Source organism: Canis lupus, chromosome 21 (assembly GCF_048164855.1).
Source record: "Canis lupus baileyi chromosome 21, mCanLup2.hap1, whole genome shotgun sequence".
NCBI lineage: Eukaryota > Metazoa > Chordata > Mammalia > Carnivora > Canidae > Canis > Canis lupus.
Genome location: NC_132858.1, coordinates 1,900,028 through 2,172,296, shown reverse-complemented (window position 1 = coordinate 2,172,296; position 272,269 = coordinate 1,900,028). Strand labels below are relative to the sequence as shown.

At 49.0% G+C, this 272,269-nt stretch overlaps 18 protein-coding genes, 4 long non-coding RNA genes, 8 other non-coding genes and 2 pseudogenes across 108 annotated transcripts in view; 21 read left to right on the top strand and 11 right to left on the bottom strand.

The window, feature by feature from the left end:
* Positions 1 to 17,516, top strand: part of SLC22A8 (solute carrier family 22 member 8) — a 19,085-nt gene extending 1,569 nt beyond the window's left edge. For both annotated transcript variants that reach the window (XM_072789572.1, XM_072789571.1), the window contains 9 exons: positions 10,341 to 10,444; positions 11,007 to 11,161; positions 11,857 to 12,025; positions 14,281 to 14,404; positions 14,594 to 14,709; positions 15,636 to 15,850; positions 16,534 to 16,642; positions 16,789 to 16,992; positions 17,081 to 17,516. In XM_072789572.1, the coding sequence (XP_072645673.1) occupies positions 10,341 to 10,444; positions 11,007 to 11,161; positions 11,857 to 12,025; positions 14,281 to 14,404; positions 14,594 to 14,709; positions 15,636 to 15,850; positions 16,534 to 16,642; positions 16,789 to 16,992; positions 17,081 to 17,180 (1,296 nt within the window). In that variant the 3' untranslated portion in view covers positions 17,181 to 17,516. The remainder of the gene's footprint in view (positions 1 to 10,340; positions 10,445 to 11,006; positions 11,162 to 11,856; positions 12,026 to 14,280; positions 14,405 to 14,593; positions 14,710 to 15,635; positions 15,851 to 16,533; positions 16,643 to 16,788; positions 16,993 to 17,080) is intronic.
* The window catches only part of LOC140612317 (uncharacterized), a 74,675-nt gene extending 7,643 nt beyond the window's left edge, over positions 1 to 67,032 (bottom strand). For 2 of the 7 annotated variants that reach the window (XR_012013590.1, XR_012013592.1), the window contains exons 1-3: positions 66,599 to 66,714; positions 65,835 to 65,939; positions 1,905 to 2,004 (exon numbers count right to left, since the gene is read on the bottom strand). This is a non-coding gene — a long non-coding RNA (uncharacterized lncRNA). Of the gene's footprint in view, positions 1 to 1,904; positions 3,516 to 65,834; positions 65,940 to 66,598; positions 66,715 to 66,761 lie in introns of those variants that run through there. The other 5 variants (XR_012013591.1, XR_012013597.1, XR_012013596.1 and 2 more) reach the window with 4 other exon arrangements.
* Positions 25,575 to 33,909, top strand: SLC22A6 (solute carrier family 22 member 6). 3 transcript variants are annotated; one of them, XR_012013588.1, is made up of 11 exons: positions 25,576 to 26,240; positions 26,605 to 26,708; positions 26,954 to 27,108; positions 28,543 to 28,711; positions 29,176 to 29,299; positions 29,449 to 29,564; positions 30,625 to 30,839; positions 30,941 to 31,049; positions 32,628 to 32,831; positions 33,056 to 33,317; positions 33,567 to 33,909. XR_012013588.1 is itself a non-coding variant. In XM_072789569.1 (10 exons), exons 1-10 carry the CDS (start codon positions 25,872 to 25,874, stop codon positions 33,141 to 33,143), a joined length of 1,653 nt encoding a protein of 550 aa, XP_072645670.1. In that variant the 5' UTR covers positions 25,576 to 25,871; the 3' UTR covers positions 33,144 to 33,331. The 3 variants fall into 3 exon arrangements, 2 of the variants coding, with proteins under 2 accessions (XP_072645671.1, XP_072645670.1); XM_072789569.1 differs by lacking the exon at positions 33,567 to 33,909 and having other exon boundaries at positions 33,056 to 33,331; XM_072789570.1 differs by lacking the exons at positions 32,628 to 32,831; positions 33,056 to 33,317; positions 33,567 to 33,909 and adding an exon at positions 32,511 to 32,539 and having other exon boundaries at positions 25,575 to 26,240.
* Positions 67,033 to 72,707: 5,675 nt separating the features above from the next.
* On the top strand, positions 72,708 to 86,501 carry CHRM1 (cholinergic receptor muscarinic 1). 2 transcript variants are annotated; one of them, XM_072789567.1, is made up of 3 exons: positions 72,708 to 73,322; positions 73,780 to 73,871; positions 83,995 to 86,501. In XM_072789567.1, exon 3 carries the CDS (start codon positions 84,081 to 84,083, stop codon positions 85,461 to 85,463), a length of 1,383 nt encoding a protein of 460 aa, XP_072645668.1. In that variant the 5' UTR covers positions 72,708 to 73,322; positions 73,780 to 73,871; positions 83,995 to 84,080; the 3' UTR covers positions 85,464 to 86,501. The 2 variants fall into 2 exon arrangements, with proteins under 2 accessions (XP_072645668.1, XP_072645669.1); XM_072789568.1 differs by lacking the exon at positions 73,780 to 73,871 and having other exon boundaries at positions 72,709 to 73,322.
* Positions 74,571 to 93,462, bottom strand: LOC140612314 (uncharacterized). 2 transcript variants are annotated; one of them, XR_012013587.1, is made up of 5 exons: positions 92,920 to 93,462; positions 83,451 to 83,534; positions 80,982 to 81,030; positions 77,347 to 77,476; positions 74,571 to 75,230 (listed from the first exon to the last, which is right to left on the bottom strand). It is a non-coding gene; the product is annotated as an uncharacterized lncRNA (long non-coding RNA). The 2 variants fall into 2 exon arrangements; XR_012013586.1 differs by lacking the exons at positions 77,347 to 77,476; positions 80,982 to 81,030; positions 83,451 to 83,534; positions 92,920 to 93,462 and adding an exon at positions 75,491 to 75,770.
* Positions 93,463 to 98,812: 5,350 nt separating this feature from the next.
* Positions 98,813 to 107,692, bottom strand: SLC3A2 (solute carrier family 3 member 2). The gene is made up of 9 exons (XM_072789566.1): positions 107,117 to 107,692; positions 106,565 to 106,738; positions 105,353 to 105,447; positions 101,905 to 101,973; positions 101,740 to 101,798; positions 101,398 to 101,578; positions 101,140 to 101,283; positions 99,730 to 99,813; positions 98,813 to 99,617 (listed from the first exon to the last, which is right to left on the bottom strand). Exons 1-9 carry the CDS (start codon positions 107,547 to 107,549, stop codon positions 99,255 to 99,257), a joined length of 1,602 nt encoding a protein of 533 aa, XP_072645667.1. The 5' UTR covers positions 107,550 to 107,692; the 3' UTR covers positions 98,813 to 99,254.
* A 13,737-nt stretch (positions 107,693 to 121,429) lies between these two features.
* Positions 121,430 to 121,610, bottom strand: LOC140613662 (U2 spliceosomal RNA; annotated as a pseudogene).
* A 2,869-nt stretch (positions 121,611 to 124,479) lies between these two features.
* On the bottom strand, positions 124,480 to 124,656 carry LOC140613661 (U2 spliceosomal RNA; annotated as a pseudogene).
* A 13,236-nt stretch (positions 124,657 to 137,892) lies between these two features.
* Positions 137,893 to 147,015, top strand: LOC140612310 (uncharacterized). Of its 15 annotated transcripts, none has more exons than XR_012013583.1 (12): positions 137,893 to 137,997; positions 138,549 to 138,601; positions 138,864 to 138,948; positions 139,191 to 139,241; positions 139,592 to 139,625; positions 139,833 to 139,992; positions 140,289 to 140,336; positions 140,519 to 140,553; positions 140,765 to 140,801; positions 141,179 to 141,312; positions 145,418 to 145,547; positions 146,438 to 147,015. It is a non-coding gene; the product is annotated as an uncharacterized lncRNA (long non-coding RNA). The 15 variants fall into 15 exon arrangements; XR_012013573.1 differs by lacking the exons at positions 145,418 to 145,547; positions 146,438 to 147,015 and adding exons at positions 139,351 to 139,485; positions 141,452 to 141,663; XR_012013572.1 differs by lacking the exons at positions 145,418 to 145,547; positions 146,438 to 147,015 and adding exons at positions 139,351 to 139,485; positions 141,452 to 141,663 and having other exon boundaries at positions 140,694 to 140,801.
* On the top strand, positions 138,666 to 138,741 carry LOC140613703 (small nucleolar RNA SNORD26). Its single transcript, XR_012014590.1, has one exon. It is a non-coding gene; the product is annotated as a small nucleolar RNA SNORD26 (small nucleolar RNA).
* On the top strand, positions 139,029 to 139,103 carry LOC140613701 (small nucleolar RNA SNORD27). The gene has a single exon (XR_012014588.1). It is a non-coding gene; the product is annotated as a small nucleolar RNA SNORD27 (small nucleolar RNA).
* LOC140613700 (small nucleolar RNA SNORD28) lies at positions 139,448 to 139,522 on the top strand. Its single transcript, XR_012014587.1, has one exon. It is a non-coding gene; the product is annotated as a small nucleolar RNA SNORD28 (small nucleolar RNA).
* Positions 140,037 to 140,163, top strand: LOC140613707 (small nucleolar RNA SNORD22). The gene has a single exon (XR_012014594.1). It is a non-coding gene; the product is annotated as a small nucleolar RNA SNORD22 (small nucleolar RNA).
* On the top strand, positions 140,380 to 140,446 carry LOC140613699 (small nucleolar RNA SNORD29). The gene has a single exon (XR_012014586.1). It is a non-coding gene; the product is annotated as a small nucleolar RNA SNORD29 (small nucleolar RNA).
* LOC140613704 (small nucleolar RNA SNORD30) lies at positions 140,620 to 140,689 on the top strand. The gene has a single exon (XR_012014591.1). It is a non-coding gene; the product is annotated as a small nucleolar RNA SNORD30 (small nucleolar RNA).
* LOC140613705 (small nucleolar RNA SNORD31) lies at positions 140,957 to 141,025 on the top strand. The gene has a single exon (XR_012014592.1). It is a non-coding gene; the product is annotated as a small nucleolar RNA SNORD31 (small nucleolar RNA).
* Positions 141,256 to 141,378, top strand: LOC140613706 (small nucleolar RNA SNORD22). The gene has a single exon (XR_012014593.1). It is a non-coding gene; the product is annotated as a small nucleolar RNA SNORD22 (small nucleolar RNA).
* Positions 147,016 to 150,703: 3,688 nt separating the features above from the next.
* Positions 150,704 to 152,097, bottom strand: LOC140612308 (uncharacterized). Its single transcript, XR_012013569.1, has 2 exons — positions 151,413 to 152,097; positions 150,704 to 151,309 (listed from the first exon to the last, which is right to left on the bottom strand). It is a non-coding gene; the product is annotated as an uncharacterized lncRNA (long non-coding RNA).
* On the top strand, positions 152,093 to 159,121 carry WDR74 (WD repeat domain 74). The gene is made up of 11 exons (XM_072789562.1): positions 152,093 to 152,237; positions 152,321 to 152,427; positions 152,514 to 152,635; positions 154,856 to 154,931; positions 155,073 to 155,219; positions 155,365 to 155,466; positions 157,188 to 157,288; positions 157,376 to 157,431; positions 158,337 to 158,482; positions 158,566 to 158,622; positions 158,911 to 159,121. The coding sequence occupies exons 1-11, from the start codon at positions 152,171 to 152,173 to the stop codon at positions 159,079 to 159,081; spliced, it is 1,152 nt and encodes a 383-aa protein (XP_072645663.1). The 5' UTR covers positions 152,093 to 152,170; the 3' UTR covers positions 159,082 to 159,121.
* Positions 159,122 to 159,202: 81 nt separating this feature from the next.
* Positions 159,203 to 159,727, top strand: TEX54 (testis expressed 54). The gene is given in 1 exon segment (XM_072789565.1): positions 159,203 to 159,727. A coding segment is annotated over 1 exon segment (384 nt). The 5' UTR covers positions 159,203 to 159,272; the 3' UTR covers positions 159,657 to 159,727.
* Positions 159,728 to 159,854: 127 nt separating this feature from the next.
* On the top strand, positions 159,855 to 180,515 carry STX5 (syntaxin 5). Of its 9 annotated transcripts, none has more exons than XM_072789553.1 (11): positions 159,917 to 160,097; positions 160,935 to 161,026; positions 162,223 to 162,293; positions 162,468 to 162,523; positions 162,639 to 162,709; positions 167,248 to 167,364; positions 167,449 to 167,505; positions 167,679 to 167,760; positions 168,227 to 168,333; positions 168,501 to 168,622; positions 179,767 to 180,515. In XM_072789553.1, exons 2-11 carry the CDS (start codon positions 160,964 to 160,966, stop codon positions 179,924 to 179,926), a joined length of 906 nt encoding a protein of 301 aa, XP_072645654.1. In that variant the 5' UTR covers positions 159,917 to 160,097; positions 160,935 to 160,963; the 3' UTR covers positions 179,927 to 180,515. The 9 variants fall into 9 exon arrangements, with proteins under 9 accessions (XP_072645657.1, XP_072645656.1, XP_072645654.1 ...); XM_072789554.1 differs by having other exon boundaries at positions 160,868 to 161,026; XM_072789557.1 differs by having other exon boundaries at positions 159,932 to 160,097; positions 160,783 to 161,026.
* A 1,381-nt stretch (positions 180,516 to 181,896) lies between these two features.
* On the top strand, positions 181,897 to 192,593 carry NXF1 (nuclear RNA export factor 1). 2 transcript variants are annotated; one of them, XM_072789542.1, is made up of 21 exons: positions 181,897 to 182,096; positions 183,623 to 183,806; positions 184,025 to 184,178; positions 185,377 to 185,460; positions 185,571 to 185,675; positions 185,772 to 185,852; positions 185,962 to 186,031; positions 186,175 to 186,263; positions 186,391 to 186,498; positions 186,651 to 186,760; positions 188,558 to 188,594; positions 188,895 to 188,963; positions 189,047 to 189,102; positions 189,232 to 189,339; positions 189,455 to 189,513; positions 189,629 to 189,744; positions 189,864 to 189,906; positions 190,473 to 190,545; positions 191,047 to 191,229; positions 192,062 to 192,122; positions 192,238 to 192,593. In XM_072789542.1, exons 1-21 carry the CDS (start codon positions 182,069 to 182,071, stop codon positions 192,274 to 192,276), a joined length of 1,857 nt encoding a protein of 618 aa, XP_072645643.1. In that variant the 5' UTR covers positions 181,897 to 182,068; the 3' UTR covers positions 192,277 to 192,593. The 2 variants fall into 2 exon arrangements, with proteins under 2 accessions (XP_072645643.1, XP_072645642.1); XM_072789541.1 differs by lacking the exon at positions 181,897 to 182,096 and adding an exon at positions 183,482 to 183,518.
* Positions 192,594 to 192,728: 135 nt separating this feature from the next.
* On the top strand, positions 192,729 to 193,844 carry TMEM223 (transmembrane protein 223). The gene is made up of 2 exons (XM_072789564.1): positions 192,729 to 193,094; positions 193,421 to 193,844. The coding sequence occupies exons 1-2, from the start codon at positions 192,779 to 192,781 to the stop codon at positions 193,711 to 193,713; spliced, it is 609 nt and encodes a 202-aa protein (XP_072645665.1). The 5' UTR covers positions 192,729 to 192,778; the 3' UTR covers positions 193,714 to 193,844.
* Positions 193,845 to 193,947: 103 nt separating this feature from the next.
* TMEM179B (transmembrane protein 179B) lies at positions 193,948 to 196,141 on the bottom strand. Its single transcript, XM_072789563.1, has 5 exons — positions 195,984 to 196,141; positions 194,910 to 195,097; positions 194,691 to 194,825; positions 194,510 to 194,588; positions 193,948 to 194,302 (listed from the first exon to the last, which is right to left on the bottom strand). The coding sequence occupies exons 1-5, from the start codon at positions 196,077 to 196,079 to the stop codon at positions 194,141 to 194,143; spliced, it is 660 nt and encodes a 219-aa protein (XP_072645664.1). The 5' UTR covers positions 196,080 to 196,141; the 3' UTR covers positions 193,948 to 194,140.
* Positions 196,142 to 196,167: 26 nt separating this feature from the next.
* TAF6L (TATA-box binding protein associated factor 6 like) lies at positions 196,168 to 208,389 on the bottom strand. 9 transcript variants are annotated; one of them, XM_072789548.1, is made up of 13 exons: positions 208,113 to 208,365; positions 207,770 to 207,889; positions 207,409 to 207,522; positions 204,293 to 204,452; positions 203,780 to 203,866; positions 202,854 to 203,004; positions 202,645 to 202,695; positions 202,059 to 202,153; positions 200,571 to 200,645; positions 200,205 to 200,425; positions 199,707 to 199,839; positions 197,100 to 197,228; positions 196,168 to 196,974 (listed from the first exon to the last, which is right to left on the bottom strand). In XM_072789548.1, the coding sequence occupies exons 4-13, from the start codon at positions 204,437 to 204,439 to the stop codon at positions 196,207 to 196,209; spliced, it is 1,857 nt and encodes a 618-aa protein (XP_072645649.1). In that variant the 5' UTR covers positions 204,440 to 204,452; positions 207,409 to 207,522; positions 207,770 to 207,889; positions 208,113 to 208,365; the 3' UTR covers positions 196,168 to 196,206. The 9 variants fall into 9 exon arrangements, with proteins under 9 accessions (XP_072645649.1, XP_072645646.1, XP_072645648.1 ...); XM_072789545.1 differs by having other exon boundaries at positions 207,463 to 207,522; XM_072789547.1 differs by having other exon boundaries at positions 207,783 to 207,889.
* A 5,277-nt stretch (positions 208,390 to 213,666) lies between these two features.
* Positions 213,667 to 222,125, bottom strand: POLR2G (RNA polymerase II subunit G). Of its 2 annotated transcripts, XM_072789535.1 has the most exons (9): positions 222,025 to 222,125; positions 221,535 to 221,708; positions 217,217 to 217,485; positions 216,988 to 217,097; positions 215,447 to 215,606; positions 214,659 to 214,709; positions 214,498 to 214,563; positions 214,330 to 214,401; positions 213,667 to 213,883 (listed from the first exon to the last, which is right to left on the bottom strand). In XM_072789535.1, the coding sequence occupies exons 3-9, from the start codon at positions 217,226 to 217,228 to the stop codon at positions 213,875 to 213,877; spliced, it is 480 nt and encodes a 159-aa protein (XP_072645636.1). In that variant the 5' UTR covers positions 217,229 to 217,485; positions 221,535 to 221,708; positions 222,025 to 222,125; the 3' UTR covers positions 213,667 to 213,874. The 2 variants fall into 2 exon arrangements, with proteins under 2 accessions (XP_072645636.1, XP_072645635.1); XM_072789534.1 differs by lacking the exons at positions 221,535 to 221,708; positions 222,025 to 222,125 and adding an exon at positions 214,099 to 214,132 and having other exon boundaries at positions 217,217 to 217,451.
* Positions 221,853 to 224,231, top strand: ZBTB3 (zinc finger and BTB domain containing 3). 7 transcript variants are annotated; one of them, XM_072789531.1, is made up of 2 exons: positions 221,853 to 221,877; positions 222,364 to 224,231. In XM_072789531.1, exon 2 carries the CDS (start codon positions 222,415 to 222,417, stop codon positions 223,954 to 223,956), a length of 1,542 nt encoding a protein of 513 aa, XP_072645632.1. In that variant the 5' UTR covers positions 221,853 to 221,877; positions 222,364 to 222,414; the 3' UTR covers positions 223,957 to 224,231. The 7 variants fall into 7 exon arrangements, with proteins under 7 accessions (XP_072645632.1, XP_072645626.1, XP_072645627.1 ...); XM_072789525.1 differs by having other exon boundaries at positions 221,854 to 221,914; XM_072789526.1 differs by lacking the exon at positions 221,853 to 221,877 and adding an exon at positions 221,893 to 222,020.
* Positions 224,232 to 225,872: 1,641 nt separating this feature from the next.
* On the bottom strand, positions 225,873 to 238,234 carry TTC9C (tetratricopeptide repeat domain 9C). 3 transcript variants are annotated; one of them, XM_072789537.1, is made up of 4 exons: positions 238,055 to 238,221; positions 237,606 to 237,900; positions 232,867 to 233,049; positions 228,420 to 230,322 (listed from the first exon to the last, which is right to left on the bottom strand). In XM_072789537.1, the coding sequence occupies exons 2-4, from the start codon at positions 237,841 to 237,843 to the stop codon at positions 230,228 to 230,230; spliced, it is 516 nt and encodes a 171-aa protein (XP_072645638.1). In that variant the 5' UTR covers positions 237,844 to 237,900; positions 238,055 to 238,221; the 3' UTR covers positions 228,420 to 230,227. The 3 variants fall into 3 exon arrangements, with proteins under 3 accessions (XP_072645639.1, XP_072645638.1, XP_072645637.1); XM_072789538.1 differs by lacking the exon at positions 228,420 to 230,322 and adding an exon at positions 225,873 to 226,346 and having other exon boundaries at positions 237,606 to 238,234; XM_072789536.1 differs by having other exon boundaries at positions 237,606 to 238,222.
* Positions 238,235 to 239,591: 1,357 nt separating this feature from the next.
* Positions 239,592 to 252,719, top strand: HNRNPUL2 (heterogeneous nuclear ribonucleoprotein U like 2). Of its 2 annotated transcripts, XM_072789498.1 has the most exons (14): positions 239,592 to 240,336; positions 242,241 to 242,376; positions 242,655 to 242,731; positions 242,954 to 243,093; positions 243,394 to 243,484; positions 243,582 to 243,694; positions 244,125 to 244,388; positions 244,568 to 244,690; positions 245,513 to 245,641; positions 246,438 to 246,606; positions 248,171 to 248,371; positions 249,404 to 249,477; positions 249,733 to 249,840; positions 249,957 to 252,719. In XM_072789498.1, the coding sequence occupies exons 1-14, from the start codon at positions 239,796 to 239,798 to the stop codon at positions 250,035 to 250,037; spliced, it is 2,247 nt and encodes a 748-aa protein (XP_072645599.1). In that variant the 5' UTR covers positions 239,592 to 239,795; the 3' UTR covers positions 250,038 to 252,719. The 2 variants fall into 2 exon arrangements, 1 of the variants encoding a protein (XP_072645599.1); XR_012013564.1 differs by lacking the exon at positions 249,404 to 249,477 and having other exon boundaries at positions 249,957 to 249,998.
* A 2,440-nt stretch (positions 252,720 to 255,159) lies between these two features.
* Positions 255,160 to 268,391, top strand: BSCL2 (BSCL2 lipid droplet biogenesis associated, seipin). 27 transcript variants are annotated; one of them, XM_072789500.1, is made up of 12 exons: positions 255,160 to 255,749; positions 257,907 to 258,120; positions 259,336 to 259,652; positions 261,405 to 261,486; positions 265,522 to 265,687; positions 266,669 to 266,803; positions 266,985 to 267,082; positions 267,208 to 267,349; positions 267,503 to 267,569; positions 267,740 to 267,820; positions 267,913 to 267,993; positions 268,151 to 268,391. In XM_072789500.1, exons 1-12 carry the CDS (start codon positions 255,473 to 255,475, stop codon positions 268,291 to 268,293), a joined length of 1,803 nt encoding a protein of 600 aa, XP_072645601.1. In that variant the 5' UTR covers positions 255,160 to 255,472; the 3' UTR covers positions 268,294 to 268,391. The 27 variants fall into 27 exon arrangements, 25 of the variants coding, with proteins under 25 accessions (XP_072645601.1, XP_072645603.1, XP_072645600.1 ...); XM_072789502.1 differs by having other exon boundaries at positions 267,913 to 268,007; XM_072789499.1 differs by having other exon boundaries at positions 267,734 to 267,820.
* GNG3 (G protein subunit gamma 3) lies at positions 256,034 to 257,721 on the bottom strand. The gene is made up of 3 exons (XM_072789539.1): positions 257,298 to 257,721; positions 256,798 to 256,897; positions 256,034 to 256,531 (listed from the first exon to the last, which is right to left on the bottom strand). Exons 2-3 carry the CDS (start codon positions 256,894 to 256,896, stop codon positions 256,403 to 256,405), a joined length of 228 nt encoding a protein of 75 aa, XP_072645640.1. The 5' UTR covers position 256,897; positions 257,298 to 257,721; the 3' UTR covers positions 256,034 to 256,402.
* A 154-nt stretch (positions 268,392 to 268,545) lies between the features above and the next one.
* LRRN4CL (LRRN4 C-terminal like) lies at positions 268,546 to 271,242 on the top strand. The gene is made up of 2 exons (XM_072789533.1): positions 268,546 to 269,213; positions 269,759 to 271,242. The coding sequence occupies exon 2, from the start codon at positions 269,765 to 269,767 to the stop codon at positions 270,476 to 270,478; it is 714 nt and encodes a 237-aa protein (XP_072645634.1). The 5' UTR covers positions 268,546 to 269,213; positions 269,759 to 269,764; the 3' UTR covers positions 270,479 to 271,242.
* The last annotated feature ends 1,027 nt before the right edge of the window (positions 271,243 to 272,269 follow it).

Below are 272,269 nucleotides of genomic sequence, written 5' to 3'. Positions count from 1 at the left end.
CAGGCATGGTGCTAAGCGATAAGGATACAAAAATGCTCTGTCCCTGCCACCACAGGGTCCACAGCCCTGTGAGGGAACGTTAACTGATGAAAGTACCACATAAAGAAATGTAAAATTACAACGTCAAAGTCCTTAGGGCTGGGCACAGGGGTCCGGGGCAGGCCTGGGAGGATGCATCCCGAAGAAGTGACCCTCAGGCTGAGATAAGAATGTCTTTCAGGAGTTAGCCAGGGGGCACCTGAGTGGCTCCATCAATTTAGCATCTGCCATCGGCTCAGGTCATGATCCTGGAGTAATGGGATCCCTGCTCCCTGCTCAGCGAGGAGTCTGCTTCTCCCTCCTCATGCTGGTGTGCTCACTCACTCTCAATCTTTCTCTAACAAATAAATAAAATCTTTAAAAATTAAAAAAAAAAAAAGGAGTTAGCCAGGCAACAAGGAGAAAGAAGGAAATTCCATCCTGTCCCAAGATGGGAGGCTGTGCGGAGCAGGGATCAGACAGTGTACAAGGTGTGTGGAAAAGTGCCCGAGCAGACCCCCAAAACTCCCAGAGTTACTCAAGGGTTTACCTGCCATTCGTTCAGCCCTTTGCTGACTCTCTGATTCTTCCACCTGCCATCCCCAGGAATGACAGAGGCAAATGTGACCCTCGAACAAACTGTGACAGGCCAGTCAGGGGACCATGGTAGGAGGAGGGAGAGGAAATAGGAAAGGGCATTTATGGAGGATCTGCAAACTGCCAGGCACATTTTGGTGCTTTGTACACATTGTGATTCTCACCGTGATATTATCTCCTTTTATGCATCCAAAACTCAGAGAAGGGAAGTGAGAGTCCAGTATCACAGAGCAGGTCAGTTTTAGAACTGGGATTTGGGGCACTGGGTGGCTAGTCAGTGAAGCATCTGCCTTTGGCTCAGGTCATGATCCTGGGGTCCTGGGATGGAGCCCCCACATCAGTCTCCCTGCTCAGCAGGAAGTCTACTTCTCCTTTTGCCCCTACCCCCTGCTTGCATGCTCTCACTCTCTCTCCCTCAAATAAATGGATAAAATCTTAAAAAAAAAAAAAAAAAAAGGAACTAGGATTAAAGCAAACACCCACAAGAGGCACAGAGGGATACAGGCTTCTGGCCATTGAAAGGAGGAAGCAGGGAAGGGAGGAACCATGGGATTCCAGGAGGCTTCCCGGAGGGTAGGGCATCTAAGCAGGGAACAGAGGCCAGTGTTTTCATTGTCCCCTCAGGCCCCATGGGTCCCTCAGGGCAGTATGTTGCTTTTGCCTCATTAGGAGAGCTATATTTCAAAGAGCTTACCCTGTGCCAGTCCTGTGCCAGACAAGCTGCGTGCAGGGCTCTTGGAATCCCAGGAGGTGGCATATAGAGCCTTTCCCAGGATTACACATGCTTAGGACCTGGCAGAGGTAGGATTTGAATCCAAGATTATCTACGTTCCTAGTCTCTATACCTGTTTTTCGTGTGTTTAATAGATATTTATTCTTATATAAAGCATGTACTATGTGCCATGTACTGTTCTAAGCACTTTATAAATATTAACAATTTTAACCTTGCTGACAACACTATAAGGTAGTTGGTATCATAAGCTCAGTTTTCAGATGGGAGAATCGAAGCATGGAGGTTAAGGAGCCTGTTCAAGTTCACACCACTAATAAAGCGGCAGATTCGGGATCTGAACTCAGGTACCTGGCCCCAGAGTCATGCTCCTAACTATTACACTTGTTCTCATATCCCCTAGATTATATTTCCTCCCCGTCATAGCTACTTTTTCTCTCCAGTGCCAAGCTCAGTGCCCCAAAAGCATCAAACAAACATTTACTAACAACCACATGCATACTACTGAGGACACAGAGGCAAAGTCCACCGGCTCCCTGCCTGCCCTGCAGGAACTCACCTCTAATTTGGAGACAGAGCCACCCCTCCAGGACCACCGGCAGCTTCCTGAGGCAGGGATCCCCAGCAGTTAGAACAGTGACTGGCCCAGAGGAGGCACTCTGTGAAATAAGTATTTGTGGAATGAATGGATATGAGCTTTATACACTCAGAGTGCTCTGGGAGCCCAGAGTAGGAGCATCTAACCAGCCTGGAGGGGGATCCACGAAGGCCAGCTGGAATCAGCAACACTCCACTGGGTGTGACAAGGGAGAGAGTAAGCAGACAGGTTGAAGTGGGCAAGTGTGCCCCAGGCCAAAGCCACCGCATGGGGAGTCAAATGTGCAGGAGCAGGATGAGAACAAAACAGTCAGGATTTCAAGAGACAGGTGAAGGCTGGAGGGGCGAAGCCATGGGGTATGGAGGCCACCAGACATGGGGCTGGAGAAGAGGACCTGGCTTGGATGCTAAGGCCAGGGTGTTGCCTCTGTTCTGAGAAAACAGAGAGCCATTGAATGGTGTTGAGTAGGAGTGGTGCGTTCAGGTCACCCTCCAGGGATGGTCACTCTGCAGGACAGAGAGTGGCTTTGGAGAGTTCTAGTCCCAGGGCAGGGAGACCAGTTAGCAGGCTCCTACAGGGATCCAGGGAAAAGATAATAACTGGAAGGAACAGTGGGAATAGACACCAGAGTTTTCAGGAGTCAGAATCCATGGGACCTGGGGGGAGAATCAAAGATGCCTCAGTATCTATAAAGAAGTTCCCAGATGTATGGGTGACTTGCTGTACAGCTGGACCCTGGGAAATCAGAGAGAAGGAATGAAAGCTACCATCCATGTCCTCTAAACACTTGGAAGCTAGCCAGAGAGACAACTGTGCAAGAAGCAGTGACATAACAATCATCGCTACCACTTACTGCATACTTGCCCTGTGCCAGATGGCTCTAAGCACTTGGCCCATATTAATTCATTCAATCCTCACAACAACCCTGAGGTTAGCACCTTTCTTGTCCCATTTGTACAGATGAGGAAACCCTGGCCCATGGCACCACATTTCATAAATTATGGATCTAGGAGTTAAAGCCAGGCCATCAGGCTCCTTAAGACTGTGTAACCCCACCCACAAACAGTCAGTGTGAACGAGCACGCTGTGGCCACTGGAGGCTGTTGTTCACAGATCCACGTCCTCTGGTGGCAGCACTTCCTCCAGGACAGGGAAGGTGTCTCTCTAACCCATCTTTAAAATAAAATAAAAGATTCATTTATTTATTTTGAGAGAAAGAGAGAACATGAACAGGAGGAGCAGAGGGAGAAGGAGAGAGAATCTCAAGCAGACTCTGCACTGAGCACAGAGCCTGATGCAGGTCTTGATCTCATAACCCTGAGATCACGACCCTGAGATCACAATCCTGAGATCACAACCTGACCAGAAACCAAGAGTCGTGCGCTTAACCGACCACCACCCAGGTGCGCCTCCATCCCATCTTTCTCATCACTGGGCTAGGTGCATAGTAAAGTGCTCAGATTCTGCTGAATGAAGGCCTTGCCCTGTCAGATGCCGGAAGGAGGGATCCAGACATTGCTGACGGCTGGAAAGTGGCTTCCTCTTCAGGGTGAGCCTCAGGTTCCCAGGAGCCTGCCAAGAACAGAGGTTGCAGGTCTTGTACTTGGTCAAGCATCAATTCACATCTGTGCCAGTCAAGTTCCCAGATACCATTCTAGCACTCGGGGCCATGTGAATCTGCATTCCAACAAACGCAGGGTTTCACCAGTCCTCAGGGTACCCTTTTCTGGGTCAGCTGCTCATCAGGCCTGGGCCCCTGAACTCTCAGCTGTGAGAACCCATGGAAGAGGCCCCTAAACAGCCAGGAAAGTGTCAGTGGCCAGACCCAGCAAGGCACTGGTTACCAGCACAGTGATTTTTCTGTCTGTGGCTCCAACTGTGGCAAATTTGTGCTCCATCTGCGAGGGGTGGGGTGAGCAGGGTTTAGGTCCCCATGTGGCAGAGGTAAAACAATGGCTGGGCCTCACCTAGAGGTGGGTCTGTAGAGTGGAGGCAGGGTCTGAATATGCCAGCTGCAGTGCAGAGGGTGGTAATAAAGGTGCGTGGGATCTGGCAACCAGCTGAGGTCCAGGTGACCCTAGTTAGTGGAGGCAAGGGGCCACCCCCTAGAAGGACAATGTGTGATCATGAGCCAGGGTCAAGCAACAGAGTTCACTTCCTGACTCTGCCCTTTACTAGGAATGTCACGAGGCCAGAAGTCCTGGTTTCTTAATGACAGGAGACCATGCAAAGACAGCATTAGCACAGTGCATGGCCCCTGCAGAACATTCAGCTAACGTCAGCGGCCCCTGTGGCTGTTGTTGTCACTATTATGGTTAACAGACATGTCCTGAGATTCGAGGGGGCCCGTGGCTTGGCCACACTCCAGGGCTTCCACCTAGCCCTCCTCTCACAGGAGGGAATGGGAGTTGCAAGCTTGAGCACAGGTCCCAGCTCCACCCCCACAGCCAGTGACCTGGGGTGTTGGCTCCCCTTTCCACTTCAGTCCTCTCATCTGTAGAACAGGATAACAAGGGACTTCCTTCCGAAGGAGGCTCAGTTGGGAGGACCATGCAGGTGATGCGAGCGAGCACATCTAGGGTCCAGCCAGAGTGGAGGGAGTCTCCCCACCCCCCACCACACCCCACACCCCTGCCCTGATCCCCTAAGCTTTCCTGGCAGGGGCGACCACACATTCCTTTCTCTGAGTTCAGCAAAGACAAGGTTGGAATTTTTCAGAAAGAGCTTTACTAGGACATTAAGAGAAAACAAAGGCCTTTCTTTCAAGTCTGGAAAGTGTGGGGAGCATGGATTGTGGGCTCTAGGTTCCCTGGAGAGGAGCTGTAGCCCAGCGCTCCCACAGCACTGAATCTCAGCCCTGTGGATGCCTGCTCTGTCTGAGAGTCCAAAAACCCACCCTGCAGCTCCCCGAGGCCAGAGTGGGCCTCAATACACAGGCCCTCCCCACAGGACCGCTGCGATTCCTCTCGGGGCCTTGAGCTTTCCTGTTCTGTCTCCAGGGCCTGAAAGACTGGCAACATGACTAGAACAGGGAGGGACACAATGACAAGTGTAAAAGCAGAAAGGAATTCCTGACGCTGTCACGGAATCTAACGATAGCGTAACCGACTCAAACTGCAGACTCCATGTGGCCTAGCCTGGGCATTGAGTCAAAATCAAAGGAACATAAACCACATTCTCTACACCTTTAAGACTAATCAAGCCTTCAGCTATAGGTTTTCTTAACAAGGCCTACTCAGGAGTTCGGTACAGCTAACCATACAGAAGAATGCCTAAAATGTCTCTAGGTATCTTTCCCTCCCCACTCCCCGACCCCAAATTCCAGGATGCCTTTAAAAATCTCTCCAATTCTATTTCTGGTTCCCTCATGGCCACACTCTCCCATTCCCAATCCTCTTGCTATCACCACCTACCAAGCCCACAGGTCCTCCAAACATACGGGAATCACACAGTATATCTATTTCCTAGAATTTCCATAACAAAGTACAACAAGCAGGGTGGCTTAAACCAACAGAAACATATCACCTCATAGTTTTGGAAACAATAAGTCCAAAATTAAGATGTAACGATGCTCTCTCCCAAGGCTCTAAGGAGGAACCCTTTCTTGCCTCTTCCAGTTTCTGGGGGTTGTCCATGATCCTTGGCATTCCTTGGCTTATCCATGCATCACTCCAGTCTCTACCTCCATTGTCATATGATGTTCTATCTCTGTGTCTGTATCTTCTCTTCTGACAAGAACACCAGTCATATTGGGTTAAGGGCCCAGACCTACCCCAGGATGACCTCATCTTAACTAACTATATCTGCCACAATGCTATTTTCAAATAAGACCACATGCTAAGGGGTTACGACTTCAACCTGTCTTTTCAGGGGACACAATTTCACCCATAGCAGTTGCACATCCAAGATCTGAGCCCCATGGATCTGTGTTGATCTGCAGGGCAACCCTGGCCACATTTTTATCATCAGCTCTTATGATTTGTATTAGCCATGAAATCTCTGGGAACAACTAAGAGTATACATTTGAGATCCAAGATTTTTTTTAAGCTCTAACCACAAAGCCCTTCTTCTGAGCTTTAAACCCTCATTTTACCCTTCCCTAGTAGACCGTTGCCAAGGAAGCTTTTCGAGTCTGATTGTGATGTTTTTCCAGTCCTCCTTTCTAACACGTGGTTATAGATCCTACATATAAGCCTAGACACTCTCCATCCTGACATACAATCATTCTGGCAAAGCAAAACTGTCCTCCACATAGTATCTAGGATGTAGACCCTATGAATTCTCATTTAGACATCAGCATATCCTAACCATGAAGGTTTTCCATTTCTCTATTCTTTCTGTGGAATGCCCCCTTCAGCCACGGGGCATGATCCTGGAGACCCGGGATCGAGTCCCACGTCAGGCTCCCTGCATAGAACCTGCTTCTCCTTCTGCCTGTGTCTCTGCCTCTCTCTCTCTCTCTCTCTCTCTCTCTCTCTCTCTCACACACACACACACACACACACACACAAATAAATAAATAAATAAAATCTAAAAAAAAAACCGTATTTAATGAGTGCCTACTATGTAGCAGGCACTGTTCTAAGCAATGGAAGTATAGTAGTGAACAAAACAAACTAAACACTCTCCCCTCATCAAGATGATAACCTTGCAGGAGAAATAAACACACAAAAAGGAACTATATAATATGTCTCATGGTACAAATGCTATAAAGAAAAGAAAGTGGGGTGGAGGAATGTAGACTTCTGGGAGTTATAATTTTAAATAGAGTGGTCAAGAGAGTTCTCACTGAGAAGATAATGTCTGAGCAAAGATCTGAAGGAGGTGAAGGAGCAAGCCAAGTAGCTACCTAGGGAAAGAACTTTCCAGGCCAAGAAAACACCATATGCCAAGAGTCCGAGGTGCCTGACATGTTTAAGAGACAGCAAGAAGACCAACTACAGTGAAGTATGTGGGGAAATAGTAGTAGCAAATGAGAGCAGAAAGGTAACAGGGATAAATCTGGGAGCAGATTCTGCAGGAACTTATTGGCCACTATAAAGATTTGGGCATGTTTTAAACATGACTGAAAGCCTATCCTAAGAATTATATTTCCTGTAAATTGCTCATTTTTCAAGTAGAAACTGACTTGTGACAGTTATTCTAATGCGTACCTCACCACAAATAGCATGGTATGAACCAAGACCCAGCAGATGTGATCTCAGACAGTGGAGAAGGGCAACAGCCTTAAACTAACACAGATGGGTCTGACATTGACCCTCTCATGATCCAAACAGAATGATTTCTTAAAGCACTAAGTGACACAGAGGTTGGGGGGGAGGGGGGGAATCAAATTTCCATTTGCAATTTCTTGTGGCCTATCAGGATAGGCTATGTTGCCATAAAAGAGTCAACAATAATTCAATGGTTTGCAGGATACAGAAGTGGTTCTCTTCCTCGTGCAATAGATCTAAGGTGGGAATTTCAGGTCAATGGGCAGTTTTATCCATAGGGTTATTCAGGGACCCAGATTGACAGCAGCTTCGCCATATTTAATACATGGCTTCCAGAGTTGCTCTAGTTGTCACCATTCCCACCAAGAGGAAGGGAGAAAGCATTCAAGTCCAGACCATGGATTCTCTCTTAATAAAATGAGGTGGAAAGAAAAGCATTTCTTCCACTTACAATCCATTGTCAAGAACTATGTGGCCCCACTTATTACTGGGTCACCTGGGAAATGTACTGCTTATTTTGGAAGGGGGGAGGATGTGAGTGAATTTAGGTGGACAGTAGGTCTTTAGATTTTCCTAAAGGAGCTTCCCACAGCATACCACAAAGTACCGGAAGTCTCTCTAAACACTCTCTGGCATACTCCTCCTCACACCCCCTCACTTCCTCCTTCACTCTTTACCCTCCTGCATCACCATACACATACCATGCAGGCTCCCTTCTCAGCCAGAAGAGCCCACTGGGTTCACTGGCCATTCTGGGCCACCAGGAGACAGCCGGAAGACCTGGAGTCTTCATCCACTCCATCCCCCTCACTTCCAGCAGAGGAAAAGTGGAAAGAGCTCTCTGGGATGCATGGTTCTTCCCCCACACTGTTTCATTTCCAAAACATTCTTGCGAGGCATTTTCAGTGAATAAAATTCTCCAGTTCATTACACAAGTAGTTCAAGACAGCTGGACAAAGGGTGTATGTTGGGGATTAGCAGAGATTAGGCCAGACAGGTAGGCAGGGGCCAGAGCATGAGGGCTTTATAAATCTGTGCCAACAGAGCTTTCTCTTTACCCAAAGGGCAGGAGGAAGAAGCCAGGGAGTGCTTTAGGCAAGACAGGAACCTGACCTGAGTGGTGTTTTAGAAAGTCATGCAGGTTAGCAGAAGAAGCATGAATAGAAGGTACTGAAATCAAAGGCTGGGAGCCCTGTCTGAAGATCTCCACAGTCATCATTAGTGGGCCTCAGTCTCCTTATCTGTAGAATGGGGACGATGATGATAGTTATGCCCCAGCATTGTGGGTTGTTGTGGGGACTGAAGAGGTTAAAGCTTGGGAAGTGGTTCCTTACAGCAGTGCCGGGTGCCCTGTAGCCCTCCATGAAATCAGCCATTATTATTAACCTTGCACTAAGATAGTAGCAGTGGAAAGAGAAGAATCCAGATTCCAGAAATATTCAAAAGTTAGAAACTGGAAGATGGATTGATAGTGCCCTGGAGAGGGATGAGGCAAGGTGGGGTTCCCAGCCACTGAGATCGAGACCCCGTGAGGAGTGGGGCACAAGTCTCGTTGACTCTGAGGTGACCCTGAGACATCATCTAGTAGAATTTTCCAGAATGCAACTGACTCAACTGGTCTCAGGGCCAGAAGAGAGGTGGGGCTGAAAATATGGGTTGGAGTCTTCCTCACAAAGTAGAAATTGAAGCCATAGGAGCAGGTGATGTTTCCTCAGGAGAATGGATAAAAGAGAGGGAGACCCATAAAGAGCCCTAGGGAGAAAGGAGCCCATGGAGGAAGAGGAGGAGTGGTAAATAGGGAGAGGAAGATCTGGCAGAGGGAGAGTCAGCATCAGCAATGCCAAGGGCTGCCAGAAGGTCAGATTACAGAAGGTTCCAGGGGGCTCAGTGAAAAAGACCTCATAGGGGGCTCTGGAGAGCACAGTGTCAACAGCATGGTGCCAGGGGGGGTGGGGGGGTGGGGGCAGTGCAGAATTGAGAAATGATCAGGAGATGAGGCCGGGGTGACAGCAAGTAGAGCTTTTCATTCAAGAGATTCAGCTTTGAAGGGGAGGGAGAAATGAAGTGAATGTGGATGGAAGGTATTCCCAAGGAGGAGAGATTTGAGAGACAGAGACAGGGGATGTGGGATGGAGCAGCAGTGTTCCCCGTGGAGGAGAGAGAGACAATGTCCACAGCAGCAATGTGCACGATAGCCAAACTTTGGAAGGAGCCTCGATGTCCTTTGACAGATGAATGGATAAAGAAGACGTGGTCTGTGTATACAACGGAGTATTCCTCAGTCATCAGGAAAGACGAATACCCACCATTTGCTTCAACGTGGATGGAACTGGAGGGTATGATGCTGAGTGAAATAAGTCAATCGGAGAAGGACAATCATCATATGGTTTCACTCATACCAGGAATATAAGAAATAGTGAAAGGGATTGTAAGGGAAAGGAGGGGAACTGGGTGGGGAAAATTAGAGAGGGAGACAAATCACCAGAGACTTCTAACTCTGGGAAACAAACAAAGGGTTGTGGAAGGGATGGTGGCGGGGCAATGGGGTAACTAGGTGATGAGCACTGAGGAGGGCACTTGATGGGATGAGCACTGGGTGTTATACTATATGTTGGCAAATTGAATTTAAATTTTATTTTTTAGGGATGCCTGGGAGGCTCAGGAGGTTGAGTGTTGAGGTTGAGTGTCTGCCTTCGGCTCAGGATGTGATTCCAGGGTCCTGGGATTGAGTCCCACATCAGGCTCCCTGCGAGAAGCCTGCTTCTCCTTCTGCCTGTGTCTCTGCCTCTCTCTCTGTCTCTAATGAATAGATAAATAAAATATTTTAAATAAATAAATTTTATTTTTTTAATTTTAAAAATGTAAAAAAAAAAAAAAAGGAAAGAGAGATCTAGGCAGCCCCTGAATGTGACAGCTAAGCAGATCCTGCAAGCTCCTGACAGACCACACATGCTGGAGAGGAACTGTCAGTACACACTCAGGGTCAGGGACCCAAAGAGCCACAGGCAGACCCGAGGAGCCCGGGGTCTGGCTGTAAGCAGAACTGGCCTTGGGAGGAGGAGGCCAGGCTCAGGGAAGTCAGGAGACGGTGCTGGGGAAGGCGGCCCCTGGGGGGCACCGGCTGAGCATGGCTGGGAGGGTGGTCCAGATGGAGCCAGGCTGCCACTGCCTTTCTCCTGTGCAGTGGGACTTGGTGTGCAGCTCCAACAAACTGAAGGAGGTGGCCCAGTCTCTCTTCATGGCAGGCACACTGATCGGAGGGATCGTGCTGGGAGACCTGTCGGACAGGTGAGACCCTGGGGCCTCTGGAGCAGGGGCACAATCTATGAGGACATCCCACCTCACTCTGACCCCCCCATGCATGCCCAAAGAAGCAGAGAGCCAGGGGAGGCAGGAGGCACAGTCCCTGCCATGCGGCCTTGGGCAAGTCCCTTTCCCTTTCAGGGCACAGCCCTCTCTCTGCCCCAAAGCTCTGAGCTGGAATCTTCCTACCTCCTCAGACCCTGGGGAAAAGCCTCAAGATTTTCAGACGCAGTGTAGCGCCTATGTGGCAGTGGCAGTGGTGGTGGGGTGCACGGACTGTTTGGGGATAGGAAGGAAGTCCCTTGACCTCTGCTCAGGCCACTAAGCAGGGGGCAGGTGATCACTCATTAACTTGAACCTGTAACTGCAAACCTGTCAAAAAACATAGCAATTACCAGTGAGGCTCTGTCTAAAGAAGGAGTTTACATGCCCTGCCTACCCCCTTTGGGAGGTAGGGAGTCCAACTCTTTGCCCTGAGACCTGCAGAGTCACTGTCTCAGCTAGCTCACCGTGGCTAACCCCGTCTCTCCTCTCCTGTGAGTTCCAGGTTTGGCCGCAAGCCCGTCCTGACCTGTAGCTACCTGCTGTTGGCAGCCAGCGGCTCAAGTGCAGCCTTCAGCCCCAGCCTCTCCGTCTACATGGTCTTCCGCTTCCTGTGTGGCTGGAGCATCTCAGGGATTGTCCTGAGCACTGCGATCTTGAGTGAGCCACAGGGGGAGGGGGCGTGGGAAGATGAGTTGGAAGGGGGGCATCCAGCCCGAAACCAAGGGCCTGGCCCAACACAGGTTCCCTGTGACTTTGGTCACGTAAGATGCTGCCCCTCTCAGGATCTCAGAGGCCCTCTCTGAGCGTAAGAACAACAGGAAGCATAATAGCAGCAGCTATCAATACGGAGGACCCTACCCCGGGCCTCACGGTCTACCGGGTACAGGATCCCATTCAGTCCACACACACAAGGAGGTGACACTGTTGTCCTCATTTTATAGACACGGACATTGAAGCCTAACAAGGGAAGTCGTTTGCCTCTAGTGAGGCAGTCAAGAGCGTGGGTTTGAGTAGGGGTGGGGGGCACCTGGCTGGCTGAGTCGGTAGATCATGTGACTCGATCTCAGGATTGTGAGTTCGAGCCCCATGTTGGGTATAGAGATTACTTAAAAATAATTTTTTAAGTCTTTTTAAAAAAAAAAAAGAGTGTGGGCTTAGAAGTCAGAGAGACCTAAGTTTGAGTCCCACCTTCTTGAGTTTTATTCATAGCATTGGTATGGGGGCAATGAGCCCTTACGATCGGCGTCAGATCAAGTAGCTGTTGTGGGGTGGGCAGGAGCGGGTGTTCCTTCATGGGAAGGTTGCCCAGGGCCCAGCACGATCTTAATCTGGTCCTTGGGCTCCTCCTGCAGATGTCGAATGCGTGTCCATCCAGACGCGGGCCATCATGTCAACTTTAATGGGTTACTTCTATACCGCAGGCCAGTTCCTTCTGCCTGGCCTGGCCTATGCCATCCCCCAGTGGCGCTGGCTACAGTTAACCGTGTCCATTCCCTTCTTCGCCTTCTTCCTGTTGTCCTGGTATGTGGCCCTCTCCTCTTCATCTCCCTCCTTATGCCCGCTGGGGCCAAACAGGGGGAGCCCATGTCTGACCAGGCTGGCTGACTCTATCCCAGGACACCTCTGTTCCAGAGTCGGGAAGGGCATTCCAGAAAGGAGGAATTAATACACAAAGGTATGCTGCAGGAGCAAGTGTCTGGGGGGCGGTCAGTGGAGGAAGGGGCTGAGTTGAAATACAGGGTATGGGGCCAGACTGTAGAGAACACAGAAAGCCAAGGAGCCTCAACTTCATGTGGAGGGACAGAGAATGCCTCTGAATGTGTCTGTGTTGCGGGAAGGCCTGATCAAGCTTGTTTGTGACACAAGGACAGACCCATGTGGGTGGGGATGAAAGAGAGAAGGGACATGTCTGTGAAGGTAAGAGGAACCTCAGGAACGAGTCTGAGAGGCATTTTGAAAGACAAATCCACAGAGTTTGGTGACTTCTAAATTTGAAATATAAAGGAATGGAAAACCCAAGCCTGGGAATCTAGGAAAATCAAGGTGTCTTGGTGTGTCAGAGACCCCAAATAGGTCAAGAGCTCACTATCATCACCTCAGACCTAAGGCATGTTGAAAACAGGACCTGAATCCCCAAAATATAATTTGTTTTTTGTTTGTTGGTTTGTTTGTTTGTTTGTTTGTTTGTTTGTTAAACAGGCTCCATGCTGGGCATGGAGCCCAATGTGGAGCTTGAATCCATGACCCTGAGATCAAGATCTGAGCTGAGACCAGGAGTCGGACATTTAACCGACTCAGAGTGACCCTTTACTGAGCACTTACTATGTGCAAGGCCCTTTCCTAGGCATCAACCTAGGTCATCCCAATCCTCATGGCATCTCTGTATGAAGGAGGCATTATTGTCTCACTTTACAGATGAGGGAACGGAAGGAAGCTCAGATAAGTGAAGCTACCCACCCCCACCCCCTGCCCTGTGCCAGGTTTGCACATAAAGACACAGAACTGGGATGGGCCTTTATTTGAAAATGAGAATAGAATCATCTAGAGGGGGATGGACAATCTTGTGGAAAGAGAGGTGGTCGGAGGGTCCAGGGTAGAGCCAGGGAATGTTCACAGCCAGGGATGGGAGCAGACAAAGAACAGAGAGTATTGAGGGCAAAGTAAGGGCAGATGGTCAACAGGGTACGGTCCAGAATTTAGGCCCCTTCCCCCTGTGACTTGGGTCAAGCCTCACCTACTCTGAGCCTCAAGATCTTCCTAGGCAAAATGAAGACAATAATGCCCATCACCCAGGTTATGTTTGCCTGGTCTGCAGGAAGGCTCCTTAATCAGAAGAATCTGTTACTATCTGCGGGGAGAGGAGGTCAGATTCCAGGCCCTGGCTGTGGTGTGTGGGAGGAACTCACTGTCGACCTTGCCTAAGCAGAAATGAGACCACAAGGCCAGCAGGATAGCTTTGAACCTAGGAGGCCACCACTGTCACTGTCGGCTGGGCTTGTGGTTTGAGGCTAGATGATCAATGCCTACTCCCCCAGGCCCTCCCTGGAGTCAAGTCCTGGATGCCGGTGGAGGCCACAGACATAACTGACCCCACTCAGACCAGACTTTTTTAAAACATCAATCCTTTGTACCACCCCCACACACACATCCACCTCCTCTACTCCTCTTAGCCTAATGACACTCGGGGTCTGCTCAGGGTGAACCAACCCCAAAAGTATAGCCTAAAGGTGGGGAAAGTGACATCGGCTGCCCACTCACCAATCCCAGGACCTTATGCTGTGCTTGTACTCTAGCAGAACTGGTCTTCTGCCTCAAACCCATTCCCTAAGCCACAATCCCTACTCCAAGCCACCTTCTCAAGCTGCCGCAGGGCTGCAGCCCTGCCCCTTCTTCACCCTGGGATGCAGCCCAAGGAAGGCTGGGGAGGTGAATGTACTGGATCCTCCAGCTGTCTAGCCTCGAACATGCCGTCCCTTCCCCAGGATGCACCTGCCTTGGCCGAGGCCCAAGTCTCCTAGCTAAGGAAGACACCCAAGGATAACAAGTGGCCCAGGTAGGGGGCAGAGGAAGAGCTCTTCTGGAAGGGGAAAGAAGAGAATGATAGAATTTGTGCTGGCTGCAGGCAGTCCAGGTGCAAAGCTTGGCCACGTTTAAATTCCATGAAATCTGCAGTAAAACAGCTCGGGTTTCTGGACCTCCTACCCCTCAGTCCTTCCGGCCCCTCAAACAAGGTTCTGGCAGGGGGCAAGTCACTGTGACTTGATTCTGGCACCCAGGTGGATACCAGAGTCCATACGCTGGATGGTCGTGTCTGGAAAATTCTCAAAGGCCCTGAAAATACTCCGGCGGGTGGCTACCCTCAATGGCAAGAAGGAAGAAGGAGAGAAACTGCGCATGGAGGTAGGAGCAGAGAGGGATTATAGTCTGGAGCAGGAGCCCTCCTCTTGCCTCTGCTTCCCTGCTCATAAGCCAACATCATAGCCAATGCCCCAAGCAAAGTCCTCCAGAGACACCAGGCCTGCACCTCCCTCTCCCCTCCCTCCTGCCCACCAGCTGATCACTAATGACACTCCTCTCCTCTGCCGAAAGGAGCTCAAATTCAGCATGCAGAAGGAGATCTCCTTGGCCAAGGCCAAGTATAGTGTCGCTGACCTGTTCCGGACACCCAACCTGCGCCGTGTGACCTTCTGTCTTTCCCTGGCCTGGTAACCACCCACCCCTCCCTGCCCACACCCTAGCACCTCTGCCAAACAGGGGTGATGAACAAGGCTTCTGGCAGGTTCACCTAAGGGGAAGGCCTAGGGCATCTGCAAAGAGGAGTCAAGAGATCTCCTCCCTGGGCTGCCCCAGCCCAACCCCAATCCTGGAAATAAATCTTCTGTGTCCTCGCCACACACTAGGCTCCGGCCATCAGGGTCTGCTTCCATGTTGGGTCTTGCCCACAAGGCAAATGTTCCAGACTCCATCACAGCTCACATCCCTATGGCAATTTCCCCATTCCATGCCTCTCTGTCATTGTCTCCACTGGTCCAGTTCTGCCCTAGGGGATCCCACAGAGCAAGGCTGGCCCTCAGAGCTGGAAGACAGAAATCATGCTTCTCCTGAGTCTTCTCTTCTGCCTGACGTTCTACAGCTCCTACATAGCCCTTTCTGTAACCAGGTTCTGAGACGCTCCTCTATCCCTACATGAATAGGGTCCAATTTGTCCAGGGACTTCAAAAGGCATCTCTCAGTTTTGAGAGGGAAAGGGGAGGCAACTAACCCATATGCACAGCTTGACTCTCTCCCCTCTCCCACTCTAGATGTTAAACTATTACCCAACCAAGAGAGATCATTTACTACCTCCTTTGGCCTCCCAGAGTCCCGCCAGTCCTGATATTCTCAGGAGTCAATTATGTGGCATCTTTGCCACCACAGCCTAGACCATACCCACATCAGACATAACCAATGAATCCCAGCACTGAGCCCAGACACAATCTCAAAGAGCTCAGAACAACTCTCCAGCAGCCCCTACCAATTAGCTGCAGTTGGGATAAGAAATGAAACTGTTCGTCATCCTGGTGACCATTGACCAGTATGGGGAGAGACCAGTTCAGCTGCAGATGCCAATCAATCCCTCTCTTCCCCTCAGGTTTTCCACCGGTTTTGCCTACTACAGTTTGGCTATGGGTGTGGAAGAATTTGGAGTGAACCTTTACTTCCTCCAGCTCATCTTTGGTGGGGTCGACATTCCGGCCAAGTTCATCGCCGTCCTCTCTATAAACCATCTGGGCCGACACATCACCCAGTCCTGTGCTCTCCTCCTGGCAGGAGGGTCCATCTTGGCTCTCATCTTTGTGCCCTCGGGTGAGAAGCCAGGGCTAGGCCAGAACCCTCTGAAAGAGGCCCGATGCTTCCGTGGACATCACAGGTTACCACAGGCTGGGACCCCAATTCTGCTGCCTGTGCCCCTAATTATCTGTGTTACCTTGAGCAGGTCCCTGGGCTCTCTGGGGCTCATATCGCCCATCTAGAAAATAACTCAGTTGGCTAAATGATATCAAAGCTCCTTTCCAGATCTGACTCAGACTGGGCAAAGTATGGTGGTGTCTGGCTAGTGGGATTGGATTGCTCAGGGATTGGGCATGGCCTGGTGACATGGCTACAGAAAAGCTGGTGTGAGAAAAACACAGAGCTAAGTGCTCAGGGAAGACCCCACAACCTACTCTACCATGACCTTGGAAAAGCCACTTTTATATAGATGCTTGTGTGTTGATATACCCGTATCCTTCCAAAGGAACTTGAGCTATTTTAGGACAAGCATATATACAACAAAATATGAGAGTAGGGAACCAGAGCCAGGGAAAAACACAACTGCAGCAGGACAGCCTGCAAATCACTAGAAATAGCAGAGGGACTATTACTCAGCTTTAAATTTAGATCTGAGCTTTCCAGCAGCCAAAGCAAAAAGGGAGACAGAGTCCGCTAAGGAGTGAGAACACTCAGGTGCTCCTGAGCCCAAGGTCCATCGCATTTTCTTCCCTCTGCAGATTTGCCAACCCTGAGGACAGCCCTGGCTGTGTTTGGGAAGGGCTGCCTGTCCAGCTCCTTCAGCTGCCTCTTCCTCTACACGAGCGAGCTATACCCCACCGTCATCCGGTAGGTGCTGGACTCGGGGCCGGCCCAGCCAAAGGATGCAGGGTCAGGTGGGATTGTGGCATCCTCCTGCTCCTGCCCAGGGGTCCCAGAGCTGCCCTTTAAGAATCATACACAGGCTGCCAACCCCTGCTCTGGACTCTCCCAAGGCAAACAGGTATGGGCATAAGCAACTTGTGGACTCGTGTAGGAAGCATGGCGGCCCCACTGGTGAAAATCACAGCAGACTTTCAGCCCTTCATCCCTAATGTTTTATTTGGGACCATCACCCTCCTTGGAGGCAGTGCCACCCTGTTCCTGCCTGAGACCCTCAATCGGCCCTTGCCAGAGACTATCGAAGACATAGAGACCTGGTCAGTCCCTTGCCTCTGGTCCCTCTGGAACTCCTCACTGGGGAAGTAGGTCCAGACCCAGGACTTTTCCTGAGATCTCTTTCCCTAGGTCCTGGCAGACGAAGAAACCAAAGCAGGAACCAGAAGCAAAAGAAGCATCCCAGAGGATCCCTCTGCATCCTTGTGGACCAGGCCCGGACCCCTGCTGAGGGCAACAGAGCCCCCTTTCTCTGCCCTCCAGAAACAAATCCTAGCCAGGTCCTCGCCTGCCTCTGGGCTCTGAGGGCACCTTGGGGGCCGCTGAGCAGGTCCATGCTCCAGTTCAAAGGTTCCACCATAGGCCTTTCTATACCTTACCCTTGTCCTCTTCATCCCTCAGCCCAGGCCTTGCCATAGCCCTTCCCCACTGGCCGCCTTTGTCCCACCCTCCTTCCCCAGGGGTTCCCCCTGGACTCCTTGACTCAGTCCTAACAAAGACAGCTTCTCCTTCTTGCTCCCCACCCTTTTCTTCAATGGGAGGGTTCAATAAATGACAATGAACTCAAGCCATAATGCTCAGGAATGGGGGTGGCACAGAGATGGGGACAGGCCACCATGCAGACGTGTGCACTGCAAATCCATCCACCAGTGCTGTGTGTAACACGCAGGTGTGGGCACACAGGTACATACAAGCTGGGCTGATGTGAACCTGTGTGCACATGTGTGAGTGCCCTAGGTGCATATACACCAAGCCTGCTCAGGCTGCAACCACAACATACCACAAGTGGATCACTTAAACAACAAACATTTCTTCCTCCCAGTTCTGGACGTGGGAAATTCAAGATCAAGATGCTAGCAGACTCAGTTCCTAGTAGGAGCCCTCTTCCTGCCTTGCAGATGGCCACCTTCTCATTGTGTCCTCACTTGGTGGGAAGAGCAAGAGAGAAGCAAGGTTTCTGCTGTCTCTTCTTCTGAGAAAACTAATTCCACATGACACCTCACCCTCATGACCTCCTCTATGCCCAGTTACCTTCCAAAGGCCCTACCTCCAATGACCATCACACTGGAAGTTAGAGCACCAACATATAAATTTAGGGGAGGATGCAATATAGTCCATAGCAAGTCTTATGGTTGGAAATACCCTGTGGGCACATACATGTCCCAGTGTGTGTGAACAGAGGTCAGAACAAGCCCAGAGCAACTGCAGACAGAACCCTGGGCCTCTCTGGTCCCAATCCAGTGGCTCCCCCAGGTCTCTGATCTACATCCCAGGCCCATGCCACTGGATAGCTCTGTGTCCCATTTAAGCAAGAAAACTTCAGTCAAAGCCAAAGGCTGCCAATGGCACCCCATGTTCCCCAAGTTCCTTCCAATCCCGGCAGAGAGTCAGTCTCTCACTGGGACTCTGCATCCAGCCCCTTGGGAAGGCAGCCTCTGCTTTCCCCCACAGGGCTCCACCCATTCACTCTCTCCTGGCTCTTTCTCATCACCAATCAAATAAGCTCCAGCCTCTCCTATCTTAATAAAAACCAACCAAACCCACCAGCCTTCCTTGGGGCCATATCTCCCACTAGGGGCTACACTGTCTTCCTCCCCTTCTCAGCTAAACTTTGTACAAGAGCTGTGTCTCTCCCTGGCTTGCACCTTGGAACCTTGTACCTCTTCAGACTGCACTCCCCCGCTTCCCTGAGGGCTGTCGCAGATGGTACTCAGCACCCCCAGTGCTGAACCCACTGGTCATTTTCATCCTGCTTGTCACTTGGCCTTGCAACAGACTCAGATCCTTTTGGCTGTGCCCTCTTTCCCTGGTTTCTGAGGTGCTCTGTGCAGGCAGGTCCCTCCCATACTGTGGCTTCTCCTTCAGAGTCTCCTTGAGGGCTTCCTGTAAATGCTACCAAATACTGCTTGGCCTGTTCTGCCCCCACCCTTCCTCAAGGGTCAACATCCTCAGAACCTGCTAACTGAACAATTCTATGACCTCTGGTCATGGCTGACTGGACCCGATGGCCCTCCTGATCCCATCATTCATAATGTGTTCCTTCTTGGGCTGGGGATCTGAGTTATGGAGGTTCTGGTCCATCCCTTGGCCCTTGTCCTGGGAAGGCAAGTTAGCATGACGGTGGGCCAGCCAGATGTAAGTAGATCAGAGAAAGCCGTTTGAAGAGAAAGAAAAAAGCAAATGCACAGAGAAAAGGATACCAAGAGACACAGGGTCCCAGATGAAAAGACTCAGTGAGGGGTGCCTGGGTGGCTCAGTAGGTTAAGCGTCTGCCTTTGGCTCAGGTCATGATTCCAGGGTCCTGGAATCAAGCCCCACATCAGACTCCCTGCTCAACAGTGGTGGGAGGGTCTGCTTCTCTCTCTCCCTCTGCCCCTCCTCCCTGCTTGTGTGCTCTTTCTCTGTCAAATATATACATAAAATCTTAAAAAAAAAAAAAAAGACTCGGTGAGACTATCACAATTCTTTTTTTCTAAGATTTTATTTTTTTTATTTGACAGAGAGAGAGCGAGCAAGAGCAGGGAGGAGAGGAAGAGGGAGAAGCAGACGCCCCACTGAGTAGGGAGCCCTACGTGGAGCTCAATCCCAGGACCCCAAGATCATGACCTGAACCGAAGGCAGATGCTAACCGACTAAGCCACCCAGGCACCCCTCTATTCACATTGACTCTTAATGGATTCCAGGTCCCAGGTCCTCCTTGGACCTGGATATATGTTCTGACCCTGAGTTCGAGAAAAAATCCTGCATTCTCTAAACAGCTTTTTATTTTGTTTCAGTTAAACTCAAGGGTTTCCAAACCAAACAATTCCAAAAGCAGCTCCTCTCCCTCTATCATTTTAACACTGATGTTCCCCAGACTTCTTTCCTAAGACCCCTTCCTCGAACATTCTTTACCAGCCCTGTCCAGAAGAAATGTAATGCAAGCCACTTATGTCATTTAAAACTCCTAGCAGCCATTTCTTAAAAAGAGGTCAAATTAATTTTAAGTATGTATATATGACAATAACAATATATTTTATTTAACCCAAAATACCCATATTACCATTTCAACATGTAATCAATACAAAAGTTATCGATAAAGATATTTTACAGCCTTTAATTCATATTAAGTCTTCAGAATCTGGTGTGTATTTGACCCTAATAGCATATGTCAGTTCAGACTGGCTCAGTTCACATGCTCAGCAACAGCCAGCGGCCACCGTATCAGACAACTCAGAAACACTCCAGGGCTGCGACTGTCAGCCACAGAGTTCGCTATTCTCAAATCTGTATTTAGATTTGAAAGACAGCTTAATAAAAATGAAAGAGATCATAATCCACCCCTGCTTCAACTTTTCAGTGAATTCCCAGTGGGATGAAATCTATACTCCGTTACAAGGCCAGTCCCGCTCAGGCCCCAACCTGCCTTGATGGCTTCAGTTTTAACACCCTCTGCTTTGCAACCTGAAATCTAGCCTCATTCTACTTTTGTCCGTTCCCAGACTGCACGAACCTAGCCTAACCTCTGCCCTTCATCCATACTCAGCACTTGACATCTCCCCATCCTCCCCCACTGCACTTGGCATGGGGTCAGCTAGCCATGGGGCCACCAGGGCCTCCCCTTGGCTTGACTGGGTCTCCACCTGAGGGCAGAAGAATTGGGCTCAGTGAGGAACACAGTCCCGCTGCCCCATGCCCCGTCTTTCAGCTGTCCAGAATTCAGGGTGGCTCCCAGGATGTCTTGGCCATAATCATTCCCGGGCTGTTCCAGGGTGTTTATTGTGAAGACACACAGAAAGGGAAGATGCCCAGGAAAGCACTTCCCAGTTACATGGTCAGGCCTCCTGATGAACTAGGATGCCAGTCAGGATGTACATGGCCCATTCCTCTTGCCATTCCCAAATCCCCAGTCTGGATTCCACCTGTTGTCCACCTCTACTTTCCTCTACAGCTACGGCTCCTCCTGCAGGAGGCTACTCCTCCGTGTTCTCAGTCCCTGAGGTCAGCCTTCAATGGGCTCAGTGAATCGTCATCCAATATGGAGCACCTCTCTTGGGCAGAATCCTCATGCTGAGCCACCTCATTGGTTACTCCCCTCATGTCCAGCCTTTAAATGGCAGTTTGGGATGCATTTCTAATTTCTGCACCATTCATTATTAGCCAGGGTAGTCATGCCATGAGACATAAAACTCACAATTTAGGGGCACATGGGTGGCTCAGTAGGTGATCCAGGGGCCCTGGGACCAAGCCCCACATCGGGGTCTCTGCTCAGGGGGGAGCCTGCTCCTCCCTCTCACTCTGCTCACCACTCATGCTTGCTCTCTCTTTCTCTCTTTTAAAATCTTTTTTTAAAAAAACAACTCACAATTTGGCTCCTTGCTCAGCATGTTGCTATGTGCCTGGCAGGCACTTGGAGTTTGCCAGACATCTCTCCAAGCCAATCATTTCAAACTCACACTTAGGACTTGTGATCTGAACAAGAATATTTTCTCTGACCTGTAAGTTATTTACTTGAAGTCTCATGAAACAATCAAAATCAAAATCACATGTAGTCATGCACTTTAAATCCCATTTATTTAACTGAATAAAATTAAGGTTTTTTAATTTTTATTTTAGTGTTTGAGAGAGAGAATATGTGTGAACATGAGCAGGAGGAAGGGCAGAGGGACATGCAGACTCGCCGCTGAGTGGGGAGTCCCATGCGGGGCTCAGTCCCAGGACCTTGGGATCATAACCAGAGCTGAAGGCAGATATCTAACCAACTGAGCCACCCAGATGTCCCCAGAATAAAATTATACAAAATCTGGATGTCTCAGAAAATCTGAGATGTGTGATGGCTGCTGGCATGGTAAAGAAAAAAAAAAAAAGGCAGTGGAATCAAGGGGGCCCAGTTCTAGATTTGCTTGCTGTATGATCAAGGACAAACCCCTTGCCTACTCTGTGCCTTGGCCTCCTTATCTGTACAATGAGAAGTTTTCATCTGAGTAATAGCATTCAGCTCTGATGGTATGTGGTTCTGTGGCTCTTGGCCAATCAGAAGTCCCGGATTTGACCCCTTCTTGGTGAGCATGGCCAGAACTGAAGTCCACATTCCAGTCAGTCCAGGGAGTCCAACTCTGAGTATTTAATGACTCAGAATGTCCCTAAAGGATAGTTCTTATTCTGCAAATCATTCGCTATGGGAGCAATTCCACCCAGAAATTCTCCATAAGCTGGGAGGCTGGTGGGAAGTCTCCTTGCTAGCTACATGATCCCAGAAGCCAACGACAATTGAGTCCCTGGAGTCTCCAGTTGAGCCTTTTCTAGGCTCAGACTGGCTTAGAGCTGGTCAGGCACTAGGGAGGGGGCTCTTCGCAAAGGCAGGGTCGGGTTCAGAAAGGGAGGGTGTTTATAGGGGCCACCATCTCCCCCACTGCCCTCAATACTCGTCCCACTCCCCCATGAGGGCACCAAGTCCTGGCAGGAGATTGGCCCTAGAGCCCCCAAGCTGTTTGTCCAGCTGTCCTCACATCCCCAGGCCACAAGGCTCTTATATACCTTGGCCTGGAGAATGTTGTCAGGCATCTGGACACCCACTGGGTCCCAGCCCAGAACCAACACTGGGTGGAGGGAGGGAGGCTGGGCTGAATTATATCCCTCTCTGGGCCTCCCTATTCTCTTCTGCACATAATGAGACTGGATGAGCCCTAAGACCTCCTTAGCTGGGGGTTCCACACCTTTAAAGCAACAGGAAACAACCTGGCTTTGAAGTTAGACAGAATAGCCTAAGACTTCACATACCCCAGCTCCTCAACAGACAGTAAATGTCCTCCCAACTTAATACGCAAAAGTGTAGTTTGTGTAAACTGCACAATGATAGCAGGGCATCTTGAGTCCTTATAGAAGAATCAGAAATCAAACTGCTTCCCCTCAACAATAAGACTTCAAGATTTATGCGTAGAAGAGAGGAGACAAGCCTTCTCCCTTCTTGGCCTCTTGCATCAGCTAATTCATACCGGACCTGGCTACCTCCCATAAAACTCCAGAACCCCAACCATCCATGCTGTTCAGACATCTGCCAAAGTATGTGGTGAAGTGGGGTGGGCAGACAGTCAATAGAAGGCAGATAACAGGGAGGCACAGCCAGAGACCCCAACAGAAACACACCAGAAGAAGAGCCTGGCATAGAACCTCAAACCAACAGTCGAGTTAGAACGTGGTGGAGAATAGTGTTGGCCTGGACACAGGAAGATCCAGGTCCCGATTTGGCTCCTTTAGTGGCAAAACTGGCTACGTATGCCTAGAAATGGCTGCCATGCTCCAGGGCCCAGACTACTCTGCTGTACTCCAGTAGAACATGGAGGAGTTCTCCTCTTCACCTTTCAAACATTTTCCCTACTCAAATAAGAGCATGGGCATTCTCAGAAATATTTTGGTAGGAGTCATTTGTATGATTGGAATATCCTTAGCCAAGCGGGTATGGGATGGATAGCTTCAAAATAAGTCTGAGACATCTTTTAGGGTAGGGTTTTCCAAACTTAGCACTATTGACATTTGGGGTCCAGAAAATTTTTGATTATGGGGAGCTGCCCTATGCATTATAGGATGTTTAGCAGAATCCCTGGATTCTACCCACTGCATGCCCGTAGTGCTACCATCCCCAATCATCTGATGAGATCTGATTGGTTGGATCATGAGTTGGGAATACCAATAGAGCACATCATAACTCCTTGCTTTTATTTAATTTTTTTTAAGTAGGTTCCTCACCCTGTGTAGAGCCCAATGTGGGGCTTAACTTCCTGACTCTGAGATCAAGACCTGATCTGAGATCAAGATACTTAATGGACTGAGCCACACAGGTACCCCAACATCTTCTTGCTTTTAATTTGCATAGTGCATAGTATATAAAACGTGGATTCTGGACTCAGTTTACTTGGATCTAAATCCAACCAAAAATGTCTCCAGACATTGCCAAATGTCTCCTGGAAGGGGGAGGGGTAGAGGTGGAAGGAGTTGGAGGGAATCACCTCCAGTAGAAAATCACTGTTCTAGAGTAAGATGTGTTTAGGCCTATTTTCTCTCTAAAATCAATATAATAGTCTCACCTTTTTACCAGAAACAAATAATAAGAACAGTTCATACTCACCAAGATCCAGGGCAGTAGGTACTTTAAGATCTTTACTTAAAGTATTCACTCATTTAACCCTCAATAATCCAATGAGGCAGACACGACTACTATACCCATCTTGCAAACAAGAATACTGAGAAATATAGGACTTTAGCAACTTGCCCTGTCTATGCAAACAGCAAATGTGGAATGAGGATTTAGATCCAAGTAAACTGACTCCAGAGTCTGTGTTTTATATACTACGCACTATGAAAACTAAAAGCAAGAAGTTGTTGGAGTGCCCATGTGCCTCAGTCCTTTAAGCATCTTGATCTCAGCCCAGGTCTTTTTTTGTTTTTAAGATTTAAGACTCATGAGAGAGAGAGAGAGGCAGAGACATAGGCAGAGGGAGAAGCAGGCTCCATGTAGGGGGCCTGATGTGGGACTCGATCCTGGACCCCAGGATCACTCCCTGAGCCGAAGGCAGATGCTTTACCGCTGAGCCACCCAGGTGTCCCATCAGCTCAGGTCTTGATCTTAGTGTCATGAGTTCAAGCCCCACGTTGGGCTCTGCACTGGGTGAGGAGCCTACTAAAAAAAAAAAAAACAGTTTAAAATTAAATTAAAGCAAGAGGTTGTGATGTGCTCTATTGGCATTCCCAACCCATGATCCAATCAATCAGATCTTACAGAAGCCCATCCGATCAAAACACAGCACTGCCCTGATCTTGAGTGATCAGAGCTCAGGAGCCAAACCGTTGGAGGAAATCAAGCGATTGTCTTAGAGTTGTGGCTACAAATAAAATAAGCTCATGCTCACTGAAAAAAAAAATAAAAACAAAAATATGGACAGAGTCAACAAGACAAAGGGACATTTTTGAATCAGAATAAGCCAGAAGGTAAAAGCTGACACACCAGGAGACTCAATCTGCATCATGTGTGATACGGGTTCTTAGATCGCACTCCTTCACAAGTAGCCTCTGACCTCTTTCATTTCATTTCTTCCAACTGAACAAAGCTGTGGTCCCATAAGATATGAACTGTCCCCAGGGAGACCAGAGACCGAGGTTGCTAATTTTAGCAAATAAGAATACAAGATGCCCAGTTAAATCTGAATTTCAGATCACTGAATACTTTTTTAGTATAAGTATGTCCCATGTAATATTAGGGATATACTTCTACTATAATAAAATGTTATTTATTACTTATTATTTATTTGTTGCTCTGATACTGGGAGTTCTGTATTTTCTCTCACAACCATTCCCAGAGACAGACTGCTTGGATTCTGTCCACTCAAAAGGACAGAAGTCCCTCAAGAGGCCACCACACTTCCCAGAGCACAGGCTTCTCACTACAAGGAAGTCAATAAGGCCCCACCTGCCCCCTCCCACCCCCAGATGCCCTCCCAGGACATCCCCTCTCACCACCCCCACTCCAGCCCATTCTCCTGCCCTTTATACCCACTTGGAGAATTTCCACTGACACAAGGATACTCAGAGGGTTAATCCTTCTGATACCAAGTCACACTTTAACTCATTCCCTCCAGGCCAAGGATTAAATCCTGCCCATGTAGGGGTCAGGGCTACCTAGACCCTGAAAGCTGAGCACCCCACCCCCAAGTGAGGGGAGGCTCAAGGGAAAGGGAGGGACAGAAGACGGAGAGAGAGGGAAGGAGGGGCCGCCAGCCAGGCTCCTGTCCCCCCACAGAGCCAGCTCAGATTCAGCTCTAGGAACAGCTCCGCAGCAGAAGCGACGGCGGCTCCTCTCCTCTTGCCGAGGACAGCAGCGCACGGAGGCACAGACAGAGGTGCAAGGACCGGAAGTCCTCAGCCCCCAGCTGCTTGGCCGCCGGGCCCCATGGCCTTCAACGACCTCCTGCAGCAGGTGGGGGGGGTCGGCCGCTTCCAGCAAATCCAGGTCACTCTGGTGGTCCTCCCCCTGCTCCTGATGGCTTCCCACAACACCCTGCAGAACTTCACGGCCGCCATCCCCACCCACCACTGCCGCCCGCCCGCCAATGCCAACCTCAGCACGGATGGGGAGCTGGAGGCCTGGCTACCCCGGGACAGGCAGGGGCAGCCCGAGTCCTGCCTCCACTACACCATCCCCCAACAGGGACCACCTTTTCCCAACGGCACAGACGCCAACAGCACGGGGGCCACGGAGCCCTGCACCAATGGCTGGATCTACGACAACAGCACCTTCCCTTCCACCATCGTGACTGAGGTGAGGATACCTGGGCCCTCTGCTCCATATGCCACGCGGACTTGCCTTCCCCTCTGAGGCAGGCAGACAGAGGCACAGGCATGCACGCATACGCACACACACACGAACACACAGAGACCGTCTCAGATTCACCAGAGGCCAAGATGGGGAGATGAATAAAGGGGTTCAAGATGGGGACCTCTACAGAAAAGGGGGACCTCTACAAGAAAAGTCTCTCAGCTACTGGAACTGGGGAAGAACACAGCAAAGGGCAATGTCAGGGGAAGAGGGTGACATAGGCCTCAGAGGGACAGCCCAAAGGAGGGGACGGGAGCCCTGCAGCCCCGGCTTACCTCTGTCTGACCCTTGTCCCCTCTCCCCACAGTGGGACCTCGTGTGTTCTAACAGGGCCTTACGCCAGCTGGCCCAGTCCTTGTACATGGTAGGGGTGCTTCTCGGAGCCATGGTGTTTGGGTACCTGGCAGACAGGTCAGTCCTGGGCAGAGCCACGGGGGCGGGCTGAGTCTGGGCCTCAGCTGGGTTCAGGTCCGCCTTCCCACCTGGGGCTGGTCTGAGGACCTATGGGGCCAGCCTCATGACACCGCACAGGTCCTGAAAGGACAACCCCTGCCCCTGCCCCAGAGACTTACCCAGGGCAAGCCCTCCTCTCTATACCCTTCCCTGCACAGTCAGCCCTCAGGACCCCTGCTGCTGTCCTTCCCTCCCTGCCACAGGCTGGGCCGCCGCAAGTTGCTGATCCTGAACTACCTGCAGACAGCCGTGTCGGGAACCTGCGCAGCCTTCGCTCCCAGCTTCCCCGTCTACTGTGCCTTCCGGCTCCTCTCTGGCATGTCGCTGGCTGGCATCGCCCTCAACTGCATGACGCTGAGTGAGGGATGCCAGGAGGGCAGGGCGGGTCCCTACCCACTCCTCACTGACCACCCGACCCCAGCGGCCACATTCCACTTCCTCTCCCAGCCAACCCCTCCTGAGTCCTTCCTGCCCTCTTTTGAGGCAGCCAACATAAACAGCCTTTTTCTCGGACTCATATCATCCTGATCCCTCATTGAGACCCCATCTCAAACTTCATTTTTAGGGCCAGGCAATTCCCGTAAATGACTGAAGCCAACTGGGTACCAGGGGCATTAGGGAATAGTGAGGACTGTAACCAAAGGAGAGTCGCACCCCCATCCAGAGGGGCCGCAGTCACTCAGCTGCCCGAGCCAGAAGGTTCAGGGCTGTCAGATCTTATCCCTTCCTCTCTATTAATGTAAAATATCCCAATTTTTTAATGTTGGAAATTAATGCTAATATTTTTAACATAGGGTAAGCCAGCATCATGTAGACCAAATACATTTATGGCCTGAGCATGGTCTGTCCATGAGCCATCAGTGTGCATCCTCTGATAAATCACCTCCTTCCCCCTGGTTCTCAGATAAGGAACCTATGACTTGGAAGAAGGGAAAGGATTTACCCAAGGTCGTCCCTCAAGCCCAGAAGGGAATCTATGGATTGAGGGTTCTCTGGACTACAGGAGTTAACTGGGATGGCCAGGGCTAGGCAGGACACCTAGAGAATTGAGCCCCAAAACCCAGTCTAGTGTCCAAGTCATTGCCCCAGCAGCCAAATCAGGAGCCCACAAGGAACAAAGCTGGGCCTCTTTAGACCACAACCGAGAGATGTGCCTCCCACTTTGACTCTCCTGTATGGAGGAAAGCCACTGTCTCCTCCGAGCTGCTCTGGCCATTAAATCTGCCCAGGCTGAGGAAGGAAAGCCAGCACTGAGTGGTCAGAGATGCTCTGAAGGGAAAAGAGGCCCTCGCCAGGACAGTGGTTTGGAGGGCAGCAAGAAATAGTGGGGGGAGTGGAGGCAACAATCCCTAGGGATTCCTTTTTTTATTTTTTTTATAGAAGGGTTTTTTTTTTTAAGATTTTATTTATTTATTCATGAGAGACACACACACAGAGAGAGAGAGAGGCATAGACATAGGCAGAGGGAGAAGCAGGCTCCATGCAGGGAGCCCGATGTGGGATTCGATCCTGGGACTCCAGGATCACGCCCCAGGTGGAAGGCAGACGTTAAACCTCTGAGCCACCCAGGCATCCCTCCCTAGGGATTCCAAACCCATCTCCCCATTCCTACTCTCACCGAAAGTCCCTCACTTCCCCCATCATGGCACACATCCTCATTTGATGTATCTTCCACTGAGCCTCAGGACAGATCAAAGTTTGGGTGGAGAGAGGAGTCTTTGCCTGGCCCAGGGGTCTCCATCCACCAGGCAGCCCAGTCAGTGGCATCGCTCTGTTCTCACCCTCTTTCCAGATGTGGAGTGGATGCCCATCCACACACGGGCTTGTGTGGGCACCCTGACTGGCTATGTGTACAGCCTGGGCCAGTTTCTCCTGGCCGGTGTGGCCTTGGCCGTGCCCCACTGGCGCCACCTGCAGCTCCTGGTCTCCGTGCCTTTTTTCGCCTTCTTCATCTACTCCTGGTGTGTGGGGGCCCAGGGTGGGCAGGGGTGCCCAAGGGCTGCCCAGAAGCTGCAAGGGACAGGCATCCCCCAGCCACACCACACACTCCACCACACCAAATCAGAGAAGATCAAGGCCAGGAGGTCAAACCCAAGCCAGTGCCTCCGTGTGACAGATGGGAAAACTGAGGCTGTGGGAGGAATGATTTGGGCCCCCCTACCCCAGGGATTGGGTTCTTCAGCTTCCCCCAGTTCTCTAGCCTGCCTGCACTGCTGCCTTTACCCAACATCCAAAAGCTGAGCTTTCGGGTTGGGCAATGGGTCATCACCCATTTGTGGTCCTAGAGAGAGGGATTTGGCCAAACCCCAGATTCCCAGCCTTAAATGAAATCTCACTGCAGGCCCCTGGGAGCCCATCACCTGCCCCCAGCCCAGGCGACTGGAACTGAAGCCATGTCAACACCTACCCCCACCCCCACTCCCAGGTTCTTTATCGAGTCGGCCCGCTGGTACTCCTCCTCCGGAAGGCTAGACCTCACCCTGAGGGCCCTGCAGAGAGTGGCCTGGATCAATGGGAAGCAGGAAGAGGGCACCAAGCTGAGTATGGAGGTGAGACCCCCAAGACCTCCCATGACACTCCACAAGGATTCTACCCTCAAACCCTGAACCCAGGTCTCAGAGGCCTTCCCTGAGTAAGGGATTAGTCTGGGAGGAGCTTCTGGAGGAGTCCAGGCCCTGAGCCCTGCCCATCCTGGCAGGTGCTCCGGGCCAGTCTGCAGAAGGAGCTGACCATGGGCAAAGGCCAGGCTTCCGCCTTGGAGTTGCTGCGCTGCCCCGCCCTTCGCCACCTCTTCCTCTGCCTCTCCATGCTGTGGTAGGCCCAGACAGACCCAGTGACAGAGAGATAGACCAGACACAAATGGCTGGTTGGGGAGAGAGTGAATGCAATGGGTGGAAGAATCCAGATAAAAGGGAGGAAAATCAGCGGTCCTGCCCTGAGGGGCAGTAACCCTCCACCAGAGACAGTCTTGAAGAACCAGATGACCTCTCCTCAGTTCACTTCCAGTCTCCACACTGAGCACCAATCTCCATCTTCGTCTCCTTTTACTAACCCTGTTCCCATATGGAAACACCGCATCAGGACAGGTCAGCCCCAGAGTCAGTAGAATTACATCTTGAAGGCTGAGAGACCAGTCTAGCTTGCAAAATATTTGGAGACTTTATTGGCCTTACAGTGCCTGCCAGAAACACAAGCATAGACAATAAGATGCTTAAAACTCATCTCCAAAAGTACACTTTGGCCAAGGCTGGTATCAGCCAAAAACATCCCTTTCCTGTTGCAACATTTCCCATTACCCTTCTGATGTACTACCGCCCTCCTGATCCCATCACCAAAGTAACCTCCTGACAGGAGAAGCACGGTCAACTGTTCCACCAATAGAGTTTTTGGTTCTGATTTGGGATTTACTCCAGGTTGCGGGTCCTATCCAATAACCCAAGCTTCATTATGTGGACTCCTGATGCGTTAAGAAACACAACACCCACCCCAGAACCCTGCACAGGTCTGAAAAGCTCTCTGGCCTTTCCCAACACCTTGAACCTAAAGATGTGGCTTGAAAATCCACCTGCCCTCAGCCCCGTATCAATATACAAGATAAACACCAAAACTATATAAATCATACATGACAACTAAGTGAAAAATCCCCTGATAGACCAGGGACACTCGTTAGTAAAAGGCTGAGAAATTTGAGTGTCGGAGGACTACCCCACACTTAGACTAAATGCATATTAAATGTCCAAAGAAATATTAGCCAAGGCAGATTCCAGCTTCTTAAGCAGGGTAACTGGTGTAGCTCACCCCTACATTGAGTGAGCACCCCCCCTACTGTAAACCTTCCTAACAAACTCCATCTCCCTCTTCCCTCCCCCACTAGGTTTGCCACTAGTTTTGCTTACTACGGGCTGGTCATGGACCTACAGGGCTTTGGGGTCAGCCTCTACCTAATCCAGGTGATTTTTGGTGCTGTGGACCTGCCTGCTAAGCTTGTAGGCTTCCTTGTCATCAACTCTCTGGGCCGCCGGCCTGCCCAGATGGCCTCACTGCTGCTGGCAGGCATCTGCATCCTGGTGAATGGGGTTGTACCCCAAGGTGAGCACCCACAAGTACCCCTGGTCCTTCATCCTTAGCCCTATCCCCAGATGCTCAGCCCCCACTCCTGAGCTCCCATGGACCCCTTCTTTTCTCTCTAGATCAATCCATTGTCCGCACCTCCCTTGCTGTGCTGGGGAAAGGCTGCCTGGCAGCTTCTTTCAACTGCATCTTCTTATATACTGGGGAGCTGTACCCCACAGTGATCCGGTGAGTGGGAGCCTAGTGGGAGGGGTCTTGGGACAAGACATTCCCCCACGCATAGGTCAGACCCCAGAGCACTATCCAGTGTGCCGCAGCCCTGGGCCCCCTCCCAGTACCCATCAGTACAAAGCGTGTATCAGCCACTCAGTACACACTTCATGGCTAACACAGGTGTGCCTGCCCACTAAGCCCTTACTGGATCCAAGGAAAAGATCTCAAAAGGACCCACCAACTGAGACAAGGTAGAGAGCCAAGAAGACTCACATCTTAGAGGCAATTAATCAAAGTTTCCCCCCACAACTTTGATCTCCAAAGCATAAGTTAGGAGCTGCCACCAAATCTAAATTTCATCTATAAACCAAGCGGTACACCTGAAAATAAAGACCAAACAGGAAAGTAATTTCTTATCACGAGAGCCACATTTAATAATGCTGATACTTGGTAGCTATAAGGATAAACATAGCACTGCTTTTTGAGTGCCAAAATGGGGGGGCGGGCATTTTGCATTAAGAAACAAGAAATACGGTCTATTTTAAGAATGGGACCAAAATTTACATGAGATGTCAAAGATAGGCCAGGCTTCCCTAGGCTATTCGGAATGAGCAGGGTCATGGTTGCTGTCCTGCACCCTCACAGGATTTCAGAGGAAAGAGCTACAGTATAAGCACTTACTATGTGCCAGGCACCATCTTAAACTTTCAACAGATATCAACTCATTGAATCATCATGACAAGCCTATAAAGTAGCTAGTAGTAGGGATCCCTGGGTGGCGCAGCAGTTTGGCACCTGCCTTTGGCCCAGGGCGCGATCCTGGAGACCCAGGATGGAATCCCACGTTGGGCTCCCGGTGCATGGAGCCTGCTTCTCCCTCTGCCTGTGTCTCTGCCTCTCTCTCTCTCTCTGTGTGACTATCATAAATAAATAAAGATTTAAAAAAAATAATAAATAAAGTAGCTAGTAGGACTCTCCCCATTTTACAAATGAGAAAACAGCCATAGCAAGGTTAAGTGACTTGCCCAATGACACACAGCCTGTAAGGAAGGAAGCTTGAATCCAAGCAGTATGTCTCTTGAGTCAAGGTTTTTAACCTCTGCTCTCATAGAGAATGTTCTTAACATATTCTTAACTTGCTGCTTCCAGGTCTTCTCCCCTGGAGATTCTAATCCAATAGATTGTGTGGGCTGGGGCATCTATAACTCAAAATCCCCCCCAGGGCGATCTGAGTACGACTTGCCTAACTTAACTGTCTAATGTGACAGCTCAGGAATTGAGGCCTGGAGAGGAAAAGGGACTCTTTCTCTTTCTCAGGTCATATGTAGCAAGTTATAAAGGCAGAGGAAATCCAGTCTCCTGATTCTCTGGCCAGAGCCCTTCCCACCTGTGGTGGCTTTGTTTTGTTTTGTTTTGTTTTGTTTTGTTTTGTTTAATCTGCAAAACAAATGCCAAATTGGTTTGCTAATCAAACAGGGAATAGAGGAGGGGCCAGGAGGCCTTGACCTGAGCTGCCCTGACCTCAAACTCAGCCAGCACCTCAGCATTCATACTAGACCAGTGACTGATACCACCGCACATTGGGCCCCACAGGCAGACGGGCATGGGAATGGGCAGCACCATGGCCCGAGTGGGCAGCATCGTGAGCCCGCTGGTGGGCATGACTGCTGAGCTCTACCCCTCCGTGCCTCTCTTCATCTACGGCGCGGTCCCCGTGGCTGCCAGCGCTGTCACTGCCCTCCTGCCAGAGACCCTGGGCCAGCCACTGCCAGACACAGTGCAGGACATGGAAAACAGGTAGGAGCAGGGATTTACCCGGGGTCACAGACCCAGGCCAGGGCTCTTTGTCCACTTCCCCCAGCTGGCTGGAAGTCTCCTGGAGTCCTTCCTGGGGCTCCTGGCTCCAGGGAGCAGTAGATGGGACAGAGAGATGGTGGCTGGGCACAGCGAAGTGGGGACCTCCCTGGAAGCCCCCAGCTCCTAGAGGCTGCAGACCCAGGACACCACTCTCTTAACCCCAGGAGAAGAGGAAAGCCAAGGCGGCAGGAGCAAGAGCAGCAGAAGCAGATGGTCCCGCTCCAGGCCTCAGCACAAGGAAATGGACTCTAAACACTGAGAAGGAGCCTTACAGAGCCAGAAATGGAGTGAGGGTCCTACAGGTCCTGAGCCACCCACTCCGGGAAGGGAAAGGGAAAGCCCAAGGGTCCAGGCTGTGGTTCAGGAAAGCCCATCTCAGGGCTCTCCCGCCCTGAGCAGACTCCACCAAGGCCACGTCATTAAAAGGTTTGTGTGCAGCATCTCCTTTGTCTCTCTTGCCTCAAATGCAGTAACCTCTCCAAATCATCCAGTGGCCCAAAAGTCCACGCAGTCTCTGCCCTCAACCCCCAGGACTTTATAAACCATCCTGGAGAAGGTTCTCTTACCTGAGGCCCCTCCCGTGCCCCTACTCCCCGTCCTCTCCCCTCCTTCCCTCTCCACCCCATTCAAATATCTCTGCGGGTTTTGAATATCTTATGCCCCTCCCCCTCCCAGACTGGGAACTGACGAGGATGAAATGAAAGCAGCCAATCAGAGGCTTGGTTTCTGGCTCCTCCCCCTCCGTGAAGGCCAATGGGAATCTCCCGCAGCACAGCGGGATTAAAAGGACCGCTGAGGCTTGACCTCAGGGCGGCGGCCCCTGCTCCTCCAGACTCCGGCAGGGCCCGAGCCCAAACCCGCGGCCGCCGCCGCCGCCTCGCCTCGCCCCGCGCTCCGCGGCCGGAGGTTCCGCCCCTCGCTCCCCTGAGCCGTCGCGCCAACCTCCCTCCACCGAGATTCTCTGCGGTTCCGCCTCCCGCGGGCCCCGGGCTATTAAAGATGAGCGAGACAAACGTTATACGGTCTCCTTCATTCGGGGAATATAAAACACAGTGAGAGGGAATAAAGGGGAAAGGGAAAATGAGTGGGAAATGTCAGAGAGGGAGACAGGACATGAGACTCCGAACTCTGGGAAAGGAACAAAGGGTGATGGAAAGGGAGGTGGGTGGGGGGTCGGGGTGACTGGGTGGCGGGCCCGGAGGGGGCCACTGGACGGGATGAGCACTGGGGGTTATGCTGTATGTTGGCAAATCAAACTCCAGTGAAAAAGAAAAGATGAGAGAGGAGGGAAAGGGGAAGGTGGAACCCAACCTAGAGGGCAGCCCGGGGGGCTCAGAGGTTTAGCGCTGCCTTCGGCCCACGGTGCGATCCTGGAGACCTGGAATCAATCAAGTCCCGCTCCGGGCTCCCTGCATGGAGCCTGCTTCTCCCTCTGCCTGCGTCTCTGCCTCTCTCTCTCTCTCTCTCTCTCTCTCTCTGTATCTCTCATGAATGAATAAATAAATAAAATCTTAAAAAAAAAAAAAAAAAAGGGATCCCTGGGTGGCGCAGCGGTTTGGCACCTGCCTTTGGCCCAGGGCATGATCCTGGAGACCCAGGATCGAATCCCATGTCGGGCTCCCGGTGCATGGGGCCTGCTTCTCCCTCTGCCTGTGTCTCTGCCTCTCTCTCTCTCTGTGACTATCATAAATAAATAAAAAAATTAAAAAAAAAAAAAAAAAAAAAAAAGAACCCCAACCAGAGAGCACCAGCACCCAGTGCTACTTCGGTGCCAGGCACAGTCCTAAGCACTTTGCATACATTGACTCCTTTATCTTCCCAGTAACTTTCCAGAGCTAACTACTATTGTTATCCTCATCCTACAGCTGAGAAAACCAAGGCATAGAGTGGTTAAGTCACTTGCCCGAATTCACACAGCTCGGAAATTGTGGAGTCAGGATTAGAATGCAGACAATCCAGCTCTGGAATGCATGTACCTCACACACACACACACACACACACACACACACACTGCTCAGGGATGTGAGGCACTGAGACTTTGGCCTCTTGCACCCCCAGGTCCTGACTTCTTCTCCTGGCCTGAAAAGAGAGAAGGCTAAAGGGGAGGAGAAAAAGAAATGTGGTAGGAACCATGCGAAAGGAGGGATGGAAGGCAGTTTAGGGGGTCACGGTCAGGAAGAGATACGGATATGCAATCAATCACTGCATCAGCAAGGGAGCTCATTTCCAGGAAGCCTAGAGGATATGGAAAAGACAGTTCTATTAGCATCCACAGGTGGCAGGAGTCAGGGTACCAGCCATGCCCTGCTGTAAATGTGTTTGCTCAGTCATGCTTGTCTCCTGGCACATTGCCCATTACTCGTTTCCCTGTAGCTAACTCAGCCCCACAGCCCCTCAGCCCTTGGGGAAAGTCCACACCTCTGAAGCTGTACACATTGTCTTCCAGGTGGGACCCTGGGGCTCTAGCTAGTCAGGGAAACCTGGAGAAGTTAGGTAGCCCAGAGCTCCCCTGGAAAAGCCACAAAGCCCTGGGACAGCTCACAGTAGCTCAAAAAGCAGGATTTCCTGGACGAGATGAAATTATGGTAACCCACCCTACCTCCCAGAACGTCTGGGGACTCAGTGTTCTTCCATATGCTGATACTCCCCATGCCCCCCAAGAATTTCTGGGCCATTGTAGGATCCAGTAGATGCTCAAGGGCCATTAGCCCTCTTCCTGCTGCCATTTCTCAGGCAGCATTGACCTCATGCCTGAAAAGGAGCACCTAAGACAGTGTCTTCACCAGCCTTGAGCAGGGAGACAGGACCAGTAATGGGAGGCAGGCCACTTGCATCTAGCCCTGCTTTCTGTAGATCTGGAGGTCTTGGGACCAGTGACTTGCCCTATCCCTGCCTCAAAACCCTACCAGAAACTGTAACATACTCTGACTCTTGTGGCTTTCCCATCTCTGTGCTTAGATCACCTGGTATCTTCATCTGCCTCAACCCCTGGCCTGCCCCAGCTGCACACAACCCCTACTGACACAACTGCTGGTGTTGACTCAGCTCCCACCATCGGCACAGAACCCATTTCCCCAGCCCCTGACCAGGGACTTCCTACACTCACCCCATACCCTTGACCAAAGGGATTCCTACCTCCTTCCCATTTTTAAGTTACCAGCAAGTGACCTCCCCAAGAAGTCATCTACAGAATATTGGCTCACATTCCATCCTCTCACATCAGCCCTGAACCTGAGTTTTGACACTGTAATACCTCACCTCCAGTGGTCTTAGATGTTCTACCCAGTTTTGACCATAAAGTCCTAACCTCAGCCAGGACTTGTAGGGCCTTTGCGACCACCCTCAGTGTTTCTACCTGCAGCTCTAAGCAAATCCTGGCCAGGATGGCAGACTCAGGAGGTTTGTCAACTGCCTGACCCCAGTAGAGTGCTCATCAGGAGCCACCTTCCTTCCTGGGCTCCAGCCTTTTACCTCAGGACCCATCTCTACAACTTGGGCTTTAGTCCACAACAAGCCCCTTCACTAGGCTCGTCTCTCTTTTCCCAAGAGTTTTTTTTCATGGCCCTTAAGGAATAGATGTCCTATCAATTAAGCTTTCGTATCAGGTGGAGGCTGAATAATAGACCTCCAAAGATGTCCACATTCTAATACATGGAATCCATGAATATGTCACCTTATGTGGTAAAGGGGATTTTGCAGATGTGATTAAGCTAAGAGTCTTGAGATGGGAAAGATGATCCTGGATAATCTGGGTTGGCCTTCTGTGAGTATAGGAGACCAGAGTAGGTAACAGAAACCAGATTTTGGAGTGGTACAAGAAGGGACAACAAGCCAAGAAATGCAAGCTGAAAAAAGCAAGGAAATTGTTTCTCCTCTGAAGCTTCCAGAAGGAACAAAGCTCTACCAACACATTGATCTTAGACTTCTGACCTCTAGAACTATTGGAAAATTGATTTGTGCTGCTTTAAACTACTAAGGTTGTGATAATTTGATGCAACAGCAGTTGGAAACTAATGTACATTCCTCATTCTCAGACTCCTCCAGGGGTGTCAGACTGGCCCCTAGGAGTTTTGTTTTCCCATGTTTCATTTTTTGGTGGGGATAGGGTTTTACTGTCTAGATCGCCATAGGCCTCACCATTCCCTACTGTCTTATACTTGATCGGACCCATACATTTATGTTACCTTATAGTCCTTGTAGCCATTAAGTTTGGAACTCCTAGACTATTCTCTGTTAAACCTCTAACTTACCTTCATATGTATTAAAAATGGTGCGATAAGAAATAAAAGAAAACCACCGATGGATCCCATTGTTCCTCTTCTTTCAAGAAATCATCTAATGATGTTCTCTGAGATGTGACTGTCTCCATGTGGCTCATATTGTAGTCACAGAACAGTAGCTGATTCGATTGCAACAAGCTGCAGTCATAAGCTAGATGAAATTGAGGCTCAGTTTCCCTGACCAGCTCTAGTGAGGTCTGTTCCTGCTTCTTCTAAACTCTTCCCCTAGAGAAGCCTACACCCAGGAGTAAGTTTCATGTGAGCCACACCCGCAGAAGGAAACAAACAGCCCCTTAGTGCTTGAATTGGTCAGGGTTTAGATTTAGGTGATAAACAATGTTGAGCCTGGATGGGATGTCTGGAACTGTGGCAGCCATCTTGTGACCCAACAGGGAAACCAGAGCAAGGATTAAGGTAACAACTGAGAGTGACATAGTGAAAAGATGGAACCATCCTGAGGTTTGATGACATCATTGAGCCACCAATTTAACCAGTCCTGAAACCACCTACCTCTACTCTGATTGTTAAGTGTGGGAATTTCAACTCAAATCCTCCTTCCTCTTTAAGCCATTTTGAGTTTATTTTTCTGTGATCTGCAGTTAAAGACATCTTAACTAATATATTTTTTACAGCTTTATTTAAATGTAATAGACAATTAGCTGCTCATATTTACAGTGTACAATTTGATGACTTTTAACAGATGCATGTACCCATGAAACTATCAACACAATCAATATAATGAACATATCCATCACCACCAAAAGTTTCCTCATGCCCCTTCTTTGTGAGAACACAGGCTTCTGTTTCTCTTGAACAAATGCCAAGGGATGGAATGGTTAGGTAGTATATAAAGTATTTGCTTAACTTTTTAAGAAGAGTCAATTTTCCAGTGGTTGTAATATTTCATATTCCCACCAGCAGTATATATGAGAGTTCCAATTGCTCTACATCTTTGTCAACACTTGGTATGATGCTTACTTTAAATTTTAGACAATGTAGTGAATGTGTAGTAGTACATTATCATAGTTTTAATCTGCACTTCCCAGGATGCCTCGGTGGCTCAGCGCTTGGGCGTCTGCCTTTGGCTCAGGGCATGATCCTGGAGTCCTGGGATCAAGTCCTACATTAGGCTACCTGCATGGAGCCTGCTTCTCCTTCTGCCTATGTCTCTGCCTCTGTGTATGTGTGTGTGCATGTGTGTGTATGTGTGTGTCTCATAAATAAATTAATAAAATATTTTTTAAAAATTTGCACTTCCCTAATGACTAATGATATTAAGCAACTTTTCATGTGCTTATTTCCATTTAAATCTCTTCTTTGGTAAAGTATCTAATTCAAAAATTTTGCACATTTTTAATTTAATTGTTTGGTTTCTTATGAGTGAGTTGAAAGGGGTTTTTTTGGTTTTTTCTTTTATTTATTCATGAGAGACACAGAGAGAGAGGCAGAGACACAGGCAGAGGGAGAACAGGCTCCATGCAGGGAGCCCGATGTGGGACCTGATCCCGGGACTCCAAGATCACGCCCTGGGCCGAAGGCAGGTGCCAAACTGCTGAGCCACCCAGGCATCCCCAGACTATGTGACCTTAACCCAAGTTTGTCTAAAGGTGGGAAAGCGCTGGAACCATGAAGACCTTTGCTCAAAATGTGGATGAGAGAACCATGATCGGAGTTGCAGACTTTCTGGTATAGAAGATTATGGAAGCCCTCCCAAGAAGCTGCCTTCTGCTCCTCTGCCCTCATCAGAGAGAGACACTACACTGGGAGTCTAATATTCTGCTTTGGTTTCCCTGGGGGATTGGACAATTCACACTTCCCTGGGGAAGTAATACAGAGGAAGAAAGAAAGGAGCTGTGTAGGTGATAGGGGGCAAAGGGAGTATTCCTGAGCAGGGACTTTGGGGGCTCAAAGTCCTAGAGACAAAAACAACTGTTCTGACTTCATCTAGAAAAAGCTTTCAGCAGCTGAGACCAAGAGATGGAAAGCAGCCAAGGAACTAAGATGGGAAAGAGAACAGAGTTATGGGGGTCCTTTCATCTCTAGTGATCTAATGCCCCTCAAACACACACACACATACAACTATAGAGTCACTCTGGCCTGCTAAGTGGTTCATCCAGCTGAATTCTGCACTTTGTAGCTGTCACATTGATCATGCTCTTAACATGTGTTCTAGTCAATGGTCTTTTGGTTGCAAGGAAGAGAAAATCTCCCAAATCAGCTCATGGGAAAAAGGATATTACTGCAAGGATACAGAGATTTTAGGGAATCTAGGAAAGGGAAACAGTGTGTCCAAGCCTCATGGAAACTGGAACCAGGGATTGGAGCACAAGAGATATCTCTATATACTTACTCCATTGTTCTCTCCTTCTCAGCCCATTTTGTTTGCATGTTCATCTTATAAGATGTCCACCAGTCCCAGATCTGCTCCATTATCTCTCAGATTTAGGGCCCACTACCAACCAGAATGTTTCTGTGTATCTTAATTCAAATTCTTAGAAAAGGCTCTGATTGGCTTGCAACCACACTGATGAACCTCCCCTCACCCTACAACTGGCTCAAGTGTCCACCCTTCATCTAATTATCATTCCAAGGTACAATATAGTGGATTATGTAACCCACTGTTTATTAGTCAAGGATTTGCAGAGAAGATGCCCTAGGAGAGGACTATGGTAGGGTATAGTTCCAAACCTGCTTAATGCAGCATCTGCCTGCACTGCCTGCACCATATTCCCACTAGACAGACTCAAGATCCAGAAGCAGAAGGTGACTAAGCATGATTAGTCCTCCTCCAAGGGAAGCAGGTATCATATGTCATTCCCTCCATGCATAGTTCATTATTTTCCAACCTCACTCTAAGTTCTAAGACATCTTTATCCACTCATCTTAATTTGTATGCTATCGATCCTTCCAATTTTGCTTCCCCATTTCCTTTTTTAAAACTCTACATTCTGGGGGTGCCTGGGTGGCTCAGTCAGTTAAGCATCTTCCTTTGGCTCAGGTCATAATCCTGGAGTCCCAGGATGGATCGAGTCCCAGATCAGGCTCTCTGCTCAGCAGAGAGTCTGCTTTGCCCTCTCCCTCTTCTCTTCCTCCTTTACTCACTCACTCTATCAAATAAATAAATAAAATCTTTTAAAAATCTCTACATTCTGCTTTCCAACGTTGATAATATTTCAGGATCTATCAACTTAGCTCTTGCTATTCTCTTCAAAAGAGCAGGCAGTTTGATCCAAAGCTTATATTGCTTGCCATGTAGAACAAAGAATCTGGGTAAATAAGCATTTTGGATTTCCTTCAAAATGGAGACTTAGTAGTAATCTATCATTTTTGGTTTCAATGATTGACAAAGTCAGATGCACATAATTCTCCCATTCCCTAAGATGTATGGAGATGCCAAGAATAATCCAATCCTCTTCCAATAGGCACTGTAGATGGGATCATCATCCATCACCACATACGAGCATGGGGCACTAAAAGTCTTGTTTCTTTCTTTTAAGATTTTATTTATTTATTCATGAGAGACACACATACGGGGAGAGAGAGAGAGAGGCAGAGACACAGGCAGAGGGAGAAGCAGGCTCCATGCAGGGAACCCGACATGGGACTCGATCCTGGATCCCCAGGATCAGGCCCTGGGCTGACAGTGGCGCTAAACCTCTGAGCCACTTGGTCTGCCCAAAAGTCTTGTTTCATAAGCACAGCCAGGATACCTCTTCCTTGAGCCAATAATGTCAAAGCCTGTGCCTGCACCAGAGTTCATTAGGATAATAGGCAGCTTACGTGTATAATCCAGTGCGAACCTGGACCTTCTGAGTTGTGAACTAAATGAAATGGCTCACAAGTTAACAGGGGCTGCTTAAGCAAAAAGCCTAATTGCAGTGAAAGACACCCCTCCCAGGCCACATGACTGTATCTGGTAGGCACAACAGCACAGGTCACCTAGAGAAATAAGGCCCAACTTGCCCCTTGGAATGATCTGACAACCCAAAGGGATGCTTCAAACACTCTAAATGCAAAGCAAAACATAAATAAATATAGCAAGAAAAAGATACTGGGTATGGGCGTATGAGTTACAATAAAATCTTGCCTGAGCTCTTTTCCTTATTTTCTTCTCAATTAAAATGTCCTGAGTAATAACTAGCAGCTTCCACCTGAACTATATTAATCAGAATCCTTTTTTGCAAATGGCTGTGTTTAACTCAAGCTAATTTGAGCAGTAAAAGAGTGTATAAAGTCTCCCACAACCAAACCACAAGTTAGGCAGAGATGGAGCTGGCTCTAGGGACAATGGTAACCAAGACTATGGATGTCATCGGGACCCTTGCTGGCTCTCATCTATGATACTCTTTGCATGCTGGGTGTGTCCACTGTGCACAGGATCCTTACAAGATGGCCACTGACCATTCTGGGTTCAATCCTAATGACTTCCTTACCAGGGAGAAAAAGAATTTCTGCTTCTCAGCTCCAACTTTATAAAATTCTAGGAAAGACTTATTGGCTGGCTTGAGTCATATGCCTACCCTTGGTCCAATGACTGTCAGGCAGGGAGGGCATGAGTTATTATGAATGACCCAGCCTCAATCTCCTTGTTCACTTTCGTTCTGCAGCCAACCACTTTACTTTCTACTTCCTGGTTCCACTACCATTTGTTTTCTCTTTTTCTCCTTTTCTTTTCCCAGAGGCCTCTTATAGCATCTGTCATTTATCATAACCTCTATCAAGTTAGCAGTGCAGAGCCATCTTAGGCAGCAATTCTCTTAGTTGCCCTCAAATCTAACACTATTTATTCCAAGACATTGTTTCCTGTTAATGATAAAATATACTTGAAGCCCAGGAGCACACAGCAATATTTGATATCTGAGGTTTCAGCTGCAAAAAAGAGAACACAAATGGTAAACGCCAATAGTAACCCTTGGGTGGTATAAGCTCCATGAAAAAAAAAAAAAAAAAGAAAAGAAAGCTCCATGCAACTGCTGCTTTTGCACAACACATGAATTATAGAATAGCAGTTATTTGAATAAAACAGCAATAAAGTCCATTGCTCTTTGGAGAAAGTATTCAAATGGGGACATCCCAAACTCTACAACATGTCAATGAATATATCTAAGAAATAAATTGTGCTAATATTAAATAAAAGTCCTACAGTAATAATTATATTTACAGATAAGGATTTCTCTCCAACCAAATCAAAATTATTAAGTAACTACACTTGAAAGATGAATTCATTTGGATATATATTAACACATCTAAGGGGCATTCCCTAATTGTCCTGGTCATTCCAGTCCCTTTTCCTTTCTTCTATTAACAAAAGAAAAGACGGTTTTAAAATCCACTCAAAAGTGTCAAAAAATTAGGCCTCACTCAGAAATGCCACGTCTATTTATTATTTTGACTTAATTTTGATGGTACATCTGTCAGCAATATGATTTTTCTGTAGGCTCTAGAGTTGTTTTACTCCACCTAGAATGGAAGTACTTTCAAAATGACAATTTTTTCTTATACTCATTAAAATAAGAAAAAAGGGGCACCTGCATGGCTCAGTGGTTGAGCCTCTGCCTTTGGCTCAGGTTGTGATCCCAGGGTCCTAGGATCAAGTCCCGTGTCAGGCTCCCTTTGAGGAGCCTGCTTCTCCCTCTGCCTGTGTCTCTGCCTCTCTGTGTGTGTCTCTCAGGAATAACTAAATAAAATCTTTAAAAAATAATGAAAATAAAATGAGAAACAAAATTTAAGCTATCAGTTGTAGTATCCAATTGCTGTTTATTTCAGGATTGCAAATAACCATAACCCTCTCAAATTTGCTTATGGAAGGATGCAAAAGTATTTCACAGAACCCTGGGTCAAGAACTTGAACCCAGACCGGTGAGAGACTGGGATCAGGTAACTGAAGGGAACTCTCCATCCCTATTTCTCGGGCACTGACCGAGCTCTGACTTCCCTCTGACTAGAGCTCTGACTTCCCTCTGACTAGAGTACTTCATTATCTCCTCTTCCTGCTCCCTCTCCCACTCTCTCATATTTCAACTCCACTTCTACATTGTGCCAAATATGTAATTATTTACAAGTGACTTATACCCTATTACTTGTAATAGGGTGGCCCTCCCACCCTATTTTACCTAAAATAGGTATCCTCATAAATCTTGTTTCTCTGGGTCACATTTCCAAATTTGTAATAAAAATATTTTGATTAGCTCAGTACAGCTCCTGGGTCAGGTTTCTTCAGCTATGCCCAGAGAGGGTCAGGTTCAGGAGCCCTAAAGGATGTTGAGGGGTTAGTGCCCAGGGAAAGGGGAGTAGTCTAAGCTGGCATCCCAAAAGGTAATTTTTAATGTGTTTTGAAATAATTTGAATCAATCTTACCAGAAGAAGGTGATGAGAAAGATTGTGTGGCAGGGAGAGGAAAGCACTCTTTATGTTCTGGTCACAATTCAGGACCCTCAGCCTCACCTGGAGAGGGGTAGTGGGGCTTGCCTGAAGCTAGTCCAGCTCTCCTTGACAGCTCTTTCTTCCTCACAGTGGGACCTCGGTTACACACAAGACCCTGCCCCAGCCAATCCATTTTCATGGCAGGAGTGCTAGTTACAAGCTTGATGTTTGTGGACCTTGGCAGATAGGTCTGTGCTAGATCAGGAGCAAAGGGTTCTCTAGGCTGGACATGAAAGGGAGGGACACATGACTGATCCACCCAAGGCTGACCATGTTTGGAAAGTCTATAGGAATCACACAACAGTCCATCAGCACTTCCATGACTCACTTCATTTCAATTACTCTTCACAATACCCTTGTGAAGCCAACACAAGTGGTACTATTATCTGCATTTTACTAATGAGAAAACTAAGGGTTGAGGATATTAAATAACATGTCCAAACTGTCTAGAAGGAATCCAAGAAAGTTGTCAGTTGTGAATTCTGAGGAGAGGAATTGGAAAGAAGAGGCTTTCACTTTTCATTACTATATTTTCAACTTTTGTGATAATTTGTTATTTTTATGAGTGTAACAAGTAAATATTTAATGTTTACTTTTTTAAAAGACAAAAGTACAGTCACATAACAGAAAGTGGCAATGAAGGACAAGAATCTAGATTTCCTGACACCCTGAACTAGGCACTTGCCACTACTTCTGCCTTGTATGTGGCCTGTGAGTGTCACAGAAATAAACACAGACCTAAGAATCAATAAGATCTAGGAACAAGTCTCAGATCTACAACTTACTGTGAGTCCATGGAAAAGTTATACAACCTCTCTTAGACATGGTTTTTCCATCTATAAAATGGAGGTATTGGTCTAAAGAATAAAATTTGAAATATTAGAAATGTCATAGCAGATCAAAGGTACTCAAAATCAGCTTTATCCTTCACAAAATATAAGCCATAGTCATATCCATTTTTGCAAAAACATAAACTTTGCAAAAGCTTTTCAAAAAAATAAAGATCACTATCTCTTGGGAGAGGTCTGACAGGAATAACCATAGACCAACAGCCAAAGTACCAACCACACCTCAGAGCATCGCTTTCCAAGCTTTAAAGCTTGTTGACAATTAGGTTTCTAGCTTGTCCCACAGGACTTGACTGGGATTCATCATCTGAGTTTTTAAACAAACACACCACTATGATTCTGATGAGAGGGTGTGGGCCCCTCCCTCTAGGTGAGCTGGGAGGTGTCAGAACCCTGGACAGCGGCAACACAACAAGCTTCCCAATACTCAGAGCCCTAAGATGCCAGCCCTCACCTTATTATTCCTCACTTTCCATCTCAGCACCCATCTCATGGTCACATCTGGGCAAACTCACATGCATCTGTTAGATTGCCCAGGGCACCAAGGGCAAAACAGCCAGGGAAACAGGCCAGAGGAGGAAGCACTGTGCTCTCCATACCTGTTTCCTCTCCCAGTCACAGGCTGGGCTGCCAGAAGGTACTGATCTGGACCCATCTGTAGTTAGTGGTATCTTCTGCCTTCACACCCAACTTCCCAGCCTACCATGCTTGCTGCTTCCTCTTGGGCATGGCTATGACTGGCATCAGCAGCAACACTCTGACGTCGAGTGAGAAGGGCCCTATAAGGGCAGGCTTATGGGGACTCCTGAATCACAGGGTATTCAGTGGACCAGAAGACCTGACAAATTCAGACCTCGGATCCTTCCTTGAGTGAAAACAGTTCATCTCTCCCAGCATCTCTGCCTATCTTGGCCTCTCCTGGAGTAGGCAGTGCCTAAGGCAGAAAGAAACTGAGATTATGGCCTCTTTGGTAGATCTGATCATTTTGGGATATTTAGGGATCCAGATATTTAGGGATCCCAGATATTTAGGGATCTCTGAAAGGATGAACTGAGCAAAGACTTGATAGAGATTAGGTGGGATTCCTTAAAGATGTCAATCAAACTTTGAGCCTTTAATTCAACATTCATTTACTGAACACAATTTCTTTTTTTTAATATTTTATTTATTTGATAGAGAGAGAGAGAGCACAAGCAAGGAGAGTGGCAGGGAGAGGGAGAAGCAAACTCCTTGCTGAGCAGGGAGCCTGACTTGGGGCTCAATCCCAGGACCCTGGGATCATAACCTGAACCAAAGGCAGACACTTAATGAACTGAGCCACCCAGGCATTCTACTGAACACAATTTCATATGGCAGTTTGTGTCAGACCCTGCACTGAGGACTCAAAATGAACAAGAGGACACTATCTATGACCTCAAAGAGTTAACAGTCTATTGAGAGAGATTGCCAAGCAGTTACAAATTAGTGTACTAAAAGCTGTGATGGAGGCCATCCTGGGTGATATGGAAGCTCAGAAGTGGGGAAACTGCCCCCAGAGGAAGTGACATTTAAGCTCAGAATTGAATGAAAATTAAGGCAGAAAGTGAGAGGGAGTAAGGTTCTGGGACAGAGTTCTAGATAAAAAGAATGGAATACACAATAAAATATACAGAGGCCAAAAGTATAACCCATTGGAGGAAATAAAAGTGGTGTATCATGGCCTAAGGGCAGGGCTCATTCATCTTTATTTCTCAGTGCAAGCAAAGAGCATGGCACAGAGTTGCCAACCCTAAATGTTTGTTGAATTAAAATGAGTTGAAGGGAGCATAGAAGGAGTGGCTATAGGCAAAAGAGGTTTGGGGGAAGCGGGAAATATGAATGTTTGGGTTTGGGATACTGAATTGGAGTATGCCTGGGAATTCAGAGCCTTCAGGCTCATTTCTTAATCCACACACATGCTGAATCTAGCCAATTAACAAACCACCCTTGCCTGAGGGGCCTGGAGGTGCAGAATAGGACAGACTCAAAAGAGGAGTCCTTCTACTCCAATGTGAGGATCTTCACATCCACCTGGAAGTGACTACCACCGCACACATGCGCACATACCTACACAAACCCTGACTTTGATCTGAGTTCTGCTCTTCTCCCTAGGCCTGGAGTGGCTGCCCATCCAGCCAAGCCAGGTCTGAGCTGCTAATCAGATCTGTACCCAGTCTTGGCCAGTTCTTCCTGGCTTATGCTGTGTCCCACTGGCGCCACTTGCAGCTATTGGTCTCTCTGCCTTTCTTTGCCTTCTCCATCTACTCCAGGTGCACGGGGCCTGGGAGTAGGGAAGAGGGTTCACAATAAGGGAATAGGATGAGCAGAGCATCTCCTAGAACACCCCTTCTCTTCCCACGCCCCTAGTATCAAAGTAGGTGAAAGCAAAGAGAGTCAATGCCCAGTTTGATAGGTGGAGAAGATCATGGCCCATAGAGGGGCAGGACTTGCTCCAGACCTCCAAAGAAGACAGTAGCAATCATTGGGTAGAACCCAGGGCTCCTAATTCCCAGGCCAGAATTCTTCCCACCTCTCAAAAGTGTCTTCCTGCTCTGCCCTGTGCCCTTCTCAGGCAACCACGACTCTTGTCAACGAGGCTGAAGTGGTATCTGCTCCTGACCCCCACCCACAGATTTTTAATCCAGCTTGCCCTTTGCTACTCCTTCTCAGGGAGGCTGATCCTCACCCTGATGGCCCTGCAGAGAGTGGCCCAGGTTACTTGGAAGCAGGAAGAGGGCACCAAGCTGAGTATAGAGGTGAGAACCAGGACCTTCTGAGGCACCCCATGAAGGCTCTGCTTGCCCTTACCCTCACCCAAGAACCCAGTACATCTGGTGCTTCCCAGGGCAGAAAGTGGGGATATGGGTCCCTAGGGGAACCCAGGCCCTGAGCCCCATATATCCAAGGAGCTGCTCCAGATGACTCTGTGGAAGGGCCTAACCATGGGCCTAGCCCAGCCCTCAGTGTTGCAGCTACTATGTTCCTCTGCTGTTCACCATCTCTTCCTCTGCCTCATGCCAATGCAGTAGGTCTATCCCTGTTCAGGTAAGACATGGAAAAATGGACAGACAGATACAGACTGAGAAAACAGGACAGGCTGAGAAGGTGAAAGGCTGAGGAAGGCCCCACATCAAATAGCAAAGGACACAAGTGCTCTGGAAGTTCAGAGGGTTCTACCTCTCCAGGGAAAGCTCAGCTGTCCCTCAAAATCTGAAGTTCTTTGCTCCTCTCCCAAAAGTTTTGAGCTCAACTAAGTGGCTTCACTGACCTTGGGGGAAAAAAGAAACAGTCACCCTCAGAAGCCCTAAGAGCTGTGTGCCATAGGCTCTCATATTCCCCCTAAAGATGTCTGTATTCTTCTGTTTCCATGTAACACATTGCCACATATTTGGCAGCTAAAAATAGCACAAATTTATTATCTCACATTTACCATGGATCAGGAGTCAGCGCACAGCTTAGCTTGAGTCTTCCACTTAGGGTCTTACAAGGCTGAAACCAAGAAGCAGAAGCAGATGGTTTGCATTCTCATCAGGAGACCCAACTGGTAAAGAATCCATTTCTTTCTTTTTTTTTTTTTTTTGATATTTTATTTATTCATGAGAGACACACACACAGAGAGAGGCAGAGACACAAGCAGAGGGAGAAGCAGGCTCCATGCAGGGATCCTGTTGTGAGACTTGATCCTGGGACTCCAGGGTCATGCCCTGGGCCAAAGCCAGAGGCTCAACTGTTGAGCCACCCAGGTGTTTCAAGAATCCACTTCTAACTAAGCTTGTGTAGGTGGCTGCCTGAATTCATTTCCTTGCAGATCTAGGACCCAGGGCACTGGCTACTTGCTGGCTGTTGGCTAGAGGTTGCCCTCAGCTTCTAGGGATGGCTCTCAGTTCCTGGCCATGTGGGTTTACCCCACATGGCTGCTTACTTCATCATGCCAGCAAGTAGTATCAGAGTGGGTCTGCAAGCAGGGGCCACCCCAGAGTCTGTCTGCCACAATGTCTTTCTTTTTTTGTATACACACAATTTGCCAACATATAGTATTACACCCAGTGCTTATCTCATCAAGTGCCCCCCTCAGTGCCCATTGCCATAATGTCTTCCTAAACACTGTGCAACATGTCCATAGCAACACAGTGATTTGTAGTTGACAAAGGTACAGCCATGACCTCACACGATATGAGTATTTCCATAATAGCTCTAAAGGAAAACTTACAAGTTTTCTATGTTTATAAAGTAATATTAGGTAGTAGGAATAAGCAAACACAAAAAAATTTAATGATTTCCTAACCCTGCTTCAAAACCAACCACCGTTAACCTACCATCATATGCCTGTCCAGACATACTGTTTTCACATGAGAAACATACAAACACACATATATTACACGTACGTACAAAAATGTAACCATATTCTTCTTACAGCTCTAGAATCTTTTTTTTTAATTTTTATATTTATTTATTTAAGTAATCTCTACACCCAACATGGGGCTCAAACCCATAACTCTGAGATCAAGAGTCACACACTCCTCTGAATAAGCCAGTCAGATGCCCCAGAACCATTTTACCTTCATATTTTATGAAAATCTTTCCATATCAATAAATGTAGACCTACACAGTTGACCCTGTATTATCACTAATAAACCACCTCCAAGTGGGCTTTATTCTCTTTGGCTGTGCAAAGGGCTTGGAGAGCAATGAAGGTAGCAGGTTTCCAAAGTGACAAGCAACTCAAGCTGACTCATAGAAGTCATCAGGAAAATGAGGAAATGAGGCTACCTCTTTCAGTCTAGGCTTTCTATGCAGTGGTACTAAGAGACAGGCGAGGTGGGGCAATTCATTGACATGTGGCTTATTTGTACTGGTTGTTCTCTTGCCAGTAGCAGAAATAATAGGCAGACTCTAGAAGTTTGAGACAATACAGGTTAAGTATATTCCTTATACCCATCACTGGACCCCTCCACCATATTATTTTATTTGTGTTCTGCATACAAACACCTCTCAAACTCCACCTTTTTCTCATCTCTTCCCTCTTCTCTTACACACACACACACACACACACACAAAAGAATTGTTTCTTCATCTTCATCATTTGCATGTCTCCAAGCATCTTGTTCCTCAGGCTTTTGGGCTGTTGTTGATGGAGATTGTGTTGATACAATTGTCCTGACTGAATGTCTTCCCTTTCTAACAACAAAACATCACACACAAATATTGTCAAACATGCAAGACCACTTATAAGATCTCTTGTGCACATTCCCTGGATGTATTTCCTTTCCTGGTAGTTTCTCCCTGTATTATTACAATAAATTTACCCCTACCTTGCTCATAATAAAAGACTACATATTATCCCATAATTTTTTTATTTATATTACTAGTACAAGTGGTAGACACAAGGGTCTTTCCAGATCTTCTTAATTATAAACCAGGTTGCCATAAGTATCCATATACATTCATCCATGAGCATCTGTCTTGTATCCCCCAGATAAAGCTTAAGAGTGTGCTCCTTAGGACAAAGGCATGAAAATATGTAAGGCTTTTCACAGATACTGTCAATCTACTGTCTAGAAAAGTAATATTTTATGAAAGTGTATAAGATACCCTTATCAACAATGAGTAATATTGCTCTGAGAAGCAGAAAGCAGTATCTTGATGTTTTAATTCACATGTATTTGATTCTGGAGGATGTTGAACGTTTCCTTCTTATGATTTTGATCTATTTATAATTACTTTTTTGAAAACCTCCTATTCATATTCCTTGCTCATTTTTATTGACTTGTTAGACTCCTCTTTTACATCAAAGATACTAATCTATTACTATATATGATTAATATTTTTTGCATTTTATTTTATGTATTTATTCATGAGAGACACAGAGAGAGAGACAGAGAGAGAGACAGAGAGGAAGAGACACAGGCAGAGGGAGAAGCAGGCTGCATGCAGGGAGCCCCATATGGGACTCGATTCCGGGTCTCCAGGATCATGCCCTGGGCTGAAGGCAGGATCATGCCCTGGGCTGAGATACCTGGACTGCCCAACTTTTTGCATTTTAAAATGCATTGTAAAAACTCTTTCCAGTGTATCACTTTTTTATGTTTTTATTTTTTTAAAGATTTTATTTATTTATTCATGAGAGACACAGAGAGAGAGGCACAGACACAGGCAGAGGAAGAAGCAGGCCCCATGCAGGGAGCCCGACATGGGACTCGATCCCAGGTCTGCAGGATCACACCTTGGGCCAAAGGCGGCGCTAAACCGCTGAGCCACCCAGGCTACCTAAGTGTATCACTTTTTTAAATTAAGGAACTTTTAGAGATGCATGAGTGGCTCAGTGAGTTGAATGTCTGACTCTTGATTTCAGCTCAGGTCAGGATCTCACCATCATGAGATCAAGCCCCATGTCAAGCTTCACACTTGGTGCAGAGTCTGCTTGAGATTCTCTCTCTCCCCCTCCCTCTGCCACTCCTCTCTCTCCCAAATAAATAAATATCTTTTTAAAAAAATAAAATTAAGGAACTTTTATTTTTTATTTAATTAAATTTATCATTTTTTAAATTCAGCTTCTGAGTTTCAGATTACATTGACGTTATTCTCCTCCTGAGTATAAACTATTCCCCTAGATTTTCTTCAAGCATGTTTGTATTTTTTTAGGTTTTTATATTTTGTCATAATCCATCTGAAATATAGTTGAATATAAATTAAGAAGGATTCTATTTTTTCCCCTAGATTAGTAAATTGTCTCAAATCCACTTAATCAATATTCCAAAGTTTCCTGGCTGGTATGAAACACCAACCTTATCACATACTGTTTCTGGACTCTTCAGTCCCATTGACTTGTCTGTCTATTCTGGTTCCAATACTATTCTGATTGATTCTTAATTAGACTGTGGCTCATATGAGATCATCTTCTGTGGACAACTTCTCACTGTGTCCTTCACCAACCCTGTGGCAGGACACAGCACTTCAATGCATCTCTAAGGAGCAAAGCTGCCCCACAAAGTGTCATTAAACATTATTGATTTTATGAAGACTTCATGGAAAATGGAAGAGATGCTTATATCACATACCACACAGCCAAAAAACTGAATAGGCATTTCTGTTCTCCCTCAAACTCATCCTTGGCTAACAACCATTGATTCTTGCCCTCTCTCTCCTAACACTTCTTCCACTTAACCTCTAAAATCTGCTACCAAGAATTCATCTCTAGTTGTAGTTTGCATACATTACCCAGCAAAGCAAAACTCCTGCCATGAAATTAATTCTTCTTTCTTAGAATTCATTAGTTATTACTTGAACATCCCTAGGAGGAAGGGTCTCTCAAATACACCCTCTCCCAGTGCAATCAACTAATCAAAAGCATGTACCTATCAAAAGCAGGTCTTTTAAGGCATGGAACTGGGGAGAGGGTTGACAAGAAGACCTACTGCAAAGTAAAAAACATTACTTTCTCCTACATAATTATAAAATATAGTCTAATATATAATCAATAATATTTGGTCTCTTATAGTTAAGAAAAGACATCCTTACCTAAAATTAAAAGATAAAAAGTCCACTCATAGGCCTAAAGGAAGAACAGATGTGAGAGTAGTTTGCCAGCTGCAATTGCTATATAGATGCAGCATGGACAACACTCAAAGCATATCCCTCTGCTTTTGCCCCAGGTGCACACTCTTGTTCAGCTTCTATGGTATAGTCATGAGTCTCCAAAGTTTTAGGATCAACATCTATCTGATCCAGGTGTTCTTTGCAACTGTGAACCTACAGTTATAGTTCCTGGGCTTTTTTTTAAGACTTTATTTATTTATTTATTTGAGAGGGTGAGAGAGCATAAGTGGGGGGAAGGTGAGGGACAGAGGGAGAGGGAGAAGGAGACTCCCTGCTGAGCAGGGAGCCCAATGCAGAATTTGATCCCAAGACCCTGGAATTGTGACCTGAGGTCAAGGCAGACACTTAACTAACTGAGCCACCCAGGTGCCCCTCCTGGGCTTTTTGGCCACCAAAACGCTGGGTCATAGGCCCACCCAATGGCCTCCTTGCCACTGTCAAGGATCTGCACTCTGGCCTGTGTGATGATACCCCTGGATGAGCATGTCCCCCATTCCTGCTCCTGTCCGGGTCCCTAGTGCTTGCTTCGGCAGCACATATACTATCCTGATCCCTTCCCAGACCCGGCCCCTAACCTGGCCAAAGCCAGCTACTTAGCTAGGTAATAAAGACCCAAGGCTCCTCTAAACCTTTCCCAGCACCCTGTCATCACCTTCTTTTCCTTCCAGGTCACTTATTTCTCCATATCATAATGGCTGCATTAGGAAAGAGCTGTGTGACTAGCTCCATGAACTCCATCCTCATGTACACCGGAGAGCCATATCCCACAAGAATGCAGCAAGTGCGGTGTGGGATAAGAGTCCTGGGATGGGACAATCAGGCCCTAGAGCCAGAAGGCTTCCAGTCAGAAAAAGCACAAAGGTAAATCAATTCCTTTTTTAAGGCAAGAAAGGAGGACAAAAACATACAACAATTAATACGAATTAAAGACAAAAAAGTAAGATGTTTCAATGATTCCAACTATATCAGTCACCAAAATAAATGTAAACAGGTTAAACCCACCAAGTTAAGAGACAGAGATATTCCAAGTTAATTTTATTTACCACTCCATGCTTTTCAGAGACCTATCTAAAATGTTAGCACAGGGATCCCTGGGTGGCTCAGCGGTTTAGCGCCTGCCTTTGGCCCAGGGCGTGATCCTAGAGTCCCCAGATCAAGTCCCACATCAGGCTCCCTGCATGGAGCCTAATTCTCCCTCTGCCTGTGTCTCTGCCTCTGTGTGTATGTGTGTCTCTCATGAATAAATAATAAAATAAAATAAATCTTTAAAAAAATAATAAAATAAAATGTTAGCACATGAAAATACAAACAAATGGAAAAATATACCAAGCAAATATTAACCAGAAGAAGTTAGGTAGCTATCCTGATAGGAGTCAAAGTACACTTTAAGGCCAAAGACAATACAATGGTTAAGAACATGGCTCTGGGGGCGGCTGGGAGGCTCAGTCAGTTAAGTGTCTGACTCTAGAGCTCAGCTCAAGTCTTGATCTCAGGGTTGTGAGTTCAAACCCCTGGGCTTGGAGACTACTTTTAGAAAAAAGAAAATTTAATATAACTTGATTTTTTTTAAGTTGATTTTTTTAAAAATTGAAGGGGCGCCTGGGTGGCTCAGTGGTTGAGTGTCTGCCTTTGACTCAGGTCATGATCCCGGGGTCTGGGGATCAAGTCCCACATCAGGCTCCCTGCATGGAGCCTGCTTCTCCCTCTGCCTGTGTCTCTGCCTCTCTCTCTCTCTGTGTCTCTCATGAATAAATGGGTAAAATCTTCAGAAAATAAAAATAAAATAAAAAATAAAAATAATTTTAAATTCCAGAGGCACCTGGGTGGCTCAGTGAGTTAAGTATCTACCTTCTGCTTGGGTCATGATTTCAGGGTTCTGGGATTGAGCAAGCCCCCCGAATCCACCCACCCCCATCAGGTACCTGCTCAGTGGGGCGTCTGTTTCTCCCTCTGCCTCTGCCCCTCCCTCCCCACTTATCCTTTCTCTCTCTCTCAAATAAATAAAATATTAAAAAAAAAATTCCAGAGGGCTCCTGGGTGGCTCAGTCAGTTAAGCATCTGCCTTTGGCTCAGGTCTTGTGGGATCAAGCCCCTATTGAGGAGGGAGCCTGCTTCTCCCCGCCTCTGCCTTTTCCCCAACTTGTGCACTCATGCTCTCTCTCTCTCTCTCTCTCTCCCTCTGTGTGTGTGTGTGTTTCTCTCTCAAATAAATAAATAAAATCTTTTTAAAAATCCCAATGGAGGGCAGCCCTGGTGGTGCAGCGGTTTAGCGCCACCGTCAGTCCAGGGCGTGATCCTGGAGACCCTGGATCGAGTCCCGCGTTGGGCTCCCTGCATGGAGCCTGCTTCTCCCTCTGCCTGTGTCTCTGCCTCTCTCTCTGTCTCTATGAATAAATAAATAAAATCTTAAAAAAAAAATCCCAATGGATAGTTTCCAAAAACTGGCAAGCAAATTGTCAAATGTGTATAGAAGTGCTATGGGTCAGTCACATGTAACTAATAAAAAAATCTTTTAAGATTTTATTTCTGAGAGACAGAGAGAGAGCACAAGCAGGGGAGTGGAAAAGGGAGAAGTAGACTCCACTCTGAGTGCAGAGCTCAACATGGGGCTCAATCCCAGGACCCTGAGATCTTGATCCAAGCCAAAGTCAGACATTCAACCTACTGAGCCACCCAGGTGCCATAATTCTTTTCTCTATTTTAAAAGTAGGTTCCACACCCAGTCTGGAGTCCATCACAGGGCTTGAACTCACAACCCTGAGATCAAGACCTAAGCTGAGATCAAGAGTTGGACACTTAACAGACTGAGCCACCCAGGCACCCCTAAGCAGTTTTTTTTTTAAAGAATGAATGGGGGACGCCTGAGTGGCTCAGCAGTTAAGTGCCTGACTTCAGCCCAGGGCGTGATCCTGGATCCCAAGATTGAGTCCCACATCAGGCTCCCTGCATGGAGCCTGCTTCTCCCTCTGCCTATGTCTCTGCCTCTCTCTCTGTGTGTCTTTCATGAATTAATGAATAAAATATTAAAAAAAAGAAAAGAATGAAGTAGAAGGATTTGCCCTACCAGAAATCAAGACATATTATAAATTCTTATTATAAAATTGTAGTAATTAAGACAGTGGATGATGGAGCAGGAAAAAACAAATTGCCCAATGGGAAAGAATAAGAAGCTCAGAAACAGACCCACAGAAGAAAGCTGCAGAGGAAGCATTGCAGATGATTGGATAAAACATGGACCGTTCAATAAATAGTATCAGGACATCTACTCACCCATATGCGAAATAAGTAAAATGCAATTCATATTTCAATCTTAAACAAAAATTAATTCCTGCTAAAGTGGAAAGGATTTCTTAAGACATAAAAAAGGGCTAACCAAAACAGGAACATTGATAAATTTTTCTGCTTTGAGTTTTTTTCAGTTCTGGCCATCTGTTTCACTATAAATAATGTGAAAAGAGTAAAAGAAGGTATTTGCAAGGATTTGTATCCAGCATTTATAACGAACTTCTGGAAATCAATTAGAAAAAGGATTTCTATTTCCATTAAAATAACAAAATAACACTGAAGATAAGCTCAAAAAAGTATAAAGTATTTTAAAATATCCTTAAAAACATCAAAGAGCTGGAATAAGATTAAAGGAAAACTGGGCCAACCATCTAAGGGAAATCAGGAACCCAGAGAGAGTAAGGATCAAAACAAACACTATACAGAATGGAGGAAGTTGTGTGCATGCTCTTTGACCTTGGAATCAACTATGCAGCACAGTACTAGGGGTCCCGGACAGCACTGATCTACAAGGAAAGAAAGAGATATAAGAAATGTAAAAGAGAAGTGTTTAAAATGTCGTTATTTAGAGAGAATATGATCATCTACCTAAATAAACCAATAAAATTAACAAACAATTAAAACTGGGAAGAGAGTTCAGCAAGGATGCTGGATAAAAAATCAAATTACCAGAAGATCAATAGAAATAACCTAGAAGCAATAATCCAGAGAAATAATCTAGAAAACCTTTGAAAATTAAGATACCATTCTGAACAATGCCAAAAGCTAGGTATCACTAGGGAAATGACATAGGACACCTGAGACTTTCATGAGGAGAATTTTTAAAACTCTTTTTAAGATCATGAAGATTATTTTAGTAAGTGGAGAGAGATCCCACACTCTTGTTTAAATGACATAATGTGGGAGCACCTGAGTGGCTCAGATGGTTGAGCATCTGACTTTTGGTTTCGGCTCAGGTCATGATCTCTGGGTTATATCATCAAGCCCCATGTCAGGCCCCAGGTTCAGCATGAACTCTGTTTCTCTCCCTCTCCCTCTGCCCCTCCCCTGTTCTCTCTCTCTCTCTCAAATAAATAAATCTTTAAAAATAAAAAATAAATGACATAATGTGATAAAGATGCCCATCATCCCCAAGTTAACTTCTAGAAATTCAATGGACTCTAATCAGAATTTCGGTTTGTACTCTAAAATGTGTATAGAAGAGAAAAGACCATAATTGCTAAGTGAATTTTGAAACAGGAAAGCAAGAAGGAGAGACTCACTATACCACCTATTAATACATAGAAAGCTGTACTATGTGAATTGCCTTCTTGATGCAAGAACCAAGCAGAAATGAAGAGAGGGCTTAGAGACAGAGACAGAGAAAGAGAAAGAAGAGACAAAGATATATGGCAAGGATATCAATCTGATGATATTGAAAAGGACTTCTGGGGACACCTGGGTGGCTCAGCAGTTGAGTGTCTGCCCGCAGCTCAGGGTGTGATGCCAGGATCCAGGATCGAGTCCCGCATCAGGCTTCCTGCATGGAGCCTGCTTCTCCCTCTGCCTGTGTCTCTGCCTCTCTCTCTTTCTCTCTGTGTCTCTCATGAATAAATAAATAAAATCTTAAAAAAAAAAAAAGAAAAAGAAAAGGACTTCTGTTTATTAAAGGGCACAATGGGGGATCCCTGGGTGGCTCAGCGGTTTAGTGCCTGCCTTTGGCCCAGGGTGCAATCCTGGAGTCCCGGGATCGAGTCCCACATCGGGCTCCCAGCATGGAAGCCTGCTTCTCCCTCCTCCTGTGTCTCTGCCTCTCTCTCTATGTCTATCATAAATAAATAAATAAATCTTTAAAAAAAAGGGGGGGGCACAATGGACAAATTTAAAAGACAAATGACAGATTTGGAGAAGGCATTTTCAACATTTAACATTGACAAATGGGATCCCTGGGTGGCGCAGCGGTTTAGCGCCTGCCTTTGGCCCAGGGCGCGATCCTGGAGACCCGGAATCGAATCCCACGTCGGGCTCCCGGTGCATGGAGCCTGCTTCTCCCTCTGCTTATGTCTCTGCTTCTCTCTCTCTCTCTGTGTGACTATCATAAATAAATAAAAATTTAAAAAGTTTTAACATTGACAAAGTTCTAATATTAAAAATATTAAGGGGGAGCCTCAGTGGCTCAGTAGGCTGAGCATCCGGCTCTTGATTTCGGCTTAGGTCATGATCTTGGGGTGTGGCATCAAGCCCTGTGATGGGCTCCAAGCCCAGTAGGAAGTCTGCTTTGGATTCTCTCTCTCTCCCTTCCCACTGCCCCTCCCTCCTACTCACGTGCCTGCTCATTCTCTCACGCACTCTCACTCTCTCACTCTCGCTCTAAAATAGAGGAATAAACCTTTTTTTATAAAAGATTATTGGGACGCCTGGGTGGCTCAGAGGTTGAGTGTCTGCCTTCAGTTTAGGGTGTGATCCTGGGGTTTCAGGATCGAGTCTCACATCGAGCTGCCGGCAGGAAGCCTGCTTCTCCCTCTGCCTGTGTCTCTGCCTCTCTCTCTCTCTCTGTGTCTCTCACAAATAAAAAAATAAAATCTTTTAAAAAAATGTAGAGAAAAAGTGACTAGGTAGTTGCTTAGGTAAGAGGAACAGAATGACCAGGCAGGTCTCCCCAGTAAAGATTAAAGGTAAACAGTAAGTCTGAAGGCCTTCATGAGAATGCAAAGGAACAGGTACACGATAAGAATGGAGGAAAGTTGGGACTGATCATGCAGGGATTTGCAAGGCGGTCAGATTTTATTCTAGCATGATGAGAGGTCACTGTGTGGTTTTAAGCAGAATGTGAAGTGATCAGGACGCCTGGGTGGCTCAGCGGTTAAGCGACTGCCTACAGCCCAGGGCCTGATCCTGGAATCCCAGGATTGAGTCCCACATCAGTCTCTCCGCCTGGAGCCTGCTTCTCTCTCTGCTGTGTCTCTGCCTGTCTCTCTCTCTGTATGTCTCTCGTGAATAAATAAATAAAATCTTAAAAAAAAAAAAAAAAGTGTGGGCAGCCCCGGTGGCTCAGCAGTTTAGTACCGCCTTCAGTCCAGGGCGTGATCCTAGAGACGCAGGATCCAGTCCCACATCGGGCTCCCTGCATGGAGCCTGCTTCTCCCTCTGCCTGTGTCTCTGCCTCTCTGTGCGTGTGTCTCTCATGAATAAATAAATAAAATCTTTTAAAAAATGAAGTGATCTGAGTTATGGCTTTAAAGATCATTTTGGGGTTGGGGGAGGAAGGAATGGGGGATCTAGGAGGGAATGAAGGAGGGCACTTGTGATGAGCACCAGGCAACGTATTCAGTCACTATATCGTACACTTGAAACTAACAACACTGTATGTTAACTAACTGGAATTAAAAACTTTAAAAAAAGTAATTTAAAACATTAAAGATCATTTTGGCTTCCTCGTGGAGAACAAGCCAGGGACAAAGGGCCAGACACAAGACCAGAAATGGGAAGACGAGACCAGAAGATACTGCAATTGTACCAGCAAAGATGAGAAGGGCTGGAGTGGACTGGCAGGTGGTGGTTAGAGAGAGATCCAGAGAGAGCCTGACTCTGAACATGTTTCAAAGAGTGTCCAAATTCATACCCTGGTTGTAGGAAAATAAGAGAACAGGAGGCATCATCAAGAAGATACTTGAGCCTGAGCAACTGGGTGGTGGTTACAACTGCCACATGCCAGGATGGAGAAATGTGGGAGAGGAGCAGGCCTGGAGACAGAAATGATGAGTTCCTTGACCGTCTAAAATTTGAAAGGCCTTTTAAACAGCCTAATGAAGATTTTGAACAGGAAGCTGGACATGTAGTTTGGTGCTCTGGGGAAAGACTGGTCAGGAAGTTGTTCACAGTCACACAGCAAATGCAAAATTGAGACCAGAACCCAGGCTCCCTGGTTCCAAAACCATTTGCTTCCCACTTTCCTTTCAGCCAAGGTCAGTGCAAGCATTTGGCCCTGTAGGGAATGTGAAAAGAGGGAGCACTGGTAGCAGGCAGAGTTAGAGCACTCGGCAGCCCCAATGACCTCACCAAGGTGTTCCTCCTCCCCACAGGCAGAGTGGTCTGAGCATGAAAATGACCTTGACTGACACAGGCAGGATCCTGGTGGGCCCAATAGCTGAGTTCTACCCCTGCCTGCTTTTCTTCATCTATAGACAGGACCCTGTAGCTGCCTGTGTCATCACTGTCCTCCTGCCAGACACTCTGGGCCAGCCACTGCTCAACACAGTATGGGACCTGGGGAGAAGACAGAAAAAGGCCAGACTGAGGGGAGAGGTCAGCTGGGGTCATTTACCTGGACTCTGGTAGAGCCAAGGCCAGAATCCAGGCCTCTTGCCTGCTGAGCCTCCTGGCTCCTGTTCTCACAGGCTGAGTCCCCTAGAATCCTTCCTGGGACTCTCGGCTCTTGGAAACAGTTGGGTGGTTTGGACATAAAGTGGGACAGCTGAGCACAGACACCTAAAAAGAATCCCCCAGTGCTACTCCCAAGCCTTGCTTCTCCTTTCCCCATAGGTAAAAAGAGAAATTGGGGCAGAAGCAGCAGGAGCAGCAGATGGTCTCACTCCAGGCCTCCTGAGGACTGAGAAGAGGTAAAAAGCGGAGAAAGGAGCCCCTGCATCTCATGGATATGGATGCCAAGAGGAGGGCTGGAAAAATGACAGCAGGGGAGGACAGGAGGGACCTATCTCACTGTGATTCCAGAGAAGCACCCGACCTAGGAATCCCTCCCTCCTAGCCAAACCCACCTAAGTCCATTTCATTCAAAAAACTATGCCTAGGGGCACCTGGGGGGCTCAGCCGGTTAAGTAGCCACCTCTTGGTTTGGCTCAGGTAGTGTCTCAGGGTCCTGGGAGCAAGCCCCAAGACGGGCTCTGTGCTCAACGAGGAGTCTGCTTCTCTCCTTCTCTCCTTCTCCCTCTCCCTTTGCCCCTCCCCACTCACTGAGTGCTCGCTCACTCTCTCGTTCTCTCTCTCTCTCAACAAAATAAATAAATAAATCTTTTTTTTTTTTTTTAAAGTAACTATGCCCAACTTCTCCCATTGTTCCTCTCTGGTCCATCCGCAGTGGCCACTCCACATCAGCCCACTGACGCCTCCAAACAATCATGCAGTGACCATCCATCATCTATGCAGGAAATCCAATGGAATCTACCACAACTAAAACATGAGCTTAGCAAGGTTGTGGGATCTATATCAACACTTTTAAAGAATTGCTCTTTTTTTTTTTTTTTTAGTTTTCCCTTTTTTTTTTTTAATTGGAGTTCAATTTGCCAACAGATAGCATAACACCCAGTGCTCATCCCATCAAGTGCCCCCTTCAGTACCCGTCACCCAGTCACCCCCACCCCCCACCCACCTCCCTTTCCACCACCCCTAGTTCATTTCCCAGAGTTAGGAGTCTTCATGGTCTGTCTCCCTCTCTGATATTTCCCACTCATTTTTTCTCCTTTCCCCTTTATTCCCTTTCACTATTTTTTATATTCTCCAAATGAATATGTTTGTCTTTTTCCGATTGACTTATTTCACTCTGCATAATACCCTCCAGTTCCATCCACGTCGAAGCAAATGGTGGGTATTTGTCATTTCTAATGGCTGAGGAATATTCCACTGTATACATAGACCACATCTTCTTGATCCGTTCATCTTTTGATGGACACCGAGGCTCCTTCCACAGTTCTATACACTAGCAATGAACAACTGGAAATTGACATTTAAAAAACAGTATCATTGGGGATCCCTGGATGGCTCAGCAGTTTAGTGCCTGCCTTCGGGCCAGGGCATGATCCCGGGATCCGGGATTGAGTCCCACATCAGGCTCCCTGCATGCAGTCTGCTTCTCCCTCTGCCATGTCTCTGCCTGTCTCTCTCTTGTGTCTCTCATGAATAAATAAATCCTTTTTTTAAAAAATACACAAAATACATGGAGAAAGTAAAAAAGGTCAGTTGTCAGAGGTCTGGAAGGAGCAAGAAGGGATGAGGTGGACCACAGGGGGTCCTGTTGTAGAGCAGGAAAACTATTCTGTATGATATGATGTCATGACACATATCAAAATGCTCTGTAATTCATAAGGCAAGTATTATTATTATCCTCAGGAAGAATTACTATTACCCTTGAGGAAGGTAAGACACAGCTAATAAGTAATGGAGCCTACACTTGAACCCAGGTAGTTGACTTGGCAGTAGAATTCATGCACACACACACGCACACACACACACACACACACACCATACTCCCAACTTCCTCTCCATTTCTCTCTGCTCCCCGCCGGGCTTTTCTTAGTTACAGTGAAAAACCATAGGCATCTGCTCACCCCCCAACTTCCACGGGCCCATCAGTCTTCCCTGGAAGTGGGAGAAGGAGCCTATCAGGAGGCTGTGAAACTCCCTCCCTCCTTGTTTCTCCTCTGGAAACAAGGGAGAAGAGAGGAAGGGGGAGTTGACCAGGGAGGCAGCAAGTCTCTGCTCTCCTAGCCAGGCCCTGGCTGCAGCAGCAGTGTGCATCCTCACACTGTTCAGGAAGTCCAGCTAACCTAGGCTTTACTGCCAGACCCCTCAGCTCTTCTGTGATCTGGCTCCAGTCAGCCCTGAGCTAGCAGGGATGAGGCCCAGGAAGGCAAAAACACAGCCAGGGGAGTCAATGAGATCTGGTCTCACCCTCCTACCCTCGTGCCCTCTCTCCCCCTCAGCCCCTGCTGAGGCACTGATGCCAATGGGGACAACACGTGAAAGACAGATGGAGGATTGCATGACCTGCGGTCCAGATCACACTGAGGATTCCTGGTCCTGGTACCAGTTCTGAGCCTGGTTGGGTGGGGGCAGGGGGCAGTAGAGGTGATGGGGAGTCTGGCAATGGCTGCAGAGAGCAAGTTGGGATGCAAGACTGTGGCTGCCCAGTCGGGAAAGCGCACCTGCCAATCCAAAGCCTGCTCCAGCCCCTTCCTGGGTTAACAGAACTCTACCCTGGCCCAAGGAGCCTGGCTCCATGTGCGTCCAAAAACAAGTACACATGGTCCCAGCCCCAAGAAAGGGGAGGAAGAAGGAGGGCTCCGCACCAGGCTCTGCAGGGGTGGGGCAGACATGCCCCCGCAGGATTCACTCCCAGATACCTGTTCTGATCCCTTTGAGCCAAATGTGTTTCTAGATCCACCCTATTCCCTCCCAGGGCTTTTCCTTAGCCTTGGCCCTGCCTTCCAACTTCTGACCGCACCCCCTGGTCCTATCAGCCCCGCCTTCAGAGCCCCCTGAGAACCTGGGCCCGGTTTGATCCTAAGGTTCCATCACCTGGTCCCACTTCTGCTGGGATTGCGGGTACCTACCCGGCCATCTCCTTCAGATTCTCCACTTGCTTCACCTCCCCTGTTACTCAGATGACTGGCTCGGGACTAGCCTCACCCAAAGGAGACACATGATGGCCTCTGCCCGGACCAGTCCCGCCCCCAGGCTCCAGCCCCTGGCCCTCTCCGGACTGAACTGCCTCCCAGCCCAGCCTACATCTCCACCAAGGACAGGGTTTCTGTCCATTGTCTCAGTAAACTCCTGGAGTTCCTATAAGACAAGGCCCACGACCCTCATTTCATAGGCCAGGCCAGTAATGTCCCGTCCAGCACACTGCCACTGCCTCGGGCGGCCTCTGCACCTCTTCTCCCAGGACCATCAATGTGGCTCTCTGTCCCGCCAGATAGCCCACCATTCCAGAAAGATTTTGAGCCACTGACCTCCAGTCCCAGGCTAGAAAAGTATTTGATTTGTTCTAGGAACAGCAAGGCCAGTATGACTGGAGCAGAGTAGTGGGGAGGCAGTAGTAGAAAATGAGGTGGAGGGGGGAGAAGAGGCTGACCACATGGGACCTTGTAGGTCATTAGAAGACCTGGAACTTTACTCTGAGAAATATGTAGAGTTGTTAGAACATTTTGAACAGAGGAAGGACATGATTTTACTTATGTATCAAAAGGAACTTTCTGAATGCTGTGCTGAGAACAGACGGTGGAGGAGTCCGGGTAGAAACAAGAATGCCAGTATGGAGGCAGTAATCCAGGTAAGAGATGACACTGGCCAAGACCAGAGTGGCAACACCCTGGATAGAGTTAAGGAAGAGACAACAAGATTGCCTAATAAATTTGTTTTGGGATTACGAGAGAAAGAATGGAATCAAGGGGACACCTGGTGGGGGCTCAGTGGTTGAACGTCGCCTTCCACTCAGGTCATGATCCCATGATCCCATGGTCCTGGGATCAAGTCCCACATCAGGCTCTCCATGGGGAGCCTGCTTCTCCCTCTGCCTCTGTCTCTGCCTCTCTGTGTCTCTCATGAATAAATAATAAAATCTTAAAAAAAAAAAAGAAGAAGAAAATAATAGAATCAAGGCTGACCACAAGAATTTGGGCCTGTGAGCTACTAGAAGGAGAGGGTTGCCATCAACTGAGATGGGCAATGCTCCAAAGAGGTCAGGTTTGGGGTTTGAGATGAGTCATGTCTGAGATGATTCTAGATTTCCCAGTTGGAGCTGGCAAGCAGCAGTAACGACAGGGACAATAATCATAGCTCCAGTCATCATGTTCAAACTGAGCCCAGCACCTTCCAGACACTTCACATATCTGAACTCATTTAATCTGCATGAGAGCCTGATGAGGTAGAGCTATTGTCACCCCCATTTTACAGATGAGAAAACACTGGGTATACAAGGCTGGTATTCAGAAGAGAGGCTGGGCTGGAGACAAATGTGAGACTCATCAGTGCATGGGCGGCATGAATTCACCTGGGAGTGGGTGTGAAGGTCCGAGGACTGAGCCCAGACACTCCAAAGTTTAGAGTAGGGAGATGAGGAATGTCAGCAAAGGGAAATGAGGACAAAAGCCAGAGAGAGAGGAGGAGAACCAAGAGGGGGGTGTCCTCAGAGAATAAGCACAGAAAGTATTTCTAGAAGGAGGAAGTAATGAAGAGAAACCACTTCCATAAACTGTCAACTGAGATTATAATACAAAGAGACTATCTGGGTGTGAGTACCAGCTACTGGATGGCTGTGTAGCCCTCAGCAAGTCACACAGCCTCAGCTTCCACATCTATAAAATGGTTCCTTTCACCCTGTGACTGGCCCTTGTCCCCAGCCTCATCCCAGGACCACCTGCTGAGTCAGGCCTACAACTCTACCACCCCACCATCTCTTGGCCTCTGCCCCTGCCTCTGCTTCCCACCTCCCGTCACTTACCTGACTAGAACGTTTTAGTTCATACTCTATTTTTTTTTTTGCCTCGAAAGGGTTCCCTCGCCTTGGACCAAGATTGTGTTGGGGGAGGAGGATTTTAATGTAAACACTGTGCGGTGCACTCCTCACCAGGCAATATGTGTAATCACTCCCCTGCGGCCCTGGCCGTCCTTTGACTCTGGCTCTGGCCCAAAAACCAAGTGGGTTGCAGAAGCAGCTGGGACAGGGAAACTGTCACCTGCTAACCATATAGAACCCAAACTCCTGGAAACAGCTCTGAAGAGGAAGTCTGAGAGCCATGAATGGGAAGTGGGATCAGGGCTTGGAGATGAGGTTCAAAGTACAGGATCTAGAGGTGGGAGCCTGTATACTTGGGGCCAGAGGCCTCATAGTAGGCTCAGGAATGAGGCCCGTTGACTGAGGAACGGAGGCTGGGCCTGGGATTGGGAACCAGGAAACCCCACCCAGGGCTATGGGCGGCCATCACACTGACCCCTGCCAGGAGAGCCCAGGTGGCATTCTTCAGATCCTCTGGGAACCAAAAAGGATCTGGGAAAGGGGCAGGGAACGGACTAAGTTTCAACCATCTAGGGCTGAGTCACGGATATTTGAGGGAAGCCAGGCACACACTAAGGAAAGTAGGGCGAGGGGTCCTGGGATGAGGAGTGTCCAGAAAAGCTTGGAGCCAGGGAAAGGGGCCCTTGATGGGGACAGGAGTCCAGGTCTGAAGGGTAGAGAGAAGGCCTGGTATTATCACGTGTGGGAGCTGGAGGGCTTCCACACAAGCTTGTGCACTGTGACTCAAGTATGCTCCTCGGATGCCAGTCCTAAGAGATGCTCAGGTAAAAAAAAAAAAAAAAAAAAAAAATCTGTCAGGGCACCTGGGTGGCTCCGTCGGTTAAGCCACCGACTTTTGGGTTCAGCTCAAGTTATGATCCCACAGTCGTGGGATCAAGCCCCACGCATTTGGCTCTGTGCTCAGTATAGAATCTGCTTCAGATTCTCTCTTTGCCCCTCCTCACTCGTGTTGTCTCTCTCTCAAATAAATAAATAAATAAAATCCTTACCAAAAATTCTGGTGGTGAAATAAGTTTGGGAAATCTGCATGTTTTCTCTGTCTCTCAGAGATCCTTAGTGCATATTTGCCATTTAAAGGTTCTGATAGGTTCCTGCAGTAAAGAAAGCCTAATTTCCTGTTTTCTCGTGGAGGCCTTTTTTCTTATAATTTACACCTACTAATGTCTTGCAAAATAGACTTTGAGGAATACTAGGCTAGACTCACCTCCTGTTTTACTTCTGAAAAACCAAAGCTCGGAGAAGAGGAGTGATCTGGTGAAGGTCTCTGAGCCAGGAGAATCAGAACTGAGTCAAACCCCAGGTATCCCATCTGCAAAGAACATCAGAGCTGAAAGAGTCCTTTGGGACCATCTAGTCCATCTTTACCTCTATCCCCGTCCCATTTATAGATGGGTAAACTGAGGCTGGGAGAGAGACCATGATTCCTTTCCTCCCACAAGATTCTAGACTGGGCCCCCAACCTGACTCAGTCTGGTGCCCTGACATCCTACAGAAGCCCCGGAACCAGATCATCCTCTTCAGCCTGCCCTATACCCTCCCCAATGAGGCCAGCTTCCATTGACCATCCCTGTGCTTTTCTTCACCTTTTTTTCTTATTCCCAGGAAATTCCTGAACTCTGGGTACACCCTATCTCCTAACTAGATCATCCTATCTTCTCAACTTGCTCATCAACCCCACGGCTTCTGGGCTTCGGTTTCTTTTGTGCCCTGCCTGGTGTTTTTAGCACAGTGCTGGGCCTAGACTCTAGAGTGTTCCCTTAGGATGGGTCTGAATTATCAACCTGGAGGAAGTACGGCATACTATATAGACCGTACTGTGTGGTTTTTAGAGTGACTATTGTTTAAAACTCCGGAAGCCTATCCCTGGAATGTAGGTCAAGGGAGCAAAGGCTCCCCTATAAGAAGGGCTGCGCTGGGCCTGGGTTTTTATCCCTGTCTTCTCACACCCCGGGTGGCTTGCAGACTCACCTCCTTGGCTGGTGGTGGCAGGAAAGCTAGAGCAGGCTGGACTTAGACGTGGGCTCAAGGAAAAGGGCCACAGGCCTAGGAGGAACACATACCCTTCCCCACCCCACCCCACCCCACCCCCCAGAACTAAGCAACTTGAGGCCCAGGCAGGGCAGCTTCCCACCTTCCACGGCTCAGAGCCAGCCTGGCTTCTTCCTTCCTCCCAGGACTGCCGCCAGTAGGCACCCAGCCTCTCCCTTCCTGAGCCTCCCGCCCTCCGTGGAAAGGGCAAGGGCAAGAAAGGCAGTGAGGTTCGTCCCCAGCCCCTGAGGGCCACAAGCTCCGCAGCCCTGCTGGCCCGGCACAGGGCTTCTGGCCTTCTGGGGGCTCCGGCTGCCAGCAAACTCCTGAAGCGCCCCGGGGAGAGGCGGCTCTAGCGGGAGGCCCCTCCCCGCCCCTCCCCGCCCCTCCCCCGCCCCGAGCCCCAGCCGCCGAGCTCCGGCCCTAACTCGATTGTGCGCCGTTAATCACAGAGTGTGCGGACGCGCCGAGTAAACAGGCCGCCTCCGAGGTCGCCCGAAGTCATCAATCCCTGCCCGGGTCAGGCCTTCAGCGGCTGGGGCTGGCAGGAGGCGCCAAGGGGCGAAGAAGGGCGGGGGGCGACCTTGGCAGCAAGACTGGTTGCTCACAGTCAGAAATAAGGGGCAGAAGGGGAAGGCGGTGTGGATACCTTCATACTGGGGACCTTTAGGATAGAGGCAACAGCAATAATGGGGAGTCTACTGGCCTCGCTCTGGCACCTACTAGCCGAGCGACCTTAAACAGATTACTGAACCTCTCAGTACCACAGGTTCCTTTTCTATGAAATGGGTCTAATAATTCTACCTATTTCATTAGGTCATTACAAAAATTAAATTGGTTTAAAAAAAAAAAACATGTAAGGGATGCCTCTTTGTGTGTGTGCCTCATGAATAAATAAATAAAATCTTTTTAAAAATACATGTAAAACACTGAGAATAGAGCTCCCTGTTTGTTAAATAAATGGGGCAGCAGAATGAAAAGCTGGGGGAGACGCTGGCTTAGCCAATTCTCAGGATATCCCTCTTTCTTATTTTTTTTTAAGATCTTATTTATTCATGAGAGACAGAAAGAAAGAGATGCAGAGACACAGGCAGAGGGAGAAGCAGGCTCCACGCAGGGACCCTGACGCGGGACTCAATCCGGGACTCTAGGATCACCCCCTGGGCCAAAGGCGGTGCTGAACCGCTGAGCCACCCGGGCTGCCCTGGGATGCCCTGATCCCTCCTTCTATATATGGCCCAGAGTTCTCAACTAGTTAGGCTCCACGCCGGGGCCAAGATCTACAAACTGTGAAGGAGTCCAGATGGCAGACTGAGTTAACCGAACCTCTCTGGGCCTCAGTTTTCTACCTGGAAAATGGAAATCCTCACAGCACCGTGCCCAGGGGGATGTTCCTGGGCACGTAGAGAAAAGCGCAGGTAAAGCGCTCATCAATGTGCCTTGCAAATGCCGCAGTGAAGGGTAGCCCACCCCGATTTCCTCCTGAGAATCGGATCTTCACCATCCCTCACGCGCCCCTGCCCACCCGCGGCCCGCGCCGTAGGCCTGCCGGGCACCACCGCGCCCCGCCCCCCCGCCCCTCCCGGCCGGAGCCCCGTGGCCAGAGGGCGTGGCGGAGGTGCGGAGCGCGGGGGGGACGTGACGCGCGCCCGGGGCAGCGGAGGACTGCGGAGGACTGCGGGGATCCGCGGCTCCAGCCTCCCCACGCCGCAGGCCGAGAGGCCCACCGACGTACTCGCTGCGCCCGCGCCCGGGGCGAGGGTCTCGCTGAGAGGTTGGCAGGAGGGAGAGCGGGCTTAGGCCCCACCGCCCTGCTCGGTCCCACTCCTCGCCACCGTGGGCTTCCAGCCTCGGCGTCCGTTCGGGTGGGGACTCCAGGAAAGGGTTTACACGCTCACGGGGGTCCGGGGGCGGGGGGATGCTACGAGGCAAGAAAGCCAACTTAGCCGGCCCGGGACAGGGTCCCCGAAATCGGCCCTGCCTCCCGCGGGTGTCTCGTCGGGTGCGTGGACTCAGCTGCAGGGGGCTGGAAAGAAGCCTTTGGGGACCCGGCCCGAGGCGCCCCCCAAAGCTCTGCACCGCTTCTCCCCAGGAGTCTCACGTTGGGTCAGGACGAGGGACAGGGCGCATACACCAGACAGCGGAAAACTTGGGGCCCCGGTGCCCACTGACCAAGCGAAGCAAAGTCGACGCCGCTAATGAGATTTTTCAAGCCGTTTTTGGCCGTAGAGGTTTGAGTGCGAGGCACGGACCTCCGCAGCGCTGGGGCAGGCGCCTCTTCCCTCGGTCTGGGACAGAGAGCGCTTAGGAACGCCCAGCCCGAACGCCGCTGCCCCCCGAGGCCCCGCGCAACCGCGATCCACAGACTCGTCCAGGATGCGTCGCCTCGGATCCCAGCATTCAACACCCCCCGACTCCTGCTGCCCCACCCGCCAGAGGGACGAGGGGGCGCTCTGCCCAGGTCCAGGCCGCGAAAGGTCCAGCCAGAACCCACCCATTCTCGGGAAGCCGACCTCGAGGCTGCGGGGCGGGTAGGGCTGGGCTGCCCGGAGCCCCGCCCCCGCCCCGCCCCGCCCCCGCCCCCGCCCCCGCCCGAGGGTGCTGCGCAGAGCCCCGCCCCGGAGGTGAGGCGCCCGGTACTTGGAGGAAGATTGTTCCTCGGAGCCCCGAACTGCAGAACCGGATCGGAAAACGTTGATTTCCTGTCCCAAGATGATGCCTTTTGTTGTGGCCACTTTCCCCCCCTCGCCCCGGCCCCGGGTGTCCGGGACTCAGAGGCCGGTTACTAGGCCTGACTTCCCCGCAGCCCCGCCCTGGATTTTAGTTTCTTCTTTTATCTGGGAATTTCTCCCAGAGTATCCCCCACCCCACCCCCCACGTTGGGGAGGTGAGGGAAGAGGCTGAGGGCCTGCAGCAGCGGTGGGGCGGCGGGGGGCAAGGAGGGGTGCCTGCAGGGCGACTAACTGCCTCCCTCCCCCCCACCTTCGGGCTCGAAATCGAGGTCACCTCCCACAGCGGATGAGACCCCCCCAACCCACACCCATTCCCCAGGAAGCTGAAGACCAGCCAGTTCGACCTCATAGGTCTGGTGGGAAGAGGAGGATCGCCCACTGCAGCCTCTTCCCAGGACGGAGAAAGCTATGCTGAGAAGTGGCACATGTATCTGGGTTCGAGCCTCTGACGCGGGTCCAGGCTGAGGGGGACGGTCTACACGGAGGGGCTGCCGGCGCAGAGCACCAGCACCAGCACCAGCACCAGCAGCAGCACACGCCCAGAGCGCGCTCACTTCCTGTCCCCACCCCACGCAGCCCTCAGGCAGGATCCCCTGCCTTTAACACATGCACGCTGCCCCACGTACCACGACAGGTCCCTAGCATCCCCTGTGACCCCCACCCTGACCCCAGCCCGGGGATGGCCCAGTCGCGCTGACTGCACCCTCCACGGAGCCCTGGGGTTGCCGCCACGGGTAAACCTACTCATCTGTAAAATGGGAATAACAGAAACTCCCTCGGGGAGTCGTGAGAGATGCACGAGCTAAAGAATGTAGAGCGTTTAGCAGCGCCCGCGCGTAGTGAGTCGCCGCTCGAGTTGTAGCCATCGGCGGTCGTGGCTTTCGCGGGTGGCGAGCGACCGCGCCACGCTTAACCTGCCGCCAAGGGTCGACCACCCCGGCGGGGAGGTTATTTCTGACTTCAGTGACAAGGATGGAGGCAAAGACCTAGAGGGGGGCACTAACTTGCTCAGAGAGGTTCAACTGGGAAGAGGCAGAGTTGGATTCGCGCCCAAGGGCAGCTTCGCTCCTCCCGCGCGTGAGGCTGAGAGAAGGGGCCCACCCCGCGCGCGGACAGCCCCGCGTCCCTTCGGCGGCCCGGCCCGGAGCCGCGCATCCTCAGCCAAGAGACCCAAAATAGCAACCAGCAGGAGCCGAGCCGCAGGTGTCCCGCGCCAGCCGGCGTCCCAGCCGGCCAGAGAGAGGCGGCGAGTGGCTGAGGTCAGGCCGGGCCGCTCCCCGCGGCTGGGGGTCGAGCGGGGGTGGGGCCGGACCCCCACGTGCGCCGCCTGCGGCTGCTTAGCCGAGCCCTTTGTCGCGAGCAGCAGCGTTCGTGCCTCACTCGGCGGCTTAAAATAAAGACAATGTTCCCAGCCTCCCTGCGGCTAAATCCGGCGCGGGTGCGGGGGCGGTGAGAGAGCCGGGTGGGAGAGCTGCTCCCGGCCCTGCCTCCCTTCCTGCCTCAGTTTCCCCATCTGGGAAGGGGACCGAGCCAAGTCTGGGCGGGCAAGAGTCAGACAGGCTGGAGGGAGAGGGGGTGGGCATCATCCCCCTGCCCCCGCGGCCTCACGGCCCCAGCGAGGAAGCCGCCTGGGACCGAGGGGGGCACCCGTGAAGAGGCAAGGGAAAGCTGGACACCCTCCCCTCTCGCCTACAAAATAAGTGTTTTTATTTCTAAAGGGACGTGTGCAGAGGCGGTGGGAGAAGAGAAAAGGGAGACCAAGGAGATTGGGGGGAGGGGGCAAGGAGAGAGCCTGATTCAGACTCGGAAATGGATGTGGAGCGTGGAGGCCTGACACCCCCACACTCAGCCACGTGTACGCGCACAAGTACACGCAGCCGCGACCACAACCCGGGGACCGCCCAGCAGGGGGCAGCCCGAGTCAGCGCCCACGGGCTGGGGACCGGCGCAGTTCTGACCCCACCCCTGACCCGCTGGTGGGCCCTGGGGTGCGAGGGGGTGCTCGGATTCCTCTCCAAGCTGCAGTGTCTCCTCAACTTCAGAAAGGAGGTGGACTGGTTGCTTGCTCAACCCTCAGCTGCCTTAGAGAAGCAGAGATCCCCCACATGTACCTGCCACGTGTGCCCACCACCTGCCTCCCATGGCTGCTGGTGAGGCCCCAGGGACCCCAGTTTCTGTGCCACCTGGCTCCGTTGGCACCTGGGCTCCAGCCTGAGGAAGCCCTGGGTTACCCTCAGGTTTGGGGAATGAGAAGGGGTGCTCGGTGGGGAAATGGGCAGGTGAAAGTGGTGGAGCAGGTCCCCACTCCCTGGCTTAGAGCCACTGGACCTGAGTCCAAACATTTGCCCCCCGTGTGTGAATCACGCCTCTGCTCTTCAGTTTCCTCATCTGCATAATGGGATTAAGTAGATGGATCCCTGTGCATCCTACCTTCCACCCCAGAGCTTCAGCATGGCCCAGGGGGGCAGAGGACACAGCAGCCCAGCAGAAGTCTCCCCAGCATCTGTCCCTGGTCAGCTCCCCAGGAGGTCTCTAGGGCCAGGTGAGGGCGGTGCAGAACCCACAGTCTCTATGGTAAAGGGCCCCCAGGGGTTCTATCTCTGAGGAAACTCAACCAGAAAACCAGAAAGGGTGAGGGGCGGTGCAGGGGGTATTAACCAAGCAGTGGGGCTAAAGGAGTTGGGGAAGAAGGGCAAGTTTGTCACTTCCCAGGTACACACCTGTGAGCCCTGAGTGGGAGTCAGGGGAGACAGAGTTTGACAAGCTGGGAGGAGAGCTGTCTGTCTGCCTGTCTGTCTGTCTTCCAAGTGGAAGCTGGGGGTGGAGCAGGCAGGGAGGTAGAGGCTGCCTCCCTTGTCAGAATTAGCAAGTTCCACAGTTGGGCAACACTCAGACACACACCGAATACAGACACACGTGTATACACACGTCCTGGTTCCAGACCAGGAGGGTGACACCTGCATTTACACAGGTTGCATGGTATTTCAGGGACACTCACGTGGGAGGGGACACTCAGCAGCACGTGTGGTGGGCACACGACCCCCACTCATCCCTCCCCATCAGACCCCCATATACCCTCACACCCGGGTTAGCAGCAGGGACAGACGCCAGAGCACGCAGCCCAGCACGCGGGGACGTCTGCCCAGCCCCTGGGGCGGGTGCACCAGCCCTCTGGGTCTGTTCCAAGTTGGAGCCTCTCACGTGAGGCCCAATGTGTCATTTCCAAACAGAAGGAATCTAGCTCCTTCGCAGCAGGGAGGAAGAGCAGGGTGTGGGGCTGGGTGGGTGGGTGGGTGGGCGTGTGGGCATGTGCAGGGGGCAGGGCATATATGTGAGGGAAACAGGCGTGTGAATGCCGGGGCATGAGCGTTGGGGCACGGTGCACATGGGTTAGGGGCTCTAAGGTTGGGTGGGGGAAGGAGCCCCAGGAAACAGTGTGCCTTTGTGAGGGTGTGTGTGTGTGTGTGTGTGTGTGTGTACCGATGAGTCTGTGTGCAGTGGGTGTGGGTGTTTGTCTCCCTGTATCCGCCTTCTCTCCCATTCTGGACTTTTAGCCTTCCTGGGCTCGTTTTCCTCATGTCCTACCTCCTCCCTCTTGGGGCTCAAATTAGGTGCCCTAGTGGAGGGGGGGGGCACGCTCCAGGACCTAGTCCAACCCCAGACGCTGCCTGAGGCTTCCCTCCAGCTCCCCCTCCCTTCCTTTTCTCTCTCTCCTCCCTCCCTCTCTTTGCTCTCCTCCTTCCACCCCCCCCCCAGGCTGGCGTGCCAGGGGGTGGGACATGCCAATCACTGGCTGTGCCTCTCCCGGCTGCCAGCACAGGGCGCAGCTCCCCCCCCCACCGGAGCCAGGTGTTTGGGTCCCTGGAGACGCCGCCGGCCCCCCGGGAAGGCAGTGGGGCTGAGGATCCTACAGACCCTTCTCCAGACCCATGGTGAGTACATTTGAGAGGGTTTGGGAGGGGCTCCACTGAGGCGGGGGCGGAAAAAGCAGGGTCCTGGGAGCAAAGCAGAGACCAGGACTAGCAGGAAATGGGGAGGAACTCCAGAGAGAGGAGGGGGCCCAGGAGGGGTCTAGAAGCCAAGGGGACTCTGTAGCATTGGAACTGGCTGCTCCAAACACCCAGTCTCGTGGCTTTGAGCAGATACACCTGATGTTTTTCTGGAGTTCAGCTGGCAAAGGCGATGGAGACCCCCCCTTAGGAAACTGGACCTGGAGCTCAGAGAGATTAAGCTGCTACGTAGCAGACAGAGGACCCAGAATCCCAGGGACAGAGTGGAAAGGGTAGGAGGCCAGAGGGCAGCCCTTGCCACCAGCATCCCGTGGGAGGTTGACACCCCCCCTTCGACATTGGGGTGCCAGTCCCAGAATCTCCTCCTCTTCTCCTTCAGGGAACCCTGAATCCCACCACCCCATCCATTTCCAGTCCCCCCAAGATGGACTGAATCAGGTTGCTGGCCAGATGGACAAGCTGGATGCCAAGGTGGGTATTAGGCCAGAAGCCAGCAGGAGACCAGGCCAAGAGCCCCAGGGCTCTCAGGGAACAAATGGCCACATGGAAGGCCACACCAGCCAGGGAACGTGGCCCTGACGTGTGCAAGGGCCCAGAGGGCCCTCCCTAGGTCCACAGTATCTTGGACTCCCACAGAGTAGATCTCAGTCCTGTGTCCTGGTCATGCAGGGATACTAATGGGCACCCATGCAGGCCCCCATCTCAGTACCCCCAGACTCCACAATGTAGGCTGGTAGCTAGGAACTGGGTGGTCAGCCCTCATTGGGTCATTCAGATAAGTGCTGCTTCTGGGTTATCAGTGCTAATGAGAGGGATTCACCTCTTGCCACAAAACATACCTACAGCCCCACTCAGGCTGACCCAACCACCGACAACAACCCACCCTCCCACCCCCGCCCAACTGGCCGGAAGGAGTCAGATTGTCTCCTATAGCCGGACAGTCTCCTGTCCCTGGGTAATCAGCTGCTCACTGAGCTGTCAGATAAGAGTTAGTTCTCTGCCCCCTGACCTCAGCCACTAGGCAAGCCATGATCCCTACTGAGATATAGAAGGCAGGGGAGGGGATGGCGAAACAGGGCTGCGGAAGACTTGACTCTTGTCTCCGGGGCCGGGCCCTGGAGGTCTGAGAACTAGATCCCCAAGTGCAAAGAGGAGTCCAGAGTGCCAAGATGGGGTTGGGCAGAGGTCACATCAGCCCTTAAAAGAAACCTTCCCATTGAACAGATGGAGAGATTGAGGCCCAGGAAGGAGAAGGGACATGCTTATGGTCTCAGAAGGGTCCCAGCCCAGGAGGGACCCCATTCCCCTCACCCTCAGTTCAGCACTGCACTCCCACCCCCCCACACACACAGCAAGATGATGGGGTGGGGGAGCAGCGAGCGCTGTGAGGCAGGAGCTTCGGCTCCTCCGGAGGGGAGGGCAGGCGGGGAGAGGTGGGTGAATATCTCGCTGAGGTTTCTGCTCTGCTGTGATGCCATGGTGATGCCTAGAAGGATGGGGGAGGGAGGGAGCGAGAAGAAAGGAAATGAGGAGGAGAAGTCGAGGATGGAAGAACAGGGAGCAAGTGGAGAGGATGATGAGGGGTGGAGCACTGCTGATGCCACCTGGCAGAGTGAGGTCTGGGGCCCAGCCTGCTGACTGCCGGCTCTGGCATGGTTTGGCTGAAGTCGGGCAACTGGTTAAAGTCCATCAGCAGTGAGTGTATTTGGCAGTGGTTCTAGGGCTGACGCTCCTGCTCCTCTTCCGGCTCGGCAGCACATTTATGAGTATTCAACTGATGCCTGCTGATCTCCCCAGGGCTAGCTGCCACTCCGGTGGTAACTGTTGAGCCTGGAAATGTGAAAGATTGCATGTGTTTACCCCCTCGTTCCCCAGGCCAGGCACAGAGGTAAGAGTTTTGTGCTCCTTTCATGGGTCAAGAGCTACTTGTAGAGAAAAGTTAAGCCAGGGGGAGAGCCGCCTCTGACAGGCTGGCTTCGGGATTTAGCCTCCAGCAGAAGGGACCAGTCCGAAGACCAGGCCGGAGGAGCGCCCTCCTGTCTGCATATGTAAAGTCCCAGAAGCCCAGCCCTGCAGCCCCTACCTCCTACCTCCTTCTCGTCAAGTATCGCCCATTCTCTCCAGCTATTCCCCACGCTCTGCCAACATCCAGGCCCAGAATCACAAGATGGCTTCGCTCTTCCTCCTGAATCTCTTCCCCAGCACCCCCTCATTCTCCGTCTCCCCTTCACAACTTGGCCAGTGGCGACATTCAGGAAGCCCAAGTGTTCAGGAATCCCTCTCCCCAGCGATGGCTCCCAGCCCCCTTCTTCCTCTGGCCAGCCAGATCCCCAGCCCCTGGGGATTGGTCCAAGGCTCTGGCCATAGACAATCTAGCCTGCTGTTCTAGAGGCTCTGACCTCATCCCTTAACTCTTTAAGCCCAGGCCGACTTTTTCCTTCCCTGACACTGACAGGGCCCATCCTACACCCGTGCCAGTCCTGTCACCTCCCTCAGTTTCCCTGCAGCAGGGGAGTCAGGGTCTCCTTGGTCCGTTTTACAGGTGAGGAGATAGTGACTTGGCAAGGGAGGAGAGGCAAGAACTGGAAGGTGCAGGGTGCCCATACTCTGGAGCCTGACCCCTGTGGGTTCATCCTCATGCCTCTGAGCCTGAAGTCAAACAGAAGGACCCCATGCATATCTCCCTGTGTTTACCCCACAGATATTTATTGAGTGACCATGTGTGCCAAGCAGCGAATGAGGCAGATACAGCCCCTACCCTGCTTCTCAGAGCTACGGCTAGGCCTCCCCCTTCCCACGGCACTGTCATCATACATCACGCAGATCAACAACAGACACTGTCACACACACACATGCATACACAACACACAGGGGCCAGATTCTAAAGGAAGGACCGAGTCCTCAGTGACTCAAACTATGGGTTGGCCAGGTCAGTCAAGGTGAACGAGGAGTCCGTGGAGCCCACCATTCTCATATGAGGGATTTAGAGTGGGCAGGGGTCCAAAAGGCCTAAATCCCAGTTGCCTCACTGATGAGCTGTCAGGACCTTAAGGTCTCAAAACCTCAGCTGTCACTTTTGCAAATTGAGGTTAATAAAACCCGCTTCACAAGGAGTTGTAACAGGTCAATTAAATCACGAATATAATGCGTAGAGCCGTGTCTGGTATATGGTAAGCAGTCAGTAAATGCCGTTTGCTATGATAATACTAATGATATTATGCAAAGCTGCCAACAGCCTTCATCAGGAGGCCATGGTCCTAAGCAGAAAAGCACCTCCCTATTTCATTGCCTCCTTCCGGTACCCCAGACATGAGACCCTCAGAAAATGAGTCCTACCCCATCCCCTCAAAGTTACACTCCCACCCCACCATTTCTTATTTTCACTCAGCAATGCACACACCCTCACACACACATACAGTCATCCCTACAGAAGGATTATGAAGTTGGGACAGTGACGTGCCCAAGGTCACACAACAGGGACCAAAGCAGAGCCACCAGGAGCATCCTCCTAAGCAAATCACTGTCCAAGAGAGGTTTGGGGGAAGACCCTTGCTGCTGATGGTGGAAAAAAGGCACAGTTATTGACAGCTCTGTTCTTGGGCTACATCTTAGGGGTTCAAAAGATCCAGGCAGGGCAGCCCTGGTGGCGCAGTGGTTTGGCGCCGCCTGCAGCCCAGGGTGTGATCCTGGAGACCCTGGATCGAGTCCCACGTCAGGCTCTCTACATGGAGCCTACTTCTCCCTCTGCCTGTGTCTCTGCCTCTCATTCTCTCTGTGTGTTTCTATGAATAAATAAATAAAATCTTTAAAAAAAATATCCAGGCAGCGGCAAAAATCAGGGTCCAATTCCCCAGAACCACCACCCTCCTCCAAGTTGTCCCAGGTGGGAGACATTAGCCCCTACAGCTCACAGGGGGGTATAAAGGGAAGTGGAAAGAATGTATACCTCGGAGCCTGCAGGGCCCCATAGAATCCCAGCTCCACCACTTCCTGTGAGACCATCAGCAAGTCTCTTAGCCCTGTTGGCCTCAGTGTCTTCATCTATGAAATAGAGAGAAGAATTCCCATTGGGTGCCCTGTGGATTAAAGGAAATGATATCATACATCAACTGCCCAGCATGCAGAAGGTAATTAATTATAGTGGTCATCAGTGTGGCTATTAAAATGAGTGAGTGGAAGGGACTTCTATCCATTAAGGAGAGAGGGACTGCCGGCCCCCTTACCTCCAAGGATCACTTCTCATAGGTCCCCATCCTGAAAGCCTTTTTAAAACCCATCAAAGCTAGGGGCGCCTGGGTAGCTCAGTTGGTTAAGCTGCTGCCTTTGGCTCAGGTCATGATCCTGGGGTCCTAGGATGGAGCCCTGCATCAGGCTCCCTAATCAGCGGGGAGCCTGCTTCTCCCTCTCCCTCTGCTCCTCCCCTTGCTTTTGCTCTCTCACTCTCCCCTCTCTCTCTCAAATAAATTTTTAAAAAATTTTTAATTAAACTCATAAAAGCTATAGCTAGTTTTAATAAAAGCTTTTGATAAACAGAGGTTGCTATGTCCCCACCCCAAGGAGATGTCATTCCAACCCCATCTGGGAGAACCCAAATGAGCCTTCAGTCTCTGCACCCTCCACTCAAGGATTTGGGTCCCGTATCAGGGCTCTGGAAAATCTCCCCACCTGCCAAGCTGGTCCAAGTCCCCTACTGTACAAATGAGTAATCTGAGGGGTGCCTGGTTGGCTCAGTTGGTGGAACTTCAACCCTTGATCCTTGGGTTGCAAGTTCAAGCCCCACACTGAGTGTAGAGCTTTCTTTTTCTAAAAATAATAAATTTAAATAATTATTTTATAATTATTAAAAAATTATAATTATTTTAATTCATGAAAGACACAGAGAGAAAGGCAGAGATGTAGGCAGAGGGGGAAGCAAGATCCATGCAGGGAGCCCAATGTGGAACTCGATCCCAGGACCTGGGATCACACCCTGAGCCAAAAGCAGACACTCAACCACTGAGCCACCGCAGTCCCCCTAAATACATTTTAAAAAAGAAAAGAAGAAGAAAAAATAAACAAGGACTCTGGGGCCTAGAGAGGGGCTATGCCAGAGTCTGTAAGCTGAAGGGCGCAGCAAGAGGTGACTGGGCTATGGATCAGAATGAGGAGCCAGAAATAAGTGGGGAGAGGCTTTGGATGCCATTAGTCCCATAAACTGGCAGATGCAGAGAGGCCAGGGAAGGACAGGTTAAATGATTGCTGAGGATCACACTGCTGGGAAGAGACAGTTTTGAGGGAGGACACACACAAAACTCACTCATCAAGATAACTAACATTGAAATGTAACATTTTTAAAAATCAACTAGCAAAAAAAAACAAACAAACCACAATCAAACAGCAAACCAGGCAGCCCACAGGCGGGCCATCATCTATTTTTGTAAATAAAGTTTCATTGGAACCAGGGCCAGGAACAGGGTGAGTCATGTGTGATAGGATTGTTTGTGTAAGTGCAGGGTTGAACCCTGCCTTTATTTAAAATTTTGTTCATGATGGATTGTTTTGCATCAATTTCCTTTTTTTTTTAAGATTTTATTTATTTATTCATGAGAGACACAGAGAGAGAGAGAAAGAGGCAGAGACACAGGCAGAGGGAGAAGCAGGTTCCATGCAAGGAGCCCGATGTGGGACCTGATCCTGGAACCCCAGGATCACACCCTGGGCCTAAGGCAGGTGCTAAACCATTGAGCCACCCAAGGATCCCCTCTTTTTTTTTTAATGTAATCTCTACACCCAACATGGGGCTCGAACTCACAACCCTGAGATCAAGAGTCATGGACTCTTCTAACTGAGCCAGCCAAGCGCCCCATCAATTTCCATTATTTATTTATTTATTTAAAGATTTTACTTATTTATTCATGAGACACAAAGAGAGAGATGCAGAGACATAGGCAAAGGGAGAAGCCTGATGCGGGACTCAATCCTAGAACCTCAGGATCATGCCCTGAGCCAAAGGCAGACACTCAACCACTGAGCCACCCAGGCATCCCTTTTTTTTTTTTTTTTTCATTTATTTATGATAGTCACACAGAGAGAGAGAGAGAGGCAGAGACATAGGCAGAGGGAGAAGCAGGCTCCATGCACCGGGAGCCTGATGTGGGATTCGATCCCGGGTCTCCAGGATCGCGCCCTGGGCCAAAGGCAGGCACTAAACCGCTGCGCCACCCAGGGATCCCCTTTTTTTTTTTTTAAGATTTTATTCATTTATTCATGAGAAACACAGAGAGAGAGAGAGAGAGAGAGAGAGGCAGGGACACAGGCAGAGGGAAAAGCCGGCTCCATGCAAGGAGCCCAATTTGGGACTCGATTCTGGGTCTCCAGGATCATGCCCTCCACCAAAGGCAGGCACCAAACCATCGAGCCACCCAGGGATCCCCCCATTTTTTAAATATTGCATTAAATATCATTTTCTTGACTACTGAGTTTGGGGGTACCTCAAATTTTACACCCCAGGCAAAACTGTCTCCCTTAGGTCCTCCTAGGCCTGGTCCTGCTGCGGTGTGGGACCAGATCCGACACTGGAGGCCTTGGCACTGCATTGAGGGCTGCGCCGCGCCCAGGCAGACAGGATGCTCCTGGAGCTGCCGAGGGTGTGGCCTCTGAGGTCAGCAAACTCATCTTGTCTGACTCAGGCTTTTCAGGTCTTGGCCCGGGGAACCACTGGTCCCAAAGCACCAGAGGTTGAGGATCAGGAAAGGGAGGCAGCACCAGGCTATGAGCTAGGAGACTTTGGGATATACCATAACTTCTCCCTTTACTCTGGACCTCAGTTGCTCTGTGTGTGTAATTGGCACTAAACAGCCCTGAGTTCAGGCACCTGGGTGGCTCAGTCGGTTAAGCACCTGCCTTTGGCTCAGGTCATGACCCCAGAGTCAGGGGATCAAGCGTCAGGCTCCCTGCTTCTCCCTCTCCTCTGATCCCATGCTCATTCTCTCTCTCTTTCTGACTCTCCCCCAAATAAATAAACAAAAATCTTTAGAACAACAACCACAACAACAGCACTAAGTTCAGATCAGAGGGACAAGAGTTGTGCAGGGCAACCCTGCCATGGGTGGTATCATACCCAGAGAAAGCCCCAGCAGGCACAGTCTGATGCCAGCCTCCAGCCCAGCACTTTACTTTGGTTATGGGAAAAGGATGCAGCAAAACTCAGTAAGCAGGCCAAATAATATTTCAGCATAATATTTTTAAGATTCAAATTGACATGCACCTGGCTGGCTCAATCAGAAGAGAACATGATTCTTGACCTCAGGATCATGACTTTGACACCGTGTTAGGTGTAGGGATTATTACAAAAATAAATAAATACAATTTATTTATTTATTTTTAGATTTTTTTTATTTATTCATGAGAGACACAGAGAGAGAGGCAGAGACATAGGCAGAAGGAGAAGCAGGCTCCCTGCGAGGAGGTGTCTCAATAAATACAATTTAAAAAATAAAATTCAAATTGGCATACTGTGGCCTCCAGGCCAGCCATCTGTTTTTATAGATAAAGTTTCATTGGCACAAACTGCTTGGGCTCAGATCTTGGTTCCTACCTTACCTGTGTGATACTGTGCCATTCTCTTGCTTTTTCAACCTCAGTTTTTCACCTGTGAAATGGAGAGAAGAGCAACCCCTCAGTCACAGGTGCCCAGTGAAGATTACAGGCAATAATGCACATAAGCACTTTGAGCAGTGACTGCCACTCAAGGAGAACTGAATAATAGCAATGATCATTATCATTATTAGTTGCTATTGTCATAGTATTAGAAATTTCTTTTTTTTTTAAGATTTTATTCATTTATTCATGAGAGACACAGAGAGAGAGAGGCAGAGACATAAAGGGGGAAACAGGCTCCTCCAGTGGAACCTGACGCGGTGGGACTCTGTCCTGCATCTCCTGAACCATGCCCTGAGCTGAAGGCAGACACTCAACCATTGAGCCACCCAGGCATCCCTAGAAATTTCTTTTAAGTTTATTTATTTAAGTGATTTCTATGCCCAACGTGGGGCTCGAACTCATGACCCCAAGATCAAGAGTCACATGTTCCACTGACTGAGCCACCCAGGCTACCCTGAGAAATTTTTAATCAAAGGAATAGACACTTGGAGCACATGAGTGGCTCAGTCAATTAAGCATCCAACTCTTGATTTCAGCTCAGGTCATGGTCTCAGGGTCCTGGGATCAAGCCTTGCATTGGGCTCCATGCTCAACAGGGGTTCTACTTGGGATTCTTTTTCTCTCCTTCTCCCTATCCCTCCCCCCTCAAATAAATAAATCTTAGAAAAAAAAAAAAAGGAGCAGACATTCACAGGAGGGAGCCTCCACTAGTACACATGCTAAGACTCAACGGGGACCTAGTGCTCATCATGTGGCAGGCCTGTCCTGGGGACTCAACGCCCATGGACCCATTTTGGCTTCACAATAATTCCTTGATTTATTAGCTAGGGAGTAGTCATTCCTATTTTTCAGCTGAGGAAACCGAGGCTCATGGAAAGTATACCACCGGCAGGTAGTAAATGGTAGAGCCTGTATTCAAATGGAGACAGTCCAGCTCACACTGTCCAGACTCTTCCACCATGATGTCCCCTGTCTCCTTGATGTGCAAACTGCCCAAAACACAGGCACACACTCATAGCCACAGTCCTTCTGGCTCATTCATTCACACTCCAAAGAGTCCCTCCCAAACACCAACACCATGACCAGTGGAGATGAGCTCCACCACACACCCTCGGTCACACACTGTCCCAGCCACGCACCTCAAGGCCCTCCCCTGCCCCCCCAACAGGCATCGATCTCCTCACAGGCATATAGCACACTAGTTTCTCTGCCACAGACCTGGTCCTGAGGAGCACCGGAGGCTGGTGGGCCCTTGCCTGACATCTCTCCCTTGGAATAGCTCCAATGACACAGCCCCTGAAGCCATAGCTGCAGGTGGGAGGAGACCCCAACTCTTCTGTGGACAGATAGACACCTGAGGCCCAGAACAGGAAGGGACCAGCCAAAACATACAACAGCAAGGCTGTGGCTGAGCATGAGGCGGGGGAGGGAGGCGCTGAGCAACCCCATCACCAGAAGGTTGCTCAGAGATCTGGCTTTTCCCTTTACCCGCCTTTAGTGCCCAGGCTGGACTCCAGTTTCAAGAAAAATGTAGAGAGGGAGGCCTGGGTGGTTCAGCGGTTGAGTGCCCGCCTTCCGCCCGGGGTGGGATCCTAGAGTCCCGGGATCGAGTCCCACAACAGGCTCCCCGCAGGGAGCCTGCTTCTCCCTCTGCCTGTGTCTCTGTCTCTCTCTTTCTGTCTCTCATGAATAAATAAATAAAATATTTTTTAAAAAAAGAAAAATATAGGGGATCTTCCCTTTCCCCTTGCTGTCCCCCTGGGTCCTTGGACCAAAGAACAGAGTGGGGAGACAGAAGGGGGTTCTCACACCTCATCTGGGGCCAGACCCCCACTGGGAGCTGAGACCCTTGCCCTCACTACCTGCTTTCACTCCAGACTTTCTACTACCAGGCAGGAGTTCAGGTCCAGCACAAGTCCCCCCCTGCCCTCCTTTTTTTTTTTTTTAATATTTTTTAATTTTTATTTATTTATGATAGTTACAGAGAGAGAGAGAGGCAGAGACACAGGCAGAGGGAGAAGCAGGCTCCATGCACCAGGAGCCCGACGTGGGACTCGATCCCGGGTCTCCAGGATCGCGCCCTGGGCCAAAGGCAGGCGCCAAACCGCTGCGCCACCCAGGGATCCCCCCCCCCCGCCCTCCTATAGGGTCTCATTTAGCTCCAAACACTGCCCTCCAACTCTCTCATCTCCTCTCTCTCTCTTTCTATTTCTGTCTCGGTCACACACGCGTGCGCACACACACACGGAACCATGCAGACACACAACATACACCTCCTTCCCCCTATCTTCTCTAGAGCCCTCCCCACCCATCTCCTGCCTTCCCATCTCTCCATATTTGATGGAAGGAGCCTGCTGGAGCTCCACATGCTCAGAGGAGGAGAGAGGTGTGGGTTCTAATCACACTCACCTCCTCTGTCACTGTGGCCAGGTCTTGTAGCTGCTTGGAGCCACAGTTGCCTCAGGGAAATGAGGAGCATAAGAGACCTTCCTCCTAGAGATGTACAACAGTTAAATTAGATAATTCAATTAAGTGCTAGTGCTGTGTCTGGCATGTAGTAACTACCTAGTAAATGAGAGCTTTAATAAAATTGAGTGAAGTGCTTTGAAAATTTGGCAGTGCTGTATACAAAGCGAGTCTCCCAACTCCTGCCACATGAGTTAAGCAAGACAGGAATTAGTAGCAATTTCCCAATGAGAAAATTGAGGCTCAGAGTCTGAATGGTGAAACTGGAAGGAGGGACTCCATCTCGATTCCAAACCACTTCTGCCCCAGTGCTGCTGGCACATCCATTCACGGCTGGGAAAGTGCACTGTAAATGATGGTGTGTGGCCACTGGTGAGAAAGGGTGATGTCTGGCCTAAAGCCCTGAGAAGGCAGAGGCTGTGACCCTAGCACCTTCCACCTGGAGATGACCAGCAGCCCAACCAAAGTCCATGTCATCTCTTTTCAGGTGATGACCTCCCCCTGAAGAAGCCCTGTAGTCTGACTAGAAGAAGGGGCTGCCCCCCGCCCGGCCCCAAGCCCCACCGGGCCACCATGAATACCTCGGCCCCACCCGCTGTCAGCCCCAACATCACCGTTCTGGCACCGGGAAAGGGTCCCTGGCAAGTGGCCTTCATCGGGATCACCACAGGCCTCCTGTCCCTGGCCACAGTGACAGGCAACCTGCTGGTTCTCATCTCCTTCAAGGTCAACACTGAGCTCAAGACAGTCAACAACTACTTCCTGCTCAGCCTAGCGTGCGCTGACCTCATCATCGGTACCTTCTCCATGAACCTCTATACCACGTACCTGCTCATGGGCCACTGGGCGCTGGGCACACTGGCCTGCGACCTCTGGCTGGCCCTGGACTACGTGGCTAGCAATGCCTCCGTCATGAACCTGCTGCTCATCAGTTTTGACCGCTACTTCTCCGTGACCCGGCCCCTGAGCTACAGAGCCAAGCGCACACCCCGCCGGGCAGCCCTGATGATCGGCCTGGCCTGGCTGGTCTCCTTCATCCTCTGGGCCCCGGCCATCCTCTTTTGGCAGTACCTGGTAGGGGAGCGGACAGTGCTGGCCGGGCAGTGCTACATCCAGTTCCTCTCCCAACCCATCATCACCTTTGGCACAGCCATGGCTGCCTTCTACCTCCCAGTCACGGTCATGTGCACACTCTACTGGCGCATCTACCGGGAGACGGAGAATCGGGCCCGGGAGCTTGCGGCCCTGCAGGGCTCCGAGACTCCCGGCAAGGGGGGCGGCAGCAGCAGCAGCTCAGAGCGGTCCCAGCGGGGGACTGAGGGCTCCCCAGAGACCCCCCCGGGCCGCTGCTGCCGCTGCTGCCGCACACCCCGGCTGCTGCAGGCCTACAGCTGGAAGGAAGAAGAAGAAGAGGACGAAGGCTCCATGGAGTCCCTCACCTCGTCGGAGGGCGAGGAGCCCGGCTCCGAGGTGGTGATCAAGATGCCCATGGTGGATCCCGAGGCGCCGGCCCCCACCAAGCAGCCCCCCCGGAGCTCTCCCAATACAGTCAAGAGGCCCACGCGGAAAGGGCGCGAGCGAGCAGGCAAGGGCCAGAAGGCCCGAGGGAAGGAGCAGCTGGCCAAGCGGAAGACCTTCTCGCTGGTCAAGGAAAAGAAGGCGGCTCGGACCCTGAGTGCCATTCTGCTGGCCTTCATCCTCACCTGGACGCCGTACAACATTATGGTGCTGGTGTCCACCTTCTGCAAGAACTGTGTTCCCGAGACCCTGTGGGAGCTGGGCTACTGGCTGTGCTACGTCAACAGCACCATCAACCCCATGTGCTACGCGCTCTGCAACAAAGCCTTCCGGGACACCTTCCGCCTGCTGCTGCTCTGCCGCTGGGACAAGCGTCGCTGGCGCAAGATCCCCAAGCGCCCTGGCTCTGTGCACCGCACCCCCTCCCGCCAATGCTGATGACCCCTCACCTGCATCCCACCACCCCAGTCCCTGGGAGAGCAGGGTAGGAAGTGGGCAGGGGCTGTGACCTCAGACCCAGGGCCCTGCTCTGTCCTCACCAGGCCTGGGGGGTTGGGGGGAGCGTCCCCTAGGTCACCTTCCTGGACAGCCTAGAGAGACCCTGCCAACTTACCAAACCTTGCTATTCCCAGGTGGAATGAACCCGAACCCGGGGAACTGGTTTTTCTGTTCCTGCTGGGTGGGAACGGGCTCTTCACCAGGAAAAAGGCTAGGGGAGGAGGATCCAAGCTTGGAACCCTCTGTTTGCCTTCAGGCAGGAAATCTGTCGGGAGCCACCAGGGCCGGCCAGGAGAAAGAAGGTTAACATTTCAGTCATCCCTAGCCGAGGGGCTGGCCCAGATTGAGGTGGGAGATGGTCCCCCCTGGGACAGCAGCTGGGAACTGACACCAACCACGGAGAGGAAAGCTTGGCTCAAAGGGCGCACCCCAGGCTGGGTATCCCCTCCCCCCATGCTGCCAGGCCTAGGCACACTCTCCGGGATGCTCCAGCCTCCTTACAAATGTCCCAAGAGTGTCCCCAAGGCAAATATCCAAGCATCAGGACGATGCCACCAGAAGAGACCAGCTTGGCTAGTCACAAACCAAGTCCAGAGGCAGCAGCTGGACCAGGCGCCAGGTGTTCTGACTGTCCCACTATGTAGTTTTCCTGGGAATGAGGGGCAGGGGTGCCTGCTGTCCAGCCCCACACCTATACCCTCTGCCCCAGAGAAAGCCTCAGTCCCTCCCTCCCTGGCTCACAGCCACCACCTGGGTGGATCTGCTCCACACAGGTCTAGCCAGGCCTCCCGCATGCTGCCTGCCTCCAGCCTGCCCCACACAGGCCTGGCCCAGCCAACGGGTCCTCTCCTGTGAGCTCCCAGTCCGACCCATGCATGGCCTCCCAGGCACCCTCATCTCCAAGCCTAGCCTGGCCCCAAATGTTCTTTCCTTCTATCCTCAGCAAGTGCTGAGTCTGTGAATAAAGCCACATAACTAGCGGGGGCTACGGGGCCTTCTTTGCTGTGTTGGATGGAGGGCCTAGTCTTAGGCCAGGGCAGAACGGGACAGGGAAGGCCCCAGTACTGCTGAATGTGGGCCACTGCTCCGAGGGTGGTCCCAGGAGGGGCAGAACCAAGTCCTGGCTCTGCTGAAACCCATGGGCCCCAGCACTCCAGGGTCCCCGGCTCAGGTGAGTAGGGCTCTCTAATGGGCGGTAGGGAGAGCAGGTGAAATAAATTGCCTTTGCCCATAGCCTAGCATGTTCTTCATCAGCTTTGCCATATGTGGCTGCTCCAAGGCCCTGTTATACCCAGGGAGAGCAGAATTGCTCCTAGGCCCCATGTATAGATGGGGAGACTAAGGCCCAGTGACCCAGGAGGAATATTCAGGGCTACCCTACAAAGCAACACCCAGGCTTCCAGGCAACTCGCAGCCTCCTGACCCCTGGACTACAGACAGAGGACACCTGGGGTCCAGGCCAAAGTAATCCATAAAGGTGACCTTCAGGCCAGGTTCTAAGGCATTTCATTGATGAGGGGACCCTAATGCCTAAAGCATAGAGCAGCAGTTCTCAAGGTGTGGTTATCATTGGGGGTCCTCAAGACCACTCTTAGGTTCAATGATTTGCTGGAAAGACACACAGAACTCAGCCAAGCTGTTACACTCGTGGTTAAAATTTATTACAGTAAAAAGATATAAATTAAAATCAGCAAAGGAGGGGTGCCTGGGTGGTTCAGTCGGTGAAGCATCCCACTCTTGATTTCAGGTCACAATCTCAGGGTTGTGGGATCAAGCCTCATGTCAGGCTGCACAGCGGGCATGGAGCTTGCTTAGGATCTCTCTCCCTCTCCCTCTGCCTCCCCCTCTCTAGGGAAAAAAAAAAATCAGCAAACAATAATGGCACCTAGGGCAGAGTCTAGGAGAGACCAGGTGCAAGCTTCCAGTCATCTTCTCCCAATGGAGTCATGAGTACAGCATCTAATTCTTCTATGTGACAACATGCATGACGTTCTGCCAACCTCAGGGCTTACCCGAGCCACGGTGTCCAATGTTTCTACTGGAAACTGCTCATGTAAAGCATGGCTGACCTTAGCTACTTAATCTCCAGCCCCTCCAGAGGCTAATCTGATACCACAAGGCCCAGGGCCCCAGGTAGGCAAAGAGACTTTTATCAGGGCCTTAGGGGTGCTCTCCCAGGAGCCAGGCAAGGACCAAACCTTTCTTTGGAATGTGCAGGGTTTGGACAACCCAGACCTCCTGGGTTATTAATCCTTGAAGGAACTGCAGTCCTGGCCAGTAACATCAGCATCACCCAGGAACTCATTAGATCTGTAAGTTCTCGGGGTCACTCCAGATTTACTGAATCAGAAACTCTAGGGGTAGAGCCCAGCCATGCGTTTCAACAAGCCCTCCTGGTGTTGTGATGCTGGCTGAAGTTTTAGAAATGCTGGCCAGAGGAATGAGATCCTAGGTGGGGCTAACCATTTGCAGAGAAGCCATGGAAGATTACCCCACACACAGCTGTCAGGACTCCAGGAAGCCTTTGAAAAAGAAACTTTCAACACTATGGGCAGGGACGATCCACTAACGAAGTGGACGGGACAGGCTGGCCAGGAGCTGGCAGGAGCACTACCCCGGGGAGGGTGACCCTAGGAAGCTGACCCCAGACCCCTCTCCCTCCTGCACAGTTTTCTGGGTTGTCAGCTCTAGACTCTGGGAGCACCCCTTCCTCACCACTGCTCCCTCATAGCACTGAGTCCACTTTAGGGTTAAATGCCCTACCCTGTGGCGAAGGGTGGCACAGAGACCGAGAAAGCCCGAGCAGTGTTGGGAGAGCAGTAGTGCTGCAATCAGATCCAGCTTTCCTGGAAGCCAAGAGTGGGAGGTCAGAGCTGGTATCAGCATCAGAATGGGGCTCGCAAGTGCACACTTGTCCCGGGTCCCAGGTGCAGGTTCTACCTGCCCGTGGCCCCTCACCACGCAACCCTAGGGAGGTCTCTCACTTTCAGTGTCCTCAAGAGGAATGAGTTGCTCCCAGAAGAGTGAAGAGGGCGGGCGGGCCAGAAAAGAAAACACCTCCGTGGCTCTACTAAGACTAGTGTTACCACCGGACAAGGGTGTTCTCAGGTAAAGGTCAGAAACCAAGTGGTTTCAGACCCATACCTTTCCCTACACCTCCAGCAGTGGCTTTATAGAGTCTAGAGTCCCATGCTCCCTGCCAACCCAGAGGGAAGAAGTGGGGCCTGCAAAAAGGAGTGTCAGGGGGCAAGCCTGGGGGGAGGGGAGAGGGCATGTGATCCAGGAAGGCTTCATCCTAGAAATGGAGCCTGGGCCCTGCAAGCCTCTGAAGCAAGATTCCTTCAAACTCAGCTGCCAGAAGACAGAGGAAACAGCTTGAGCTTGACCGGAGAGGGTGGCTGGCCATGGCATCAGTCCACCCCAAACACTACACCCCCTCCCGCCCTGAGGGAGTCTTTCTTGGCCCCAGAAACAAGGGCTGTTTCGCAGATGAACAGGAAGCAGGGAAAGAATGAGGTGGCTTTGTGAGTGCCACCTCCTCCCCTTACCAAGTTGAAGCAGGCCTAGAGAAGGGGCACCCCTTAGGCCTTTGTCCTCAGGGCCGCTCCCATCGTATCACTTGAGCGTCATCTGCAGGCAACCGAGGGTATAGCCCCATCAAGAATCGTGACGCTTAGAACCTGCTGGGACCGCATCCCAGAGAACAGGACCACAGGGCAAAAGATAGAGTAGATGGTCTTGGCCACCTCAGCAACTGCCCCCACATCTCAGTAGGAACCCAAGGCCCTGGAAGGACCAGGTCGCTTGGCTACTGCGCTAAACCCGCCGAGGCAAGCCCGACCTCTCTCCTGCATGCCGGCTTCACCAGACAAGTAGGAGAGGGCTCAGGGGAGACTTGGCATCCCAGGACAGACCCCACATGTCTCCCGGTGCCTACCCCAGGCTTTTGGAATCCTCAGTTTCATTTCTTGGAACCTGGCCCTGCTTTTACAGAACAGATGCTGATCCAACTGGATGTTCAGACAGGTACCTACCTGCTCACCTTGACAACACGAAGGTTTTTGAAGCCCAGGTGTCCCACACCAGCCTCAGGCTCTAAAGACTTTGAGGTGATGTCTTTGTTCTTAGCATCTTTGTTACACATGCCAACTACATAACTCCAGTAATCAGACTATCACACAAAATAGGCCTGAAAATTACTGTCTCTGTTCCTGCCAGTCCGCATACTTCCTCCGCCCCTCAGGTCTACTCCCCCTCCTGGTGTTCCTGGCCTGGCTAGCCCCACCATCCACCCAGCACTCAATCCATAAATCTGTGAGTCATCTTGGACTCCTTCTCTTTTTCACTCCATGTACCAGTTGGTCAGTCCACCCCCCGAACAGTTCCTGAATTCATCCAGTGCTGTCCATCTGTCCTGTCACCATCCCAGTGCAAGAGTTCCTGAATGCTAAAATTATCCTTCAGAGGTTAACAAACTTTTTCTGTAAAGGGCCAGATAGTAAATATTTTAGGCTATGTGGACCAAGAGGCAAAATTAAGGATATAATGTAGGTACTTCTGTATTATAGTCTCTGTCACAACTATTCAGTTCTGCCATTGTAGGCAAAAGCAGCCATAAACAATACATAAAATGAATGAATATGGCTGAGTTCCAATAAAACTTTATTTAAATTCCACAGAGCTTTGAATTGCATATAATGCTCATGTGCCACAAAATGTTATTCTTCTCTTGATTTTTTTTCGGCCCTTTAAAAATGCAAAAACCCATTCTTCACTCATAATGAGTACAAAAACAGGCCAACCAGCTGTAGTTTGCCAACCTCTGACTTAATTGATCCCGTTCCCATTCATTCGCCATGCTTCAGTCAAAGTGATTTTGCCAAAACATAGCTCTGATGGTGCCAACCCCTTGCTAACAACTAGCCAGTAGCTTGAGATAAAAATGCAAGCTCCTCAGCCTCCCAACAGCCTTCTGTTCAGCCCTACTTCCTTCTTGAGCCTCTTCTGTGACTCCTCACCCTCACTGACCCTAGACAGACCCTGAAATTCTCCTGGTCCCAGAAGCACCCCAGCCCACTCATTCATGCTTTTCACTTCTTCTGGCTCCTCTGCCTAGAATTTTCTTGCCCCATTAAAATAGAAAAATTCTGTTTCCTTTATTTACATTCTACTTACAAAATTTCTGACACCAAGTGGTGGGTGTTTGTTTGTTTTTTCCACACCACACCAGCCAATTCTCCAGCATCAGCCAGGTGTCTGACACTATCTACCTGTGGTTAACATCAGATCCCACAAGTTAGGGGCTCAGGACCACAAGACATCCCCCTCTCCCCCACCAATCTCAAGTAGTGGGTCATGAGGGTACCCATACTTCTGTCTGATTGGGCTACATATTGGAATTCCCACAACTCCTTCCTCGGGTTCAATAATTTGCTCACAGAACTCAGATAAACATATTGACTGGTGGAGGAGAGGAGACGATAAAGGAAAGGATGATTTAAAAAAAAAAAAAAAAAAAAAAGGACGATAGGGGATCCCTGGGTGGCGCAGCGGTTTGGCGCCTGCCTTTGGCCCAGGGCGCGATCCTGGGGACCTGGGATCGAATCTCACGTCGGGCTCCCGGTGCATGGAGCCTGCTTCTCCCTCTGCCTATGTCTCTGCCTCTCTCTCTCTCTCTGTGACTATCATAAATAAAATAAAAATTTAAAAAAAGGATGATAATAGAGGAGATGATAAAGGAGAATGGACAGATGAATGGTGAGATCCCGAAGGATCTCAAGCACAGGAGCTTCCGTTCCTGTGGAGCTAGGGGGCACCACCCTGTTAGCAACATGATTGTGTTCACCCACTGGGAAACCCTCTGAATCCAATACTGTAGGGATTTTTATGGAGGCTCCATCATGTAGGTGTGATGGGTTGTTGACTCAATCTCTATCCCCTCTATCTAACCCCCAGCTTATATGCTATAAGTCTCCCTCCAGCCGTGAATGGGAAGATCCTGGATGTTTATTCATACCTCTCCCCTCTCCTCAAACTTCCAACCTTGGGGAGGCCCCAATCCTCACTCTCAGCAGGTGACCTCATTTCCTATTTCACCAAGTAAATAAAAAACAATCTGGGAGTGGAATTTCACAAACTCCCACAGGTCTACTTTGTCCTGGCATGTGTGCCTCCTATGTGACAGTGCAGGACCACCAGCCCTCCTCCCCTATCCCCACCCTAGATCCTGTCCCCTCTCCCTCCCACCAAGGCATCTACCCAGCAAGTGTCATCCCTCTGGCATCTCCCCCTCTTGCCCTAAGCAAATGTGCTGTGGCTGCTCGCATGCTAAAGAAACCAAAGACTTCTGGTCCCGTCTTCCCCCTGCTACTCACTCCCTCCTGTCTCTCTCTTCCTTAATAGCCCCCATCTATGGGCATAGACTCCCAACTCTCTCCTCGGATCCTCCACGAAGCCCCTTCGAAGTTGGCTTTTGCCCCAGCCTCAACCAAAACTGCTCTCATCAGGGTCACCAAAGCACTCCATGCTGATAAACCTAAAGGCCAAGCCTCTGTCCTCCCTCCAGCCCCCAGCAGAGTCGTTCACAGCATCTCCCCAATGCCAGGCCTCCAGGGTGCGCCCTTCCACCTACCTCCCTACCCCTCTCTTGCAGGGTCTGTTGCCAGCCCGTCTCTGACCCTGTGAAGAGCTTACTCCTCTTCTCTGCCTTCTCTACACCTACCCTACTGCCCCTCTGACATTTTGGGGCTCTCCGTGCCAGCAGCACCCATGACGCCCAGATTCGAATCTCCAGTTCAGGTCACTGCACCAACACTGGCGCACATGTCCTACTAACGTCCTGACATCCCCACCTAGGTGTCTGTCAAACCCCAGAAGCAGCAAGGCCCAAACTGACCTGCTCATTTCCCCTGTAAAGGCTCTTCCCCACTTCAGCAAAGGCACCCCTCTGCCAGTCTTCTAGTTGCTCTGGCCAAAACCCTGTAATCATCCTGACTCCTCTACATGTGGGCACCCCCGGGCTGATCAGCACCCCGCTGTGGACTGGGAAAGGGTGCCCTCAGTGCAGGGACTTGGGGTCTGAACTCCAGAGTCCCCCATACCCCATCTGGAGACTCTATGTCCAGCTGTGTGCACATATTGGCAGTGTGTCCCCTGGTGGCAGCCTCCCAGGCTGCTCCAGTTAAAGGAAAATTATCCTTCCTGCTGCTTGGCACTTGCTTCCTGCCCGTTTTGCAAGTCTGGTCCTGCCTCGTCCTGGCAGTTCCTGATGGCCTTTCAACAAATTCCTTTGCTGCTTAAGAAAGCCAGGAACAACAAAAAAAAAAAAAAAAGAAAAGAAGAAAAGAAAGAAAACCAGGAACAGGGATCCCTGGGTGCTCAGTGGTTAAGCGTCTACCTTTGGCTCAGGTCGTGATCCTGGGTCTGGGGATCGAGTCCCACGTTGGGCTCCCTGCATGGAGCCTGCTTCTCCCTCTGCCTGTGTCTCGTCTCTGTGTGTGTGTGTGTGTGTGTGTGTGTGTGTGTGTGTGTGTCTCATGAATAAATAAATAAAATCTTTAAAAAAAAAAGAAAAGAAAAGCAGGAACACCCACTGATACTATCTAGAAACTTGTACAAATCCCTCCTACCCTTAGAATCAGAAAAACTCATTTCTCCTTCATCCCCTGGAAGCGCCCTGGGGGGGACTGCCAGAAGACCACCAAAGATGTCAGCAAACTGAAAGGTCACCCACGACAGCTCTGCTCTAGCTGACACCAACCTGTCTCTTCTTCCTGCCTTCCTATCCCCACCCCGGGCTCTGTTCTCTTCTGGGGGTCCCGCCTCCATTTCTGTCCTGCTAATGGTGCCAGTCCTCTGGGCTCCAACCTCTCCCTCCCACCCTTCTCACTCGACTTGCTCACCAGAGCATCATTCACGCTCATGGTATGCAAACACACACACACCCCGCCGCGCCCCCACCCGCTGCTAGCTACAGACCCTCCCCTGCTGGAAGCCTCCACCTGCAAGTCCAAGAGCATACACACTCAGCACATTTACCAGGAGCTGATCCCCTTCCCACCCACAGCTGCTTCTCTTCCTGCCTCCCCTACCCAGCCTGAGAGCCCCAGCCACCCCCACAAACACCTAAGCTAGAAACTCAGGAGCCACAACACAGCTACCTTCTCCCTTTCATTCACATCCATCCCTCGTAGGCATTCATGAAATCCCAGAGCTGCTTCTTTTGAACCATCTGTCCAAGCTATCTCCTCTCCTACCCCGCAGCCTCTGCCTCCTTAACCTCCGAATCATCCCAGGCTGTTCCAACGGCCTCCTAAAGGGCTCCTGGCCACCCTCAACTTCTTTCACAACAGCAGAGCCAGAGCAAACTTTCTGAAACTCAGACCTGACTATGTCACTCCCTACCAAGGGCTTCTCAACCAGTGAGAGCAGTGTTCCTTCCTCGTTCTTATCTGAGCTTCTTACAAAGATTCTGATGTCCTTTCCCAGACCTGGTGAAACAGGACATCCAGGAGAAAAACCAGAACTTCTTTGCCCTAATCTTTGTCTTCAGACATAACTCAGCAAGTCTGGAAAACATTGATCTAGTGATTCCCCAACTGCTGTGGGAATCATTTCAGAAAGCTGGTTAAAAATCAGCTCCTGGGGGCAGCCCAGGTGGCTCAGCGGTTTAGCACCACCTTCAGCCCAGGGCGTGATCCTGGAGACCCGGGATCACGATCGAGTCCCACATCAAGCTCCCTGCATGGAGCCTGCTTCTCCCTCTGCCTGTGTCTCTACCTCTGTGTATGTGTGTGTGTCTCATGAATAAATAAATAAAATATATATTTTTTTAAATTTCAAGTCCCAGGGGCGCCTGAGTGGCTCCATTGGTTAAGGGTCTGCAGCTCAGGTCATGATTCTGGGGTCCTGGGATCGAGCCCATGTGTCAGGCACCCTGTTCATCAGGAAACCTGCTTCTTTCTCTCCCTCTGCCCCGCCCACACACGCAGGTGCTCTCTCTCAAATAAATGAGTTAAATATTTTCTTTTAAATAAAATTAGTGATGCCTGGATGGCTCAGAGGTTGAGCATCTGCCTTCGGCTCAGGGTGTGATCCCAGAGTATTGGGATCGAGTCCCACATCGGGCTGAGCTTATGTGTCTGCCTCTCTGTGTGTCTCTCATGATTAAATAAAATAAAATCATTTTTTAAAATAAGTAAATATTTAATTTAATTTAAAAATAAAAATCAACTCCCAGGCTCAGCCCCTTGGAGATTCCAATGCAGTGGATATTGAATGTAAGAGATTTTTCCAGACGATTCTGCATAACCAGGCTGAGAATCTTCATACGGGCAAGGTATAGACAACTTGAATATGACTATTAAAGCCCTTTGTGCTTCAGCCTCTGGCTGGTTCTCATGACTTCAGACTGGCCAACACCGTGCATGGGCCTCGCATTCACTCTGCTGTCTCAACTAAGTGGCTATACATAAAGTCGCCTCGATGCTGGTGACCCAGGCCTGTGTCATAGGACTGCTTACTGGTGCCTCTGTCTCAGCTCAGATGAAGACTCCCAAGATTTTCCTGATCCTCCCTGGGTTAAACTCTTCCTCTGTACTCCACAAAGCCCAACTCACTGCTGCCTGAGAGGGGCCTTTTACTTCTGAGCCCTCCCTGGCCTCCTCTGTAAACAAGACCCACACAGTCCTCAAAGGTACATCACTTCAAAGAAACAAAAAGTGAAGTTTCCTTAAACCAATGATCTCACTTAAAAGTGCCCTTAACCCTTTAAGAGATGGCCTCCAGGCCTTAAAATCCCAAGCATTTGGTCCTTTGGAGGCTGGAAGCAAGTGAGGGCAGGGTCCTGTTTACCCCAAATCCAAAAAGATGGGGATGATGCCAGGCATGAAGCAATAATTCAAAAAAACTAGGTCAATGAATGAAGGAACAGCAGAGGAATGTTTCCCATAGAAGCCATTGCTTCTGTCTCCCTCTGCTTTGAGTCCTGCTGTCAGCTCAAATGGCCCTCCGGAGAGGCATTCTGACCCCCTGCCTCAACTAAGATAATGTCTGTGAATTCCTCCTTCACAGGGTAGTTGTGGTGGCTAATGAGACAGCTTCAGCCTGTACCTGCCTCTCCACTCTCTTCCTCCTCTGACATGGGAAGGGAATGTGAGGCCCTCCACAGTACAGCTCTTGGGGATTCGGAGCCCCAGTCGCTGATCTCATGTGTTCCCCAGGGCACAGAGGTCTAGGCATTACCAGGAATTACCCCAGGATCTTTGGGAGCTTCGGTGTCTTCATACAAATATGGCAGCCAGCCCGGGTGGCTCAGTAGTTTCGCGCCGCCTTCAGCCCAGGGCGTGATCCTGGAGACCCGGGATCGAGTCCCAAGTGGGCTCCCTGCATGGAGCCTGCTTCTCCCTCTGCCTGGGTCTCTGCCTCTCTCTCTCTCTCTCTCTCTGTGTCTCTCATGAATAAATAAAATCTTAAAAATAAGTACATAAAAATTAAAAAAAAAAACAAATATGGACGGTGCTCGGGTGGTTCAGTGGGTTAAGTGTCTGCCTTCAGCCTAGGTCATGATCTCAGGGTCCTGGAATCAAGCCCTGTATCGAGCTCCCTGCTCAGGGGGAAGTCTGCTTCTCCCTCTCCTCTGCCCCTCCCCTCCCCTGCTCTGTGTGCTGGCCCTCTTGCTCTCTCAAATAAAAAAAATATCTTAAAAAAAAAAAATTAGAGGCACCTGGGTGGCTCAGTGGTTTAACTGCCTTTGGCTCATCGTGATCCTGGGGTCCTGGGATCGAGTCCTGCATCAGGTTCCCCACAGGGAGCCTGCTTCTCCCTCTGCCTATGTCTCTGCCTCTCTCTCTGGTCTCTCATGAATAAATAAATCTTTAAAAATAAAAAAATAAAATAAAAAGAATTTAAAAACAAATATGGAGGAACAGAGGTATGTTTAGTGGGCAGTCTCCATTCAGCATGATGGAGAAGTTTTGGAGGTGGACACTGGTGCTGGTGGGACCACAGTGTGAATATACTTAATGCCACTGAGCTGTACACCTAAAAACAGGTAACGTGGCAAATTTTATATTTATAAAAACTAAATGTTTTCCTCCAGCAGTCTTCCCCACCTCAGCAAAGGCACCTCCAGTCTTCCAGCTGCTCCAGCCAAAACTTTATAATCATCCTGACTCTTCTATATCTGGGACCCCCTCCCCCCACCAAGGCTTAATCAGCACCCTGCTGTGAACCCGGAAAAAAAGTTAGGGCAGCCCGGGTGGCTCGGCGGTTTAGCGCCACCTTCAGCCCAGGGTGTGATCCTGGAGCCCCGGATGGAGTCCCGCGTCGGGTTTCCCCGGCAAGGAGCCTGCTTCTCCCTCTGCCTGTGTCTCTGCCTCTCTCTGTGTCTCTCATGAATAAATAAATAAAGTCTTTAAAAAAAAATTTAAAAATTAAAAGTGAAAGTTAACAGTAAATTACAAAGCACAAAATGAGGAAGAGGCTCCATCTGCAGTGACATCATGATACCAACTGGGTCAGAGGGGAGGCCAGGGGCAAAGCAAAGGAGAAAAGAAGGGGGGCTGGAGCTGGCACCCCAGGAAAGAATCTGAGGGTGGGGAGCCTCAGGAAGAGGAGAGGCCCAAATCAGACAAGGGACAGGTCTCAGAAGTGCTAGTAGGAGAGAGAAGGGCAGTGCAAGGCAGAAAGAGCTAAGGCCCAGCTGGCTGGCTGCCAAATGTCTTCACAGGAACTGTGCCCTGGCACCAGAGTGCATGCCCTCACAGCCCTTGGCGCAGGTGAGGGCAAGGGAAACCAGAGAGCAAGCATGGACTGGGCCTTAATTGGGGCATCTAATCTCCTGCCCTGTTCCCCCCATACCAGGACCACCTTCGAGGCCCAGGCCCAACAAGTCCCATCCTGCAGGCATAGTGCTCTTTTACCTAAGAAAGCTGGGAGGGCGGGACTTAATCCCAAAGGCTGTGGGTGAGTCCAGGCTAAGAATCAAAACTATGGTAGAAAGATCCAACAGAAAATCCTGCGGGTCTCCCCACAAAGTAAATGCACTTGGCACCTCCACTGAGGCTATCCTGGGAAGTCTACAAAAGCTGCAGCGGTAACAACCACCCTAATCGGCCTCCCTGCTAGCAGGACGGTCAGCGGAAAAACAACTTCAGACCACGCTCACTGCTCCAAACTCTCCCAATTCCCATCCCACTTCCTCAGACCCTGTGTGCAGAGAAGCTAATCTTACCCAACATCTGACCTTTACCCTTGGTTCCCCCGGAGGGGATCTCTATGCCCCTGGAATGTCCTGACAGGAATGTCTGGGGATTTCAGACATCTGTCGGTCTGACAATGTGATTTACAAAAAGTGCTTTGGGACACATGACCTCTGGGCCCAGAAGTCGGGGGAGGTAGAGACCGAGTCAGCCACATCCGAGATTGTGAGTAATCCCCCAGAAACCTGGACCCCACAGCTCAGGTCCCTGCTTGGCCACACTGTGTCACAAACCAGGAGGAGGTCTCAAGTCGAGGGCTCCCCTGGGAGAGAACAATCCTTAGGAAGCTTCACTCTTGGAACACCTCTTCGCATTCCCCCTGCCCACCCATTCCACCCCTATGCAACCTGTCTTTTGGCTGAACGCATATCCTTCCAGATATACTGCTTTCCTGAATTCGATAAGTCATTCTAGCAAATTACCCACTGAGGGTGGTTCCGCAGACCCAGAACTTGCAACTGGTGTCTGAAATGAAGTCAGTCTTGTGGGTCCCATGCCCTCTGCCAAATTCTTTGCGCCCTTCGATGTGACCACCTTACTTGGGCCTTTGTGATCTGTTCAACCCCTACCAACCGGAACTCATCACCCCTCACCTCCCTCACTCTCAAGCAAGGCAGGCCCCTGCCATAGGGCCCTAGAGAGCCCCCTTCACCAGGTACCTGGCAAGCTAACCCCCTCCTTTGGAGGGCCTTTCATTCAGATGTCACCTCCTGGCTGAGGCCTCCTCTCCTTCCTCCTCAAGCTCCCTCTGCCCCAAGCCCCTCCCTCTCTTCCTGCATGACTTTTTTCCCCTTGGCACACTATCACTATAACCCAGCACTCTGAATTGTATTCACTTTATTTCTCCTCCACCTCCTCACTGCACCATAAGCCCCAAGGACAGAGAGATGCTGTACTTTGTTCCCTCCTGTAACCCTGGGACCTAAACCGATTTCTGGCACACACTGAGCGCTCAGTTGATTCTTTTTGGGGAGGAGATCCTGCCCTGGCAGGTAGAGGGAACTCAAGACCTCACCAGGCAGGAGTGACTTTTTTTTTTTTAATATTTTATTTATTCATGAGAGAAAGAGAGAGAGAAAGAGAGAGAGAGAGAGAGAGAGAGAGAGAGAGAGGCAGAGACACAGGCAGAGGGAGAAGCAGGCTCCATGCCGGGAGCCCGATGTGGGACCTGATCCCGGGTCTCCAGGATTGTGCCCTGGGCTGAAGGCAGTGCTAAACCGCTGAGCCACCACCCAGGGTTCCCCAGGAGTGACTTTTATTTGAAGCCAGAATATACCTTATCTGGGGTTTCATCTGTAATCTGTAACAGAAAAGGAAGAGAGGGAGGGAGGAGGGGAGGAGGGGAGGAAGGGAGGAAGGGAGGAAGGGAGGAAGGAAGGAGAAAAAAGAAAAGAAAAAAGAAAGAAAAGAAAAGAAACGAAACGAAACCAGGACCCAAAGGGCCAGAGGAAGGGAGGAATAGTGTGTCCTGTCAGGCCACGTAGGGGAAGCGGAGCAACAGGCCCTCATGGGGCTCCAGGTTTAGATGCTCTAGCTCAAGAGAGGCATCCTCCTCATGGCCCAGATGGGTGCTGAGCAGCAGGTTGACTTTGGCTGGCAGGCTGGCTGTGGCCGGCAGACCCGAAACCCCCAGCTTGGCAAGCTGGCCTACATCCCCAAAGTTGAGCACTATCAGGAAACGCTCATTCTGGTCCCACTGGCGGATGTAGGCGAAGATGTCAGGCCCCGAAGAGAGTGCATGGAAATCTCCGTGCAGTAGGGAGCGTTCCTTGCCTCGCTGATCACTCAGCCTCCGGAACAGGGAAAGGAGGGATCGTGGGTCTTCATTCTGGCTCTGCAAATGATCAAGATAGCAAGAAAAGATAAAAGACACCCCTGGGCACAAACTCCTACAAGCCACCTGCCCACCCTCTGCTGAGCAGGCCTAGCCCACTCAAAACCCTTACCTTCACGCTCATGTTGCTACTTCCAGGTCCTGAGGCGTTGGGGAAGCTGGATTCATCCCAGAGCATGAACGGAGCCTGCGCAGGCTGAAAAACAGGGAAAACAGGACTTGGAAAAGGCCTGGGCCTGCACTCCCTCCTCCTGTTCCCAGCCTCACCCATGCAGAGCCTCCCCCATGCCCCTACTCCCCACTCTGGCCTAATTTCTGCTGGACAAGCAAAGCAGGCTCCTGCCTCGGTCCCTGCCCACACTGTGCCCTCAGCCTGGAGGGCTCTTGCAGACAGCACAAGCTAGCTCCCTCATTGCCCTCTGGTCGCTCTGCTCAGTTGTCTCACCAGATCCTCTGTGGCCACTCGATGGAAAACATCCCCCCACTCCATGTTTTTCTTTTCTTTTCTTTTCTTTTTTTAAGATTTTATGGATTTATTCATGAGTGACACAGAGAGGCAGAGACACAGGTAGAGGGAGAAACAGGCTCCATACAAGGAGCCTGACATGGGACTCGATCCCAGGTCTCCAGGATCACACCCTGGGCTAAAGGCGTCGCTAAACTGCTGAGCTACCCAGGCTGCCCCACTCCATGTTCTCTAGGCCCCTGGCCCTATTCTCTTCTGCATGGTACTGAACAGCACTGGGCACCTTTATTCTATTTTACTATCTAATTTCACCACCTTCAGCCCTTCTGTGTACTGCTGTATCCTTTGTGCATGGCATATAGGATTTACTCCATCAAACTATGGATTAACTAAATGACCAGTTCTATAAATACAGCTTGGGTGTCCAAGCTTGTGGCTAAAGCTAAATGAGTGCCTTCATGCTCTTACTGATCATGGCAGGGGCTACCATGCATTTCTCGTACTCATATGGGTCCTCCACTCAACTATGAGTTGTGGAGGACATAGAGTCCCCTTGAATGCATCAGTGAATGAATGAATGATGGCTCCCATACTGAACACCTACCACATGTTCAGGCACTGAATTTAAAAAATATGCTCTCGGGATACCTGGGTGGCTCAGGGGTTTGGTGCCTGCCTTTGGCCCCAAGACATGATCCTAGAGTCCCGGAATCAAGTCCCACATTAGGCTCCCTGCATGGGGCCTGCTTCTCCCCCCTCTGACTGTGTCTCTGCCTCTCTGTGTCTTCATGAATAAATAAATAAAATCTTTAAAAATATATATATGCTCTCATTGAATCCCAACTTCCCCACAAGAAATGCAATAACCCAGAAGAGATGATCAAGGCTATGGCAGTGAAATGACTTGCCGAGGCCACACAGTGACGAACTAGGTGGCTGACCAGGAATCAAATGCAGCTCCCCCTGAGGCTCACATCTGCCTGCAGTCATCCATACAACCATTGAGATAGATGAACATAGCCTCCCCCACTACACTGGGGAGGTAGCAAGCCGTACCTGGCCAGGCAGGGCAGCTGCCTCCAAGCCAATCTCGTCTCCATAGCTGAAAACTGGGGTTCCGGGCAGGGTGAAAAGGAGCAGTTGGTAGAGGCGGAGGAGATGAGCCGGCACGAAGGAAGTCAGGAATCCCGCCTGAGACAACTGCAGGAATGGATGCACTGGTGAGCCCCGAAGCCCACCTCTGCCTCCATCCGTGAACACCCCTTCCTCTAAAAGGCCTCCTTCTGCGCCTTCTACTCCACACTATGTACTCACACTCCAGCTGCACCAGCGATTGTCAGTGGCATTCAAATACTGGGTCACTAGGAATTCTGTATGCCTCCCAGTGATATCAGGGCTCGACAAGTATGAGCTAGTCAACAACAGGTCTTTGGTGGAGCCAAGTAGGCTCAGGATCTGCTGAAGGTCAGAGGACTCAGTCCCCGCAATCAAGAGCCTGCACAGAGCAAGAGAATAGGACAAAGTTTGTAAAGAGCAAGAAAAGAAAAAAGGTGAAGAAGGTTCTTGGACTAGGGATCCCCCCATTCCTGGGGCCTAGCACTCAGCTGAGGAGTTCCCATGGGGAAGCTGAGTTGGCAGGGGAGGTCTGGCACCTACCTATCTTCACTGAAGCTCTTGGTGACATTCTGCCATTCAGCCAAGTACAAAGATGCATCCTAGAAGGAAAAAAAGCAGAGTCAAGGAGGAGCAAACACTACCAAGCCCTGGAAAGTCCCTCTGCTCTGACCCAGGCTCTGCCTCTCACAGGGAAAAGGGACTTACCGTTAGATTCTCCACGTTCCGAACCTGGAACCCATCCACACCAGCCCGCAGCCAAAAACTCAGAGCAAACTACAGGGAAGGGGGCAAAAGAAAACAGACAAAAGGTATCAACACTCCGATGCAAAAGCTTACAAAATCCAGCCCACGTCAAACCATGACCACCACGCACTTCTCCATGACCTTGGGAGAGTCACTTGCCTTGACCAGCCTCAGCCTCCCTTAACTACCTCTATCATAAAGGTTTAGCCTTCGGTTCCCTCCCTTTTTGAACTATCACTGATTCTTAACAGTACAGCATTTCACTTCTCTGTTCCACCTCAGGGCAAATCACACGGCTTCACCTTTGGACTCCTATAGGAAAGGCCCAAGAGAAAAGGTACATTCATAAAAATAACTTCATTTAATCCTAAGCATGTGTGGCGATGCCTGGGCGTTTCAGCGGTTGAGCATCTGACTTCGGCTCGGGTAGTGATCCCGCGGTCCCAGGACTGAGCCCTACATCAGGCTCCCTTGCTTGGAGCTTGCTTTTCCCTCTGCCTGTGTCTCTGTCTCGCTCTCTCTATATCTCTCATGAATAAATAAAATCTTTTTTAAAAATTTTTTAATTAAAAAAAAAAAAAAACCCAGGCAGCCCAGGTGGCTCAGCGGTTTAGCGCCGCCTTCAGCCCAGGGCCTGATCCTGGAAACCTGGGATCGAATCCCACATCAGGCTCCCTGCATGGAGCCTGCTTCTCCCTCTGCCTGTGTCTCTGCCTCTCTCTCTCTGTTTCTGTCATGAATAATAAATAAATAAAATCTTTAAAAATAAATAAATAAATAAAATAACCCTTAGCATGTGTGGAATGCTTATATACTCATTTCAGAAATGACAAAGCACTCTCAGAGGAGCAAGGAAGCAAGCCCACAACCACAGTCAGAGAGCAGCAGACACAGGGAATGCAAGCCAAGATCCCAAGACAAATGTCCATTATTTCTCTCCCAGTGTCCTGAGGTCTGGGGAGGGTAGGAGTGAGAGAGCAAGGCCCAAGAGGAAAGAGTGAAATTCAAAGCACAGCCCCAGGGCAGTCTTGATGAAGATCTGAAAAGAGGAGTCAGCTCTGCAGCACAGGGCCAGGCCTGAAGTGAGGGCATTGATGAAGGCAGAACATTGGGGCCCACCTCCACAGCCCTGTCCCCTTTCTCAATCTGGTCCCTGTGCTCTCTCTCCTCATCTCCATTTTCATCTGAGGCTACTAGTCCTCATGCCATACTGTCTGAAACATTCCTTCATCAATAACTTTTAAGAGACTTTATTTTTTTTTTTAAGATTTTATTTGTTTATTCATGAGAGACATGGGGGATGGGGGCAGAAATATAGGCAGAGGGAGACACAAGCTCCATGCAGGGAGCCCGATATGGGACTCGATCCCAAGACTCCAGGATCATGCCCTGGGCCAAAGGCAGGCACCAAACCTCTGAGCCACCCAGGGAGCCCGAGACTTTATTTTTTTAAGTAATTTTTTTAATTTAAGGAATTTTTTAAGTCAGCTCTACTGCCAATGTGGGGCTCAAAGTCACGACCCTGAGATCAAGACTCTAGGATGCCTGAGTGGCTCAGCGGATGAGCCTCTGCCTTTGGCTCGGGGCATGATCCTAGGGTCCAAGGATAGAGTCTCCGCATCGAGTTCCCTATGAGGAGCCAGCTTGTCCCTCTGCCTATGTCTCTGCCTTCTCTCTATGTCTCTCATGAATAAATAAAATCTTAAAAAAAAAAAAAAAAAAAAGGAGTCACATGCTCTATCGACGCAGCCAGGCACCCTTCCTATCAATAACTTTTTTTTTTTTTAAGATTAATTTATTGGGCAGCCCCAGTGGCCCAGCAGTTTGGCGCCGCCTTCCGCCCAGGGTGTGATCCTGGAGACCTGGAATCGAGTCCCACATGGGGCTCCCTGCATGGAGCCTGCTTCTCTCCCTCTCCCTCTGCCTGTGTCTCTGCCTCTCTCTCTGTCATGAATAAATAATTTTTTTAAAAAATCTAAAAAACAAAGATTTATTTATTTATTCACAAGAGACAGAATGAGAGAGAGAGATGCAGAGACACAGGCAGAGGGAGAAGCAGGCTCCCCACAGGGAGCCCGATGCGGGACCTGATCCCGGATTCCAGCAGGCACCCAACCTCTGAGCCACCCAGGCATCCCCCTATCAATAACTTTTAAAGAGCTGAACTAGATGACCCTAAGGGTCCTACAGAAATTTAAGTAAAGAATTCTATTTCAGGAGGATCCCTGGGTGGCTCAGCGGTTTGGCGCCTGCCTTTGGCCCAGGGCAGGATCCTGGAGTCCCGGGATTGAGTCCCACATCGGGCTCCTGGCATGGAGCCTGCTTCTCCCTCTGCCTGTGTCTCTGCCTCCCTCTCTCTCTCTCTCTCTCTCTGTGTCTGTGTCTATAATAAATAAATAAATAAATAAATAAATAAATAAATAAATAAATAAATAAATCTTAAAAAAAAAAGAATTATATTTCAGTATCACGGGGGCCAGCAAAGAGTCTGGATCTGCTTCATTTTTATTCTATCCCTGCTGAACTTGTCAATATCCCAGGACCCAATATCCCATTAGGAGCTTGGATGACAAAGTCCCATTCCCAGCCTGCCCTCTTTGCACCTATACCTTCATTCAGTGAAGGCAAATTACCGAAATGAGATTACTTAAGACCTCAAGTCCTAAGCACAACAAGCTCCTCTGAACCTTAGTTAGCTTCTTCGTTTACAGATGAGAGGTGACAGGGACTTTGTGTGGTCACAGAGAAATTGAGAACACATACAAAGTACTTGGCATTGTCCCGCACACATAAGACCACAATGCTTACAATTTCAGACTGGGCTCCACTCCAAAACACATCAAACAAGAACTGGGAAACCAGACAGAACAGGAGTCCCACAGAGAAATGGCTTCCTCTCCCAAAAGGAAGGAAAATCAAACCCAGAGTAACATCTGAGAAGTTCCTTTCCTGGCACTGTTACCATCAGAATCAAGGAAACAAGATAAATACATGGCCAGAAAAGGAACAAGCAAAGACAGATTGCCCTGTTGGCCTACCCTCCTGCCTGTGGGAGGAGTGAGCCAGTTTGGTTCCCAGGAGCAAGAAACCCCTCAGCGGGGCAGCCCAGGTGGCTCAGCGGTTTAGCTGAAGGTTTCTTGCCGCCTTCAGCCCTGGACATGATTCTGGAGACCTGGGATCAAGTCCCACATCGGGCTCCCTGCATGGGGCCTGCTTCTCCCTCCCTCTGCCTGTGTCTCTGTCTCTCTCTGTGTGTCTCTCACAAATAAATAAATAAAATATTTTAAAAAAAGAAAAAAGAAAAAGAAACCCCTCAGCTAGAGCCAGGCTGGATTTATGGGGCTTGCCAGCGGGATCAACACAGCCCCAGCATCAAGCTCCCACCTGCTGTCAGCACCAACACACTCACCTTCATCTTGGCAGCCACAGCGTCAATCTCTGTGGGGAGGAACCATGAGTCCTGGCCCTTGTAGTTGGGAGTGAGGTCCAGAATGACCCGGATGCCTGGAACAATGGAGGAAAAGGTAGTCGTGAAAAAGACTTTGGAGTTAAAAGGAAAAAAATCAACAAACACAAGGTGGTAGACTATTCCCTATGTATCATGTGGCACAAAACTTAGATTTGAGCCCAGCTTAAGATCTTCCATGAGGAAACAAAAAAATGGGGCACCTGGATGGCTCAGTGGTTAAGTGTCTGCCTTCAGCTCAGGTCATGATCCTGGATTCCCGGGATCCAGTCCTGCATTGGACTCCCTGCATGGAGCCTGCCTCTCCCTCTGCCTGTGTCCCTGCCTCTCTCTTTCTCTGTGTCTCTCATGAATAAATGAATAAAATCTTAAAAAAAAAAAAAAAAAAACACTGACTTAGGGGCTGCTGGCTGGCTCAGTCAGTAAAGCATCTGAGTTTTGATCTCAGGGTCATGGGTTCAAGTCCCATGCTGGGCAGTAGAGCCTATTTAAAAAAAATTTTTAGGGCAGCCCTGGTGGCTCAGCGGTTTGGCGTCGCCTGCAGCCCAGGGTGTGATCCTGGAGTAGGGCTCCCCGCATGGAGCCTGCTTCTCCCTCTGCCTGTGTCTCTCCCTCTCTCTATGAATAAATAAATAAATATTTAAATAAACATAAATTTTATTTTTAATAAATAAAAATAAATCACTGAGGAAATGTGGTGCCCACATTTTGCAAGTAAGGGCACCAAAGCCCAGAAGTTCAATGACTGGACACACAGCAAGTAGAAAATCTCTGAACCGCTCAACAAACTCATTTTAGGTTGACGCCTAAGAAACCTCCCCTGGGGATCCCTGGGTGGCGCAGCGGTTTGGCGCCTGCCTTTGGCCCAGGGCGCGATCCTGGAGACCCGGGATCGAATCCCACATCGGGCTCCCGGTGCATGGAGCCTGCTTCTCCCTCTGCCTGTGTCTCTGCCTCTCTCTCTCTCTCTCTCTCTCTCTCTCTGTGACTATCATAAACTAAAAAAAAAAAAAAAAAGAAACCTCCCCTGTACATGCCTCAGGAAAGCTCAGAGCCAGTCAGGGGTAAACCCAACAAAAATCCTATCCCGTGTTTCCCGTGGCCAAAAGGCCAAGGCCTTCTCAGCTGCTCCTCTGACAACCCCAAGACACCCACTCTTTTTCTTGGCCGACTGCAAGAGATTGTCAAAATCTTCCTTGGAGCCGAAAGTGGGGTCGATCTGTTCCAAGTTGGTCCCAGACAGGTCATCCTTCTGGTTCCTGTGAATCGGGCCCAGCACAAAGCCCTTCACCTTCAGAGTGCTCAGGTAATCCAGATGCCCCTTCAGGCCTGAAACGGGAAGGAAGGGTTAAGGTGAACCCCCGCCCCGGAGAGACCCCAGATCTCCCCTATTCTCCCCTCCCCCCCGGAACTAAGTGTGGGGTCGAGGGCGAGCTGGGAGCACGAGACTGAGAGGAGCTGAGGTAAGATCCCTCGCACATTACTTCAGAAACGTCAGCGACCGGCTTCCGGCGCCCGCCGCAGGGGTGAGGGAGGACGCTGAGTCAGCCGGCCTGGTGCAAGAGGGAGGACGAGCGGTTTCTTCAAAGGACAGAAGGGGAAGCGACGCCGCGGGGGCGCGGACGAGGGCGGGGGCGGGGGAGCCTGGGGAAGGCCGAGTCCATCTGGGCACAGGCCGGTCGCGCCGGGGGCGCGCACAGAACTCACCCACGAGGCCCCCGCCCCGGGGGCCCTGGAAGGCCTGAAGGTCGCCGATGCGGTAGAGGGCACCCTTGTGCCACCAGCTCTGCGCGGGCAGCTCGCGGCAGCGCGGGGCCCGCACGATGATGACCACGGCGCCCGCCAGCATGCCGAGCCAGCCGAGCCAGAAGAGCACCAGCAGCGCCCAGCGGGTGCGCACCCAGCCGGGGCTGCCCGCCACCTTCAGCAGCTCCTCTTTGGACAGGCCGGTGAACTTGGCCGCGGCCGCTGCCTCCGCCTCGTCGTCGGCCACCTTGATCTTCACCAGCCCGTTCTTCTCGGCGCCGCCGGCCACGACCACCGCCATGGCCGCCCCGGACGCCGCGTTCATCGGCTGCTTCTCGGGCTCCAGCTCGTTCAGCTCCACCTCCTTCAAGTCCACCTCGGTGTCCTGGCTCATGGCGCCTGCGGTCAGCTGGTGGCTGGACTCCTGCTCGGCCCTCTCGGCGTCAGCTCGGCCTCGCCGCACTACGCCACCCCGCGCGGCCTCGGCGACCTCGGCTGCTCGGCGGCGGGACCCGGTCACCCCGGGGAGGAGCGGGAGCCCCGCCCCCGCCCCGCCCCCCGCCCCGCCTCTTAAAGGGGAACCGCCCGGACTGCCCTTTGTGTGCTGCACCCGTGGGCGGCAGAGGGGATGCCCCCCTCCAGCTCCTCCTCTCCACCTGTTTGCCCCTAAAGTTCCTTCAGGTGGAGGGAGCCTCCCGCAGGGGTTCCGGAGCCCCTCCCGGCGCACTCCGGAGGCGGGTGACTGACTACCCCGACCCCGTCCTCCGTTTGCCCCGGGCCCTGGGCTCAAGCCACCGCGTGGCCGTCCCAACTTCGCACGGCCACGGAGCCCGCTAAACTCCGCTCCCCCTCTTTCCCCGATCTGGCCTTGTCTCCCCAAGCCTCTGGGACTTGGCGTTCGACCAGCGCTTCCCGCAGGGCTCACTCCCCCACTGGTCCTTCAAGACTACACTTGAGTCCAGTTCAGATAATTTCATCACGTAGCAACTCTCGAGCGCCCACTACAATACTTTGCTTTATTAACGAGACTGAATCAACTCTAACCCAGCCTTCCCCGAGATGTTTTTAAAATGAACCTGTTCGGACAGGAGAGTAGAAGCTGACACTCCCTCGCCCTACCCCACCCACAGTTTTTGGCGCCAGGATGTCGGGGGCCGCTAGGAATCCGACATCCAGATCTGTAGAAGCCTGATGGGCAACCTCAGGCCTGTAGCAAATATTCCAAGGTCGGGCTTCAGTTAGAGGCATCCACCATTTTCCTACAACAGACCAGACTTTCCCCCACTTTGCAGGGCTTCCCACATATTAGCCCAACCTCCCCAGGGTGCCAGGGTTACCTTCCCCACCCACACCCACCATCACTTCACTATGCTAAACCTTGGAGGCAGCTGCAGAGGCCCTGAAGACCCCCTAACCTCCAAAGAGATCCTGGGATGGAGAGTAAGTGGGGCAAGAGACAGGTTCATAGCAGGGACTGCTGGACACTGATACCATGGGAGGCACACACACTCACTCAGGAACTTCTTGTTCCTGACCAGTGCCAGCCAGGCTATTTTTCAGAGACGAAGTGAAGGAAAATAGTTCTTTCTCCTTCTCCCACCTGGGCTAGAAGCCAAGATAGCTGTGTAGTTGGAAGAAAGCAGAAGCCAAGATCTGAAGAAACAGCAGATAGAAAGGGGAGCCAAAGGAGACCCAAGGGTGTGAAAAGGCTCATCTTCTGCCATTCCCCTTCTGCATACCAAAGCCCATACCCCACTTCCACCCTAGGAGAGCCAGAACCAATTCCTAGAGGGGAGGCAGGCCAGGGGGTAATGGGTAGAGGTCAGACGGGTGTGCAAAGATGATAGTGAATCCAAGGTGCCCTGAGCATGCCAGATAAGCACCAACCAGAGGCTCTGAACAGACTTTATTCCCAAGGGGAAAGCTCACGGTTGAGACGGAGGGTCAGAAGCTCTCCTTGAGATGGTCCAACATAACACCCCAGGGAACATTACAGCCCCCCATGTTTCAGAAAGATGAAGCCAATTCCTTCTGCGTGAAGAAGCTAGCAACTGACCTCCCCAAGGTTATCACCCCAACACACGCCTTCCACAAAGACTACCCCTGCCTCCCTCAGCGACATCAGCTTTCCAACACCTGCCAGTCTCACAGCACATGCAGCTTTGTCAGGCCTCTTCATCTTTGTGCCTGCCATTCCATGTTTTCCCTCCCTGTTCTACCGCTTGACCTTAGAAGCTCACATTCCATTCAAGACCTAGCTCAGATTACAGCTTTTCTCAACTTCTCCAAAAGAACACTTCTCCATTTACCTCTGCTACAACACATACTGTTTGTTTACTACATTTCCTTTCTGAATGTCTGCACTTTAAGACAAGTGGCAGAGGCCCCGTGCTATTTGCTGACAGGCCCCCCTACTTACAGAAGGAGCATAAGTAGGCACTCCATGAGGTTTTGGAAAATGAGTGGATAAACTACACAGTCAAACCCAAATATTTCCCTCCTTAAAAACAACAAAAGTAGCATAGGAAGATAAATGGATAAAAATGAAACAACAGGGACCCCTGGGTGGTGCAGTGGTTTACCACCTGCCTTTGGCCCAGGGCGCGATCCTGGAGACCAGGGATCGAATCCCACGTTGGGCTCCCGGTGCATGGAGCCTGCTTCTCCATCTGCCTATGTCTCTGCCTCTCTCTCTCTCTCTCTCTGTGACTATCATAAATAAATAAAAATTTAAAAGAAAATGAAACAACATTGTACAATAACAATAAACAATGTTGTATAATAGCATAAATAAGCAAAACAGGGGCACCTGGCTGGTTGAATCCATGACTCTTGATCTCGAAGTTGAGTTCGAGCCTCAGGTTCTGTGTAGTGATTACTTGAAAAAATCTTTAGGGGCAACCCGGGTAGCTCAGAGGTTTAGTGCTGCCTTTAGCCCAGGGCCTGATCCTGGAGACCAGGGATCCAGTCCCACATCAGGCTCCCTGCATGGAGCCTGCTTCTCCCTCTGCCTGTGTCTCTGCCTCTCTCTTTCTCTATCTCTGTGTCTCTCATGAATAAATAAAATAAAAATCTTTTAAAAAATAAAATAAATGAAATTTTTAGGAAAAAAAGGAAAGGGATGCCTCTCTCTGTGTCTCTCATAAATAAATAAAATAAAAATCTTTAAAAAATAAATAAAATCTTTAGAAAAATAAAAGGAAAGGAAAACAAACCATGGCTTATACCTGTTCAACCAAAATGAAAGGAATAAATCTAGGGGAAGGAGAAGATAGGGAAAGACTGAGAAAGAACGCACAAGGTGGCTAGGGATCCTCAGATCCTTCAGTGTTTTTTTTTTTTCAGTGTCTTTTGATACATAACTTAATATTTACTGTAGGACGGGCACCTGGGTGGCTCAGTGGTTGAGCATCTGCCTTTGGCTCAGAGCATGATCCCGGGGTCCTGGGATGGAGTTCTCCATCAGGCTCCCACAGGGAGCCTGCTTCTCCCTCTGCCTGTGTCTCTGCCTCTCTCTCTGTCTCTCATGAATAAATAAATAAAATCTTTAAAAAAAAATTTACCATAGGACTGCAGAGTCTATCATTTGTCAAGAAGAATTCAGCCTTCAAGAGAAGGCCAGGACAAAGCAAAGATAAAAGGCAGTTCAAAGGTCCAGTGACTACATCAGGCTACACGTCTTCAGGACTTTACACTCAGGCCGGCCAGTGGGGGTTGGGCCCTGAAATGCAGAGAGCTAACTGTACAGACAACATTCCTTTCTAAACCCCTGTTGCAAAAATTCATGTCACATGTTCCCAAAAAAAATGAGCATTGTGGTTGACCCTTAAACAATGCAGGGATTAGTGGTGCAGCCAAAAATCTGCATGTAACTTTTGACTCCCTGAACACTTAACTATTAATAGCCTACCATTAAACCAGAAGCCTTACTGATAACTTAAAGAGTTGATTAACACAGCTTGTATGGTATGCATATTATATCCTGTTCTCTTACAATAAAGCTAGAGAAAAGAAAATGTTATTCAGAAAATTACAAGAAAGAGAAACCACACTGAGTGTACTGTATATATAAAAAAAAATTTTTAATCTGCATTTAAGTGGATCTGTGCAGTACGAATCCATGTCGTTCAAGCACCAACTATACTTGATCTTAGCCAAAATATAGGGAAGTTATTTTCCCCCATGTGTACAAAAAGGATCTCCAAAGACAGAAGGAGAGTTCAAGACTCTCCAGGAGACTGTCTGCTCCAACAAACTCTACAACTTTGCCAGAGCCCAAGGCTTATTCCAAAGACCCAGAAACAAAGCATCCAGGCTCCACTTCTAAAATATCCATTAGCCTTGGGGAGTTCAGACATTGGAAAACTGGGTGATGGCTGAAGTTAAATAACTGAGTGTTTGAAAGTCAAAAAGCACTGTGGTGATGAAAACAGAGGAGGTTCACCCCAATCAAAGGGGCTCCCTTGGCAGCTGGTACTGGAAGAACCAATGTTAGAAAAAAGTTGTTGTTACAAATACTGCACAAGGGACACTGGCTGCTAAAGAAAAGAACTACCACGGTTGTCTTCATGAAGGATAAGGACTATGAAAGCCAGAAAGAATAAAGGAAATACCACCAAAGCCATCTTTTAGAAGAAGAGAAATAAATACACCAACTGAAAAGTGTTTGGTAAATTAGACAAATGAACAATACCACAGCCAGCCTTTCTCTAATGCAGCCAAGTATCAAAAGAGAGAAGCATCAGAGATCTAGCAGATCAATGCATGGAAGAGACAGAGAAGCATTTTTAACATATTTTTCTTGGATAGATGACATCAGATATTTATTCAGTTAGCCTTAAAAGGCTGACCTAAGTCCTCCAACATCAGCTCCTTCTGCCATCGTGGTCATACAATACTGGTGGGGAGCTTCATTTTCCCATCCCCTGTGACCTTCAAAACTTTCCATCATCACATTCTTTGGAAGAAAATTACCAACTGCATCCACACTCGAGATGTGGCATTAATATCTGCCTCCTGGGGCGAAAGCAAGACTATCTCCATGAATTACTGAGCAGGTGATTTGTCTCTTCTCACTCATATATCTATCTACCTATCTATTTGAATTATTCATTAAAATTTATTTATTTAAATTTATTTTAATCATTTATTTAAACTACTCATTTATTCATGTCAGTACAGACTCATCGATATTTATTTTATATGTTGGTTTAGAATTCAATACTTTATTATTGGGGTTTTCCCTCAAATTGCGCCAGCTTTGGCCACTATGAGCTCTTTCAGATTGGCTCCTTTAAAACATTTCTCTTCCCCCTGTCCCTTGCCTTCCCTGCCCAAACACACACATCCTTTTTTTTTTTTTTTTTTTTTTAATTTATTTATTCATGATAGACAGAGAGAGGCAGAGACACAGGCAGAGGGAGAAGCAGGCTTCATGCCGGGAGCCTGACGTGGGACTCGATCCCGGGACTCCAGGATCATGCCCTGGGCCAAAGGCAGGCACTAAACCACTGAGCCACCCTGGGATCCCCCACACATCCTTTTTTTTAGCACTTCCTTTTGTCCTGGCACTACAAAATGGTCCAGGCTTACCTTGTATGCAACGAGGGCCCCAGTCCTAGAATCAGCCACTTCTCCAAGGAGCCCTGGTTTCTTTTATTGGAGAATGGTATTAGAAACCAAGATTGGTCGGTCCGGGACGCCTGGGTGGCTCAGCAGTTGGACGTCTGCCTTGTCTGCCTTGACTCAGGGCGGGATCCTGGAGTCCTGGGATCGGATTGGGTCCCACATCAGACTCCCTGCATGGAGTCTCCTTCTCCCTCTGCCTCTCTCTCTTTGTCTCTCACGAATGAATAAATAAAACATTTTTTAAAAAGAAAGAAAAGAAAAGAAGGGCAGCCCCGGTGGCGCAGCGGTTTAGCGCAGCCTGCAGCCCAGGGTGTGAGCCTGGAGACCCGGGATCGAGTCCCACATCGGGCTCCCTGCATGGAGCCTGCTTCTCCCTCTGCCTGTGTCTCTGCCTCTCTCTCTCTCTCTCTCTCTCTCTCTCTCTCTGTGTGTGTGTGTGTTTCTCATGAATAAATAAATAAATAAAAATCTTTAAAAGAAAAGAAAGACCAAGATTGGGGCGCCTGGGTGGCTCAACAGTTGAGCATCTGCCTTCAGCTCAGGGCATGATCCAGTCCCACATCGGGCTCCCCTCGTGGAGCCTGCTTCTCCCTCTGCCTATGTCTCTGCCTCTCTCTCTCTCTCTCTCTCTCTCTCTCTCTCTGTGACTATCATAAATAAAATAAAAATTAAAAAAAAAAAAAAGAAAAAGAAAAGAAACCAAGATCTGGGCATTCAGGTGTCTTCATGAACAAAAGTTATTCATCAAAAGTGTTACCGGTCATGGTGGGATATGTGGGCTTGGAAAACAAACAAACATATCAGTGTTTTCTTTTATAGTCCACATTTTAATTTTTGGTGTCTTTTTTTTAAAGATTTTATTTATATAAAAAAAAGATTTTATTTATTTATTCATGACAGATGCACAGAAAGAGGCAGAGACACAGGCAGAGGGAGAAGCAGGCCCTATGCAGGGAGCCCGATGTGGGACTTGATCCCGGGTCTCCAGGATCACGTGCTGGGCTGAAGGCAGGCACCAAACCGCTGAGCCACCCGGGGATCCCTATTTTTGGTGTCTTATTTAAAAAATCTTTTGTGGGGGGCAGCCCTGGTGGCGCAGTGGTTTAGTGATGCTGCAGCCTGGGGTGTGATCCTGGAGACCCGGGATCGAGTCCCACATCGGGCTCCCTGCATGGGGCCTGCTTCTCCCTCTGCCTGTGTTTCTGCCTCTCTCCCTCTGTGTCCATGAATAAATAAATTCAAAAAAAAAATCTTTAAAAAAAATAAATAAATAAATAAATAAAATAAAAAATCTTTTTTGGGACCCCTGGGCGGCTCAGCAGTTGAGCGTCTGCCTTCAGCTCAGGTCTTGATCCTGGAATCCCGGGATCAAGTCCCGCATTGGGCTCTTTGCATGGTGCCTGCTTCTCTCTCTGCCTGTGTCTCTGCCTCTCTCCCTATGTCTCTCATGAATAAATAAATAAAATCTTTTTAAAAAAATAAAAAAATCTTTTTTGAGGCACTTGGCTGGCTTGCTCAGGAGAACATGCGACTCTTGGTCCCCGGGGTTGTGAGTTAGATCCCCATGTTGGGTGTAGAGATGACTAAAAAACAAATAAACTTTAAAAATTCTCTAAAAAAATCTTTCTTTACTTTAAGGCTTCAAAGATATTCATCAACATTTTTTTAAAAGTTTTTATTTATTTATTTATGAGACAGGCAGAGACACAGGCAGAGGGAGAAGCACGCTTCTGTGCGGGGAAGCCTAATGTGGACCCCAGGATCATGCCCTGAGCTGAAGGCAGATGCACTCAACCACCGAGCCACCCAGGCATCCCTCATCAACATTTTCTATCCAAATATGTAAGGTTTTGTTTTTGACATTTAAGCCTTTAATCTATGTTTATTTTTTAAATCCATGTTTAATTGGTTTTTATTTATGGTATAAGATAGATATAGTTAAAAGCAGAGAGAGAGAGTGCAGCACAGACTTTGTTCTTGACACTGAGTTCTTGACACTGAGCTCCTAAATCCCTTGGAATTCCTGGATAATAAGAAAGTCTTTTCTTCCAACAAGGCAACTCTTTGTGGCAGCTTTGGGGTGGGGACTGGCCACCAGGAAAACCAAGGCATGACTAGACACAGTTGTAACTTCCAGTCCTATCCCCCAACTTCCAGCAATGGGAGATGGGCTAGAGATTAAGTCAATTATCAATGGCCAATGATAATGCCTGCATAATGGAACCTTTGTAAAAACCCTAATCAATGGGGTTTGGAGAACTTCCGGGTTGATGAACATGTACCAGGAAGGTGACACACCTCAAAGTCCATAGGGTCAGAAGATCCTGTGCTTGGAACCCTTCCAGATGTCACCCTATATACCTCTTCATCTGGCTGTTTATAACATCCTTCATAATAAATTTGTAATAGTTAGTAAAGAGTTTCCCTGAGTTTTACAAGCTGTTACAGCAAATTTAGACCTGAGGGGATTGTGAGAATCCTGATTTGTAGCCAACTCAGAATTGTGGATAACCTGGGACCTACAACTTGAGGTTGGTGTCTGCAGCAGTAGGCAGTCTTGTGGGACTGAGCCCTTAACCTGTGGGGTCTGTGCTAACCCAGGACAGTTAGTGTCATGTTGCATTAAATTGTAGGACTTCCAGTTTTTGGAAAAATTAGAAAATTGCTTGGTGTGGAAACTCACACATGTGGTGTCAATACTCTGCACAGAAACAGATCATAGTAAAAAAAAAAGAAAAGAAACAGATCATAGTGGTGTCAACCAAGAAGAGGAAGTGAAACTGGGGTCTCAGAATTGCAATTTGGGAGGCACAGATTCCAGAGTAACCAGAAAACATGTCCCACTCATGTGGGGAAAGTAAAAGGTTTTTATGAGAAAGTAGAGGGAGTAATAACATGATTTAAATAAAAAAGGAAAGCACCCCGGGTGGCTCAGCAGTTTAGCGCTGCCTTCAGCCCTTTAGACCCGGGATCAAGTCCCACGTCAGGCTCCCTGCATGCAGCCTGCTTCTCCCTTTGCCTGTGTCTCTGCCTCTCTGTGTCTCTCATGAATAAATAAATAAAATCAAGAAAGAAAGAAAGAAAGAAAGAAAGAAAGAAAGAAAGAAAGAAAGAAAGAAAGAAAGAAAGAGAAAGAAAGAAGAAAGAAGAAAGAAAAGAAAGAAAGAAAGAAAGAAAGAAAGAAAGAAAGAAAGAAAGAAAGAAAGAAAGAAAGAAAGAAAGAAAGAACCACCTGTTAATTTGGTGTTGACCCATTGCACCACTTTTGGTTACTATCTAATCGATTATTCTACCCGTGCTATCAAACGAAACTGTTTCTGCTATGCAGTAGTTAACTTTTTTCTCCTCATAAAATACCAGCAGTTTTATGGTTCAAATACCAGTTGTTCTGTTGGAATTCTATGAGCAACTGCTTGTAAAAGTCACTGCTTCTGGCCCAGTTAAAGAGTGCATTAGTCAGAGAAGAAAATGGAAGGGCCCCTGGGTGGCTCAGTCAGTTATTTGTCCAACACTTGGCTTCTGCTCAAGTTATGATCTCAAGGTCATGAGATCAAGCCCCGTGTCAAGCCCCAAGTTGGGTTCCCCATTCAATGGGGAGTCGACTTGAGATTCCCCCTTCCTCTCCCTGTTCACATTCTATCTCTCTCTAAAATAAATAAATGGAATCTTTTTAAAAAAATAAAAGAAATAAAAAAATAAAATAAAACAAAATAAAATAAAATAAAATAAATAAAAGAAGTAATGGAACATCCATATTATGCAATCTGATGCCTCTGAAAACAAATGCTCTATAAAATGCTACGGAATGAATGCAGTGTGCTACCACTGTCTGAGTAAGGGAGTGTGTGTGTGTGTGTGTGTGTGTGTGTGTGTGTGTATTCTTTTCTCAAGTGACAACAGAAGGATAAACCAAAAGCCAATATAAAATGGCTACCTAGGGACGCCTGGGTGGCTTCAGTGGTTGAGCGTTTGCCTTTCACTCAGGGAATGATCCCGGAGAACCGGGATCAAGTCCCACATCGGGCTTCCTGCATGAGCCTGCTTCTCCCTCTGCCTGTGTCTCTGCCTCTCTTTCTCTCTCTCTCTGTGTCTCTCCTGAATAAATAAAATATTTTTTTAAAAATGGTTATCTGTAAGTGCAAGGAAAAAAACAAGAAGCAGGGGATGGCAAATAAGCATATGAAAAGATGTTCAACATCATGTGTTGCTAGGGAATTGCAAACCAAAACAACAATAATATACCACACACGTGTATTAGAATGGCTAAAATCCAAAACACTGGGCAGCCCCGGTGGCACAGTGGTTCAGCGCCACCTTCAGCCCAGGGTGTGATCCTGGAGACCTCGGATAGAGTCTCATGCCAGGCTCCCTGCATGGAGTCTTATGGAGTCTGCTTCTCCCTCTGCCTGTGTCTCTGCCTCTCTCTCTCTCTCTCTCTCTCTCTCTCTCTCTCTCTCTGTGTGTGTCTCATGAATAAATAAATAAAATCTTTAAAAAAAAATCCAAAATATTGACAACATGAAAGGATGTAGTGTAAAAGGAACTCTCATTTATTTCTCGTAGGATAGTGAGATGGTACAGCTTTTACAAAACTAGTTTTTACAAAACTAAACATATTCTTATGTATAATCCAGGAATCATACCCCTTGATATTTATCCAAATGAGCTGAAAAATTATGTCCACACAAACACCTGCAAATGGATATTTAGAGCAACTTTTTCATCATTGCTAAAACTTGGAAGCAATCAAGATGTACTTCAGTAGGTGAACAGATGAATCTAGTTCATCCAGATTTATCAGGTACATCCAGATAATGGAATATTATTCAGTTCAATAACAAGAAATGAGCTACCAAGACACAAAGACCCAGGGGAGAATCTTAAATGCATATTTCTAAGCAAAAGAAGCAAATATGAAAAGGCTACATACTGTATGATTCCAACTATATGACATTCTAGAAAAGGTAAAACTATGGAGACAGAAAGATCAGTGGTTGGCAGGAGTTCAAGGGGAGGAGGGGAGGAGGGTGGGGTGAATAAGCATAGGGTATTTTTAGGGCCATGAAACTATTCTGTATCATTGTAATGGTGGATACATGTCATTATACATGTGTCAAACCCTACAGAATGTGCAACACAAAGAATGAATCTTAATGTAAACCATGGTCTTTAGTTAATAATAATGTGTCAACACTCATCAATTTTAAGAGGTGTACCTCACTAATACAAGATACTAATAATATGGGACGCCTAGGGTCGGCCTCCGGCTCAGGGTGTGTGATGCTGGGGTCCTGGGATCGAGTCCCACATCAGGCTCCTTACAGAGAGCCTGCTTCTCCCTCTGCCTATGTCTCTGCCTCTCTCTGTGTCTCTCATTTATAAATAAATAAAATCTTTAAAAAATGCTAATAATAACAGAAGTGGTAGGGGTGAAAGGAGGACAAGGAAGTATATGTGAAATCTGTCCATTTCTCTGTAAATTTAAAATTGCTTTCAAAATATAAAATATGGGATCCCTGGGTGGCGCAGCGGTTTGACACCTGCCTTTGGCCCAGGGCGCGATCCTGGAGGCCCGGGATTGAGTCCCACTTCGGGCTCCTGGTGCATGGAGCCTGCTTCTCCCTCTGCCTCTGTCTCTGCCTCTCTCTCTTTCTGTCTCCCATGAATAAATAAAATAAAAATCTTTAAAAAAAAAAGAAGTACACTTCAAAAGAAAAACTAAAACTAAAAATAGTACCATCAGTAATTTTTTTTTTTAATTCCAGTATAGTGGGCAGCCCGGGTGGCTCAGCGGTTTAGCGCTGCCTTCAGCACAGGACCTTGAACCTGGAGACCCCGGATGGAGTCCCACATCAGGCTCCCTGCATGGAGCCTGCTTCTCCTTCTGCTTGTGTCTCTGCCTCTCTCTCTGTGTCTCTCATGAATAAATAAAAAATAAAATAAATTCCTTTAAAAAATAATAATTCCAGTATAGTCAACATACAGTGTTATATTAGTTTCAGGTGTGTGATATAATGATTTAACACTTACATACGTCACCCAGGACTCATCAGACAAGGGCATTCCTGAATCCCCATGCCCTGTGTCACCCATTCCCCCTACCTACCTTTCCTCAGTTTGTTCTCTATAGTTAAGAATCTGTTTTTTGGGATCCCTGGGTGGCGCAGCGGTTTGGTGCCTGCCTTTGGCCCAGGGCGCGATCCTGGAGACCCGGGATCGAATCCCGCGTCGGGCTCCCGGTGCGTGGGGCCTGCTTCTCCCTCTGCCTGTGTCTCTGCCTGTGTCTCTGCCTCTCTCTCTCTCACCGTGAGCCTATCATAAAAAAAAAAAAGAATCTGTTTTTTGGGACACCTGGGTAGCTCAGCAGTTGGGTGTCTGCCTTCCGCTCAGGTCATGATCCTGGGGGCCCGGGATTAAGCCCCGCATCAGGATCCCCACAGGGAGCCTGCTTTTCCCTCTGCCTATGTCTCTGCCTCTCTCTGTGTCTCTCATGAATAAATAAATAAAATCTTTAAAATAACTCATATGGAATTTGTCTTTCCCTGACTTATTTCACTCAGCGTTGCATTCACAGTGCTGCAAATGGCAAGATTTCATCCTTTTTATGCCTGAATAATATTCCATTGTGTGTATATACCATGTCTTCTTTATTCCTTTATCTGTCAATGGACACTTGAGCTGCTACCATAATTTGGCTATTGTAAATAATGGTGCTATAAACATAGGGGTGTATGTAATCCTTTGAATTAGAATTTTTGTATTTTGGTGATAAATGCCCAGCAGTGCAATTACTGAATCGTAGGGTAGTTCTATTTTTGAGGAACCTCCATACTGTTTTCCACAGTGGCTGCATCAGTTTGCATTCCCACCAACAGTACAGGGGCTCCTTTTTTTCCACATTTGTGTTATTGATTTTAGCCATTCTGACAGGTATGAGGTGATATCTCATTGTAGCTTTGATTTGCATTTCCCTCATGATGAATGATATTGAGCATCTTTTCATGTGTCTGTTGGCCATTTGGATATCTTCTCTGGAGAAATGTCTGTTCGTATCTTCTGCCTGTTTTTAACTGGATTATTTTTTTAGGTGTTAATTTGTATAAGTTCTTTATTTTTTTCATACTAATCCTTTCTGGATATGTCATTTGCAAATATCTTCTCCCATTCAGTTGATTGCCTTTTAGTTTTGTTGATTGTTTCCTTCCCTATGCAGAAGCTTTTTATTTTATGGAGGTCTCAATAGTTTATTTTTGCTTATACTTCCCTTGTCTCAGGAGACATACCTAGAAAAAATATTGCTATGGCTGATGTCAGAACCTTACTGCCTGTGTTTTTCTCTAGGAATTTAATGGTTTCGGGTCTCACATTTAGGTTACCATCAGTAATTTACAAATAGGTAACTAACATTCAGTTTGGAAGAAAAATTGAGACCTAAATGTTTTTCTCTACTTACAGAAAAAACAAATTGAGGAGTGCCTGACTAGCTTAGTTGGTAAAGCATGAAACTCTTGATCTCAGGGTTGTAGGTTTGAGCTCCATGTTGGGTGTAGAGACTATTAAAAGATAAAATCTTAAAAAAAAAAAAGAAAACTCAAATTGAATCTACAAAGTTTTAGAATAAAGGTTCAATAAAAACTAGACACAAAATAATTCTGTTCTGTATACCAGTAGCAAAAAACTAAACTAGAAAATGTTTTTTTTAAGTTGCCATTTATCCTAGCAACTTTTTTTTTAAGATTTTATTTATTTATTCATGAAAGACATAGAGAGAGAGAAGCAGACACACAGGCAGAGGGGGAGCAGGTTCCATGCAGAAAGCCCAATGTGGGACTTGATCCCAGAATACTGGGATCACGCCCTGAGCCAAAGGCAGACGCCCAACCTCTGAGCCACCCAGGTGTCCCTATACTAACAACTGTTAACCTTAAAAGTAAAACTGGCAGTTATTTTACCAGCAAAAATGGGTTTATTCAGGAATAGCAGAGAATTGCAATTCAGAATATGTGGGTAATTTGCAACAGCTATAGTACTGAAAATACTCTTGTGATTATCCAGAAATGTTACTACTAGGTGTATACACTGGAGAAACTCTCATACAAGTGCACAAAGCAACATACTACAGATTTCACTGCAGACTTGGTTATAGCAATAAATATTTGGTAATCTGAAAAAGGGTCTATCACTAGGGGGCAAAATAGTTTGTAGAAAATTTCTAAATAGAAAACTATAAGACTAATTTTTTTAAAGATTTTATTTGTTTATTCATGAGAGACAGAGGCAGAGAGACAAGCAGAGGGAGAAGCAGGCTCCATGCAGGGAGCCCACATGGGACTCGATCCAGGGTCTCCAGGATCAGGCCCTGGGCTGAAGGCTGTGCTAAACCACTGAGCCACCCAGGCTGCTCTTATAAAGACTAAATCTTAAAGAACCAGGACATAAAAGACAAAATATGCATCAAAAATATAGCATTACTCTGTGTGTCTCTCATGAATAAATAAATAAATAATCTTAAAAATACATATATATATATAGCATTAAAGAAAGAGGGGAAATAGCAGATTCATCTTCAATTTTCCCCCTGAAACCAAAATATACAGTGGAATACCAACAGCCTGCATTTAAACTGACAAGTATTCAGTTGGGAGGGAGAGACACATCATTCACGGAAGTACTGCAATATCAGATTGGTTTGTGGAATGAATGGAGCAAGCCTCTATTCAATCTCCCTGTTCCAAAAATCCACTTTATAAAGTATTCTCAGGTAGAGGAGTTATGAAATATTAAATAAGAACACATACTATTCATGATCTTGGGCCCAAAAATAAATAAATAATCTAAAATTAAAGTTCTCACTGCAACTTGCTTCCCAAACTTTCACTCAAGGCTATATTAAAGCTGTCCCTTATGAAATTCCACATCTCAACTCTTCCAAAAACCAGTCTAATCCTGTCCTGGGACAACTTCCCAATGGCATATTTCTCCACAGTTCAGGAAATAAGGAAATTCTGTTCTCAAATTGAATTTTTCCCAGAGGTGAGTGCCCTCCTCCCAGCTCCCAGCAGAGAACTCTGTATTTGCAATCCCTTCTCCTCCATTAATGGGTACAGTGCCTCTTGCTGCCAGGAGGGGGCAGACGCTGCGTCCATCCTCAAGGAGCTTCCCTTTGTGGGGAAGTTGTTTACAGTTCAAGTATTTCTCCCAACCACTTCTTCCGGAGTTTACTCCATAGCACAGGGCATACAATCAATCAATGAATTACAGGGGGTTTATGTGGGTTAAGTAGAGCAAGGGAAGGAGTGCAGGAGTGATATTAAAACTAAATTCTGGGACGCCTGGGTAGTCTGCCTTTAGCTCAGGGCGTGATCCAACCATCCAGGGATTGAGTCCCACATTGAGTCCGGGATCTGGCTCCCTGCAGGGGGCCTCTGCCTAGTCTCTGCCTCTGTGTGTGTGTGTGTGTGTGTGTGTGTGTGTGTCATGAATAAATAAATAAAATTTGAAAAAAAAAAACCGAAGTGGGCCTTGCAGGCTCTGCGGGTAAGCACAGGCTTGAACCTAAAAGCAAAGGAGGAGCACTGAGGATCTTTAGCTGAGTTCAGATTTTTTTTTTTAAGATTGTATTTATTTATTTGATTGAGACAGAGAGTATAACCAGGGGGAGGGAAGAGGAAGAGAGAGAAGTAGACTCCTCACCCAGCAGGGAGCTAGATAGATGCTCAGTAGCTTGATTCCAGGGTCCAGAGAGGGGAGTCTGCTTCTCCCTCCGCCCCTCCCTCTGCTTGTACTCTCTCTGTCAAATAAATACAATTTTTTAAATTTTTTTAAATTAAAATTTTAAAAAATTTTTATAAAGTGTGCCTGAGTAGCTTAGTCGGTTAAGCGTTTGCCTTCAGCTCAGGTCATAATCTCAGGGTCCTAGGATAGAGCCCCACAACAGGCTCTCTGTTCAGCAAGGAGTCTGCCTCTCCCTCTCCCTCTGTGTTTTCTAAAATAAATAAATAGAAATCTTAAAAAAAAAAAAAAAAAAAAAAAAAAACAAGAAAAGAAAGGAAAAGAAAAGAAAAAGAAAGACTAGTCTGGCTATAATGTGGAGAATGGATTAGAAGGGGATAAAGTCAGGGGTACCTGGCTCGCTCAGTGGCTAGCACAAGACTCTTGATCTCAGGGTTGTGATTTCAAGACCCATGTTGAATGGAGATCACTTAAAAACAAACTCTTAAAAGAAGAAGAAGGAGAAAGAGAAGAAGAAGGAGAAGGAGAAGGAGGTGGTAAAGTCAGAGCCAAGGAACCAGGTTGGGACTCCGTAGCAGAAATCCAGGGGAGAGTGGCTTAAGTAGGGTACTGAGAAGGAGAAAAGTAGCTGCTGACATCTAGAAACTAGCCTAGCACTTACAACAAGGCCTTCCTTGATGTTCTCATGCTGATCATACTTTCAGAATACCAACATAAGATGAAGATACTCTGTGATCAAAACAAGCCCATTCCATAATCACATCTGAACATAGAAAAAACATGAACATTGTCCAAATCACAAAAGTCCAAAAAGCTTCCTATCATGGCTAATATGAATGACTGTTGCTTCTTTATCCATCATCCATTAGCCTCATTCTAGTCTTCCCTCCTTCTAGGTAAGACTTATTAAGAGACCCAATAATAAAACAATGCCACTTCCTAAAAACATTGAATCCAGAGCCTCACTTGCTTAAACCCTCCCCAAAATCACCTAACACAATCCCAAGTCCTATAATAAGTTCTTTCTAACACCCTCCGACTACCTACCTAACTACCCTGCAGTTTCCCATGGTATGTGTTTTTTCTCACTGTAATAAGTAATAAATCCAAGTTGCTCCAATACAAATATGTTCCCAGCAGTGTTTGGATGGAGAGCATTTACAGTGCATCAGCAAGGGGCACAGTAACCAACTCTGGCTTAGACAATTGAGCAAAAGAGAGCACATTGGATAAGGAACAGGCTTGTAGGAAAAGACAATGAATTCTGTTTTGGACAAGTTGAGCTGTTTATGGGCCATTCCAATGAAGATGTCTGGTAAACAGTCAGATACAAGGATATGCAGACCAGGAGATCCTGGGGTGAGATGATGTTGGGGACATGGCAGCATAGATATGGTAAATGAGGCCAAGGTGATGGGGAAGTTGCTCTAGGCAGAGCATAGCAAATGAGAAAACAAGAGGACCTAAGACAGAACCCTGAAGAAAGTGTAGGGATAGATCGTATGAATGGTCAACAAATAAGAAGAGGAGACCCAGGAGAGTGCAAGGTCCCAGAAAGCAAGGGTAGAGATCATTTCTGGAAGAAGGGCAGGTCAATAGTGTCAAATGCTATTGAGAGGTCAAGAAAGATTGAAGTATTTGGGGCACCTGGCTGGTTCAGTTGTAGAGCATGTGACTCTTGATCTCTAGGTTGTAAGTTCCAGCCTGGAGATTACTAAAAAAAAAAAAAAAAAGATTCAAGTATCTTCTAGGATTACGTGAATGAGGTCAGTAGTGGCCTTGGTGGAGGGGTGGGTACAGGAGCTAGAGCACGGATGGGTTCAAAAGAGAAGAAGAAAGGACATCACTAGAATGGGAATGGGGCAGTTTCAGAGATTTCTATTTTGTATTTCCCACTGTGATAGCTCTTTTTCCCAGGCCAAAGACCCTAATGTGGCATTATTCCAACTCCAAGTGTATCAACCCTGTTAAACACCCAGGGACCAGGAAAATGATGTATGGAGTACACAAAGCAAGATCCTAGACAGCCCCTACTCCAAAAATCAATGGAATACATTGTCCTCAGATAGAGGACATATCCGATGTTAAACTGATAAGAGCAGATACCACGCTTGATCTTAGCCAAAATGCCAAGAATCTATACTACCTGTATCAACCTCCCATCATCCCTCCAGTCCCAAAGCTTCCTCCCGCAGTGCACAAATGCAACATGTGAGCCTGGCATCCTTATAATCTTCAACATCCTCATCTTCCCTGAGGCCAGGCTAATCCTTCCCAATATCAAGCTCCACCACAATCCAGATAATTCTGTTATCAAATTGGGACCGTTTCTGGGACGCCTGGGTGGCTCAGCGGTTGAGCGTCTGCCTTTGGCTCAGGGCGTGATCTTGGAGTCTGAGGATTGAGTCCTACATCAGGCTCCCTGTATAGAGACTGCTTCTCCTTCTGCCTGTGTCTCTGCCTCTGTGTGTGTGTGTCTTTCATAAATAAATAAATAAAATCTTAGGGATCCCTGGGTGGCGCAGCAGTTTGGCACCTGCCTTTGGCCCAGGGCTCGATCCTGGAGACCCAGGATCGAATCCCACGTCGGGCTCCCGGTGCATGGAGCCTGCTTCTCCCTCTGCCTGTGTCTCTGCCTCTCTCTCTCTCTCTGTGTGTGACTATCATAAATAAATAAATAAATAAATAAATAAATAAATAATTTTTTAAATAAAATAAAATCTTAAAAGTAAAATTAAAAAAAATGGGACTGTGTCTCCACTGAGGTTTAAATAAAATAAAATCTTAAAAGTAAAATTAAAAAAAAATGGGACTGTGTCTCCACTGAGGTTACTGGCAGGTCTCCCAATTCCTGCCAAAGCAGTGGTTATTTGCATATCCTCCTCCTCCGTTAGGGGAGGCAGTGCCTCTTACAGCCAGGTGGGGGCAGAGTTGCTCACCCAGCAAACTCGCCTGACTTCTCTGAGCAAGGAGCTCATTCCATTTGCAGGGCAATGAATTGGGGCTGGAAAAAGGTCATTCAAAATTTATGGAGATAGGGCAGCCCCGGTGGCTCAGCGGTTTGGCGCCGCCTGCAGCCTGGGGTGTGATCCTGGAGACGTAGGATCGAGTCCCACATCAGGCTCCCTGCATGGAGCTTGGCCCTCATGTGGGTTTTTGACATCCCCTTGCTTTTGAGTCACTAGGCAAGAGGCTGCAAACTCACACTTAGGCCACCTTTGACTCACAGGCATATTTGGATTGGCTTATACAATGTGCTTAAAATTTTCAAGTTAGATGGGAGCCATCAAAATGGACAAATTAAAACACAGTTCTGGGTTTCTGCAACCTCTTGGTCAGATTTTCCACACAGAGATGATGTTTTAACAGGACAATAACCAGCTGAGCTAAAAAGCTGCCTACCTTGCCACCGACCCCTCTGGTTCATATCGCTTATAGCATTATTTACGTATCTACAGGTGTATAAGTTGCAGATCCCAGACCCAAATTCCCTCTTTCCATTCCCATTGCCATCATGCTTGTTAGCACAGAATCCACTTCCCTATTGCCTAAACTACTATGACAATCTAATCAATGTCATTGTCTGCATTTATCCCTCCATTTATCAATTTCCTATCACCTCCCTGCTCAAAAACCTGTTTTTACCCCTCATCATCTATAGTTCACATAATCTTTGCATTCCAGGCCTTCCTCATTTGGCCTTCCCCAGGAAATCTTTTCCAGTTTTATATTATACAATTCCCCTTCAGCCCATCTTTCATTAATGACATCCATACTCTTCCTTTCTGTTCCAGCTGCGAGCCCATGCTCAAATTTTCTTTACCTGAAATCCTCCCCCCACTCCCATTCCTGCAGTCTATCTACTCTTCAAGGCCAGGCATTCTATAAAGCATTCCCAACTCCTATTCCCATATACAACCCCCCATATCCTATCTACCTATTCTGGATTTTCTGAACTGTCCATAGTTTGTTTCATTACATGCACATATTTTGTTTGTTTAAGTAATCTCTATCCCTAGCATGGGGCTTGAATTCAGGACCCCAAGATCAAGAATCACTGACTCTTTCAAATGAGCCAATCAGGCACCCTCATATCTTCTATCTCTCTCTTTTTTTTTTCTTTTTTTTTTTTTTTATTCAGAGTCAGAGACACAGGCAGAGTCTCTCTCTCTCTCTCTCTCTCTCTCTTTTTTTTTTTTTTTTTTTTTATTCAGAGGCAGAGACACAGGCAGAGGGAGAAGCAGGCTCCATGCAGGGAGCCCGACGTGGGACTTGATCCCTGGTCTCCAGGATCACACCCCAGGCTGCCGGCGGCGCTAAACCGCTGCGCCACCGGGGCTGCCCTCTTCTATATATCTTGTTAAAACTTCTCAATCATGTATTTGAACGAGCAATTAATATTTACTGAGTAAATAAACTTATTCTAGTCCCTAAATGTATTCAAATTGGAATTCTCTCAGTTACTCTGGGACACACATAGGGGCAACGCTGCGCCCAAAATAGTGACAATTGGTTTGGCGGGAGGAGGGGCAGAAAAAAAAATCTTAGACATTAAAGAGGTTTCTGGCCCTCCAAAGGGTCATCATACAAATATACAGTGTACCGTTGGTATTAAAGTTTCATTAGCGGGATTGGAGAGAGTAGTCTTTTTAAGACTCCTGGGGAGCGGGGGAGAGGATATTGAAAAAAAAGATCGAGATACAGTCCCAGGGAACATTCCATCTGTTCTCTGTGCATTTGCCGGCTCCCTGACTACCTCGAGCAGTAACTGTGTGATCAGAGCAGTAAAGCATAGTGGTCCGAAGTGCAGGCACTGGAGTCAGACTGAATAAGGGCCCCTTACCTTTAAAATAGGGCCAGTTATGGGCCAGCTTGGGATTTGGGAGAATTAAAGTAATCAATTAAAAAAAAAAAAAAATGGGATCCCTGGGTGGCACAGCGGTTTGGCGCCTGCCTTTGGCCCGGGGCGCGATCCTGGAGACCCGGGATCGAATCCCACATCGGGCTCCCTGCATGGAGCCTGCTTCTCCCTCTGCCTGTGTCTCTGCCTCTCTCTCTCTCTCTCTGTGTGTGACTATCATAAATAAATAAATAAATAAATAAATAATTTTTTAAATAAAATAAAATCTTAAAAGTAAAATTAAAAAAAAAATGGGACTGTGTCTCCACTGAGGTTTAAATAAAATAAAATCGGGATCCCTGGGTGGCGCAGCGGTTTGGCGCCTGCCTTTGGCCCAGGGCGCGATCCTGGAGACCCGGGATCGAATCCCACGTCGGGCTCCCGGTGCACGGAGCCTGCTTCTCCCTCTGCCTGTGTCTCTGAGCCTCTCTCTCTCTCTGTGACTATCATGAATAAATAAATAAAATCTTTAAAAAAAAAATAAAAAATAAATAAATAAATAAATAAATAAAATAAAATCTTAAAAGTAAAATTAAAAAAAAATGGGACTGTGTCTCCACTGAGGTTACTGGCAGGTCTCCCAATTCCTGCCAAAGCAGTGGTTATTTGCATATCCTCCTCCTCCGTTAGGGGAGGCAGTGCCTCTTACAGCCAGGTGGGGGCAGAGTTGCTCACCCAGCAAACTCGCCTGACTTCTCTGAGCAAGGAGCTCATTCCATTTGCAGGGCAATGAATTGGGGCTGGAAAAAGGTCATTCAAAATTTATGGAGATAGGGCAGCCCCGGTGGCTCAGCGGTTTGGCGCCGCCTGCAGCCTGGGGTGTGATCCTGGAGACGTAGGATCGAGTCCCACATCAGGCTCCCTGCATGGAGTCTGCTTCTCCCTCTGCCTGTGTCTCTGCCTCTCTCTCTGTGTCTATGAATAAATAAATAAAATCTTAAAAAAATATGGAGATAAACTAATATATACTGGGTCCTCCTTAGTCTCTTTCATTCTGCCAGGCAACAGGTATACAATGATGATTTACATAGGCATGATCTCTTGAACCTAAAAGAATTACAGTGGGAGGCAGGGTGGATCAGGCTTGGTGAGGGAGCAGTGGTTTAAAAAAAAAAATGGCAAGGAAAGCAGGGCTCTTAACAGCTATATTGATGGTCTGGTCTTTAGCCTAAAGACTATGGAAGGACACTGAAGGATTATGAGCTGAGAAGAGAGACCTGACCACAATCTTTTTTTAAAGATTTTATTTATTTATTCATGAGAGACACAGACAGAAGACAGAGACTCAGGCAGGAGAAGCAGACTCCACTATGGGAGCCCATTGTGGGACTCGATCCTGAACTCCAGGATCACACCATGAACCTAAGGCAGACACTCATTTGAGCCACTCAGGGGTCCCCTGACCACAAAGGTTTTCTTTGGAATGATCACTCTGGCACCAGTGTGGAAAATGGATTGACTAGAAGGGAGGAAACCAGAGTCAGGGAACCAGATTACATTTGCTGTAAAAATCACAGGAAAGGGGCACTTGGGTGGCTCAGTCAGTTAAGCATCTGCCTTCAGCTCAGGTCATGATCTGAGGGTCCTGGAATTGAGCTCTGCTTCAGGCTCCTTGCTCAGCAGGAAGTCTGCACCTCCTCCCTCTGCCCCACTCACCACCCCCCAGCTTGCTCACACACTCTCTCTCAAATAAACTTTTTAAAAAAGAAAGGAAGAAAGGAAGAAAAGAAAAAAGAAAAGAAAACCACAGGATGAATGGCCTGAATTAGGGTAGTGGAAGGGTGGGGCTTGGACAATTGGGTGGAAACGAAGAGTGAGTTGAATTCCATTTGCTAAAATAGTGTGTCTGTGTGAAAAATCTGTGGAAAAGTTGGTAAGTTTGTGGACCAATCAAGAGATAACACTCATCCAGGGACGCCTGGGGGGCTCATCGGTTGACTGTCTGCCTTCAGCCCAGGGTGTGATCCTGGAGTCCCGGGATTGAGTCCCACATTGGGCTCCCTGCATGGAGCCTACTTCTCCCTCTGCCTGTGTCTCTGCCTCTCTCTGTTTCTCATGAATAAATAAATAAAATCTTAAAAAAAAAAAAAAAACACTCATCCAGAAGGCAACTGGATGTACAGCTATGAAGCGCAGGAAAAAGATCCTGGGCTGGAGTTATAGGCATAACGGTGGTCATTAAAATCATGGGAGTGGAGGGGTGCCTGGGTGGCTTTTTCAGTTGAGCATCTGCCTTGGGCTCAGGTCATGATCCCAAGGTCCTGGGATTGGGCATGTTTGGCTCCCTGCTTCTCTCTCTCCCTCTGCCCCTCTCCTACTTGTGCATACGTGCTCTCACTCTCTCTTGCTCTCTGTCAGATAAATAAAATCTTTTTAAAAAAAATAAAGGCCCTCTCTGTCTGAGTAACATGACAAGTCCTCCCTTTGACCTCAGCATTCCCTCTCTCCTTCCCTGCTTAACATTTACCATGGCATTTAACTCTTAACATAGTATTTTTTTTTCTCTATCTACTCATCAAAATATAAGCACCAAGGGAGCATAGGGAGACTGTCTGCTTTGTTCTTGTTATATTTCCTGCACCTAGCAGGTGCTCAAATAAATATTGGTAGAATAAATATTAACTGAATGTCACCTGTGATCTTCAAGGGCCAAGAACACTGCCTTGTTTGGTGCTTTCTCCCCTTACCCCCCTTGGAGCTTCCAAAAAGAGCATATATATTTTTTTAAGATTTTATTTATTTATTCATGACAAACACAGAGAGAGAGAGAGAGAGAGAAGCAAGCTCCATGCAGGGAGCCTGATGTGGGACTCGATTCCAGGTCTCCAGGATCACACTCGGGGCTGAAGGCGGCACTAAACCGCTGGGCTACAGGGGCTGCCCTCATATGGGTTTTTGACATCCCCTTGCTTTTGAGTCACTAGGCAAGAGGCTGCAAACTCACACTTAGGCCACCTTTGACTCACAGGCATATTTGGATTGGCTTATACAATGTGCTTAAAATTTTCAAGTTAGATGGGAGCCATCAAAATGAACAAATTAAAACACAGTTCTGGGTTTCTGCAACCTCTTGGTCAGATTTTCCACACAGAGATGATGTTTTAACAGGACAATAACCAGCTGAGCTAAAAAGCTGCCTACCTTGCCACCGACCCCTCTGGTTCATATCGCTTATAGCATTATTTACATATCTACAGGTGTATAAGTTGCAGATCCCAGACCCAAATTCCCTCTTTCCATTCCCATTGCCATCATGCTTGTTAGCACAGAATCCACTTCCCTATTGCCTAAACTACTATGACAATCTAATCAATGTCATTGTCTGCATTTATCCCTCCATTTATCAATTTCCTATCACCTCCTTGCTCAAAAACCTGTTTTTACCCCTCATCATCTATAGTTCACATAATCTTTGCATTCCAGGCCTTCCTCATTTGGCCTTCCCCAGGAAATCTTTTCCAGTTTTATATTATACAATTCCCCTTCAGCCCATCTTTCATTAATGACATCCATACTCTTCCTTTCTGTTCCAGCTGCGAGCCCATGCTCAAATTTTCTTTACCTGAAATCCTCCCCCCACTCCCATTCCTGCAGTCTATCTACTCTTCAAGGCCAGGCATTCTATAAAGCATTCCCAACTCCTATTCCCATATACAACCCCCCATATCCTATCTACCTATTCTGGATTTTCTGAACTGTCCATAGTTTGTTTCATTACATGCACATATTTTGTTTGTTTAAGTAATCTCTATCCCTAGCATGGGGCTTGAATTCAGGACCCCAAGATCAAGAATCACTGACTCTTTCAAATGAGCCAATCAGGCACCCTCATATCTTCTATCTCTCTCTTTTTTTTTCTTTTTTTTTTTTTTTTATTCAGAGTCAGAGACACAGGCAGAGTCTCTCTCTCTCTCTCTTTTTTTTTTTTTTTTTTTTTTTTATTCAGAGGCAGAGACACAGGCAGAGGGAGAAGCAGGCTCCATGCAGGGAGCCCGACGTGGGACTTGATCCTTGGTCTCCAGGATCACACCCCAGGCTGCCGGCGGCGCTAAACCGCTGCGCCACCGGGGCTGCCCTCTTCTATATATCTTGTTAAAACTTCTCAATCAGGGATCCCTGGGTGGCGCAGCGGTTTGGCGCCTGCCTTTGGCCCGGGGCGCGATCCTGGAGGCCTGGGATCGAATCCCACGTCGGGCTCCCTGCATGGAGCCTGCTTCTCCCTCTGCCTGTGTCTCTGCCTCTCTGTCTCTCTCTGTGTAACTATCATGAATAAATAAATAAAAAAAAATCTTTAAAAAAAAAAAAAAAAAAAAAAAACTTCTCAATCATGTATTTGAACGAGCAATTAATATTTACTGAGTAAATAAACTTATTCTAGTCCCTAAATGTATTCAAATTGGAATTCTCTCAGTTACTCTGGGACACACATAGGGGCAACGCTGCGCCCAAAATAGTGACAATTGGTTTGGCGGGAGGAGGGGCAGAAAAAAAAATCTTAGACATTAAAGAGGTTTCTGGCCCTCCAAAGGGTCATCATACAAATATACAGTGTACCGTTGGTATTAAAGTTTCATTAGCGGGATTGGAGAGAGTAGTCTTTTTAAGACTCCTGGGGAGCGGGGGAGAGGATATTGAAAAAAAAGATCGAGATACAGTCCCAGGGAACATTCCATCTGTTCTCTGTGCATTTGCCGGCTCCCTGACTACCTCGAGCAGTAACTGTGTGATCAGAGCAGTAAAGCATAGTGGTCCGAAGTGCAGGCACTGGAGTCAGACTGAATAAGGGCCCCTTACCTTTAAAATAGGGCCAGTTATGGGCCAGCTTGGGATTTGGGAGAATTAAAGTAATCAATTAAAAAAAAAAAAAAATGGGATCCCTGGGTGGCACAGCGGTTTGGCGCCTGCCTTTGGCCCGGGGCGCGATCCTGGAGACCCGGGATCGAATCCCACATCGGGCTCCCTGCATGGAGCCTGCTTCTCCCTCTGCCTGTGTCTCTGCCTCTCTCTCTCTCTCTCTGTGTGTGACTATCATAAATAAATAAATAAATAAATAAATAATTTTTTAAATAAAATAAAATCTTAAAAGTAAAATTAAAAAAAAAATGGGACTGTGTCTCCACTGAGGTTTAAATAAAATAAAATCGGGATCCCTGGGTGGCGCAGCGGTTTGGCGCCTGCCTTTGGCCCAGGGCGCGATCCTGGAGACCCGGGATCGAATCCCACGTCGGGCTCCCGGTGCACGGAGCCTGCTTCTCCCTCTGCCTGTGTCTCTGAGCCTCTCTCTCTCTCTGTGACTATCATGAATAAATAAATAAAATCTTTAAAAAAAAAATAAAAAATAAATAAATAAATAAATAAATAAAATAAAATCTTAAAAGTAAAATTAAAAAAAAATGGGACTGTGTCTCCACTGAGGTTACTGGCAGGTCTCCCAATTCCTGCCAAAGCAGTGGTTATTTGCATATCCTCCTCCTCCGTTAGGGGAGGCAGTGCCTCTTACAGCCAGGTGGGGGCAGAGTTGCTCACCCAGCAAACTCGCCTGACTTCTCTGAGCAAGGAGCTCATTCCATTTGCAGGGCAATGAATTGGGGCTGGAAAAAGGTCATTCAAAATTTATGGAGATAGGGCAGCCCCGGTGGCTCAGCGGTTTGGCGCCGCCTGCAGCCTGGGGTGTGATCCTGGAGACGTAGGATCGAGTCCCACATCAGGCTCCCTGCATGGAGTCTGCTTCTCCCTCTGCCTGTGTCTCTGCCTCTCTCTCTGTGTCTATGAATAAATAAATAAAATCTTAAAAAAATATGGAGATAAACTAATATATACTGGGTCCTCCTTAGTCTCTTTCATTCTGCCAGGCAACAGGTATACAATGATGATTTACATAGGCATGATCTCTTGAACCTAAAAGAATTACAGTGGGAGGCAGGGTGGATCAGGCTTGGTGAGGGAGCAGTGGTTTAAAAAAAAAAATGGCAAGGAAAGCAGGGCTCTTAACAGCTATATTGATGGTCTGGTCTTTAGCCTAAAGACTATGGAAGGACACTGAAGGATTATGAGCTGAGAAGAGAGACCTGACCACAATCTTTTTTTAAAGATTTTATTTATTTATTCATGAGAGACACAGACAGAAGACAGAGACTCAGGCAGGAGAAGCAGACTCCACTATGGGAGCCCATTGTGGGACTCGATCCTGAACTCCAGGATCACACCATGAACCTAAGGCAGACACTCATTTGAGCCACTCAGGGGTCCCCTGACCACAAAGGTTTTCTTTGGAATGATCACTCTGGCACCAGTGTGGAAAATGGATTGACTAGAAGGGAGGAAACCAGAGTCAGGGAACCAGATTACATTTGCTGTAAAAATCACAGGAAAGGGGCACTTGGGTGGCTCAGTCAGTTAAGCATCTGCCTTCAGCTCAGGTCATGATCTGAGGGTCCTGGAATTGAGCTCTGCTTCAGGCTCCTTGCTCAGCAGGAAGTCTGCACCTCCTCCCTCTGCCCCACTCACCACCCCCCAGCTTGCTCACACACTCTCTCTCAAATAAACTTTTTAAAAAAGAAAGGAAGAAAGGAAGAAAAGAAAAAAGAAAAGAAAACCACAGGATGAATGGCCTGAATTAGGGTAGTGGAAGGGTGGGGCTTGGACAATTGGGTGGAAACGAAGAGTGAGTTGAATTCCATTTGCTAAAATAGTGTGTCTGTGTGAAAAATCTGTGGAAAAGTTGGTAAGTTTGTGGACCAATCAAGAGATAACACTCATCCAGGGACGCCTGGGGGGCTCATCGGTTGACTGTCTGCCTTCAGCCCAGGGTGTGATCCTGGAGTCCCGGGATTGAGTCCCACATTGGGCTCCCTGCATGGAGCCTACTTCTCCCTCTGCCTGTGTCTCTGCCTCTCTCTGTTTCTCATGAATAAATAAATAAAATCTTAAAAAAAAAAAAAAAACACTCATCCAGAAGGCAACTGGATGTACAGCTATGAAGCGCAGGAAAAAGATCCTGGGCTGGAGTTATAGGCATAACGGTGGTCATTAAAATCATGGGAGTGGAGGGGTGCCTGGGTGGCTTTTTCAGTTGAGCATCTGCCTTGGGCTCAGGTCATGATCCCAAGGTCCTGGGATTGGGCATGTTTGGCTCCCTGCTTCTCTCTCTCCCTCTGCCCCTCTCCTACTTGTGCATACGTGCTCTCACTCTCTCTTGCTCTCTGTCAGATAAATAAAATCTTTTTAAAAAAAATAAAGGCCCTCTCTGTCTGAGTAACATGACAAGTCCTCCCTTTGACCTCAGCATTCCCTCTCTCCTTCCCTGCTTAACATTTACCATGGCATTTAACTCTTAACATAGTATTTTTTTTTCTCTATCTACTCATCAAAATATAAGCACCAAGGGAGCATAGGGAGACTGTCTGCTTTGTTCTTGTTATATTTCCTGCACCTAGCAGGTGCTCAAATAAATATTGGTAGAATAAATATTAACTGAATGTCACCTGTGATCTTCAAGGGCCAAGAACACTGCCTTGTTTGGTGCTTTCTCCCCTTACCCCCCTTGGAGCTTCCAAAAAGAGCATATATATTTTTTTAAGATTTTATTTATTTATTCATGACAAACACAGAGAGAGAGAGAGAGAGAGAAGCAAGCTCCATGCAGGGAGCCTGATGTGGGACTCGATTCCAGGTCTCCAGGATCACACTCGGGGCTGAAGGCGGCACTAAACCGCTGGGCTACAGGGGCTGCCCTCATATGGGTTTTTGACATCCCCTTGCTTTTGAGTCACTAGGCAAGAGGCTGCAAACTCACACTTAGGCCACCTTTGACTCACAGGCATATTTGGATTGGCTTATACAATGTGCTTAAAATTTTCAAGTTAGATGGGAGCCATCAAAATGAACAAATTAAAACACAGTTCTGGGTTTCTGCAACCTCTTGGTCAGATTTTCCACACAGAGATGATGTTTTAACAGGACAATAACCAGCTGAGCTAAAAAGCTGCCTACCTTGCCACCGACCCCTCTGGTTCATATCGCTTATAGCATTATTTACATATCTACAGGTGTATAAGTTGCAGATCCCAGACCCAAATTCCCTCTTTCCATTCCCATTGCCATCATGCTTGTTAGCACAGAATCCACTTCCCTATTGCCTAAACTACTATGACAATCTAATCAATGTCATTGTCTGCATTTATCCCTCCATTTATCAATTTCCTATCACCTCCTTGCTCAAAAACCTGTTTTTACCCCTCATCATCTATAGTTCACATAATCTTTGCATTCCAGGCCTTCCTCATTTGGCCTTCCCCAGGAAATCTTTTCCAGTTTTATATTATACAATTCCCCTTCAGCCCATCTTTCATTAATGACATCCATACTCTTCCTTTCTGTTCCAGCTGCGAGCCCATGCTCAAATTTTCTTTACCTGAAATCCTCCCCCCACTCCCATTCCTGCAGTCTATCTACTCTTCAAGGCCAGGCATTCTATAAAGCATTCCCAACTCCTATTCCCATATACAACCCCCCATATCCTATCTACCTATTCTGGATTTTCTGAACTGTCCATAGTTTGTTTCATTACATGCACATATTTTGTTTGTTTAAGTAATCTCTATCCCTAGCATGGGGCTTGAATTCAGGACCCCAAGATCAAGAATCACTGACTCTTTCAAATGAGCCAATCAGGCACCCTCATATCTTCTATCTCTCTCTTTTTTTTTCTTTTTTTTTTTTTTTTATTCAGAGTCAGAGACACAGGCAGAGTCTCTCTCTCTCTCTCTTTTTTTTTTTTTTTTTTTTTTTTATTCAGAGGCAGAGACACAGGCAGAGGGAGAAGCAGGCTCCATGCAGGGAGCCCGACGTGGGACTTGATCCTTGGTCTCCAGGATCACACCCCAGGCTGCCGGCGGCGCTAAACCGCTGCGCCACCGGGGCTGCCCTCTTCTATATATCTTGTTAAAACTTCTCAATCAGGGATCCCTGGGTGGCGCAGCGGTTTGGCGCCTGCCTTTGGCCCGGGGCGCGATCCTGGAGGCCTGGGATCGAATCCCACGTCGGGCTCCCTGCATGGAGCCTGCTTCTCCCTCTGCCTGTGTCTCTGCCTCTCTGTCTCTCTCTGTGTAACTATCATGAATAAATAAATAAAAAAAAATCTTTAAAAAAAAAAAAAAAAAAAAAAACTTCTCAATCATGTATTTGAACGAGCAATTAATATTTACTGAGTAAATAAACTTATTCTAGTCCCTAAATGTATTCAAATTGGAATTCTCTCAGTTACTCTGGGACACACATAGGGGCAACGCTGCGCCCAAAATAGTGACAATTGGTTTGGCGGGAGGAGGGGCAGAAAAAAAAATCTTAGACATTAAAGAGGTTTCTGGCCCTCCAAAGGGTCATCATACAAATATACAGTGTACCGTTGGTATTAAAGTTTCATTAGCGGGATTGGAGAGAGTAGTCTTTTTAAGACTCCTGGGGAGCGGGGGAGAGGATATTGAAAAAAAAGATCGAGATACAGTCCCAGGGAACATTCCATCTGTTCTCTGTGCATTTGCCGGCTCCCTGACTACCTCGAGCAGTAACTGTGTGATCAGAGCAGTAAAGCATAGTGGTCCGAAGTGCAGGCACTGGAGTCAGACTGAATAAGGGCCCCTTACCTTTAAAATAGGGCCAGTTATGGGCCAGCTTGGGATTTGGGAGAATTAAAGTAATCAATTAAAAAAAAAAAAAGTGGGATCCCTGGGTGGCACAGCGGTTTGGCGCCTGCCTTTGGCCCGGGGCGCGATCCTGGAGACCCGGGATCGAATCCCACGTCGGGCTCCCTGCATGGAGCCTGCTTCTCCCTCTGCCTGTGTCTCTGCCTCTCTGTCTCTCTCTGTGTGGCTATCATGAATAAATAAAATCTTTAAAAATTAAAAATTAAAAAAAAAAGTAACCAATTCCTGTAGTGTGCTTAAAATAGCGCTTCCAAAATTAGCGAATATTAGCCCAATTCCCAGCGACAGCGGACCAGACAGTAGGTCCTAGATGGCCGCTCAGGAAAAATCAGAACCTGTCAGAAAAGCGGAGCACTGACGGCCAGATTCACTTCCAGGCAAGGGACCCCCCACCCCCATCCCCTAAGGACCCCGCGCACCAGGCTAGGCGGCGGCCATGGAACCCAGATGACACCAGTCCAGGATTCGGGAGGTGCGGGATCCGCGGAGGCCGCACACTGGTTTAGGGTGTGTGTGGGTAAGGGGGGTGCTCAGGGCAGGGTGCCGGGACAGGCAGCCGTGACCGAGGCAGGGTCGGTGCGAAGCCTCCGCCCTTCAGTCCCAGGGGAAGCCGGGTACCAACCTCCCAGGAGAAGACCAGACCGCCCGCGCGCTTCCCTAAGGCGCATGCGCACCTTTTTCGCGCCCCAGCTCCAGGCGGGGCTCACGGAACTCCCGCCTTCCCAGGAATTCTCTACCCACAACCCCCCGGGTTCGCGCGCCCTCTCCTTATGCGCCTGCGTCGCCATAGTCCCGCCTGCCCCATCCCGTGGGCCCTTGCGAGGTGGTATTTAAGTGTCTCGCTGCGGTCCTTCGGTCTCATTTTTCCATGGCGATTGGTAAGCTTCGTTTTTGCTTTATGTTTTTTTTAAGTGACTTGAGCAGAAAAACTGGGTGAGCGTAGGATGCCTGAGCACTTTCAGTTTCACTCATTGATGGGCGAGGGAGGGATGAGAGATCTCGGCCGTGGCCTCGATTGCAGGGAGCCGCGGCGGAGCTTTGCGGAGCACAAAATGGCGGTGGCGGGCCGCACAGGAGGCCCTCTCTGTGATGAGAACCTTTCACAGACCTGTACTGATCTCCGTGAGGATAAAAAAAACTCTGAGGAGGGCAGCCCGGGTGGCTCAGCAAGGTTTAGCGCCGCGTTCGGCCCAGGGCGTGATCCTGGAGACCCGGGATCGAGTCCCACGTCGGGCTCCCTGCATGGAGCCTGCTTCTCCCTCTGCCTGTGTCTCTGTCTCTCTCTCTGTGTCTCTCATGAATACATAAATAAAATCTTAAAAATCGGAGACGGGCCTTGGCACAGCCGGAGTCCGACACCGTCGTAGCTCCGGAAAACAAAGCGCTTGTGAAATGAACGGCTGTTGATTTAATATTCTTTGGTCTGCAGGTTCCAGGCGCGCTTGGGAACGCCGAAGAATGGAAAAGAACCGACTTGCTAGAGTAAGTGTGACAAGCTTTACCGCGTTCCTCTGTTGTAGGGTTCAGAGAAGTCCCGTGGGATGTGCTACGGGGATGATACTAGGAATTGAACTCTCTCTTTCTGATGGGTTGGTGGAGAAAATGTAAAGATTCTGAGTAGCACCATTCCGCAGCAAACGTTTGCGTTTTTAGCGCGGACTTCTAGGAACGAACATGAGACAGACTGCAAGGTGTGGAACTAAGTGAGGGGTGCTCTTCGTTTTTTTTTTTTTTTTTTTTTCAGATGTGGTTCAGCTCCAAAGACCTTAAAGTTTGGAGGATGAGATAAGACCTGTCTCTATGAACTAAGCATTACCGCGGTGCTCCGGGTGGGTATGCAGGGATTTCCGCAGGTGTGGGCGGGCATGGTGTCTAGGTGGGGTTGCTTCTTGTTCAAATTGTGCTGACCACTCTATGATGAACATAAAAAAAAGACAAGCATATGGCTGAACTTAGAAGTGATGTCATCTTACTGCTGAGAAGTGGGCCAAGAGTACTTAAGGGTCTATGACTATAGTCATAGAAGTGATTATTGCTAGGTACATGTAATGCTTTCTGTTTCTGCGTGTAGCATCTCTTCTCTAAGCCTGAGGAATCCAACTGACCTCCACAGTGAATACAGGTAATAATTGTTCAAATGGGGGGAGGGGTTGGAGAATTCTCTCCAGTTTTGCCTACAATCAGAAGAGCAAATGTCCAGTGGAGCAGTGTTGCCTTTTTGCTCCTTCCAGCTTGTTCCTCTTGGAATGACTTTTCCTGTGGAGGGAGAGAGCAGCCCAGCTGTATACTTCTTGTGAGGCTATGCTCTCCCTTACCCCATACGTCACTGTCAGATGATTTGAATAGATATGCTGATCCTCTGTGAGGTACAACAATTAATAGCATGTTAGAGTTCTGATGACAGTTTCTGTTACCAAGGAAACTTTATTCCATCCTAATATTTTTGGGTAACTGTTTGTTCACCTTTTACAGGTTGACTTGATGGTGATCCATTCATCTATTCACAGTAAGAGCTTTTCCCAGTATTGTGATTAGTTAGCATATATGTGAATCCATAATCCAAAGGATGATATTATCATCCTAGAGTTTTTTTGGTTTATTTGAGCAGAGACTTGATTGGCCCATATAGATTACTGGTTCTTTTTTGTTGTCTGTTAATCTTTTTTTCTGAGTGAATTTTTTTTTTTTTTTTTTTTTTTTTTTTTACAAGTAGGCTCTGTGCCCAACATGGGGCCGAAACTCAGGACCTCAAGATCAAGAGTTGGGTGCCCCACTGAGCCAACTGAGCCAGCCAGGCATCCTTTGCTTTATTTCTTCTGGGTACTCCCTTGATCTGTCCAGGGTTGAGCTCTCCAAAAGCAACATTAAGGATGGTGAGTACTTGTAACCTTAATAGTTGTGGCTTGTCCCGAGTATGTGCCGGTGAGGAGAGCAAGCATCCTGTCTTACCCCCTGTTCAGTTCCAGAGCCAGTAATGGTGAACCCACTGGGACTGACTGGGAGAGAGGATGAGAATTTGTTCCATAGGGAACAGTCTGAGGCACAGCATATGCCTGTTAGTAACATTTGTTTGGCTTTTCTTAGCTTAAATCCAGTAGCCATAGCTAAAATAGATTTTGAATCTTCACTAATTTTTTGGATCCTTCACTAATTATGTGATCTCTTTCAGGAGCAGCTTGTTTCCTGTATGCTACCCCAAAGTCTCCAGAGTTAACAGGTTAGTTGATTAATGTCTGTGGCTCATGCCACCAAATCTGCAGTTTCCATGATGAGTCAAACTAGCTCACTATGACTTACACAATGAAAATAAGTGAACACCTGAGAAACTGGAGACAGCAGGAGTGGAGGGATGCTATGTGGAAGGGCCTTTTTTTATTCACCCACATCTTCATCCTCTAGGTCCTGTTACCTATAACCTGCTTGTTTGCTGAAAGGTGAGTAGTTTCCTTATGTGGTACATGAAATACATTGGGCAGAAAAGTACCCTTTTGGGAGCCTAAATCCATGATGACTTATGTGGAATCTCGTTCGGCTGATAACTTGCTGTTGAGACTCGGAATTCTGACTTTCCTAGGAATGATAGTTTAAGTGGGAAGAATTTTTATTGCTAGAGGTAAGCATTACTGATTCCCTTATTTGTATCAGGTCCAGTACCTTGTGTGGGACTCAAGAATGATTTGAGGTAAATGCCTTTATAACCCTATTATTTGGTTGCTATAAATTGGGTGGGGGTGGGGGTGTTTGGTGGCACTTTGGTCTTGGTAGTTGTAAGAAGACATTACTGGTTTACTCCAAAGTTCTGTCTGGCCATTCTGAACCACTTGCAACAAGCTCCCCCTCACCAGTGATGAATTCAATACCGCCCCAGTCTGATCACCGTGACTGAAAGGTATTTTCTGAGCAGTGAGCTTGTCTTGCTGAGGTGACAACGGTGAGAAATTTATCAAGTAGGTTTTAAGCCAGTAGGAAGTCTTGTGGACTTACTGGTGGTTACTGAAAAATATGTGCTGAAACCTTAGCTCATGATGAGAGGCTTAGTTGTCAATCATTCTTTTGCAGGAACCCTAAGCCATTTTTCTGTTCAGCTCCAGTCTGAGGCAAGTAAATCTACATACAGAGTAACCCAAACTAGAAGCTCCCAGTGAAGAAACAGTCACGTCTTACCTCCTGTCCTAGTCCCAGAGCCTGTAAAGGTGAACCCACTGGGGCTGGCTGGGGGAAGGAAGGAGATTTGCTCCAGAAGGAACTGTCTGAGGGATCATAAGGGATTTCTAAATATGGGAAAGGGGAATTAATCATTTGGTGAAGTCAACTGTACGTACTTCTTTGTAGGTCTAAAGAAAGAAGGATCCCTGGGTGGTGCAGCAGTTTAGCGCCTGCCTTTGGCCCAGGGCGTGATCCTGGAGACCCGGGATCGAATCCCACGTCGGGCTCCCGGTGCATGGAGCCTGCTTCTCCCTCTGCCTATGTCTCTGCCTCTCTCTCTCTCTCTCTCTCTGTGATTATCATAAATAAATAAAAAATTTTAAAAAATAAAGAACAAAGCTTTTATGTAACAGGTATGTATCTGTTTAAATATTGGTGTTTCGTATTTAATAGACCAGGATAAACGAAAAATGTACCTAGAAAAGGGCTTTTAAAATGTGACCTAGGGGACATCCGTGGGTGGCTCAGTGGTTTAGTGCCTGCCTTCAGCCCAGGGCATGATCCTGGAGTCCCGGGATCAAGTCCCACGTGGGGTTCCCAGGAGGGAGACTGCTTCTCCCTCTGCCTGTGTCTCTGCCTCTCTCTCTCTCTCTCTCTGTCTATCATAAATCAATCAAGCAATCAGTCTATCTTTTAAAAAAAAAAATGTGAACTAGGGGCAGCCCAGCCCGGGTGGCTCAGCAGTTTAGCGCTGCCTTCAGCCCAGGGCATGATCCTGGAGACCCGGATACAGTCCCAAGTCAGGCTCCCTGCATGGAGCCTGCTTCTCCCTCTGCTTCTGTCTCTGTGTGTGTGTTTTAGGGTTTTACTTATTCATTAGAGACCAGCAGAAGGCTCCCTGCAGGGAACCTGATATGGGCTAGAACCCAGGGATCACAACCCCTGGGTTGTGACAGATGATCAACAATGGAGCCACCCAGATGCCCTGAGCACACACCGACCATTGTGCCTTGTTGAAATGTTGGCTGGGTTTGGGTGATTAACTTTGGTGGGCTTGGCTGCAGGCACTGAAAGTCAGTGGGACATATGGACATCAAGGATTCCTTTATTCAAAAAAATAGCTGTCAGATTCTGGTGTTCCACTGCCCTTTTTCTGCACACGAAACTTAAACATGGTTGCTGTGGAGTCGGGTTGGTCTGTAGGAACAGACCTCTACAGCCTTTGAATTGCTGTTCTGTGGTGAACCTCCAGGTCTGAGTTTATTCCCTTTTTCTGGATTCCTCGGGTTTTTTTTTTTTTTTTTTCTCTAGTTGTTTTTTTTTTTTTTTTTTTTTTTTTTTTTTTTTTTTAATGATAGTCACACAGAGAGAGGCAGAGACACAGGCAGAGGGAGAAGCAGGCTCCTTGCACCGGGAGCCTGATGTGGGATTCGATCCCGGGTCAGGCTCCCAGTGCATGGAGCCTGCTTCTGTCTGCCTCTGTGTGACTATCATAAATTTTTTTTTTTTTTTTTTTTTTTTTTTTTTTTTTTATGATAGGCACACAGAGAGAGAGAGGCAGAGACACAGGCAGAGGGAGAAGCAGGCTCCATGCACCGGGAGCCCGACGTGGGATTCGATCCCGGGTCTCCAGGATCGCGCCCTGGGCCAAAGGCAGGCGCCAAACCGCTGCACCACCCAGGGATCCCTATCATAAACTTTTTTAAAAAAGGGCACTGCTAGAAAGCCTACCTTGGCCAATCATTGTCAATTTATGCTGTTGGTATATAGTTTGATTAGATTAATTGTGCTTGTGTCTCCATTACTTTCCATGGGAAACCAGAATTTCTATTCACTTAGGACATCTGGTAGGAGTGTCCAGTAAACATAACACTAAATCTTTTTTTCTACCTGTACCATTGTATCTGGCCATAAATTTAGGAAGTGGAGTTAAGATGTGACTGGGTACTTGAGAATTTAGAATCTCCTTCAGATGGTTTATTCCCACACATACCTAATTTTTAAAGATTTTAGTGTGAGACCTAGTGGGAGGGGGGGAGACTCCACTGATTACAGAGCCCAACAGGGGAACTGGATCCCAAGATGCAGCTGAGTCACCCAGGTGCCCCCAAATGCTGCATTATTTTAGAAGAGTTTATTCATGAGTGAGGCATAAGCAGGCCCCCTGCAAGGATCCTAATGTGGGTCTCAAACCCAGATCCTGGGATCAATCAGCCTGAGCCAAACATGCTCAACCACTGGGCCACCCAGGTGTCCCAATACTGCATTTTTCTTTCTTCTAAGCCTGCATTTTAACTGTCCCTGGACAAGTTGGCTTTGGATGAAGGACAGTAAAGGAAGTTGTCAAACCTGAAACACTAGGTGGTAGTTGTAGGTGTGCTTAGATCAATGATTCTTTGTCTGCAGAGCAGCTACATAGTTTTCTACACCTGGAGGCTCAAATCTGCACACTTCACATTTTCACAAACTCTATCTCCATCCCACCAGGCAATTCTGGCTGCAATGAGTAGTTCTCATAGTGAACATTCTATTCAAAATGAGAGGATGGATGCCAAATGATGAAATTGGATTCACTTTCATATACAAGTTTTTAAAGTATATTGTGTCAGAATTACAGGGCAACTTAGGGATGCCTGGGTGGCTCAGCCAGCTGAGTGTCCAGCTCTTGGTTTTGGCTCAGGTCTTGGTCTTGGGGCTTGATATTTGTAACATCTCTATCCCTTAACCATGGGAGGAGGTGCTAGGAATCAATATACTCAGAAGAACAGAGGAGGGGAGGGCCAGCAGTTAGAATCCTACTGTTCTATTAGGCCAGGCTGTTACCTCTGGGAGCCTGGAGGCCACCATTAGGCCAGGCTGTTACCTCTGGGAGCCTGGAGGCCACTGCTACCCTAATCCAGCCCAGAGAAGTGGTCTAGGCCAAAACAGGAGCCAGGCCATATTCACCAGGAGAGTGGTTGACAAGACTTCCAGGAACACTACTTTCACTATTTGGCAAATGAATTCAAATTCAGGTCCAAGTCAATGGCTACTTTGGCTGAAAGATGAGAGGAATAATAGACAACTTGGAGAAATGTGGGAGGATGACAGGCCTGGCTTGTGTTCCTGATGCCTCAGATCTCTCCCCTGAGCTTCAGGTGTGTCCACTCACCCCTTGACCTCCTCACTTGAAACCCAACTGGACGTTGAGACACCTGATTCCCTGCCCTGCTCAGATCTGCTACACTCCTCTATCCCCCACCCCTGTAAATGGTCACAGCGCTGACAGGCTGCTGTGCCCAAACCTAGCAGTGTACTCAGAAGAGCCACGGCCTTGCTCTTGCTTTTATTGACTGCTGTTGGGTTACATTTTAGAAGAAGAGGAAAAAGGAAAATAAGACCGCCAATACATAAGATTTGAGCACTGTGGTTTTCAACCAGGGGTGATTTTGACCCCCAGAGAACATTTAGCAATCCCTGGAGATACTTCTGATTGTTACAGCTTTGGGGGTGCCATATTACTGGCATCCAATGGGGAGAACCTATAATGCACAGGAGAGCTCTCCACCACGCCCCAAACAATTATTCAGCCAAAAATGTCAATAGTGCTAAGTTGCAGACACCCTGAGATACATGAGAAATGCTGGCAGAGAACGAGAATCTGATTTGGTAAGGTGGTCAGGGAAGGCATCTCTGAGGAAGTGACATCTGAGCTAAGATGGGAAAGAAGGTGGAGAGATGTGGAGGCTGAGGAGCAACTCATGGAATGAAATGGAGTCATTCAGAATGTATTTTGGAGTAGAAGCAATAGGACTAGCTGATGGATGTGGAGGGGAGATGAAAGATGTTCCAGTGGGGACAGTGGGAACCATTTTGGATAGAGGGGAGTCTGAAATGCCTCCCAGACATCCAGGGAGAGAGTCCAGCAAAGGTGGTATGGCATAGGTTTAGAAATACGGGCTCCATAGCCAGGTTGCCTGACTTTGGAGTCCTGCCACTTACTAGCCGTGTGACCTTAAGAAAACCACCTAACCTGCTGTGGTTCAGTTTCCCCATCTGTTAAAGAGGGAAAATGATAGTAACTACTTCTCTCTCAAGGCTGCCAAGGGGCTAAGACCAATTAGCAAAGAGTGAAATTGGTGGCCAAAAGGAGAGCTGGTGCTTCTTTTCCAGGAGCTGCCCAAATCCATCCCAGAGTTGCCACAGGAAAGTGGGTCCAGTAGAGCCGGCTCCCAGAGGCAGCACTCTCGGACAACCCTGCAACCGGCCTCCCACAGGACCTCCCCATCTGTGACTCTACTTGGTATGACCTCTTGTTAGGTGTTTGGATACCTTCTGTCAAGTTCCCCAGCCTCTTTAGGACTGTGGTTGTTAACTTGTAGGCTAGTGAATGGGCCTAGGGGACGCTAAGGATCTGCCTGGAAATTGTATACAAAATGAATATACAGCAACTCATTTGGGTAAAGCTTCAACAGATTCTCAGAGCGGTTGGGAAATGCAATAAAGTTAAAATTAAGGGGATCCCTGGGTGGCTCAGTGGTTAAGCATCTGCCTTTGGCCCAGGGCTTGATCCTGGAGTCCCGGAATCAAGTCCCACATCGGGCTCCCCTGCTTTTCCCTCTGCCTGTGTTTCTGCCTCTCTCTGTATCCCTCATGAATAAATAAATAAAATCTAAAAAAAAATTAAAAATAAAGTTAAAATTAAGAATCTCTTCAAGTTGACTAGGCATTTTTTTTTACTTGCTCTATATTGTGCTAATTTTTAAGTTTATAACATCTGCTTAAGAACACCAAAAAAGGGTGTGGCTCAACAATTGAGCCTTTGGCCCAGGGCATGATCCTGGAGTCCTGGGATCAAGTCCCACATTGGGCTCCTTGCATGGAATCTGCTTGTTCCTCAGCCTCTGTCTCTGGGTCTCTCCTGAATAAATAAATCTTTTTAAAAAATGGGAGGGGAAATGTTAAAAGCCTTTGAATATTATGCAACAGTTAACAGAATATTGGTTTCATGAAAGTAAATAAATTTAGAATATGCACCTGGAAAGAATATTCTTCCTTGGCCTCACTTTGCCTGTCCTCAAAGCCAGTGATTCTCTGTGAACTCTACCACTTGCCTCCACTTCTGCAGTCAGAGCCCAAGGCCCAAGGCTCTCGCCTAGATGATCACAGGATTCTTCTCCCTGTTTTCCCCAGGAAACTGAACGTCAGGAAGGCAAGGACCCCATCTGATTTTATTATTGCAGAATGTGATCAACAAGCACAAACAAGTGAACAAAAGGCCTCCCAGGAGCAAATGTAATCCCAAGTTCTTATGGCACCTGCACCATCAGTCTCCCTTACTTGTGTAGGAAGAAGAAGGGGTAACAGCAAACTGGGTGAAGGAGCCACTCCCCACTTGTCCTGGCTTCCGAGGAAGATGCCGGCTGCTGCAGAGTGCAGCCCTGTCTGGGGAACTGCCCACCACAAGATCTATGATCTGTGTTCCAGTACAAAGGCTGTAGCCTGGGCAGAAGGTGAAGCCTGCTCAGCTCGCGGGCTGTGGCTTGCCTGAGGTTGGGTCTTGCAGAATTTGGAGAAAGTTGAGATGAAAAGAAACTGAATTTGGGGGGCACCTGGTTGGCTCAGTGGTTGAGCGTCTACCTTTGGCTTGGGTTGTGATTCTGGAGTCCTGGGATCAAGTCCTGCATCAGGCTCCCTGCAGGAAGCCTGCTTCTCCCTCTGCCAAGTCTGCTTCTGTCTCTCATGAATAAAATCTTTTTTAAAAACCTGAATTTTGCTTTTGCCCCAGTATTCGTGTTTACTGTTGTCACAGATTACCACACTCGGTGGCCTAAGACAAAACTTGTTATCTTACAGTCCTGAAGGTCAGGTGTCCAAAACGGGTCTCACTGGGCCAAAATCAAGCTGTGTTGGTAGAGTTGCGTCCCAATCAGGAAGCTCTAAGGAAGAATCTGTTCCCTTGCCTCTTCCAGCTTCTAAGGGGCCGCCCATATCCATCTGATCACCTTCCATCTTCAAGCCAGCAATGCCTCATCCATCTTCTGCATGCCCCATCATTCTGACGTTGGCTCCTGCCTTCCCTCTCCCTGATAAGGACCTTTGTGATTACAGGGCCTACCAGATTATCCAAGATAATCCCCCAAACCCTAATTTAACCATATCTGAAAAGTACTTTTTGCCATGCAACGTAACACACTGGAGAGGCCCTGAGAATCAGGATCCGGGCATCTTGGTCTTGCTGCCACGCCCTCTCAATTCAGCACCTCGCTGGAGGCTCTGGGTTTACTTACGGGGACCTATAGAGACTGCGTCTATTAACATCGGGGACACAACACTGAGAGCCGTGTTCTCTAAAAGCACAGATCACACACATTCTGCTAGTTGAAAGCCTGTCCGGGAAAAAAGTTCCCACCAGGTCACTTCGACCCGGAGATTCGGATTCTATTTCCACCCTGGGTATAGATCTTGTGAATGGGGTTTGGAACAGAACGTTCCACATTTATATAATACAGTTTCCAAGGAAACGGGACCCCAAGTCCCTTCTCAGCTCGGCCTGATCTCGATCCTTTTCCTACAGCCGGACTTTGCTTTGAGCCTACGAAAAGAACTGCTTCGCTCAAGTTTTATCTGCGCTGGCCGCACCCCCTCCCTCCCACCCGAGTTTAGGATCCGGAATCCCAAAGGCCTTTCTCGGGGCCTCTTTTCCCCTCTGCGAAGAGCTCACGGCGTGGGACCGGAGAGCGCGGACCGCAAGTCGTAAGGGGGCGGGGGGTGGACGTTACAATCCCGGGGGCGGCGAGGGGAACGCAGCCCCCTGGGCCAATCCGCACCGCCAGCCCTAGCCGCGCGCACGCTGCGCTGGTTCTCATGACCCATTTAACAGACGCCGACGCGGTCGTCCAAGCTCTGGGCCTCGTGTTTTCAAGTCACCAACTAGGCAGCGGGGATCCCAACCCGGTTCTTCGGACTCCGAAGCCTGTGCGTGGGCAGCCGCCGCCTCGCCAAATAAGGGACCCGGCGAGGGGTGCCGGCACCCGCCACGCCACCTGCTACCCACCAACCGAGACCGCCGCCCCACCGACCCCCGGAGGCGCCCGAACGCTTGCAGACGCGCGGACTGTCGCGACGGCCTAGGAGGAAAAGAGGCCACGCCCACGTGGTCATCCGACCTCTGTGTGGGCCAATCCCGAGAAAGTAAAAACAACGGAGGGGCGGGGTTATGCAAAACATCTAGGGCCAACTGGCAGGCTAAGGAGCAAAGAACGCTATTTAAAGTCCTTTAGGGACCTCTCTGTCTCTCATGAATAAATAAATAAAATCTTTTAAAAAAAATAAAAATAAAAATAAAAATAAAGTCCTTTAGGGGGCAGCCCGGGTGGCTCGGCGGTTTAGCGCGGCTTTCAGCCCAGGGTGTGATCCTGGAAGGATCCGAATCGAGTCCCATGTCGGGCTCCCCGCATGGAGCCTGCTTCTCCCTCTGCCTGTGTCTCTGCTTCTCTCTCTGTGTGTCTCTAATGAATAAATAAAATCTTTAGAAAAAACAAAGTCCTCTAAAAACATTAGCTATTATTATGAATAAGACTATTGAGAAATTGAATTTAAGAACGTTGCATATTGCAAAGTAATCTAATCATTAGACCACAAAAATCACAACACTCGGAAAAGCTATACTAACAGTAAGGCTGCAGGGGAAGCCAAGAAACTTCTATCGCTGGTCTTTTTTTTTTTTTTTTTTAAAGATTTTTATTTATTTATTCATTCATGAGAGACACACAGAGAGAGAGAGGCAGAGGCACAGGCAGAGGGAGAAGCAGGCTCCATGCAGGGAGCCCGATGTGGGACTCGATCCCAGGTCTCCAGGATCACGCCCTGGACCGAAGGCGGCGCCAAACCACAGAGCCACCCGGGCTGCCCCTATCGCTGGTCTTTTTTTTGGTTGGGTGTGATATTTGTTCTTACCTACTTAATGTTTGACCCATTATTTTAACCCACAATAATATGTTAAGTGGACCTTCGGGATTAGAAAGGGTGATAGTAATAGGAGTTTTTCTGGCTTGTTATCGCAGTTCTTTTAGGGATGGTGTACTTAGCGCCCTCCCAAAGAGATAAAGATTGTTTAAGGTTAGTACTGAGTTTAGCTTTTACTTTTCGGTTTTTGTTCTGTAGTAGTTTTATGACTTATTTATTGGGATAATATTTAGTCAGGAACTACGAAATTTAGAAAGCAGCTTCTTGGGATCCCTGGGTGGCGCAGCGGTTTAGCATCTGCCTTTGGCCCAGGGTGCGATCCTGGAGACCCGGGATCGAATCCTACGTCGGGCTCCCGGTGCATGGGGCCTGCTTCTCCCTCTGCCTATGTCTCTGCGCCTCTCTCTCTGTGACTATCATAAATGGAAAAAAAAAAAAAAACTTTTAGAAAGCAGCTTCTCGCAGTTTTTAAGATTTTGTGTATTTATTCATAAGAGAGAGGGAAGAGGCAAAGACCTAGGTAGAAGGAACAGCAGGCCCTGCAGCATGCAGGGACCCCGTTGTGGGACTCGATCCTGAGACTCCAGGATCATGCCCTGGGCTGGAAGGTAGACAGTTAATTGCTGAGTGTCTCATTGTAAGTCAGGTCCAGCACACAACAGGCCTAGGCCAGCCGGGTCGAGCCAGTGGTCTTCTGTTATAATACCGGGTAACATGGAGAGCTTAAAAAAAGTAAACGAACCACTCCGTCCACCCTCGTCAAATAACTTTGAATCATAAAAAGTGCACCTTTTCTAAAGGTAGAGTAATGCCGGTGCATAAAGTGCAAGAAAAAGCTATTGCAGTTCGAATTGGGAAAATCCACTTCGTAAACACTGTCCTGTGTTGATGACAGCTGAAACAGGTGGAGTAGTGACTGCCTGTTTCTCAACCGGCCAGCAACTTAACTTGGTTTCTCTCAGGTTAAGCAGTTTTCCATGAAACTCTTTCTGAACTCAAGATGTTTTTTTTTTTTTTTTTTTTTTTTTTTTTTTTTATTATTTTTCCTTCACAAACCCTTGTGTCGAGGGCTGACTTTCAATAGATCGCAGCGAGGGAGCTGCTCTGCTACGTACGAAACCCCGACCCAGAAGCAGGTCGTCTACGAATGGTTTAGCACCAGGTTCCCCACGAACGTGCGTTGCGTGACGGGCGAGGGGGCGGCCCCCTTTCCGGCCGCGCCCCGTTTCCCGGGACGAGGGGCTCTCCGCACCGGACCCCGGTCCCGACGCGCGGCGGGGCACGCCGCGCCACGCGGGGCGCGCGCGGCGGCCCGCCGGCGGGGACTGAACTCAAGATGTTTTAAGGAATAACAGTGAAACAACTGCAAGGAGCTCTGTTGGGACTCGATCCTGGGACTCCAGGATCCCACCCTGGGCAAAGGTAGACGCTTACAATGAGAAAACCCACCCAAAAGAGGCTCCTGCAAGATAAAGGATTTAAATGTAGAACTTTTTTTTTTTTTAAGATTTTTAAAAATTTTTATTTATTTATGATAGTCACACACACACACATAGAGAGGCAGAGACATAGGCAGAGGGAGAAGCAGGCTCCATGCAGGGAGCCCGACGTGGGATTCAATTCCCAGTCTCCAGGATCAAGCCCTGGGCTGAAGGCGGCACTAAACCGCTGAGCCACCCGGGCTCCCTAAATGTAGAATTTTAAAGATAAGGGCAAATTTAGGTTTAGTTTAATGCTGTGCTATTTCAATACCAGGTTGGGGGGGTGGGGCGGCAGTGCCCAAGGAGGCCAATAGCAGGTATAGACTGTGAAGTAGAGCCAGGGTGATTGTTTCCTTGGTAATACGACGTTAAGATAAATGTGGAATGTGATGCCCAGAACTCGCACCAGCAGCTCTGCAGCTGAGCTGCAAACGGAGGCTTGTTTCTCTGTAGAGGCCTGTGCAGGCAAAAGTGGGATGTTTTTATTCTTACTGGTATCATCTCAAACAGTCAAGTTTTTGCTACTCTAATTTCAGAGAAGAAAAATCTCTCCATAAGAAAACAGTAGTCACTCAAAGAAGGGGCTGTCCCGACGTTGTAAAGTAGCCGTTTGTCCCTGGGAGAGAAATACTGTTTTAATTTTGCAGATTTTTATTGTCAGAACTGATTTTCACCATCACCAAACCTCAAGATGAAGAAAGAAAACACGACGTCCCTACCTCCACTTTCCAGATTTCTGCTTTAAGATCGTCAGTTTCATCTTCCCCATCTTTCTTCCTTTTGTCCTTTACACTCGAGGTCGAAGCCATGTGCCTCATTAGTGATTTGAGTCATTTCTAAAGTGTGCTTTCTTGTTCAGAAGACAAGATGTACATGATGCTTTGGAATAGGGAGACGGACTAGGCCTGGCTCCCCCGGGCGACGCGGTCTGGCTAGGATGCCTTCCGCTCCAAGTGCAAAACTGTCAAGTTACTCCGGATCATAAACAGGTGTCTCCAGATTCCCTCTTCCTAAAGCAAAACCAGTTGGCGCAGGCAGGGGGTCCTTACTCTTCCCTCTCTCTCTTTATTTATTTTTATTTTTATTTATTTATGATAGTCACAGAGAGAGAGAGAGAGAGAGAGAGGGGCAGAGACACAGGCAGAGGGAGAAGCAGGCCCCATGCACCGGGAGCCCGACGTGGGATTCGATCCCGGGTCTCCAGGATCGCGCCCTAGGCCAAAGGCAGGCGCCAAACCGCTGCGCCACCCAGAGATCCCTTTCTTTAGTTTTTATTTATTTAAATATCTACACCCAACGTGGAGCGCCAACACGATCCCCAGATCAAAAGTCGCAAGCTTTTTCCAAGTCACCACCAAGTTCCCTGGTTCCGGCTGCTAGAACTCCCGGAGGCGGCGACCGTCCAGATCCGCTCCGCGCGCGCTGGTGACGCAGACGCTGCGCCGGAAGTGCGAGCAGCGGGCTGCCGGGCTCCGTTATGGCGGCCGCTGCTGGGGCACGCTGGAACCATGTGTGGGTGGGCACCGAGACCGGGATTCTGAAAGGTGGGTGGCTGGGCCCGGCGTGGGGAAGGTGGAGGGTGACCCCCGCTCGTGACCGCGGCGCGATTGACGCCCGCCTCCCGCAGGGGTGAACCTTCAGCGCAAACAGGCGGCGAACTTCACGGCTGCTGGACAGCCGCGGCGCGAGGAGGCGGTGAGCGCCCTGTGCTGGGGCGCCGGCGGTGAGACTCAGGTGAGCGGCAGCTGTTCGGTCCCGAGCTGGGGAGCCAGGGTGCGGCAGCCCTGCTTGATCGTCATCCTGCCCTCTTCTACCCGCAGATCCTGGTGGGGTGCGCCGACAGAACAGTGAGGTTCTTCAGCACCGAGGAGGGTCGATTTCAGGGCCAGAAGCACTGCCCCGGTGGGGAAGGCACGTTCCGAGGCCTCGCCCAGGTCGACAGGTAAGACCGAGCCCCTCGCTGAACGCTCAGATTGTAGGAAGAGCGTGGAGACTCCCTCAGGAAGGCCGAGTAATGACAATCAACCCATAGTGCCACGGACTGGGGCGGGTGACAGGAACCTGTGTCCTACCTGTAACAAGCATTTATTGAATACCTGCTGAGTAACAGGCATGGGGTGAAATGCAAAGGCTGCAGGTAAACCAGATGCATCAGTGAAGTACCTGCCTTCATGGAGTTTGCATCCTCTAGAGTTTTGCATTCTGGCTCCATAATCTTTTGGATGACCCTGAGCAGGTCATTTAATAGTTTAAAGTATGTTTGAAAACAGAGACTAACAACCACCAACCACCAGAACAGAACAACCACCAGAACTTGGTGAAGTTCTCAAAGTAAAGGATAGGAAAGTGCTACCGGTTAGGTAACTTGCCAAACGTTTTCTTTTTCTTCCAAAGATGGAGAAGGCTGTGAATGAATAAGCTGTGTAGGTTTGGTGGTGTTCTGACAAGTGAGATGTAGAAATGTCTGTGTGGGTGAGACATTTGCACTGGGCCATGAAGGATGGGCAGAATTTTGACCGGAAGAGAATAGAGTAAATGCATTTTAGAAAGAGGCTACCACCTGGGCAGAGGCCAAGGATTGGTGTCAGGCTACACTGTAATTATGGGAAAGATAAACAGCATTTGGGGGTTGAAGCCGAGGATGTATTTTTTATTTATTTATTTATTTATTTATTTATTTATTTATTTATTTATTTAAGATTTTATTTATTTATTCATGAGAGACACACACAGGCAGAGACACAAGCAGAGGGAGAAGCAGGCTCCATGCTGGGAGCCTGACTTGGGACTGGATCCCGGGTCTCCAGGATCACGCCCTTGGGCTAAAGGCGGTGCTAAACCGCTGAGCCTGAGGATGCATTTTAATACAATATGAGCAAGCTAGGTAGGTATTAAATGTCTCTCACAGCCAGGCTGAGATTTTTGCGCTTGTGATTTGCAGGTGATAGGGGTATTGCGTTTGAGCAAGGAAAATGGATTGGAAAGAGCCGTGGGGAGGCTGTTGCCACAGTCCAGGCAAGCGACACAGCCTGAACCGAGGTAGAGAAGGTGGGCAGACATGAGAAAGAACATAGGCTCAGATTCTGCAGCTCCTATTCCTGGGAGAGACTTGCTTGGGGTTCATGGGAGGGGTGCATACTTTGAGGGCAAGATTGATATTTACCATCTGGAACTCCAAACAGGGAACTCGAGGGAAGAAGCTAGTGTTTGATTTTGGCCAGATCCTAAATTTAGACCAGTCCCACTTCACCAGAGCTACTGATCCTGACTCCTGGTGACCCACTTAAGATTCAGAAAGACCAGCAGGGCCAGGTGCCCCCAGACATAGCTGTGGAATAGCAAAGGCTTTCTGCTTTGGAGTGTCACAGACTTGATTTCCAGCTCTGGTTCTTTTTTTTTTTTTTTTAATTTTTTTTTAAATTTATTTATGATAGTCACAGAGAGAGAGAGGCAGAGGCACAGGCAGAGGGAGAAGCAGGCTCCATGCACTGGGAGCCCGATGTGGGATTCGATCCCGGGTCTCCAGGATCGCGCCCTGGGCCAAAGACAGGCGCCAAACCGCTGCGCCACCCAGGGATCCCTCCAGCTCTGGTTCTGATATTTATAGTTGTGTAGGCAAGTCTTATCATTTCTGAGAGCTTCAGTCTCCTCACTCACAAAACTGATAAGCCCTCCTCTTGTTGAGGATATTAAATAACAGACCTGGAAGGAGAGAGTCTTTTTTTTTTTTTTTTTTTTGAGAGTCTTGTAATAAATCTGGGAGTGGGTCCACTGGGGTCTAGAGATTACTTTTACACTTACTTTTCTTTCTTTCTTTCTTTCTTTCTTTCTTTCTTTCTTTCTTTCTTTCTTTCTTTCTTTCTTTCTTTCTTTCTTTCTTTCTTTCTTTCTTCTTTCTTTCTTTCTTTCTTTCTTTCTTTCTTTCTTTCTTTCTTTCTTTCTTCTAAAAATTTTATTTATTTATTCATGAGAGACATACAGAAAGAGAGGCAGAGACACAGGCAGAGGGAGAAGCAGGCTCCATGCAAGGAGCCCGAACATGGGACTTGATCCCAGGTCTTCAGGATCACGCCCTGGGCTGAAGGCAGCACTAAACCACTGAGCCAGCCGGGGTGCCCTACTTTTCTTCTTTTAACCTAACTCTATCCTCCTCTGTCTGCAGCACCCTCATCACATGTGTAGATTCTGGGATTGTCCGAGTCTGGCGTGAGAATGACAAGGAGGCATCCTCTGACCCAGTAAGGCTCCCCTGGCTTGCCGGTGATGGTTGGGGAAGGTGGGGGCCAGGAACCAAGTGAGGGCTTTGGGGTAAGAGGATTAAAGAATTAAAGACTATGGAACTGCTTCTCATCTCCCCTTCCATCTCCTCTTCTTTTCAGCTCTTGGAACTGAGTGTGGGTCCTGGGGTGTGTAGGATGCGCCAAGACCCAGCTCACCCCCACATGGTTGCTACGGGTGGGAAAGAGAATGCTTTGAAGGTGTGGGACCTACAGGGGTCTGAGGAACCTGTGTTCAGGGCCAAGAATGTAAGTAACGGGTGGGAGGTTCTGGGGCTGAGGCCACTGACTGAGTCAGAGACGAGGTGGGCTTTAGGGGATGATGATAAAGGGCTGAAGGAAAGGGCCTATGAGCCTCCCACAACTTATCTCCCATCTACCCACCCCTGACCAGGTACGGAACGACTGGCTTGACCTGCGAGTTCCCATCTGGGATCAGGACATACAGTTTCTTCCTGAGTCTCAGAAGCTTGTCACCTGCACAGGGTACCACCAGGTGAGGCACCATCCCACTCCTGCCTCCTGGGCTTTCTCTACTGGAGAAATAGCCTCCCTACACAGGCTCAATCCTCATCATTTGGCACAGCTATCCTTCTTAGGCTCTGTCCCTGAGTTTTCAGAGAGAGCCTTTCCCCCATCCATCCCAGCCCCATGGCTGAGCCATGACCTTCTAGTGCATTCTAGGACGAGTATTCTGGACTGTGACCCTTTATTTCCTATCTGGAAGGGAGGAGGGAAGAAGAAAATGCCCTTTTCATAGTAGAATCACAGGGTACAGGTGTGATGAGAGGACACTGGGTTGGGTGGCAAGAAAACTGGGTTCTGGTTTTGTTTTGTTTGTTGTTAAGATTTTATTTTATTTTATTATTATTATTATTTTTTTTTATTTATGATAGTCACAGAGAGAGGGAGAGAAAGAGAGACAGGCAGAGGGAGAAGCAGGCTCCATGCACCGGGAGCCCGATGTGGGATTCGATCCCGGGTCTCCAGGATCGCGCCCTGGGCCAAAGGCAGGCGCCAAACCGCTGCGCCACCCAGGGATCCCTGTTGTTAAGATTTTATATATTCATGAGAGACACAGAGAGAAGAGAGGTAGAGACATAGAGGGAGAAGCAGGCTTCTTGTAGGGAGTCCAATGCGGGACTTGATCCCAGGACCCTGGGATCACGACCTGAGTTGAAGACAGATGCTCAACCACTCAGCCACCCAGGTGTCTCTGGGTTCTGTTGTTTTTTTTTTTTTTAAGATTTTTTATTTATTCATGAGAGACAGGGAGAGAGAGAGAGGCAGAGACATAGGCAAAGGGAGAAGCAGGCTCCATGCAGGGAGCCTGATGTGGGACTTGATCCCGTATCCTGGGATCATGCCCTGAGCCAAAGGCAGATAGATGCTCAACCGCTGAGCCACCCAGGTGTCCCTGGGTTCTGGTTTTGATGTAGCCTCTGATTTGTTTGGGATCAAGGCCTGACCCTTGTCAGCCTCAGCTTCTCAGCTTTATAGGAGGAAAGGAGGGTCCAACTGGGGATCTTTACAGCCGTCCTTATTTGAGTCCTAAGACCCAGGCAGGATTGGGTCACTATTTGCCCCATTTCCTTTATTCCTGCGTAATGAAATCTGATCTTGTTGATTTGCCTCTGTTCAAACACAGTATGAGGCTTTTTCTCTCTGTTGTTTAGGCTAAATTTCTCTGAAATTCAGTACTCTGACAGTTGGACTAGCTTGCTGCTTTTTTTATTTTTCTTTAAGATTTTAATTATTTATTTACAAGAGACACAAAGTGACAGAGACATAGGCAGAGGGAGAAGCAGGCTCCCCATAGAGAGCTCAGTGCAGGAATTGATCCCAGGACCCTGGCCAGGATCACGACCTGAGCTGAAGGCAGATGCTCAACCACTGGGGCCCCAGGCATCTCCTGGCTTGCTTTTTCATCCCCAGATGAGAGTATGAAGGGATAGAATGTTCACACATGCAGACCATGGGAATGCTGCCACCCCCCAATCTGGGGTAATTCTTTCCTCAGCCCTGCCCGTTCATGCTCCTAAGCAGATCTCCGCTGCCTGACACTCAGAGGAAAGGGGGTACATTTCAAATAAGAAAGTTTCTCTAAGAGTAGGTCATAAATAAAGCAGTGTGTGAAGGAGGGGGTAAAGATGGGGAGAAAACAGAGCTGGGGGTATATGGCATGAAGGTACTCTTGTGATACCTTGGTGTCTCCAGGTCCGTGTCTATGATCCAGCCTCCCCGCAGCGGCGGCCGGTCCTAGAGGTCACCTATGGAGAGTACCCACTTATGGCCATGACCCTCACTCCTGGGGGCAAGTAAGTGTTGAGAGGACAAAGATTGGGGCTCAGAGAGGACTCATGGGGGCTCCTGCTGACCCCACCTGCCTCTGGTTTCCTCCTTAGTTCTGTGATCGTGGGGAACACTCACGGGCAGCTGGCAGAAATTGACCTTCGACAAGGTGAGTGGATTAGGGAACCTTGCAAGAGGACAAAGGGTGGGAGGAAGGATGGGATTCCCTCTGAGAGGGTGCAGTGGAGTGGCTGAGCCCTCATTCAGGTGCCTATTGCCTGGGTTCAAATCCTGGTTTCACCAGAAGCTATATGATCTTGGACAAGTTGTTTCAACTCTTTGTGTCTTCTAGCTCTTTCACCTATAAAATGGAGACATACCAGTGAGAATTCCTGTCCTAGTTTTATATCGAGGAATTATTGAAACATAGGGACACCTGGGTGGCTCAGTGGTTGAGCATCTGCCTTTGACTCAGGGTGTGATCTTGGGATTTTTTTTTTTTTTTTAAGATTTTTTTTATTTATTTATTCATGATAGTCACACAGAGAGAGACAGAGAGGCAGAGACACAGGCAGAGGGAGAAGCAGGCTCCATGCACCGGGAGCCCGACGTGGGATTCGATCCCGGGTCTCCAGGATCGCGCCCTGGGCCAAAGGCAGGCGCCAAACCGCTGCGCCACCCAGAGATCCCGTGATCTTGGGATCTGAGATGGAGTCCCACATTGGGCTCTTGCAGAGAGCCTGTTTCTTCCTCTGCCTGTGTCTTTGCCTCTCTCTCTCTCATAAATAAAATCTTTTTAGAAAGAATATTGAAACATAAGGTGATTGAAACAGTAAACAACTGGGGCACCTGGGTTGGCTAGTTGGGTAAGTGTCCAACTCTTGATTTCTGCTTAGGTTATGATTTCAGTGCTGTGAGATGGAGCCCAACAACCCGCTTCACATTAGGCATGGAGCCTGTGTAAAATCCCCACCCCCTCTGCACATGCACTCTTTCTCTCTCTAAAAAAAAAAAAAGAAACATTTAATGGTTGTTGGCTGGCCAGCTAGTGCTGATGCCTCCTCCCTTCCCCAGGGTGCCTACTGGGCTGTCTGAAGGGGCTGGCGGGCAGTGTCCGAGGATTACAGTGCCACCCTTCAAAGCCCCTCCTAGCCTCCTGTGGCTTGGACAGAGTCTTGAGGATACACAGGATCCAGAATCCACGGGGCCTGGAGCATAAGGTGAGAGCTGGTTGCCTCGTGTGTCCCCATCCAGGTTTTTGTTTCAGTGTGCTTGCCTCCCTAAGGCTCCTGATCTTTTGTAGGTTTATCTCAAGTCTCAACTGAACTGCCTTCTTCTGTCAGGCAGGGATAACTGGGAGGTAAGCAGCTGGTCTGTGGGAGTAAGGACACAGGTGTGAGCATTTCCCTGGGGAGAGAAAAAAAAAACAGTGGCTGGAACTGTCTCCTTGTCTGCCAAGTTACTGAAGTTCTCTGAGGAGTGTTAATAGTTATATTCCTGATAGGGTTACTGCCGAGGGTTGACATAGCATGGATGGGAATAGTGTCTGGCAGCAGGAAATAAAAGCGATTATTTCCCAGCTGGATCCTTCTTCCCTGTGTATCTGTTTCTGTGTCCCTGACTCCTCTAACCTTTCTCCCCCTGCCAGGATGAGCCCCAAGAGGCCAAAAAGGCACCACCGGAAGACACAGAGACAGATGAACTTTGGGCCTCCTTGGAGGCAGCTGCCAAGCGGACGCTCCCTGATTCGGAGCAGACCCAAGGGGCTCTCCAAACCAGACGGAGAAAAAAGCAGCGGCCTGGGTCCACCAGCGCCTGAAGAGCCTATGCTCACTTTGTAAATAAACAGCTCAACACCCGCCATGACCCTGAGCCTTTTGTGATGGGAGAAAGGAAAGAGGGGTGGCTGCTCCCTACACTGGTGCAGTAGGATATCTGACGTCACAAAAGCCAGGCCCGGAGCCTGGTGGGTTGGCGTGGGTGGCACGGAGTTGGGGGCCGCTCGGGGCCATGGGCTGCTGCCAAGACAAGGACTTCCAGACGGATGAGCCGGCCTCGGAGGAAGTCGAAGGTGGGACCCAAGACACACCAACGGGCCCCAGGGAACGGGAGAAGGGGTTGCTCTGACAGGACCGCCCAGGAGGTTGAACCCCGGAGGGCAAAGCAGAGCTCAGCGGCTTTATCATCTCCGCAGGCTCTGAAGAGGTCCACATGGGCCCGCCCGACCACCGGAATCAGAGGTCGAATGAAAGCCTCCTGATCACTGTGCTGTGGCGGCGGCTATCCCTGTTCAGCCGTCGGGGCTCAAGCAAGAGACAATCCGCCCAGAGTCAAAAGCAGGGATTGCAGGAGAGCAACCAGGAGGGGATCCTGGAGGAGCCGGAGAAGGGGTGACCCCAGCCCTGCTCTCAGTCTGCCCCAGCCTCCAGAGAATAAAGTTTCTAACGTGTACCTGCCCAGTACAAGGGCCCCTGCTGCCCGTTTTGCGGATGGCTTTTGGGCACCGCAGGGGCTGCGGGCTCTTTAAGGCTCCTCTGCTGAGATTGGCCCAGCCCCCTGGGCTCCGGCCCTGGCTCCTCGGGGGCGGGGTCGCGGGCGGCCTAGCCAATGGGAGGGCGGAGTCGCTCCGGCGTTTGGTGGGAGGGCGTGTCTCTCGGTCGCCGGGCTCCGAGAGGCGTAGCGCCGCCCTCCCGTCACCGGGGGTGGGGCTACGTGTGGGTGACGTGGCGGCTCCTAGTCTTTGGTCGGATTTCGGCGGATTCGGCGCTCGGGGAGGAGGCGGTGACCACCCAGGAGACTGTGGCAGTGGTGGCGGCGGCAGGCGGCAGAGAGGAGGTAGGACTCGCTCCAGAAGGGGCCTGGCTGCCGTGTCCGCTCCGGGCAGCGGCTTTCCGGGGGCGGTGACGTGAAGGGGGAAGGGAACCTGGGGCGAGCGGGCTAGTCTTGCCGGCCGGGCTCGGGGTGAGGGAATACTTCGCCGTCCAATCAGGAAAGCCCCTGTTGAGAAAGACGTCGGCATTAGCCAATCACTGGTTGCAGTCCCCCAGGAGGCGGGACTTGGGCGGGGGAGGAACTTCCTGTTTCAAATAAACACCCAGAGATTCCCCCCCCTCCGCCTACCGAAGTGTGTCCCCCTCAGGAGGCCGGTCACCGTTTCTCCCTGAGGAGTCGAAGGGATCTGCGGATACGAGAGGGCCCGGTTAGGACCTAGGGCAGTTGCACAGGGCGGGCTGGAGCCTCGGGGCCCCGGGACCTGCCTCTGGCCCCGTCTCGGCTTCAAGGCCCCCGGCCCCGCGCTCTGGCCGCCCGAGCCAAGTTGGAAGAGTCTGAGGAGCTGGACCGACTGGGCCAGAGAGCGGGGCCCTGCCCGCCGCCGTGGGCCGGGCCCAGAATTTGCGGGTGGCTTTTGGGCGCGAAAGTCCGTGCCAAGTGCAGAAGGGGCCCAAGGATTTGCGGTGGGGACGGGGGATTTGTGGGGAAGGAGGCCACCTGGGGAATGACACTCTGCCCTCCACAACAGTCCGAGGTTATGCGTCTCAATGATCCCGCGGAAACGCTACGGGTCTAAGAACACGGATCAGGGTGTCTACCTGGGTCTCTCAAAGACACAGGTCCTGTCCCCTGCAACTGCTGGCAGTAGCAGCAGCGACATCGCCCCTCTGCCCCCCCCAGTGGCCCTGGTCCCTCCCCCTCCCAACACCATGTCCTGCCGAGATCGGACCCAGGAGTTCCTGTCTGCCTGCAAGTCCCTGCAGAGCCGTCAGGTAAGGACCAGGAGTGGGAAAGGCAGGAGTGAGCCTTACTGAAATCTAGGAGAGGCTGTGCTCCAGCACTGTTGATTGACATGATGGAGAACTGATCTGGCTTAGAGGGGGCAGTAGGATCTACTAAGCAACAGAAAAGGGGTGGATCAGCTGTCTAGGAGCAAGGACTTACGCTGTTTTGTGAGAAATTACCCCAGAGGGTAGCCTTGCTACTCTGGAAGGAGTATCTCAGGATGAAAGGTGGCTGCGGTATATTTGATTTGGATAAGAAAGAGGTTCTAGAGAGAGCCTTTAGCTCAGAGACAGACACTTTGAATTCTAGTTCTGGAATAGTCCCATCATAAGTTTGCTCTGTGGCCACAGGGAAGTTAGTCTAGTTGGGCCTCAGGGTTTTTTGGGTGTGTGGGGTTTTGTTTGTTTGTTTGTTTTAAAGTAGGCTCCTGTCCAGTGCCGAGCCCAACACAAGGCTTGAACTCCTGACCTGGAGATCAAGACTGGAACTGAGAGCAGGAGTCAGAGGCTTAGCCAACTGAGCCACCAGGCACCCCTGGGCCTCGGTTTTTATATCTATAGAATGAAAAGAGCTTTCTCAATAACTAATTTTTATCAAAATTACTTTAGAGTGCTTTTTTTTTTTTTTAATTAGATTCCCTTTTTTCAGTCCAGACGTCCTAATCAAAGTGGGACCTGAGTGACTTTAGATAATAGATAATTACTTTAGTAATTTTAGATATTTTTATTGCTCAGCACTTAACAGCCGCTCTTCCGTATGATCTCCAAGAGCTTTCTAGTTATCCTCTTTGATTTCCTGATTGGAGGAATAGAATGGCAATAGTGCTTATCACTTATTTAGGGCTTACAACGTATGGGGTATCTGACTAAAATACTCTATAGTCCTATGTTGTGTGATCTTACCAACAAGAATAGGTGTGTGGATTTTCTTCATCTTATACAAAAGGAAAAGAGATTCAGAATGGTTTAAGGCACTTACCCCAAACCTCCCAGCTGATAAATGGTGGAGTCAAGATTTGAACCTTGGTCTACCCATGTTCAAATCTGAGTTCTAAATGACTGCTACTGATAAGATTAGACTACCTGGTGAGGGTACTAGAGATAATTGAGTTGGACGCTTGAGGAACAGTGGCAGCTGGAAGTGAGGGGGCACTAAACCTTTACCTCTTCATGTTGCATTTCAGAATGGAATCCAGACAAATAAGCCAGCTCTGCGTGCTGTCCGGCAGCGTAGCGAATTTACCCTCATGGCCAAGTAAGTTGAGAGAAGTTATGTTGTGGGATGATGCAGAGTTTGGAGAGGCGTAGGCTTGCCTTCAGTGCCCTTGGTATGAGGGAGGAAGGGCTGCATTGGTTAAGCTGGCGCTAATGGGGGAATAGGCCCTGTCCTTCCCATCCCTGTGGTGCCCTCACTAATGCTCATTTCCAGGCGCATTGGGAAAGACCTCAGCAACACATTTGCCAAGCTGGAGAAGCTGACAATCTGTGAGTGTTCTTGGGGTCTTTCAGAGATGGGGCAGTGAACCAGAGAGGGCTGAGGAACCATACTCCCTGAGCCTTGTCTTTGACCTCCCACGTTGTGGCCTCATTGTCTCTGCAGTGGCAAAGCGCAAGTCTCTCTTTGATGATAAAGCAGTGGAAATTGAAGAGCTAACTTACATCATCAAACAGGTGAGCTATTAGCTATCAGGAGCTAGCCTTCCAAAGAGATCACTAGGATGATTTTCCATTGTCCTGGAAGTCCAGAGCAAGTTTCTAGAGCCAGCCCCAAACATCCTGCTCATCTGTTCAGTCAGCGGACACTTACTGATCATCAGCTGTCACTTGCCTGGAAAACTTGAGGCAAGATTTCCACCTTAAGAGCTTATCATCTGTAAGAGATATCTAGCCCCACAAACTCATAGCAAGTAGAAGACAAGTGGTCTAGACCTTACAAAAAGATAAATGAGACAGTCTGGGGATGCTGGAGAAAATTTTATAGAGGGAGTGAAATCTGAACTGGTTTCAAGGCTTGCATAGAAGCAGTGCAAGAACGTTCCAAACAGAGGAAACAGTGTATGCAGTGGCCCAGCTTCTAAAAGAGAAAGTTTAAGTGTTTGTTGACAAGTGTGTATTCAGATGTTATTTGCTCAGGAAGGCCTATCCTGAGTGTGTTGTTGAGTACCTCACTGTTCCTAACTAAGACGTCCCTTACCTTGCTCTATTTCCTTCTTATACCATTTGATACTTTCTAACATTCTCTATCATCAACTTACCGATGTTTGTTTTTGTTCCCTCTCATCTACCTCATCCCACCACCACCCCTAACAAAGAAAAAAGTTGTAAGTGCCACAAGAGCAGAGATTTTTTTTCCTGCTTGTTCATGGATGCATCCCAAATGTCTGTAATAGTGTCTGGTGTAGACCAGGCACTTACTATTTGTTGACTGGATGACTGGTGGGCAGGAGATGAGGCTGGGAAGGTAGTTTGGTGGCTGGTTGTGAAGATCATTGTGGGCCTTGGTAAGGGAGGATGGAATCAATGCCATAGGCTGCAAAGACAATCAGAATCTGGATTCCAAGTCTATCTGAAAGACACCCCCCCTCCCCCAGACAGCAGAATCTGTACAGTTGTGATTCCTTCCTTTCCCAGCACAATGTCATGAAAATAAAATGTGAAGTTGAACGACCATGGAGGGGGAAAAAAAACAGCCTGGAGCACGGGCAGGCAGAGAGGCTAGGGAGGAGGCTCTGCTCTAGTATGAAGGTAACATGGCAGAGACCAGGGCAGACATGTTCAGGGGGTGCCTGCAGGGTGGAAGAGAGAAGATGCCGTGAACTTTTGGGGCACTATTGTGTAGGCTTTGAAGACAGTTCAAATCCCAAGTTCACTAGTTATGGTGTAACATTGGGTAAGCCACCTGACTGCTCTGAGCCTCAGCTCCCTTATAAATAGAAGGGGGTTAATAACAGCATCTATGTCAGAGGGTGGTCATGGGGATCCAGTTGTTTATTTTTGGAGTCACTTTTTTTTTTTAAGATTTTATTTATTTATTCATGAGAGACACACAGAGAGAGAGGGAGGCAGAGACACAGGCAGAGGCAGAAGCTGGCTCCATGCAGGGACCCTGATGTGGGACTCGATCCCGGGTCTCCTGGATCACGCCCGGGCTGAAGGCTGCACTAAACCGCTGAGCCACCTGGGCTGCCCTGGAGTCACATTATTGAGTGACTTAGCTGCCTGGTTCTGGGGGGAGTCAGTCTGAACAAGACAGGTGTATCTGCCTCGGGGAATTTCCCCTTTAAAAAAAATTTTTTTTTAATTTACCCTTTTTTTTTTTTTTTTTGAGACAGTAGGGGGAGGGGCGGAACAGAGAGAATCTCCAGTAGGCTCCATGCTCAGCACGGACCCCATCTCGGGGCTCAATCCCAACCCTGAGATTATGACCTGAGCCAAAATCAACAATCAGTCACTCAACCAATTGAGCCACCCAGTGCCCCAGGAATTTCCTTTCTAAATGGGTGAACCAGACACTAGACAAGTAGAAAAGTTTCAGGGTGGTGAATCTCTTTAAAGAAACAAGGGAAATGAGAGCAGGCCGGGTTGCTCAGCGGTTTAGCGCTGCCTTTGGCCCAGGGTGTGATCCTGGGGACCCGGGATCGAGTCCCACGTCGGGTTCCCTTCATGGAGCTTGCTTCTCCCTCTGCCTGTGTCTCTGCCTCTCTCTCTCTCTGTCTCTCGTGAATAAATAAATAAAATCTTTTTAAAAAAAGAAAAAAAAAAGAAACAAGGGAAATGAGTTTGTCAGGGTAGGTAATTAATGTGAAAAAATAAATAAAATCTTTTTTAAAAAGGAAAAAAAAAAAGAAACAAGGGAAATGAGTTTGTCAGGGTAGGTAATTAATGTTGATGGGTTGATCAAGTATAGCCTCTGAGAAGTGACATTGAGACCCGAATGGTGAAGAAAAAGTCAGTCATCCAAAGATCTGGTGGGAACACTTTCCAGAAAGTGGGAATAGCAAAGGGAAAGGTCCTGAAGGGTGGGCCACCTTAATGCATCTGATAAACATGAAGGAGGCCAGCATGGCTACAGCATAGCAAGTGAGAAAGAGACTGGGAAGTCAGGGAAATGGACAGGGTCAGACCCTAGAGAGTCTGTGTCAGCCAGGTAGGGTATTTGGTTTGTGTTCTAAATTTAGTGGAAAGCTCTTGGAAGATTTTTTTTTTTAAGATTTTATTTATTTATTCACGAGAGACACATAGGGAGAGAGGCAGAGACGCAGGCAGAGGGAGAAGCAGGTTGCATGCAGGAAGCCTGACATGGGACTCGATCCCGGGTCTCCAGGATCAGGCCTTGGGCTGAGGGCAGGACTAAACCACTGAGCCACCTGGGCTGCCCCTCTCAGAAGATTTTAAGCAGACGGATGATGGCTCTGTTTCCGGTTCAAAAGCTCACTCTGGTTGCTGTGTTGAGAGTGGATTGTCGTGGGCAGGCTGTAAGAAGGTCATTTAGGAAGCTCTTGGTGAGTATTGAGAGAAGGTGATGGTATGGTCTAACGTAGGTTTAGCAGAGAAAGAGGTGAACAGCCTAATTCAGATTATCTGTTGGAATTGACTGGGTTCTCAGTAGGCTCCTGCCAGGGTCCATATGGATTAAGTGGGAAAGAGAGAAATTGAGGATGGCTCTCCAGTGTCTGGTCTGAGCAGCTGGTGACTGGTGGTGCCATTTACCAAAATGGACAAGGAGAGAGAAGGCGGAACAGCTTTTGGTGGGGAATTAGAAATTGTTTCTGTGTTAAGGACAAAAAATAGTTGTAAGCTGCTTAATATGTGTGTAGCAAGCATAGTAAACAGACAAAAGGTGCTCAGTGCTTGGTAAGTGATCAGTAGAGTGTGGTTGTGTTGTGGCATATAAGATGGGTTAAGAGGTGGGAATCTCTGACTAGAAGCTTCTAGTTTGGGCTCCTCACTGGGAAGTGGTACTGCTTTCTAAACCAGAACTCTGCGGAGAGGAGATTTTATTGGGAGAAACCGTGGAATGCAGTTTTGGATGTGGGGCTCTAAGGGGACCGTGTCAGCTCCATAGGGACAGACCAGTTGGCGGTGGGTATTGCCCACGGGTCTCAAGAATGGTTGTTGGTAGAATACTAAGTGGGGGGACTATTGGAAGAATTCTAGAAGTTTCCGAATCTAGGTTGTCTTCAGCCTGATCCTTGGACTCACTATTCCTGACCTATTCTTCCCCACCCCACCCCTATCTCCTGGGCAACCTTTCTCTGCCACTCCCCAGCCAACTTCATCTCTCTTGTCTTATGTGGCCCTTGGCAAGCCCATTCGGGGAGCAGAGGATGCCTTGGTCGGGTGTAGAAAGCCTGGCTGTGCTACTTTACCTCATTGTGTGTGATCTTGGACAATTCACAGCTTTTACTCCTTTGCAATAGTAATTCTTGACAGGAATTCTGTATATAAGAAGTATTTTGTTGGTGCTTCCTGGAAACTACAGAGACTTTGACTCTTCCCTTCACCTGACTGCTGCCACAGGTGCTTTGTTGGTCAGCATGCTCCAGGTGTGAAATTTTGGTCTTCAGAGTAGTTCTGTGGCCATGTGCCTGGCCTCCTGAGGTGGAGTTGGGCTGTAGGATGAAGGGGGTAGTCAGCTAAGCATCTGCCTTCGGCTCAGGTCATGATCCCAAGGTCTTGGGATCAGGCCCTGCATTGGGCTCCCTGCTCTGCCTGCAGATCCCTCTGCTTGTGCTCTCTTTTTCTTTTTTGTCAAATAGATAAGTAAAATCTTTAAAAAAAAAAACAAAAAGGAGGATCCCAAAAACCGTGGCTCAGCAGTTTAGCGCCTGCCTTCAGCCCAGGGCATGATCCTGGGGTCCTGGGATCAAGTCTCACATCGGACTCCTTGCATGGAGCCTGCTTTTCCTTCTGCATGTGTCTCTGCCTCTCTCTCTCTGTGTCTCTCATGAATAAATAAATAAAATCTTAAAAAAAAAAAAAAAAAAGAATGAGACCGTATTTCTCCTTTTCTGGCTCTACTCTGCAGGGACTGAACCAGAGCAAGGTCCAGAGCTTGGAACCTCCCAGCAGGCCCTTCTGGTCTGACTTTGAAATACCCACACCCCTGCTCGTAACTTCCACTCTGTCCTCTGTGCCAGAGGTGTCCATGTGGGAGAGACATTGGCTGAGGACCCTTTTGTTAATAGTTTTTCTTTGGCTCTCCCTAGGACATCAATAGCCTCAACAAACAAATTGCCCAGCTTCAGGATTTTGTGAGAGCCAAAGGCAGCCAGAGCGGCCGGCACCTGCAAACCCATTCCAACACCATTGTGGTTTCCTTGCAGGTGGGACCTGGGGTCCGTAGAGGGGGAGGCAGAAGGGAGAAAGGTGTTGTCTCCTTTGGCCGACCCTCTCTTCTTTTCTTCTAGTCAAAACTGGCCTCGATGTCCAATGACTTCAAATCAGTTTTAGAAGTGAGGACAGAGGTAAGAAGAATCTATGTAAGGGGTAGGACTCGGGATAAGGGCCCAAGGGGAAATTGGGGAAGAAACAAGTGCAGGGGTGAGGTTAACAGGGTCCTAGGCCAACAGGAGAGTCTCTCTCTAACACCTGCTTTCCAGAGGCCTCAGGACCTTTGCATTTCTCCCCCCAACCCCAGAACCTGAAGCAGCAGAGGAATCGGCGGGAACAGTTCTCCCGGGCACCTGTGTCAGCCCTGCCCCTTGCCCCCAACCACCTGGGTAAGTCACTGGCAGTGCAGGGAGCCCAGAGGGGTAAGGCTCAGTTACTTTGGCTGTGACGGCATCCTCTAATCCTGTGAGGGCAGGGCTTGCGTAGGAGAATGGACAGCCAAGGGAGATGCCAGGATTTTTCAGAGATCAAACCTGATTGCTGGCATTCATGACCTGCACTTCATCTCCCACATTCTCACTGTTGGGGCTGAATTCAATCATGGGCAGTAGAATGACAGTTTCCAGTATTCTTTTAATTCATTCAGGTTCTCTCATCTAATTTTCACCACCACCTCTGAGAAGGCAACTATTACTATGCTCCATTTTATAGGGGGAGGAAACTGAGCTCTAGAGAGGTTAGATGACTTGTCCAGGGTCACAAGGCTAGTAAGTGGCAGAGCTGGGATTCAAATCCAGGCCATGTGGGCTTTGAACCTTTCAACCACTAGAAAGTGCTTTTTCTTTCTTTCTCCAGGGGGCAGTGCTGTGGTTTTGGGAGCAGAGTCCCGTGCTTCTGGGGATGTGGCCATTGACATGATGGACTCTCGGACCAGCCAGCAACTACAACTCATCGATGAGCAGGTACCTGGGCTCTGAACTGGGGAGGAGATGCTCCTCTGTCCTCCTCTGCAGGCCACCAGCAAGTGTTTGAAATGTACCTTGAGTAGAGTGGCAACCTGGGAGGGTCCTAAAGAGGCAGGCCCTGCCCTGAGGAAGCTCCTAGCGCTGACGTGTGCTCTCCTTCGAAGGATTCCTACATCCAGAGTCGGGCAGACACTATGCAGAACATCGAGTCCACAATTGTCGAGCTGGGCTCCATCTTTCAGCAGTTGGCCCACATGGTCAAGGAGCAGGAAGAAACCATTCAGAGGTAAGACTCTCTCTCTCTCATCCTAGACAGAAGAGCCTTCTCTTCCCTGTGGGGTGGCATCTTAAATGTTCCCAGGGACAGCTGGATGTCCTTTGGAAGAGTAGAGTGAGTCTGGCCCACCCAGGGAATCCATTCAACAAGTGTTGATGGAGCGCCTGTTTTTTGTCAGGTGCTATTCTAGGTACAGGGGGTATAGCAGTTAGTAGATGAGTGAAGTCTCTGTAGTTTAGGTGGGGAATTCAGTAGGGTGGGTGAGGACAGCTGTTCAAAAGAGTTGACATGAACTTTTCAGGTAGTGATAAGCTCTACACTGAGAATTACAGTGGGATGATGTGTGAAGAAAGGGGCTAAGTGATTCTTCTTGATGGACTCCTAGGCTTCTTCCATATTTTGGCTGTTGTAGATAATGCAGGGAACATAGGGGCGCAGATATCTTTCTGAGTTAGTATTCTCTGTTCCTTTGGATAAATGCCCAGAAGTGGAATTACTGGATCATGTGATTAATTCTATTTTTAATTTTTTGAGGAACCTCTACACTGTTTCCTATAGTCACTGCAGCAATTTGCATTCCCCCTAACAGTGCGTGAAGGTTCCTTTTCTCCACATCATCACCAGCACGTGTTGTTTGTTTGTTTCTTTCCTTTTTTTTTTTTTTGATACTAGCCATTCTGAAAGGTGTGAGGTGGTACCTCATACCTCATTTTTTTTTTTTTTTTAAGATTTTATTTTATTAACTCATGAGAGACACAGAGCGAGCGAGAGAGAGGCAGAGGGGGAAGCAGGCTCCACGCAGGGAGCCCGATGTGGGACTGGATCCCAGGTCTCCAGGATCAGGCCCTGGGCTGCAGGCGGCGCTAAACCGCTGCGCCACCGGGGCTGCCCCCTCATTGTGGTTTCATTTGTACTTCCCTGATGATTGCTTTTTTTTTTTTTTTTTAATTTTTATTTATTTATGATAGTCACAGAGAGAGAAAGAGAGAGGCAGAGACACAGGCAGAGGGAGAAGCAGGCTCCATGCACCGGGAGCCTGATGTGGGATTCGATCCCGGGTCTCCAGGATCGCGCCCTGGGCCAAAGGCAGGCGCCAAACCGCTGCGCCACCCAGGGATCCCCCTGATGATTGCTTTTGAGCATCTTTTCATGTGCTTGTTGGCTGCGTGGATGTCTTTGGAAAAATATCTATTTAGACCTTCTGCCCATTTTGCAATTGGATTTATTTGTTTGCTTGCTTGCTGTTGGGTTGTATGAATTCCTCATATTTTTTGGATATTATCTCTTTTTTTAAAGATTTTATTTATTGGGATCCCTGAGTGGTGCAGTGGGTTGGCGCCTGCCTTTGGCCCAGGGCGCGATCCTGGAGACCCGGGATCGAATCCCACGTCGGGCTCCCGGTGCATGGAGCCTGCTTCTCCCTCTGCCTGTGTCTCTGCCTCTCCCTCTCTCTCTCTCTCTGTGACTATCACAAATAAATAAAAATTTAAAAAAAAAAGATTTTATTTATTTATTCATGAGAGACACAGAGAGAGAGGCAGACACAGGCAGAGGAGAAGCAGAGGCTTCATGCAGGGAGCCTGATGTGGGACTCGACCCCGGGTCTCCAGGATCAAGCCCTGGGCCAAAGGCAGCGCTAAACTGCTAAGCCACCAGGCTGCCCTATTTTTTGAATATTAGCCCCTTATGGGATATATGATCTGCAAACCTTTCTCCTTTTTTTTTTTTTTTTTAAAGATTTATTTATTTGTGATAGACATAGAGAGAGAGAGGCAGAGACACAGGAGGAGGGAGAAACAGGCTCCATGCCGGGAGCCCGACGTGGGACTCGATCCTGGGACTCCAGGATCACTCCCTGGGCCAAAGGCAGGTGCTAAACCGCCGAGCCACCCAGGGAGCCCCTGCAAACTTTTCTCCTTTTTTTTTTTTAAAGACTTATTTATTTATGATAGACATAGAGAGAGAGGCAGTGACACACAGACAGAGGAATAAACAGGCTCCATGCCGGGAGCCTGACATGGCACTTGATCCCGGGACTCCAGGATTGCACCCTGGGCCAAAGGCAGGTGCTAAACCGCTGAGCCACCCAGGGATCCCCACCTTTCTCCTTTTTAGGAGGAGAGAACTTTGTTGATAGTTTTCTCTGTATAAAAGCTTTTTATTTATTTATTTTTATTTTTTAAGGATTTTATTTATTTACTCATGAGAGACACATACAGAGAGAGGCAGAGACATAGGCAGAGGGAGAAGCAGGCTCCATGCAGGAAGCCCAGTGTGGGACTCCATCCCGGGACTCCGGGACCACACCCTGAGCCAAAGGCAGACATTCAACCGCTGAGCCACCCAGGCATCCCTGTGTAAAAGCTTTTTAATTTGATGTACTCGCATTTGTTATTTTTGCTTTTCTTGCCCTTCTGGTGTGGAGTCAGGTCCAAAGAATATTGCTAAGTGATGTCAAGGAGCCTGCCACCTATGTTTACTCTAGAATTTTTACTCGATCCCAGGACCCCAGGATCACACTCTGAGCTGAAGGCAGACACTCAACTGCTGGGCCACCTAGGCATCCCACCTTTGATCCATTTTGAATTTATTTTTGTGCATGGGAAAGAAAGTGGTCCAGTCTCATTCTTTTGCATGTAGCTATCTAGTTTTCCCGACACTATTTATAGAAGTGACTGTCTTCCCTGTTTATGTTCTTGCCTCCTTTGGTGTAGATTAATTGATCTTATGTGGGTGGCTTTGTGTCTGGGCTCTCTCTCCTGTTCCGTTGATCTGTGTGTCTGTATTTGTGCCAGTACCGTGCTGTTTTGATGACTATAGTTTTGTAAGTGTAGTTTGAAATCAGGGAGTGTGATACTTCCAGCTTTATTCTTTCTCCAAATAGCTCCAAATAGCTTTGGCTATCCAGGGTCTTTTGTGATTCATAAAACTAGTGTAATATTTGATAAGGTTGGATTTAGGCTTACCATTTTACTATTTGCTTTCTTTTTCTTTTTCCTGGTTTTTTTTTCTTTGTTGTTGTTGTTCCTTTGTTCCTCCTTCCCTAATCTTCCCTTGAACAACTGAAATTTTTTTCAGAATTCTGTTAAACATTTTTTAGCTACATGTCATTGCCTTGCTTTTCTTTTCTTTTTTTTTTTAAGTGGCTGCTCTAGGGATTACAGCATACATCATCAGCTCTCACAGCTTACTTCATATAAGATATAAGAACTTTAGGGGTGCTTGGTGGCTCAGTCACTTGGGAGTCTGACTACAGCTCAGGTCATGATCTCAGGGTCATGAGATCAAGCCCCATGTTGGGCTCTGCGATGAGTGTGGAGCCTGCTTGAGATTCTCTCTCTCCCTCTATTTCTGGCCCTCGACCCTATTTATACACACATTCATTCAAATAAAAACACCAATAAAAAAATACAACAAAGAACTGTCCAATCCTGTCATCTAGCCTTTATGCTCTAGTTGTCCTAATCTGTGCACCTACATACCTTTGAAATCCCATAATCCAGTATTACAGTTTTTGTTTACAAAAATTAAGAGGAAAAAGTTGTATTTCATATTTACTTCTGTGTTTACCATTTCCCTTTTTTCCTCCCCTCCATGGGGAGCCTGTTCTCCCTGTCCCTCTGTCTGCCACTCTCCCTACTTGTGGGTTCTCTCTCTGTCAGATAAAAAATAAAATCTTAAAAAAACAAAATAAAACAAAGAATGAAGGTGGGGGTGCCTGGCTGGCTCGGTCAGTAGAACGTGCAGCTCTTGATCTAGGGGTTGTGAGTTCAGGCCCCATGTTGGGTATAGAGCCTACTTTAAAGAAAAAAAAAGGCAAAAACCACATGAAACAAAAAAGAAAAAGAGATTGAAAGTGAAAAAAAGAAATGTTCAAATAAAGGGAAAGTAAAAGAGCAGATCTGGGGCATCTGGCTGGCTCAGTCTGACTTTTGATTTCGGCTCGGTCATGATCTCCATGTCGTAAGATCCAGTCCTATGTTTGACTCCATGCTCAGTGTGGAGACTGCTTCTCTCCTTTTCCTCTCCCTCCTCCTCCCTCACTCAAATAGATAAAGCTTTAAAAAAAAAAAGAAAAAAAAAGAAAAGAAAAACCCAAACAAACAAAAAACCAGAAAACTGCAGATCTGCGCTACAAAAATGCTATGGAAAGTTCTTCAGGTTAAAGAGGGAAGGGCTACCAAATGGAAACTGGCTATCTGGAATGGTAAAGACTGAACAGAGAGACCTGGAATGGTAAAGACTGAACCACAGAGAACAAACTGAAGGCTGATAAGGAGCAGGAGATGGGCTGGATGGGTGATGGGCATTAAGAAGGGCACTTGTGATGAGCACTGGGTGTTTTATGTAAGTGATGAATCACTAAATCCTACTCCTGAAACCATTATCACACTATGTGTTAACTAAGTAGAATCAGGTCATGATGATGAGGGACTTGATCCTGAGACCCTGGGATCATGACCTGAGCCAAAGGCAGACACTTAACTGACTGAGCCACCCAGGTGCTATCACCTTCATTTTTTTTTTTTTTAAGATTTTATTTATTTATTCACGAGAGACATACAGAAAGAGGCAGAAATACAAGCAGAGGGAGAAGCAGGCTCCATGCCGGGACTCGATCTAGGGACTCTAGGATCACACCTTGAGCCAAAGGCAGGATCACACCTTGAGCCAAAGGCAGACGCTCAACTGCTGAGCCAACCCAGCGCCCCCCCTCACCTTCATTTTTGAAGGATGTTTTCCCTGGATATAGAATTTTGGGTTTACAGTTTTACTCTTAGGCATTTTAAATGTATCACTCTACTGTCTTTTAGTCTTTCTTCTTCTTAAGGAGAAGGCAGTGGTAACTTTATATATGTAATGTGTTTCTCTGGCTGCTTTGCAGATTTTTTTTTTTTTTTTTTTGTCTTTAGTTTTCTGCAGTTGACTATTCTCCAAATGTCATTTTCTTTGAATTTCTCTTTCTTCGGAATCTCTGAGCTTTTTGAATCTGTACATCTATGTCTTTCACAAAGTTCAGGAAACGTTTAGCCATGCCCAGTTCCTCAGGATGTTTCAATGTTCTCAGTTCAGTAAGAGGGAAAGCCAGTACAGAGAGCAGAGGAAGAGATGTGGGAGGGGGAGGAGTCCACATGGCTACACATTGCTGCCCACTTGCTCTTAGGCCTTTTGGCAATATCAGATCGTGATTGATCCTTATTCCCCATGGCACCTAGCAGAGAGCTTCCACCCTAGGTTATTGATCATGTGAGACTGGGGGAAGACCTACATTTGCATAAAGCAGGTTTCTCAGCACCAGCCCATTAAGCAGCTTCACATATTTAATTGGCCAAGGTAAAGACAATGGGTCCCTAGCCATCTCACCCTTGGAGATTCCTATGCCATAGGTATGAGTGGAGTGGACTTCAAGGAATCTCCATTTTATATAAGCCCATAGGGAGTTCTAATGAGCATCCAAGTTTGAGAACCCACTAGTTAACAGGATGTTTGTTTATTTATTCAACGACTATGGTACCAGCCATTTATAAGGTGCAGTGAGTCTAGCTGTCTTGGTCCTAGAATCAAGAGCTGATTCTTACCTGGCTTAGCTGAGACCTAGGGAACTCCTTACTGGGTTGTTCCATAAACACTATCACTCCTCAAGCTGTGATGTTGTTGTTGTTGTTGTTGTTGTTGTTGTTGTTGTTTTTATGATAGTCACAGAGAGAGAGAGAGGCGCAGAGACACAGGCAGAGGGAGAAGCAGGCTCCATGCACCGGGAGCCCGATGTGGGATTCGATCCCGGGTCTACCAGGATCGCGCCCTGGGCCAAAGGCAGGCGCCAAACCGCTGTGCCACCCAGGGATCCCTATTTCGGTTTTTTTAACAATGTTTTATTTATTTTATTTATTCATGAGAGACAAAGAGAGAGAGGCAAAGACACTGGTATAGGGAGAAGCGGGCTCCATGCAGGGACCCCTGTGAGGTAGTCTAGCTGGATCTGGGGACAGGAAAGCGTAAAACAGTTCTGGTCCTCGTGGAGCTCATGTCTAGCAGAAGGGATGAATATGGATAATTACTGCTCATCGTTTACTCCGTCATTTCCCTTTGCACCCCAATTTGTAATTGACAAAAATCTCTATCTAGAAAAGTTGGGAGGATGGTACAAACACCTATTTCCTTTTCACCCAGAATTGCCAATTTAATTTTTTCTCACATTTGCTTTCCCTTTTTTTTTTTTTTTAAATTTTTATTGATTTATGATAGTCACACACAGAGAGAGAGAGAGAGGCAGAGACACAGGCAGAGGGAGAAGCAGGCTCCATGTACCAGGAGCACAACATGGGATTCGATCCCGGGTCTCCAGGATCGCGCCCTGGGCCAAAGGCAGGCGTCAAACCGCTGCGCCACCCAGGGATCCCTGCTTTCCCTTTTTTCATCTGTGGAGTGACGCTTCAAGTCCATGCCAATGTCCAGCTCCTTAGACCCATGACTAACTGTCCTTGCCCGATTCATTCATGACTTTTTGTGTGGCAAAGTGGCAGTTTTCCAGTTCATCCGTTGTACATTTATTAGCTGGCATCCTTCTGTAAAGCAGGAGCTTTCTCAAAATATTACTAGGAATAATGGGTTTCTTTCTCATATTCAATGTACTGTATGTAATCCATTACCATCATCTTTTTCATTAGAGTCTGATTTCCTAAACCTGGCCATGTGGAACTCCTTATTTTTTTTTTTAATTTTTATTTATTTATGATAGTCACACAGAGAGAGAGAGAGAGGCAGAGACACAGGCAGAGGGAGAAGCAGGCTCCATGCACTGGGAGCCCGACGTGGGATTCGATGCCGGGTCTCTAGGATTGCGCCCTGGGCCGAAGGCAGGCGCTAAACCACTGCGCCACCCAGGGATCCCAATGTGGAACTCCTTAAAGGCAGCTTCTGTAGCCTCTGAACATGACCCAACTCCTGTCAATCATTATGAAGCTTTGGGGAAACATATACTCTGAAAACTAAAGTCTCAGATCTCCTAGTCAAGGTCAAATTGTCTTTCCAGTTCTGGACTTACTGTTATCTTCTGTTTAACCTTCTTTTTGTTGTCATCCCCAACTTATACTCACCTTCTGATCCTCTGGGTTTCCATACCTCTCCTTCAATCGGGTCACGTATCCTTGCTATTCTAACTCCTAACTCCAGCTCCTTTTTTTTTTTTTTTTTTTTTTTTTTTTTAAGATTTATTTATTTATGGGCACCTGGGTGGCTCAGTCAGTTAAGTGTCTGCCTTTGGTTCAGGTCATGATCCTTAGGTCCTGGGATCGAGCCCCACATCGGGCTCCCTGCTCAGCGAGGAGTCAGCTTCCCTCTCTCCCTCTGCCCCTCCTTCCTGCTCGTGCTCTCTCTCTCTCTCTCAAATAGGAGGAGGGTGGGGCAGAGAGGGAGGAAGAGGACAAGGCGGCTCTGCACTGAGCAGGGAGCCCAACATGGGGCTCATCCTTATGACCCTGAGATCATACCCCGAGCCAAAATCAAGAGCCAGATGCTTAACCTACTGTGCTACACGGGTGCCCTGAGACTCCAGCTTCATAATGCTTGATTCCTTCTCTCTTTCGTTTTTCTTTTTTTTTTTTTTTAATTTTTTTTTTTTTTAATTTTTATTTATTTATGATAGTCACAGAGAGAGAGAGAGAGGCAGAGACACAGGCAGAGGGAGAAGCAGGCTCCATGCACCGGGAGCCTGACGTGGGAATCGATCCCGGGTCTCCAGGATCGCGCCCTGGGCCAAAGGCAGGCGCCAAACCGCTGCGCCACCCAGGGATCCCTCTCTTTCGTTTTTCTTACTCTCCATGAGACATTCCTTTGTCCTCCTCACTATGCTAACTTTTCCCATTTCTTCAGCCTTCTCCTTTCCAAGCCCCTATTTTCTGCCCTCCTCATTTCTGTCTTCTCCCTACTACCGTCTCCTGAGTATCCCCATGGATTGCTCATTTTTTCCCCCACCAGAGTACCCTCCCATTAGTTTTCATTCATGGACTCCCATTTAAAATCTTTCTTATGCCAGACTGCATTTACTGTGCATCTGTTTCCGTTAAAGCCATTCTTAATTGCCGAGATGAGCTTTCTTGGGTATGAGAAGACATTTGCGCCCACACTGAGACATGAAATTAAGTCCAAAGGTAGGAAACCTGATACTTGAGTTAGCCACTCTGACACAAATAGGGAATCATGCACAGTCCAGGCTCCTGTATTTGACATTTTGTTTAAATTTAGTTACTTATTTAAGTAATCTCCATACCTAATATGGGGCTCGAACTCATGACCCCGAGATCAGGAGTTGCATGCTTTTTTTTTTTTTTTTTTTTAAGATTTTATTTATTATTTGATGGAGAGAACACAAGCAAGGAGAGTCACAGGCAGAGGGAGAGAGAGAGGTGGGCTCCTGAGCCTGAGGCAGACACTTAGCTAACTGAGCCACCCAGGCACTCCACCCCCCTTTTATTTTTTTTAATTAATTAATTAATTAATTAATTAATTAATTAATTATAGAGACAGAGAGAGAGAGAGGCAGAGACACAGGCAGAGGGAGAAGCAGGCTCCATGCAGGGAGCTCTATGTGGGACTTGATCCCAGGTCTCCAGGATCACACGCTAGGCTGCAGGTGGGCTAAACCGCTGCGCCACCAGGGCTGCCCTCCACCCCCTCCTTTGAAATATTTATTCAGGATACCTGGGTGGTTCAGTGACCAACTCTTGGTTTCAGCCCAGGTCATGATCTCAGGGTCGTGAGATCAAGTCCTGCATTGGGCTCCTTGCTCAGTGAGGAGTCTACTTCAGATTCTCTCTCCCTCTCCCCCAGCCTCCTCTCAAATAAATAAATAAATACAATTTTTAAAAAGATTTTATTTATTTATTTTGAGAGACAGAGCTAGAGCACAAGCAGGGAGGAGAGGGAGAAGCATGCTCCCTATAGAGCGGGGAGCCCGATGTGGGGCTCCATCCCAGGACCGTGGGATCATGACCCCAGCAGAGGCAGATGCTCAATGAACTGGCCATCTGGCACCCCCAATAAAATCTTTTCGGGGTCCTTTTTTATTAAATAAATTAAAAAATTTATTTGGGGCACCTGAGTGGCTCAGTCGGCTCAGTGTCTGCCTCTGGCTCAGGTTGTTATCCCAGGATCCTGGGATCAAGTCCCGCATCAGGTTCCCCACGGAATATGCTTCTCCCTTTACCTATGTCTCTTTCTCTCTGTCTCTCATGAATAAATAAATAAAACCTTTAAAAATAAAAAAATTTAGGGATGCCTGGGTGGCTCAGCAGTTGGGGACCTGCCTTCAGCTCAGGTTGTGATCCTGGGATCCAGGATCAAATCCCACATCAGGGAGCTTGCTTTTCCCTCTGCCTATGTCTCTGCCTCTCTCTCTCTCTCTCTCTCAGTCTGTATCTCTCATGAATAAATTAATAAATGTTTTAAAAAATTATTTTAAAAGATGTATTTATTCATGAGAGAGCGAATGCAAGAAGGGGGGAGGGGCAGAGAGGGAGGGAGAGGGAATCGGAAGCAGGCTCCCCAGCAAGCAGGGAGCCCAATACAGGGCTCAGTCCCAGGACCCTGAGATCATGACCTGAGCCACAACCAAGAGTTGGAAGTTCAGCCAACTGAGTCACCCAGGTGTAGGAGTCACCCTGGGCTCCTACATATGAACAGAAAATAGTTCGCAGGCTTCATGCCTACCTCCTGTGGCCCTGCAGCTTGCACCCATTGGCCCAGGTTTTCTTTTCCTGTTCCAGCTGGATTACCAGGCTACAGCTTTCCGTCCTCAGGACTTAGTGCATGCAGTTTCTGTTCCCACGGACTCCCTTTGCAAAGACCAGGGATTTTCAGGATTGCATATGCAAGGTGGCCAGGAAATGTTTTATTTTCCTCAGCAGTCTCTCAAGAGATGGCGCTTCCTCTGAGGACTTCTCTGTACCTTGGAGAGACATGTTCTCTGAATTGTAGGGCTTTTCTTATCTCTTGACTTCCTGTCCAGATCAAAATGTTTTTCCCGGGATCCCTGGGTGGTGCAGCGGTTTGGCGCCTGCCTTTGGCCCAGGGCGCGATCCTGGAGACCCGGGATCGAATCCCACGTCGGGCTCCCGGTGCATGGAGCCTGCTTCTCCCTCTGCCTCTCTCTCTCTCTCTCTCTCTCTGTGTGTGACTATCATAAATAAATAAAGAAAAAAATATTTAAAAACAAAAAAAACAAAAAAAACAAAATGTTTTTCCCCCATCTCAGTAATGTTTTTTTTTTTTTTTTTTAAGATTTTATTTATTCATGAGAGACACAGAGAGAGAGAGAGAGGCAGAGATCTAGGCAGAGGGAGAAGCAGGCTCCATGCAGGGAGCCTGACATGGGACTGGATTCTGGGTCTCCAGGATCACACCCTAGGCTGAAGGCAGGCACTTAACCACTGAGCCACCGAGGCATCCCTCCTGTCTCACTCAGAACCAGAATTTCCTGACTTTAATGGTCTGTGAGCGTTTTCTCCCATATTACAAACGCAATATTATTCATTAGACAAAAATCAATAAATACTAAGAAGCAAAAAAGTATAATAGCTAACATCTTAGGGGCTCATAGTGTGGGTTGGGCACTTTGTTAACTAATTTGAGGCCTACAACAACTAGAGATGCAGTGTTGTTGTTAACCTCATTTTCCCTCTGCAGCTTAAGAAAATGAGTCTGGAGGTTAAATGACTGGCTCAGAATCACAAGCTAAAGAGTTACAGAGCTGATTTTCAAATCAGAGCGAAGACTTATTTGCGTTACCCTTCCAGAGTTTTTTCTTTTCTATTTTCTCTTTTTTAAAGATTTTATTTATTTGAGAGAGAGTGAGAGAGGATGAGTAGGGAGAGGTGGAGGGACTGGGAGTAGCAGGCTCCTTGAGCACAGAGCCCAATGCGGGGCTTGATCCTGGGACTCCAGGGTCATGACCTGAGCCAAAGGCAGATGCCCAGCTGAAAAAGCCACTGAGCTTTTTCTATACGCAAGTATATATGCACAAAAATGGGGATCCTATTGTATGTAAATACTTTTTACATATTGTGACCATCTTTCCATGTTGGTAAATACACTTCAACAGCATACTTTTTAACCCAGTATCCTTCTGTTTCCTCCTCTTTCGGCCCTGTCTCCAGGATTGACGAGAACGTGCTGGGCGCCCAGCTGGATGTTGAGGCTGCCCATTCAGAGATCCTCAAGTACTTCCAGTCAGTCACCTCTAACCGGTGGCTCATGGTCAAAATCTTCCTCATCCTCATTGTCTTCTTCATCATCTTTGTGGTCTTCCTTGCCTGAACCCTCTCAACTCTGAGGCACTCTGAGCGGGTTTGGAACCCCTTTGGGAGGGTGGCGGGTGGCCATTGCTGCCACTGAGCCTGTGCAGGGTGCTTGGGAGGAAGGCCCTGTTTCCCTGGGACTGCTGAGAATGGCCAATGCCCCTGACCCTTTGACTCTGGCCACCCTGTCCTCCCCTCACCACCCTCAGGCCCTCGAAACACACACAGTTCTGGATGTGTACTCTGCTGTGAAGTGGCTGGAAGGGAGCAGAGGCCAACTAGGGGCTGGTAGGGGAGGTTGTCTCCACTAGGTAGGAGATTTTTAGAAACTCCCCAACCTCTTCCAAAGGAAACTTTGGCAGCAAGGGGAGATGATGCCCTTCCCCTTCCTGAGAGTGAGGAAAGGAAGTGAAACTGCCCCCGGGACCAACTTTCCCATCTGGGTTAGAATTTGACCTCTCTCTTCTTCCTCTCTCCACTACGTGAGGCAGGGGGCCCTGAGCCCCTCAGCTGCCTGCACAACCCCACCTTTGGCTGCTGGTGACTCTCAATCTGCCAAATGCGCTGCAGCCCATTTTCTCCCAATTACAGCAAGACTGTCAGCCTCATTAGCCATGTTGTCATTTCTGGGTGGGAGCGTCGAGGGCCTTCACAGCCTGTGGAGTGAGTGTGCTGCCTAGTACCAGAACTGCAAAGCTGGGCTGATGGCTCTGAGGGCCGAGCTTTGGGGTGGGTGCACACAGCTGCCTCTGGGCTGGGAACAACCAAGTGCAGCAGCGTTTCATTAGCATGGAAACGTCAGAGGGGGAAGCACTACCCCAGAATGGGTCCCTGATTGGTGCCAACTTCCAGGATCATCTCCAGTAGTACTTGTACCTGTTTCAGCTGCATCCTCTACCCAGCTGGCCCCCATTTTTCCTTGAACTGGATGACGCAGGAGCTCTGCCTGCTGCCGGGAGTGAAAGGTGAAGAACTGGTTTCCCAGCTCCAGCTGAGGCTCTTGGTCCACTCCAAGCCTCTCACCAAATCCAAGCCAGTGACAGGAGAATGAAGGAGAAACCTGCCTGCAACACCCACCCTCCAGGGAGATTAATACACTTCTGGGCCAGGAGCCACAACCACATCATTCTGAGATTACTGCGGTCCCCCCACATCTCACACACCCTAAAGGAATTTCAAGTTACAGAGAACCACCAGCATACTGAGAGCTGACCCTAGAACTTTGGCAGGCTGGAGAGGGGAAAAGGAAGGAGAACGTATGTCTTTTCTAGGCCAGCATTTTACTATTTCCTCTCTCCCTGGCCTCTGTTCAGCTGGTGGTCTCAGTTGCATCTCCACTGCCCAGCTGACAGTGAATGTATTTCCGGCACAGCACTTCAGGGGTGGGTGGGGAGGTTGTGAAGACAATTGCTTGCCAAAGCTGGATAAACGCACACTGTCAATTGACTTCTTGGAAGGATGCATAGGTTGGAAGTTCATTTATATCACAAGTGTTTGTGGAGTTATTGGCACATGCCAGGCCGAGTTCCTGAGCCAGGAGCTGGAGAAAAAAGGATGAATTAGTCAAGGTCCTTGCTCTCTCGGGGTTGACATTCTAGTTTTCTGTTGCCCGGCAATCTATAGACAAGAAAGGGTATCTATCCGGCGCTGGCAGAGGCCGGGCTGAGACTTCAGTACTGGCTGTGTGCGGCTAGGGCTCCGTGAACGGCCACTGACCACCCCGCTCCGGGAGAGTCGGGTCGCCCGCTGCTCGGAAGCCCTTCGTGTGCGGTCCCCTCCCGTGTTCCTCCCGGAGTCCCGGGCTGCGGCAGCCTGCTCTCGGCTCCGGCGCTCGCCCCGGAGGTGCTGGCGGAGCGACGGAACGGAGGGGGCAGGCGGCGGGGCGGGCCGACGCGGGGCGGGCTGGACGAGCGCGGGTCTCGGCAGGCCCGGGAGAGGCCGAGCCCCGCCCCCGGCGCGGCTGTGGCCCGGTGCGCACGCGCAGCGGCCGCGCTCCCCGGCGGCTCCGCCCACCACCGCGGACGTCGGCGGCGCGCGACGTAGTTCGCAGCATAAATGCGGCGGCGCCGGCGGTAGGAGCGCTTCGGCCCGGGCGCCCGGGTGTTCGCGCGTTCGGCGGAGTTCGGCCCGCGCCTGAGCCGGCCTCGCTTCTCGCTGCGCCATGGCGGACGAGGGGAAGGCCTACAACGGTCAGTGCTGGTCGTCAGGCGGGGGCGAGGCGATCGGGGGCCCGGTGGGCGGCGCCGGTGTAGGCCGCAGCCCCGCGGCGGGAGGGGCGGGAGGCGCGGGAGGCGCGGGAGGCGCGGGAGGGGCGGCGGCGCGGGAGGGGCGGGGGCGAGGCCGCCTGCGGGTCGGGCCGCACTCGAGCGGGGCGCCGGCCGTGTTGACGCGGGAATCGTGGCGTTGCGCGGAGCTTCGGCCCGGGGCTGCGGCCTGGCCGGGGGGGGGCGATTCCTTTGAACTTTGTGGGTGGTGATGCCTGTCAGTTGGATTTGGCGCCCGGACTCTGCCTTTAATAGGAGTCCGTGCCCGGCTCATCGGCTCCCTGTGTCGTTTCCCACCGCGTCCGGTCTCTTGTCCCGCGTCCCCTGCGGCCTTGGCTTTGGCTTTAGTATTCTAGACTTCCACACCGGTTCGCTGTGCTCGCCCGAACACTACGCACGGTTTTAGTCCGGAGGAGTGGTGAGGAGGAGCACATGACAGCCGGGTTGAGTCCTGAGTCGTCTTCCCCGAGCTTGAGGGAATTCCACTCCCAGGCCTCATTTTCTATCTCCGTAGGAGGTGGTGACCGTACTTACTTCCTGGGTTTGCCCTCCTGTTCAACGAGATCATTCGTATCAAGTGCCCGGGGCATAGTGCCTGGCACTGAAGAAAGTTCTCAGTGAATGTTTGCTGCGCCTTATATTCAGTTGTGGTGTTTTGTTTTGTTTTTTGCCCTCCCCCCCGCCCCCCGTCATTTCTTAAGGTTCATTGTTTGCAGAACACTAGGCATGAGGCGTTTGGGGAGTCAGGGACCTTTTTGTAAGATGCTATTCTTACACCCCAGGATTCAGAGGGTCATGTTCCAGGGGAGCAGTCCAGGACCCTTGGCTAAGCTCCCTAGTTGCCACTAGAACCTGAATCTTAGGAGTTGTCTCCTAAGTTAAAAAACATTTTTTGCCAAGGAAATAAACAGCTCATTCCCAAAAGTTCAGAGTGGCAGTTTGAGAACAAGAATTTTAAAGAAGCCCTTAATTTTATTTGTAACTGACGCTTGTACTCTGCGCAAGGGAAGCTTTGTTTACTGAGAGCTGATGTGATCGTCGTGATTGGTTGATTTAGGAGATGTTGAGCGAGGTCACCATCCAAGTTTTGAGAAGGCTTAAATAGATTTGGGAAACTAAGAGCAAGCAGATTTCAGGTGACTTTTCAGGGGTCTAGTTCCACACTGGGTCCATATTCTACTCACACTTCCACATTGTGCCTTTCCCGGTCTGTAAGTTCCAGTTCCTGAGTCCTTTTTCTAAAGCCCTGCCCTGTCTTCCAGTGATGTTTCGCTCCTACTGCCATGCCACAGAGAGGGTTCTCCTCTCAACAGACAGAAGTTTGCATGGAGGTGGGCTCTGTAGTTGGTGTGTATCTCATTTGATAGCACAGGCTGCTTGCTACTGTGATTCCCACAGCAGGGTAGCTGGGCTGACAGCATGTTTCTAATGGATGTCCTTTTTAACCCCAGAGCATGATGACCGTGTTAGTTTCCCTCAAAGAAGAAAGAAAGGCCGGGGTCCTTTCCGGTGGAAGTATGGCGAGGGGAACCGGAGGTCTGGAAGAGGAGGTTCTGGCATTCGGTCTTCCCGCCTGGAGGAAGATGACAGAGATGTGGCAATGAGTGATGCCCAGGATGTTCCCCGAATACGACAGTAAGCGACCAATTGATCTGGTTTGAGAGCTCAAACCAGATTTATTTATATAGCTTTCTGCTGCCCACACCATTTCCCTTCTCACCTGGAAAAGTGAGGGATGTCAGGGCCAGTTTAATGGTTAAATAGTTTTAGCTATAATCCTGACAACAGTGTGGGAAGCCTTTGAGAAGACATTCCTAGTGTTTGCGGACATTTTATTCTCTGCTTCCCCACAGCAACCCCTATCCTCCCCGACCCAACCGTCGAGGTGACAGTTGGCATGATCGAGATCGCATTCATGTTACTGTGCGGAGAGACAGAATTCTTCCAGAGAGAGGAGGGGCTGGCACCAGCCAGGATGGGACCTCGAAGAACTGGTTTAAGATTACAGTGAGTGTCTGGGGTGCCTGGGTGGCTCAGTCAGTTTAGTGTCTGTCCTACACTTGATTTCATCTCAGGTCATGATCTCAAGGTCATGAGATCAAGCCCCACGTCACCTCTGTGCTGGGCATGGAGCCAGCTTGAGATTCCTATTCTTTCTCTTCCTCCCTCCTCCTCTCCCATTCCCTCTCCCCTCCCCCCTCCCCCTAAAAAGAGATTACACTGAGTGTCTGGGGAAGTAGATGGTGCAAGGGAGATAGGGGGCTGGGCTCAGCGTGTAGGTCTTTACTTTTCACACAACAAAATCAATCTTCACTGTTTTCTCCACAGTCGGGTGTCCAGCCTTTCTCCTAGAACACCTAAGAGCAGGTTCAGAAAAGGAGTTAGAGGGGGGATAAGCAGGATGAGGGGGATGGGGACACCATCTAAAGGGAAATGTGGGGGGCAGCCTGGGTGGCCCAGCGGTTTAGCGCCGCCTTCAGCCCAGGGTGTGATCCTGGAGACCCGGGATCGAGTCCCACGTCGGCTTCCCTGCATGGAGCCTGCTTCTCCCTCTGCCTGTGTCTCTAATAAATAAGTAAAATATTATAAATAAGTAAATAAATAAATAAGTAAATAAATAAATGGAAATGTGCTAACTGGTTGGGAGGTGGAGTAACCCATCCAAATGTCTCTATCTGGCTCAAGCCCAGTATGGGGCTTGGGGTCCCTTAAGTTCTCTGAGGGGTGGGCCAGGTCTAAATCATATCTAAGAACTTTTAGAACCAAATAGTTTGGGGAACCTGGGTGGCTCAGTCGGTTAAGCATCTGCCTTCATCTCAGGTCATGATCCAAGGGTCTTCGGATCAAACCCCAGCAGGGAGCCTGCTTCTCCCTCTCACTCTGCCTGCCCCTCCCCCTGATTGAGCGCGGCGCGCGCGCTCTCTCTCTCTCTCTCTCTCTCTCTCTCTGTGTTAAATAAATAAATAAATGAAATCTTAAATTTAAAAAAGGAACCACATAGTTCTATTTTCTTGAAAAATACTAAGTTTAAATGGGCAGAAAGGAAGGTAAGGAATCTGTGTCTGACTTGAGTAAAAAAAAAAAAACTTTTAACTGGCCCTTCCTTTAGGAAATGTCATAGAAGTTGGCAGAAGGTGTGAAAGGAGCACTAGGTTGAGTCTGTTGGTCAGCCTTTATTACATGATATTCCTTCTCTCTCATCTAGATTCCCTATGGGAGAAAATATGACAAGTCATGGCTCCTGAGTGTGATTCAGAGCAAGTGCAGTGTCCCTTTCACCCCCATTGAGGTGAGATAAGGCCCAGGTGGCTGACTGGGCACCAAGGAAGGTGAGGGGCCAGCTGGACCAGGGGCCCCAGGCTCCCAGTCTCATGCTCTTGTTTCTTCCTCTTTGTGCAGTTTCACTATGAAAACACACGGGCCCAGTTTTTTGTGGAGGATGCCAGTACCGCCTCTGCATTGAAAGCTGTCAACTATAAGATTTTGGATCAGGAAAACCGAAGGGTGTGTGTAAAGGGCCTGGCTTGGCTGGAGTTGGGTCGTGGTCCTGTGGCTTAGGCTTTCCCAGAATTCACCTTGCTCTCTGTGTCTTCCCTGCAGATATCTATCATCATCAACTCCTCTGTCCCACCCCATTCTGTACAGAACGAACTGAAGCCAGAACAAGTAGAGCAACTAAAGGTGAGGCAGGCTCACGTCATGTGTCTCCTCTCTAGTTCCACCAGTTCTCACATCCACAACCCCTCTGCACAACCCGAGTGACCGCTGACCCCTTTTCCTTCTCCTGTAGCTGATCATGAGCAAACGATACGATGGTTCCCAACAAGCACTTGACCTCAAGGGTCTCCGTTCAGACCCAGGTATGACTAGCAGCGGTCATTCTCAGAGAGGTGGAGGCAGAGGGGGGTCTGTCGGGCGGGGAAAGTTTGAGAATGGTTTGGTATGAACTCTGACGTGGGAAAGTCCTCTCAGACTTCCTCTCTTTCCTTTATGCTGCCTGAAGACTTGGTGGCCCAGAACATCGATGTTGTCCTGAATCGCAGGAGCTGTATGGCGGCTACGCTGCGAATCATTGAGGAGAATATCCCTGAGGTGAGGCTTTTGTCCTGCTTAGAGATGGGAGGAGGCAGAGTGGGACAGGTAGAATGGGGCTAGGAGGCAGATGTGTCTCCGAATCCTTTGTTGGCAGTGCTTCCTCTAATCCTTTCTCTGCCTGTAGCTCTTGTCCTTGAACTTGAGCAACAATAGGCTCTACAGGCTGGATGACATGTCCAGCCTTGTGCAGAAAGCACCCAACCTGAAGATCCTCAACCTCTCCGGAAATGAGGTGAGACCTGAGGGTCTGGTTATGTTGTGTGGGGCGGTGAGTAGAGGGTGCAGAGGGCTCGCCTGCTGACAAAAGGCACGGTGTGGGGATCTCACTGGCTCGGCTCCCTCATTGGGGTCTCCTGCCCACTCTCTCTGCCCTCCTCTCCGCAGTTGAAATCTGAGAGGGAACTGGACAAGGTAAAAGGGCTGAAGCTGGAAGAGCTGTGGCTTGACGGAAACCCGCTGTGCGACACCTTCCGAGATCAGTCCACCTACATCAGGTCAGTTGTAGCCTCTGTCTCCCCTCCTGGGGACCTTCACCCCCTGGGAGGCTGAGCTAATGTACCCTGACCAGTGCCCGTCTGCAGGAGATGTGCAGCCCTGAGCTGGAACCACCTGTCCTTTGGGAGGATCACATGCTCCTCCCTTCGTCTGTCTGTGTGTCCCAGTTTGGCCCCGAGGTCTCCTTACCTTCCTTCTCACCTGACTACCTGTTTGCTGTTCTGTGGTCTTTCCTCTTCCCAAACACAGCCTTTTCTAGAGTCTCCCTACTCTCCTGTTCCAGGAAGGGCATCTCCTGCTTTGTGGCATGACCATGGGGTATCTGTCATCTGCCCCATACATGGAGCTGCCTTATGCAAGAGCCTGCTGTCCCAGGGCTGAGAAAGCCTTTCTGCCCTGGGACTTCCTGTTGATGGGCCTTTCCTTCTTTGTTCTGCGCTAGCCCCTCTTGCCGTTTGGCCAAGAGGGACTCTCTTCTCACGGTCCACGTGCCCAAGGCCACCGTTGCCTGGGCTTTCTCCCTCATGCTGAGGTTGAGGCCTCCTCGGAGCTGGTGCCATGCATTCTGTCTCTCTTGCCTGGAGCTGTGTGAGCTGGGCCCTCCCTGGAGAAGAAACCTGGGTTCCCCAAGCTGTGTGAGCAGAGCTGGGGCCCCGCCGGCAGGCGAGGGAAGCCCAAGGCAGGTGCTGGGCGTGGAGGCCACGGGGGCATAGACTGCGGAGGAGACAGAGCACTGACCCTCTTGGGGGCGCTGCCCCGCCCTCACTCGCACACCTCACGTCACCCTGCTTGGCCCCGGAGGATGGCTGGTTAGCCAGAGACGGGTAAGATTCCTCAGGGAAGGAACAACCTAAGACAGGCACAGTCGCAGAGGGGCCATCAGGAGAGAACTTGGGGGCCAACAGAGGTGGGGCACAGACCCTCACCCCCCCAACTCTGCAGGGGCCTGAACCCTCACCCCTCCTGAGGGAGGTCTCCTGCCCCCATGGCTGCTTCACATCCCACGCCCAGCTCAGATTGGGACCCAGGTAGCAGACAGAGACCTGGCCAACAGCAACTGCCCTCCGGCCGCAGCGAGAATTTGTTTCCCGTCTGTACCTTGGACCAGGGAAAGAAGGGGCAGCTGAAGGAAAAGGCTGTGTCGGGTGTCCTCTTCCCTTTTTTCTTCCTTGTTTTTCCTAAGGCCTCCTTTGGCCTTTGCTTTCTTTCTTTTTACTCTCTCCCCTCCTCTGTGTCCCCATCTCTCCCTGGCCTTGGCCCCATCCTCCCTTCTCTCTTTCTCTTCTTCTCCTTCTCCATCTTCTTCCTTCACCTCTTCCTGACCCCCTACCTTGCTCATTTCCCTGCCCCAACATCCTGTGCCATCCCTGTGGTGTGTTCTGGTCTTGGCTATGGCCAGGCTGGGCAGAACTGATGGATACCTGTTGAGGCAGCGGAGCCCCTGGGCTCCCACCCCATTCCCTCCTCCCGGGGCTGCACAGGTGAGTAGGTGGAAGGTAAGGGGGGCAGGGAGGGGAAGGAGGTCCTGGCTTAAAGCCTGGGCTGGGAGTGCTGCTCTTGTGGCGCTCGGGTCAGGCAGCAAGAAGAGCGTCTGCCTTCAAGGCGGTTGTTTCTGGGTGCCCCGGGTGAAGTGGGGAGTGGGGCCTCTTTCCCCAGAGCTCAGAGGCTGGGGAGGAGTGAGAGGACAAGCAGGACGGGGTGGCTAATCCCTTGGGTGTTGGAGTATTTGCTCCTAGAGCAGCTCAGGAGGCACGGTGGCTCTGAAGCATCACTCACTTCTGTCCCGTTTTTGACAGCGCCATTCGAGAACGATTTCCCAAATTATTACGCCTGGTAAGTCCATAACTTTTTCAGTTCTTTTTAATGACCATAGGCTCTCCCTCCCAAAAGGTCTTTGCTCACGTGGGTTTGTATGACCGTTAACTTGGAGACCTGGAGCCCTTTGAGAATCTGGCAAAAGCTATAATCCTTAGAAAAAGACCAGTAGACAAGAGTCACATCTCTTAGGGTCCCTGAGCCTTTTCCACGTCTCCTAGACACTTTGATCTCTGACTCCTCATTCCTGGTTCGCCCGTCTCATTACTTCTCAAGCCTTTTCTCTCTGGTTATGCTGTCGATTTCCACTTTCCCCAGGATGGCCATGAGTTACCCCCGCCAATTGCCTTTGATGTCGAAGCCCCCACGATGTTACCGCCCTGCAAGGTAAGAAGGGGGGATAGAGTTTGAACTTGTGTTGTGTCAGGTAAATAAGAGTGACGTGGTCCTGATAACCTGTGTGATTCCAGGGAAGCTATTTTGGGACAGAGACCCTGAAGAACCTGGTCCTGCACTTCCTGCAGCAGTGAGTATTGCAGGGCCCCTGAGGCTGGGAGAGGAGGGCTAGCTAGCCCCAGCACAGCTGACCCTCGGGAGCAGTCAGGTTCCCCTCCACACCACGGGGCTCAGGCTTTCCCTTTTGTTTTCTCCACAGGTACTATGCAGTTTACGACTCTGGAGACCGGCAGCGGCTACTAGATGCCTACCACGATGGGGCCTGCTGCTCCCTCAGCATTCCCTTCACCCCCCAGAACCCTGCCCGGTGAGTATCCCTGCCCAGAGCCTGCCCAGGACCAGCATCTCTCAGCAGCTGCAGGCAAGCGCCCGCCAGCACTCCTACTGCTCTGAGCCCTGCCTTTCTCCGCTTATTCCTCTAGAAGCAATCTGGCCGAGTACTTCAAGGATAGCAGGAATGTGAAGAAGCTCAAAGACCCGAGTAAGTGTGTGATGTGAAGGGGGCAGGGCAGCATGGGAAGGGGGGCAGATGGGACTTGGTCACAGGGTCCAGGAGACTGTGGTAGCTGCTAATCTTGAATTCTCCTCTCGCACAGCCCTGCGGTTCCGGCTGCTGAAGCACACACGTCTCAACGTGGTGGCCTTCCTCAATGAGTTGCCCAAAACTCAGCATGACGTCAATTCCTTCGTGGTAGACATAAGCGCCCAGACCGTAAGCACCTGTTTCTGCTGCTACAGAAGCCTGAACTGGGTGAAGGGGCAGGTACAAGGCATGGGGACCTCAGGCTCGGGCTGGAGCCTGTGTGCTGACCAGCGCCTCTTCTCTTTCAGAGTACGTTGCTGTGTTTTTCTGTCAACGGGGTCTTCAAAGAAGGTGAGAATCTTTGGAGTTTGGGGTGTGCAGAGTGGGCCCTCCCGCAGCTAGTTTTGTTCTCAGCACTCTCCATTCCCTTCCTTCTCCTTCCTGAGCTCCTCCTGTTCTGCCCAGGCCATCTCCATGAGGCCTACCATCTCCACCTGTCTTTTCTGTCTGGGAAATGGGACAAGTCTGAGGATGAGGACACAGACTTTGGGGTCAGGCAGTAGTGAGTTTCTATTCCAGCCTTGGTCCCATGTGGGCAACTTATGTTATCTCTGAGTCTCAAATTCTTGATTTGTAAAAGGGGGTTAGTGATAGCCATGTCATAGGGTGCTGTGGGGAGCCAGTGAAGTGCCTGACACAGGAGCTGGCTCACTAATACTCCTGGCGGGCTAACTGTGGTGGTGGTTGTCCTCCCTGGCCTCTGACACTCCTCTTCCCCTCTGCTCCCCTGGATGCTCATAATCATCAGTCTAGTCTACTTCAGTTTAGTTGTATCAAGTAAGACCATGATTGGAGAAGCTTTTTGTAAACATGGCGTAGCTGATTCTAAGGGGTCTTTGCCGTTGTTGACATTGCAGTGGATGGAAAGTCTCGGGATTCTTTACGAGCCTTCACCCGGACATTTGTCGCTGTTCCTGCCAGCAATTCAGGGTAAGTGTTTGGCTTTCCACATGGGTTCCCAGTCCCAATCCATGGCCAGCAAATGGGAGTTGGTGGGGGAGGCGTAGGGGAGCCAGTCCTCAGGATGTTTTCAGAATTTCAGAAAGCTGAGGGGGAATCAAGAGGAGGCTGTCACAGTGGTGGTGAGCTTAGCTCTGGAGCCAGATTGTCTGGATTTTTCATCCTGGCAAGTTTCCTCATCTAGAAACTAGTATAAGCTACCTACTAACTACTTCCTTGGTCTGTTGTGAAGATAAATGGGGAGAAGAACTGTCCTGAATTGGAGGAAATGTGTAATTCTAATGTTTGGCAGCTAACCCTATACTCAGGTTCTGTGGGAAGGGGCATAAATGATAAAAGGCAATGACCAAGAATGGGCAGGAGGACTTTGGGGATATTGAAAAAAATCTGTCAAGTGTGAGAACAGGAATAATTTTGGGAAGATGAGGTTGGCTGGCTGTCCAGCTGTTTAAAGTGCTTTTTGTCCCAAAGACTGTGCATCGTAAATGACGAGCTATTTGTGCGGAATGCCAGCGCTGATGAGATCCAGAGAGCCTTCGCCATGCCTGCACCTACACCTTCCTCCAGTCCAGTGCCCACCCTGTCCCCAGAGCAGCAGGAAATGCTGCAGGCATTCTCTACCCAGTCTGGCATGAATCTTGAATGGTCCCAGAAGTAAGTGCTGGGCATGTGTAAGAATAGGGGTAAATGGAGGTAGGGGTGGGAATGAGTAAGGAGTGCTCCTTGGGGGATCCCTGGGTGGCTCAGTGGTGATCCTGGAGTCCCGGGATAGAGTCCGTCCCGCATTGGGCTCCCTGCATGGAGCCTGCTACTACTCCCTCTGCCTGTGTCTCTGCCTCTCTCTCTTTCTCTGTGTGTGTGTTTTTCATGATTAAATAAATCAAATCCTAAAAAAAAAAAAAAAAAAACCTAAAAAAAAAAAAAAAAGTGCTGCTTAAATTTTAAAAGCCAAAATTTATAAATATGGCCCATAAAAAATTTTGGCCTATGCCTACATCAGCATAACAAACTTTTTGTATTTTTTTTTTTTTTAAGATTTTTATTCATAAGAGACACAGAGAGAGAGGCAGGAGGGAGAAGCAGGCTCCATGCAGGGAGCTAGATGTAGGGGACTCGATCCCAGGTCTCCAGGATCACACCCTGGGCTGAAGGTGGTGGCATTAAACCACTGAGCAACCCGGGCTGCCCTACTGTTTTTAATACTGTTCTACAAGTTACTTTTTTTGCTTATCCCATTATTGTCTTTCCCTATCACTATAAAAATTACCTTAGTAATCTTGATCCATTATTTAATACTTCTTTGTATCCAATAGACCAGTGATAGACATTTGGATTTTTACTAATTTTTCATTTGTAACACATAGTGCAAGAGTGTATAGAATTGTTGGCACATATGGTGGGGGTTAATAGGGTGGATTTTGAAGTGGTCAGGGTGAGTGCGTTATTCTGGTTCTGATGGGGGGTTCCTGCTCTTCCACCACTCCAGGTGCCTTCAAGACAACAACTGGGACTACACCAGATCTGCCCAGGCCTTTACTCATCTCAAGGTAAGTTTGGGGACTTGAGTAGCAAAAAGGCGAGGGATCTCTGGGCCTTAAGAGGTCAAGCCAGGGGAGGGAATGGGGGAGAGGGCCTGGATCTGACCTTTTCTTTTTTTCTAAGGCCAAGGGCGAGATCCCAGAAGTGGCGTTTATGAAGTGATCTGTAGTCCTGCCCCAGAAGAAGCTCCCTGTAAAATAGCCCTTGGATATTGATGTCTCCTTGTCATGGCTGTCGTCTCCTCTCTGGCCCCGAGGCCACCCCGTGACTGTGACTCAAGAGGAAGGGCTGCTGGATCCCTCTCCTCACCTGCCTTCTGGAAGACTTCTGGAAGCCTTCCAGAAGATTGAGCCTCACTGGTGCCAGGAAGCCAAAGCTTACTTTGTAGAACTGACACTAAACTCCCCGAAGGACTTAGGTGCTCTGTGTACTTAACCCCCAAACCTGCCCTACTTTTTAAGATAAAGAGTGATATTGTATTTTGTGTCCTGCTTGCTACATTGTTTTTGCCTCGCTCTTGCCGAGCACGCGCGCGGGTCTGGGGTGAAGGGCCCCCACCCTGTTGCCGCCAGGGACTAACCAGGGCCAATTGCCCGGAAGCTCAGGGGCGGGGCTTTCCAGCCGGAAGTCCTACCCCGGAAGCGGCGCCGTAGCCGCACGGGCCATGGGGGCACCTGGGGGCTTGTGTTCCGTGCGGCTGCTAGTCGCACTGCGGTCTCTGCCGGCGCGCCAGCTCCTGCACGACGTGGCCCCGCCGCGGGACGTGCTGCTCTTTGAGCACGAGCGGGGCAGCTTCTTCGCCGTCCTCGGCCTGTTCTGCGCGGGCCAGGGCGTCTTCTGGGCCTCTCTGGCCGTGGCAGCCTTGGTCCGACCGCCGGCCCGGGCGCTGCCTCCAGACGCCGAGATCCCAGACCGCGGCCGCTTGGACCTACGCTCCACACTCTGGCGCTACGGTCTGGCTGTCGGTTGCGGCGCCATTGGTAAGGCGCGGGCTGGCTTCCCGCCACGGGGACGTGGGGCGGCAGGGCACGACCCGCCCTGCTCCGGCACGGACGGGGCGGGACTCCCGACCTTCAGGCTAGGAGGAGCTGTGCCCCTCATTCTGCGAGCTCCGGACCGGTCTCCTTGCCTTTAAAACGAGGGTGGACATGAAGGTTGTTGGGGGGATGGATGAACACAAGAGTCACGTGGAAGAGTTCGGTATATGTTACTATCAGCACAATTTTTTAATTCGGAGGGCACTGGAAAGGTTGTTACTTACCTCTCCAGTGAAAACCCCTCACCCCAAGCTTTGGTTTTCCTGCAGGTACCCTGGTACTTGGTGCTGGTCTTCTCTTCTCCCTCCGTTCTGTGCGTTCAGTGATGCTCCGGGCTGGAGGGAAGCAGGTGACCCTCACCACTCATGCCCCCTTTGGCTTGGGTGCTCATTTCACCGTCCCTTTAAATCAGGTATCCTGCATGGCCCACCGCGGTGAAGTCCCCGCTATGTTGCCTCTAAAGATCAAAGGCCGGCGCTTCTACTTCCTCTTGGACAAAGCTGGACATTTCCCCAACACAAAACTCTTTGACAATACTGTAGGTGCCTACCGCAGCTTGTGAAGAAACCACCTCTGGTCACTCATCCCTCCCAGAGGGGAATAAAAACTGAACCTTAGGGATGGGGTGACAACCAAGGTCACAAGGGGGCCCAAGGTTCATTAGCAAATAAAAGGGTGGCCATCCCAAGGGCAGCTGATGGTACCTCTTACTTCTGTTCCTTGTCTGTTGAGCTTTCACCATATCCTCCCATCCACCTGCCTACAGTGCTTTAACACCAAGAACTCAGTACCAAGATGAAGGGAAAAAGTAATATAATATTTTGGTACAAAAACAACTGTAGGACGAGAGGTGGAGGGGGCCTAGTATCATGTTTCCCTCGTGGAGGGCAAAGGGGCTCCCAGTATAAACAGGGCCACGAGGGGGCAACAGGACTGTAGGCACTTGGGCACCGAGTCTTAGGCTGCAGGCAGCATCCTTTGGTTACTCTTCAGGAATGGGAAAGGCGAGACCCAACGAGAGCATCTGTCTCAGAGCTCCATTCAGGGTCCCCCTGCTCCAGGGGCCGGAATGGGGTGGCTTCAGACTTCCACTGCACCACCTGAAGCACCAAGACCACACACCACAAAACCAGATTCACCCAAGAAGAGGTCTGTGGGAAACAGGAACAGGAGTGTGAGGAGTGCGGCCATCTTACCCACTTCCACCCACATACCGCTATTCTCTATTCACTGTCAGGTCAAAAGCCTTTCAGCCCCTTGGAGCCTCTTGCTTCAGGGCACCCCCACAACTACAGATGCCTCTAGGAACCTGCAGACCCCTGGGTCTCCACCCGGTCTTTCATATCCCGGGACCTCACTTCAGCATTGTGTAGGTTGGAGTAAAACTGCAGAGCGGTTCCAGGGGGTGTCCATGGAACTTTCTGGGCTTCGGAGCAGCTGTGAGGTCAAAGAGACGGTGGTGAGAAAGAGGGTTATAGGCTCTCCTCTGCAGAAAGAAGGCCATCAGCCCCATCCAGGGTTCCCTCCCACTCCCATTACCTAATTGTAATGTTCAGGGAGACGATGGATTTGCAGAGAGAACGGGTGCCAAACCGAAGGATACAGGCGGACACTAAGACCAAGAAGATGGCTACACACGAGATGACCAATGCAATGCGGAGCCCTATGGGGCCTCTAGGAGGAGGGAGAGAACCAGCCTTGTAGTTGAGATGGGACTACTCCCAACTCAGCCCCCGGCCCTCAGGGTAGGGCAGTCACCTGTGGGAGTCCTCGATGCAGCTGCTGTAGACCCAGAAGAGTAGAAGCAGGAGACAGTAGAGGGCCAGGAGGCCAGAGACCCCAGCCACAAAGTAGCAAACGGACGGGGCCGAAGGTTGGGATAAGGCCGGGAAGGAGCCATTCAGGGCGGCCACACCATACAGGGGACAGCAGCCACTGAAGGAGCCCTGTGAAGAGAAGCTGCTGATCCCTACCCACATTTCAGGTGAAAGCCTTGGCGCAGGCTCAGGACAGGTGTGAGGGATAACCTAGGGGAGGGCCACCCTAGGAAGTTCTATATGCACTGTCCGGGCCTGTTTCTGGGCCCACAGACTGATGGAGAGGGCCTGCTGGGGAAGTCAAACCTGCAGTGGCCAGAAGGATCAGGAAATAGGCGGTGGTTATAAAAGACAGTGAGCTTCGGAGAGGCCTCACAAGTTCTGGTCTTCCCTCTTCAGAAATCCTACAGTAAAACCAGAACTTGTGTAACCTTCGGCTCTCTCCGGTGTTTTCTAATCCGTAAAACCAAAGATCCCTAACGGTGCCTACTTTCTGGCTACACGAGCGTGTTTGCGAACACGACTGCCTGGCTGGGGAAACCCTCTGCTTTACGCGGCCGTTTCCTACACGGCTCTTCGGTCGTTCACACACACTGGGCTGTGATCGTGCGGTAGCCTGGTCATCGCCGCCGCACCGAGCTTTACTTCCTGGCGGAGCTCGGCACAACCGTGTCTCATTTAAAGGACGGAGGCAGGGCCTGGGCCGACTTCTGTTGCAGAACCGGGCAAGTTAACGCCGCCGGGGCTGACAGGCCGGGCTACGTCTGGTGCCTTAGGTCACTCCTGAGGACTCGTCCCTTTGGCGAGGGCCCGGCTGCGAAGCGGCACACCGGCGGGCGGAGCCGCAGAGCGCCGTGGGCGCCGAAGCATCGCGGCCGCAGACCCGCGAGCCCTGGGCCTCACCCGGCCCGCCCGCTCCGAGGAGCAGAGGAGCAGCCCCGCGGGCCCGGCCCCGCCCGGAAGACGGCGCCTGCCTCCCCCACACCCGTCGCCGCCTGCCCGCCCCGCCCCGCACCTGGGTCCGGGTCAGCGTCGCGGCCGCCACGGCCCCGCACAGAAAGGCGGCCGCGAGCAGCAAGAGCTCGAAGCGCTGCGGCCAGAGCAGCGCCATGGCGCCCCCGCCAGCAGGAAGCGCGGCCGCGGGAGCAACCGCCCAAGCCCCGCCTCATCCGGCACGACCCACGAGCGGCAGACGTCACTTCCGGCACGGGGCTTTATTCACGGAAGCGGCGGCCGCCCTAGAGCGGGAGGTACAGCGAGTAGTCCGAGAGCGCCCAGCGGCGGGCCGGGCGGCCGGTGCGGCCGATCATCGGCAGCTTCTGCACGTAGCGGGAGGCCGGGCTGGGCCCGTACGGCACGGGGAAGGCGGTCTGGAAGAGGCGCCCGCGGCACCGCCTCCCGGCCTGCCGCCCCGCAATAATAAAACGGAAGTACGGGGCGCCGCGCGGGGCGAAGCGGCTCTTCTGGAAGACGTCCCGCGTGCCGGCGCCGGGCCCCTGCTGCCGGGGCGCCCCCCGCGCCCGGTGCACGCGCGGAAGCGGCCGGCTCTCGGAGGCGGCGGGCGCAGAGGCGGACGCGGGGCCGCCGCGGGGGCTCTCGTCGCCCTGCGGGCTGACCATGGCGTTGGCCGTCAGCTGGGGCATCTTCCGCACCGAGTCCGGGGCGGCCGCCGGCTCCTTCTTGTCCCCGGGCGGCCGCAGAGTGGTAGGAGTCGGCTGACCCGTGCCAAAGCGGGTAGCCAAGCTGTCCCCGAAGAAAGCGTACAGCTCCTGGTAGATGTCCGCCAGCGTCACTGACGGGGAAGGATCCTCCGGCCCCGCGCCTCCTGGCGGTAGCGGGTGGACAGACCCAAAGCCTGGCTCCGCGCCGCCTCCGGAGGGAGACTCCTGCAGGAGCAGGCTGTCCCAGGGCAGGTCGTCTGAGCTCCGGACCCCCCTGCCGCTTGGGCCTCCCTTGTTGGGCTCTGCCGCCTGGGCCTTCATCTTCAACAGTCGCTCTACAGCCACCTGCAAGAGCAGAGGGACTGGGGTAGGCAAGAACTAGGAGCAACCCGGGCCCATAAAGATTTAGGGCAGGTGAGCTGCTGAGTTCGAGCAGGGAAGAAGGGAGGCTGGAAGGGGCAGGCACCCACCAGAATGGCTCCATAAACCTTGTGCCCATCCGCTTTAACCTGGGCGTTAGAGACGGAATAATCATCTAGCACAGCCTGCAGATTTGTCCAGTAAGTGGACAGGTGTGGGTACAGGACTCGTTCCACTGCCTGGAAGGGAGAGAAGGAACACAGTAAAGCACCTCTTTGTTGCTTGTTGCCTCTCAAGTACCCTTTCCCATGGAAGACCTATTTTTATCTCCCATATGAAATTCTCAGCTTGGTATATTCCACCAACATTTACTTGGAACCCGCTGTATGCCCAAGCCTTTGCTAAGCACTGGGAATAAAGGTCAGGTACAAACAATATAAAGTGACCCTATGATCACTGACCTGTATGACAGGGGCTAAGAGGGTATAAGTCATGCCCATTGCTAACAGACCAATTTAATTTGCCAACTCTTAGCCTATATAGTCAGTAGGCAAGTTTACATCTTGCTGAGGTAAATAGACTCAGTTCAAACCACTTGCACAAAACCAAACAACTGATCATAGACCTGGACTCATCATGCCAAATTTTAAATCCTGTGATTAATTTTCAGGAAAGCAATTGAGATTCCACAGAGGAGACCTCTGTTACGTGCTTTGGTGGGTGAGAGTTCTTCGGTTGGTCATCCACAGCCTGAGGATTTGAAAATGTTAAATCAGCAAGCTCCTAGAGAAATATAACTCACCACTGCCTCAGCTATAAAAACTTAAATAATTTTCTAACTATATGGGACGCCTGGTGGTTCAGGAGTTGAGCGCCTGCCTTCAGCCCAGGGCGTGATCCTGGAGGCCGGGGATCGAGTCCCACATCAAGGTCCCTGTATGGAGCCGGCTCTCAGCCCAAGATCACGCCCTGAGCCAAAGGCAGATGCTCAACCACTGAGTCACCCAGGTGTCCTTAGATTCCTTTTAAAGTCTATACTATAGGGTAGCCCCGGTGGCTCAGCGGTTTAGCACCGCCTTTGGCCCAGGACATGATCCTAGAGACCTGGGATCGGGTCCCATGTCGGGCTCCCTGCATGGAGCCTGCTTCTCCCTCTGCCTGTGTCTCTGCCTCTCTCTGTCTCAAGAATAAATAAAATCTTAAAAAAAAAAAAAAGTCTATACTATAGCCTATTTAAGTTTATCTTACAAATGTAATGGTGATTTACTATTAAAATTCTATAAATAAGGGCATCTGGATTGCTCAGTCCTGACTCTTAGTTTCCATTTGGATCAGGGGGTGAACTTAGGGTCACAAAGCATGGAATCCACTTGAATCGACTTGTCCCTCTCCCTCCGCCTCTGCGTCTCCCACTCCCACTCCCTGCACTGCTCTTAAGTGTGCAAGTTCTCAAAGATTTTCTTTACTTAGAGAGAGGGTGAGAACTTGGGCTCTCCCTAAATAAAGAAAATCTTCTTTAAAAATCCATAAATCTGGGCAGCCCGGGTGGCTCAGCGGTTTAGCGCCGCCTTCAGCCCAGGGGCTGATCCGGGAGACCTGGGATCGAGTCCCACATCAGGTGCCCTGTATGGAGCCTGCTTCTCTCTCTGCCTGTCTTTGCCTCTCTCTCTCTCTCTCTGTGTCTCTCATGAATAAATAAATAAATAAAATCTTTAAAAAATAAATAAAAATCCATAAATCACATTAACGGAAAAAAGCAGACAAACCTTAGGATCAATTCAAAAGATAAAGAAAAAGCATTCAATAAAAGTTCAACATAAATGATAAAACCAAGAATATAAAGCAGTATGAAATAATTTTCTTCATCGGAGAAAGGTTATCAACACAAGGTACATCAGCCTAAGTGGGAAGGTTATTAGCACTTCTCTTAAAATTGGAAATGATGGGATCCCTGGGTGGCGCAGCGGTTTAGCGCCTGCCTTTGGCCCAGGGCGCGATCCTGGAGACCCGGGATCGAATCCCACATCGGGCTCTCGGTGCATGGAGCCTGCTTCTCCCTCTGCCTATGTCTCTGCCTCTGTCTCTCTGTCTCTCATGAATAAATAAATAAGATCTTTAAAAAAAAAAGAATGAGGCGCCTGGCTGGCTTAGTGGGGAGTGTACAACTCTTGATCTTGGGGTCATGAGTTTGAGCCCCACGGTAGGTGCAGAGATTACCAAAAGTAAATAAGCTTAAAAAATATTAGAGGAATTGATCCTTCACATGATTAACATAGAATGGGCAGGAATTCATGAAGTGGAGGATATATTACTATCTGCCTGGCACGACTTTTGAAAGAATAAGACATTAATATACAGAAAGTCAGTATCAATTAGCCTGCCCTCGGGCAAGAGCTTAATACCTGGCAGCAGCAAGCACAGACCATTTTTTTTTTTAATTTTTTTTTTTTATTTATTATTTATGATAGTCACACACACAGAGAGAGAGAAGCAGAGACACAGGCAGAGGGAGAAGCAGGCTCCATGCACCGGGAGCCCGACGTGGGATTCGATCCCAGGTCTCCAGGATCACACCCCGGGCCAAAGGCAGGCGCTAAACCGCTGCGCCACCCAGGGATCCCAAGCACAGACCATTTTTATGAGAAGAGACAAATACTGTTTTCTCTAATCCTAAAGGAGAGATATTATGGCTCTGTGGGAAAGGCTATGGTCCTCACCTTCCAGCCAAGGGCATGCAGCCCCACCACAGCCCCGTAGTGAGAGCAGAGAGGCCGCACGGGGTCTGCCAGGACCTTCTGCAGGGAGAGCAGGATCTGCTGATACAGGCCACTCACGAGATCCCCATGAGTCCTAAGGAAGCAACCTTCAGTCAAAGAGGACAATGAGGCCCGGGGCTGCCCAACTGGACTCAAGCCCAATCCAGAGCCCACAGAGAAAACAGCACTTGTGTGGCCCACTGGGGTGAGTGAGCAATGGGGCTCCGGGTGACAAGACTACCTGAAGGGCCGAAGGACCAAACCCTTGGCCCTTGGTGTTTGCCATCCATGTGCAGACTCCCAGGTTGCCACAGCTTCAAGGCTGGAAAGCTCTAATGGAAGAGGTTCCCTGACCTCTCAACATCCAGCCTTGAAGCCACACATTTCACCTGATTTTGACTACAAACTCCTCAGCCCTGGGGCCACCCCACCCTGTGTACGGCGAGGCCCCATGGCTACCAGAAGATGTGGCTGAGCAGGAGGGCAGCACCATCCCGAAGAGTCCAGTGGTCATTCAGAGGGTTGATGGAGGCAGCCAATGGCTCCAGGACACAGTAGAGGACGCTGCCTACAAGGGAGCGAACATAGGGCCCCAGGCAGAGGTGGGGGTTCCGAACCAGGCTCCGGGCTACTTGCAAGAGCCGATGCAGCTGCTCCAGGTCGTGGCTTACAGATTTTACCTGTTTGTAGAAGACGGTGGCTGAGGGGCACATGAGGGTGCAGGTTGGAGCCTGCTGCTCTGATGGCACCTGCCATGAGCCCTACACAATGCTGGGTCACCTCCCCCCGCAAAGCATTCTCCTCTGCCCCAGCCTGGTCACTCACCCCACTGACCACGTAGACAAAGTAAGGCAGGAGTGCTGCAATCTTGGAGTTTGTCTGCAGATCCTGGAGAGCAATCTGAAAAGGATTACACTGGATCTACCAGCCCTAAATATAAACTGACTTTTTAAAAAAGATTTACTTACTCATTTATTTTTATTTATTCATTTCAGAGAAAGCACAAACAGGGGGAGAGGCAAGGGAAGAAAGAGAAGCAGACTCCCCGCTGAGCTGGGAGCCCAAGTGGGCTCGATCCCAGGACCCTGAGATCATGACCTGAGCCAAAGGCAGGCCTTTAACCAACTGAGCCACCCAGGCACCCCTAAACTGACATTTATTAAAGGATGATTGAGTACTTACACATTAAAATTTTCAATGTCAACACTCTCTGATTCAGCAACTGTATTTCTATCACTTTAACACACTATAAGAAACACCCACTGATACACATACCCACTCACAGACCTGTCTGTAATAATATGAAATTGAATGCAACCTAAATGTCCAACATGTTTTTTAACTGAGAAAAGCAGCTGTTCTAAAACCAGGTCTTTACTATAATACCACTTTAGTTTATACTAAAGTAATCATAGTTAAAAAATAGCAATTGGAGATTCTCACTTTCCAGTTCATATATTTTATTTTGCAATATTTCTATAATGAACATACTGGTGTTACTTTTCTAAGCAGAAAAAAAAAGAGAGTTAAGTTAATGAGAAAAACTCTCTTAGGCCTGAGTCTCTATTACTTATATACTCCAAATCCCTCTAGATAAAGCTCCTATACTCAGATGCTGTGAAAGCAAACTGGCTAGGAAGGAGCTCAGCTCCCAAGCCCTCCATCCAGCCATCTGCACTGTCCTAGAGAACCAGAGCCAAGCTCCCGAGGCAGGAACATATGGTGGCAACATTCCCAATTCTGCAGGGGAAGCGGCAGCAATGGCCAGACACCTGAAGAAGTACAGGATGTAAACCATCAGAGAAAGGCCACATGGTTGAGCAGAACCCCCAGCTAGCACTCACCTGTCTCTGGATAGGAGAGGACCAACCAACCATAGGTAGTGTCCAGCACACTCTGGGGAGTCCCAGAGGCTAAAGCAGCAGGGTCTCAGGGCAGGCCTGGCTGGGCCCCCTGACCAGGCTCCCTCTACTTCCCTTCTCTACCTCTCAAGTACAGGCAAATGAGAGCTGCAACGTGGCTGCCCCATTTGGCCCCAGGTCAACAGACACCCTAAAGTGGAGGCTCTGGAACTAAAGTGTGGGGGTACTGAGCCCCGCAAATGGCCCTGCTGAGAACAAGGGTTCCTGCTAGAGTGGGAAGACGAGTCAGTCCTGGAAGAGCACCAGCCCCCGAGCATGACACCCCCACCGAGAGCAGCTTCCAGCCACGTCAGTCAAGTGGTATGGGGTGGACAGGAAGTAGGCATCCGAAAGAGTTTCGTGGGAACCTGAAAGCTGGACTCTACGCCCCAATTTTGGCCCACTCACTCACCTTCATCAGCTGTGGATCATCCCCCAGCACAGCCCGAGTCACCTGCTGGTAGTACTTGAGAAGGTCATCAGTCAGTGAAGACACAGCGCTGGGCACTATGGGAAGATGGGCAGAAGGTGGTCCGGGTGGAGAGCCTAGCTGGCCTCCCCTGCCCGCTCTCACTCACCCTCCTACCCCCACCCCACCCCCGCCAGAAACCTGTTCAGACAGGACTCCCAGAGCACGGAGCCACCAGCTCCTCAGAGCAGCCTGTTCAGCCCTGACCTTGCAGGCTTTTCCACACCCCTCTGCTCTGTACTCTACCTAGGCAGATTCCTGCTCAGTCCTCAATCTCTCCTGGACACCTGCCCTCAGGGACCCCAGTTGCCCAGACTTCTGTGCTAGCATCCAACACCCATCCAACCCATGACTGGTTCCAGGTCTGGGCTCCTATCTCCAAATCCGAGCCCTCTGGGCCGGGACTGTGCACACTCAGAACAGGGTATCAATAAATATTTGTCAGATGAACAATCAGAGGTATGGGATACCCCCCTCAGTTCCAAAGGGAGGAAAGTTCAGGGAGTCTGTTCCTCACACTACACCTTACCTGATCCCTGCGGTGCCAGGTTCCCTTTGCCGTCCAGGTAGGAGACGTGAACTAGAACCAGAGCAGAGAGATGGGTCAGCCTAGGGTTTTGCCTGTTGTAGCATCACCCACGCCTCTGAGCTCTGCTCTATCCACCAGCCAGCCCATCACCCCTCCTCTGACAACCCAGTTTCGGCCCTCCACCCCCACCATAGGACCTCAGCAGTCACCTCTCACAGCTGTCTCGGCACAGCCTTTTGGGATGTTGGTGGCCAGGGCCAGCTCCACCAGGTTCACTTCTCGGTCCTCAGGAAAGTAAAGCTCACCCTCTCTGGCAGGGCGCAGGGGCAGCACCTCCTGGGATCCGTAACCACACACGGCCTGAGCAAAGAGAGGATCAGAGGGCAGGCTGAATCCAGGGAGGGAGGAGGCACTCTACCAACCAGGGAAAAGAGTCTATGCTTGAGGGAGGTCCAAAAGTACTGAAAAGGGGGCAGCTTGGGTGGCTAAGCGGTTTAGTGCCTCCTTCAGCCCAGGGCCTGATCCTGGAGACCTGGGATCCAGTCCCATGTCGGGCTCCTTGCATGGAGCCTGCTTCTCCCTCTGCCTGTGTCTCTGCCTTTCTCTCTCTCTCTCTCTCTCTCTCTCTCTGTGTGCCTCTCATGAATAAATAAATAAAAAATCTTAAAAAAAAAAAAAAAAAAGTCCTGAAAAAGGGGAGACACCTGAGGCTTCAAGCCTACTGCTGGGCATCTGGCTGGAGCATCCAGTGCTCACTGGGTCAGAGAGGAGAATTTGGTCCTCCCAGATTCGTACAGGCTGCGCCCCACACCCCCATGCTGCTGGTCCTTATACTCACCCAACTTTGATAACACTACTCTTTTTTTTTTTCTTTTAAAGTAGGCTCCATGCCCAACATGGGGCTCAAACTCACAACCCTGAGACTAGGAGTCAGGTCCTCCACCAAGTGAGTGAGCCAGGCATCCCAACACTACTCTCTGCTACACGTGACCTTCTTCCCTCAAGGCCTTGGCCCACAACAACTCTTCAGGACACTTTAATACCAACATTGTGCCCAGGCTGTTCCCTTACCCTCCTTTTGGCCCAATCCAATGCAGGCCTCACAACAGGCCTCTGCAGCCTATGCTCAGCTCACCTCCACACTGCTCCATCGGAGGGCCCTGTTGAAATCCTCAACAGTCAGCTTCCGCCGCTTGGTGTGTTTCATGAATTGAGAGCTATTCTGAGAGGGGAGGAACAAAGTAAGGGGACAGAGAGCAGGGGGTTGGAGTCCCCCAAGGAAGAGATACCCAGGCGACAAGAAGGACACAGGAATCGAGATCAGAAAACCCAAATCCAGCTCTGGTCTTGGGCAAACAGCCCCCAGAGTAATGCTCCCACTCTGTGACCCAAGTTCTCACAGGCAGAATGTGCACATGAACTCGCCTGGTCAGCCTGGCACGGGTGTTGGGAAGATGGACACGTGAGAAGATGCCCAACCACACTCTATTGGCCAGAAGGCTCAATGGGAGCTCTGGGAGGGTGGGGGCCACCTCCACGGTGTTCCCTCACAGCAGAGTGGGTGCCAGACACACACCTGCTGACTAAATCCCCACGGGGGGTGTACAGGGGAGCTAGGGAGGCGTGCTGGAAGAGAAGGGGAGCGGACCTGGGTGGCCTCCCTGAGCCGGTAGCACACATCCTCCGCGAGCAGGGCCGCCACCTCATCGCTCAGCTCCAGGCCCGTGCTCTCGGCCATGAGCCGGACCGATTCCCGGGGGATCTCCACAAACCGCCGCTCTTCCCGCTCCGACATGACGCTGATGGAGCTGGGGGCCAGAAGAGAAGGTGTCAAAAGCCCCCCTGGGCCCCCTCGGAGCCCAGGAGCCTGACTCCAGGCCTTCTGGGCCAGTCTTATGGCTCTGGCTCCAAGATCCCTGAACAAGGAGCCACCGAGGCTCTGAGCGCTGAGGTGAAGCATGAGAAAAAGCCGAGCTGCATCAGACAGGAGTGCTGCCCGACAGGGGCCTGGCCTCGGGGACGGGGACGGCACTGAACTGGGTCCCGGCCACGCCTTACCACTTCCTGAGCCAGATGTGGCTGAGCTGTGGCTGAGATCCTCATCAGCCTGAGCCCTCCTGGCCCAACCTGTAAAACAGGCAATCATCCCCACCCTCCCTAACTCTGAAAAGTTGCTGTGAGGACAAAGTGAGCTGGTGTACAGGGAAGCCAGGGACTAGAATGCAACACCACCCAAACAGAGATGGAAGATGTAACCGGGGTCAGTTAAGTATAAACTTCATGTCTTGGGATCCCTGGGTGGCGCAGCGGTTTAGCGCCTGCCTTTGGCCCAGGGCACGATCCTGGAGACCCGGGATCGAATCCCACGTCGGGCTCATGGTGCATGGAGTCTGCTTCTCCCTCTGCCTATGTCTCTGCGCCTCTCTCTCTCTCTCTCTCTCTGTGACTATCATAAATAAATTAAAAAATAAATAAATAAATAAACTTCATGTCTTCTTCCTTCTGATTATTGCTACAGGTGCTACCAACTCTCTCTTTCATTTCAACTCTCAATGAAAACACTACTTCTCCCTTGCTCAAAAATCTTCAGGCCTGGGCACCCGAGTGGCTCAATGGGTTAAGGGTCTGCCTTTAGCTCAGGTCATGATCTCGGGGTCCGGGGATGGAGCCCCACACTGGGCTCCCTGCTCAGTGGGGAACCTGCTTCTTTCTCTCCCTCAGCCCTTCCCCATGGCTCCTGCTGTCTCCCTCAAATAAATAAAATCTTTAAAAATATATCTATACATAAATATTCAGTCCTTCCCCACTGATTCTTTTTTGTTGTTGTTAAGATTTTATTTATTGGGATCCCTGGGTGGCGCAGCGGTTTGGCGCCTGCCTTTGGCCCAGGGCGCGATCCTGGAGACCCGGGATCGAATCCCACGTCGGGCTCCCGGTGCATGGAGCCTGCTTCTCCTTCTGCCTATGTCTCTGCCTCTCTCTCTCTCTCTCTCTCTCTCTCTCTGTGTGACTATCATAAATAAATAAAAATAAAAAAAATAAAAAAAAAGATTTTATTTATTTATTCATTAGAGACAGAGAGAGGCAGAGACACAGACAGAGAGAAGCAGGCTCCACGCAGGGATCCTGACATGGGACCCGGGACTCCAGGATCACACCCTGGGCCGAAGGCAGGTGCTAAACCACTGAGCCACCCAGGGATCCCTTCCCCACTGATTCTAAAAGAAACTCTAAACTCCCCAGCTTGAAATTCTGTGTTTGGTCCCAAATCCCCACAGCTGTTCAAGTGAATGGATCCCTCCTCCCAGTGAGCCCAGCCTAGTGTGCTCCGGCCTGCCCCATGCTCACCACCAGCTCTGGCTGGTCTGTCTCCCTCTTTCCTCCAAGCCTCTTTGGCAAGGCAAATCCAGTCTGTCCTTTAAGGTCTTCCTGCCCATATGCCACCGAGGACTATCGGGCTTTTAGAGCTGGACTATCTCCCAGTTTGGCTGCAAGGCCTAAGAGCAGGAACCTGCTCTTCCGCTCGCAGGAAATGGCAGAATAAGAACGCAACAAAGGGGGGCACCTGGGTGCCTCAGTCAGTTACGTAGCTGCCTTTGGATCCACCTTGGGCCCAGGTCATGATCTCAGGGTCCTGGGATCAAGCCCCACATTGGGCTCCCTGTTCAGCTGGGATCCTGCTTCTCCCTCTCCCTGTGCCCTTCCTCTAGCTCATGCTTGCTCACTTGCTCTCTCTCTCTCTCTCCTTCGCTCTCTCCAATAAGTAAAAATCGCTAAACAAAAAAATTCCTCCCAGTGGCTCTGCATTGGTTTTGGAATAAAGAACAAACCTAGGGCAGCCCGGGTGGCTCAGGGATTTAGCACTGCCTTTAGCCCAGGGCGTGATCCTGGAGTCCCAGGATTGAGTCCCACGTGAGGCTGCCTGCATGGGAGCCTGGTTCTCCTTCTGCCTGTGTCTCTGTCTCTCTCTCTCTCTGTCTCTCATGAATAAATAAATAAAATCTTTAAAAAAATAAATAAATAAATAAAAAATAAAGAACAAACCTAGGGACATGTTTGGTTCAGGTTGTGATCCTCCGGTCTTGAGATCGAATCCCTCATCAGGCTCCCTGCAAGGGAGCCTGCTTCTCCCTTGGCCTATGTCTTTGCCTCTCTGTATCTCTCATGAATAAATAAATAAATAAAATCTTAAAAAAAAAGAAAAAAGTGGGACACCTGGGTGGCTCAGCGGTTGAGTGTCTGCCTTCAGCTCGGGGAGTGATCCTGGAGTCCCAGGATCAAGTCCCACATCAGGTTCCCTGCATGGAGCCTGCTTCTCCCTCTACCTATGTCTCTGCCTCTCTTTCTGTCTCTCATGAATAAATAAATAAATAATCTTTGAAAAAATAATAAAATCTTAAAAAATAATAAAAGAACAAAAACCTGGTTCCCAGGTCCTGTGTGTCCACTTACTTCTACAACCCTTCTTTCCCTCTTGTGCTCTGCATTCCCACCATGGCCTCTTTCCATTTCCCCAAAACACCTGCTATCAGGATGTTCATACACTGTTTGCTCTTCTTCACTCTCCTCCTCCTCCATCCCAGTTCTGTCTAGTGGACTCCTAGTTGCTCCTTCACATCTCAGTTGAAATGTCACTACTTGCTCAGGAAGTCTTCTCAAACCTCCACGCTGCCCCAATACTTTGCCTTCACAGTAGTGATCACAATTTTTTTTCCCCCGCAATTTGTAATTACATATTTGTATAGCTTTGTGATTAACACCTACCTTCCCACTAGACCGTAAGCTCCACACCAGCTAGGATCATGCCTGTTTGCTCACCTTTGCATCCCCAGCGTCCCGCACGGTGTCAGCACATAATACGCCCTCAATAAACACTGGCTACAAAAACAAATAAAAAAAGCTGTGTTTTTTTTTTTTTTTTCTAAGCACATGCTATGCCTAAGGCACAGAGCTAAGTGCTCTATACGGCGTATATTTCATTTTATCCTCATTAACAATGAGATGCGTATTATGTAAATGCCATGTCTATTTCACAGTCAAGGAAATCAAAGCTCAGAGAGCTTAAATACTCAATGACTTGTCCAAGATCATCCAGCAAGCACTAAGTAGGGAGCAGGGACTCAACTCTTGTTCCTAACCATCAGCAGTGGCGGGCTGTGCCGGGGAACAAGGCCTGGATTCCCAGCCCGAAGACTTGGCGCTGGAGACCCGCCAATGGATAATCCCGAAGTTTCTGCTTCCCCATCTGTAAAATGCGAGTAAATAGTCCTGCCGACGCGGAAAGCGCAGAGGGAGCTTCCTTACTAGGGCCCACATTAAGACGCACAAAGTCTTAATGACCAAGGTCCCCCCTCCTCAGCCTCCTCTTTGCATCCGCAGCCACGAGCCACCCTGTAAAGAGCGTGGGCACCGACCGCCACCCGCGTCGAGGGTGTGCATCCTACCCCCGGGCCTCGCTTCATCCTTACCACTTGAGCGGTGAGGTGCAGTGGGGTGGAGGAGGTCAGGGGTTACGGAACTTGGGTCACGTGGCCAGCGAAGGGGGCGGACCCCCGCGGCGCCGGCCCTAAGACCACTGAGTGCGCAGCCCGCAGGGCGGCGAGGAGTCTTCGGGTCCGCGAGGACCTGCTCACCACAGGGCTCCCGCGCGGCGAAGGAGGCTTCCGAGACGGCCGCCGCGGCGGCTGCTCCCACTCGCCCTGCTCACCCTAATTCCCTCTCTCCGAGCCCAGGACCCACCTTCCAAGAGCACAGCCAATCGGCGAGCGCCTTACAAAGTTCCCGCCCTCCCGGGGAGCTTCCCGCCACGCGATTGGTCCTTGGAAGGAGCTGTAAAAGCATCTGGGCGCCAGGGGTCACGTGACACTGAAGACTCGGGCTTCTTAAAGCAACAGCGCTTGGGGGTTTTCGAGTCCGTACCTATGGTTTCGTGTATGTTTCAAAAGCGTATTGTCGGGGATCCCTGGGCGGCTCAACGGTTTGGCCCCTGCTTTCCGCCCAGGGTGTGATCCTGGAGTCCCGGGATCGAGTCCCACATCGGGCTCCCTGCATGGAGCCTGCTTCTCCCTCTGCCTGCATGCCTCTATGTCTCTCGTGAATAAATAGAGAAAAATCTTAAAAAAAAAAAAAAAAAAAAGGCGTATTGTCAAGGAAAGCGTCCCCATTCTCTTGGTCCTGTCTGCTCCTGAGTTTCCGAGTATTTGCATTTACGCAATTGCAGCGAAACTTTAAACTTTGGCGCCTAAATCGGTTTTCTTTGCCCGCTTGGTGGAGCTCAACTTACCTCTCCATCACCTGCACTTCCTTTTCCCAGTAGGTATTCTCTTCGGGCAGAAGGGTCTTCTCACTGCCCCAAGCTCATGTGCAAGCTGCAGATTCCAGGGCTGTGCTCATCCTGGCACATCACTCCTGGCATCCTCACTCCTGTTCAGTAAGCCAACTATAAGCCCCTCACCTGACTAGCAGACTTCCTTGGCCATTTTACGCGCACACTTTCCTGAACTTGGGCAGTTAGTTCTCAATTAAGAACCAAATGGGCTAAAAAAAAAAAAAAAAAAAAAAAAAAGAACCAAGTGGGCTTAGTGAGTTAAGTTACAGTATTTGGAGTCAGACCAACCTGGGTTCAAATTCTGTCACTGCTTTGGGGCAAATTACCTAACCACATTTTCACTCAACTACAAAATGGTACTAATACCCACCCCGCAGGATTACTGTAGATTAAATGAGATAATATCTGTGAAAGCACGTGGCAGACAGTGAATTAATTCCTTTATGTTCATCCAAGATGAGGTGGTTTGCAATGGGCTGTTCATTACAGAAGGGAGTATCCCGGGTCGTCTGGGTGGCTCAGCGGTTGAGGGTTGAGCGTCTGCCTTCAGCTCAGGGCGTGATCCTGGGATGCCTGGATCCAATCCCGCATGGGGCTCCCTGCATGGAGCCTGCTTCTCTCTCTGCCTCTCTCTCTACCTCTCCCTGTCTCTCATGAATAAATAAAATCTTAAAAAAAAAAAAAAAAAAAGGAGTATCCCATGGTATCCCGTGGGAAAGCATGAATGTACACATCCTCACCCTTCCTCCCTCTCAGGGTTAGATGCTGCTGCTTCTAGAAAAGATCCTCCCAGGCTAGAGCGGGGGGGGGGGGGGGGGGGGGGGGGGGGGGACGGGACTCAAATGGATGTGGCTGAAGCTGCCATGGCAACACCGCCTAAGGGGACTGTGACCCTGCTGGGTCTCCTCCAGTTATATTCAGAATGATGTTTGGAGTAGTTTCAGTACTGTGTTTGAACATTGGAGTGTCTGCCCACCTCTGCATTAAGAGGAGTGGGGGCTCTTCCACTGTCCTGAGTCTGAGATCAGCTTAGTGAGATCTGGGCTGCTGGCAGATAGTCTTGCTGAGGTGTTAGTAGTCTGGATAGCCATTGGCTACCTTGGAGGCAGGAGACAACGGTAGAAGGCCCTGGGGCTTGTAGGATTTAGTAAAACTATTCAAACTGTCTGGGGCCCATCCACGCCCAACCTCAAGAGGCCAAGGAAAAGTGGTAGTGAGACTCACATAGCCACAGGTAAGAGAAAGGTGGGTCCCACTCACTCGTCAACTACCTAGTGCCTGGCAAAAAAGAGCTATGATGGCTTTGGAGCCAGACTGACAGTTTAAAAGCAAAAGCAGTAGTTGGCCGGTTAGCTCAGTTGGTTAGAGCGCGGTGCTGATAAAAGCAAAAGCAAAGCTCCACAACTCACTAGCTGTGTGACCTTGGTGTTACAGTTTATGTCTCTAACCTACTTTATCAACTGTCAAGTGGGAGAACAGAACCTTCATGGAACAGTTGTAAACAACACAATAATGTGTGTAAAAGATTTGGCAGGGCAGCAGGGGTGGCTCAGCGGTTTAGTGCCACCTTCAGTTCAGGGTGTGGTCCTGGAGACCCGGAATCGGGTCTCACATCGGGCTCCCTGCATGGAGCCTGCTTCTCCCTCTGCCCATGTCTCTGCGCACCCCACCCCCCGCCCATGAATAAAAAAAAAAAAAAAAATCAAAGATTTGGCATTAGCAGGCAGATACTCCTGTTACCTGTGACCTTTTTAAGAGGCTGTAACTTTCAGTTACAAAACCTTAAGAGGGGATCCCTGGGTGGCTCAGCCATTTGGCGCCTGCCTTTGGCCCAGGGTGTGATCCTGGAGTCCCAGGATGGAGTCCTGCATTGGGCTCCTTAAGTGGAGCCTGCTTCTCCCTCTGCCTGTCTCTCTGTGTCTCTCATTAATAAATAAAAAACATAACATCTTAAAAAAAAACCTTAAAAGATATGAATCCTGCAGACTATGTCCAGGCCACCCGCACTTGGATCCCTTTCCCCACAAGGCTGGTGCCCTTTTAGTGGGTGTCACACCCCACATCCTCACTGCCACCCACGTGCTCATGTTCAATGAGCCCCTTCTGTCCATCAGTTGCTTCTATTCCAGGCCTGATGTTACTTTCAGGTTACCCCCAACACAATTTGCAGATTGCTAGTTCCATTTGAGGGCATGGGAAGAATTTTGCTCAGTGCGAGGAGTGAGGTTCACAGCTTAGGGGAAGTCCCTACAACCTGGGTAATCAACTCATAGTACAACAAAGTGATAGCACAATTTTATTTTATATTATTTTAAAGATTTTATTTATTTATTCATGAGAGACACAGAGAGAGAGAGAGAGGCAGAGACACAGGCAGAGGGAGAAGCAGGCTCCCCCTGGGAAGCCTGACGAGGGACTTGATCCCCAGATTCCAGGATCACACCCCAAGGTGAAGGCAGACGCTCACCCGCTGAGCCACCTGGGCACCCCTGGGTAGCAGAGTCCGTTAAGCATCCCACTCTTGGTGTCGGCTCAGGTCATCTCAGGGTCATGAGATTGGGCCCAGAGTCGGGCTCTGCGCTCAGTGACGTGTCTGCTGAGACTTTCTCTCCCTCCCCCCTCCCACTCGTGCTAAGATAAATAAATAAATAGTTTTAAAAAAAGAGAGAGAGGGCAGCCCTGGTGGCTCAGTGGTTTGGCGCTGCCTTCAGCCCAGGGCACGATCATGGAGCCACCGAATCGAGTCCCACATCGGGCTCCCTTCGTGGAGCCTGCTTCTCCCTCTGCCTGTGTCTCTGCCTCTCTCTCTCCGCGCCTCTCATGAATAAAATCTTAAAAAAAAAAAAGAAAAAAAGAGATAAATAATTTAGGAAAAGCAAACAGGACACAGTAATTAAAGCACATGCTATGTGATACACTGTAGAGGTATAAATGGAAAAGCCTGCATCAGTCTGTGCAGGGATGGTGAAGGCAGGAAGAAAACTACATTCAAGTGCCATTTTCTTACCATGTTCCTGCCAATATTCTGGATGCTTCATATCAGGGTCTCTAGACCTTAGCATGATTGACATTTGGGACCAGATAATTCTTTGTTGGGGGGAGGGTGGATGCTGTCCTATATACTGTAGGACGTTAGCTGCATCCCTGGCCTTTACCCACTAGAAGGCAGTACCATCCACAGTTGTCACCAGTTGATAATCACTGCTTCTTTTTTTTTTTTTTTTAAGATTTTATTTATTTATTCATGAGAGATACACAGAGAAAGGCAGAGACATTTGGGAGAAGTAGGCTCCCCACAGGGAGCCTTGATAGGGAACTCGCCAGAACCCCAGGATCACCACCTGAGCCAAAGGCAGATTCTCAACCACTGAGCCAACCACATGCCCCGATAATCAGTTTTTTAAATTTATTTATTAAATATTTATTTTTATTTATTTATGATAGACAGAGGGGGGGACAGAGACACAGGCACAGAGAGAAGCAGGCTCCATGCCGGGAGCCCGATGCAGTACTTGATCCCGGGACTCCAGGATCCTGCCCTGGGCCAAAGGCAGGCGTGAAACCGCTGAGCCACCCAGGGATCCCCAATCACTGCTTTATATGCATTATATCATGGTTATTATAATCAACAGTTGAGGGTCTATCATGGGCCAGGCTCTCTACAAGCCACTTGTACATGTGATCTCACACTAGCAGCAACCATCCAAAGAGGGTTAATGAGAAAACATAAGGCCCCCAGCTAGGACTGGAACCCAGTTCTGCACCAATTCAAAGACCATGCTTTCTATGACACAGCTCTACTTTCCAAGGAAACAAAAATGCTGAAAAAAATTTTAAAAAGAATTGACTGAGACTTGCTAGAGTAACAGGCAGTAAGCAGACAGGCTGGGAGAGGACATCCCAAGACAGACAAATTGTATTACAAAAGCAGAGTGTGAGCACACTGTGAGGGAGGGTAGTGTGTTTATTTAGTCTTTCAGTCATTTCATAGATTTTGGTTTATGTCACCCTAATGACAGTTTGGGCCCGCTCACATTTTCAATTCAGCTTAGTGACTGATTAATATATATAGACTTCTGTTGGGGCACCTGGGTGGCTCAGCTGGGTAAGCATCTGCCTTTGACTCAGGTCATGATCTCGGCTCAGATCACAATCTTGGGGTCCTGGGATCAAGCCCCACATCAGGCTCCCTGCTCCATGGGGCGTCTGCTTCTCCCTCTCTCTCTGCCTTTTCCTCTGCTATATTGTCTCTTTCTCTCTCAAATAAATAAAATCTTAAAAAAAATAAAATGTTTGCAGATCCTTCCTAGGAAGGGCTGCATTGGGAAGCCATAGTCTGGGTCATTACTATCCTCTTATTTCCCTCTCCCTCCTCACTATCTTGTCTTCCCTCATGCCCAGCTCTACCTTTGGCTACTAGTAAAGGCGAGGGCAGGGCGAATATTCTGAGACTAGATCAGGACTCAGAGTGGTTCTAATGACAATGCCATTTGCTAGAAGCCAAAGACCTAACATTAGGGCCTTCCCTTCACTGAAGTCAGTGGTAGCTCTCTGCAGAAGGGATAGTCAGATCCCCTGGGTAGCTGAGGCTACTTGAGGCAGCAGGCCACCAAAAGGGAGGCTAGCAAGCAACTGGCCTCCAGCCTTTTCAAAGAAAGAGTTGTTCTTACCAAAGAAAGGAGATGAAACCTCCATGAGAACAAGGACCTTTTATGGTTAGAATGTACAGTCAAAAACCTGGGGAGTGGCTAAGCATCAAGAAGAACGAGATATTTTCTGTGGACAAGGAACCTTCTCTGCCTCCCCACAGCAGCCAGACTAGGCTTCTGGACAATATGCGGAGCATGACCATCACAGCTCCTAGATGAGGACCAAACAGAGCAGGAGGCCCCGGTGCTCAGCTCACAAGCCCTGTAAGGACAGGAAAAGCACACCAGTTAGGCTCAGGCTCAGGGCAGCCATCACCATGCACTTCCCATCTCATGAGGCACAGGTCCCGATCTTCCAAGCAGACAGTCATAAGAGTTTCTTTCATCTGTGACTCGAGCATTAAGTCCCACATCCACCCCCTGCCTCCACACACCCCTTTCTAGGCAACAACCCTGGACGCACGATCAGGCACTCACCCAAGTAATCGTCCATCAGAGAGCCAATAGCAAACTGCAGGAGGGAAGGCAGAAAGGAAACAGAGCCTAAGCAAGCATAGAACTAACTTCTAGCCCAGCCCCAGGCCTTCTGCTCACCCATCCCCTCTTCCTGGCAGAAGAAAACAAAACCCCCAGGAACCCTGCATGGTAAGAAAATCAACAGCTCCCAGCTCTGCCTGGTACAGGTAAGAAGGTAGGCAAGAGACTCACAATGTCATTCTTGTCCACACGGGTCCCCACAATCTTCAAGCGGATCTCATCATCCTGCTGAATCACAATGTCCTGAGGAAGAGTAAACAGGATACTCAGATACCTACAAGCCAAAATTTCTTGGAGGGCTCATTCTTCGTCCTTCTCATGGACTTCTTCCCCACTCACCTCATCCATTGTCTTATAACATGGTGGGTTGGAGTTGGGGTCAAACTCCATCTCTGATGGGATGGACTGAAAGGAAAGCAAGACAGAGCTTTACAGGAGTGCTTCCAGAGAGAGTCATGACTGGCTTCTCTCCTTAGCACCCCCAGCACGCCCAGACTTACATGTCGAGAAATGAAGCAGGACATTGGTCCAATTTCTGTGAAAAGTCCAACCTAAGAGGACAATGGGGGACTTTGTTTTTCTTTTTAAATTTTTATTTATTTGAGAGAGAGAAAGAGAGAGCAAACGTGTATAGACAGTGAAAGGGAGAAGTAGATTCCTGCTGAGCAGGGAGCTGGCTGCGGGGCTCCATCCCAGGATCATGACCTGAGCCGAAGGCGGCTGCTTAACCGACTGAGCCACCCAGGCAGGCACCTCGACTTTGCTTTTTCTTTTATCCTCAAATTCACCTAAGCTTCCCAACTTTATCTAATTCCTAATAATATTCTTCATATTTTGAATCCACTCTGAATTGTATCATTTGCTTTCATGTCTCTTCTGCTGAGATTTCATTTCAAGTTACGCAAATACAGTGCACTAAAGAGCCAAGGCCTGGCACTTGTCGGTCCACAATCTGACCACCTGTTGATCACATGACCTTGGCCATTAGACAACTTCTAACTTCTCCAGGCGTAAGCTTCTATAAAAATGGATAAAAGCATGACCTTAGTCACCGTTAGGTTTTGGACCTTACCCAACCCATAATAAGTATTCAATGAATGGAGACTACTATTGCTGACAACTCATACTGACTTACAGGACCCCAAGGGAGGTTTCTGCACCATTTGACAGGTGTAGAAACTGAAGCAAAAGTGACTTACCCAAGGACACAGAGTTAGCAAGAGCAGTTGGGACCCATCCCCCATCTTCTGAGCAGCCACCCAACTGCCTCCACTATGTATGGACTCACCTTGTTGACTTGAGTGACAACAGCATCCACGACCTCCCCTTTAAAGGGCCGGAAAACAATGGCCTTGTACTTAACTGGATAAAGGACAAACCCTCGGCCTGGCTGGATCACACCAGCACCAATATTGTCAATGGTGGTGACAGCAATTACAAAGCCATACCTGTAAGGAGGATGAAAAAAAGAAAGGCATCGTGTGTGCAAGAGCCTCTAAAATCATCTACAACAAAAAAAAAAAACAAAAAAATAAAAAATAAAAAAAAATAAAATCATCTACAACAAATCAGTGATGATGGGGGTCAGGGGACGGCACAAAGGGAAATAGATGGCACCCCTGCCCACAGAACTTCATGTTGGGAGAAGAATACAGATCAGTATCTATAACTTTTTTTTTTAATTTTTATTTATTTATTTTTAAATTTTTTTTTTTTTAATTTTATTTATTTATGATAGTCACATAGAGAGAGAGAGAGGCAGAGACATAGGCAGAGGGAGAAGCAGGCTCCATGCACCGGGAGCCCGACGTGGGATTCGATCCGGGGTCTCCAGGATCACGCCCTGGGCCAAAGGCAGGCGCCAAACCGCTGCGCCACCCAGGGATCCCAAATCTTCTTTTTTTTTTTTTAATTTTTATTTATTTATGATAGTCAGAGAGAGAGAGAGAGAGAGGCAGAGACACAGGCAGAGGGAGAAGCAGGCTCCATGCACCGGGAGCCCGACGTGGGATCCGATCCCAGGTCTCCAGGATCGCGCCCTGGGCCAAAGGCAGGCGCCAAACCGCTGCGCCACCCAGGGATCCCTAATTTTTATTTATTTATGATAGTCACACAGAGAGAGAGAGAGAGAGAGAGAGAGGCAGAGACACAGGCAGAGGGAGAAGCAGGCTCCATGCACCGGGAGCCCGACGTGGGATTCGATCCCGGGTCTCCAGGATCGCGCCCTGGGCCAAAGGCAGGCGCCAAACTGCTGCGCCACCCAGGGATCCCCGATCAGTATCTATAATGCCAAACACTGCTCTCATGTTTCACAATAAATGTCCAAGGAGACTGCAGTCCTTAAGCCAAGAGACTTCAATCTTGAGGATGCCTCAGAATCACCTAAGAGGAACTTCTTAAAACACAGATTCCCAGAGATCCCTGGGTGGCTCAGCGGTTTAGCGCCTGCCTTCGGCTCAGGGTGTGATCTCGGAATCCCGGGATCGAGTCCTACATCAGGCTCCCTGCATGGAGCCTGCTTCTCCCTCTGCCTGTGTCTCTGTCTCTGCCTCTCTCTCTCTCTATCATGAATAAATAAATAAAATCTTAAAAAAAAAAAAAAAAAAAGTCTGCGGAGTAAACGAATGACCAGTCTCTGCTGAAGTAAGTCTCGCGATCCAGAGGGCACCTCGGGAACCCAGGCCGGAAGCAAGTGACTGCCTCGGGTGCCTGAGAGGGTGAGAGGGTTCCCCGGGGCAGGGGGCAGGGGGCAGGTGGCAGGTGCTTGCAGGATGAGTAGGAGTTGGGTAGAGGCTGCAGATCAGGCGGCGCGAAGCACTCGGGACTCACTTGCCGGTGCAGGTCCCCTCCACCTCGGTGAAGAGCTTCTGCTTGACCGTGTTGAGCAGGTTGGGGCCGAAATAGCGCGGGTGCAGCAGGATCTCGTGCTCCAGGGAGATCTGCGGGGAAAGCGGTATGGAGACCAAGCAAGGACGAGGAACAGCATCTCCTCGTCCCGGAGCCCCGCTTCGCTCCTCCTCTTAACCCTGCCCTCGCGGCCACCCCGTGCTCCGCGTACGTGATAGAACATCCTCCCAGCCGGGACCGGACAGCAGCCAAACCCAAACTGCCTCGGTGGTAGCCGCGGTTCTCACGCAACCGGAAACACGCACCGCCCCCGGAACCCTGCTTCCGGGCCTGTCCCCGCCAAGTGGGCGGGACTCCGCTCCCTTCGCGGACCCAATTGGTCATCGCTGTCGTGGGCGGGAAATCGGTGAGGCCCCGCCCTTCCGGCCCCGGTCCTCCGCGGCGCAAATGCTGGCTCTTCTAAATGAACAGTTTCCTGGCCTAGGAGGGATGCGCGATATACTGTTAAACGGAATTAATTAGCTAATAAAAGACAACGTGAATACAGTGCTTTAGCAGAACGCATTCGTGTGGCAAATATTTGAAGGCTGCCTTCACATAGTAAGCATCGTAAGGAGCTGTCTTTATCTCATTTCATGTACATAGCAACACCACTAGGCAAGCTTTACAAATGAGGGACCAGGCTCAGAGAGTTGAGGTCACATGAGGGTCACGATTCAAATGTGCAGTGTCTGACCTCCAAGACTCTTGCGTATTTGGACATTCCAGATTTTCATGCAGTCATTTGTTCAATAAAATGGAGCACCCCACTCCTTGCTGCAGGTAGTTAGGAGATGAAGCAGCCAAAATCAGAGCCCAGGAGTCAGTCCTCCCTCCCGGTGTGAGAAACCAAGTCACTGCACTCCTCTTTCCCGTTTCCCCCCAACCCGCTGACACACACGCATGGGGGGCTTAGAGAATTGATTGGTTTGTTCCCTCAACTCTGCCCACTTTTTTGTAGACAGTCGCTTTGCTAAACTCCCCTCAATTAACCGGAGTGATAATGCAATCTATTCCCTGTTGAGACTGACTGATAAAAGGGCCATGCAGAAAGAGGCAGAAACCATGAGACAGACCCATGAGTAAGGCTCAGCCAGGGCAGCTGGTTCTAGAGCCGGACAATCCTTTTTTCTTTTTTTTTTTAAGAGCCGGACAATCCTTAAGGCTTTGAGCAAACTCCCAGTTGCCTGAGTAAGGTTTTTATGGTGGTTTTTTTTTTTTTTTTTATGTTGTAAATAAAAGATCCTGACCCACCCTACAGCAAGAACAGACACTTCACGTCTGCTTCCTCAGAACTGTCACATACCAGTTCGTATGGACACTGTCCATTTCCTGGAATAGTTGATCCCACCAGTCTGCCACTAAAACTCCATGGGGATCCCTTTTGAAGGATCAGGCAAGGAGATCCCTGGGTGGCTCAGCGGTTTGGCCCCTGCTGGGGGCGCCCAGGGCGAGTTCCTGGAGTCCCAGGATGGAGTCCCACATCGGGCTTCCTGCGTGGAGCCTGCTTCTCTCTCTCTGCCCCTCTCTCTCTCTGTGTCTTTCATGAATAAATAAATAAAATCTTAAAAAAAGAAAGATCAGGCAAGGAAGCAGATGAATGGGCCTCAGCAGTCCTGACTTTTCCTCTCTTCTTTCCCAGCCATCCTCCCCTTAAAGGCAATCTTAAGGACAGTGGTGTGCTAGAACCAGCTACAAGAGCCATCACCTCCTGGGGTGCATTGCTGGCTCAGTTGGTACAGCATATGACTCTTGATCTTGGGGTTGGGAGTTTGAGCCCCACATAGAGAGACTTCTTAAAAAAGTAAAATAAAATCTTAACTTCATCTCTTCCTAATTATTTTACCACAGTTTACTATTATCAATGCTCTTTACACCTATTGTGCCTCTGTGGTATGGTAAAATATAATTGCATATGCAGGTATAAGACTTCCGGTTACTCCGGTAGCCTCACCAGCACTCGGTACTTTTTTTTTAATATTTTATTTATTTATTCGAGAGAGAGAGAGAGAGAGAGGGAGGCAGAGACACAGGCAGAGGGAGAAGCAGGCTCCATGCACCGGGAGACCGATGTGGGATTCGATCCCGGGTCTCCAGGATCGCGCCCTGGGCCAAAGGCAGGCGCCAAACCGCTGCGCCACCCAGGGATCCCCCAGCACTTGGTATTGTTAGCAGGGTTTATTTACCTATTCTATCTACTGTGTAGTAGTATCTCATTGTAGTTTTAACTTTCACTTCCCTAATGACTAATAATATTGAACATCTTTTTGTATCTTTATTTGCCAAGAGTAATGTATTCAAAATTCAAGTTGAATCATGTCACTCCCCATCTTAGAACCTAATGGCTTCCCAGGGTACAAGAGGGCTTTGGCTGCCTCCATTTTGACCTCAAACTTTGTTGAGTTCTTCATTCCAGCTAGTCTCTGGGCTCCTGCAGAGACCCTGAGGGCAAACCATCTCTAGAGGGAAACCAAAACTACCCCTCAAGCAGAAAGGACAGTCCTGAGCCAGCAAAACCCCACCCACAATTGCCTGCAAGACAATGATCCATTTAACCTCCACCTACCTGCCCATACGCACCCACCTTTGCCCAGCATTTTCCTTGTATAAACCTAGGGGTATTTTCAGCACTTTGGAGACAGTCTTTGAGATGCTAATTAATTTCCCCAGTGTTGGTCTCCCTGAAATAAATTCCTTTCTTGTTTCACCACCACTTGTTTCTCTGCCTTTGGATTTTGTCAGCCAAGAGTGGCTGAACCCTTTCTGTCTCTGAGCTCCCCAGGCATGGGGTGGCCATGATAAATTTTCTCCAAGCCTTGATCTCTTTGCTTCCAAAGCTTCAAGGTCAGAGAGAGACAAGATAGGATAGAAAGAGAAAACAGCAATGACTTAACAATCAACTGTATTGAGATTAGGCATACAAAGAAAGACTACTGGGCAGCCTGGGTGGCTCAGTGGTTTAGCGCCTGCGTTCAGCCTAGGGCATGATCCTGGAGTCCTGGTGTCAAGTCCCACATCGGGCTCCTTGCATGGAGCCTGCTTCTCCCTCTGCCTGTGTCTCTGCCTCTCTCTCTGTGTGTCTCTCATGAATGAATAAATAAAATAAATAAAATAAAATAAAATAAAAAGCTCAGAGTTTTAAAAAGTCTACTGGAGGATTGAGTGATCTTTTGCTATCTCTTTTTAGAGGAGCCCTTGTGATATCTGTCACTTGTTTCCTAAAGAGAAACAGAAGCAGCAGGTCCTGCTGGAGGGCAATCTCTGAGCAAGGATCATCCATCCCAACTGCCCCCTTCCTGGTTCTGGGCTCCACCTACTGTGCAACCAGTTCTTCCAACAGCTAGGATAATCCTGCACCGAATCCAAGTCTAAATCCTCTGGCCATTGGTTCTACAACAACCCTAAGAACCCCCTTGCAGATACTCTAGGAAGATAGATTCTACAGAATAGTTAGAGCTAGAGTTTTGAAGGCAGACTCAAATTCAATCTCAGCTCTGCCTTTTATTACCTGTGTGACCTTGGCCAAGTTACTTAATGAAGCTGAAGCTGTCATTCTGTCTAGTGGAGAGAGGAAAAGCTATTACAGAATTAGATTATATCTTTAGCACACTGTTAAGCATTTAACAAATGCTAAATAAATGGTAGATGTTTTTCTAACTTCGACTAATACTCAAACACATAGAAGCAAAGCTTTACAAGCTTTTTCCTTGGGGGACAGTTACTACTAGAAGTATGAAATTTCTTCTGGTGTTTATTTATTTATTTTCTTTCTAAGATTATTTATTTGAGAGAAAGAAAGCGAGAGGGAAGAGAGCTTCCTCTCTGCTTCTGGAAGCAGGGTAAGGGTCAGAGAAGCAGACTCCCCACTGAGCAGGGAACCTTATGTGGGGCTTGATCCTAGGACTCCAGGATCATGACCTGAGCAGAAGGCAGACGCTCAACCACTGAGCCACTCAAGCATCCTGAGCATATGACTTGATCTCACGTTGGGCATGGAGCTTACTTTAAAAAGAGAAAGAAAAGAAAGAAAGGAAGAAAAGAAAAGAAAAGAAAAGAAAAGAAAAGAAAAGAAAAGAAAAGAAAAGAAGGAAGGAAGGAAGAAAGAGAAAGAAAGAAAGAAAGAAAGAAAGAAAGAAAGAAAGAAAGAAAGAAAGAAAGAAAGAAAGAAAAGAGAAAGCAGAAACCACGCTCTTTATTCTCCTGTCCTGGGAAATGTTAGAGTCTTGCACCCATCCTTCCCTCCCATCAGCACCGTCCAGACAGCTCCAGACACAGAGAAGCGCATTCTTATCTCTTCGTTGTAAACTGTCTACAGGGATCAGGCTAAGGACAGTATGAGACCATTCGAGCAGCTGCTTGTTCTCGGACACCACCATTACCGAGCCAGGAGTCTGGAACCATCAGACTGGGTAGTGAGGCAAAAGGGCATCTTGCCATTTGTGAGAGAGGGAGGGACCTTCAGGAGATACGTGCACTTCAGAGAGGCGTACCTGTTGCCCACCGTCAGGTTATGGTGGAGCCGAGGCCCCTGAGTATCACACCGGTCTGTGGTGGTGTTCCCTGAGCACAACATCCTGCTGGGTGACCGGCTTCCCGCCACGGAGCTGGTCCCCGCCCTCCTACGGCCTCAGGTAGATGGGGAAGCTCAGCCAATCAAAAGGTCTCTGGGGCAAAGAAGGCGGGACGAGGAGGAAAAGTTTAGGACAGGAGCGCCCTCCAATCCTGCGCCTCGCTGCCTGAGCAACGGCCACTAGCGCCCCCTCGCAGACGCAGCGGACAGCGAGCCAATCCGTGCGGAGGGAAGGCCGATTGGAGCCAATTGAAACTGAGAAGGTGGGAAGGGGCGGAGTCCGCCGGTGGTGGTTCGCTGGTGGGTGAGGGATCTGCTTTCTCTGCTAGTTTCCACCCTAGGACTTCTTAGCCCCTGGAATGCGAGAGAGAGAGGCTCAGGGGAGTTCCTGTTGTAGGGCATAGAGGTACCTTCCGGCAAGGCCTGGAAGCAAAAGAGATTCCTAGTTGGAGGAGCTGTTGGAAGCCACCGGGTGGGCATCGAGGAAGCGGAGGCTGGCTAGGGGCGGGACTTCCGGGGCGTGGTCTTGCGCGTGGGGGCGGGGCCAGCTGCTGAGGTTGGGCCGGTGGGCGGAGCTACAGGGAGACCACTGGGTGTGACCTAGGAGAAGGAAGGGTAGTCATTTAAGCGGGCGTTTTGAGGTCAGGAAGGCGTTGCCATTGGTTTTGGGGTGGCAGGTGATAGCACAGGACTGAGGGGAAGGTTGCTGGGGAGGTTACCTGCCCTAACCTACTGTCCTCTCTTCCCAGGGAGCCACTGGTGGGGACCTTTCTAGGGTCCTGTTCCCTCCGTGGGGTGCTATGGAGTTCCCAGACCACAGCCAGCAGCTGCTGCAGAGCCTGCGAGAGCAGCGATCCCAGGGTTTCCTTTGTGACTGCACCGTAATGGTGGGTAGCACCCAGTTCCTGGCCCATCGGGCCGTGCTCGCTTCCTGCAGCCCTTTCTTCCAGCTTTTCTACAAAGAGCGGGAACTGGACAAGAGGGATCTGGTGTGCATCCACAATGAGATTGTCACGGCCCCAGCCTTTGGTCTGCTTCTGGACTTTATGTATGCTGGCCAGCTGGTTCTGAGGGGGGACACCCCTGTGGAAGATGTGCTGGCAGCTGCCAGCTACTTGCACATGAATGACATCGTTAAAGTGTGTAAGCGGCGGCTGCAAGCCCGGGCCCTGGCAGAGGCAGACAGTACCAAGAAGGAGGAGGAAACAAACTCACAGCCCCCTAGTTTGGAGTTTTTGTCCACTTCCCGCGGCCCCCAGCCTTCGTTGGCATCTGCTGAGACATCAGGCCACTGGGGCAAAGGGGAATGGAAAAGCCCTCCAGCTCCCTCACCAACTGTCTGTCCTCCAGATGAGCCACCAGTGCCCGGTGGGGCTGACACTACGCAGCCTGGCGTGGAGGTTGACTCACCACATCTACAGGCACCTCCTCCACCAGTAGCTGATGTCTCTCTTGCCAGCCCCAGTAGCTCCACGGAGACCATCTCTGCAAACTACTTCTCTTCTAGCCTGCCAGCAGTTTCAGTGGAGCCACTGGCCCCCCTTGATGTGGGTACTGAGAGTCTGAGGATGGTAGAACCGAGGGGTGCTGGAGGACCATTGCCAGGCTTCTATCCTCCAGCTGCAGCAGCAGCCCCAGTCCCAGCCCCAGCCCCAGCCCCAGCGGAAGCTGAGCTGGTCCAGGTGAAAGTAGAAGCTATTGTGATTTCTGATGAGGAGCCCGATGTGTCAGAGGAGCAGCCTCAGGGTGTTGAGGGACTATTCCCAGCCGGAGGAGCAGTGTATGGCGGACAGCCCCCTCAGCCAGAGACTTTCGAGGAGCCAAGAGCAGTGGGACTGGAAGAGGTGGGGCCAAGTGATCATTTCCTGCCCCCAGATCCTCACCTCCCCTACCACTTGCTGCCAGGTCCAGGGCAGTACCATCGAGGACTGGTGACATCGCCCCTGCCTGCTCCCCCAGCCCTGCATGAGCCACTTTACCTGCCTTCTGAATATGAAGCAACTCCAGGAAGTTTTGGGGTTTTTACTGAGGATGTGCCCACTTGCAAGACATGTGGGAAGACCTTCTCATGTTCTTACACACTAAGGCGACATGCCACAGTGCACACTCGCGAACGACCATACGAGTGCCGCTACTGCCTGCGCAGCTACACACAGTCAGGGGACCTATATCGTCACATCCGCAAGGCTCACAATGAGGACCTGGCCAAACGCAGCAAACCAGATCCAGAGGCTGGCCCCCTCCTAGGTGTGCAGCCCCTGCATAGCTCCCCTACAGCAGACAAACAGAACAACAGCGCTGGAGGGCCACCCAAAGATTTTGTACTTGGCCCCAAAAACTGACATCTGCAGGAGCATCATAAGCTGACGCTAGAGCTGCTCTTGCCTCATCAGGGGGCAGCGTAGGTTAGAAACCTCTCATTTCCCCTGCTGGGGGCGCAGAATGAACATCCTGCCCTGGCTGAAGATTCACCCCGTTTTTGCTTTACACAGCCAGACAGCAGGACTCTTGGCGCAGTGCATCTCAGTCCGCTCCTCTCTACGGGCACTGGGAATTTTTCTGAGGTGTAATCACTTCTCACTCTGCCTTCTAGGCCATAAAGCTAGCAGTGAAAATATCTCTTTGAACTGGTGTTGGTTGGTTTATTCCACAAACCTGCATGCCTCCTGATTCTTTCATACCTCTCCTGCAGACCTTTTAGGAATCTGACATCTGTACGGGGGTGGGATTCCGGTCAGGTTGCTGATGAGGGAAAAAGAAACAGGCAGAGGGCATGTGGACTTGGCTTAGGAGAAGGGTACTAATTAAGGAATCGTACCCAGTGATGGTTTATTGTTGCAGTTGAGCTCCTATGCCTTGGGCTATGCTGAGGACTCCATAAAAATACTCAATTCTCAACAACTTTATAAGGCATTAGCATCCCCTCCCCTTTTCTTCTTTCACAGGCAAGGAAACCTAAGACTCAGAAATCAACATGTTCAAGGTCAGAGGGTGAGTTAAGGGACAAGCCTGAATCTGAGTCATGGCTTCAAGCATCATGCCCACTGTGCTGAGTTAGAACATTATTGAAGAGTGTTTGGCTTTGCTTTGCTCCCTTACCCCTTTACCTCTGCTTCCAATGTAGAAAGTCTTTGGCTCACTGTTTCAACAACAGATACTGACTGTATCAATGACTGGAAATGTTTGCCTATGTGTCCTAATATGAATTGAGGTCTCTGAAGACAAGGAACCAAAAGGCAGAAAACACAAAGCTCAGTTGTCGGGGAGGGAGAGGGCCCGTGGTATGGAAAAGATGAGTGCTTGGGCAAAATGAAAGCAAGGGACTCCAGATGAGGGAATCTTATCATCATTCCTCTGGTTCACCTCCCTAACCTAGAAAGCATGAGGATGGCATAGAGAAGTCCAACTACTCTACTGAGGTCATACAGGTGGTTACTGGCAGTAGAGACATTAGAGAGATGAGAGTCTGAGGTGTTGATGTAGGCTCTGGGAGCTCTGGGAAGGTCAGAGAAAGGCCTGCCCTTCTGTTCTCTGTGTAAACAGTGGTGCCATAGGGGGAGAGAGCTCCTGAAAAACACTTCTCTATTTTGCACACAGAGTGCAAAAAATGCAGGAAGGAAAATCCAGGAAAAGATGAAAGTGAGTAAATTTTCTGAATTTCTTTTCCCTCTTTGGATTTGCCTGTCCCATTCAGCCCTGTGAGCTCTGGCCAGCAAGCTTCTGTTTCTGAGTTCGGGGAAGGAGGGCCAAACATCAGAGGTTTGGCCAAAGGAAGCTCCTTATCTGGGGCATCGAGGGAAGCAAACCGTTGATGCTTCCCATTTTCATGGCTGAATAAATTCTATGCCTTTCACTTTCCTTGTGTTGGAATAACCTTTCAGTTTGTCTTTCAAATGGCTAATTTTATTTCTGTGAATACATTCCTACTTTAACTCCTTGGCATCAGTAACAAGGCAAGATACATGTATATACAATAAGTTATTCCAGCACCTTTTCCAGTCTTTCCTAAATATCAAAATGCCTGAAAACAATCAGTTGCCTTTAAAATAGTAAATTTTGTGGTATGTGAATTATTTAAGATTTTATTTGAAATGAGAAAGATCAAGATAAAGAGAGCCCCTGGGATCATGACCAGAGCTGAAAGCAGATGCTTAACCAACTAAGTCACCCAGGCGTCCCAGTATGTGAATTATATAAAAATTATATATATGGAGAAAGAGAGAAAAAAACAAATCAGCTGCCTCAGATCATCAATTCCTTTTTTTTTTTTTTTTTAAGATTTTATTTATTTATTCATGAGAGACACAGAGAGAGAGGCAGAGACACGGGCAGAGGGAGAAGCAGCATCCTCGCAAGGAGCCCAATGCCGGACTTGATCCCGCCACCAGGATGACACCCTGAGCCACCCAGGCATCCTAGAACATCAATTCCTAAAAACAAGGCATAATAGTTGTGTCTATATGTGTATACAATGTACATAATTTCTCTAGTCAGTCTGGAAAACACAGTAACCATTGTCTTGGCCATGTGTCATTCCTAACTAAAGATCTTTTGCTTGGTGAGATTCTCCTCCAGAGCAAGCATTTGCTTTTGGTTCCCAGCATGAAATGCAGTTTTCACTGGAGGTGGCAATTAGGAATCTGCAAGATGTTTAAAGCAGCACAGCAGTCAACACAAAAGGCCACAGTTGTCTCACATTATCTGCTGGACGCCAGGAACAGTTTCTGCCAGCCTGTAGAGGTATAGAGAATTTTCTCATTTCTGCTGCTTTCAGTCTCATCCATGGATTCAAGGAATCACAGGTGAGCTCATCTAATCTCTATGCCAACATTGGGTCCTCCTTTTTTTTTTTTTTTTTTTTAAGATTTTATTTATTTATGCATGAGACACAGAGACAGGCAGAGACAGAGGCAGAGGGAGAAGCAGGTTCCATGCTGGGAGCCCGAAGTGGGCCTCTATCCTGGGTCTCCAGGATCACGCCCTGGGGTGAAGGTGGCGCTAAACCGCTGCGCCACCGGGGGCTGCCCTGGATCCTCCTTTTGTCAGTAAAACCACTACTTGAAAAAGAATTTGGGGCGCCTAGCTGGCTCAGTCGGTAGAGGATGCAACCCTTGATATCAGGGTCATGAGTTTGAGCCCCATGTTGGGTGGAGAGATTACTTAAATAATCTTAAAAAATAATAATAAAAGAAAAATAACTCATTATCCCCAAAGGAAACCTAGTCTATTGTTGGATAGTCCTAATTGTTGGATAATGTTGCCTTCTACTGAGCCAAAATCAGCCTCCTTTTATGAGAGTATGGGTCAGGCTCCAGCCTATTAAGAGTTTCACCCTGAGATACTGTTTTTGAGCTATAAGCTGATTTAGTTTTCAGACAAACACCTTCTGCTCTCCAGCTTTAGAGATACGATTCTTTGTTTTGTTTTTAAGATTTAAAAATTTTTTAAAGATTTTATTTATTTATTCATGAAAGACACACGGAGAGAGAGGCAGAGACACAGGCAGAGGGAGAAGCAGGCTCCCTGCAAGGAGCCCGATGTGGGACTCGATCCTGGATCCTGGGATCATGCTCTGAGCCAAAGGCAGACGCTCAACCACTGAGCCACTCAGGCACCCCAAGATTTAAATTTTTTTTAAGATTTATTTATTTATTTATGATAGACATATATAGAGAGAGAGGGGCAGAGACAGGAGGAGGGAATAGAGAATTTTCTCATTTCTGCTGCTTTCAGTCTCATCCATGGATTCAAGGAATCACAGGTGAGCTCATATAATCTCTATGCCAACATTGGATCCTCCTTTTTTTTTTTTTTTTTTTAAAGATTTTATTTATTTATGCATGAGACACAGAGACAGGCAGAGACAGAGGCAGAGGGAGAATCAGGTTCCATGGCGGGAGCCTGACGTGGGACTTGATCCCAGGACTCCAGGATCGCGCCCTGGGCCAAAGGCAGGCGCTAAACCGCTGAGCCACCCAGGGATCCCCGATTTAAATTTTTTAAAAAGTAATCTCTACACCCAATGTGGGGTTGGAACTTACAACCCCAAGATAAAGAGCTGCACACTGTAACTACTGAGCCAGCCAAGTGCCCCTAGAAATGTAATTCTAATTTAGGATTTCAATTCTTTTTCTTTTTTGGGGGAGGGTGGATTTCAATTCTTTTCTTAACTGGCAGTTTTGTAAATGTATGCCTTCACTTGCTGCCTATTGATTGCCTCTTCTATCACCAGACATTTGGCCAAACTTAGCTTCACAAAAGTCACCATTTCAGTCATTTGGATTGGATTTTATTTATTTTTGTTTTAAGAGAGGGAAGAGCACATGAGTGTACAAGGTGGGGGATGGAGGATGGGCGGGGGTGGGGACGAAAGAGAGAGAGAGAGAGAGAGAGAGAGAGAGAGAATGAATCTAAAGCAGGCTCCACACCAGCAGAGTCCAATGCAGACTTCCATTTCATGACCCTGAGATCATGACCTGAGCCAATATCAAGAGTCAGATGCTTAACCAACTGAGCCACCCAGGGACCCCTGAATTTTTATTTTAATTTAACCAAAGCCAATGTTTCCAAAGATCATTTACCTGGGCATATACTATTTGTATTGTGAAATATATTTACTTTTATAGTTGGGTCTTTATTTTTTCTTTGCAAATGATATGAAGTGTTCCCAAGTCCCTTCCCCAATGATCAGTAAGCAATTTTGATATGTGCCTCTATAAGAACTCTTGAAAAAAAACAAAAAAAAGACCAAGTACCATTATCATACTCAACAAAACTGACAAAAATTTTTTTCCCCAGACAATAATTCTTTTTCAAATGTCTGTATCATATTTTATTTATTTTTAAGATTTTATTCATTTATTCATGAGAGACATACAGAGAGAGGGAGGCAGGGACACAGGCAGAGGGAGAAGCAGGCTCCATGCAGGGAGCCCGACATGGGACTCGATCCTGGGTCTTCAGGATCAGGCCCTGGGCCAAAGGTGGCGCTAAACCATTGAGCCACCTGGGCTGCCCTCTAAAATGTTTTTAAATACCAGTTTTATTTTTCCTTATTGATGCAGAAGATAGCTTAGTGTAACATCAAGTCTGGTGGTGGGGGGTGGGGGGGTGGGGGGAGAAGATCAGAAAGCAAAACTTGACCGAAGCAAACATGCAACCATGACATAATTTTGTCAACAATCTAGGTCTAGAAATTTAAGCAGCTTGGGAAAGGAATGAAATATTCTATTTTTGTTAGTTCTGTCCTTGGAATTACAAGATTTTTGGAAGAAAACCTTTTTGTTGTAAGTTCTATTATTTAGGGATATGAGGGGACACAAAGAGGAGCCTGGCTGTTTGGGAGAGAGAAGGGGCTCACCGATTAAGGGAGAACTCATGCATACTTGGCAAGACTAAGGGTTTTGGATTTTTTTGTTGTTCTTCTGAAATCTGTCCTTATGTGATAGCTAATAACACATATTTACTACCTCCACTCATAAAGGTAGAGGCAGTACTACCTGGTCTCATCTCCTCTGTAGAACCCATACATTGTGGACATTATTTACAAGTACACAGAATGACAAAGGAGCTCTTGGTTGATGGAGCCCCCTACTGAGACATAACTGTACCAGGTCTGCAGCCTGAACCGATAAAGCTTCCAGAAAGTTCCATGGGGTGCTTATGCATAAGGGAAGGATAACCCTTCCTATTTCCCTCCTCTGTAAGGAACTGAGCTCTTACAAAATATAAGGTGACAAATGAAAAACAGATTTATGTCTTTATCCTCTCTTTCGTGGTATTGTTTCAAGAAGACTCAGCAATCTGTTTTTCCTTTTTTTTTTTTTTTTTAGAAAAATGAGCATACAGATATGCACGTATTAAAAATTAAAATGTTTGTTTGGGTTTTTTATTTTTTTGGCATGAGAGCTGAAGAATTATTAAATACTTAAGTGCTTGACTCAAGGTTTTAAGATAGAAGAATTCAATGAAAAAATAAGTAAGTATACTGTATGAATGCTCTAAGTATGAACACTAGCAGGGACTAGAAATTATCACCAGAAAAAAATAGGAACCAGGTATTTTTGGGGCAGGGGTACAAAGAACTGGAATGTATGTGGAATATTAAGGATAAGGAATTGATTTAGTCAAGGAGGTTAATTTCAAATCTTTCCTTTTAAGTCATATGGGTCCAATTTATAATCATCTATTTCACAAAAATATATTTCCAAGTTTGTGACTTGTGTGACTTTGGCTTTGGGCATGAGGAAACAAAGAAAAAACTTTTATCATTCTTTCATCCTTTACTAACCTTCTTGTACTGTATATGGATACATGTAAAAATATCTATCATTAAAATCTATGTCATAGAGGATTAACTGCATTTATAGCTGATTTTATTTCTCAAGGCAAATATCCCCAAGAATATCATGTATGGAAAGCTATACAAATACATAGATTGACTTCACCACCACCAAAAAAAAGACTGTGTAAGTCCCAAAGAATTTGTGCAGAGCTAGAAACAAAACAGAAATCCACCCGCGTCAGAGGTATGGGGTTAATTTCTCTTGCGGAGGCTTCCCTCAATTGGTCTTTAACTTTCAAGTTCAAGTGGAGGAGCATCATTCTTCTTTGTTAACCAAACATGCCCAGGTAGAGCTGCCTCTCTTTCTGATGGTAGCTACTGAGTTCCGACTGTGTTAGCTGGAGGTACCGCCGGACATTGGCATCTTAGAATAGGGCAAAGAAGGCAATTAGAGACAATTAGAACATAATCACAGCTTGGGGCAGGAAAGAATTGTTCACAGGATCCTTTTTTTTTTTTTAACAATCATTTTATACTTTTATAGAGTCAGATCCTTTTTTAGTCATGGCTAAAATTAAAAAAAAAAAAAAAGAGTCTTTTAAAATGTTCAAAGCAGGGATCCCTGGGTGGCTCAGCGGTTTAGAGCCTGCCATTGGCCCAGGGTGTGATCCTGGAGTCCCGGGATCGAGTCCCGCGTCAGGCTCCCTGCATGGAGCCTGCTTCTCCCTCTGCCTGTGTCTCTGCCTCTCTCTGTGTCTCTCATGAATAAATAAATAAAATCTTAAAAAAAAAATGTTCAAAGCAAACATATTGATTAAAAATACTTAGGGAAAATACCAAGTTACTGTTACTGGCTTCTGCAAGCTAGCATTTTTACCCCCACTTTAGGGATGTGGTTATTTTACAAAAATAGGTCAGAGATAATCCCAAGTGACATCCGGAATAAATGATATAAACCAGCACTATTATTTCAAATCAAGATTTCAGTCTTTCAAAGAAATTACTAGAGAAAGTAGGTTTGAGGAGGACCAGATTTCTGAATCTAAAAAGAATCATTTGAGTTTATTTAATATCATGCTAGAACAAAATTTTTTGGTGGGGGGAGGTGTGTGTGTAAGTATGAGAATAAACCTATTCTCTGGGAGAATACATTTGTTCAGATCTACAAAATATGCAGAGTATTTTTTACTCTCCAGAGCCCAGGAATCTTCCTGTGAACAAACATAAACGTGGGTATAAGACTTAAGCTGGAAAAAAAAGAAAGAAAGGAAAAAAAGACTTCAGCTGCTATTTTAGCTCTTCTATTTTTCTTTTTTTTTTAAGATTTTAATTATTTATTCATGAGAGACACAGAGAGAGAAAGAGGCAGAGACACAGACAGAGGGAGAAGCAGGCTCCATGCAGGGAGCCCAAGTGGGACTTGATCCCAGGACTCCAGGATCATGCCCTGAGCTGAAGGCAGGCACTTTAACCACTGAGCTACCCAGGTGTCCCTATTTTAGCCCTTCTTTGATGAGGCTTCTTCTCTACCTTTAGTTGTGGAGTTTGTTCTGCCAGTCTTCACTTCAGGTTGATTTCTGGGGTATTGAGGATGCTTTGGTAAGTTACCTAGTTGCATTTGTGGGACAAGGTGAGCCTAGGGTCCCCCTACTCCACTGCCATCTCCTCACCCTCCCCTGCATACTTCTGTTGCTAAAAATCTTTCTCAGATCTCAATATATCATAACTATTCTTTGCAATAGTAAATCTCATTCATTAATACTAGTGTGTTTTTTTTTTTCTTTAGAAATCTCTGTACAGGGAGAAAAATCTCTGTACAATCAGGACTGACTGGTTGTTAATTTCATAATGAAAGAGAATTTGAAGAAATAGTTGTTGTCACAACTAGAGAGAGTCTAAAGATACTATACCTGGCTAGCAGTTCATTTTTGTAATGAACTTACTTGAAAGTAAGAAATATGGACAAATGCCTCATGTTTTAGGTCTTTATTAATTCACAGGGGCTTGCCCACTCATTTATTCTATTACTATTATTATTAAGATTTTATTTATTTTTTAATATTTATTTATTTATTATGAGAGACAGAGATCGAGAGAGAGAGAGAGCGGCAGAGACACAGGCAGAGAGGCAGAAGCAGGCTCCATGCAGGGAGCCTGACGTGGGACTCGATCCCGGGTCTCCTGGATCACGCCCCGGGCTGAAGGCGGTGCTAAACCGCTGAGCCACCGGGGTGCCCAAGATTTTATTTTTAAGTAATCTCTACACCCAACATGGGGCTTGAACTTACAACCCTAAGATCAAGAGTCACACATTCTACCGACTGAGGCAGCCAGGTGCCCCCTACCCCCCATTCATTTAGAGAGTTTTCTAAGCCAGAATGCAAAATGGGAGACAATTTTCAGGGCTGAACACAGGAATGTATCTGTAATCCACTTCACAATATCCTTACCTTGGAAACAAAGTACCAAGTTTAAAATTCTGTCTCAGTAGACTTGCCCTTTTTCTAGGTCATACCTGGGCTCAGTTGAGCTAAAGGATAAAACGATAGCTAAAGCAAAGGCCAGACCCAGTGTGGGAGCTGACCAAAGTGAGGATCATCAAGTGTATTCATTGGAATCCAGATCCTGTTTCAGTTACAATCTCGGAACCGGAACTTGAAAAACAATGATTTAAAATCTCTTTCACTGGGGGAAGGAGGGGAGATTATACATGCGCCTGTTGAAGCATAAATACTTCTGGAGGGTATACAATGGTGCTTTCCTGTGGAGGCAAGAACATAAGGATAGAAGAAGGCCAGTTTATCAAACACCTCTTTATACTTTTTGAATTTTGAACTATGTGAATGTATTATTATCTATTCACAAACATTCAATAAATTGCAAAAGTAAAATAAAATATTTCCCACCCCCAGACACCACCTGCACAGGACAATTTTGTTCTTAGTACCTCAATCCCCTTCTCTCTTACCTTTTGGCTGCCTGTTGACAGCTGCCTGGAGGTAGTGCTGAGCCTGGTCATAGTCCTGCAGATGAAAGAAGGCCACGCCAGCCCGATACAAGGCCTTCGCATTATTGGGTTGTCGTTCCAGGACTTTCTGACTGTATTCTTTCACTCGTTCGTAGTTTACTGGCTCCATCTGAAGGAGACAGGCTAACAGGCCAAATGAAAGGACGAACAGAAGAGGGAGGAGGGGGTAATTACACTCAGTTCCACTGACCAACTGGAGATAGCACCAGAGTACAATACCAACAATATGCACTCATCTGATTCATTCATCTACATGTCTACCTGCTGTCAGACATTCTTCTAGATACTAGGACTCCCACAGTGAACAGCTTTACATACCTTATAACTGGCTTTAATAACTACTGAATATGGGATGCCTGGGTGGCTCACTGGTTGAGCATCTGCCTTTGGCTCAGGTCATGATCCTGGGGTCCTGGGATCCAGTCTTGCATTGGGCTCCCTGTGGTGAGCCTGCTTTGCCCCCTGCCTGTGTCTCTGCCTCTCTCTCCCTCTGTGTCTCTCATGAATAAATAAATAAAATCTTAAAAAACAAACAAGCAAACTACTGAATGCTTACTATGTGCCTAGTGCTGGGTTAGGTCCAGCTATAAAACTGAGAGGAACATACTTTAAAATTTATTTGAAATGTTTCTTATTTCTTGTCTTGAACCCCCATTTAAGCACAATTATTATTGTACTGCAGCTTTTTAAAAAGATTGTATTTATTTGAAAGAGAGAGAGAGAGTGAGCACAAGCAAGGAGAGGGGCAAAGGGAGAGGGAGAAGCAGGCTCCCCGCTGAGGAGGGTGCCCAACTTGGAGCTCGATCCCAGGATCCTGGGATCCAAAGGCAGACATTTAATTGACTAAGTCACCCAGGCGCCCCTGTACTATAGCTTTATAAACAAAAAGCATTGCCATCGATTGTGTGAACAAAACAACAAAAAAAAAATTGTATGGGATCCCTGGGTGGCGCAGCGGTTTGGCGCCTGCCTTTGGCCCAGGGCGCGATCCTGGAGACCCGGGATCGAATCCCACGTCGGGCTCCCAGTGCATGGAGCCTGCTTCTCCCTCTGCCTGTGTCTCTGCGCCCCTCTCTCTCTCTCTGTGACTATCATAAATAAAAATAAAAATTAAAAAAAAATTGTGTGAACAAGTAGTAAGCACTGTGCTTTGTACTTGACAAAACATTATCTCATTTAATCTTCTCATCCACTATGAATTTGGTGCTACTATCTTGATGTAACGGACAAAGAAATCAAGGTTCGGAGAGATGAAGGAACTTGCCCAAGATCCTACAGCTTCTAGGTGGAATATGAAATTTGAACCAACGACTCTCTAATTGATTCATCATTCTTTTTTTCTTTAAGATTTTATTTATTCATGAGAAACAGAGAGAGAGAGAAAGAGAGAGAGAGAGAGAAAGAGAGGTAGAGACACAGGCAGAGGGAGAGCAGGTTCCATGCAGAGAGCCTGACATGGGACTCGATCCCGGGTCTCCAGGATCACGTCCTGGGCCAAAGTCAGCGCTAAACTACTGAGTCACCTGGGCTGCCCTAATTCATCATTCTTGATGATCTACTACTTCACTACTACCTCAGATTATATAAGGGGACTTCGAAATACAAATCTGTTTAGGGGCCAATGCTCAGCCTTTCTATAATTAAGAAGCGAAATGTGTTCCCTATTTCATGACTGTAGGAATTAGACATAGTATTATTTAATCATGGTGTGGAGAAGAAAGGAGAATCAGGGTTTCTGAGGACATTAAAGGGCAGGGGCTTACATCTGTAGCCCTTCTACAACATCCCCACCAAGTGGTCATATGGCTTATACTTAACTGATCCATCATTGTAGCTTCATTAATTATTTGACAACTGGCTATGCAGCACTGACCATATGCTAGGCAGAGCTAGGAACAGCGGGGAAAAGGAACAAGACAGATATCCTGATGAGTAAACACCCCTTGTATCCTAGCCCCCACATAGGAGTACACAATAAACAAATGAATTTTTTAAAGTATTTTGAGGAAAACAACTATGCTGGGATACAGTGAATTAAGTCAGAGTGATGCTTGATTACACAAAGCCTCTTGAAGAAAGTGACTTTTGAGGGCACTTGGGTCGCTCAGTGGGTTAAGTGTCTGCCTTGGGCTCAGGTCATGATCCCAAGGTCTTAGGATTGAGCCCCACATCAGGCTCCCTGCTCAGTTCAGCCTCCTTCTTCTCTCCCTCTGCAGCTCCTCATGCTTGTGCTTGCTCACGCACTCTCTCTCTCTCTCTGTCAAATAAATAAAATCTGTAAAAAAAAAAAAAAAAAAAAAAAAGACTTTTGAACTAAGATCTGAATGCCCAGGGTCATTCAAGGGACAGGCCATTCTAACTGAGAGAGAAGAGATCCCCAAAGCTGGAAGGCAGAAATACATGTGCTTTGCAAATTCAGCGTATGGAGGAGCCAGACCATGTCAGGTCCTGCAGGTAAGAGAGTTTGGTTTTTTTCCTAAGTGTAATGAGATACCACTGGAGGATTTTCAACCGTGACATGATCTCATTTCCTTATGTGTAAAATGGTGATAATCACAAGTACTTGGTAGAATTTTTCTTATATATTTTATTTATTCATGATAGAGAGAGAGAGAGGCAGAGACACAGGCAGAGAGAGAAGCAGGCTCCACACCAGGAGCCCGACATGGGACTCGATCCCGGGACTCCATGATTGCGCCCTGGGCCAAACGCAGGTGCCAAACCGCTGAGCCACCCAGGGATCCCCCTTGGTAGAATTTTTATGAAGATGAGAGATATTGTAAATAAACTGTCCCCCACATTATAGGCACTCAGTAAGTGAAGATGGTTAATTGAGTAAATCTTTATGGAGTATCTCCTAAGCACCTCCAAGCAGAGGCTCTACAGATAGCTAAGCCACCTTAGCCTTCAGATCCACCTATAGAGTTAAGATACTTTTTTTTTTTTTAAGATACTCTCTTTAAAAGTGAACATTGACTCTCTTTAAAAATGCTCGTGCCTGTGGTACTCACTGTTCCCATTCTCTTCTTTATTCCTCTCACAGTGCTTCACATTATCTATTTTCTATGTTACCTTTGTTAATTCTCCATCTCCTTACTTGAATATATGTTCCACTACAGCAGTGCTCTTTATCTGCCTCATTAGACTCCTTTATCCTTAGTATCTAATAAATGTTGAATGAATTAGCTACTATAATTGCTATTACTGGTACTTGAGTCTAAGCATAGAGCTGGACACACAGTATAACAAAGCTAGATTTTCACCAAATCATAGGTGAAAACAAGTATAGTAAAAAAAATCACTTTTATTTATTTATTTATTTATTTATTTTTATTTTTATTTTTTTTTTATGATAGGCACACAGTGAGAGAAAGAGAGAGGCAGAGACACAGGCAGAGGGAGAAGCAGGCTCCATGCACCGGGAGCCTGACATGGGATTCGATCCTGGGTCTCCAGGATCGTGCTCTGGGCCAAAGGCAGGCGCCAAACCGCTGCGCCACCCAGGGATCCCTATCTTTTTATTTTTTTAAAGATTTATTTATTTATTCCTTTCAGGGAGAGAGGCAGAGACACAGGCAGAGGGGGGGCAGGCTCCATGCAGGGAGCCCGACGTGGGACTCGATCCCAGGTCTCTAGGATCACACCCCGGGCTGCAGGTGGCGCTAAACCGCTGCGCCACCAGGGCTGCCCCCCAAAAAATCACTTTTAAAATAACCATTGTAGGGATGCCTGGGTGGCTCAGTGGTTGGGCATCTGCCTTCAGCTCGGGGCGTGATCCTGGAGTCCCAGGATCCAGTCCCACATCAGGCTCCCTGCGTGGAGCTTGCTTCTCCCTCTCTATGTCTCTGTGTCTCTCATGAATAAGTAAATAAAATCTTTTTAAAAAGTAAAATAAAATAAAATAAAATAAAATAAAAAAATAAAATATAACCATCATGAACTATAAAAACTAATCCTAATAATTCCCATGGCCTCGGCTGGGACCATTAGAATGCTTCAATATACTTCAAAATAATTTCATTAGGTCTTTGATTATTTTGCCTGCCACAGAACAGACATAAGAAGTCTCCTTTCTTTTAGCAGATTAATCCTAGTGATACTAACTCTGGCAATCATCTTTATCCAAGGCCGGTATATGGATGATTCTAGTTATCCAAGAGCTGGTTTATAGGAAGGAGGAAAACAAGGAAGAGTTGTCCAAAGCATCCTAATGACTTACCTGAGCAGCTGAAGCAAATGCCTTCTTTCCTATATTTTACATATGAAAGAAACAAACGCCGTAAATCTAAGTTCAGTGTTTTCCGCAGAGTGCAAAATTCCCTAAACTATCAGTACCACCTGGGAGTTTGTTAGAAATGCAAACTGACCAAAAAAAAAAAAAAAAAAAAAAGGAAAAAAAAAAAGAAATGCAAACTGATACCCCCCCCACACACACACCCCTCAGACCCACTAAATCGGAATCTCTGGGGATGGGACTCCGTTAACAAACTCTCCAGGTGAACTTTGAGAAGCACGGCCCTATAGCAACTCGCGTAGACCCTTAGAAACTGGAAATACATTTCAATTCACGGCAGAATAATTACAGGACAGCAGAAGAGCATGCCCCTGTGTTTCCCAATGTTCACAAATTTTCACTTGCCTGCCCTGATGCTCCATCTGCCCTTCAGCCCTGTTCTTACCAGCTAGATTGTTGTAGCAGTCTGTCTGGGTAGTGTGCAGTATTTTCTCTTGTTCAGGTGTGAGGGCTGGGCCCTGAGGTCCTATGTTAGGTATCGGGGAGGGCAGACTTGGATCCAGACCTCGCAGCTGAAGCAACGCTCGATGGTACCTGCTTACAGCATCTCGGTACTTCCCTTCTCGGTAACGCTGGTTCCCTTCCTCCTTGTACAGCTGAGCCTCCTGCAGGCGCTTCTCCATACTTCTTTGCTGCCCAGGGATCTTGCGGAATTGGGAAGTGAACGAGCAACTGAAGCTCTGGAGATAGAGCAAAATGACTGATGTAGGCAGCGGGTTTAAGAAGGCAGGAAATTACCCTTCTCCAAGAAGCCCCACAGGGAATGAGTTTTGCTGGTTTCTTGTACAGCCCCTTCCTCCCTTCTTTGCAGTACTTTTCAGTCTCTAGACGTACAAGACTAATCAGGAAGAGTTTGTGGAAATAGTAAAGCCGAGATTAAGTGACTTCTTAAAAAGGAGAGAGCGGGGTGCGCAGACCCTCCCAAAAACCAAAGGCCGGACTGACTGTGGCAGGCGTGGGAAAGCCGGCGGAAACTGCTTCCTCCTTTGTTTTGGACACACCTCCCCTACCCGGAAGTGGAAGGGAATGGGCGGGACAACCTCTAAAGGAGGTCTACGGGGCTGGCCCGCACCCCTCCTCTTTATTTGCATGTATTCAATAAGCACTTGTTTGCGTCTGTGTCGGAAACCGGGAACCGAGCTGAATGCGTAGCGTGCACCCCAACCCCAGGCATAAAGCGACGCGGCCGCAGAGCAGCTCAGTTCCAAAACCACGGAGCCCAGCGGTCAACCCCTCGCCCTCTCCAAACGCCCACGCACGGAAATCCCCTGCTTGGCTTCGATTTAGCGGCGGAAACACCTAGGAGGCCCGAGGGGGAGTCCCGACAGTTTGGCGTCTAAGGGGAGGCGCGCATTGCGCCACGCCGCCCAATCAAAAGCGGCTTCGGAAAAGTAATCCCAGAACAGAGAGACTCCTGACTCCGGGAAACGGCCTAGGGGTGGTGGAAGGGGAGGAGGGCGGGGGGTGGGGGGAATGGGTGATGGGCACTTAGGGGGGCACCTGACGGGATGAGCACTGGGGGCTATTCTGTATGTCGGTAAATTGAACACCAATTTTATTATTTAAAAAAAAAAAAAAAAAAAGGAAAAGGAATCCCTCAGAAACGACCCCGACTCTCTCCAGTCCCCCTACGGAACAACCCGGCAAAAAAAAAGTCCTCCTGGCAGCTTAGCCAATTGGAAGAATCCGGACGATCATGCACGACCAATCAGAATTGCAGATGTCGATTCAAGTTGGCCAATGGGAAGGCTAAATGGCGAGGTCCGGGCGTCTGTTGCTGGGTAGAGAAAGTGAAGGATTGCGAGAAGAGGGCCCCGGGATCACTGTATTCCTTGGTTTGGGGAAGCCCTTTGTGTACCAAACAGGAAGACAGTTGCTAGTAGGCTTTCACGTTGCAACAGCTGCCCTCCTTTTTCTTTTTCTCAAGTAGTTGCTGCACGTTTAGGCGGTAGGTTAGAAAGACTAGCAAACAAGCCCTAAGACGACCGCGCGATCGGAAGCCAGACGGGAGTAAGGGTGGTGACGGGGTGGGAGGGGCGAGTGGGAAGGGAGCTCCCCCGCGGCTGCGCAGAGCCCGGGGCTGGAAGTTCGGGAAGGCGGGCGGGCGCGCACACGCCTCGGTGCTACGAGGCACTTGAACTGTAGCCAGGCTTCCCCGTCTCCCGCTCCGGTGCGGCTGCGCGGTGAAACCACTGGCGGCGATTGGCCCAGGGGTGAGAGGGGGCGGGAGGGAAGGGGAGGGAAGGGGAGGGAAGTCCGTCGTCCTCGGCGCGCGCCCGCCCGCGGCAGGGAAATCGAGGGGGCAGGAAGGGAAGCAGTTCCCCGTTGCGTTGTTTCGGGCTCGGGGAGCCGAAAGGGGGAGGGGAGGAGGAGGGAGAAACAAACCCTACGTCGCAGCGGCTGCGCGCGGCCTTCGCTGCCTGCCTGCGTGCGTACGTGCGTGCGCTCGCTCGCGCGGGCTCAGTGCTGGCGCGTGAGGCGGAGGCGGGCGGCGGCGGCGCCTGCGCGGTCGGGCTCGGTCGACGGTTCGCAGGGGAGGAGGCGGCGGGAGGCGGAGGAGGCGGCGGCGGCGGCGATGGAGGTGAAGCGGCTGAAAGTGACCGAGCTGCGGTCGGAGCTGCAGCGGCGGGGCCTGGACTCGCGCGGCCTCAAGGTAGATCTGGCGCAGCGGCTGCAGGAGGCGCTAGACGCCGAGATGCTGGAGGACGAGGCCGGCGGTGGCGGGGCCGGGCCCGGCGGGGCCTGCAAGGCGGAGCCTCGGCCTGTGGCCGCGTCGGGCGGTGGCCCGGGCGGGGACGAGGAGGACGACGAAGAGGAGGAGGAGGAGGACGAGGAGGCGCTGCTTGAGGACGAGGACGAAGAGCCACCCCCTGCCCAGGCGTCGGGCCAGGCCGCGCAGCCGCCGCCGGAGCCCCCGGAGGCGGCAGCCATGGAGGCCGCGGCCGAGCCCGATGCTTCCGAGAAGCCGGCGGAGGAGGCCACGGCTGGGTCAGGTGGGGTAAATGGTGGCGAAGAGCAGGGCACCGGCAAGGGGGAGGAAGACGAGCCAGAGGAGCGGAGCGGGGATGAGACGCCGGGATCCGAGGCGCCGGGTGACAAGGCCGCAGAGGAACAGGGTGAGGAGCTGGCAGCGGAGCCCGTCCCCAAACTGCCCCCGACCCAGCACTCAGCCGTGCACCGCGGGGTCCGATTCCTTGTTCTCAATTGCCTGGAAGCGCAAGATTCCCGGCGCCTTTTGGTGGGAGTTCCCAGGGGAGTTGGCTTTCATTCTTGGCCCACCTTGCTGGAGGGTTTGACTGCCCCTGGTGGCCCCGCTCTCTGCAGGAGAGACGTTCCTGCCTAACTTGGTTCCTTAGTGGTAGTGGATGGAAGTAATTTTGCATGCGAACTGCTTGTGAGCTACCTGTGGAGCAGCCTGTCGCGGTATTGGTTATCTCTTCCTTAAGCGGGAATGCGCTGAGAGATTGGTGCTTACACGGACGGCCAGACCGGACTGTTGGAGGCTTTGGCCTTTGGGTTACCTGAGTATTGATATTTCCGTTTTAAAAATATTGAGCAATAGTCTAAGTTCGCTAAAGTTCGCTCCATCCCATTGCTGGAGCTTGAGCCACACGGTGAATCTGTAAGTCTAACCTTGCTCCTGCTTTAGCAGCCTGTGGTGTGAGGCTATGGAGTTTAATAGTTAACTAGTGAAGAGACGGTCTTAATCTAGTGCATTTAGAACTAGCCAACCCTCTTGGCTAGAGGTTTTATCTTGTCTGAATTCTTATGATTAAATTTAAATCTTTTCACTGAGTCCATGGATGGGAAAATGTGTGGATTTGCTGCACACTTGGTTAGTCTTTTACATTTTAGGTCCCTGACTTCCTGAATTGAAACGATTGAGGTGTTGGTGGCTCCATTGAGTAACCTGGGAAGAAAATGTGTGGAATTGCCCCAGGGAGTTAGTGACCTTTTTCTTTTCTTTTGAAGTGGTTGGATGGTTAGAGCTGATCCGTACCTGTCTGTCCGAGTAGGCAGGAAAACTAGAGCTGTTTCCGAGTCTTACTATGAAGTGGGTTGCCTTAGTTCTTATAAGAGATTTTTTTTAGGCTGCTATTAGTAATCATGGTATAATTGGAACCCATTCTAAGACAGTCACATGCAACTTGCAGATTGTTTGCTCTGTGTCCTGGAACAAAAATCCCATTACATAACCTTTGACTTAACGTGTATCCCAAATAGCAGATAAAAAAAGGTTTTGAGAGAGAAAAGACCGCTTTAAATAAATTATTATTTTAAACGCTTGTTTTACAAACTAAGGAAAATTTTCAGATCTTTTTTCCTCTTGCAGAGAATGTTGCTAAATATATGATAACACCTTTCTGCCCCAAATTATGTGCAGTAAAGATGCAGTATTATTTATGGGTCTCTTGTGACTTAATGGTTTGCCCTTGACAACTTTCAGTAAAGCCCATGGTAAAAATATAGCTTTGTATATGCACCTGAGTCCATTTGCTGTATAAGTAAATGCTGCGAAGGGCTGTGCATTCTAAGCTAGAAAGGCAAACTCTTTAAAACACACACACACACATATTGAGACATCTATATCATGAAGCTGCTGAAGAGTGATGGAAAATGTATATTAAGTGCCTAGCTTACATTGAAATTTGACAAGAGTCTAAATTAACCTATGAAATTTTTAAAGACTTAGGGGATTTTTAAAGATGTCATATTGGTGGGAAAATCTGCAGGTTTGACCTGATTTAAGTAGATAAATTTAGAATGCAAAAATTGTCCAATTTTTATCTACTGCTCGACTGTAATTAGCTCATAATCATAATGTCCGTCCTTTTTTCTAAAGTACCAGTCAATGACAGGAGGATGATCTTTAGAAATAAACGTTCTGTGGATGCAGTGGGAATAACCTGGCTATTCTGATTAGATAGATACTCAGATCCCTTTTTAGTTTCTATTGGTTCTGAGCTTATTCTACACTCCAGTATGAAAACTGCTGATTTTCTTTCCCTCCTTTTTGTAGGAGATGACCAAGATAGTGAAAAGTCAAAACCAGCAGGCTCAGATGGTGAGCGGCGGGGGGTAAAGAGACAGCGGGATGAGAAGGATGAACATGGCCGAGCTTACTATGAATTCCGAGAGGAGGCTTACCACAGCCGGTGAGGGAAACAGCCCCTTTCGTTGAAAGGAGTGTCTGCTCTGATTTTGATATACCTGATGTTGATTGGAGAGAGGGGTGGATCTAAAATCAAATAGGCTTTTATAGGTATAAGTTTTAGATTGAATCTGTTCTGAAAGCTCCTGTTGCTGTTTTCATTGTTGAAAGAAGCTGTCTTTTGGAATTTTGTATTCACTGATAGTTTAAAACGTTATACAGACACCCATTAAGGAAGAGGACTTTGGATACACTGTATTTGCTTTTTTCTCATACCCATAGCTCAAAGTCTCCACCACCCCCTGAAGAAGAGGCAAAAGAGGAGGAGGAGGATGAAACTCTTGTGAACCTGGACACGTGTATGTATAAGGCAGATAGGTTGGGGTTTTCAGCCATACAGAGATGATTTTGGATGTTAAAATTTCATGGCCTGCAATTTTTAAGAGATGTAGCAATGGGAGACTTGTATCCATTCCTGACAACTAGGTTTATTTGTGTTCTGTTGGTGGCTTTTAAGTGTCAGGCTTTGGAATAAACAGATTGCTTCTAACAGATACTTCGGATCTGCTTCTTTCTAACAGATACCTCGGATCTCCATTTTCAAGTGAGCAAAGACCGCTATGGAGGGCAGCCACTTTTCTCAGAGAAGTTTCCCACCCTTTGGTCTGGTGCAAGGAGTACTTACGGTGTGACAAAGGGGAAAGTCTGCTTTGAGGCCAAGGTAGTATATGCAGCTCCTTAAGACCATTCATTTCTTATTCATTAAACTACTATGTGTTAGGTTCCTGCCCACCAGTATTTTATTAATGCAGTGAAAGGTACCACGTTTTAATGATAATCTGAGCTCCAGTAACTAAGAAATTGACGTCTGTGGCTTTGGTTTAAGTTCATTGATTGCTGTTATTCTGATGTTGGATTGTGATAGTTGTTTTCAGTTTATATAAGAGTCTTGTTTTTCTAACCCAGACTTTGCTCCTGAGTTGGTCAGAGTCTCTGAGAGTTCCTTTTCTGACTTGGCCAGGTAACCCAGAATCTCCCAATGAAAGAAGGCTGCACAGAGGTTTCTCTCCTTCGAGTTGGATGGTCGGTTGATTTTTCCCATCCACAGCTTGGTAATGCTATTTTTAACTTAATCATTAGTGATTGCTGCTATGTTGCTTACTCCATGGGAAGTTTGGATGTAGGTAACTAATTTGTTCACTGTTCTAGGTGAGGATGAATTCTCCTATGGTTTTGATGGACGAGGACTCAAGGCAGAGAATGGGCAATTTGAGGAATTTGGCCAGACTTTCGGGGAGAATGATGTCATTGGCTGCTTTGCTGTAAGTGCTCCTAAAAGTTACAGATTCATAGCAAGGAGTGGATAGAGGGCTCTGGGAATTCAGTTTCCTCCCCCTGCCCCCCATAAGTAGGCTCCACACTAGGCCACTTAGCATGGAGCCTACTTCCTTTGTCGTGTTGTCAAATTTCTGAAAGGTAAAATCTGGAATATATCAATGAGTTTAGTGCAGGGCTTGAACCCACAACCATGAGATCAAGATCTGGGCTGAAATCCAGAGTTGGATACTCAGCCCACTTGGCCACCTAAGTGCCCTTCAGTTTGCTTCATGTTAGCTCCTATCTTTTATGTGTTTGATGCATTGTTTGCTTAGTTGTGTTTAACATTTTGAGTTTAAAAAAAGATTAAGTTGTAAGATTTAATTAGTTTAAACCTCATAAAGTCATAAATGCTCTTGTCTGTTGTCATTGTAGAATTTTGAGACCGAAGAAATAGAACTTTCCTTTTCCAAGAATGGAGAAGACCTAGGTGTGGCTTTCCGGATCAACAAGGAATCCCTGGCTGACCGGGCCCTCCTACCCCATGTCCTCTGCAAAAATTGTGTTGTAGAATTAAACTTTGGTCAGAAGGAGGAGCCCTTCTTCCCACCACCAGAAGAGTTCATGTTCATTCATGCTGTGCCTGTTGAGGAGCGCGTGCGCACTGCAATTCCTCCCAAGACCATAGAGGAGTGTGAGGTATGCCAGACAATATGCAAAAACTTAGTATTTGTGCTTTGGAATGGTTGGTCTAAGGCTTTTCTTAAAGTATTTTCTTGAAGTTTTATTGAACTGGGGCAGGTGATGATGTTCTTAAATCAGGTTTTGTAAACGTGATCCTCCCTTTTCACGGTATTCCTGGCTCTGTTTACTTACAGGTGATTCTGATGGTAGGACTGCCTGGATCTGGAAAGACCCAGTGGGCACTGAAATACGCAAAAGAAAATCCTGAGAAAAGATACAATGTCCTGGGAGCTGAGATTGTGCTCAATCAAATGAGGGTGAGTTGCTGGGAGAGGTTAGCCATGGTATTTACTCTGGAGGTTTCAAGAAATGCCTATAACCTTTTCCTGATGGAGTTGGTTGGGTCTTTTGAGGGTCGAAGAATAAGGATCCCACAAATGGGAAAATGAATTCTCAATATATGTTTAAGGGAGTTTTTATTTCCTTGCTGTGTTGTCAAATTTCTGAAAGCAGGCAAAATCTGGAATCTATCCAGATGAAGACTGGAAATGACTCTTAGAAAATGGGTAACATACGGGAATCCCTGGGTGGCTCAGCGGTTTAGCGCCTGCCTTTGGCCCAGGTCGTGATCCTGGAGTCCCAGGATCGAGTCCCATGTCAGGCTCCCTGTATGGAGCCTGCTTCTCCCTCTGCCTGTGTCTCTGCCCTTCTCTCTGTGTGTGTCTTTCATGAATAAATAAATAAAATCTTAAAAAAAAAAAAAAAGAAAGAAAGAAAAAGAAAAGAAAATAGGTAACATGGGATCCCTGGGTGGCTCAGCAGTCTAGCGCCTGCCTTCGGCCCAGGGCATGATCCTGGAGTCCCAGGATAGAGTCCCACATCAGGCTCCCTGCATGGAGCCTGCTTCTCCCTCTGCCTGTGTCTCTGCCTCTCTCCCTCCTTCTCTCTCTCTCTCTCTCATGAATAAGTAAAATCTTAAAAAAAAAAATGGGTAACATACACTGACAGCATTGAGGAATAGGAGTGAACTGCTGTGATAGCTTTGGTGGCATCTAAAGAGGTGGCCTTTACCAGTGACTCTTGGGTTTGAACTTGCATAACTTCTTGTGTTTCTCTTCACTTCCTCTTAAACTCCTCAGATGAAGGGGCTTGAAGAGCCAGAGATGGACCCCAAAAGCAGAGACCTTTTAGTTCAGCAAGCCTCCCAGTGCCTTAGTAAGCTGGTCCAGATTGCTTCCCGGACAAAGAGGAACTTCATTCTTGATCAGGTATTGTTCAGATATTGAAAAGAAACCTGGAGCACCTGCTGGCTGAGTCCGTGGTACATGCTGCTCTCAATCTTGGGGTTGTGTGTTCCAGCCTCACGTCAGGTGTAGAGACGACTTAGAAAAAGAAGGAAAGAGGGATCCCTGGGTGGCGCAGCGGTTTGGGGCCTGCCTTTGGCCCAGGGCGCGATCCTGGAGACCCGGGATCGAATCCCACGTCGGGCTCCTGGTGCATGGAGCCTGCTTCTCCCTCTGCCTGTGTCTCTGCCTCTCTCTCTCTCTGTGACTATCATAAATAAATAAAAATTAAAAAAAAAAAAGAAAGAAAAAGAAGGAAAGAAATCTAATTTTACAGAAGGTCTAAAGATGAAAAATTATCTGATAAAATTGTTTATGGTCCAAGTGGGGTACATATGTAGAGGGAATCCGAATTAAGGGTCAGAAGTAGGTGACCAAATTACGACTGTTTATGTTATGGTCATAATGTTTTTTGAACTCAGAAATGCCTTTTACGCGTGTTTTTACCATACTATAAAACACATAATAGAAGGTGGTAGAGCATTAGAGCTTATTTGGATTTCTGGCTCTACCACTTACTAGGTTCGTGACTTGAGGCAAGTCTTGGCCTCTGAGTCTCAATTTTTCTGATCCTCATCGGGGAGAATTTGAAAAATTAGAGGAAATTGTGTCTGTAAGACCCTGTAATCTCTTGCTTCACTTGTAGAAAATGCTCAGTAAGTTGGTTGAGTACAAGTGGTAATTTGCATTTCTAAAACATCTGTTATCCTTCTGCCCCCAGTGTAACGTGTACAACTCTGGCCAACGACGGAAACTGTTGCTGTTTAAGACTTTCTCTCGGAAAGTGGTGGTGGTGGTTCCTAATGAGGAAGATTGGAAGAAGAGGCTGGAGTTGAGAAAGGAGGTGGAGGGAGATGATGTGCCTGAGTCTATAATGCTGGAAATGAAAGGTGTGCTAACATTATACAAGTTAGGGAGCTTGTCTTTGATCAGTGCATGCCTTACCCAGGCCTCTTAGCACCTCTTAGCATCTGGAGTGCTTCTCCACATCTAAAGAGTAAATCCTGGGATGCCTGGCTGGCTCCGTCAGTACAGCGTGCGACTCTTGACCTCATTGTCATGAGTTAGAGCCCGTAGGTGGGCATAGAGGTTACTTAAAAAAAAAAGAAGAAGAAGAAGAAGTAAATCCTAAGAGTAAATTAATGGGTGTGAGCACTTAGAGATGAATGAATGAGGAGGGTGACTGGTGAAGCAGTAAGTTCTTGACTCATTCTAGAGAAGATACAAAGAGGGAGGGAGTAATCGACCACAGCGTGATTAAACTCAAAGCAGAGGCTTTCTTGAGTCAGCTATTGATTTAGTAAAAGCTTCAAGGGTGTTTACTGGTTGTCCAATACTATTTTAGGCATAGGGGATAGCAAATAAAATGAAGCTTTGCCTTCATTGAATTTATGTTCTAGAGGGGGGAGGTTATTATAGTCTAAGTGAAAATACAGTGTTTGGAGTGAACAATCTCATCAGTATATTTTGATTTTTAATATCACATTAGGATTGTTCTTTGGTTTTGGTTTTGATCTGTGTCTGAAATTTTTAATGCAAAACAAAACCTTATAGCATCATTTCCATCTTGATTGACCCCTTTTCCAGTTGTTCCCTTCAGAGTGTGATTCTCCACCCCCCACACCACCCCGGTTGCTGCCTTCAGCTTCTACCATCCCACCTGTCTTATCAACTACGACTGGCTCTTTGAATTATGATAATGCCCAAGCACAGGAGCTGATTACACATCTAAGAGCTGGGATTTTCCAAGTTAACTATGCCAGTCCATAACTGATAATCAGGCATGCAGAGGAATTTAGTTCAGTTTTGTTAAACTGAGGGCTAACTGAATTCATCCAAGAATCAGGAGTGCCCCATTGAGCTGAATTCCCTGAGACCTGGCCTCTGAACTTCGTGTCTGGGGACTGGCTGGTGTGCTGGCCCATCATGCACAGGTGGTAAATGAACTCCCCTGTACTCTTGCTCCCTATTATCCTCATGTAGATGAGTAAGTGCCTTTTGGTTTGGGTCAGTTTCTCATGGAATCTCTCTTAAAAGTGTGTTTCCTGGGGTCTTTACCTAATTGACACCAAAACTTTCTCAGTTATTTTTTAGCTTTTGCTACCTGCATCTGTCCTGATAAGAAACTTTTAACTCAATTCACTGTTAATTTACTATGGATCACTCGAGAAATTGTAAATCTAGTTTGCAGATAGCCTTTTGCTTGGGGCTGTTACAGTTTGGGGAAAAGCTTCTTTCTGGTAGAAGAAGTGCATTGTTCATTTAAATGTAAGTGGGGGGAAAAATAAAAAATAAAAATAAATAAATGTGAGTGAGTATGAACCCAGCACCTTGGTGTGCATTTAGTAGATGAGGGTTAGAAAATCCAGCTTCGTATGGTGGGCTTTTCATGGTGAAATCTTGCACATACATGTGCTTTTCGCGTCCCACGACCTTCTCTCTTCCTCTTAACAGCCAACTTCTCTCTGCCTGAAAAATGCGACTACATGGACGAGGTGACCTACGGGGAGCTGGAGAAGGAGGAAGCTCAGCCCATTGTCACCAAGTATAAGGAGGAGGCAAGAAAGCTGCTGCCCCCCTCTGAGAAGCGGACAAACCGCCGAAACAATCGAAACAAGCGCAACCGGCAGAACCGAAGCCGAGGTCAAGGCTACGGTGAGTCCCAGGGACCTGCCAGCTCCTGGTGTCAGTGTGTTGTCGGTGCCACGTACAGCAGGATCCACAGCAAAGGCCCAGGACACCAAGTCAAGTCATAGGCAATAAGGAAGTACTCTCTTTATGGAGCTGGTTCTTCCTGTGTCCTTCTCCCCCACCTCCTTATGCTTTTCCCATAATTCTTCCCTCAACAAAGGGTAGTTATTTTGCAGCAGGAATACTTGTTTCCTTGAAAAGCAGTGCTTGGGCTCTTGTCTAGTTGTCATTTTTACATCAGTGCCCCATTTCATCTCCTACTTGAGTGTTGGCAGTATAGCCTTCAGATGTGTACAGGGAAATCAGATTCTCAACTTAAGGTTTTTTGCTGCTGCGTGTGTTGGATCAACACAGCTGTGTAGACTAGAAAGTGAATGCATTATTCAGTAATTTGGGGGGTTACAAAGTAAGGCTAGTAGTGGAATTAATTTATCTCCTGCACATCTAGTTTGTCAGTTAACCCCATGGTGTACCTTCACTGACCTTTAAAATGTTTGTGTGTGCCTGTGTATGTAAGTCAGCAATATGTTTGAGTGCCTGCTATGTCCTAGGCACTGGGAATACCAACCAAGTTCTTGTTCTAGACAGCTTAGTATTTATACTTTGTTTCATTGGTATAAAATACTGGGTCTGGGTTATAGGATATCTGGGGTCCCTTCCAACCCTGAAAGTCTGTGATCCTCTGAATGGCAGTTTTTATTCCTGTCTCTAACTCTGCCATGTATCCTTTTGCCATCTTAAATGTTTTGCAGGAGTTGGGGAGCTTCAAAAGCAAGGTGGCTTGGTTTTCTTGTGTCTGTATTCCTCTGCCCTCCCACTTCAGACTATTTAAAAAACTCCTGGCTGGTAATTAATTACCATTGTGTGAGCCTGACAGAAGCAGGCTTCTGTATTCCCCTCAGAATTGCCTTTGGCTCCGACTTTTTGATTTCCACTCAGACATGGAGCCAGGACCCCATGCCAGCTGTCTGAGCGCGCTCTCCATTTCTCTTCCAGTGGGCGGGCAGCGCCGAGGCTACGACAACCGGGCCTACGGGCAGCAGTACTGGGGGCAGTCTGGAAACAGAGGGGTGAGTGCAGCTCTCCTGCTCCTCCCTCTGGGTTGTGATGGCCATTCCTATTGGCTTGGGGGAGCAGAGTGGTTTGGGCTGTTTTCTCAGGGCTTATTAGGGTTTTGCCCATTTGATGTGTTCCTCTGGAAGACCTTATTTTGGGGAGACTCAGCCTGTTGATAATATCAAGCTACGATGTGTGTCTCGTTTAAAATGGGATAGCAGTGGATCATGATGCTAAAAACCCATAAATCTTCACTCCTCCTTTCCCAGGGTTACCGTAATTTCTACGATCGATACAGGGGAGACTATGATCGATTCTACGGGCGAGATTACGAGTACAACAGATACAGAGACTATTACAGACAATACAATCGGGATGTGAGTATCTTCTGGAGCTAGAGCATGGGGGTGGCAGGACTAGAGGAATGAGTGTCATGCCTCTCCGTCCTCGGCCAGCTGTGGCTCCGAGTGATGGGGTTTCCCCTCTCTTCTAGTGGCAGAATTACTACTACCACCACCCCCAGGACAGAGACCGATACTACAGGAACTACTACGGTTACCAAGGGTATCGGTGAAGCCCCTGTCATTCTCGCCTGTCAGCCATGAAGCTGAGTCTCTAGGGGTGCCAGGCACCCCCCAAAACACAACCAAGGAAAACAGGGGCTGTTCGGGTGGGGCTGAGCTGCCGGGGAGGGGCGGTGGGGGGGGAGGGTGCACAAGCAGGGGCAGGGGAGGGGGGAGGCGGAAACAACAAAACTGTACATTTTTTTTAAAAGTTTGTTGAAAAGAATATTGTCTTATTCTATAAAACATTTCAAACCTAGTTAGATATTTGTAATCAAAAAACATTTGCGCAGAAAGCAGCACTTAGGGCTGCCTGTCCTATATCCTGCAGTTGGACAGGAAAAGAACTGAAAATGTCACCCTTCTGACCCATAAGGCAGCTGGACTGGCAGCCAAGGAAGGGAGAGTGATGAGGTGGTGCGGAGAGGGTGGGCACGCATGTGAGGGCACTCTCTCCAGAGCAGGCAGGAGTGGGGACAGAGGGAGAGCTTGTGACTGGGGCAGTGAAAATAAACGATTGGCTCTTATCAATCACTTGCACCAACTAACCGTTTGTATTTTTTTTTTACCGACCTTTCCCTCTTGGGATATCTGGTCTAGTGGGCTGGGAGGCCGAAGTGTCCCTATCTCCACTTGCCTGTACCTCGTGCTGTTTAGCTGAGGCACGGAGACTACCAGTTGGGTGGTTCTATTATATAGGATTCCCAGGTCAAGGAGGCAGAGGGACTGTTGGTGATGGCAGAGCAAAATAGCCTCCACCCTCTCTGTACCCAGTAATGAATTTCCACAGAACCTTGGTGGAGAATGGCATTGCTGCCCTCAGCCTGAAGATTGTGATTTGCCAGTCTCTACTCTCTGTCTTCCAAGCTCGAGACAGGCGGGAAGTCTCTGAAATCATCTCTGTTAGAGTATCTGTCCTCTTATAGTGCAAGAGAAGGAACGTTTCTCAGGGTTTCAGCTCACACAGAAACGAAGCAGGGTTCTTTTCTCTTTTCGCTGCAGCAGGATATGTATATAGGTGAATCCTGTGGTGTGGGCTGTGGGGCCCAGGTGCTGAGAATAGCAACTATTTTATACAGTGTGGAGGGCAGAAGCCCTGCTGGTTTTTTTGATACATAGGTAGAGAGTGGATAGAAGGGGAGGGGGGTGGGGGGTGGGAGGCAGCTCAGGGGGCTGCCGAAACTGGGGAAGGGCGCGAGAATGTGAGTGTGTATAACGTATGCATGAGAGGGAGCACCCCCTCCCCACTTCTTGAAACAGGATTCCTCCAGGGGTGCTGTCCCTGTGTGTCCCCAGAGAAGCCTCCAGACAAGAGACTTCAGTTGGGATAGTTTTTGTTTGTAACTTTACCAACAGCCTCCCGGTTCTTGATAAACAGCTTCAGGTTGCTGGACTCAAGAGGACGGGTGGGATATGAGAATGCTCTTCCAGTACTCTGCTTCTGTTGTAATTCATTTTCCTGCTCAGCATTGTGTCAGCCAAGAGCTTGCTCCGGAAACACCACACATGCAGCACTTCTGAGGGAGGGAAAACCCAGGGTTGTGCTGCCCACTGAGGCCTCACTTCGTTTCCCCACCTGGGCAGTTCTTGGTTTAAAATTTTGTGCTGAGATTTAACTTTCCTCTCCCTCTGCCATCATTCCCTCCATGCAACCCTTCCCTAGGTGTGCAGGCCCACATTCTGGCCCTCTAGTCAAACCCCTGTCCCATACACCCTTCTGCCCCACAAGTACCTCTGATCCTGAGGCCAGCAAAGGGGTGCTGGTAGGAAGGAAGTCAGCTTGCTCCTCATGACATCCTTTCTGTGGGCGCCTGCTTCCTTGTGGTGCCTTCATGGATTTGTGTGTGGCAATGGGTGAAGTGATTGCATGAACTTTGCTGTAATCCACTAACAATTTCTTAGGGGAGTTTAAGAAAGCTTTGCTCATAGTGTCAGGCAAGGAGGTAAAAACTGGAGCCTAAAGAAATTCCCTTGGGGCAAGATTATGTGACAGTAGAAAATTGGATTTGAGGCAGAAGTTGCCATCTCCTTTCAAATGTTCTGTCCTCCAGCAAATAGCATCTTTTTATAGTGTCTGATGTGTTTGGCGGATGCTATACCCTAGGGGCCACGGGGACAAAGCTCAAGCCATTTGGCAGTTTTGGGAGGTGGGGGACGGCTGGGGGAGGTACTTGCTATTAATTTTTGACACCAGAAAGTCATCTTTTTAAAAATTTTTTAAAAAGCTGTTTTTCTGATGGAGAGTGAAACTGCCACATCCTTGTCACTTTAACCCAAGAGATCACTTGCAACAACAGTAGATGTCTGGGTTTTGTTTCTGTCTGTCTTTTTATTGTGAAAAAAACAATGTTAAGGGGTGGGGGGTGGGGAATGTGGATTACCAAGAGGGATTCCTAGCCTTGTTTTCCTTAGAAGACTTGTTTAGTGTTTTATCAGACATCTCTTGTAGTTGTTGTAGATGGAAACGCTCATGAGATAAACAAACACCACATGGAGCCTGTAAATGTTTTTGCACAACTTGTAAAGCATTCTTGGAAGTGGCCAGTAAAAAAGGGTTTTACCGTTAAAAAAAAAAAATGTAACGTGTCATTGTTTACATCTGTAACTTTTTCCTCCCGTGTTCTCATTACATCTTGGCAAAAATGTAGGCACAGTAGCTTCCAGTTTTAGAATAAATAACCATTTGGATTGAATTCACCCTATCTCCTGTGGCTGCACTGACTGGGGCAGAATGTGTCATTGGGGGGAATTGACTGATTTTTGATGCTGCTTCCTCAAGTTATACTGGGTCCAACCAAGGATGGCTTTTCTCTTGCATGGCTGTTCCTCCCTTCTTATTCTACAATTCACTCGGGAGCCAGCCATGTCTTCACTTGTCGGTTGTTAGCTTGCTTAGTGCCTGCTTATGCCAAGCACTTGAGCCATCAGAGTAGAAGAAAAATCGTAAGCCATGACCTCTCCGTATTTGGCCTATACTAAAACCATTTAGTATTTAGCTTTATTTTTTTTAAAGATGTTATTTATTTATTCAAGAGACACACAGAGAGAGAGAGGAGGCAGAGGGAGAAGCAGGCTCCATGAAGAGAGCCCGACGTGGGACCCGATCCCGGGTCTCCAGTATCATGCCCTGGGCTGAAGGCAGCGCTAAACCGCTGAGCCACTCGGGCTGCCCAGTATTTAGCTTTAAAGCTAAATGTAAGGTTCCATTTGGGAGCCAAATAAGTTTATTAATGAGTCACTGCCATTTAGAAGGAAAAGCCTTACTTATTCCATGGAAGATGTTTGATGGGGGTTATTTCATAGTAAATTTGGAGAACGAAAAGGTAATTTGAATTAACAAAAGCACTATTGCATTGCTAGCACTGAACTGATCCTCCTAACTAATTTCAAAGAGTAGTGATATAACAGATACAGATCCTGCTCTAACTCCTCTCTATGGGACACCGATTCTGATCCCAGGGGCTTACAGCTTTGTATACCTGAAGACCATATCCTTGATTTCAGAGTTTGCCCCATTCTCTAGGATATTTAAAGTTACTCAGTGTTAGAGTTCATTAATTTTTTTTTTTTTAAGATTTTATTTATTCATGAGAGAGAGAGAGGAGGCAGAGACACAGGCAGAGGGAGAAGCAGGCTCCATGAAGAGAGCCCGACGTGGGACCCGATCCCAGGTCTCCAGGATCATGCCCTGGGTTGAAGGCAGCTCCAAACAGCTGAGCCACACCCGGGCTGCGCTCACTAATCATTTTTAATGGTTATTTATAGTTAATGCCTGGTCTCTGGTAACCTCTTAAACCCCCTTTTCCCCCAACGAGGGCTGTAGCCATTTACCTCCAATATGATGAATATGAAAATTGTGCAGAAAAATTGAACAGAGGTTTAAAAAACAACTACTATCAAGATTACATTTATTGAGCACTTCTGGCTTTTTACCAAGTCTAAGCTGATGTGGAAATTTTCACTTACTCTCTTGAATTTGCCCAACACTGTGATGCAGTAGAAAAAGAGAGGTCCTTAGGGTCTGCTCTGCATTGCTTGCTATTTAAGCCTATGTAGATAGTCATTCATTAAATATCTGAGTGCCAGCTATGTGCCAGAAACTTTCAGGATGCAGAGATTAAAACAGACTTGATCCTTGGAGGGCCTGGGTGGCTCAGTCAGTGGAGCTACTGACTCTGGATTTGGGTTCAGGTCCTAATCTCCCAATGAAATGGAGCCCTCCCTGACCCCATCCCCCCCACCTCTTCCCCTCCCCTGCACCCAGCTGGGAGTGTGCTTGGGATTCTTTCCCTCCCTCTGCTCCCCGCCCCCCCCGAATAAATAAACCAAACTTTAAAAGAATAAAACAGAACAGACTTGAACCTTTCAAGACTTTTCATAAAACACCAAGAAGGAATTGATGGGGACTCCTGAACAGAATGGAGGTAGGGCCCCACTTGAGGAGGGCAACCAGATTACTTTTCCCTACTTCTTCATCTCCAGGATGAGGTAATTAATTAGATGATCTCCAGGACCTGTTAGGGTTCAGAACTCCATCAACAGCTGCAAAGCTGCTGTTCCTGAAAGTGCCGCAATTTCATTGGGTGCCCCTGGGCCTGTGGAGTGAGTGTAAATTTAATTCCTGGTAGGATGCCCTTTATTGCTCTGGTTTCCTCTCTGCATTCCTCTCCCCTTGCCGTCTTCCTGTGCGAAGATGTGGGGAAGCTGGGGCGATGGCGATCCCTAATACAGGCCACCCTCCTATTACTGCAGGGTGGCACAAGACAGGAGCCAGCCTAGGCTTCTCCTGGAAAAGATGGATCCCTGAATTTGGGAGATGTTGCGAATGCATGAGGAGCAGACACCCTGGGGCTGTTACCTTCCCTGCCTTGGCCCTGGTCCCACCTCCTTATGTTCACCCTTGGAAGGAAAAGACTTCTAGAAAAGCATCCCGGGCTTCTAAACCTCGCCAAGTTTGGGTCTGGGAGGCGCTCGTGAGACATTAAGCCCTGATTCTGGCTGGTGGCCAGACGGCAAGCTGGGACCACGACGAAGGCTGGTCGGCACACTGGGGGCGGGAACGTTGCTTCTGGCGGATGTGACAGAATAGGCCTGAGGGAGAAGGAGCACGGCAAGCCCTACAAGGAAACCCAAACTGAAACAACTTCGGGCTTACCCAGCTCCTAGGGAGATCAGGAATAGACAAGGAATGGCGCCGGGCACTGGCCGCACACTTGGGTTTACACCTCTAAGCTTGGCAAGCTCCAGAACCTAGATTTCCTCGCAAGATACCCGCGACCAGCGCCTGCTACGGGGTGCTTGCCAGGGTCCCCTTGTCCCGTGAGCTTTGCTCATGGCCACCCGTGTGCCTTCACCTGGATCCGGGGGGACGTCGGCTTCCAGACTCTGGGCCGCATAGGAATGGGCATCAAGTTGGCGAGGGCAGGGGCAGCCATTTTGAGACCAGATGAGCACAGATGGGACCGCACTGACTCTGGCTGCCTGGGGCCGCCATTTTACGTATGGGGCTAGCTGGGACGCCCTGTACGGTGAAACCCAGGGACGCGCGGCTGCCATATTGGCGCGCGTCCTATGGCGGCGGCCATCTTGGAAAGGGGCACGCTGTGGGCGCTGCCATCTTAGAAGTAAAACCGGCCCCTTCGCAGGAACCAGAGCCGAGCTCCTCCCCTGGGTTCCTGAGTTCCTGCGGTCTGCGACTGCCCTCCCTAAATCCATCCTGTTCGGTCTGTTTTCATTTTCACTTGTGTTCAGTGCTCTCGCGCGCGCGTGTGCGTGTGTGTGTGTGACTGCTCTCCGCAGCTTCTGGGTGTCGTGACTTAATTCTCCCACTTGAGGCTCTCTCGCGCCCGCCGTCTCCCCAGTCCCGGCGATCTCCCATCCTAGGCGATGTCTAGCCTGGTTTGACCGCCCTTTTCCCGGGGAATGGCAAATCTTTCACCTGCCGCACACATTCCCAGATCCACAGACTGATGATCCTCTCCCCAAGAAGGCTACCACAGGAGCTGTCTTCTGAGACTCTGGATACCTTTATTCTTCAAATGGCTTTACCCTTCTCATAGCTCCAGGTGAGACTGGGAGCCAGCACCCGGCCCGTGCCTCTCTCCATTGTCTGAGCGGGTCACAGAGAAGCCTGCAGGCAGGACGCTGGCAGAGTCTGGCGGCCCTTCTGGGGATAGAACTAAGGGGTCCCTGGGTCAGGGGGTTCTCGGGGTCGACAGATCGGTGATGGAGAGCCTTGTGCTTCGGACAACCTCACAGGGTCGGACAGGGCTAGGGGTGGGATGCGGGGACCCTCAGGGACTCACGACAGTTACTAACCTAAGGGAGGGCCCAGGAGAGGGACAGGTGAGGAGCTTGTGTGGAGGGACAGGGCAACTCAGAGGAGGGCACAGAAGAACTTCTTCTCCCGGAAGGGGTTCTCCGAAGTGGGCACCGGGGTGATGAGGGGATCCTCGCAGGCGTGGGCATCACAGTAAGTCATCAAGTCGGCTGCTGCCTTGGACACCTGGGGCACAGCCAGGAGGGGAGTTGTTAGCCAGATCCCCTGAGAGGGCCTGCAGCCTGCCTCCCCAAATGGGTTATCTTTTTGCCATCTCTAGGGCTTCTTAGGACAGTATTCTCTTCCCTCATCCCCCTCAGAGGGACTGTCCCACAGAGCCAGAGACTCCTCCCCTGATCGCAGGGACTCAAGGAAAGAAATCGTCTCTTAACCTGAGATTTGGGGACCTAGAGCACAACTGGGCCAACTGAGGGGACCCAGGATCCGCCCACCTTTATCCGGCACAAGCTGGCTTCAATCTTAAGCTGTTCCACCATCTTGCGGGCTTGCCCAATACTCATAGTGCTGTTCACGGGGGTCTCCCCTTTCATCCTAGAGAAAAGAAAGGAATAGCTCAGAGTATGATGTGGGAGGTGAGGAGCTGCATAATCTCATCTGAAGACCCCCCTCCATGTTCATTTTTCATCAGTCTTTACAAGGCTGCCCCAATATTTTGTTCCTCTTATCTTCATCTTCCAGTGGCCTTTCCCATCCCTGTCTTCCTGGGCTAAGGAAATGGAGAGAGTGGGATGAAATGCCCTCCATACTCACACACGGCCTGGGCCCACAGATCATTAGACATAATGATTTAAGGCTTTTCAGCCTTTCCAGCCTTGTGTGTTCCCAGCCCTGAAAGCCTCAACCAGAAAGAGCCCCACCCTGATGAGGACACATGACCCCCACCTGCCTCCTTGAGACCCAGGGGGAGAAAAACAGGATACTCCCTACTCACCTGCAGGCACCGGCAGTGGTAGCCCTGGGGAGTAGTCAGTGGGGTGCACAAAGCCTGCCCCGAGATGGGTGGGTGCCCCACCTGCAGGGAGTTGCAGTTGAAAGTATTTGCTGCTGCAGCAGAAGGAGCTAATACAGAGAAGTCCACTGGGGAGGTCAGGTCAGAGTTCTGTTGAGGGCTGGGCCCAGTTCCTGCAGCTCAAGCACTGCCCAGACGCTGGTACCTGAAGGATGAAGGATGCTAGAAGAAGCTGCTCAGATCCTGGAACATACCAACTGCCTGGCCAGTGGGGGAGCCTGGCTGCTGACTGCGGCCCCTGCACACACCCCCTACTGTGAACTGTCTCACTAGCTGCCCTTCCCCCATTGCAGGCATTCTGAGTCTGGGCTAGGAAGGAGCTGAAGGAGCTGGAAGTAGTTGAAGGCCAGGCTGACTCCCCCCTTAAATGGGGTGGTCTGGACCTGTGACATCGCCTGCAGTGGAGTCTGTACTGGCTGCGGGGGACTCTGCTCATTTGAAAATCTGACATCAGCTGGGCAGTCGCCCCCCTTTTCCCTCCTCCCTCCTCTGACATAGCATGTAGTACCTGAATCTTCTTTTCTTTTCCAGGGACCCTCCATTCTCTGTATCTAGGAAAATGTGATGAGTTACAGGTATCAGCTTCTAGATCACCAAGCACTTCGTGTTCTAGCCACAAGTGGCTCGAGTGGAAGATCAAGGGGCAACAAGGTGCATCAGGAAGATGCCTAAAGAACAAGGAGGAGGAGAAGCTGGGGGAAAAGAGCCGTGCAGATACCAGATCAAAGAATCGGACAAAGAAGAGGTAGGGGGCACTGTGGTTTCGGGGAAAGTCACTGGGCGTTGAAACAGATGGGCTTCCTTGGGTGGGTTTTGGAGGGTGGGTATCGGTTTGAGAGATTACCCCCCAGGCATGCAGCGTTGTGCTTGGTGCTGTTGAAATGCAAAGATGTACATAATGTTAACCTGACGCTCTGAGGGCTCTTGTATGGCATGAAGAGTCATATACACAATAGAAGGTACCCTCTGCCAAGGTCTAGTGTCCATAACGCGCTGCGGGGATTCTGAGGGAGAGTCCAGTTAGGGTCAGAGGTGGTGGATCACATCCTAAGCGCTGGAGACAAAACACGGAGCTGAAATGCTGTCACTCTTGTGATAGGGGCCCTGCCTTGGACGCCTACAGGTCCCAGGGGCTGTGGGCGATAAAAATCAGCGCCAGCTGGATACCCGCCCCCTTCCCCTTGGCGGGTGAAGGTGTGGGCCGAGGGCGGGGATTGCGGCCTCGAGGGCGCGCCCAGGGGGATGCTGCTGACTCACAGCACACCCTGGGTCACGTCTTGGCCTCGCCTGTCCCCTGGGGTCTGCGAACCGGGCCGCGGGGAGAGACCGCACGCGCCTGGCGGAGGAGGGAAGCCCGCGGCCCGACAGGCCCCGCCCCGGGAGTGGCCCCGCCCCCCGCCCCGCGCCCCCGGGGCGGCCGGCGGAAGGGGCGGGGCTTCACGGGAGGCGGAAGTGCCTTTGCCGTTGCTCCCGCTGCCTGCGTACTGGTGAGTGCGGATGGGCGGCGGCCGGCGAGCGGCCAGCGCTGTTGGCGCGGCCGGTGGGGGCTCTGGGCGGCGAGGAGATCACTCGGGAGGGGTGTCTCTGAGTGCGGCCGCACGACCCCAGGCAAGTCCCGCGTGCCCTCGGGGCACCACCTCGCGGTGCGGACTCGGCGGCCTCCTAAGGTGCTCATCCCCCGAGTGGGATGCTTTGCTGCGAGATCAAGGTGGCCTGTCCCAGAATCACGTGTCCAACAGACAAGTTCAGCCGACTTTGGCACTGGGAACTAAGACAGAGGGAAGGGAAAGGGAAGTGATGTTTGCTGGAGGAACACAATCACCTGGGGAGAGGCCACCCGAAACAAAGACTGTTCTGTTATCTCTGGTTCCTCAAACCCAGTCCAGTAGGCTTGTCCTCTCTGTCCCCACCTCCCCTAGGAGAAAAGCCCATTTCCCCCCCCTTCTCTGTCTTTTTCCAGGAACCGCCAGCTGCTTCACCCCATGGCCAGGCGTGGCGTCCAGGCGGCAGAGCAGCTAGGAACTCAAGGCCTGAACCTGGGGCCAGACACTCTGCACTCCCTGCCATGGTCAATGACCCACCAGTACCTGCCTTACTGTGGGCCCAGGAGGTGGGCCACATCTTGGCAGGTCGTGCCCGCAAGCTGCTGCTACAGTTTGGGGTGCTCTTCTGTACCATCCTCCTCCTGCTCTGGGTGTCTGTCTTCCTCTATGGCTCCTTCTACTATTCCTACATGCCTACAGTCAGCCACCTCAGCCCCGTGCATTTCTACTACAGGTGAGAGGGGTCTTCTACCAATGTCGAGGAATTCTTTGAGAGAATTGCTGTTAGGGCCCTTAGAGCTTATTCAGTCCAACCCCCTAGATTACAGAGGAGAAAACTTGAGCCCAGTGTGTTTATAGGGCTTCTTACTTTTCACCGCCCAAGGCCAAGGAAGCTCTGGGTTGGTGGGGCTCTAAGATCCTAGTTCTGCCTCTGGTTACTGAAATCTGTTAAAGGAGAAGGAGAAGAAAATCCCCCTTTTAAACTGTCACTATGAGGATCAGTTCTGTTTGGGTTGGGTCATACCTCTCAGGGCCACTGTAGACGTTTAAACCGAACAGATCCCTTGGGTTGTCTCAGAACTAACCTGGCCTTCAGTAGAGAAGGTATTAGGAAAGCAGCAAGTTGCCTTGTACACTTTCTCCCATTCCTGATAATCCTGTACAGTAGAGATTATGGAAACACAAAGTGACAGTACATAAAGTCCCAGAGTCCTGCATTTTACCTGGGGCTTCAGTTCCTTCTGATTTTACAGACCTTGTCAAATTCTCTCCCCTTGTCTTAACAGTGACAGTAGGACCAATCGAGAGATGCTGATGGGGATATTGTTATCAGTGGTCCAAAGTCATTTATTTTTTCCCCCGTCTTGAGTCCCTGATCAGAGCTGCTTAAACATTTAGGAGGCACGATGTCATGAAAACTTTGACCCTTTTGTTATAAAAACGTGTATGCACGGGGGCACCTGTTTGGCTCAGTTGGTAGGGCATGTGACTCTGACTCTTGATCCCAGGGTCGTGAATTCAAGCTTCATGTTAAAAAAAAAATTATACAGATATATATATATTCACACACACACACAAATATATATGCATGCCCATGTGTAATTTTGCTTACAAGTTGAGGTTTGTGAGCCTCTTAAAAACCATCTGTGGATTCCTTGGGAGGAATTTTCTCAAACTAGGCACAAGACCAGAACTACTGAATCAGAATTTGGGGATAGGACCCAGGAATCTGCCTTTTTTCTTTCCTTTCCTTTCCTTTCCTTTCCTTTCCTTTCCTTTCCTTCCTCTTTCCTTCCTCTTTCTTCTTTCTTTCCTCTTTCTTTCTTTTCTTTCTTTCTTTTCTTTCTTTCTTCCTTTCTTTCCTTTCTTTCCTTTCTTTCCTTTCTTTCTTTCTTTTTTTCTTTTCTTTTCTTTTCTTTTCTTTTCTTTTCTTTTCTTTTCTTTTCTTTTCTCTTTTCTTTTTCTTTTTTTTTCCTGAGAGAGGGAGAGGGAGCTTGGAGCAGATTGGGGGGCAGAAGGAGGGAGAGAACCCCAATTTCTCTCCACACCCAGTGGGGAGCCCAGCACAGGGCTTGATCCAAGGACCCTGAGATCATAACCCGAGGTGAAGTCAAGAGTCAGACACTTAACTGAGCCGACCAGGTGCCCCCAGGAATCTACATTTCTACCAAGCTCCCCAAGTGAGTCTTTAGAAACACTTAAGTCTGAGACTATTCAACTGAGTATCCATCGAGTCCTGTGTAAGGAATTCTGCTCTAACGAGAGGAAATAAGCTGAAGTAGTAGGAAAGAGAATGAAAGAATCATTCAGGTGTCTTGGATCTCCTGGCTGCATTTCTTTTCCATCTCTCTCTGACAGAGAGAAGGGTACCTGTTCTGGAAGAAGGGATGGGGGACAAGAGGGAGCCCTAGGGGGCCAAGGAGGTGTACGGACAGGTAAGGCAGACTCTATAACTTAGTGGAGTATCATCCCCATTCTCATTTAGGACTGACTGTGATTCATCCACCTCCTTACTCTGCTCCTTCCCTGTTGCCAATGTCTCGCTGGCTAAGGGTGGACGTGATCGGGTGAGTATGGGAGCTACAGAGAGGTTTCATTAGAGCTTTGAAGACTTGAAATCATAGGGATTGAGAAAGACTTGGCGAGCAGGGATTGAGTAATAGAGACTAAGGAAAGCTTGCAAGGAAAGAGAGGTTAAACAAAAAGTCTGAACCATGTAGATTATTCTTTCCTGCTGCAAATGTTAGCAATACCCTTCTTAGATTATTTCCGACAGGCCATATCTGCTAGATGAGATGTGCTTTAGACCTCTGTGAACCTAAATTAAATAGTCAGCTATTTCATTGGACTAGGATGGAATCTACCCAAGAGTTTTGAAAGCCCGTATGTGAAATTATGAAACTCTTGACAAATATGTGTGACTTGACATTACAGAGGTTACTGTGCCAGGGGATGGACCGGATGGCAGTAGGACTTCAGCAAACCCGGAAACCCTGGGAAATGCAGAATGGGAGTGCATCTGTTTATAGTAGGCAAATTGGTGGAGGCTTTGAGAAGAGGGAGGATCCCTTCTTGCTTCAAAAGGACCATTGGAGCACCAACATCACTTTTGCTCACCAGAGTTTGTTGAGTTGTTAGCATAATTTGTAGTAATCAGCCATCAAACTAAATAAGAATTTTTCAATCATCCGGAAAGTGTTTTTTTTTTTAAATGGTCCACTGACACAGGGTAGACATAAATGATCACTCTGAAGGGAGGAGTGTAAGTTGTAGCATCTGGGATTGGTATTTAGACTGGCCTTGTTTGGCAGTACAAATAGCTTGCTATGTGTATTCTGTGACCTCTTTCAGTTGCTCAGCAGGTAGCCATACACTGTCAAGAAGACTTCTCAGGTCCAATGAGTAGGTCCCAAATGGACATAGTGATGTGAAGGTTGGATATTGTAAGGCAGAGATTTATCATTTCGCTTTCTTCTCTTTCTTTCTCTTTCTTTCTTTCTTTCTTTCTTTCTTTCTTTCTTTCTTTCTTTCTTTCTTTCTTTCTGTGGGGGAGCAGAGAGAGAGCAAGAATCTTTTTTTTTTTAGAGCGAGAATCTTAAGCAGGTTCCATGCCCAGCTCAGAATCCAACTTAAGGCTCGATCTCATGACCTGAACCAAAATGAGGAGTTGGGACACTCAACCGAATGAGCCACCCAGGCTCCCTGAGATTTATCATATATATATATATATATATATATATATATATATATATATATATATATATATATTAAAGATTTTATTTATTTATTCATAGAGACACAGAGAGAGAGAGAGAGGCAGAGACACAGGCAGAGGGAGAAGCAGGCTCCATGCAGGGAGCCTGACGCGGGACTGGATCCCGGGTCTCCAGGATCATGCCCTGGGCTGAAGGCAGGCGCTAAACCGCTGCGCCACCCGGGCTGCCCGAGATTTATCATTTTAGTCTGGCTACTCAGGAAAGGAATTTGGAGATTTATTACAGAATCTTCTATGAAGGGATCCCTGGGTGGCGCAGCGGTTTAGCACCTGCCTTTGGCCCAGGGCGCGATCCTGGAGACCCGGGATCAAATCCCACGTCGGGTTCCCAGTGCATGGAGCCTGCTTCTCCCTCTGCCTATGTCTCTGCCTCTCTCTGTCTCTCTGTGACTATCATAAATAAATAAAAATTAAAAAAAAAAGAATTTGATTTCTTTAAAAAAAGTCTATGAAGACATTGATTCAATAATGTACTTTTGTGGCTAAAAATAGTAATAAATAGACTATATTGAGAGGGAATTAGAAACAAAGCCACAGTATATATGCACCTGAAATGGTGCATACAGTTGTGTGGCTGCCTGTTGTGGAGATCCTTTTTTTTTTTTTAAAGATTGTATTTATTTATTCATGAGAGACACACACAGAGAGAGAGAGAGAGGCAGAGACACAGGCAGAGGGAGAAGCAGGCTCCATGCAGGGAGCCCGAGTGGGATTCGATACCGGGTCTCCAGGATCAGGCCCTGGACTGAAAGTGGCGCTAAACCACTGAGCCACCTGGCTGCCCCTGTTGTGGAGATCCTAGTGGTGATTCAGGTAGCCTGCAATTGGGTGTGAGGCTGCTGGATAAGGAAGGAAGGGAAAGATGAATGGTGAGGGGAAATCCAATATCAGAGACTCCAATCAGGGTAGTCCCTGATAATTAAAGCAGGTTGATCCTTTTGTCCATTTACAGCGAATATAAAGGAAGGGATGAAGAAATAGAAAGCATAATGTGTCTATTTTCTGTGTAACACTTTGGTAGAAGTAGAAAATGTGGCCCTGCTTTCCAGGAGCTTACAGGTTTGATAGAAATCTATATACTGCATGAAGTAGCAAGGCATAAGGTGCAGATTCTGCATTTCAGAAGAATTTGTGGAGAATTTGATGCATCAGTGTGAGACTATGGGGATGGTGGGGCTCAAAATGGACCGACCCTGTAAGGAAGGGTGAATATTGTGGGGATGTGGGAACAGAAGGAGAATGCCCATCAGATGTGAACAAAGGCTTGGAGTCATTCACAAGATTCTGATATTTGATTTGGTGGCTCCCATTGGAGATGTTGGTTTAGACAGAATTACTAGTTTAAAAACATAATTAAACAGCTTTATTGAGATAAAACTCACGTACCGTACAATTCACCCATTTAACATGTATAGTTCAGGGACGCCTGGTTGCGTGTCTGCCGTCCGCTTGGGGCGTGGTCCGAGTATCCGGGATTGACTCCCTGAGGGAGTCTGCTTCTCCCTCTGTTTCTCTTCCTCTCTCTCTGTCTCTCATGAATAAATAAAATCTTTTTAATTAATAAATAAGTGTATAGTTCAGTCATTTTTAGTGTACTCACAGAGTTAAGCAACCAGCACCCCAATTAATCGTAGAACATTTTCACCCCAAAAAAGAAACTCCTACCCATTAGCTAGCAGTCACTACCCATTTCGCTTCAACCCACCTAGAGAACTACCTATTAAAATGTTTCAGGGGTGCCTGGGTGACTCAGTTAAGCATTCGACTTTTGATTTCAGCCCCGGTCATGACCCTGAGAAGGGTTGTGTGAGATCGAGCACCAAAGATCTGAGTTGGGTGTGGAGCCTACTTAAGATCTCTCTCCCTCTTCTCCCCTTCCCCCTGCCTGTAAAAATGTTTCAGAGAATTCAGTGAAGCAGCTGGCTTCTTCTGGCCTCTTCCATGGGCTAGGAATCTCATGGAATCCATTTTTTCAACAGATAATTCATTTTGAAAAAAAAAAAAAAAAAGATAATTCATTTTGAAGATAAGAATCTGTACAAAGAAAGACTTTTACAGGGTTTTTCTACCTTTTACCCTAGTGATAGTGCTCAAAGCACCCTCAGCCATACCTGGATTTTCGAGGTGGTTCGCTATGGGCTTTTTAAAAAATCTATTATCTTTGTTTAAAAACAACATCTTTTAGAAAGCCAGCTTTTTAAAAAAAAAAATCCATTCTCTTTGTTTAAAAACAAAAGCTATACTCTTGCCTCTGAGGATGTCGTGCTACAGATAAAAATAATTGAATAAAGAGATTAGAAGAATATTGTAATGGTCAGGAAAAACCGGAGTGTGTCTGGTGGCAAATCTGTAACCTTTCAAGGTTAATGCCAGTGAAGAAGCCTCCCCACTAGGAGCCGCAGGGTTCTACCAACAGACAAGAGGTAAGGAACCCAGAGCGACAGAAAGCTGAACTGGAGTGACCTGACTGTGAGGGGTGGTTTGGGAGTTGGTGTACACTTCTGGCACTTGGTTAATTAATAATGTAAGCGAAGGCAGGCTGGGCCCAGGGGGATGGCCTCACGGGGACAGAGGCCTGAGTCACAGATGGCCCAGTTGGCAACATGACGGTTCACTTTTGGAAAAAGAGATGTGACACAGCCTTTCTCTGATTCAGCCAAGTCACGGGTGGTGATCTCAGAAGTGGGAGGGCGGCCACCAGGGGGCAGCACCTTCCCGGGAATGAGAGACCCCGCCGCCCCCTGTGCTGGCCTGGGGGTGTGTGGCAGCGTTTGGAGGTGGGAGGAGGTGGAATTTTTTTTTTTTTTTTTATGTATTTTTTGAAAAGAGATGGGGGCTACCTTGGGCAGGTGCTGATGTATGGACAGCCGTACCGCGTTACCTTAGAGCTTGAGCTGCCAGAGTCCCCTGTGAATCAAGATTTGGGCATGTTCTTAGTCACCATTTCATGCTACACCAGAGGCGGCCGCATCATCTCCACTTCTTCACGCTCTGTAAGTGTTCAGGACCTGTCTGGGAGGGCACGGGGGTGACAACAGATGTCAGAACATCTGGGTAGGGCTTTAGGTCTGAGGTCACAGATTCATCAGGATAGGAAAGAGGGGGGTGATGCCTGGGTGGCTCAGTGGTTTGGCCCGTCTTCAGCCCAGGGCGGAATCCTGGAGACCTGGGATCGAGTTCCACATCAGACTCCTTGCGTGGAGCCTGCTTCTCTCTCTCCCTCTCTCTCTCTCTCTCATGAATAAATAAATAAAATCTTAAAAAAAAAAAAAAAGATAGGGAAGATGAGTCAGTTCACCAAGCCAGACCGACACTCCAGATACCTGATAGCTGCCTGTCCAGCTTCAGGGTAAAGTCTGAAGAGTGGAGCCAAAATGGGCTTCATTAGACCCCAGAGATCTGCACTGGAATCCTCCTCACTCAGAAACACACAAGCTGAGAGACAGCTTCTTTCACCCCTTGGTTACACAGCATTACCAACTGAGTGTGATAGTAGTAGTCCTGTAGCAAGACTAGTTTGGATTCAATGAAAAAAGGTACAGTGCTCACTAGCGTATAGCGGGTGTTCAATAAATATGAGACTCCATTCTTACATGAATTGTCAACAGAGCTACATTATGAAACAAATCCCTGAGTGTCTATATGGAGAAAAAAGTTTCAGGTGGTACACTGAAACTTAGAGACAATTTTGGATTGTAGAACTGCCTGGGGGAAAGATCAGAGACTGTGTGGGACTTCACCTATGCAGGTTTCAGGAAGAAGGGGATGAAGACGTGGGCGGGCGGGCATGTTACTCAGGTAGTTGGAATGACTGGGCCAAGGGTTGGGGAGTGTGGTAGGAAGTGAAAATGAGAGAGCATGGGGCCTGAGGAAGAAGCAGGCTTCACAGACTACTCAGGAGCGGTGGAAGGGTGGGTGGGGCTGTGGAAATTTGGGGGTACCTGTCCCCAGCCTCTCCTTCCTGGCCCTGGCAGGTGATGTTGCATTACCGCTCAGACCTGCTGCAGATGCTTGACACACTGGTCTTCTCCAGCCTCCTGCTGTTTGGATTTGCAGAGCAGAAGCAGCTCCTGGAGGTGGAGCTCTACTCGGAATATAGGGAGAACTCGGTAAGGGGGTGAAGGAAGACTAGATACCACTGTCCGCATGAGCCCAGAATTCTCCCTGTGGAGCCTTTGGGCTCGGTCAACAGGAACAGCAGTGGAGATGCTGGAAGTGGGCTTCAGATTGGGCTTGAAGAGTGACGGCAACAGGATCGTGGCCTGACACTCAGTGCCCTGCCCTCTGCAGTATGTGCCAACTACTGGAGCGATTATTGAGATCCACAGCAAGCGCATCCAGATGTACGGAGCCTACCTCCGCATCCATGCCCATTTCACCGGGCTTAGGTGAGGAACCACTGCAGCTCGTATGGGGGCTGTCCTTAAGTGAAACTAACTTGAATTTTCCTAGAAATGACTTCTGGGAAGTGAGAAGGCTAGTGCTCTCCGGTAACTGCCTCTTCCTGCCTCAGGTATCTGCTGTACAACTTCCCGATGACCTGCGCCTTCATAGGCGTCGCCAGCAACTTCACCTTCCTGAGTGTCATTGTGCTCTTCAGCTATATGCAGTGGGTGTGGGGGGGCATCTGGCCCCGACACCGCTTCTCCTTGCAGGTCACAAAGGACTTCCTTCTTCTCCCCTTCATCATCCTTCTTGGACTAAGGAGTGGGCTGGGGCATGATGGGGATGCTCCTCGGGTGTTAAAGGTCCAGATCACAGCGGGGGTGGGGGGGCATCCTCACTGCTCACTAGTATCCCCTTCGCAGGTAAACATCCGAAAAAGAGACAGTTCCCAGAAGCCAGTACAGCGAAGGATCTCAGCCCATCATCCAGGTAAACGTGATGGGAGGGGGCCTCCTGTGTTAGCCAGGATGAAGCTTTAGGCCCTCACAGCTGGGCTAAGGGTCAGAGGATAGGCAGACCGGAGGAGGTGAGCTTGGCACTGCTGCCTGCGTGCAGTTGCTTTAGCCCTACCCTGTCCTCTACCCACTTTGGAGGCACAGAGCCCCAAGGCCAGGAGGAGTCAACACAGCTGTCAGACATCACAGAGGACGGTGAGAGCCCTGAAGATCCCCCAGGGGCAGGTACAGTAACAGCTCACCCGCCTGCCCTCCCTGTCTTCAGTTGTCCCCTTTAGCCTCTTAGCCTGACCTCTGCATTCCCCCTGTGGCTGCAGAGGGTCAGCTCCCTGAGGAGGAGAAACCAGATCCGCAGCCCTTGAATGGAGAGGAGGAGCTGGAGCCAGAGGCCAGTGATGGTGAGGGGCGCTCGGTGAGGGGTGCTCGGCATGGGGGGTCTGGTGGAGTGGAGGTGGCATGTCGGTGGGGAGGAGGTTATATTGACCGAGGGGGTTGAAGAGCCCCTGGTTACTTAATGTCCCATTTGGGATTTTGTTTCTCCCTCCTCTGGCCCAGGTTCAGGCTCCTGGGAAGACGCAGCTTTGCTGACGGAGGCCAACCTGCCTGCTCCTACCCATGCCCTTGCCCCAGAAACTCTGGGCAGCTCTGAACCCTCTGTGGGCAGTCTTCGACAGCGCCCCACCTGCTCCAGTTCCTGAAGAGAACAGGACAGAGTCCTCACATTCCAGCCTTTTCTCACTTGACAACTCTTCCCCTGTCCTGTGGCTCCCCCAATAAACTATTTTCATGCCCACTGCTTCCCTGACTCCTTGAAATGGATTCAGGGCCTTGTGAAAACGCTGCATTGCCCTGGCACCTTCCCCGCCACCCAGCAGTGGAAGAGGTTGTCTTGCTGGAGGGCCGGCCGGTGGGGAAGGCCTCCAGACCTGGCCTGTTATACGGCTGTTTCCATTCAGAAGCCTAGGAAGTCAAAGGAGAGAAAACCTCTCTTGCCCACTGCCTCCACGTGACTGGAGAGGGGGATCGAGGAGGGCGGGTCTGGAGAGCTGGGCTGCATCATTCTGGCCTCTGTACCCCACCCTTTCTCTGTCCATTGGGAGGAAATGACTGCCCTGGATGTGGTATGATTTTTACCGAAACCACATTTTGGAGCCCAGGCCCCATGCTGTCACAGCTACTTTCCAACCCCCAACTGCAGCCAGGTGGCCCTCTCGCCCTGTTCCTCTCCTCACCCCCCCCCCCCGCCCGCCCCCCACACACACAGCTTCAGCCCTGTGATTCTCCGCTCCTGGCTGCTTTCCACATTCCGCCCACCTCTCCAAACCCAGGCATCCTGGCCTCCAGATGCAGCAGCTGCCTGTGGCTCCCCCCACCCCAGCCCCGTGACTCAGGCTCTCTGAAGGGACCAGCCGGCTTCTTGGCATTCACCGGGAAAGGGCGGGGGGGTGCAGGGCAGGGGGGCTGGGTGGTGACATCATCATGGAAGGGTATAAAAGCTTCAAGCCAAAACAATTGAAGACAAAACCTGCCCGTGTAGCCCGTGCTCCTGGGGACACCCTAGCCTTTCACCCACAGCCCTCTGGCCTGAGATCTGCACTGCTGGGAGACCTCCCCGCTGGTGAGGGGGCTACTGGGGGCCAGGGGAAGGGGATGGCAGGTGGGGGGCGGCAGGGACTGGAGCTCCTGTGGTAGATGGGGAACGGTCCAGGTCCGCAGGTTTTCCCCTTCTGTTCCATCTCTTCTTTCTCGTTTCTGTCTCCTTTTGGGTTTTTCCGTATGTCTCTGACTGATAATTGTTTTTACTGAGATCGGTCCTTTGAGTGGCAGCTGGGAATAATTCTACCTTTCTTCCTCAGGCTGAGTAAATCCTCTTTTTTTGCCCTCCAGCACTTTGTTTATTCATTAACTGTTTCTGGTACTTCACCCATTGCCAATCGCGCACCCATCTCTCAGGTCAGCCTGCATTTGTTTCACCCCAAACCAACCAACAAGTCCATAGCCCGTTGAGAAGTTGGTTGACAAATCAGCATGTCTGTGTCCTTTTCTTTGCTTTCCTGTCCTCTTCTTTGCCCCCAGCTGTGCTTCCCTGGTTTTGTTGGGGGCAGGGGGGCAGAGGGCATGGGGTCTGGGCGGTCTCGACTTCTCCAACTCCTTCCCTTCCAGACTCCAATGCTGGGCTCTCCCTGCCTTCTGTGGCTCCTGGCTGTCACCTTCTCCTTAGTGGCCAGATCACAGCTCTTGACCCCTCAAGACTTTAAGGAGGAGGAGGAAGATGAGACACTACGGCCGCCTCTGCCTGCTGTCCTCTGTGACTACGACAGTTGCCGCCACCTGCAGGTGCCATGCAAGGAGCTGCAGAGGGCCGCCCCCAGGGCCTGCCTGTGCCCTGGGCTCTCCAGCCCTGCCCAGCCTCCTTACCCTCCGCGCCTGGGAGAAGTGCACGTGGTGGCTGAGACGGGCAGCGCCGTGGTGCACTGGTGTGCCCCCTCCTCCCCGGTCCACCAGTACTGGCTGCTGCTTTGGGAAGGCAGTGGAGCTGCCCAGAAGGGGCCCCCCCTCAACTCTACAGCCCGCAGAGCAGAACTGAAGAGGCTGAAGCCTGGGGGCACTTATGTCGTTTGTGTGGTGGCTGCAAATGGAGCTGGAGAAAGCAGCGTGCCAGAGGCAGGTGGGGAGGGCCTTGATGGGGTGAGTGGCCCTACTTTCGGGCCCTGTGGCAGGCTGGCCGTGCCCCCCAGGTCCCTGACCCTGGTCCACACAGCTGTTGGGGTGGGCACAGTTCTGGTCCTGCTGACTTGCTCTGCTCTGGTTTGGCACTTCTGCTTGCGTGAGCGCTGGGGCTGCCCCCACCGCGCAGCCTCCCTACCAACAGCAGGGCTCTGAAGCAACCTGGGGGCCTCTTAGGCCTGGCTGAGTCTGGGCTTGGAGAGGAGAGGTCGGCCTGGACTCCTTGGGAGGAGGCGGTTGCCGCTGCTGCCCAGAACAGCCCAGAACAGCCCAGAACAGCCCAGAGGGCAGAGTAGAAGGCCAGGTGCCTGGGCCACAACTGAGTCTCAGTGCTTAGCCTGAGAGCTTGCTCAGGCCCCAAACTCTCCGTTCTGCTCCACACTGAGGGTTGGAAAGGAGCAGAGAAGCTTGCAACTTTTTACTTAAAGGACCAGATAGTAAACAACGTAGGTTTTGCATTTCCAGAGGACAAAATCAAAGGTGATTTGTAGGTACTTCTATAGCCATGTAATCATGTAAACACGTAAAAAACATTCTTAGCTCATCGGCCCTACAAATCAGGCCCTGGCTATATTAGGCCTGTTGGCTGTAGTTAGCTGATCCCAATCCCTGCCATATACCCTCCAAAGGGCCCTGTCACCTTGGTGGCTTTGGTGGGATTTTTGAGAACAAGCTGCTGCAGGATAGGAGTTTGGGCAAGACTACTTCCTCTTTTACCTTTTATTTAGATCTAGAGGATGTGCACACCTGAGTCCAAATCCACCTGTCTGAAGTGGAGATAAATTACATGGGTTGGAGAACCACAGACTGCCTAACTGCTTTCTGAGGCATTTCCCAGATCCAAGGATTTCCCCCACTTTCCCTAAATCTGTGTTTGTTGTATATCCACTGTACCAACATTAAAGGAAATATAAAAGGAAGATATTTTCATTTTTCATAATCCTTTTCATTTTCCTGTCCACACACCTATTTTTCAGAGAAGTGTATACTTTTGAATTTATAATTAAATTAACTGGATGGGGCAGCCCCGGTGGCTTAGTGGTTTAGCGCCGCCTTCAGCCCAGGGCGTGATCCTAGAGCCCTGGGATAGAGTCCCATGTTTGGCTCCCTGCATGGAACCTGCTTCTCCCTCTGCCTGTGTCTCTGCCCGCCCCCTCTCTCTCTAATAAAATCTTTAAAAAAATAAAATGGATGTAGGGGTGCCTGGGTGGCTCATTCAATTGAGTGTCAGACTCGGTTTCAGCTCAGGTCATAATTGCAGGGTCATGAGAGCGAGCCCCACTTTGGGCTCTGTGCTGGGTGTGAAGCCTGCTGGACAGTCTCTCTCCCTTTGCCCCTACCCCCCAAATAAATAAAGAAAACCTTTAAAAAATAAAAAATAAACCAACTGGATGTAGAAAAGCCTGAGTTGCTAGAGAGTATAATCCTCACTTTTGCTGGTCTTATAACTTTTTTTTTATGCATTGATTATTTATTCAGCAATAGTTAAAATTCAGATCCAAATAACTTTTTTAAAATAAAATTTTAGGGCAGCCCTGGTGGCGCAGCGGTTTAGTGCCGCCTGCAGCTCAGGGTGTGATCCTGGGGACCTGGGGTCGAGTCCCACATCAGGCTCCTTGCAGGGAGCCTGCTTCTCCCTCTGCCTGTGTCTCTGCCTGTGTCTCTCATGAAAAAATAAGATTTTATTTATTTATTTATTTATTTATTTATTTATTTTTATTTATTTATTTATTCATGAGAGACACACAGAGAGAGGCAGACACAGGCAGAGGGAGAAGCAGGCTCCCTGCAGGGAGCCTGACATGGGATTCAATCTTAGGACTCCAGGATCACGTCCTGAGTTGAAGTTGGAGCTAAACCGCTGAGCCACCTGGGCTGCCCCTGGTCTTATAACTTTTTTTTTTTTTTTTTTTGCTGTGGTTTATAACTTTTAATAACAGAATTGAC

What these genes read in the sequence shown, in the direction of transcription:
- SLC22A6 (XM_072789569.1), top strand. Translation starts at nt 25,872, where the DNA reads ATGGCCTTCAACGACCTCCTGCAGCAGGTGGGGGGGGTCGGCCGCTTC. An exon ending in CCTCAACTGCATGACGCTGA is followed by an intron (nt 27,109 to 28,542) that starts GTGAGGGATGCC and finishes CCCTCTTTCCAG; the next exon opens with ATGTGGAGTGGATGCCCATC. An exon ending in CTGTACCCCACAGTGATCCG is followed by an intron (nt 31,050 to 32,627) that starts GTGAGTGGGAGC and finishes TGGGCCCCACAG; the next exon opens with GCAGACGGGCATGGGAATGG.
- CHRM1 (XM_072789567.1), top strand. Translation starts at nt 84,081, where the DNA reads ATGAATACCTCGGCCCCACCCGCTGTCAGCCCCAACATCACCGTTCTG.
- SLC3A2 (XM_072789566.1), bottom strand. Translation starts at nt 107,549, where the DNA reads ATGAGCCAGGACACCGAGGTGGACTTGAAGGAGGTGGAGCTGAACGAG. An exon ending in AAGAGCTTCAGTGAAGATAG is followed by an intron (nt 101,579 to 101,739) that starts GTAGGTGCCAGA and finishes TGCTCTGTGCAG; the next exon opens with GCTCTTGATTGCGGGGACTG. An exon ending in CAGCTGCCCTGCCTGGCCAG is followed by an intron (nt 99,814 to 101,139) that starts GTACGGCTTGCT and finishes CCTGTTTTTCAG; the next exon opens with CCTGCGCAGGCTCCGTTCAT.
- WDR74 (XM_072789562.1), top strand. Translation starts at nt 152,171, where the DNA reads ATGGCGGCCGCTGCTGGGGCACGCTGGAACCATGTGTGGGTGGGCACC. An exon ending in AGAAATTGACCTTCGACAAG is followed by an intron (nt 157,432 to 158,336) that starts GTGAGTGGATTA and finishes TCCCTTCCCCAG; the next exon opens with GGTGCCTACTGGGCTGTCTG. An exon ending in CAGGCAGGGATAACTGGGAG is followed by an intron (nt 158,623 to 158,910) that starts GTAAGCAGCTGG and finishes TCCCCCTGCCAG; the next exon opens with GATGAGCCCCAAGAGGCCAA.
- STX5 (XM_072789555.1), top strand. Translation starts at nt 159,870, where the DNA reads ATGGGAGGGCGGAGTCGCTCCGGCGTTTGGTGGGAGGGCGTGTCTCTC. An exon ending in TTTTAGAAGTGAGGACAGAG is followed by an intron (nt 167,506 to 167,678) that starts GTAAGAAGAATC and finishes CCCCAACCCCAG; the next exon opens with AACCTGAAGCAGCAGAGGAA. An exon ending in CAGGAAGAAACCATTCAGAG is followed by an intron (nt 168,623 to 179,766) that starts GTAAGACTCTCT and finishes CCCTGTCTCCAG; the next exon opens with GATTGACGAGAACGTGCTGG.
- NXF1 (XM_072789542.1), top strand. Translation starts at nt 182,069, where the DNA reads ATGGCGGACGAGGGGAAGGCCTACAACG. An exon ending in GATGTTCCCCGAATACGACA is followed by an intron (nt 183,807 to 184,024) that starts GTAAGCGACCAA and finishes GCTTCCCCACAG; the next exon opens with CAACCCCTATCCTCCCCGAC. An exon ending in TCCCTTTCACCCCCATTGAG is followed by an intron (nt 185,461 to 185,570) that starts GTGAGATAAGGC and finishes CTCTTTGTGCAG; the next exon opens with TTTCACTATGAAAACACACG.
- TMEM223 (XM_072789564.1), top strand. Translation starts at nt 192,779, where the DNA reads ATGGGGGCACCTGGGGGCTTGTGTTCCGTGCGGCTGCTAGTCGCACTG. An exon ending in TGTCGGTTGCGGCGCCATTG is followed by an intron (nt 193,095 to 193,420) that starts GTAAGGCGCGGG and finishes GTTTTCCTGCAG; the next exon opens with GTACCCTGGTACTTGGTGCT.
- TMEM179B (XM_072789563.1), bottom strand. Translation starts at nt 196,079, where the DNA reads ATGGCGCTGCTCTGGCCGCAGCGCTTCGAGCTCTTGCTGCTCGCGGCC. An exon ending in CGACGCTGACCCGGACCCAG is followed by an intron (nt 195,098 to 195,983) that starts GTGCGGGGCGGG and finishes TTCTCTTCACAG; the next exon opens with GGCTCCTTCAGTGGCTGCTG. An exon ending in CCAACCTACACAATGCTGAA is followed by an intron (nt 194,303 to 194,509) that starts GTGAGGTCCCGG and finishes TGTTTCCCACAG; the next exon opens with ACCTCTTCTTGGGTGAATCT.
- TAF6L (XM_072789544.1), bottom strand. An exon ending in TGCCGAGACAGCTGTGAGAG is followed by an intron (nt 202,696 to 202,853) that starts GTGACTGCTGAG and finishes CTCTGGTTCTAG; the next exon opens with TTCACGTCTCCTACCTGGAC. An exon ending in AGGTTTATGGAGCCATTCTG is followed by an intron (nt 196,975 to 197,099) that starts GTGGGTGCCTGC and finishes CTGCTCTTGCAG; the next exon opens with GTGGCTGTAGAGCGACTGTT.
- POLR2G (XM_072789534.1), bottom strand. An exon ending in TTGTCACTCAAGTCAACAAG is followed by an intron (nt 214,710 to 215,446) that starts GTGAGTCCATAC and finishes TTGTCCTCTTAG; the next exon opens with GTTGGACTTTTCACAGAAAT. An exon ending in GTGTGGACAAGAATGACATT is followed by an intron (nt 214,133 to 214,329) that starts GTGAGTCTCTTG and finishes TCCCTCCTGCAG; the next exon opens with TTTGCTATTGGCTCTCTGAT.
- ZBTB3 (XM_072789531.1), top strand. Translation starts at nt 222,415, where the DNA reads ATGGAGTTCCCAGACCACAGCCAGCAGCTGCTGCAGAGCCTGCGAGAG.
- TTC9C (XM_072789536.1), bottom strand. Translation starts at nt 237,843, where the DNA reads ATGGAGAAGCGCCTGCAGGAGGCTCAGCTGTACAAGGAGGAAGGGAAC. An exon ending in CTGCTACAACAATCTAGCTG is followed by an intron (nt 233,050 to 237,605) that starts GTAAGAACAGGG and finishes TTGGCCTGTTAG; the next exon opens with CCTGTCTCCTTCAGATGGAG. An exon ending in TGTCAACAGGCAGCCAAAAG is followed by an intron (nt 230,323 to 232,866) that starts GTAAGAGAGAAG and finishes CCCTATTCTAAG; the next exon opens with ATGCCAATGTCCGGCGGTAC.
- HNRNPUL2 (XM_072789498.1), top strand. Translation starts at nt 239,796, where the DNA reads ATGGAGGTGAAGCGGCTGAAAGTGACCGAGCTGCGGTCGGAGCTGCAG. An exon ending in GAGGAGGCTTACCACAGCCG is followed by an intron (nt 242,377 to 242,654) that starts GTGAGGGAAACA and finishes TCATACCCATAG; the next exon opens with CTCAAAGTCTCCACCACCCC. An exon ending in TTTTTCCCATCCACAGCTTG is followed by an intron (nt 243,485 to 243,581) that starts GTAATGCTATTT and finishes TCACTGTTCTAG; the next exon opens with GTGAGGATGAATTCTCCTAT.
- BSCL2 (XM_072789499.1), top strand. Translation starts at nt 255,473, where the DNA reads ATGAGCACAGATGGGACCGCACTGACTCTGGCTGCCTGGGGCCGCCAT. An exon ending in TCTCCACTTCTTCACGCTCT is followed by an intron (nt 265,688 to 266,668) that starts GTAAGTGTTCAG and finishes TGGCCCTGGCAG; the next exon opens with GTGATGTTGCATTACCGCTC. An exon ending in GATCTCAGCCCATCATCCAG is followed by an intron (nt 267,570 to 267,733) that starts GTAAACGTGATG and finishes CCCACTTTGGAG; the next exon opens with GCACAGAGCCCCAAGGCCAG.
- GNG3 (XM_072789539.1), bottom strand. Translation starts at nt 256,896, where the DNA reads ATGAAAGGGGAGACCCCCGTGAACAGCACTATGAGTATTGGGCAAGCC. An exon ending in CCAGCTTGTGCCGGATAAAG is followed by an intron (nt 256,532 to 256,797) that starts GTGGGCGGATCC and finishes GCTGTGCCCCAG; the next exon opens with GTGTCCAAGGCAGCAGCCGA.
- LRRN4CL (XM_072789533.1), top strand. Translation starts at nt 269,765, where the DNA reads ATGCTGGGCTCTCCCTGCCTTCTGTGGCTCCTGGCTGTCACCTTCTCC.